Consider the following 273,553-nt stretch of genomic DNA (forward strand, 5'->3'; position numbering starts at 1 on the left):
CATTATCCAGCGTCGTTATTTTTAGCGTAGGATTTTTTTTGTTGTGAAAGCTGCGTCCATCGCTCCGTGGGTTTTAGATGGGAATACCGTAATCCCGGCACGGTTTTCCACAGGCGTGACACCAGAGTGTCTCGGGGAGCTGGGGGCTGGTTGGGGCTGGTCGGGATGGAGGAGGCTGGAAGCGCTGCTGTGGGCACAGACCAGGGCGATGACAAGACGTGGGCTTCATATCTCAAAGGGGTGAAGGTGCCTGGAGCGGTTTGCGGGCAGAAATCGGCTTTTCCAGGGATTGCCAGGGCTTTACTGGGAAGTGAGGTTGGTCAGGATATTGCTGACGAACTTCCTCCGGAGCAGCGATACTGGTGACTCAGCTCCGTGTGTGACGTGGTCATGGCGAAGGAATCTCTGGAATGAGTTCAAGGGCCACGGTTGGTCACGTCTCTTCTGGAACAGCGTTTTTAGGGGAGAGTTTTCAAGTTACTGGTGGTCTGGTTTATGCCTTGAAGGAACGCGCTGCCGAGAGCTCAGGCCGGGAATGGTGCTGTGTACTGTTTGCTTTGTCTTGCAGCACAAACCATCTTTCACCCTGTGCTGGCGTCTTGTCTGGGCGTCTCTACGCCACCACTGTGCGGTGTTTGTTTCTGTAAGAGTATGGTGGGTAGGAAACTGCTGGACCAGATGAGGAAAAATACACTCTGAACTTCCTGCGATGCTCTTTGTTCTCTATTTTAAATAAGCCAAACATAGTGAACATAATAATTACGAGCAACCGTGGTTTTCTAAAGTCGTATTCACCTGTTCTGCTGGCTCTAAAATCTGCCTTAAAAATGAACATTGTGATTTCTCTTTATTCAGTGAGATAGCCTAAAGAAATATAGTTAGTGTGCTACATGAAAGCTGCTCTGTATCTGGCAGGGCATCCAGATGCCATCTGGAATGTAGAAATCCTACTGGGATTTCTTTATTCTATCAGTGCTGAGGTCTGCCGTTGGAGTTTAGTTGACAATTTATCTATGTTAGAGTAGAATTGTTCTTGCTCTGGTAGCTGTGTCTTCTCCGCAGGACTGGAGAACTTGTTTGTCAGCAAAGCACACGGGGAGTAAATAAGCTGCTATTTTTGTAGTCGCTACTGACTGCGTCCACTAAAATGCCATTTGCAAACTAATAGTGCTGCGGAGCTGGTTTGGTCCCACAAAAGCAAGTTTCTTCTGAAACTGGCAGGCAGGAGAAGGCGCTGATGACTCTGAATCACGACGCGATTGCAATTCCAGGGAGAGTCCGCTGCTTTCCAGCCGCGCGGCCTCGACCCGATGAGCTGTGACTCGGTATAACCCGAGGTTTGTTTCAGTGCGCGTGGTGGGGAAATGGAGTCTTGTAAAAGCCGTCCATTAGTCGTGAGGGTAGAAAGTATTAGAGCCCATTAGTAGCAGGCATCCATCTGCCCTCCTGCTAATGCTCCCGATAAGACTGTTAGCAATAAAAACACTGGCTGCTTTGTAGCCGCCCCAGCTGTAGGAGCACGTCGGATATTCATCGCTTTCCTTGCATGTCTCTCGTTTTCAGGATGCTGTGCGGCGTTTTCCTAGACGTATGAACTGTCGTCTCCATTTTTCTTCTTGCAATTGCTAGGTGTGTTGCTTCTCAGGGGGGAAAAAAAAAATAATAATCCAACAAACCCCCCTGCCTGTGGAAATGTGCTGTTTGGGGTATCCTGCTCCGGCAGGCTGGACTCGAAGCTTTGAAGCGGCTGTGGGAAAGGAAGTCTTTCTCAGCACAGTTTACTGATTCAAGGCACAAACCTGGTTTGTGCTAGCCCACCAGCCAGGGCGAGGAAGCTGCTGAAGATAAATTCCTGCTGTCTGTCACAGAGAGAGTCTGGACAGCTCTGCATGGCGCTATCCTAAGCTAAATCTAAATGCCTGTCTTTAGGGAAGATAGCTGCCACGAAGGATGACTGATGCGTGCAGAGCAAAGAGAGATTCTGCTCGGAAAATAGGGCTTTGATGCTTGATGGGTCTGTGGAGGTTCGTGGAAGCAGCACGTCTAACGTTGCTCTGGAGCAGTTGTTCCTACCCCGCTGCTGCGTGACAGCCCGGCGTGAGCGGCTCCTTGCCCCGTGGGAAACTCCGGCTCGCTTCCTTCCCCGTCTCCAAGGGATGAGGCACCGCATCAGAAACAGAAAATAGTTACCAACTGCAGCCCTTTTGCATGCAAAGAGCAGCCTTTGGCTGCGAGCGGTTGGGATACGGTCCCAGGTCTCTCACTTTGTGCTGAGAAGAAACAAAGACGCAGCAGGGACATTCAGACTTGGCACCTTTTCCTCTTCTCATGTACCTTGCTTCTTGTTTTAGGCTTGCTGTTTCAGGTCGCTGAGATAATTTAGGCCAGATCTGAGGTTAAGCGAGGCTTCTGGCGAAGGAGAAGCAGGAGCCAGGTTAAAAAGATTTCATTTCTAGAGCTGGGGGATGTCAGGCTGGCGCCTCTCCGTGCCTCCTCCCAGGCTGGCTGTTGGGAGCTATGGTAACGAGCCATGTACGTGGCTTTGGAGTTCTCGGGGTGGATGTGGGAGCGATGGGTTGCTGTGCCTGGTGGTAAATGCGTTACTCAGATTGGTGATAAAAGGCTGTTAAACATCTGCTTGCAATCTGGGTGTCTGGGTTCCAGCGTACCAGCCCGGTAGGATCCACTGAGCAGCACCCACCAGCGCTGCCGGCAGCGGCGTTCCCTGGCACCATCTATCAAATTATAAGCAGTTTACAACCAGATATAAAGAATATGAAGCAATTAGCCTTTTTGCTTAGCAACTCCCTCTCACTTGAGGGTGATTACTGCTCTCTGTGCTCGAGCTGGGAAAGCCAAGAGGGAGCGGTGCGCTCCTGCCTGCCCCGCTATTACAAAGCACGGTGGTGCCACGGCCATCGTGTCCCCAGCCCGGCTCCCGGGTGGGACCTTTGAGCAGCCGGGTGGGCATCGGGTGGCGTGAAGGGGAGGGAGGACATCACAGCTTGAAGTTACGGGAGAGGCAGACTGCAGACCGTTGTGTATTAACAGTCGGGGAAGGGGCACAATGCGCATCTCGGGGTGCGTCAGGTTGGGCTCGGTGGAAGCGCCTGGCTGACTCGCTCTGCAGCTGCTTTTCTGGGCTTGTTTCTGGGGAAGCTTTTGTCCAGGAGATGGTGCCAGAACCGTACGGCAGCGCGGGACTCGCAGCCAGACACGCTGCCGGGGCCACCGCCACCCCAAGGCGCTTCTGGCCGAGTGGGTCCCTCCCTGCGGAGCCCCCTCCCACCCATCCCTCTGCGGCAGCCCAAAGGTGCTGTGCCGCCCTGCGCTGGCGTGAGCATCAGGGCGGGACGGGCGAATGTGGGGCAGGTGCAATAACCATCCCTTTCTGTGCAGAAACGCCCAGTTTTGTGGCATTCCTAATGTCTGACCCACCAGGGCTCCACGCAGGAAACTTCCTCAGCTTTCATTTGCCTTCCTCGGCGGGGCAGGTCGCCCACGATGGGCTGGGAGCCGGGTGTCGGGCAGCAGCCGGGGCCAGGCATCCTCTCTGACCACAACTAAGCCACAGCGGTGCCTGTGTCACGCCATTGCTCACCCAGCGCAGCCCTTTTCTGCGTGCTTCGCTCCCTTTGCCTTTTGTTCTCTGCACGGTCCCACCGTGGCTCGAAGCGAAGGCTCGGCACTGCGGGGATGGAGGAGGAGGGTGGCTGCCGGTGGCTGCTCCACGGGGACCGGGGTGCCGGGCTGCTCCTGCCACATCAGCAAGCGAAATCCTTCTGCCCAAACCAGCGTCTCATGCACAAGGGTGACCTGGTGCCCCTGGGCTTGCCGTCAGCCACGCGTCTCCAGAAGACGGCTGATGTGCTGGGACTGTTTTTCGCTCTAGCATGTAAATCTTCTGGGCTTTCTTCTCCATCTCCTCCCTGTGCCTGGTCTGGATGCAAATCCCTTTCCCCACTGTTTGGCAGGGCAGCAAAACGTGGGCTTCTGCTCTCAGGATGGTCCCATGGGAGACCCGTGGCTTCCCCCTCTGTCCGTGTCGCTGCTAAAGGAAGGATGCGGAGCACAGGGCAGAGGTGGCAGTGCCCGATGCTGTGGGACCCTCCCTGGGACCGTCACTAGAAACCCTGAATACGGGTGGTTGTTGCAAAGAAAACCTCGGTGTGTGCCTGCTTGCTGTCCCCTTCCTTCCTCAGCTGGGTGGTTGTGAACAAGGAGCTTTTAAAAGGATTTTAAACCAAATGAAAACAAAAAGCCCCGCTGGTATTTCCCCTTTGAATTTCCATTGGATTAACATATAAAGAAATAGGGGGAAAAAATTCTCTTGCGGAAAGCAATAAAAGCTGATTTATTTACCTGGCAGAAGAAGAGCCGGGAGCTGCTCGGGATTCTTGGCTGAAGGTCCCACAAAGTCCTCCAGCAACCTCGGCGTTATTTACCCCGGGGGCTGCACCAGCTCCTTCTCCTTCCCGATGTTTGTGTCCGATTAGTCTGTCCCCTGTGATTGCCATGGACAAGCGAGAGGGACCCCGAGAATACGTATGGTCAGGGAAATGCATCCCTCCCTCGGGGTTACTGGAGCAGGAAGGAAATCTTTTAAGATCAGATGAGCTTATCTGGCATGGACCCTGATCCCGCGTACCCTCGAGGTACGTGCGAGAATAACTCGGAAAGGGTTTGCCCTGGGCTGGAAGGTGAGGGCTGTGCACAGGGAGCTCCTAACCCCGGGAGGCAGGGCAGGCTTGTTTGGTTCTGGTTTTCTTAAGGTTTCTATTTCACGTCTATGTAAATAAATTGGTATCGGTTTTGAAAGCTGTTACGATGGGGAGATCTCCGGAGGAGTCTCGGGAGCAGCGCCTGGAGCTGCTCGCAGACCCGGGTCCCCGAAATGTTTGTGCTGAGGAGTAACGCGGTGCGTGAGCCGTGACTCGGCTCAGAGGCTGCTCCCGGTAAGGAAACCCCGTCTGGGGGGTGCAGGGGCAGGGCGGCCGGGAGGACCCGCAGTTTCCAGGAACGCCGTGGTTATCCCCGCAGTGCCTCCCCCAGGGCTGAAATAGGATTAGGGCAGCTTAGGAACAGACCTCTTGCTGTGTTTGACTTTATAAAACTATTTCTGCCTTGAGCCAGCACGTGCTACGAGCCATCTCTCGGTCAGGGCTGGTTATGGGGGTTCCCCCCAAAAACCCCACGATGGAAACAGTTTCGTGTGGCAGCTTTGTCCACAACCGCTTGTTTTTGAGTTGCCCTGAGATGAACCGCCACCACACCGAGCTGCTCGTGCGCTCCCGAGGTTTAGCCACGAGCATTAAGCTCCGGGATTCCTCCACTGCGGTTTGGCTCCTGCGTGCAGACCCTGCGTGGCTGCGGAGGCAGGGGCAGGGGAAGCGGAGCTGCCTGCCTCGGTTCGTGCCGTGACCTCCCCAATCTCGGGGTGCATCGCAGTATCAAAGCCCTGGGAGTTCCCGTGGTCGTTAATCAGGCGGTGATTGACGTTTCGCTCTGCAGCCAGGTTCACAGATGGGAACGTGATAAGGGTGGCAATTCCCCGGCCGCCCTGGCGTGACCGTAACCTGGCTGGGGCAGGCAGGCTCGGCGTAACGCTATCCCTGTTCAGCCCAAACCCAGGCAAAAAGCCCAGCCTTTCAGAAAGCCAATGCATAATGTAATCCCGGCGAGCTGCGCTCCGAGCTCCCTGGCTCTGAGCACATGCTCGCCTGTGCAGTGCTCAAGCCGCCTCCGCAGGCAGGACAGGAGCTTGGCCCGCGGTTTGGAGCCGAGCGTTTCTCCCACGAGCTTCCCCAGGTGAACTGATGCCCAGGACCATGGCATCGCTCCGTGCTGCACTGGGGTCCCATCGCGTGCTCTTCCGACGAGCTCGCTGGGACTAACCAGACGTGTTTTTCCTACCCAGTGGTTCAAAGAACTATAGGGAGAGCCTTCCTGAGGCTTCGGGTGAACTGGTTTCCCCAAATCCTGGCAGGGAACTGCTCTGACGTGGGGACTGAGCTTCAGCTCGGCAGGACAAGCCCCTTCCTCCCTGCTTTGGGGACCAGCTCCTTCCTTTCCACCTCTCGGGCCTCTCCTGAACCAGCATCTTTCTCCTTGTGCCGTGAGAAGCTTTGCAAAGGCGCCGCTGGGACACGAGGGCAATTGCTTCCTTCACAGTCACCCAGCCCAGGTGCCTCCCAGACCCCACCTTTCCCCTTAAAAGACATTTAATTGACAGCTGAGAACAAGCAGAGAGAAAATACCCACTGGGCAGCTCCGAAAGCGCTGCAGATAATCATCAGGGTGCCCTACATACTGCCTCGGCTTGGCTGCGAGATCAGACGGGGAGAAGAATTTGACATTGTTTAAAATGAACAGGAGAGGGAAGTAACAACTCCATAATTACTCACCCCGAGTTAATTGACAGTAATTACACTGAGTAGGCAGCGGAGGAAGCTGTGACGGGCTAGCCCCGAAGAGTCATTTGGAGAGCCGTGCCGTGGTGCTGGGAGGATGCCCTCTGAACCCCGGCTCGCAGGCGGGGTGGCAGCTCAGCTCCAACAGGGTTAAGTTGATGGGTTTGGTTGGGATTTTTTTTTTTTTTTTTTGCCCTCCCTCTGTGGTTATTTGCAGCAAACAGAGTCCGGGTGGAAGGTCTGAGTTGAGCAAGTGTTTGCTCCTGGGGAGACCGGGAATTGTTTGGCACTTCCCGAGCCAGGTGCCGTCCCTGCTCGCAGCGCGGGGCTGCTCTGCGCCCGAACCCCCCCCCATCGCCGTCCCCATGGGGGATGACATCGACTGGCTGGACCTGCCGGGCAGGTGGACCTACGGCGTCTGCGGGGACGGGCGCATCTTCTTCATCAAGTACGGTCCTGCCTGGCAGCTCGCACGGAGCGGGGGCTGCCGCGGGGATGGGGTTTAAGCTTTGGGGCAGGGGAGCCGGGTGCATGGCTGGAGGGGCTGCAGGGGATCGGGGCTTAGTCTGGGCTCGGAACAAGGGGTACCCCCTGCCACAAGCCTCTGTGGCTGGCTGCTTTCCCATCACACACAGCCAGCTCTCCTTTCCCCCCAATACTCTCTTCTTGGGGCTCTCCCAGCCTGCTGGATGCTGTTCCCTTCTTCCCCTAAAATCCGGTCCCTCCATTCCCTTGGCTGGAAAAGTCACCCCTGTCGCAAAGGCCCTTCCCTGGTGATGGGAAGGGGCTCCCTGGGCCCCCCGTGGGTGCTGACAGCCCCACTCCTTGTCTTTTGCAGCGATGAGACCAAGTCCACAAGCTGGGTGCACCCGGGCACAGGCTACTCCATCCAGAGCGGGCACTTCTCCTGCGCCGGTAAGGGATGGCTCCCAGGTCTCGGCATTTGCTCTCTGCCCTCCCTGGACACTGATAAGAATTTGAAGGTGTGGAGTGAAATCCTTCAGAAATGCAATGGAGACCCTGAAAAGCTGAGGGAGCAGGAGCTGCCTTGCAGCTGGGGAGGGTTGGGGGAGCTTTGAATGATGTGTGAGGTGAGGTTGCATCTCTCGGGCACGGGGCTTCCAGCAGGAGGGATGTTCTGGGGGGGGGCTTTAATAGTCCCCTTCCGCAGAGAGTCTTCCTGCGGTGTCCGAGTCCTGTCTCAGATGGGGAGGGGACCCAAGCTGCTTTAAAAATGCAGTTTGAGCATATGAGAGCCAACCACAGCGGGACACAGCACCCCATGAGTGCCACGATCATCCCACCGCTCGCTGCCCTTCTCTAGTGCTGCCTCCTGCAAGGGGGGGGTCTCCTCTGCCGTTGCCTCCTGGTGAAGTGGGGCCTCAGTGACAGTGAGCATTGCTAACCATCCTGCTAACCATCCAGCAGCAGGTCCTTCGGGCAAGCACTCTGCTCCAGGGCAACACCCCAGCCCGCAGCAGGGCACCGGAGGGGAGGGCAGGGGCTGCGCAGGGCGAGGGAGGGTGACCGCTGCTTCTGCCTTGTCCTTTCAGGGCTGCCCCGAGGCTGGGAGGTGGACACCACACTGCACGGGGGCTTCTACTTCATCAAGTAAGTGAGAAGGGACCGGGGGAAGAAGCTTCTGCCTCCTGCTCGCAAGCGCCATTGCACCCTCGGAGGATGCTGCTCCCTGGGCTTGTCTCTGCCCAGAGGCAGCTGCTACCAAAATGTTTGTGAGTGCAGCGTGGGCTGCTGTAACCCAGCCTCGTGGAGGACCAGGGCAGTAAAGATGTGGTCTGGGAGGCTTTGGGGCATAGCAGTAGCTAGAGGATGGGGCCAGGGTCTCTGCTGCTAGTGCACGGTGGGCTTGGGTGGGTGGGTGGGTGCTCGTGGCCCGGCTGTGGCTCGTCCCACACTCCCGTGGACGTGGTTGTGATGGTTGCGCGGTCCCAGCAGCTGAACAAACCTGGAGCTCCCGCTGGGGAGGGAGAAAGCAGCATGTTGGGCTTGGTAGACGCGTGCGGGGCCATGTCTCAGAGGCGGTTTGGATGCTGCAGTGAGCGAGCCCGGCATACTCGGGCACAGCGAACTCTGGCAGAGGGCTAAAGCTCATCCCAGCATAGCACAGCAAGGCCAGGCTGGAGGTACCTGTCCCTGCTTGGCCGTGGCAGTGCCTGTACGTGGTTAGCAGGGACCGGACCCAGCTCTGGGCTTTGTCCTGCATCTGAATCCTGCAACTGGTGCTGCTGGCACAGGCAAATCTTGCCCCGTCCCTGTGCACGAGGGAGCTCCTGTGCGAAGTTGCCATTTCAGATGCGAATGTCTCTTCCGAGGGCTGCGGGAGCTCCAGGGTGAGGCGGATGAGCCAGCCAGCCGCCCATCCTGCGTCATCCCTCTGGGAAAGGTCCCCGGGAGCCCAGTGGGGACTTTCTCCGGGACCCTGCAGCACCCCGGCCTTGTGGGAGGGAGCGCAGTGGTGCAAAGGGTCCCCGGGGCACGCACTGCCTGGGGCACGCAGCGCAGAGCTGGCTGTGCTTGCTGGGGCGAATGCGTAACTCGGTGAAGATCTGTCCCGAAGCGTTGCTCCGAGAGCCCTGGTTCCTCCCGGTGGGTTGTTTCTTATTGTCTCTCGCCCCCTCCCTGCCTCCAGTCCAGGAACCGGGACCCCGGCGGGGGTGATGTCGGTGTCTAGACAGACTGAGCTGCAGGCTGCCGCCGCCTCGCCTCGCGCAGGGCTCCAGGTCCTGCTGGGTGAGGGTGTTTCAGACAGGATCTTTGAGCCCGTCCCTATCTGGCACGCACGGAGTTTTCTCTGTGTGTTCAGACGGCAGTAAACCTGGCGAGAGCAAAGATCCCAAGTTGGGCTGAGGGCTGGAGCAAAGCACCGGGATTATCCGGTCTAATCTGTCGAGCAGAGCCAAGGTGTCCTTGAATCAGCCCCGTGTTCGAGTCGTGTGGCCACAAACGTTGCCGGGAGTGGGGCTTGCTGGGCAAGGGCTGCGGCGGTGAACTTCCCGGTCAGGTTCGAGCTGCGTGCCTGCAGCACGTCTGCAATGCTTCTCCATGGCAGGGACCGTCTTCCCCCGCAGTCTGCCGTCGCTGTGTGCTCCACATTATCCATACCTGCGGTTCCCTGTGCACCATGCCAGCTGGGAACGCCGCAGCTGAGCAGGGAGAGGGTCGGGGCTGGCGGTGGGGTGCTCCGACTGGGAGCTGCTCCCCCCAGCCCTGGCTGTCGTGGGCTGTGCTGGCTCCTGCCTTTGCAACAGCACCCACAAGGTGGCATTGAGGCTGGCGCAGCGGTGCATGCCCTGCACGTTGCTGCACACGTGTGCAGGGCCTGGCTGCAGGGAAGGGCCCTGCTGGCTCCGTGCGATGCTGGGCACCCTCCCCGCCTGTGCCAACCCCGGGTGCGGGAGGGCAGGACCCGGCCCCATGTCCCAGCCGGGTGCTCCCACAGGGAAGCGCTGCTACAAAGGGCCCTTTTCCACCCCACTCCTGCCTCCAGCTCTCTGCCTGCAGAAGAAAAGACCCCGCTATGTCTGCGCCTTCGGACTGAGACATGGCTGGGGGCTGATGCAGCGCAGTGCGGCTCTTGTCCGTGCAAGGGGGTAGGGAACAACCAGCCCCCAACCTGGCTGGGGTGCACAGGCGGTGTTTATGGCTGCCTGACTAGGCCTGGGGGGGGGGGGCTCCCCCGCGAGCAGTGCAGCTCCCCAGTTGCTCATGGGCTTCCTGGGCTGTTTGTCAGCCCTCCGGGCTCTCCTGGGCAGCAGGAGGGCAGCAGGGGGGAGAGCCACCCTGGCAGGTCCCCGCTGCCTGTGGAGCAGGGGAATGGCTGGGCACAGTGACCCTGGAGAGGGGACAACTCGAAGGCGCAGCATGTAACTTTGGGGACGAGAGGGTCCCTCTGCTGTGGGCTGGCAGGGAGGGAGGGTCTTGCCCATCACTGTGGGGGAAGGAGGGGGGAGATGCAGGAGGCAGAGCATCCAGTGAAAGCCAACCCGCTCCCCAGCCCCAGTGCCCTGTGGCTAATGGGGGGATTATAGGATCAAGGGCAGCCGCCGGTTTTTCCTTCCTGGAGAGCCCACGTCTCTCCCCACGCCAGCTCGGCTGCGGAGGATGAAGTGTCCCTGCACCCTGCGGGGTCTGAGCCCCCGGCTGTGCAGGCTGGGTGCAGGCAGTGTCCTGGCCGTGGTGCCTGGCAGCTCTGACAGGCAGAAGTAGGGCAGTGCCATGGATCAGGGCACGGTGCCATTGCTGTAGGGCTGGAGTTTGCAGCTCCCCAGTGCCTCTGTGAACGTGCGGCTCTGCAGACCAGGGGTCACCCTGCCACCAGGCTGGGGGCTGAGCAGGGCTGGGGAAGGGTCCTGCCGGCCCTGCCTGAGCCATCGCTGGCCCTCAGCATGATGCAGGGGACCGAGCGGCGGCCTTTGTGCTCCAGAGAACAAGCTGTGGTTGTTGAGCTGTTCTGCTGCCCGACCTCTGGGTGCTGCATCCTCTCCCCGGGGTGCAGGGCCTGAGGGTGCTGCCTGACCCGCTGCAGTCGGTCCTATGGACCTGGCTGGGAATTAATGGGAGAGGTCATCATCCCCCAGAGAGATGTGGGATGCAGGGGGGAGCGTGGTCTGGGCTGTCCCCCTGATGCTGGGGTGCAGGGGGGGGGGGAGCACGACTCCTGGCTGCAACCCCCAAGGGATGCAGGCTGCCAGCACGGTGCAGGCTGCTCCCCCCGGGATGCAGGGGGTGTGCAGGGGGGCAGTGCGGTCCAGCCCCCCCTCCAAGTGCTGCGGGGGGGGGGGGGGGGCCGCACGGCCGCGGCTCCCCATAAGTGCTGCCGGGGGAGGGCGGTGCGGTCCCCCCGGGGTGATGCCGGGGGACAGCGCGGGGGGGCGGCGGGGCGGGGGCGGCAGGCGCGGCCCCCCCGCGGTGCTCGGTGCCAGCCCGGCATCACGTGCCGCTCGGCGGCCCCCGAGCATGCCCAGCTCCGGCTCCGGCTCCGGCTCCGGCTCCGGCTCGGGCTGCAGCTCCGGCTCCGGCTGGGGCTGGCCGGGAGGATGCTGTCCCCGTAGGCAGCGGGGGGGTCCCGGCCGCTGCCCGCCCCGCACGGTGAGTGCCCCCAGCGCGGCTTCCTTCCTCCTCCTCCTCCTTTTCCTCCTCTTCCTCCTCCCGGGCGCTGCGGGGGGGCCGCGGGGCGGCAGAGCATCCCCCCACCGGAGACGTGTGCTGTGGGGCAGGCGGGAGGAGCGAGCTGTGCAGGGGGCCCTTTCTTAGGAGAGGGCGGGGGGCATCTGTGCTCCAGCCGAGGGGGGGTCTCAGCCCCCCCGGGGTGCCCTGAGCGCGCCCCATGGCCAGAGCAGGGTGCGCTGCGGGGGGTCAGCACCTCCGGGCTGCCCGAGGGGCCGGGGGCCAGGCTCCCCCTGCACCCCCCCGCCCTTCCTGCCACGCTTTCGGTGAGACGCGGGGACCCCCTGAGCTGCGTGTTTGTGTGCTGTGTGCTGCCTCGCGTCCCCGGACCCCGCAGCTGCGGGCTGAGGTCCCCCGGGCTTGCACCCGACTCAGCGCACAGGTGGGCAGCACCGAGGCTTTGGGAGCGACCCGGCTTCTGGAGCCCTGGCTCAGCATCCCCAAACCCCCGTGATCGTGACCAGGGGCTCGGATGGGCCGGACCCCCCCAACCCTGCATGCTGGGGCTGGTTCGTGTGGCTGGGTGTTTTGCTGAGGTCGCAGCGAGGACGGGCTGTGATGGATGGAGCCCGAGATGTCATCTGGCGCTTCCCAGGGACCTGAGCGCTTCCCTGCGCTTCGCGGCTCCCGCCTCGCTGCCTCCTTGTTAGCGGAGAACCAGCCTCCCCCTCCTCGGCAGAGAGCAAGAGCGAACCGCCTTGGGGATGTGTGTCGCCTGCGAGATGCTGTGCTTGCTTGGCCCCCCCTGCATCGAGGTGTCTGGCAGTGCCGGAGACGGCGCGCGAGCCGCAACCGCTACCCTGAGCAGTCAATCGCAGCTTTGTTGCGCCGCTGTTAGATCTGAAGGAACAGGGTCTCTGATTCATCACATGATGGGGCATGTTAAATACGCCACGAGTCTATTAAACCCCAGCGGAAGGGGCTGGACTGGCTGCCCCGGGCCATCCTCCGCGGGGACTTGGTGGGAACCCCAGGTCCAGCCACGGTGCCCCTCTGCAGAGGGAGGTCCAGCCCCTCCATCACCTCTCTGCAAGGTCTTTGACATCCTCCGAGGGCTGTGCTACGGTGTGGGGGGAGCGAGTCCTGCGTGCACGGTTTGATCCATACCGCCTGGCCCCTCCATCCCGCCCGTGACGTGCGCTGCAGTCCCTTGGGTGCGGGGGGCCGGCTCCCCCCTCCAGATGGCTGCTGGAGCGGCTGTGTAATCCCTCTGCGCGGGGACGCTGCAGTGGGGAGGGGGCGCGTGGCCACCCCGGGGTGTGGAGGAGTGCAGGCAGACCCACCAGGGACTGGACACGGAGTGGACCAGGGTGGTATTTGCTGGGGTAAACATCCTTCCAGGCAGGCGAGGCTGTTTGTGGCGCTGCGTGCTGCTCTGCAGCCGGGAATCAGCAGCACCCGTTGGTTTCTCCCACTTCTCCACGTCAGGAGCGTCTGCATCCTGCTGTGCATCCCGCTGTGCATCCCCGGAGCTGAGCGCAGGGCAGGAGCTGGGACTGTTGCTCCCCGCACCGTTGTTCCCAGTATGGCTCGTCCTGTGGGGCACAGCCATGCAAATGCATGTGCACATGCGTGTGCACACATGTGCACACACACCAGGCTGTGTCTGCGCATGCAGCCATCTGATTCCTTCCCCTGAACCCCACTGGCGTTTCCTCGTAGGAAAACGAGGGGAGGGCTCCTGTCCCGCTCCGATCTGCACTGGTCCTTGTCCCCTTCACTCTGCCGGGAGAGGACGAGGCTTTCCCGCACAGCCCCTCGGGAGCCTCCTTCCCTCCTCTGCCTGGCAGGAGCCGTGGCTGAGGGACACCCGGCCCCGTCACCCACCCCGAGCCAGCCCCTCGGGGAGCCAGAGCTGGGATTAGGAGTCCTGGAAAGGGGTGGCCAAGGCATTAAAATTATTGAGCATCTGCTAAAAATCATGTGGCGAACGCAAAATCTGTCCCCTCTGTCCAGTCTCTGGCTGCCTCGGCTGGAGTCTGCCTGGGAGGAGCAGCCCCCAAAAAATGCTGGGGAGCCCAGCGGGCCATGGCACCCATCGTGCTGCACGGGGCCACCAGCACCATCCTGACTCCGAGCACCCCATCACCCTGCCCATGTCCCTGGCTGTCCCCTTGGGGAGAGGGGCAGTGGCGAGGGGTCCCTGCCCTCCTGGGCAAGGCCAGGCACAGGGGGTTCCCCAGGCAAACCCCGTGATGGGGCAGCTCGCCGCCGGGGCTTGGGCTGCCGGGGGCCAGCGCTGCCCTTGCTAGAAACTGTTTTCCTGCAGAGTTCCCATAGAAACCATCGGGAGCAGCCGCTGGGCTGGTGGGGACGAGGGGGAAGAGGGACAGGCAGGAGCCGGCAGGCGGGTGAGCTCCATGCCTGGCGCTGCTGGGATGAAGCAGCTGCACTGGGTGCCGTGCTCCCTGCCATGGGGAAGATGCACCAGTATCATCCTGTCTGTCAGCAATGGCTAGGTGTGCTATGGGGATTGTGTGTGGGTGTGTGTGCGTGTGCGTGTGCACCGTGCACGCCGCTGGCTGCTGCTCTGCGGCCAGGCCTGGCATCGGGAACAAACACCAGCCCAGATGGGCAGCGCGGGGCTTAATCCCCCCCGAGGCTGCCGGCACCGCCTGAACCCTTAGCGGCCAGGCAGGGTGTTGGGTTGTTTTCTGCTCCATCTGTGGCCCTGGGGATCAGCTGGGCTGGGGATTTCTCCTGCCCGTCTTTGCTCGCTGGAGGGGAAAGCGCAGCTCCTTAGCTGCTCCGCTCTCTCAGGCATTTGTAGTAGCATCCCCCCCTTCTGTTTTCCTTAGCTTGAAACATGATAATCTGCAGCAGGCAGAAATAGTACATTGAGGAATGTGCTGTCTCCTCTTTAGCCTCATTTTTCCCCAGGATCTGGCAGCTCCGCACCCGTCTGGGGGAACCTTGCTCTGCCGGCAGCCGCGCAGCCCCTACCACCACCCATGGGCAGCACCGCGGCGTGGGGAGGGGGTGCCTCGTGCCCTGCCAGGCCTCCTCTCCAGAAACACCCCTGATTTCATGGCTTTGCTGGAGAGGATCCCCCAGCCTGGGACAACAGGCAGATGGGAAGGCAGAGGTGGCCTGCAAGGAGAGGGAGGGAGGGGGCACATGCACACTGCACCACCACCACCCCCCAGCCCTGCCTGCTCCTTCCAGCATCCAAAGCTGGAAAAAATCCTAGAAATGGGTTGTTTCTGTGCAGGCAGGTCGGGGCCCTCCTGCTTTCCAGCACGGTTCTGGTTTGATTTGTTTTCACTGTGCAGCAGCAGTGCAAAGAGCCCGGCGAGGGCTCCCCGGGGAGCAGCAGCTGTGGGGTGAGGTTGCTCGGTCCGTGGCATGCAGGGAATCAGGTTGGATGATCGCAGTGGCCGGTTGTGCCCTTAATCTGTGAATTCCACCAAAGCTCTTTAATAAAGATTCAAAGTCACCAACTTCTCAATTAAGGGATGAGACAGCTCTTGATCCATGTTTCTGGGTCAGCTGGAGAAAAGGCCATTTAAGACCTGGGCGATTGCTTTCGTTTGATGTTTCTAAAGGAGACGACTTATGAATAAACACCTTGCCAGCGTGCGCTGGGCAGGAGGGCGTGTGGCTCGGCCACCTCCGGGGCCTGGAGCGCAGCCCCGGCTGCTCCCGAATCACGGGCTGAGCTCGGGAGAAAGTCTCCCCTGCTCTCCCTGCCAGGCGGTGCTGGGGGATGTCCCGCTCCCCTGGGATGCTCTGGGCAGTGCCACCAGCCCTGCAAGGTCCTGTCGCTGCCGTGCTGTCCCGGAGCAAGCTGAGGGGCTCGGGGAGGTGGGTCGGACCCTCCCGGGCTCCGCACCGGAGCCACCCGTTCCTCGGTGCGAGCCCATGGGTGGTCTGCACCCTGCCAGGACCCCCGCCTCTCGAGGGTGCTTATAGCCCTCTGTTTACCTCAACAACAGCCAGCTTGCATGGGTGTTAATTGCAGGAGCTGGCAAGGCGCTAATTAGGGGATAATGAGACGGCTTTTGTGTGCGCCTGGCATCCTATCGGCAGACGCCCCGTGCCGTGTCCCGCTCGCCCATCTCCGCGGCTCCCCCGCTGCTCCAGCCCGGCAGCTCGGGGTTTTCTTCCATCCCCCCGTGTCCCAAAGCAGCCGCTTGACGCTGCTCGGGTTATTTAAAGCAGAGGAGCTCCCGTCCCTGCTCTGGCGGGGCTCGGGCGGCAGCTCGCCTGCTCCGAGCCCCCGAGTCCCGCCGGTAATTAAGTGGCCGCCGGAGCCTTTTGCAGCGCAGCCCTTTGTTCTCGGAGCAGGGAGGCAGGATCCGGCCGACGCGGGGCTCGGGCTGTCCCCTCCACTGCCCCCGTCTCCCCTCCCGGGTCCTCGCAGTGTCCAGGGGGGCTGGGGCTCGTCCCCCACGGTTCGCTCGGTGACCGGGCAGAGAGCATCCTCCCGCGTCCTCCCACGGCTCCGGCACCCATCTTCCTCCCGTTGCCGGCAGGGCCACGCGTGTCTGCCGAGCAGCGAGGGGCTCTTGTTCCTCTCCGCCTGCCTGCAGTCGCCGGGGACTTGGGGCCGGTGCTCGCCCCCCGGGCTTCCTTACACAACCGCCGGCGGCGGCGGCAGCAGCGCAGGCAGCTCGGTGCTGCCGGGGCCCGGAGCCTCTCACCGGCAGGTAAGGGCCACCCCAGCACCGCGTTGGAAATCGGCGTGTGGCTGCTGACCGGCTCTCCCGCGTGGTGGGGGCACCGGTACCGGCACCGCCGGGCCGGGCCGAGCGGGAGCTGCCTCTCCGGGTACAGCCGGGGCGGGAGTGCCGCCCCTGAGATCCGGGGCATGATGTGCCGTGGGTCGGGCTGGCGCCCGGCAGAACAGCCAAGACCAGTCTGGCAGCACCGGCCGCCTCCCAGCCCTGCTCGGCCGGTTCCGTACCGCGCTTACCGCTTCCCGGGGCACCGGCCGGGCGCCCGAGCGGCAGAGCTGCCGCGCACCCGGCCGATGCAGTGGGTGCCAGGCTCGGCACCCTTTCTGGGGTGCTGCCCCCCCCCCCCGGGGGGGGGCCCGTGCTTTGCTCCGGGTGAGGATGGGGGGGGGGGGTGTACCCGCGGCGGAGCCAGCGCTGGGCACAGCATCCCAAGCTGGGGGGGGGGGGGGGGGGCGGAACTTAAAAACTCCATCCCGCCGGCATTGCCCCCAGCAGCCTCCCCCCACCCCCCCGCTCCGGCCTGGGCACCCGGGAGGGTTTGGAGGGACCCGGCGGGGGTGGGAGGCGGGTGGGTGGTGCGGTGCCTGTGGTCCGGCGGGCGAGGGCTGATTACAGCCCGGGGCTGGCCGGGTTCGAAGGGCTCTGCCGGCGCAGGTGGGGCGGGCGGGGGCGGGGGCGAGCCCGGCTCGGCTCATCTCAGCCCGGCTCGGCTCAGCCCAGCCCGGCCCGGCTCGGCTCATCTCAGCCCAGCCCAGCCCGGCTCAGCCTCCTCCCGGCACCGCGGTCTCTGCCCCCTCTCCGCGGGCACGGGGGGGTGAATCCCCTGGGCTCTGCAGAGATTCGCTTCCAGCCGGTTAAAACCCTGGGGTGATTTGGCGGTGAGGGGGGTTGTGTGTTGCTCGGGGCCCGGCAGAGGGGTGCAGGATGAGTCCGGGGTGCGTGGGGCGGCAAGGCAGCAAGCTCACACAGCTTCGGCATCCCTGACCCGCTGTGGACGCGGCCGGAGGCAGCTCAGCTCCCGCTCCAGGCTCCTGCTCTCCCTTTTGCCACCCATCCTCGGGGTCCCTGGAGTCACTGTCGCTTGTCACTCGTCCCCGTGTCCCCCTGCACAGCCATCCTCGGGGCCAGGCTGGCTGCAGGGGTCCCACAGCTGAGACCTGCAGCCCTGGCGGGGGGCTCAGCCCTGTCCCCCCTTGCAGGGAGATGCTCAGGGGGTGGGAGGGTCCCTAAAGCCCCGGCCCTCAGCCAGCTGCTTGATGCACTGAAACTCATTTTCAAACCTTTATTCTTCCAGAGAATTTGAAAATGCGATTGCACCCTCAGGGCCCGGAAAGCGAAAACAAATCAGGAGATATAAATCTGCTGCTTTCGCCCGTGTCTGATTATTTCCAAGCCAATTGCGTGATGCCAGCCTGCCAAGTCCAGGGTGCTGGGGGGACCCCGGGCTGGAGCAGGGTGAGCTGGGGTTCACTGGTTCCTCTTCCTGCAGCGCATTCGCCGTGTGAGAGTGGGATTTTTTTCTCCCTGCTTTTTTTTTTTTTTTAAAATGCGTGTTTTGTGAATGTGCAAATGCAGTGACCTTTTGCAGGGGCTGCTCGGAGCTCCAGCGCTGGCTGCCGGCTGCTCTCCTGCTTGTCAGGGAGATGAGGGTTTCAAGAGCTACGTGCAAACTCCAGGGCCTCTGGGCTCCAACACTCAGTTGCAATCGCAGTGATGAGTTCCCGGAGGGGAGGAAAGAGCTCGTTTCCCGTCTCTCCCAGCGTGGCCTGAGATGCCAGGCCCTTCACCAGCCATCAGCGCTGCTGCTTCGCATCCTGTCCCTGTCCTCCCTGCATCTCCTCCCTGCTAGCTGCAATGTGTTATTGCCGTGACCTTGTCCCCCACTGCCGTTGCAGGAGGCTCTGGTGAGGAAACGTGTGTCGTTCCCCCCCCCATCCCCGAGGGTCCCTGGCAGCCCAGGATGGGCTCGCGATGCTGTGGGGTGACGGTGCAGGGTGCTGGCGGGGAGGATCCGGCTCCTGCCGGTGAACACTGGTCCTGCACGCTCCCAGCAAGCTGTCCCCTTCCCCGGCGTCCTTGGGCACAGCGATAGGGCTGGTGGCCTCCCCGGGCTGCGGACAGGCCTGCGCTAGCCCTCCGCAGATAAGGCTGTGCCGGCGGGGGGCCAACAGGAATGTTATTTATGCGGTTAAAGTTCACCTGCTGTTAGGAGCTGTCCTGGACACATGCTCACGGGGAGTTTGGGGTGACCGAGAGCAGGGCTGCCCTGTCCCTGGGGTGGCAGGGTGGCCCCGGTCTGGGTGCCACCATAGCCCTGGCCCTGCTGGCAGCGGGTTCTCGGGGCTGCTCCAGCTCCCAGGAGGATGCTCATGGGCAGCGGAGCAGCATGGACCCCAATTCCGAGTCCTGTGGGACCGGGCTCGACGGCAGCATCCTGCTGCCGGGTTGTAGCCAGGGGAAGGTGGCGGGACGGGGCTGGTGGGGTGGGGATGCTCCTCGCCGAGGCAGAGCCGTTGTTGGTGCTTTTAGGGTGTGTGTGGGGGGGGGGGGCTGCAGCGGAGGGCAGGGCTGGGGCAGCCCAGCACAGGGCTGTATCGATGCCTCTGGGGAGAGGCAGGGCAGTGGCTGGGAGCAGGATGTCCAGCCACAAGTGGGGAAACTGAGGCACAGAGCGAGCACAGTGGAGATTTGAGCTGGGAACTTCTGTCAGGCCAGGGACCTCCCTCTGACGTGTCCAGAGATCTTCTGAGGTTTCATGGGGTGTGTGTGCGCGTGTGTGTGCCTGTGCACGTGTGCACTATCTGGCACCCAGTAGTCCCATTTCCTGATCGGGGTTTGGGTGTTACCATCATATAATTAGTCTGTAATTGCTCTGTAATGAGGTAGCAATCCTGCGGCAGGGCTGCACTTAAAAGGGCTTTCCCTGCCCCAGGCCGCTCCGCACAGCCCCCCCAGCATCACACCCCGAGTCCCATCCTCCTCCGCAGGCTGCCGGGGTGGGTGGGTGCCTGCCATGGGATCCACGCTGCCTCCACTCTTCCTGGGAGCGGTATGGAGAGATTTGGGGCAGGATACCCTGAAAGAGGGATCTCCCCTGTGCTCGCTGCCCTCCCGCTCCGCTCCTCCCAGCGAGTGGCACTGGGGGCACTGGGAGGTGGCCTGTCCCGGCAGTGCCGGTGCCAGCCTGGCAGGCTGCCTGGGCTCCTATCAGCGCTGCCTTTCACTCCCCGCTGGCACCCGCCCCGCTGCCTCCGGGGCCCTTTGGGGATTTCCTCTGCCTCACCCCCCCCCCCCCCGCTTGTCCCCGCTGGCACGGCCACCCCGCTGCCGGGGTCCGGCTTGCCCAGCCCATGGCCACCATGCCCTGCTCCCACATTGCCCTGGGGAAAGAGTCACCCCATCCTGGCCCTGCACCCCCCCAGTGCTGCTGGGTGAGAAGGGGGCTCCGTTCCCTTCCTCCCACCCTGTGGGGCCGTTTCCCTCCGGTCCCGCTTAACCCCCCCACCCCGCAGCCGGAACAGAGTGTGCCGGGTATTTATAGCCTGGCACGGATGCTGGAAGGCAAACATGCGTGGAGGGGGGGTTGTTTTGGCCTTTTTTTCCCTCAATCCTCGTATTTTAAAGACCAGGCTGGCTCTGCCGGAGGTGGGGGTGCCCACGCGCTGGCAGATCCCGTTTGTAGATCCTGGGAATGGGACCAAACGTGCTGATCCACCCCATTTTCTTCCCTCGCTGTGCCCGGGCACTGTGTGGCACTGAGTTCAGGTGGGGGAAGAAGGAGCTGGGTCAGACGGGCACCAGGGGAGAGCCCATCTTTTGGGGTGGCCCCAAGAGCCGCTCTCCCTCCTCCTGAGGTGGGTTTGCATCCTCCCGCCCTAGGATGCGGCGTTTCCCTGCGAAGGATGCTCAGCCCCGGCTCTGGGCAGCGCAGGCAGGGGTGATGCAGTGAGGAGGAGGACAAGTCATCCGAGGAAGGCTCGTGTGTGTGCCAGCCCCAGGTGAAGTTCACACGCCCCACGCTCATGTCCTGTGGGTTTCTTTTCCTCACAGCATCTCTTCTTTCAGGTCGGCTGAGCAGCAATGATTAGCAATTCCAGTTTTTATTGCGAGCCTAACGCCACGAGGTTGCGCGCAGCTCTCCCCTCCCTGTCAGCCCCCCCGCCTTTGCTGCCAGGTTTCCCCAGACAAACTGTTTGATACGATGTATGGGGTTTGTTTCTTCCCCCACCTTTCCCCCCCCAAATCAAATGGATTGTCTGATTTAGAAATGACAACAATTGTGTGTGAACGTAATGAATCTTTTAAAGCTCACCAAAGTGAGAGGTGGTGCGTGTGCCATGGAGGAGGGGGTGCTGGGGGGGGTGTTTAGGTGGTACAGCACCCCTCAGCCTTGGGGCGCAGTGCTGGAGGAAGGGCTTGCGATAGTGGCGAGGCTGCGTGGGGCCTTATCTTATCCCTCCTGCGCTGGGCTTATCACCAGACATGCCGTGCCGCAGATAAGCAGGACCTTGGGTTCAGACGCGGGCTGGTGGGAGGGAGCGATGCTCCGTGTCCCAGTGCGGGTGGGCAGCAGGGATGCACCGTGGGGGCACCGCTGTGGGGTCCCTCCATGGCTCGGCTCCCCAACACCTTGGTGTGCAGGGGTGGGAGCATGAAACAGCACCCCCCCCACACTGCTGTGCTCCCACTGGTGGGTGCAGGATGTGCCCTCCCTTGCGTGGCTGGTGCAGAAACTGGGGCTGGGAACTGCGTGGCAGGTTTGAGCCATCCCTTCTTCTCTTTAAACTAAAGAAAACGCAATAAAAACATTTTTTTGGCCAAGATGATGACTGTGGGCTCATCTAGCTGCTTAAGTAGAAGTGGTATATTCAGAATACCTGAGGAGGAACCCCCAGCTTCTCTCCTTAATCCCCAAAATCTCAGTCTGTGCCGGCAGGAGCCCAGGACCTTGCTGGTGGTCTCTGCTCCATTCCCAGGGGATTTATGGTTTGCTGGAAGACAACAATTTCGGGTGCTGCCAGGCCGTGTCGGTGCGCGCTGGAGGAGCTGGACAGGGGAGATGTTGGTGCAGAAGTGCTGGCCGGTACCAGGGCTGCTTGCAGGGCACGGTGGGTGCTGTCCTGGTGGGGCAGGAGGACCCACCGTGGGGCCAAAGTCCCTCGGGGTGGCCCTGGGGAGAAAATCCCTGCCCAAGGCCATCTCATCCCCCTCGTGCCCAGTCAGTCTGGGATCTCCAAAGGCAAATTTGCTCTTCCAAAGTACCCTTGCAAGATGCTGGGGGTCAGGGTGCTGCCCGGGGCAGACCTGCCGTGCTGGTGCCTGTTGTAGCAAGGATCATTGTGTTGCGGTGGCATTTCGGTGGGGGCTCCGGTGGCAGCCCCGGGGAAAATGGACGGCAGAGGGTGCCCGGGCAGCCAGGCTGGGGATCGGCGCAGGAGTCTCCTGCTCTTCCTGCCCGTGATCAGGCGGGGCAATAAGAGCTCCGGAGGCAGGTGGCTGGGGCGATGCCCTGCTTGCAGCCGTGGCCTCGTGCTGCCTGCTCGTCAACAGGCTGTTATTGTTTGTGCGCACCCGGCAGTGCCCCGGGGCCGCTTGTGCAACCGGGGCGGGGAGCTGGCTCAGAGCACTGTGGGGCTCATTGCACCCCAGATGGAGACTGCTCGGCCAGATCCAGCCCCAGGAGTGCAGGGAGACCCCGGGCTGGGCTCACGCAGAGCTGGCAGCCCCCAGGTATGAGCTGCCCCTTCTCAGCACCGAGCTCCGCAGCATGGGGATGCCACGTGCAGCCGTGCGATGGAGAGGTCCTCACGGATGTGCCCACCGAGACCTTCTCTGTGCCACAGAACAGCTTTTCCCCCAGCAGGCAAAGTAGTTTTGGGAGTCCCCTTTCCCACGGGCAATGCCCGGGACTGGCCCCGCATCCCCGAGCAGGGCACACCGCACGGCCCCGCTCACCCCGCGGGCTGGAGCTGGGGTGAAGCAAGCAGCCGTGCGCACAGCCCAGCCTCACCGATGGTATGTGGCCACCCCGGTTCTGGGCTGTAGGTGAGCCTGGAGAACTGGGAAAAACAGGGCAGGGTTTTGTCTTCTTGAGCGTTTCCTCCCGCTGGAGGAAGCACGGCCGTGGTGACACTGGCACAAGAGAGTCCCACAGTGGCACGGCACAGCCACGCTCTGGCTATCGGCTGCCGTGGCCCTGGCGAGTGGAGGGGCTCAGCTGCGAGCTCTGCTCAGCAGGGACGGGGACAGGCAGGTGGCATCACTGCTCACCACTGCTGGGCCAGGGGAACCGAAATTTTCTGTGACCATAGGCACCCTGTCAGATGATCCAGCATGGTGCTGAGTCCCTCTGACCCATTTTATGATGTTAAAAAATGCACTTTTTGCTTTTTCCATATTGCTGTTTTTAGCACCCAGGCAGGTGGTGCCCAGTCGGTGCCCGCCGGTGGGTCCGTGCTGCTTTCCCAAAGCACAGAGCCCGCTCCCGCTGCCTGGAGGCAGAGCTATCCGGGAACAAAAATACATCTGAAGCACGACGTAAACCAGCGTCAGGCTTCGCTTTGAGCTGGTGCCAGCATGTTCGGGGCCAGGACTGGTGGCAAGGTGCTCGGGCAGCGGTGGCTGATGGGTGGGTGGCACGGCTGTCCCCGGCGAAGGGCTGGCGGGTGCCCGGCGTGGCTGGGAGCAGCGGGAGTGGCGTGAGAGCCGGCGTGCACAGGGGGGTGTGTGTGTGCGCGAGCGCCTGTTTATATAGGAAGGAGCCAACCTGCAGTTTCAGATTTCAGACCTCGCTTATCAGCCGGGCCGTCCCTGCTGCGCTCGGACGTGGCGGCTCTCGGAGTCGGCCGACGCTTCTCCCCCTTCCCCACCAGCCTGGGGCTCCCTGCCTTGGCACCGAGCCCGCTGCCCTCCCCACGGCCGGCACCGTGGCCCTGGCAGCGCCCGGCGAGCAGGTAGGCTGCGCCGGCTGTGGGTGCTGTGCCCTCGCAGCCTGGCCCGTGGCGGGGATAAGCTGGGGGGGGACCAGGGAGATGGAGGAAGAACCCCCAGGGCTGGAGCGAAGGGGATGGAGATGCTGGAGGGGCAGCCAGCGAGCGGGGCTTTGCTGGAGGACGGCTGCAGAGCCGCTCACGGGGCAGGGGCTCGTGGGGAGGGCAGCTTGGGAACGCAGCCCTGGGCTTCAGCACGGTGGAGGTACTCGCACCGTGCCCACGGCCGGGCAGCGCGTCCCGCAGGGCAGCAGCGTAGGCATGGCGCGCGGGAAAGCCCGGCTACGCTCTCCCAGGGGTTAAACTCCTTGCAGGGAGCTAAATGGAAGGTGTGGCAGCACGATAAGGTTGGCAGGGCTGGGAGTGGGGCAGAGGCACCCAAGCCGTACACACAGCTCTGCTGCCAGCCAGGATGCGGGTGGGATCCTGCCCGCCTGGTGGGCCATGGCTGGGAGGGGCTGTGCCCGTGCCCCGCACCACGGGCTGGCTCTGAAGTCTGGGGCTGCCGCCATCCCTGCCCTTAGCTGAGCTGGCTGGAGAATAATGCTGTGATTTCCTGGAAGCGCTGCTTAAAATCACCTCTCCTCCTTGGGGGAGAGACCCAGCTGCATTTGTCCTGTTTAAAGGGATGTTTTAAGAGAGGCTTTTTTTGAGGCAACCCTCTGCTGTACCCTGCTATACCCTCTGCTGCACCCTGCTATACGCTCTGCTTTCCCGGACCCTGGAATAGCCTCTTCCTCCTCAGACCCTCCAGCCAAGCCGTTGCCATCTTGCAGAGCAGCAAGAGGGATGGCAGTGCCAGCACCCTGCAAGTGCCGGAGGATGCTCCAGCACCGGGCAGCGGTGGGTGCTGCAGCCGCTGTTCGGCAGCTGGCAGCAGCGTTGGGCTGTTGTAGGTCTCTGGTCTGCAGCATTGGATGGCTGTTGTTCCCATCCGGATGCTCCCAGCTGTGTGCGGGGATGCCTGGGAGATGGGAGCGATCTCCCGCTGCTCTCCAGTGCCGGCAGGGCGATGGGTTCGTAGCTGAGCCTGATCCTGGCACCATCCCTCCCTATTGCTCCAGCAACGGTGGGTGAAGGACCGGGCTCTGGTCTGGAGCGAAGCACTCCCTCCTCCCAGTGGTGCATCCTTCATTCCATCCCGGTGCCGCAGGGCCACTAATTAATTTTGCGACAAGGAGGGACCTTTAGCAGCTTCTGGCAATGCCCAGCGTGGCTGGGACGTCCCCTCGGCGGTCCCTGTGCCGTGCCTGCTCTGTCCTGCCTGGGCAGGGAGAACACATCGGCGCAAGTCGAGTGCGTGGCTGGCTTTTGCCCGCTTACTGGTTTCCTAAGGCAACTCGGCACAAGCCTCCGGCTCTTCCCAGCACCAAGCAAACCAGTTCCTTGTGGAGGGCAGCCACTCTGCTTGGTCCCCTTGAGTAACCCTCATGCAGCTCCCTGGCCCCGGCTGCCTGCGAGCATCCTCGGGGGGACACTGCGGGCCGGTGCGTCGGCGAAGGGCTCATCCGGGCTGCGTCGCCAGCGACGAAGGCATCGCCAAGGGCCCTCGCTGGGCTGGGACTGGCCCCGCTCCAGCGCCAGCCCGGCTCAGCGACTCCCGTCCTGCCGGCTTCCCTCCCCAGGCACGGCAGCGGACGCGGTGCTGGGGCCGGAGGCGGCCAGAGCCCGAAGGCTGCATGTTCCCGCCGGGGCGGAGGGAGGGCTGGGGCGGCGTTTATTAATGTGATGCTGGGGGAGAAGGGGGAACCGGCAACAGGCTCGCTTGCAAGTGGGATTTCTGGGAAGTGGAAAGCTGGCGCACGTTCAGCCTGGATCTCTCCTGATTTCCAATTGGAAACATCCCACGGTGACTAAACTTCATTCAGAGGAAGATCTCGTTCTGCAGAGCTGATGCCGCGCTACTAAACTCGCCTGCGGTGTGTGCGCCGTTGCGGAGGTGGCTGTGGGGAGGGGGACGAGGAACAAGACGAGGGCTGTTTGGTGGCACAGAGGTGTGCCCTGTCCCCGTGCTGGCTTTGCATCGCCCCGGGAGGCTCTGAGGGTTCAGTCTGAAGGGGTGCGGAGGGTTTGCAGCTCCCTCTGCTTTTCCCCCAGCAAATTCCTTGCCGTTCTCCCCCTGGGGTTGCGTGTGCTAATTAGGACGCGGTTGGGAAGCAGAGAATGATCAGTGATTCACTGGGAAGCTCTGCCCGACTGCCCTGGCCCCGGCCCTGCCACACCAGGGTGTGGTGGGCTGGAGAGAGCAATAAAATCGGGGCCATCCCATGCGGGGGCAGCGAGGGAATTGCTGCGTCTGTCCTGGCACTGGTGCTAATGGCCGGGCTGAGCGTTTAATGGCCGGTGGAGGAGGCTAATGGCTTGGGTATGGCAACCACCTGCAGACAGCCGAGCTCTTGGCAGGTATTAGTAGGAACCGGCCGGTGTCCAGCATCGCCTGCCCGCTGGAGGCTGTGCCCCAGGATGGCTGTGCTGGACACAGGAGCTGGCAGATCCCCCGGGGCCACGGGGAGTGCCCGGCTCCCCAGCACCCACGTCCCGGTGCGGAGCCGCTCTGAGCTTGGGAGCGGTGTGTTGGTCAGCTGCGGTGTATGGGACTGCTGGTGCAGAGAGCCCCGGCACGGTGATTTGGCTCTGCCTCTGGAGACGCGTTCTGGCCGTGTCAGCTTGGCGCGGGGCTTGGGGGGGTGGCTGTGGTCCCCCCTAGGATGCACCGGGATGGCACTGTTGCCAGAGGTGGGGGCCAGCTCGGCAAAGGCGGCGGGTCCCGAGCCTGCGCCTGGGGTCTGGGGGGGGGCTGTGCATCTTTGGTTTGGTCTGTTTGCTTAAGAACAAACCTCTGGGTTTGGGGGACCTTTGGTTCCCGCTCTGTTTGTACGCGGAGGCTGGCAGTATGGACACGCACCCGGGCAGCTCTGGGGCTGGGGGCTGTCGGTGCTGGGGCCAGGAGGAATCGGAGGCAGCACCGTGCCGCAGGTGCCAGGCATGGCTCCTGCCCGTGGTGGATCCCCCTGCGGTGGCTCTTCTCGGGAGTGCTTTTGGCTGCTCCGCACGTTGCACGTGCTGGCATCCACACCGTGCTCGCGGGCTGCTCTCCGGGGCCGTGGGACATGCTGCAGATGGCTGTGGGGTCAGAGAGCCTCGGCCAGCCCCAAGCTCCCGGAGCCGGTGCTCGCCCCGTCCTTGGGAGCTAGTTGGTGCAACGCACTTGCACAACAGCGACACGTGCGTTGTTGCGTCACAGCTCGGTTACAAGCTGTTCTGAGGCCTGCGAAGGTACAGGATCAGATCTAAAAATGGAGAGTTTCCCCATGCACCGCCATCGCACCCATGCCGACGTAAGGGAAGCGTGGCATTGCATGAGGAAGGCAACTGGGACGGCAGTCCCGCTGCTGGGGAGGATGACAGGCTGCCCGCAATGACAACCTGCCGGCTGGGCCGGCTTCGCCACGGCACGGGAGGCAGAGCGGAGCTGCTCCTGCTCTGGGGTAAATCCCCACAGGCACACGTGGCCACGCTGGGCCGTCTTGGCCATCAGACCATGACGAAGCCTGAGGATGCATGAACCTCTTTGCAGAGACCCGAGCGTGCCGCTGGCCTCCACCCAGCCTCGCCGTTCCGGCAGGTGTGGGGATCCGCGCCGGCACGGCACAGCCGGCTATGCCAGGAATGTGCCGAATGCGTCGGGACTTGACTGTGGGAGGTCAGGGCGCACGGCAGCCGATGAGTCACTTGGAGGGCTGGCAGCGGCGCGGCGAAGCCTGGGAGCTGGGGCAGAGCCAGAGCTGCCGCGGCCCCCTAACCCAGAGCCTCCCTGAACCCAAACGCCCGTGGGAAGCGTGCCGGCAACGCGCGGCTGGGGTCCCGCGGTGGCAGCAGGGCCACAAAGGCTGGCAGTGCCGGTGTTAGCAGAACCACGCGCCGTGTCGTGCCCCCTGCACCCCGGGGTGCTGCATTTACAACTTTATTTTTCACCCATATGAGCCCACCCGTTTGCTAAAGCATTCAAGGAGAGCATCCCGTGGGAGATCTGACAGCGGAAAATTGGTAATTTAGACAAAAACAATGAAGAGCCTCTGCAGGGATCGGCACAACCTGCCATGGCTGATCGAGCCCAGGCTGGGGCTCACCCCGCTCCCTGTCCTGGGGGGCTCGGAGGCGAGTGGGAATCGCAGCGCCCAGCTCTGCAGAGCCTCACGAGCCGCTGCCAGGAGCAGACGCCCTGCACCAGAGCATTGGTGCACCCTGCTCCAGGCCCTGCGCCCTCCAAGCGCTCCCAACTCGGGATGTTTGCGAGGAGCTGTTGGCTCCGTGTCTCGCGTGGGTGTGGGGAATGAGAAATTCAAAAGCCGTGCCCGTATGCAAAGGGGCCACGCACATCATGGGCACGGAGAGCTGAGCCAAGTTCTGCTGCCGGCAGGTCGTATCAGCTGCTGCGTCTGCGCTTATTTACAGCTCACTCCCGTCTGTGGGGTTTTTAGCCATTTGATGGTCTTATATCATGATTAAAACCATCCCCACAGCAGCCCTCCGCTTTCCAGCCTGCACGGGGTGGTGCCGTGCAGATGTTTGTCCAAAGCTATTTATGAGCGCTCGCAGCCCGGACGCCCCCGGGGCCGCAGCCGGGACGGGAGAAGGCAAAATTTGCTGCGTGTCGGTGTCCGAAAGCCAGAGCTGGGCTGCAGTGCTGGCGGGGCGTCGCAGGCTGTGAGTACCTCCAGACCCCCGGGAGCCCGTGGGAGCCGGGATGGGGATGAGGACGGGGACGGAGCCCCTTCTGCGCCCCTCTGCATTTGCAGGGGGACGTGGCGGCTGCCCTGGGCTGGCCAAGCCGGATGTGTCCCTGCTCCGGGGCCAGGCATGGGATGCTCCTGGGGCAGCGGGGGCCAGTGATGTCAGCTGGGGCTGGGGGCACAGGGGTTCGCTCCCCAGGTGCCCTCGTGCCCCAGGGCTGTGGTGGGCAGAGCAGGGCTCTCCCGGCTCCTGGAGACAGCGTGGCTGGAGGTTAATCATTCAACCCCTTCGCAGGTTGGGTAACACCCCAGCACTGCAGCTAGTGGCGGTGGGGGTGGTGGTGGGGACATCTGTCCATCTGCTTCCCAGACCTGGGACGTAGGAACTGCCACCGTGCTCCTCTTCCAGCCCTGGGTGCCTGTGCCCCCTCTCCATGGGGACGTGGCGATCCGGACGGCCCCGTGGGTACCGTGACGGGCAGGAGACCCTGGCATCAGGGCGCTGGCAGTGCTGCGTGCTGGCTGAGCGGCAGCCTCAGGACCTGCGCCGGCTCCCAGCGCGGCCGAGGGAGCCAAGATCTGCGGCTGGGTTGTAAACACGCTCGGATAAAGTTACAGCCATTGATGTTCCTTGGAAAAGCTGCACGGAGGGAAAGCTCGGGGGACCCCTGAGCTGAGAGATCCCCTCCTGCCCTGGCTCCCACAGCGAGGAGGGGATGGATGTGCCCCCTGCCTCTGGGAGCAGCCGGGGGGAGCAGCCCCCTGCCCTGCTGTGCTGCCCCACTCCTCGGGGGGCACAGGGCCGTGGGGCTGAGCCCCTCGGGGTGACCGCAGCCAGCTGCCCCTGGGGATGGGGGAAAGCAGAGGTGTCCTGCAGCTCCCGCCAGGCTGAGCTGCTCGTGGCTCGGCTGGATGCAGAGGCAGGATACGGCCCTTGGGGCTGCACAGGGACATTCAGGGCTGCTCCCAGGGCCCGTGCTGCCTCGGGAGTGGTTTGGGCAGAGAGACATGAAACTGCGGGAACGGCCACGGGTCCCCAGGGGGTGTGAAGCCTCTTGGAGACCCTCTGCATCCTCGGCGGGTTGGGCTGCAGTAGCCTGCCACGCTGCGGTGCTGTTAAAGGGGTTTTCAAGACGGCACAAGCCAAGGATGCTTTCCCGTGCTTGGCTCGCAGCGGTGCGGTGCTGAGGGGGTTAAGGCTGCTGGCAGCTGCGGTGGCTGTTAATGATTGATACCGATGACCGGCTCCCCTGGGCTTAGAAGGAAATCATCTACCCTGGCTGCCGGAGAGCCACCAGCTTGGCAAGCAGGACAGAGGGGACGTGTTGTGGCACCGGTGAGTGTGCGCGTGTGTGTGTGTGCAGTGTCGGCGTGGAGCCCGGCCATGGTACACGTGGGCCATTGTCTGGGGCCGGTGCCCGGTGGTGGCCAAGAGCAGCCGGGGACCAGAGGGCGGCCGGCGTGGTGACAGGCGCAGCTGGAAATCCGGCAGGCGCGTATCGGGGCAGGGAAGGTACCACGGCACCCGTCGCCATCGGGATCCTGGTGTGATTATGGTGTGCAATGGGTTAAGCAGGTGCTGAGGATTTGTCCCAGCAGGATTTCCCCAGCACCGCTGCCGTAATCCCCGCTCCTGACCTGACCTGGCTGGGGAGGGGTTGGGGCCGGGTTAGTTTTGATGCCTCGTACCGGCGATTGCTTAGGACAGGTATTTCTGCCCGCTGGTTTCTTAAAGAGCTTAGCAAGAAGTTTAAACCCTCCACGTCTGGGTCCACCTTGCAGCTTGGAGGCTGCATTAGTGGGTCATCTTTGGCAGAGGTGTCGCAGCTGCCCAGGCACCTCCGTACCCCCCGGGTGGGTTTCGGCAGCAGCACCAAGCCCAGCCACGAGCCGTGGCCCTGCCATCCCTGCCCGCTGCGCCCCAGCGCCGGGCCAAGGGAGGGGGAAGATCTGCACCCCTGCAGCAGTTCCAGATTTGTGGGAGGCTGTGGAGCTGGGGAAAGAGGCTGAGGGATTGCATCCTGATCCGATAAACTCTCTTGATGTCTCATGTCCACTCACCCGTACTGGTGCCCCGTGCCTCTCGGTGTCTGCCATGGTCCGTCTCGGTGTGCCGCCCTGGCCCCTCACCTCTCCACCCTGCAGTGTGCATTTTCATCCGTCCACGACTGACTTCACCCCCCACTGGTCCCCTGGGGGGTCCAGTCCCGGCTCCCGGGCTACCCCGCAGCTGGGGAAGGATGCTCGGCTGGTGATGCCGCAGGAGAGCTGCCAGCTGCCATGGGGCTGCCCTGTCCCGTGTAGGCACGGTGGCTCAGCGAGCCGGGCGATCCCACGCACGTGGGGTTTGGGCTCCATCCCCAGGAAGGGATGATGGAGCGATGTGGTTAAAGCACTGCCAGGGCATGGGCTGTGACCTGCTCTGCCCCAGATCCTGGGCCACCCCGTCACACCGCTGTGACGCTCCCCAAATATCACCCCATGCGTGTGGGGTGCTGCTGCGCCTGCCCCAAACTCTGCATCTCCGGCAGCAGCACGTTTTGGCCGGGCCATCTGCATGGGCCATGCCTGTGATGGAGCTGGGGTTGCCAAGGAGATAAAACACAAACTCCCGGTGCTTTTTGTGCTTTTTGTGCTTTTCCCCGACCCCAGCTGGAGTGGGAGCGACGGACTCGCCCTCCCCGCCGCCGGCGACGCTGGCTGCCAGCAGCCGCTTTGTTCTCTGGAAATCCCCTGACTTCCCCCTGCTCCCGGCCATCCTGCTCTGCGGTGCTGAGGGCAGCTGGAGCTTCTCCTGTTCTCCATCCCTGCGGACCCTGGCCGGCTGCGATGTCCCCGCTCGGGGCCACCGCCACTCCTGTGGCCAGCCTGGCTGCGTGGCGGCGGTGACGTTACATGGCGGTTGCGGGTGTGGTGACGTTACATGGCGGTTGCGGGTGCGGTGACGTTACACGGCGGTTGCGGCACGTGAGCAACCGTCCGCCCTTGCCCAGGACTTTGCCCCGGCTCGGCAAGCCCGGCACAACAGCCCTGCTGCTTCCCAGCCCGATCCAGCTCAGGGTTTTCCGCCTTCCCTCCCAGCACGGCTCCCGCGGGGACTCGCAGGGTTGATGGCGAGCATGTGCTCGCAGAAGCGGGTGGTAAAGCCCGGCCTGGCCGCGGTGCTCGCTGGCTGCAGCTTCTCACGCTGAAACCCTCCCGAGGTGCATGGGGTAAAGCTCCTGGGGCGGAGGCTGCTTGCTCCGGCGAGGCTCTCACCGGCATCGGCGGTGGGCGGCAAGCCGGGGTGCTCTGTGCCTGGGTGCCGCGGTGGCAGCTGATGTGCAGTTTGTCACAGGGGTGAGGTGGCAGAGGGACGGGTGCTCGGACTGCCTGCTTTGGCACCCTCCCTCTTGGGGCTGCTTCACAGCAGCACCCAGCACGGAGGAGGGCAGGAGGCCAGATTAACCCCCCCCGGGTTCCATCCCAGAAGCAGCTGCACTGGAGGGTGAGCGCGGCGGGCGGGCACCGTGGGGGGGGACACGGGTGCTGCTCGGCTGTGCCGGCACCAAGCGGGGCGCAGGAGGAGGCTGTGCGTGCGCGGGGGCCTGGTTTCGTTAGCACGGAAGGCTGCGCTGCCTCCTGGCCCCCTGCCCCGATGGACGCGGTGCCGGAAACGCTTGCTCAGCTGGACGGCGGGGCTGGGATTAGGACAGGGAGGAGGTTATGGAGGAGAACAGGCTGCCGATCCCCGGCAGCACAGCAGGGATGGGCCAGAGGGAAACCTCGGCGTGTGGCTCCGCACCCAGGTCTGGTTTTCCAGTGCCCACAAGGCACTTTCTTCCCAAAGATGGATCTTGCTGCAAATCCTGCAGGCGTTGGGATTTCCAGGGCTGCCGGTTGGCTCTGATGAGCCCGTGGCGGTGCCCAGGCACGGGGGCATTTCTTGCAGCTCTCCATCCCTCCTTTGCCTCTGTCTCCTCTTCCCCTGTAACCTTTCCTCCTCTTGCTGCCCTCTCCCAGGGCTGGCATGTAACTCTTATAGGTGCAGGGCGATTCGGAAATGCCAAGCAACATTTCCCACTGGGTTGTGGCCCAGGATTTGGGCCGGGGCTGGAACAGCCCGTGGCCGGCTCAGCCCTGCCGAGGGTGTGGGGTGTGCGTGGGGCTAGTTTTTATTTTTTCCTGCTTGAGTCATCCAACGGGGGTTGAAGTAGCTGCAGTGATGGAGCAGCCCGGGGCCTCGCTCGGCAGAAAGCCCGGAGCTGGGGATGGCCCCGCGCAGAGATGCTGGAGCACTCGTCCCCTGGCTGCAGCGACTCCGCCAGACCCACTCGCGCTGCGCCTGCAGAATTTAATTTGATTTTTTTTTTTTTTTTCCTCCTATTGCATCTTGAGCATATGCTGCACTGGCCCCGCAGGGCAAAGCCAAGCCCCATGCATGCCCTATGCCGAGCGGGACGGCCCCGGGGGTGGAGGGTCCAGTTTATTAGTCTGTTGTATTGCCTTTGCTCCTGCCCTGGGAGCCTCTTGCAAGACAGGACTCGACAGTTTGCACTTGCTCATCTGAGGGTGGATTTTCTCTGCCAACCCCCTTGCAGGCTCCGTGGGTGATGGGGTGACCCTGCTTCCCTTCCCATGGGTGCTGAGTGCTGCAGTTAACCCGGAGAAAAGGGTTTTCAAGGGCTCCGGTCGGAGGAGAGGGATGTGGCTCAGGAGGAGAGGGAGAGGTGAAGAAAGGGCTAGAAAAACAGAGGAAGGAGGCCAGCGCGCAGGGCGTGTTTGGCCGGTGGCCACGCAAGCCCCTTGCTTGGGAGCTGCCTGGATGCTCGCCCCGAGAACATGGATAAAACCTCCAGACGAAGGGTTTTCATTAGCACTTCGGGGGGGGGGGTGTTGCCAGCAGCCTTGGCCTCCTGCCTCCTCCTGCTGCTGCTGCTGCTGCCTGCCGCGGTCCCGGGGTGGCAGAACCCAGCAGCCACGACGGTCGGTAACCCCTCCATCCCGGCTGACACCCCCCACCACCCCGAGGGGCCGGGGCGATGGGGGCGGTGAGGCGCTTGTCAGAGCTGAAATTCGGGTTGGGGCGTGGGAGGACAAGGCGGTTGGATCCCCGCGGCACGCAGCCAGCCTGGGAGCTGGGGGGACGACGTTAGCCTGCGGCGAGCGCTCGGAGGGGAGCCCCACGGCTCCAGCATCACGCCCCGGCCGGCGCAGCCTGGGCAGGGCCGGTGAGGAGGGGGTGGTGGGGCTTCCCGTAACCCCCCTGCCTGGCTGCTCTGCTCTGGATTTAGGGCTTGGCAGGCTCCGGCGCCTGGGCGGTGAGCCCGTGCCTCCCCTCCTCCCGCCCGCTCCCCACCCTCGCAGCCGCCAGATAACAGCCAGGAGCCCCGACGTCCTGGGGAGGGCCACAGCACCGCAATGGTTCCCATTAGCTGATGTCTGCCGCATCCCGGGGGGGTTTGGGGGGCTGCTTGGCTGCGTTCAGTCAGCTGGGCTTGCTGTCTGCTCTTGGAGAGGACCCCCCACACACACCCCACACCAGCCCTCAGCAGACTTTTCCCACCCCCCCTGCTTTTCCCGCCTGCCCCACGTCTGACAAGGAGCTCTCCCCACGAGGAGGGATCCCGACGCAGCCGGCCGGGAATCCTGCCCAGCAGGAGCATGGCTGGCATCACCGGCCGGTGCTTTGCCCCATGGCAAGCCGTGCTGGGGACTTACTGCTCCCTGCACCCACTTCCCCAGAGCTGGCTGCCCGCACCCTGGGTGCACCGAGCCCCGGCGTGGGCTGGTGTGGGGAAATGGCTCCCTCCTGTCACCGTTTCACCTGCTCCTCCCCAGCCGGGGTGGCATTAACTCTCTCGCACCTTCAACGGCAGCTGAGAGCGGCAGTAAAGCGGCTCTGGCAGGGCTGGGTTGTAGCCGGTGCTGCTCCTGCGCACACCCCAGGGCGATGTCTCGGGGGGGGGGGGGGGGGTGGCACCCACACACCGTGTCGGTGACTATGGGGGTCCTCGAGCTTTGCTTGGGGATGTGCCCCAGCTGTGGTTCGTGGTTTGGAGGAGCTGGGAAGCTGTGACCTTGGTGGGCTGCGGAAAGGCAGGGGCGAGCCGGGAGGGTTGTCTCCTGCTCTCAACAAACTTCAGCTTTGGGAAAGGGGAAGAAAAGCAGCATTGAGTGAAAGTTTCATTCTTTAGTTATTGTGTTTATTCCCTTCTCTTGCTCCTTACCTTTATGAAAAAGCAAGAGGAGGTTTAGAGGGTTTTTCTTTGATGTTTACCCCGAGGAAAAGCACCAGCTCTTCTCCCCCATGGGTCTCCTGGGAGGTCTGGGGGAGCCCCCCGCCCCTGAGCTGCTGTTTGGAGCCCTGAAGCGTGTCCGCTCAATCGGCTGCAGAGGATGCCGTGTCCCTGCCCACCCCTGGATACTAATGACTGTGAAATAGCCCAGCTGGTGCAGGGAGAACGGCGCCTGCTCCGGGCTGGCTAAGCCAGGACTGAACCCGGGTTAGAGGCTCCCAGAGTGGCCCCCGAGCCCAGCACAGCCCCCTGTGCCACTGAACTGAGGTGACAGGGAGTGAAACCCCCACATTATGGGGGACGGTGCCTCCGGCACAGCCGTGGGCAGACTCCGTGGCTCCTACCTGCAGCGTCCGGCACGCCCAGGAGCCGCCTTTCCTGCTCCTGCCACATCGTTCCCCAGGGCTGCCGTCCCCAAAAGGGGCTACGGCTTCGGCTGGCAGCTCTCCATCCTCTGTGGTGGCCACGCCACCAGGTGAGAGTCGGCTTTGTCGCACGGCAGAGGGCTGGCACGCACCCGTGGGCCGTTGGGGGACCTTGGCCCCTGGCTGCTTCGCTGCGGAGGGCAGCAGTGATTGAGGAGCGGGTGAGTCGCTGCTGCGGGGACGTGGGGACAGCCAGCGCCGGTGGGTTTGCCAGCAGCGTGGACGCAGGCGTGAGGGTGGTGCTGCCCACGGGTGCTGTGGTGGGCAGGTTTCCCTGTGCTAGCGTGTCTTGCCCCATGGCTGGTGGCCGGCAGCGTGCCAGCGAGGAGAGCGGCAGCCGCACCGCTCAGCTCCACCATGCCCAGAGAGCAGCTCCAGCGCAGGGTGCCCTAAAGGGGTGGGTTTAGGTGTTTGGGAGCGGTAACGCTGCTGCATCGGCACATCCTCTGCCCATGCTGGGGATGCAGTTCCCATCCCTGGCTGCTCCCCGCAGCCCTTCTGGCAGGGACCACTTGTACAGCCGAGGAGCAGCAGGAGCATCCCTGAGCCGGGCACTGGTGCTGACCCAGCTCGCCCCAGGTTGACGGACTGGCATAGCTGTAACTTCAGGGCACTGGTTTTTGGGAGGAGCAGGTGAATGATGCAATGGCCGGGAGAGGCCGGGCTGAGCAGCACCGTGGGCTGGTGGGGCCGGAGGTGTCCCGAGGGAGCGGTCCCGGGGTGCTGGCTGAGCGGGGACGTGGCATGATGGAGGCCAGCTGGCTTTCTGTGCTCCGCTTCCTTCTTTGGAGGTTTCTTTGAAATGTCAGCGCTGCCTTCCTGCCCTCCCTCCCAAGGCTTTATCATAACAGTGCCCGTGTATTTGCATTCGCTTTCCAAAGTGCCGTTCCCAGGCGGAGGGTGGGTCACCCCGAATCCTGCACCCGGGGCTCCCCCCTCTTAACCTGCTGGGGTGCAAAAGGCTCCCCGGACTTTTGGGGGTGCTGAAGCCCTGTTGTTGGATGCCGTGCAGAGCCCTCACCCCCCTTGCAGCTGCTGGGGTGGTCGGTGCCCCTCCTGCTCCCCGGGATTTTCTCCTGGCGTGACCTGGGGAAGGGACGGCGGCGCCGGCGGGGGGGAGGGCGGGGGGGGGGGAGCGGGGACGGTTTGGGGACAGAAGCAGGGGGAAGGGATGCAGGCAGTGAATCCAGGGCAGCGACAGCGCTCATCTCATCTCAGCGCAGCTGCCTGCCTCGCCGCGGCACCCCCCCTTCCCGGGCAGCAGCCCCCCGCTCGCTGCTGCTGCCCTGCCGGGGTGTGTGGGGGGGGCCCGGCAGCCCCCCACCCTGCCCCTCTCGCCCTTCGCCAGCTGCTCCCCAACGCTGCACCTGGGCTGGGGGAGGCGGCGTGTGCGGCGCTGCCCTTCGCTTCTCCTCTGCGCGAGGACGGAGCGGGAGCCGTTTGTCCCCGGCTGCTGCCCGCCGGCTGCCGCACACCGGGGCTCGCCAAGCCCGGCTGCACCGGAGCTGCCGGAGCTCCACCACCGCTGCCACCGGGAACGCCAATGCCACCGGCGCAGGGTTCGGGGGACTGGGACACCTGGGAAAGGACAGCGAGACCCTTCGCTCGCCACCGGTATCCCCCTGCCCGCGCGGGGCTGCTGCCCCCATGGCACGTGCCATCGCCTCGTAGCGTGGCGGCAGGTGGCACGGGGCTGGCCGTGCCCACCGCTGCCATGGTGGGAACCGGGAGCCGGCGCTGAGCTGGGAAGGCCCCCGGCATCATGCTGAAGTTTCGGGTGGATCGGCGGGTGAGGTAGGACCCCAGGGTGGGCTGGCAGGGGACGGAGGGGACGGCGGGCAGGCGGTGGCGGGGGACCCTCAGCCTGGGCAGTGGCTGCTGCATTGCAGTGCTTGGGAGGCGATGTGAACTCGGGAGTTTCTGGAGCGGGGTCAGCCGAAGGAGCTGCTGCCAAGGGGTGGTTTAAGGAGGTTTCCCGGCTGTTCCCGGGGTCTTGCCACATCTGGGAGTGGGGGCAGACTTGGGGAGGAGAAGGCACTGGGGTGGGTGCCAGGAGGAGCCGCGGGGGCTGCAAAGCAGGGTGGGTGTCCTGGACCTGGCAGTGGGGTGCGGGGAGAGTCCAGCCTGCGGGAACAGAAACCTGCTGCAGTGTGGGATCGCGGGGACGGCCCTGGCTGGGGGTTCAGGCAGGCTGGCGGTTCCCAGCAGCCCCCACTTTCCAGGGCTGGGGCGGTTGGGGTGCTGCTCGCTTGGCATTTGCACCCTCCCCTTGTGTCAGCATCATGGGGGGGCCTGGGAGCAGCCCTGGTACCACCACGTTACACCCCTCCAAAGTCACCTGCCGGGGGCAAACAGTCCGGGATCGGCTCCAGCTCTGGGTGACAGAACCCCCTTTGCTGCTGTCAGAGCGTGGGCCGGGCAGGCTGTCTCTGCGGATAACTTGTGTCACTCGTGGCACAGAAAAGCCCAGTGCTGGGGGGGGGGGGTTTGGGGAGCGAGTGCTGCCCCTCGTTGCGGGGTGCATACACGTTGCCGAGGTTTTTTAAGGTGACCCCAAGCGAGGGGGAGGGCTGGCAGAGAAGAGCAGATCTGTGGCAGGGTGTAGGATGGGACCTGCAAGGGGGAGCACCTCTCGGCAGGGCTTTTTTGGGTAGAAAGTGGTTAATATCTTCAGAGCCTGGCTGGAACTCAGGTTCAGGGTGAAGTGTGTGTGGATGGGATGGTCTTGGCAGCTGCATTTTCTTGCTCAAACTTCCCCTGTTTTGCTGACATGCAGAAGTTCAGCAGCGTGCCGGGCTGTTGGCGTGTTGGCTTCGCGGGTGGCCAGGGGCACCCGTGTCCTGGTGCCCGGCAGCTTTGGGAAGGAGGGATGTCACAGGGACGGGGTCCAATGCAAACTTCCCGGGATGGAGCCCTGAACCTATGGGTGCACCTCGTCCTTTCCTCCTGATGCAGCTCCAGCGACGAGGGCCCCCGGGAAGCAGCGTGTGAGCGGGTTCCCCAGCCTGAGCAGTGAGGTGCCGGGGTGCCCGGCAATACCGGCTCTGCGGGACAGGGCAGGGACACGGCAAATGCTGCTGGCTAAGCCCGGCAGGGACCCTGCCTTGCTCCTCCCGGCGCTGCCAGGGAGCCCTGCACCGCCAGCGGCAGCTGCCTTTGGCTGCACCCCAGCGTCACCGAAGCAGCACCGGGGCTGGGGCTGAGCTGGGGCTGATCCAGCTGGAACAGCTTGTGCTGGTGGGTCCTGGGCTGATGGTCGGTGTGTGGTGCACAGCCCCGCGTGGCCGGGTGACCCTGCTCTTAGCCTGACTCGAGGTGTTTTGGTAAATGGCTCTAAAAGCAGCAAGCCGAAGGGGAGGATGTGACGTTGGGGCTGTCGCTGCAGGCACAGCCCAGGATGGGCCGTTGCTGCTGCTGCTGCTTCTGCAGCGACTCCTTCTGAGTGGGGGTTATGGTCATGTCTGGGATGCGTCCGGCAGAAGTAGTGAGGACTTGGTCACCGGAGACGTCATTTTGGCTCCCAGCAAAATGGGAAACACCGATGAAATGTGCTGAGCAGATCTGAAGCGTGGGGTTAGCGGGGGCGTAGGGGAGGGCAATGCTCGCGGCAGGGTGCATGGAGCCAGCCCCAGCGCCGGTGCGGATGCTGCAGGTGTGAGACAGCAAAGCGTCCCGGGGTTGGAGCAGCAAATGTGGTGCTAAAGGCAAGGGGTTTCTTGGGGGGGACGGGAGACACTAACCACTGCCCCACCGCTGTCTCTTGCAGCCACAATGAAAGGCGGAACACATTCCTGCACCCAGTGACGGGACAGGTCCCCGAGGACAACTCAAGACTTGACTTGCAAAAGTAGGTTGTCTCCCAGCTTCCCTGGTTTTGGGACCTGCGTTGTGATGGGGGACCAAGGTGGGCTGGGGTGTGGGGGGCCAGTGCCCGGGGTGGGGATGCCCGGGGAGAGCTGCTGCGGGGTGGAGAAGCGCAGCTCTGCTGACTCAGCTCTCCTGTGCCGCAGACCGACCTTGGACATGTCAAGCAAAGCGGGCGGCAAGCGACCGGCGACCATCACCAGCGAGCCCTCCAACCACGCCATGGTGTCGGAGGTGCCCCCGGAGCGCCCCGGAGGCCGGGTGGGTGCCCAGAGCCGTGCGGCACGGCAGGCGGCAGCGGAGACGGGGTGCCGGGGGCCCCCCCGGGGACTGAGCGGCTCCTCTCCCCCCCTGCAGGCTTCGCGCTCCTCCCGCAAGGGCATCGCCTTCGGGAAGCGCTCCAATTCCATGAAGAGGAACCCCAACGCCGCCGTCACCAAAAGCGGCTGGCTCTACAAGCAGGTACCCGAGCCCCCACCGTGCCGGGTGCCCCCCCGGGCTGTGCCATCCCCTTCCCGGCCGCCTGCCCTGCAGACCCGTGGCAGCACCCCCTCCTCGGGTGGGTGCTGCTCTCACTGCCCCTCTCTTGCAGGCCAGCTCGGGGGTGAAGCAGTGGAACAAACGCTGGTTCGTGCTGGTGGATCGCTGCCTCTTCTACTACAAAGGTACGGCAGCCGGTGCCCACCCCGGCTGCTCCCCGTGGCTTGTCCCCCCGCCCCGGCAGGACCTGGTGGCCACCAGCCAGGTGCCTCCGTGCAAACCCGGGCTGTTACCAGGCTCGGAGCAGGTTTTGCCGGCGTAGGCGAGGGGTCTGGAGGTGACAGCCCGCCGGAGAGCGGTGACCGTGCACAGCACTCCTTTGTGCGGGCATTTGTCATGCCGGCAACCCGAGGGGTTAACGCAGGAGCCTTCCCCGGCCACCCTGGCAGCTCATGGGCTCAGCCCTGGCAGCCGAGGGCGGGCATGAATAATTGAGCAGGCTGTTGTGCGAGCCCAGCCGAGCTGCACAGAGCTGCCGGGGAGCAACAGGCAGGCAGCGGTTTCCCACAGGTGGGCTGCCCGCCTGCCCACCCATGGGAAGGAGCGATGGCCCCGTGTCCCCACAGCACCTCGTGGGTCTTTGCTGGGGGGCAGCCGGGGGTCCCAGCCCCTCCGTACCTGTAACCCCTGCATTTGCCCACCAGATGAGAAGGAGGAGAGCATCCTGGGCAGCATCCCCCTCCTCAGCTTCCGCGTGGCGGCCGTGCAGCCCTCCGACAACATCAGCAGGAAGCACACGTTCAAGGTCAGTGCGTGGTTGTGCCGGGGCTTGGAGGGGCTGCTGGGGCAGCGGTGACGCTCGCAGGGTCCCCACTGCTCCCTCTTCTTGCTTTCTCGGTGGTGGGGCGTGGAGCAAGCTGGGGAGAGGGGCGACCGCAGTAACCCCCAGGGATATGCTGCACTATGTGGATGTGCCTTCTGCTGGGGAAACCGAGGCACGCGTGGGGCAAAGCAGCATCTCCAAGGTTATCACCCTCACCAGGCCTGAGCTGCTCCTGGGCTGTGCCCCTTGGGGTGCACCGCTGCCCCCCAACCCGGGGAGGTGCTGGGTGCAGGGTGAGCAGCAGCTCTGCCCTCACGGGTGGTGCTCTCAGCCCTCTCCCTGCCCCTCTTTCCCCTCCGCATCGCTGCTCCCGCCAGCCTGTCTCGGCAGCGTTCCCGGAGCCAGACCTAGAGAGGTGTCCCCAGTCCCCAGCTCCAATGTCTTTTAGCCTGCTTTGACTGGCGCGCGAAGGAAAGGGAAACGTAATTGCAAGCGGGTAGCCCGTAATGAGTCGCTGCTCGTCAGCCTGCGCTGCCGTGGGTGTTGGAGAGGAGAGCAGCGAGAGGCGGAGGGCGGCTGCTGCAGCCGGGGTTCTTCCGTGCCCACCCCCGGCAGCAGACCTCGGCTCTCCCTCGCTCAGATCTGAGCTTCCCTGGCACTGCGCGGCACTTGTCACGTCACCACGCACCTTCAGCATCACCGTGCACCTTCACCAGCACAGCTGCTTGTGCTGCCCACGGTCGCGGGTCGTGTTAACACTCGTTTGTTGACGGACCGATGCACCGGCTGGCTTGCACTCGTGTACACTTGTGCAAAACCCCAGCGTGTACCTTCCTGCCCGTGAGTGTGGCAGGAGCTGGTGCCTGAGGTCCCCGCAGGGCACTGTGGAGGAGTTTTTCTAGTCTAAGGAATGGATTTTTGTAGCTGCCACCCTTAAACCTGCATTTAAGCTGCAGCTGAGCACGGTTTAGTGGTGAGCGTTGGCACGTGGGCTGTCCCATATGCCCGTGCCTACGCTGGCAGCCGGCGAGGTGTCTATGCCGGCGGCTTCAGCAGGTGAGAGCAGAGAAGTGACCTGGAGCTGTCAAAATGTCCCTCTCGACTTGTGACGCTGGTGGGGAAAGAGCCTCGTAAAGGTGCTGCCCACGAGCTGAGCTCTGCAGGCGCCTGCCTGCCTTTCCGCCCGCACACGCGGGTTTTGGGGGGCGGTTTTGTTCAGAGAAGAGTAGAGAGGGTCCTGACGGCCAGGAGAGGTCTGTGCTGCAGCGCCCGTGTTCCCGCCACGCTGCGGCTTGACCCCGTGTCTGTGTTTCCTCCTCTCTCCGCGGGCGAGGATCCCCGGACAGGAGGTCTCTCTTCGTGCCCGTCCACCACACCAGCACCCAGCCACCACCTAGGTAGTACCTTCTTGTGTTTCTGATGCATGCGGAAGGGTGAGGGACCCGCAGGCTTGCCGGCATGCTCCGCTCACCCCACTCGCGCTAATCCAGGGGATGAATCGGTTTGGTTTGGTCTTTTGCTCTGGCTACAGAGCTTTTAGAGGCAGGAGTGCATGGGGGTTGCAGGAGGTGGCCCCGCGACTGGGCACGGTGGCTGCATGCTCTGGGGAAGGGAACGATGGAAACCCAAGGGACGGTTTTAATTGGACCCCAAATATTTTTTTATTATTTTATTTTTTTAAGAGATCAAGCTCTGAAAGTCTTTCAGGGGAAAAAACCTCCTGCTTTATCCCTTTTCTTTGTCCTCACTGCCTCCCGTCCCTTTCCACAGAGGGGGAAGGTGGAAGCTTCGAAAAGGCCCTACATAGCCAGACCTGCCTTCCCACACCTTCCAGGTGGAGAGTGGGTGGGCACCGGCATCTTGGACCAAAACCCAACCTTTTTCCCCCAGAAATGTTGTCTGGGCCAGGAAGCCACCTTCCCCCTAACCCTGCATGAATGATAATGCTCCGTCCGGCACTGCCGCTCTCACTGGGACATGGACCCTCTCCCGGCCCCGTGCACCCCACGGGGACCCACTCGATGCTGGGGTGCAGCAATCTCTGCAGCGGGGTGCTGCTCCTCTGGTGCGGGGCCCTGGGGAGGGCTGGTCCCGACAGCGCTGGGGGTGACCGCAGGGGACTCGTGGCCCCGGGGGATCCCCTGCGAGGGGACGAGGACTGGCGCTGGCTCTGCCTGCAGAGCCTTCCTCCCACTCGGTGCCACCGAGGATGCATGTGGCCGCGTGGCTCGGGCAGGGAGGGAAGGACCTCGCTTGTCGTCTTCTACGGCAGCAGGACCTTGTGCCGGGGTGGAAACGGAGCTCTCACCCTCCTGTCTGTCTCTCTCCCCACTTCTCTGCCTCCCTGCAGGTGACGGTGTGCTGGGTGGAGGAGATGCCGGCGAGTAACAAGCAGTCCCTGTCTCCCCAGGCCGAGCACGCTGGCATCCGGACGTACTTCTTCAGCGCCGAGAACACGGAGGAGCAGGAGTCCTGGATCCAAGCCATGGGCGAAGCCGCCCGGGTGCAGATCCCCCCAACCCAGAGGTCAGCGCCCGCCGTCTCCCTGGGCCACCCCTCTCTCCTGGTCTCTTGGAGATGGGGCAGAGGGGCCGTGCACGGGGCCGGGGACCTCCAGAGAATGGAGCTGGGGGAGCATTGGCCCCCCGAGGCTGAGGGAGGGACGGGATGTTACCAGCCACCCCAGGGGCATTGCAATGGGAGGGTAACGCGCTCTCCTGTCTCGGCACCCTCCAGACACGAGAAGCCAGACTCTGAAAACATCCCCCCCAGCAAGCACCACCATCACCACCGCAATGCCACCCACCGCGAACACCCCAAAGCTGACCCCGATGCCAAGACCCGGGGGGAAGGCGATGGCCGTGGCTCGGAGAAGGTCGAGAGGAAGTCGGAGAGGACGGAGAGCAAGAAGGAGCCCTTGGCCAAAGCCAACGGCATCACCGGGCAGGAGATGCCCTCAGAGCCCGGCAGTCCTTACCCCGAGGCACCGCGGGTACCAGCGAGCATGGAGCGGCCGCCCCAGCCCAACGGCTGGCCGTACTCATCGCCCAGCCACCCCGGCAGCACCGCGTACCCCCCGCCCGATGGGGAGAGCGTGGCCCACCGCCGGGGCTTTGCCCCCCGCACCAACCCTGAGAAGATCGCCCAGCGCAAGAGCTCCATGACGCAGCTGCAGCAGTGGGTGAACTCGCGCCGGGGGACCATGCCCCCCGAGGAGCTGCGAAGGTGAGGGCTGCGGGGGGGCTGGCCAGGGGCAGAGGGGGGTCCTGCTCCTTTTCTCCAGGGCTGCCCCTCAGGTGATGCTCTGGGAATGTTTTTCCCCTTCCCATCTGCTTTCTTTCCTCCTGGGGTCAAAAAAATCTCCTTTCTGGGTTGTCCGCCATGTGCCAGCTCTGAGCTGTGTGTGGGACACCCCAAAAAGCCAAGCAGGGTGGATTTTGGAGGGGAGACCACCACAGGGTCCCTGGGAGGAGGGATGCCAGCCGGCCAGCTTTCTGGACGCTGGTGTCAGAGCTGCTTGCTCTAAGGCTGTTCTCACCCACTGGGACCCCTGGATGCAGAGCGAGGGGCTGGGCACCATCTCGCCACCAGCCTGGCTCTCACGGCTCTCTCCCTTCCTCCAGCCCCACCAGGTTTTACCCCGTGTCTCGCCGGGTGCCCGACTACTATTCCCCCTACTCGCCCCAGTACCCCGAGGACTACCAGTACTACCCTCCCGGGGTGCGCCCCGACAGCATCTGCTCCATGCCCGCCTACGAGCGGGTGAGCCCACCCTGGGCGCTGGAGGACAAGCGGCATTCCTTCCGCAACGGGGGCACCTACCAGCTCCGCGACTGGAAGGAACACCCTGGGTTCGGCCGGCAAGACGTCCCGCTTTGGCTACCCGGTCCCGGGAGGCAGCCGACTTACTTGGACGAGGTGGATGCCGCCTCGGGCTCCCTGCGACGGATGTCACTGCAGCCCCGCTCCCGCTCCGTGCCCCGCTCGCCCAGCCAGGGCTCCTACAGCCGGGCGCGGGTGTACTCCCCGGTCCGCTCGCCCAGCGCCCGCTTTGAGCGGCTGCCGCCCCGGGGAGAAGAGATTTATGCCGACCCCACCACTTTCGTGATGAGGCGATCCATCAGTTCTCCAAAGGTAAATGCCCCTCGGTGCTCGGGGTGCACAGGGATGGAGGGGAACCCTCGCCGGGGGCGTCGGGGCAGGGATGCTGCAGCACAGCCTGTCCCCTCTACACGTACAGCCTGGCCTCAAAATGCCACCAAGTCCATGACTTGCAGCAGCCGGTGGCTTTAGATCCACCCTTGCTGTCCTGCAAAGCTGCCCAGCTCACGGTTGTTCCCTTCTGGCTGCTCCTGCGCTGCTGTGAGCCCAGAGAGATGGGGCAGGAGGGGGTGGGATGGGAGCCTGGGGGTCTTCAGGGCCACCCCGAGTGATGTGCTCTGGAGCAGAGAGTGCTGGTGTCCCTGTCTTGCTGCTGTGGGGCCGTGGTCTGCCCTTGCATGTGCTTTCTGGCCTCTCACACACCTCTCACGTGTCTCTGGTTTTGGGGTGGGGGGGTCTCCTCTCTTCTCAGTACGACTATCTGGGTGACAGACGGCCCGTCCCTGCGGGAATGTATCCGTACCACTACCCGGCATCCCCCACCGTCCACGACAAAATGGTACGTACACTGCTGGTGCTGAGGGGGTGAGCCCCGGCGGACCAGGGTGCTTAGAGCCCCCCAGGGAGGTGGGCCAGCTCGGGGGCTCCTTGCTCGGATAGCCAAGGAGGAACCGCTCCATTCCAGGGACAGCTTTGTGGGTCGGAGCTGGGCTGCTCTGGAGCAGGTCAGGACTTGCAGGTCCTTTTCTTGGTGTCTCCGGTCCCTCCCAGCTGTGCCCAAAGGAAACCCTCATGGAAAGGCCCCCAGTTCCTGCCCTCCAGCCCCCAGGTTGTGGGGGCAGTGGGACACCCTTGGAGCCCCATACGCCCTGTGGTGCTGGGCCAGGCTTGTCACCCCCAGGGTGGTCCCTGGCCGAGGCTGGCGCACACCCTGCACCTCTCCCCCTCTTGCTTCCTCACTTCTGGCTACAGCTGCTGCTTTTTCCTGCGTTGCGTTTCCCCTCGGAGCGCTGAGGGGTTGGAGCCGGCGGGGTGAGACCAGGAGGTCCCCCCGCAGAGCACAGTCCCCAAACCACAGGGCAGGACTGGCCGGTGGAGGAGGGAGAAGCACGAGTTACCGTAAGCTACCCATGCTGCCATCCATCCTCGCTAGCCGGAGACGCAGGGAAAGGGCCGAGCCTCTTCCGAGGCACCGTTAGCCAGGAGGGAGAGCCGGGAGGAGAGCGGGTCTCCTGCAGGGCACATCCACGGCAGCTCTCCCGGCTCCATGCCAGGGACGTGCCTCGCTTCCCCGGCTGAGAGGTCTTCGCATTGCCGTAGCCTTCACCTAACCGCTTTGCTTCTTCTTTTATATGTTTTGTGTGTTCGTTTCTTGCCGCATGCCTGCTGGCTCCTGGTAGGATGAACTTTTAGACCTTCAGTTGCAAAGAAACCTAGAGTATTTGGACCAGCAGGTAGGCAGAGCTGGCTGCAAGCCTCACGCTGCTTACGTCCCCGTGTGCCCCTTCCCTCCCAGCGCAGCATCTCTTCCCCTAACATCCATCCTCACCCTTCTTGGCATTAAAGCAGCACGAGTTGTCTTTGGTTTGCTTCTTCCATCTTTCCCTTCCGTAGGGTTGCTCATTGCTTGGCAGAAAAATCCCCCTGACAGTGCCTTCTGTGTGGTGTGCTGGAGCCGGCGGGGGGTCTTGGGGGGAGCCGGGGCAGCTTCCCACGTGCTCCGGGCCTCAGGGAGCTGCCCCTGGGGTGCAGGGGAGGCAGCCGGCTCTGAAACCCTCCCCAGGTCGGTCTGCACCATGCTGGGACACCGGTGCACAGTGCCAGCGTGGCCGTGCTGGACGGCGTGTCCCCCCACCCAGCAGAGCCTCCGGACTGGTGCCCCCCACGTGGGAGGTGGCCGGGTGAGCCATGGGGAGCCGGATGGGTGCAAGGTGGTTTCGGTGATGTTCTGGCCACGTTCCTCCTCAAAGGCGAGAGGCTTGATGCAGGGTGGGTGTGAGGCACCCGCTGGGACCGATACCAAAGCAGCAGCTCTCAGGTTTTTGCATGCCAGGGGGTGTTCGGAGGAAAGCTGTGCACTGACTTCATCCCCGGAGCGGAGCAGGGGGAAATCTGGCTGGGAGAGACCCCCAGGACTGGTGGGGTGGTGACCACAGGCACCGGCTGAAGTCAAAGCCAGGGACAGGAGCTGTCGGCCAGTGCTGCAGCCCGGAGCTTGCCTGCAAAAGCCAGGCTTGCACTAAGGGAGCTGCTCCAGAGACAATCTCATTAGTCTGCAAATCTCCATCGGTGCAGTAATCGCCAGGATCTGTGTCTGCCTTGGAGCAGAGCCAAGGACAGGCAGGAGCACTCACTGCAATAAAAGCTCTCTGGATTATTTCACAGCCATCGGCAGCAATGCTCACTCTCCCAGGCACTTTAAAACGCTCCCTAAAAAGGCCTTGCATCTCCTCCTCCTCTCCTGCTGACCTCCAGAGAGACTAATTCAGAGCGACGCTGTCAAGTATCTCTTTTCAAACAGCTTGCTGCTTTATATTCTCTCTCCTCGCTTGTCCAGTTATGGGGACGGCTCCCTCGGCTGCACCCCACCTTGCTGACCTGTCCCCAGTCAGGGTTTGGTCCCTGGTTTGTGCTTAAGCTGCCGTCACCCCTTGGACCTCGAGGGTCGCGGCCGCAGGGCACGAGGGGCTTCCCTTGCATCGTCCGCTCCGGGCTGCGGGCTCCTGCAGCGCTTCTGCAGGCAAAGGCACCCGTGGGCCGTGTCCCGTTCCCACCCGGCTCCGCTGCTCGAGGCTGCTGGACTGGAGAGGAGGACGCTGCCGTCCCCAACCCCAGGCTTCGGTCACCTTCCCCTATGCCTGGAGCTCGTCGGCACCTTGAGCGGGGCCATCCCAGCCCCTGCTCCGCCGCGAGGGCAGGGCACCACGCTGTTTGTCACCACGAGGAGCGGGGCACATCTGTCTGTCTGCTGGGACCACGCTGTGCGTTGAAACCGTGGGAGTCTCTGTGCAAGCTTGTGTCTGTGTGTACGGTTTGCTGCCGCCCAGCTCGGAGCTGGCTCGGTTTTATCTGTGTCTTCTCCTCAGCAAAGTTTCCAGGGTGTGCAACCAGCCCAGGATGCTCTTGACTGCACAAAACGGAGCAGCCGCAGCCCGGGGCAGCCGTTCCCTTGTGGGTCGAGCCCCTGGGACATCTCTTGGAGGTGGCATCTTGCAGCCCGATGCCCTGAGGGCTCCTGGACTGAGCCGCCCTGCTGCTCCGACGGCCCCCGAGCACCGCGGCGCGCGAGCACAACTCTGCTGACCTCTGAACTTTCCTTCCCTGTCTGCCGCAGATGAGCGAGAGCGAAACCCTGATCAGTATGGTGAACAGGATGGTGGAGACCTCCTCCCCTAGGGCTCAGCTCTACATGCAAGTAAGCCTCCGGCCGCCGGGCCGTGCATGGCTCGTGCATGGCAGCCACGCCAGCCGCCCCGCACGCCATCCCCGAGGTCACCCCCTGCCATTTCCACTCATGCAGACTGCAGCATCCATGCGGCTCCGGCACATCACGCTCTTGGGGACCTGCTAGTCCATCACAAGCTTTGCTAATCCATCCATGAGCCATTAAAACCCGCTAAATCCTTGCGCTCTCGGCACATTCTCGTGGGAATGCAGCTGTCCTGAGCTCATCTGCGTTTGGGCTGGACTCGGGTGCTTTGCTCACCCTCTGTTTGCCGTCGTGTGTTCACAAGGCAAGGAGAAAGTGTGGGATGCCTTAAAGACAGGAATCCAGCGCAAGGCTCTTAAACCAAAGCAATATCTGCTGTAACAGGGAGGTGAAACAGCCTTTTATCCCCCAAGGCTCTGCACTTTTCAGTTCCCCTGTCCCACAAAAACATCAGGACGCAGCTCCAGGTGCAGGCAGGTCCTGTCGCCTGGGAACGTGTCTCCGGGTCACTGCGACCCGCGGCCCACCGTGCTGCCAGCCCCGAGCAGAGGGGTCCTGGGGTCCCGCCATGCTGCCCAGGGCATCTCCTGGCTGCGTGAGCACGCAGCGACCGGGCGATCGCTGGGTTTTTCCGATGAAGGGAAGGTGCCTGTTCCCATCTGCTGTGTGCGGGGAGCGGGGACATGCTGGAGGGCGAAGCTGGAGCTGCTGAGATGCTCTCGCTGGCCGGGCTCCCTGCCTGGAGGCAGCAGCATCCCCATCCACCACACTCCGCCTCCAGCCGCGCTGGGCATTTCCCAGGTTCAGGTCTATTTGCATTGTCCTGTAGTTTTAAGTGGCTCTAAAGTAGCGTCTTGCTTTCTAGCAATAATGATCCCCTTCTTCATATCTTATGCCTTTCATCTTGAGATCTTGGAGGCATTTAATTGTTGAGGTCCCATTAGTAATTTAGATTTCCAGGAAAGGAAAATGACTCACAGAGAAGCCGGATGGTAAACAGGTCCTGATGCAGCTGCTGATTTATAGGTGTTTCCACTCTGCTAAGTGGGATTACAGCTTAATCTTTCTGCTTTTGTTTCCCTGCCTGTGAAATGGTGGCAGTTATATGCCAAGCAGTTAATGATTCACAAGGCATCTCTTTAACTCAGCTCTCGCTGTCCTGCGGAGAGGTTGTCTCCAGCTAATTCCCGCAGCTCGCCCAGCCGATGGGCACCGGGGCTGGGAGCGGGGAGGCAGGTTGGAGGTTGTGCCTTCATCCGAGCCACCGGGCAGGGCCATGGCGGGATCTCCAGCACCGACATCCCGCGCTGCCCTGCAGCACCCGCTGCCTCCCGACCGGTGCCCAGCCGTGCCGGCTGCGGGGAGCCGCCTCCGGAGATTTGGCTCTCGCCTCTTTCCTCACTCGTGGGGATGGGGAAGAGGGGCTGGGAGCTGCCTCACCTTCCCCAGGGGCTCCTGGAGCTGGGCTCACCCCACGCTCTGTTTGCAGGTGACGCCCTTCCCGGATGCCTACAGGGAGACACTGCACGCCTACAAGATAAGCGAGCAAGACACTGATGTAAGAGCAAACGTCCGTCCTGCGTGTCTCCCCTCTGCCCCGTGCTGCTGTCCCTGTCCCCCGCAGCAGGTCTGCCGTCCCCGTAGAGCTGTGCCAAGTGCTCCTGCACGGCCAGGGTGAGACCTGGTGCTGCCCCAAATGTGGTGTGTGCAGCTCGGGGAATAAATCCTCCACTGAGCTTAGCTGCTTGGTCTTGCCCCATGCCCAGATTTGGCCAGTGTCACCCTGGCCAGGGCTGAAGTCCCTGCAATGAGAGCAGCGGGCTGGAAACTGTCCCCAGGACCACGTGTCCCATCAAACCAACCCCATGGTCCATGTCCCGGCTGCGTCTTCTCTTGCCCGGGGGACTTGGCCCCAGCTGAGCACGGAACCATTTGCACGGGTGCACCCCATGCACCCCATTGCTGGGCTCTCATCCTCTCCTCTCTTTCTCTTTCCCTCCCGGGGCCAGAAGCTGCTGGGGAAGCTCTGTGAGCAGAACAAGGTGCTGCGGGAGCAGGAGAGGCTGGTGCAGCAGCTCCGAGCAGAGAAGGTACGTGGTGGGCAGCTCAGGCAGCTCTCTGGGGACAAACCTTGGCTGCACGGCGATGGCCATGCCCAGGCAGCACCTTGGTGGCGAGGAAGCGACGTGTCCTGCTCTCTTGGGGACAGCTCAGCGGGGATGTTTCTGAGCCGGGGGAGATGCCCTGCCTGTGCCACAGTCCCAGGACTCCCTGTGTGTTAATGGCCTGTTAAGGAGAGGGACTGGAGCTCCTTCACCAGCCGGGCTCTCACGGCTGCATCTCCCTCCTATTCCCCCCCCAGGAGAGCCTGGAGAGTGCCCTGATGGGGACGCACCAGGAGCTGGAGATGTTCGGGAGCCAGCCCGCCTACCCGGAGAAGCTGCTGCACAAGAAGGAATCTCTCCAGAACCAGCTCATCAACATCCGCGTGGAACTGTCGCAGGCCAGCACGGTAACGGGCTCCCCCTCCGCTCCGGTCCCTGTCTCTGTGTCTCTGTGTCCCCCACAGTCCCTGTGGGACTGTCTCCCCCACCCGCAGCCATCCCTTTTCTCCTTTTCTGTAAAATAAAAGAAGGGAAATTCCCTTGGCTGGCTGGGGTCCCAGACCAGTCAAAGTCCCTCGCTGGGGACAAAGCAAATTAACCCTCATGGTGCTGAGCTGGCACACGTGTCCGGAGCCATCTCAGGTCCTGCTTCTGTCTCTGGCTGCCCTGCACTGCTGTGTCCGGCACGCCGTCGGCACCAGGCACCCCCACGGGCACCGGTGCCCCCCCACTGCCGGCCCCTCCATGGCTCGGGGTGGGTTGTGTTGGGTGCAGCATCCTTGTGTTCCCTGGGTGCTCCCACGCAGAACCCTGCCAAAGACCCCCCCGCTTCCCCCCCACCCCAGGCCTTGGCGAATAGCACTGCTGAGTACGAGAGCCTGGAGAGCGAGGTGTCTGCCCTGCACGACGACCTCTGGGAGCAGCTGAACCTGGACCCCCAGGTGAGCAGGACCCTGCCAACCCCAGTGTCCCCCTGCCATCCCTGGGGTCCCCCCACCGACCTCGTGGAGGTGGAAACCCCCCAGTTCCTTCAGTCCTTCGCTCCCCCCAGAGAGCCAGTTTGCAAGTGGCTGCTCCGTGCTCAGCCCTCAGTATCCAGCTTTGGCCATAGGTGAGGGCAGAGGGGCTGAGGAACCGTGGGCACCTGGGTGCCATCAAGGGGCTGCAGCCCAGCGCTCCCCATGTTACTGGGGCTCTGTCAGCTCCCCCCCCCCAGTCTGCGGCGGGCACGTGGGGGAGCAGAGAGATGGCTCCTGGCAGGAAAGAAGTCGTGGGCGTGATGGCTCAGCCCCCCCCAGGCTGTGTCTGCCTCAGCTGAACGCCCACGGGTCCCACGGCTCGGCTCAGGGCTGGGGTGCAGCGGGGCTGGGGTGCAGCGGGGCTGGGGTGCAGCAAGGCTGGCAGGGGTGGGAGACACTCTGATCACTGCCTTTTCTCTCCTCCAGAATGAAATGCTCAACCGGCAGATCCAGAAGGAGATCTGGCGGATCCAGGATGTGATGGAGGGGCTGAGGAAGAACAACCCATCCCGTGGCACGGACACTGCCAAGCACAGAGGTGAGCAGGGTCCATCCCTGCCCCTGCGCAGCACAAACCTCAGCGTGCCGCGACTCAGGACGTCCCTGGCACCTGTGCTGCCGCGAGGCAGACGGCAGCGCCCGCTCGGAGAGGGGGAGGCTCGGGTGCATGCACTTATTTCTGCTTTTCTCCGCAGTGGCCATTGGCCCCTCAGGAACGTACAGCTCCAACAGCCCTGCCAGCCCCCTGAGCTCGGCCAGCCTCACCAGCCCCCTCAGCCCCTTCTCCCTTGTCTCCGGCTCCCAGGGCTCACCCACCAAACCAGGACCCAGCGAGGTGAGTGAATCGGGGTGTCCCCAGGGAGCCCTTTGCCACCACTGGGTCCCCAGCCCGGCTGGCAGGCTGGCCTGAGCCCTGGCTCTCAGGGGGTCACCAGGCACCGGGTGGCTGCATTTCCTCGTGGTTCTGCCTGGGGATGCAGGTTTGGCCACGGGCATGGGCTGTGGTGTCCCCCAGTGACATCTGGGTCCACAGTCCTTGCAGGGGCTGTGGCTGGGCTTTGCAGCCTTTGGGCTCCTGCATCAAGCAGCCCCAAATGCTGAGAATCGTTCAGCTCCAGGCTTTGGCTCCAGGGCCAGCTCTTGCTGCCACCATGGTCCCCACTTGCTGCCCTTGGTCAGGGTCCAGCAGCGCTGGTCTCACGTTCATCCACATGAAGTTTAGGGTGGAATTTGGGGAGTGCCCGAAGCCCACCTGGCTGCGCAGAGGTGATGTGATGTCGCCTGGGGGGTGCCAGCCCCAAGCTGGGGAGCCCCTCGCTCGGGCAGCCCCCCAGCCCTGCGTGGCCCCGCTGCCCTGGGAGGGCAGTGTGGGAGGTGGGACCCGCTGCCCCCTCTGCATGGGGACACGAAGCCCGCGGGGCCCCGGGGAGCAGCGGCTGGCTGCTCTGCCTCCTCCTTTCCTTGGCTCTGCGCTTCCACTGTGTGTTGTTTCGATCTTTTTCTAACTCTCTCTTCCTTCCCGGCTCTCAGTGTCTCGCTCTCATGCCTCACGCTCCTCTCCACCCCAGGAACCAGGCCCGCCTCGACCTCCCCTCCCCAAGTCCTACGTACCCCTGGAGTCTCCTCCGACCGTTCCTCCGCTCCCTGGCGAGAGCCGCCTCTGGCCGTACCCCACGTCCCCTTCCTGGCAGCAAGGCAGCGAGGTGAAGAGGGGACAGGTACCGATACCTCCGCAGAGCAGCCCCGCAGCAGTCGCCCCGTCCTCTTCCTCCCCGAGACATCAGCTGGGACGAGGCAGGCAATGGGGCTGCCCACCCTCTGCCCTGGCAGCGGGGACAGGGACAGCGGAGGTGGCACTTGGCTAGGGGACAGCAGCACGGGGCTGGTACCTGCCCTCTCTAAGGGGAGCAATGGGCAACGTCCCCGCGGCAGCCTCGCCGTAGCCCTCCCGTCCCCACCAGGTCCCCTGCACGCACGCACAGCACCCACTGGGCTCCCTCAGGACAGGGACTGGCTCCTCCTGGGCAGCCCCCGAAGCTGCTGCAGCCCCCGGCATCAGCCCCTCTGCTTTCCTCTGCCCTCGCCTCTCTCGCTGTCCTTCCGCAGTGCCGCTCCCCACTCTGCAGTACTGGCGAGCTCTGCCAACGGGGGTGACCCCCCCCAACTCCTGCCCACCCAGGGCAAACTCGGGTTTGGGAATTCCTGATAATGCCTCGGCTGTGCTCCCGCCGGGGGAAGGGGCCAGATTTGGACACCAGGAGACATGAGCATCCTTGCAGCCGGGGGGGTCAGGATGTGTGCACACAGGGGCTGGCACAGGAAAACAGCGGCGGTGCTGAGTTGGGGAGGGTTATGGACCCCACTGTGAGCGCAAGTGGCACCTCCAGTTGCTGTGCAGCTGCAGGGTGGCACAGTCGTGACTGCATGCTGATCCACGGGGTGTGAGGAGTCGGGATGTCACCTCCATGTAGAGCACAGGGTGGTTGAGGGGGGCATGCTGGGCTCCTCAGCTTGTTGCCGTACCCCTCCGTTGCACCAGCACCATTGCACCGGTACCCGGGCCCTGGGCAGGCTGTGCCCCGGGGATGTAGAAGGGGAAGGACCCTGAAAATGGCCCTTTGCTCGCTCTCCACGGCTGCAGCGTCTGCCCTGACTTCTGCTCCCCGTGGGACCCCGTCCCCTCCTGCAGGCACAGGATCTGGCTGGAGCTCTCTCAGCACAGAGTCGGGGTGTCTCCATCCTGGGGCCCGGGTGCCACCTCTGAGCCGCGGCGGGATCGTTACCCCTGCAGGAAACTTTTCCCACGCAGGAGCCTGTCCTACGGGCACAGCCATCGGTACCCAGCCCCGACGGGCCGGGGCATGGCAGGGCCAAGAGCTGCAGAGCGCTGCCAGCCCCTTTCCGTGCACGTTTAGGGTGCACTGGTACTGGTGTCCGTGTGTCCATCTGCTCCCAGGAGTGTGTCTGCAGGCTGTATGTCACCCCATGGCTGCAGAGAGCAGCAGGTCTATCCCCAGGCAGCGGATGGCCCCCAGGCAGGACGGGGTCTCACCAGGGACCTGCTTTCCCCTGCAGCCCAAGCTGAGCTTCGAGCAGAGCAAGAAAGAGGTGCAGCGACCGGTCCCCCCCGGGCCCCCGGCCGAGGGGCTCCCGCAGAGCCGGCAGGAGCAGGAGGCGGAGAAGCAAGCGGCTCTCAACAAGGGTACGGCACCGGGGCCAGCGGGTCCCACTCCAGCGGGCTCCCCGTGCCTGCCAGGAGCACCCGGCGTCTTGCTGGCACCCTGCCCTTGGTCCCCGGGGGGGGTTCAGCCTGGTGTTTTGGTTTGCTTGGCAGTGGGCATTGTGCCCCCCAGGACCAAGTCTCCGGCAGAGGAGGAGGTGGCGCCCACGGCCAGCGTGCCAAGGAGGAGCGCCGGTGGCATGGCCAACGGGCTTAGCTCCAAGGTAGGGCTTGTGTCGAGGGGCTGCGGGCTGGGGCGGTGGGGCTGGGCTGGCAAACGGGGGCCGTATTGCAGCCCACGGGGCTGGGGCAGCGTGTAGGGGAGCCTGTTGCTGCGTGGCTCCACATCTCAGCATCCGGCTCCACACCCACCTCCTCAGGACCCCCCTCCCGGGCTGTTTCGGCACCTTTCCCCCACCCTGAGAGCAGGCTGAGCGCAGCAGCCCCTGGCAGAGGGCAGGCAGGGCTGGACCCTGCTGCATTCAGGGGTGACCGTGACCGTGGGGCTCCCCCCAGGAGAGACCGAAGAGCGCCGTGTTCGCCAACGAAACGAAGGTGAAGATGAGCGTGGAGGAGCAGATCGACCGCATGAAGCGCCACCAGAGCGGCTCGATGAAGGAGAAGCGGCGCAGCCTGCAGCTCCCCAGCAGCCAGCAGCCCGAGACCCCTGGCACGAAGGCACCCGCCTCCTACAAAGTGGTGAGTCCCTGCACCGGCCGCAACTGGGGCAACCCAGCCTTTGCTTTGCAGAGTGCCCCAGGTCCCTGAGCGAGCAGAGGGGACACTGGGGCAGGGGACAGTGTGCCAGCCCGAGAGGGCTCAGTGGGGCTGGGGACCCTTGCAGGTACGCCGGCACCGCAGCATCCACGAGGTGGACATCTCCGACCTGGAGGCAGCGCTGCGCTCTGACGACCCCGGCAAGGTCTACGAGACACCCCAGGAGGAGATCGCCCGGCTGCGCAAGATGGAGCTGGAGCCGCAGCACTACGACGTGGACATCAACAAGGAGGTGAGGACGGGCTGTCCTGGGGGAGCTGGCAGCCTGGGCATGGGGTGTCCCTCCATCCACACCCTGCACTGGGGGGGTTGATCCATCCTCCTGCATAGATCAGGATCTGGGAGCCACTGGTCGTGCCCAGCTGGGGGCTGCCCGCGCACAGGCGGGTGCTGGGAGCTGGGGGCAAGCGGGGCAGGTGGGTGCTGGCGTGGGGATGGGTCCCCAGCGCTGGTGCTCAGCTCAGCCCTTGCCACTGTGCCCAGCTCTCCACGCCAGACAAAGTCCTCATCCCCGAGCGGTACGTTGAACTGGAGCCCGACACGCCGCTCAGCCCCGAGGAGATGAAGGAGAAGCAGAAGAAGGTGGAAAGGATCAAGACCCTCATTGCCAAATCCAGGTGAGGCTGCCCAAGCCGTCCGTCCCGGGGTGCACCCCACCACCCGCCTGCACCTCTTCCCTGGCCATCCCCACGGGGTCTGTGGGTGCTGATGCCGGGTGCTCTCCGCAGCCTGCAGAATGTCATCCCCCTGAGCGAGGGGGAGGTGGACACCCCCCAGGACCCTGAGACCCAGCTGCAGGAGCAGGAGAAGAGGATCGAGATCTCTTGTGCGCTGGCTGCTGAGGCCTCCCGCCGGGGCCGCATGCTCTCGGGTAAGGCACGGGGTGGCACGGAGGGTCGGAGCCTGCCAGCCCCGCAGGAGAGCAGACCGCAGGTAGTGCTACGTGCTGAGCAGGCAGGAGGGGTGAGGGCAGCGCAGATCGGGCAGGTTGGATGCAGGACCAGCTGATGGGATGGACAGGCAGCAAGAGTGAGGGGCCGATATGGGCAGGAGAGCGGGCTGCATCAGTCCTGGCACAGGGCATCCCTGCGCAGTGGGAAAGCCAGCCCAGTGGTGCCGGCAGCTGCCTGCGCCCTGCCTGCGGTGCCTGGGGCTGCCTGCCCCTGCAGCAGCGCTGAGCGTCGTGGGATGGAGCAGCCACTTCGGCCGGGCGCAGGTTTCGGCATCTCGTCAGAAGCGTTGGCGGGGCCACAGGATGGGACGCGTGGCGGCACGCCGTGCCTTGTCCATGAGGAGCCCTGCGGGGAGCTCACGTGTGCGTGCCGCGGCCGCGCAGTGCTGTGGCTGTTTGTCCTGACCGCGCTTGCTTCCCCCTTCCTTCCTCTCCGTTTCCTCCCCTCCGCTAACCTCTCGCTGGGTCGCCTCCTCCCCCTCGCCGCCGCCGGCAGCTTGTGTTCTTCACGCCCTTCTCCCATTTCTTGTTTCCAGCTCAATGCGCTACCCCAAGCCCTCCCACCTCCCCAGCCTCCCCGACTCCACCGACCAACCCCCTCTCGTCTGAAACATCCCGGGTCGCCGACAACAGCCATTTTATGCGTGTCTGAGTCATGAAGTAAGCACCTCTTCTCTCGTACTTCATCCCATCCTCTCTCCATGCCAGGGGGCCGGGCGGGGGGTCCCTCTCCTGTGCCCGGTGTCCGTCCATCGCTGCTTGCTCCAGCTAACATCTCCCGAGCCACGTCAGCCCCATCTCCTCCCATGGACCAAGTGCAAGTGTCCTCCAAGGCAAAGCCCTTGGGCTGGGTCAGCCAGAGACCCCAGCATGGGCAGGGGGGGTTCAGCAGGCTGCTGTGGGCAGGGGGGGGCCCATGCAGGGAGCAAAACCGGGGTGTCTCGGGGCCAGGCTCTTGCGGGATGCCTGCCCCGGCATGTCCGTGTTGGTGGCTGCAAACTGCGGGGACGCAGCGTCCCCCTGCTCCGTTGGAGGTTCCCCCCAGGGAGCCAGGGGCGTAGAGCCGGATCTGCACTAGGTGTTCCTCCAAGCAGGGCAGGAGGGGTCTGTGGGGTGGGCACAGGGGCTGCCCCCCTATCGGCCACCCCACGTGTAGCTCAGCCCCGCTCTCCTCTCCCTCCAGCTCAAGCCCTGGCTGCTGCTGGTGCCATCAAGTTCCACGGGGCCACGTTTTAGCTCCCCGACATGACATCGAACCTCTCGCCATCGTTTTTGGTTCTCCCGGATCCCCTTCCCTCCCACCGATGGCGAGACCACCCGGCACTGCCGAGCGGGGAGATGTGTCGCCGACAGCACCAGCTGCTCTGCCCCGTCCCGGAGGAGGCGTGCGGGGAGGTTGTCCGCTGGAACGTGGTCCCTGAGGAGCCCCCGGGCTGCCAGCTGGCACAGGGACAGATCGGTGGTGTCCTGGGCGTCAGGTTTGCGTGGACAGCTGGGCAGGGGCATCTGCAGCGGCAGCCCCCCGCACAGCGGCCGTTTCCCTGCCAGGGCAGCCCTGGGGGAGCATAGGACTCCCCGGGCTCCCTGCGCTGATGTGTTGGTCTCCCAAAGGTCTGTGAAGGGGCTCTTCTGGGTGGAGACCAGCCAGTCCCCACCATGGATGGTGCTTCCACCTTACGCTGGAACTGGATGCTCCATCTCTGCTCCTCGGGTGCCTCTTCCCCTCCCTGTGCCCTGAACCTGCTTTCAGCATCCGTCGGGCTGGGGGTAGTAGCCGGCAGAGCCTGGCCTGTCCCATCGCTCCTCGCGCTGGTGGCTCAGCAGGAGGAAGAAGGAGCTGTGTCAGGGACAGGACGGATGGAGATGGGACTGGGGGGGAGGACACGGAGGTGCCCAGGGGAGCGGCGTGCTCAGGATTGGGGTGGTACGAGGGCTGCTCAGGGCACTGGTGCACCGCTGGCACGGAGCAGGAGGTCTGGGCAGGGATGGGGACGTTGCACGGGAGCAGAGGAGCGGTGTGGGGAGCTGGGGTGTCAAGTGAGGAGCGAAGCTGCGGGCTCGGCAGGAATCCCTCTGCGATGGATGGGGATGGTGATGAGAAGGGGAAGGAGCTTGGGGCCAGGCGGCAGCAGCGGGGCTCGTCCTCGATGCAGGGAGCAGCACCCCGGCTGCCCTCCCATCCCACCGTCACCTCTGAAAACCTGGCACCGCATCTCACCCCACAATCTTGCCATTGCACTCCAGACCCTTCGATTTGTTCGGTTTCCCTGTAGCAAGTTTACCCTTTTCTTTAGCTTTCTGGAGGGAGAAAAAAGCTGGTTCTGCCTGGAAGAGCGGAATCCCACGCGAGGCTGTGCAGGCGGCAGGGCTGCCCCGACGGGGCCGGGGCGGGAGGGCGGATGGAGTGAGGAGCTGGATACCGTCCATCCTGCGGCTCTTCTCTACTGGCCTGATCCTGACACCCACCAGGACCCCTGCCCTGCATCCCCATCACCCCCGCGCACCCCATCTTAGCAATACTGGTAGGATCCCAGGAGTTCCGCTCTGCTCCCGAGCCTCCCGCAGCCCTCTTAGCTCATAAAGCTGGCCCTTTATTTTGCTATTACATGCCTTAATATATGTTTTATGGAAATTATACATTTATAATATATATCTATATTTGTTTTTCTCTTCTTTTCTGGGAGGTACTGTTTTGTGCTAAGCTCTCTCTCCGCAGGGTTGTTGGCACCAGCCCTGCCAATGAGTTACAAAAGCAGATTCTTTGCCAATTTATCAAAGGAAAAAAAAAAAGAAAAGAAAAAAAAACCTATTTAAAATATATATATTTTTTCTGCTTTTATTAAAAGCAAATTTATTTAAAATAAAATATAAAGAGACTGTAAATTTTAAGAGATGACGCGTTTATTTCCCTGTCCCCGAGCGCAGCGGCGTGGTGGCCGGGGCGGGCTCCCCAGCTCGTGTAACCGGGGCAGACCCCACTTACACCGGTTGCGGGGACACCGCCGGGGATGTGCTGGGGACCGCGGTGCACGGCTGTGGCCCACGCAGAGGTTGTGCTGCCCGGCGGGGAGCTGTGGGGGCACACAGACCCATAGGCAGCAATTCTTCCCGTCTTGGGGGGCTGGAGGGGACAAGGAGCATCCCGGTGCTCCTGCCACCGGCATGCCCGGAGCCACCGGCGAGCTCCAGCTCAGTCGTACCGTGGTGGCCAGGTCTGAGCCTTCCCCAAGCCGTGAGCACAGCCCGGTGCACCGGGACCCTACGGCTGCCCTATTGTGGAACCCGGTGGTCGTTATTTTGTTGTTTTTTTTTAAAAAAAAAAACTTAATTCTTAATTTTATTTTGGTTATTATTTTTCATAACACTTCATATACCAGTGACTTGTAACCGAGAAAGGATTTGCATCGGGAGGAAATCTATTTATGCACTAGGGAGGGTGGGGAGGCATTTGTTTTCTGGGGGTTTTTGCTAGTGTTAGAGAAATAAAAGTATCTAAGAAACAATGAGGTGTCAGTGTCTTTTGTCTAGAGGTGACCTCAGGTAGCGGACAAATGGCTACAGCATCTCAGCTGCTCAGGAAGGCTCTCACCTTGCCTGTAGCGTGCTCGGGGCTGGTGGCACCTTCTCCCTGTTTTGGGGGTTCATTTTCCCAGTGGAGTTTATTTTAGCTGTAGCCGCTCAATAGCCAGCCCTGTTGGAGGAATAAAAACAATATATTTGTACCTGGCAAGTTTGTATAAAGCCAAGGAATAAAAGCGGCTGGTTTGTAAATGTGTGGAGCTGGTCCTTTCCCAGGGGTCATGGGTGGAGAGGTCCCTGTGGGGTGGCTCGGGGGTGGCACGTGCCATGTGGGGACCACAGGCAGCAGGTCTGGCCGAGCCATCGGCAGCAAACGCCGGGTGCCAGGGCACGGCGGGTGCCAAAGCTCGCCTCTCCCAGCCTGGCTGTGACCTGGGACCATCCCTGCCCTGCGCGATGCACCGGTGACGATGCTGCGGGGAGCTGTGCGTGCAGCACCCAGCGCCGTGCGGGGCTCCCTCCCAGCTGGGGGCTCACGGTGTCCTGGGTACCACCCGGACATCCCAGGGGACACCACAGCCAGGACCATCCCCCTGGTCTGGGGTCTGCTCCGAGCACTGCCCACCCCTTCCCAGGGAGGACGTGCAGGCTGGAGCAGGGAGGGCAGGACCGGGCAGGGACCGGCGGCCATCAGCCCCTGTATGTCACCCTGCAGCCGTGCCTGGCCACCGTGCCCCCCCCGAAGGAGATGCTGCCAGCACGGGGCAGGAGCTGCTGGGCCGTTAATGATTTGCAGGATGACGTGGAGACTAAAGGCCTTTCCAAGGGTCACTACCGGGGAGGCACGTGGAAGGGCGGCCGCCCTCACCCGGCCTCGCCCAGCCCCGCTGCCGGCAAGATGGTGTCTCTGACTGACTTCCAGCGTAAGCGGCCGGGTGGGCTGGGGTGGCCGTGGCCCATCCCCGTGGGACCAGGGCGCACCGTGGGGATGCTTCATGGTGCTGAGCCAGGGCTGGAGGGTGCTGGCTGGGGACGTGGGGGCAGGGAGAGGGTGCAATGCCAAGCCCCATCCTGGTGTGGGGGGATGCGGCCGGAGCCCTGCCGGGGTGTGGGAGCAGGCAGGGCTGTGTGTGTGGGGACGAGCCCCGTGCGTGCTGCAGAGCAGGGTCTGCCCTCACCCTCTGCCCCGGGTCTGCACTGGGAACAGCAATCGAGAGCATCGCCCGCCTGTCCCACCAGCTGCCTGCACCGACACCCTTAGTGCAACCGCTTAGAAAAATGCTGGAGATGACCTTCCCGTTTATTTTTCCTTTGTGGTTTATTCTTTATCTGGAAGCCCAGAGGGGTTTCTAGGGCACCTGACAGCCTCCCCAAGGCTTGGGCAGGTGGAAAGGCTGTTTCTAAGCTTTGGTGACAAATCCAAAGCACATTTCTGGGAGGGAATGCGCCAGGGAGGTACTGAGGAGCGTGACCACAGCCCAAGGTGGGACCCAAGCTGTGTGCCCAAGCCCCTATCTCAGCCTTCCTGCCATCCTCCACAGGGATCGGCGTGGGACTGGTCGGCTTCGGCCTCTTCTTCATCCTTTTTGGGATGCTCTTGTACTTTGACTCGGTGCTCCTGGCCTTCGGGAATGTGAGTACAGCGGGGCCGGGGCTCCTCACAGCAGGTGCTGATGCCCAGGATGGAGCAAAGGGTCCATCGGGGCAGGACTTCTCTGACCCACTCCCCTTCATCCTCCCAGATCCTCTTCCTCTCTGGCTTGGTCTTCATCATTGGCTTCAGGAGGACCTTCACCTTCTTCTTCCAGCGGCCAAAGCTGAAGGGCACAAGCTTCTTCCTTGGGGGGGTCCTCGTTGTCCTTATGCGGTGGCCCCTCCTGGGCATGCTGCTGGAGGCTTACGGCTTCGTCATCCTCTTCAGGTCTGTCCCACAGCGCCCAGCTCCCGGCACAGCATGGGTGCCCCGGCCTGGAGAGTGGGAGCCGGGTGATCCTCGTGCCTTGCAGCCCCAGGCAGAGCCCCCGCTGCTCCCCTCCCAGCAAAATCCCAGCATGGAGATTGACGGAGACTTTTGTTTCAATGCAGGAGTTTTTTCCCAGTGGCTTTTGGGTTTTTGGGCTCGCTGGCAAACATCCCCCTGCTGAGCAAGGTGAGCAGGGCGCTGGGCACGGCTCTGCCCGGCAGATGCGACCCTTGGGGTTTGCAGTCCTTGGGTGATATCAATCTCAACTGCTGTGGTTGGGACCGCACAGGGAAGGTCACCCCAGCTTCTCCGCAGCCCCCTGGGGATGCACCGGAGGATTTTCCTGCTAATCAGGATCTGTCCTTGTTGCAGCTCTTGCAGAAGGTGGGAGACAGCAGCTCCATGGTGTGACCCGTGAGACGGGCCACATCGCTGGAGATGGGACAGCACGAGCAAGCCCTGGGTCTGGCTCTCCCGCAGTGAGCTGCCACCTCTCTCAGCCCTGGGACCCTCGGTGCCGGCTGGAGCCACCCCCACTGCGGGGACGGTGTCTCGCTGCCCCGCGGGGCTCCCGTGAGCAGCTCCTCAACAAGGCTCCAACGCTGTGCCAGGCAGGCTTCTGGAATTATCAGCGTTATTTTATTCTTTTTGTCTTCCTCTGTTGAGAGATTTAATTAAAAAACTGTGTCTGAGACCAAACTCAGGCTGTGCTCCTTTCCTGTGGCTCAGGGCTTGCTCCAGCTCTGGCTCCTCATAGTGTCACCAAGAGGCATCATAGCAATGGCTTGAAGGTGGCACAGGGACCTTCCCATGGCCATGGCTGGAGGTGGCATGGGGACCTTCTGGTGGCCATGGCCCCCGGCTGCCCTGGCCATGAGCCCTGGCCAGCGCGGGCAGCCCTGGCTCGCAGGCAGCGGCTGTGGTGCCGCCTTCCCACGCGTCCCGTGGGGACGTGGGCTGCGGAGAGCAGAGCCTGGGGAGCCGCGGGAGAGGGCAGGGGAGGTTAGGAAAACACCCATTAAACCACATTAACATTTCATGACCTGATCAGAGGAGAGTAAATTACCCCGTTCAAATTCAGTGACCATGAAAAAGCAAACGACATCTGGGGTTATTAATTAATTGAGAGATGCTGGGGGGGGCGGGGGGGGGGGCTGGAGCATATCCACAGAGTTACAGTGCTGACATCTCTGAGCATTATGGGCCAGGACTCCCATTTCCCATGGACCCGTTTCCTCTGGGATGCAGCCAGGAGGCAGCAGGGCCGGACCTGCTGGCTGCTGCCCGGCAGGATGGAGCTGGTGGGAGCTATGGCCGTGGTGGGCACGGGGACAGCTCTGCCGGGCTTTGAGCCAGGGGAACACCCCCAACACCCCATGCCCACCCCAATGCCAGCATGGGTGCTGGGGGGGGTGCTGGCTGCCTACCCACGACCTGGACATCTGCACCGCTTCGGGGAGCCTGCCGAGATCTGCGGCTTTCACCCCAGGAGGGATCCAGCCCCATCCACTGGAATTCAAAGTGCCTTTTCATTTGCCACGGATGCTCGCAGCCCCAGCGTAGCTTCTGGGAGGGCGGTGGGAAGGGACAGAAAGGGACAGGTTTGGCCAGCTGCTGGGGGCCCTGTCAGGTCACATCACCCACCACATCCCCTCCGTGTCCCCCCTGCAGCTGATTTGGCCTCAAGGACCGTTCAGGTTCAGGTACATCAGGTGCTGTTAAACCCTGCTCAAGGCAGGACCTGCGCTGCTGGATGCTCGGGGGGATGAGCATCCCCTGGTGCGAGGGGCCGGCTGCTCACAGGGAGACCTTCATGGCAGGCAGGAGTCTGAGGACAGCGCAGAGCTCTCCTAGCTTAACGTCAGATGATTTTAAAGGAGCTGTTTTGTTCAGGCTGCAGAAACTCCTCTCCCCAGGAGTGCAGCCAGCGCTGCTGGAGAACTGGTTGGATAACTCAGCGGGTCTCTGCGATCAGAGACACAAGCTAAATGGATGCAAGCCAGGTTTCTATGAGCACTTGGGAAGCTGGGTGCAAGCAGGAGTTTAATTAAACCAAGGCAATCACATCAAAGCCAGTCCCTGTGCAGATACCCTTCTTAACTTGCAAGAATTAATTAATGAGTTTGAGTTAAACCTGTTCCCTCTTGATTGAAGCACGGCTTGATTGAGCTGGTGGCTGTGCCTGTTGGCGCTTAGCAGGTACTGCACCGGTGCCCAGCTTTGCAGTGGGTTTGCACAAGGTGAAAGCAGAGCTGGGAGCTGCTCTGACAGCTCAGCTGATGTGGGGTAACTCATCTGGGCACCCAAAACCCAGCCTCAGCAGCCAGGCTGAGCCCTGGGTTACAGAGGATGAGCTCCCCAGCAGGTATAAATCAGGGCAGCTCCCCTAAAGCTGGCTATGGTTGTTTTGTATCCCTGGGAGGTCTGGCACAGGAGGAGCTGCTCCCTTGCTGCTGGTTTTGAGGGGGTGCCTTTACTTTGAGCACAGATTGCAGCAGGAGGCTTTCAAGAGGGAGGAAAAAAAGAGGTAGCAGCTTCCTAGCACGAGCTTGGCTGTGGGCAGGAGGAAGGTAGAGGTTGGTTCAGCCCTGCTGCTATCAGGGGTAGCTTTGCTGATAAAGCAGAGGGGTTTGGAGCAGAGTGAGAGCTGGGCAGCTGTTTGTGGAGACGGGATGGGAGAGGAAGCATGGGCTCGGACATCACGCAGGTAAGTAAGGGCTGCAGCTTCCCTAGTGCCTAGCTGTAATTCCTGTCTTTGCTTCATCCCAGCTGAAAACTTGGGCTGCAGAGCCACTTTTCCTGGTCAAGCTTCATCTTCAGGGCTTCACCAGAAGAAAGAGGAGTGGTCCTGGAGACATCACAGGTAGGATAATGCGATTCCCCCTGTTGAACACCCCCCATCCCCATGGCAGCAAGCATAGATGAGCAGGGTGGGTGCCCTGAGCACTGTAAGGTGCTGTCACTTCATCCTGCTGGGAAAAAACAAGCCAGGATGGAGCATCATCCCTGGGTGGCAGTGAGGGATGCTTCCCATCGGGCTCCAAAGTGACCCAGGCTGTGAGCTGCCTCTGGGATGGAACAGGCAGCGGGAGCTGGAGCCGGTGCTGCTCTCCCCAGCCTGTGTTTCTGAAGCCTATTGCAGGGGAATGTTTTTCCCTCTGGTTCAGTAACTTGTGGTTTCAACGTGCCCTGCAAGAGCAGTTCTGGTTTTAAGCAAACACTTTGGGTGAAGCCCTGGCTCTGCTGACGTCAATGGCCGAATTCCCCCGGTGTCGGTGCCATCCAGAGCCTCCTCTAAGTCCTTCCCAAAAGTTGCTTTTGTGACTGAGCTTTTCGGTCATCTGGAACAAGGATTCTCACAAGCCTCGTGTGTTTTTGCTAGCAACAAACTCATGGACTAGAGAAGTGTGTAAAATGTGTGGGAAGGACAGAAATGTGCCTACCTTTTGTGCTGTTTTAAAAGATCCTTCAAGAAATAAGGCTATTCAGTAAAACTTCCTAATGTTTCCATTTAGAGAGGGAAGTACTTAATATTTCAAATTTTATTTTAAGAAATGCACTTGTTGAGGCCAACACTAGAGAGGAACGCATTTATCTTGCAGGAAAGCATTTGTTTCTCTCTGGAAAGCATTTTCCTTGAATTCACTCTTAGCTCAATCATTTGAGTCCTTGAAAGCAGGCAGGGAAATAACTTAAGAGCATTGCCCTGCTATTTCCAGAAGAGCTGCTCTTTACAGGACAGGTAATTGTATGAACCCCCAGCCCTTTGCAGAAGGTTTCCCACAACAATGCACAAATTGAAACGGGAGGTTGCAGCCTCGCCTGATGGCCCGTTACTTCCCATCATTGCAAACCCAGGTTAAGTGATGCTTCGGTTAGAACTGCGAGGCTGTGTGGGAAGAGTTAAGCATCTTCCCTGCAGGTCTGGGTCTCCTGAAGGGCTGGGGATAAAACCAGTGTGGTTCCAGAGCTGGCTGATGTCCCTGTGGCCGTCCTTCCCGCGTTGCCCTGCAGAGCCTGGCCCTCGGCACGGCTCCTGCTCCAGCCCTTTGAGCCAGCGGTGCGATGCTCCTTCCCCCCCAGCCTGGTTCCTACAGCCCGGGCCACAAACACCCCCTTTGTAGGTTATTTAAAGCCCCGTGTCAGGCCTCTCCATCGCTGCTCCCGTGCACCAGCTGCTCATCCCTGCTGGCGGATGTGACCGGAAAATGCCTTGCGGGGATTTTCCTTGCACAGGGGAAGGTGCCCTGTGTTGAGGGGCATCCTCGAGTCCTGGTGCTGCCAGCGAGGCAGGTCAGCCTCAGGGCTAGCACCGGCCATTGCGAGGCAACAGCCCCCAGTGCTCTGATGGACTTGGGTAGGTTGGTTTTGCCCGTAGATGCCTTGATTTCCCTTCCAAGGGGATGCGGTGCCAGGGACCGGAGCAGGATGGTGCTGCCTTTTCTCTGGTACCCGCAGGCCTCTGCCATTTCCAGCTGCATCCCGCTCTGGCTGCCCCACAGGAGTGGAGTCCATCTGTCCCTCCCAGGGGAGAGCCGTGCCCAGAGCATCTAACGCTGCTCGGGGGCTCCTGCAGACGTGCCTCCCCTTGGCCGTGGGTCAAAGGCGAGCTGGAAACGCCGGAGCCCTGTGGCCCCGCATCCTGGGACCACCTTCCCCCACTGACGTGGTCCCTTTCCTTTGAAGTCACGCTGCAGCCCCTGCCTCCTCTTTGGGGAACGGGGCTCAGCAAAGCAGGCAGAGCCAGCGGGATGCCCGGGAAAGGGATTTACGTCCAGTGGCTCCCTGCCAGGCGCTCTCTTGTGTCGCTGCGGCTCCCGGGCTGGGCTGCTGCCTCCTGACCTCTGCACCTCGCTGCAACCTGCGCCGGGGAATGAGGCTCCCCCGAGTGACGCAGCACCGGGGCTCGGCGTGGGAAAAGACGTCAGGGCTGGGGGGGAACAGGGTTGTGACCCGTGGGGCAGAGCCTCGGTGCCTGCTGAGGTCAGCCTTCCCCTGGCTCCAAACGCTGCAGCCAAAATCCCCAAGGGAAAGGACACTTTAAAGCCCTGATTTGAGGGCGAACCTGTCTGTAGCTTCTGGGGCATCCTTCTCAGCCCCCATAGCACCAGTGTCCCCTGGACAAGGGTGACAGCAGTGCCCTAAACAAACCCCATCTGCAACAGGAACATGCTGGCATGGTTGCGTAGCTGGGGATTTCGAGGCAGGGGCATGCGTATCATCGGGTTTCTTCCAAGAACATTTTTATTGCCTCTGCAGTCATTTCCCACTGAGGTTCCCGGGGCTTGGAGCCGCAGGGTCTGACCCAGCACCCACCACCCTGGGCTGGGCACTGCTTAGGGAAACACAGCCGCCTGTGAGCTGGGGATCGGTGATGTGCCTTGTATGAAGGAGTCCTCTGCAGCCCGCGCTGGGGTTTTTGAGCAACATCTCCCTTCCAAAACGCACGGCAGAGTGGGCACAGCAGTTTGGGCACCCAGAGCCATGCTGGGCTCCTCTGCACCCTGCTTGTACAGGGCAGAGAACAGACTATCCCTCCCAACCGCAGTGTGCCAGGCCAGGCTGTGGATGCTCATACCTTGGTCTTTTATCACATGCAACAACTGCAATGAGTTTAGCTGTTCTCTGCCCTGGGCTCTGTATTAAGACTCTGCTTCTTCATGGGTGTAATGGAGCTGGGCAGGGCAGGGTGCGTGGGTGAGTGTGGGGCTGTGTGTGTGTTTTCCCCCTCGCTGAGCTCAGAGCAGCCCCCAGAAAGGCAGTGGGGCCTGGTGGGTTTGCCGTTGGTGTCTGCATGGCTGAAAGGGCTGAGGCTGAGCACCCATTTGCTGGTCCCCCAGACCTTTGGATAAAACCCCGTTCCTCTGCAGCATGGAGCTCAGGGACATCTCCTTGGCCAGACTGCCCTCTAGACCTGAGCCACCGCCACCTGTGTCAGCATCACCCACCAGCTCTCCTGATTGACACCAGCAGGCATTTGGCCCATGCCCTGCACACGCCGTGTTAGCGATGGCTGGGTGCTGACACGCAGCAATGCTATTAACCGCCAAGGAGCATGGGCTTGCAGCTCCCAGCTATTCACAGCTCCCCTTGCCAGCCACGCTAGCCAGCTGTGCCCACCAGGCACGGGGCTCTCCTGGCGATGCCGCGCTCCGCAGGGACTGCCACGGTCAGCGTCCAGCCACCTGCCCACGGTGCTGCCCGTGGGATCCCCAGCCCTCCCCCGGCCAATGGGGAGGAGAAACCCACACGGATGCAGAAACCCAGGCTATAAAAGCATCCTCCCCTTAGGGACACGACAAAGTTGCTGGCAAAGGAGGCGGCTGCCCTGGGAGAGCACGATGTCGGCAGGACACAGCAGAAGGGTGCAGCAGTATCTGGTGGTCTTGGCCGTGACCTGGGGTGCCAGCTTCTTCCCCCCACCAGCCCTGGCTTTGCAGAGGTAGCAGGCGTGCGTGTCGGAGGTGGCCCGCAATGTTGCGGCTCTTGCTGTCTCCCCTTGGTTTGGAGTGCTTGGGCTGGTGCTGAGGACCAAGGGATTCTCCTGCTGCTGCAGCCGTGCTGGGAAGCCCCCTTCCTCCTCCTTTTCTGTTCTGTGCTAGCACACCTTCTCTTCCTTGCTCCTCTTCCTCCCTCCCCTTGAGCACTGCATGGCTCACAGCACCCTCCTCTCCCCAATAACCGAGGAGGCCAAGACCAAGCGTTTCACTTGCAAACAAGTGAGCCGAGCGTGGGGCTGGACTCGGCCCGTGGGTGGCAGCCCGATGTTGGTAGATGCCTCCTACAGCAGCCAGCCAGCCCCCCGTGGGGTCCCTGCCCCGGGTGGGCCGTGGCGCATCCCGCCTGCGTGGGGCTGGCAGTGCCGTGGGAGCCGGACCCACCGGGACGCGGCTGGCAGCCCCACGGCGCGGGGTGCTGCGGGGAGCTGCTGCCATCTAGAGCCACCCGGCTGGATTTCCCACGGCAGGAGTGCTGGGGGGGGGGGGGGGCAGGGAGCTGGGGGGGGTCTCCTGCGGGTGCCCGGGTGCTCCCCGGCCCCAGCCCTGCCCGTACCCCCCGGCAGGATCGCGCTGCGGAGGATGCCGTCCATCCGCCAGACGCTGCAGGAGATGGGCGTGAAGGTGTCGGACGTCTTCCCCGAGCTGCGGCACGGCAGGCGCAGTGGCACGGCCGGCCCCCGAAACGGGACGGCTCCCACACTCCTCACTAACTACCTGGACGTGAGTCTCTTCCTGCGTGGGGGCTTGTCACCCCCCGAGGCGTTTGCTGCCGGGGGCTCGGGTCTGCGTGAGCCCCCCCAGCGATGCTCCCCGGGCCGTACGTCTTCCAGACCCAGTATTTTGGTGAGATCAGCATTGGTACCCCCGCGCAGACCTTCAAGGTGGTCTTTGACACGGGCTCGGCCAACCTGTGGGTGCCGTCCTACAAGTGCTCCCCCCTCTACAGCGCCTGCGGTGAGTATGGGGGGCACGGCCGGACCCGGGGTCGGGGCTGACCCCCTCCAGCCTCAGCTCCAGCTGCAGCCCAGCAACATCCAGCTCGAGAGCTGATCGGAGTGGGCTGGGGAGGGTTTACCTTTGCACACGGGGTCTGTCTGCTGCTGGGGCAGGGTGAGTTCCTCATCCCACAGAGACTGGGGGAGCAGAGACCCTCAGCCGGTCCTGCTGTTGCCGCCTCCCTCACTTTCTTTGATGCACCTTCTCCCTCTCCCCAGTTTCCCACAGCCGCTACGACTCCTCCAAGTCGCGGACGTACATAGCCAACGGCACGGGCTTCGCTATCCGCTACGGGACGGGGAGCGTCAAAGGCTTCCTCAGCCAGGACATCGTCATGGTGAGTGCGTGCCCTGAATTTGCAGACCCCAAGCTGCTGGCTCAGGAAGGAGATGCCCACGTGTGGCTCAGCATCCCCATCTACCCAAGAATAGGGGGCCTCTTGGGAGGGTTTACCCCCCCAACTTCCTGCAAGACCTCTTGTTCCCTCCCCCAGGTATCAGACATCCCCATCATCCAGGTCTTCGCCGAGGCGACGGCGCTGCCTGCCTTCCCCTTCATCTTTGCCAGGTTTGATGGGGTGCTGGGGATGGGCTATCCCAGCCAGGCCATCGACGGCATCACCCCCGTCTTCGACCGGATCCTCTCCCAGCAGATCCTCAAGGAGGATGTGTTTTCCGTCTACTACAGCCGGTGGGTCTTGTGGGGAGCAGGCGCGGGGGCTGGGGAGGTGCTTGTTTTGCCGGGCGTGGGCATTGCGACCACGGCAGTGCTGGGTTCACATCTCGGGATTGGGAAAGAGCCGTGGCTGGAGCTGTGGGACCTGAGGTGGGGTGGAGGGCATGGGCACATGGAGGATGCCTGCAGGAGCTGGGGTGGAATGAGGCAGCACAAGAGGCAGAGCCGGGTGGATGCTTATCTGGAGCTGCTGGGCCGGGAGTGCCGAGGCTGGGAGTGGCTGCTGCCCGCTCGTTTGTCACTGTCGGATTGCACGGAGTCACCAGCTCTGCTAGTGGGGCTGGAGCAAGCACAGCCGGGAGTGGATTTAGTGTTTCATCTACAGGCAAAATTAAAAAAAAAAAAAAAAAAAAATCTATTGAAGAAAAACCTGCACCAGCAGCCAAACCTCCTTTCATTTCTTGCTCCAAACTGTTGTGCATTCCTCCTCCCAGCAGCACCAAAACCCGCAGGAGCAGGGGGAGGCCCGTCCTGCAGAGCGGGAAAGCTGCCCCCCCTGCCCCAGCACTCCCCACCAGCCCCAGGTACAGCAGCCTGGCAATGTGCAGTGACAGACCCACAAACGCATGCTTAAAGCAGGCACAGTAGCTCTTTACTTCAACTAAAGGTGTATCCATCAATAACGAACAAAGTCTAACGACGCTGGCTGCAACTGCGGCCTTGTCTGGGTGCCCCTTGGTCCCCTTGGCACCCCAGGGATGCAGCTGCCCTCGGACCACGGGCTAATGGAGCACTTCTCTCTTTGCAGAGCTTCAAAGTAAGAAGACAAAAAGCACGAGCGCTCTTGAGACAGCACCCACTAACAGTCACCCGCGCACCCCGGGGGCCGGGCAGCAGATTCTGCTCCCCCTGCCAGCTCTAGGCGAGCCCTGCCCGGTGCTGGCAGCCGGGCACCGGTCCGTAGGAGCTCGCACACTGCAGCAGCCCCACACCGGACCGTGCCCACACCCCTGCCCCGCGCAGCGGCCAGCACTGACCTGCTCAGAGACCTCAGCATGTGGCACCCCCTCTCCTGTGGGCTCTCACACCCCTCTGAACTAACTCGGGGTTTCTTCTGCTCCAACTTGCTCTCTGCCGCTGCTAACCGGGTCAGCAGAGCCTCGTGCCCGGGGCTGGTCCCTTCTCGCCAGTTTTTCAGGGACAGCAGCCGAGGCGGAATCACTCCGCTGTGTTTTGCACCCTAGGAACGCTCCTCTGAAACCCGGGGGTGAAATAATCCTCGGAGGCAGCGACCCAGCCTACTACACCGGAGACTTCCACTACCTGAACGTCAGCAAGAGCAGCTACTGGCAGATCAGCATGAAGGGGTGAGGCCAGGGAGCGCCTCTGCACAGCACCGGCCTCATCCTGCAAACCTCCCTGGGTGTGCGAGGGTGGGCCTGGGAAAAGCTTGCTGGGTGCTGGGGAAGGTGGTCCACGGAGGCATGTGTTGGCTCGGTGTCGCTGGCGGATGCTTTCCCCTCTGGAGGGGAGCGGGGTTGGTTCCTCCAGCACAGAGTTGCATCTCCGTGCTCAGCAAGGAGCCGAGCTGGGGAATGCAGAGGGGGTGGCACCGTGGGCTGATTCAACTTGGAAGCCGCAGTGGAAGAGTTTAACCGCCTTTAGTCCTGCAGAAGGAGTGTGAGGCACTGAAACAATTCTGCTTTGTTTAATTTAAAAAAATAAAAACCACACATGATGAGGCTTAGCTTTCACATTTGAGAAGCTCAAAGGGAGGGTTCCTGGTGCCCCTGCAGAGCCCCTACTCCGGTGGCACCGGGAGCAGCACATGCTCTGCCTGGCCAGCGTTCCCTGGACAAAGATGTGGCACGCTCACCCCTGGGCACACGTGGCCCTGGCAGCTGAGCTGTGGTCACCATGGGAGACTCAGGGTCACCCCCCTCCCGCTCCAGTGTGTACGTAGGGGCTGAAATCCTGTTCTGCAAGGAAGGCTGTTTGGTGGCTGTCGACACGGGAGCATCCTACATCACCGGCCCAGCCGGCCCCATCTCCGTGCTGATGAAAGCCATCGGTGCAGCAGAAATGGCCGAAGGAGAGGTGAGCCAACCCCCCCCCTCTGCCCCGTTCCGTGTCCACACCGCCTGCCCCCTCACTGCCTGTACCCCAGCCCACCCCTCCTCCAGCAAACGGACTCAGAGCTGTCTCCTCCTCCCGCAGTACGTGGTGGACTGTGACCGAGTCCCTCAACTGCCCAACATCTCCTTCCACCTGGGCGGGAAGCCCTATGTGCTCAGTGGCTCAGCCTACATCCTTCGGGTAAGCTGCATCCCCCTGTGCGGGGCGGGAGGGCAGCTCTCCCCAGGCTGGGTGCATCCGCTGGGAAGAGCAGCGCAGGTCTCCTGCAGAATCCTGCACCCTCCTGGCTCTCCTTAAAGCAGTTGAGATGAGCTCCAGAATGATGCTTCTTGTTTATCCACAAACCCTCCTGTTTGGCAGAGGTGTCCCGACAAGCCAGACCAACCTGTCGCTTCTTCCTTGGGTGGTTTTGGGGAGATTTGGGGTGAGCAGCAAAGAGCAGAGACAGACAGGGATCCTCCTTCCTGGAGGAAGAAATGTGGAGGCCAAGCAGAGGGTGTTGAGCTGGGGATCACAGCCCTTCCTTGGGCACGCTGCAGTAGAGATCTCCCTCCTGGCACCTCCATCACCACGTGGGTCTCCTCTTCTTGGCAGCAATCCCAGTACGGGGAAGACATCTGCGTGGTGGCTTTCTCGGGGCTGGATATCCCACCCCCGGCCGGTCCCCTCTGGATCCTGGGTGCCAGCTTCATCGGGCACTACTACACCAAATTTGACCGGCGCAACAACCGCATCGGCTTTGCCACGGCCCGCTGACAGCTGGGGAACCGGGGAGAGGGACGGGGGAATCAGCCTGGAGGCAAGAGTTACCATCGAGGAGAAATGATTTGAAGTGCAAACGAGAACAGCGTTTCCTTACAGCTCAGCCACCTCCTCTCTTTACTGAAGCAACTGCAAAACCTCGCCTTCTCCCACTCCAAAACCCCCGCTCTGCTTCCCGAGAGTCTCTGCTGCTGGGGAGAACTGAGCCTTAAACGCTTCTCCTAGCGAGCGTGTTCAGTCTGGAAATCAAAACGGGATCCTGTGCCTGGAGTTGCACCTCCAGGGATTTTTAGGGTGATGTGCAATAGAGCACCTGGCACGCAGCGGATCGCTGCTGGCTGGCGCGGAGGTGCTCGCAGGTTGCAGACAGACTGAGGAGGGATGATCTGTTGCAGTTCATGTTATTCTTTAAATGGGAGAAAAATAATCTGGCTGTGTTTAATGATAGTTTTAGCTGGTGTGAACCCTACCCTTCTCCGTGACTTTAATATTAAACAATCTCAGAGCAACAGGACACTGAGTGGATGCTTATTCTTGCAGAGGGGAGAGATCAGATACTTCTACTAAGAGAACTGGGCCACAAGTTCCTCTACCAGGATTCACCACAGCAGACATTTACGTCCTTCCCTCTTTCATAAGAATGCAACACCCTCCCAGCTAGCAGTAGGCAAATCAGGGTCTTTTCAAACAGCAAAAAGCCCTTTCTGCAGGAGATGAGCTGCTGTGTGGGCTACCCACGCCTCGACCCGCCTTCCCGTGGGGGGCTCAGGACCCCTGATGGCACCCCTGGGGACAGAGGGGCAGGGCTGTACCTCGGCTTTGCTGCTCTTTGGGGAGTGGAAGGTGCCTGCAGGTCTGATTAAGGGTGGCTGACTTTGTCCCATCAGGAAGGCAGCTCTGGCTGCCCCAGCGCCTGGATCTGTTTCCATTGCCGTGTTCGCTGGAGCTAACAACTAGAGGCTTGTCTCTGTCCTGGCCACGTGCAGAGATGCTCAGCAGGAGCGTGGTGGAGCTGTGAGCCCTGTGCTGGCTGGCCTGGCTGGAGGGGCAGACCAGTGCTCCCAGCTGGAGGCTGACATTTCCAGTTCCGTGGGAGAGCTGCAGTGCTTCAAGTTACAGCCCAGCAGCTGCAAACCCAAGCTCCCCTCAATGCCAAGCAGTTTGCAACACACTCTCATCTCCAGTTCGACCAGCTCAGGTCTGCGAATGCCGTAGTCCACAGCCGAGCCCTGGGAAACGTGCTTGTACAGCAGAGCACAACGCTTGGGCTTCTGGAGCAGAGCCTGGAGCGAGCCACCATCTGAGTGCAATCGTTCACAGAAGCTTCTCATCCTCATTTCTGCCACCAGCGATGACTGCTGATGAATTCCCAGTGCTGCCCAAAGCGCAGGCTGACACGAGCTGCCTCTCAGGCTGCAGGGATGTTCGGGAGAGCGATGCTCCTGCCAGCGCGGAAACGGCTGCTGCTGCGTGACCTTTCCAGCCAGGTAGGCAGCAGCCTCCGCTCCGCTCACCAGCCCTCCCTCCCAGCACAGCACCTCGTCCCCTGCCCTGCCCCGCGGAGCAGCAGCACAGCCTTACAGCAGAGAGGATGTGGCTAAGCGGATGTTTGTCCCCTCCTGGGAAGGTCTCTGCAGCCGTGTAGCATTTAAACCTCTTAACACCAGGATGCACGACCCTGGCTCTCCAGGGACGGGAAATTGAAGGCACCCAGTGATGTTACTGGTTTCTCACCATCGCCGATCCACGACCTCCAAGACGGGGGCGAGGAGAGCAGTGGCGATGGCTCTACAGGGCCTGGGGGTGGAGGGAAGGGGCCCCAGCGCTCCGTATATCTCGGTTTCATCCAGCGTTTCCTGAGCACGCCCGGGCACTCCAGGCAGCTGCTCCGGCAGCACCGGAAACCCCAGGGGCTGGGAAGCAGCGGCAGCACAGGCAGGGGGGGCAAGGCAGGGAGGGCAGAGCTGCCCGGAGACCCTCGGCGTGGGGGTATCTGCACGGGTCAGCTCTTGAGCTACAGCCCGGCTTCTCCACAACCTTCGGGCCATACAGAGATGCTGGCAAAGTTCTCCCCTTCCTACCGCAGGGCAACTCTCCATTTGGAAATAACTGAGCTTCCTCTGTCCTATTCTACACTGCAAAGGCTCTGGTCTGGAGAAGGCTTGAGTGGACGTGAGCTTGAAAAAGCACCAGGTGACTTAAGCCCCCATGATGGCTTCTGCCTATAGCCCTCAGCTGGAAAATAGTCAGGCTGGCCTAAAATAGGATGTTTTTGTGGATCCAGTCCCGCTCCTATTCAGCCCAGTTGTTCCGAGCAGCGGGAGGAAGAGATGTGCGGAGCCGCTCCCGGGCCCTGAAGCCGGGTCATTAACACCTCTAATCACCGCGCCGGGGCAATTTCCTGGCGGCTGCTGCGCGGCCCCGCTGCCCCGTAACTGCCCCGCATTAACACTTCAGATTGTTATGGGCGAGCAATTAGGCCACACTCCGCCCAGCAAAGCGGCGGGAGCAATTATGACCATCCTATTAAAACTGACAGAGCTCGCTCTATATTTAGAAACACGGGGAACTGGCTGGTTTATTTTTTTTCCCCTTCCTTAAACGATTTTCCCCAAGTCTCCATGGTCCATTTAGCTGGTTTCAGCCGCAGCCAGCTGTAAACTTTGGAGGGGGCATTCTCCGCTCCGAGCCATGTGCGGTGGTTATTTCCTCTGCTAATGAAGCCGAGCTGGAGCCGTGTCAGCGGACTGGGGGGGGGCTGTGCCAACGAGCCGGTCGTGCTCTATCTTTAGCTATCAAACCTCTCCCCAGCCCACCTGTAAATCCTCCATGGGGGGCAGCGCTTGGTGGGTGAGAAGGTAGCGGGGCTGGGGAGGTCGGTGCAGAGCTGGAGCGCATCCCGTGTGCGGCATCTCCATCCTTTTCATCCCGGAGCCCCAAGGGATGGGGCGGGGGGGGCTGTGTGGAGGTCCCTCGGGGTAGCTGAGGGGCTCCGGGGATGGGGGGGGGGGGGGAGAGGAGGTACCCGGGCGGAGGGTCAGGGGCAGCAGGTGCGGCGGGCGGGGGGGGTTGTCCCGGTGCGGGTCCCGGTGCGGGTCCCGCTGACCTCACAATGCGGGCGGGCGCTGCCGCGGGAGGCGGGCGGGAGGCGGGCCGGTGACTCATGGCTTCCCAACGGGGAGCGGCTCCTCCCCGCGGCCGCCGGCCCCGCGGCAGCCCCCGGCACATGGGCCGCGGCTCCGGGAGCGCGGAGCTGGGTATGGCCGTACCGCCCGGCCGCTGCCCTGACTGCCCGGGGCCGGAGCGGGGGGGCGGCGGTGGGATCCCCGCCGTGCCCCACCTCGGCATTGCGGTGGACGAGGGCGACGTGCTGCCCGGAGCGCTGCGGCTCATGCGGGAGCTGAGACCCGGCTGGGAGCCGGCGAGGGTGAAGACCAAGGTACGCCCCGCCGGGGTGGAGGGGTGGGGGGAGCCTGCACGGAGCCCCCCCCCGGGACCGGCCGCCGCAGCCCGCGCACCCCCCGTGAGGTTCGTCCGAGGGGGCTGTAGGGTCAGCCCGAGGGGGGCTGTGGGGTGCACCCCGAGGTGCTGCAGGGCCCACCCTGGGGCAGCTATAGAGCTGGGGGGCTATAGGGTCCATGTGAGGGTGAGTGTAGGACCCACCGTGGGGGGCTATAGGACCTGTCAAGGAGGGTACAGCATCCTGTCCCCCCACTCCCAGTTCTCCCCTCTGCTCTCAGAGCGTAGCTGGGGCTGATCAGGTGCGTGAAGGTGTGACACCGCCGCCCCGCAGGCTTTGGGGACCCCTCGAGCAGTCACTGAGCTGTGACTGTGAATGCAAGTGTGTCCCCAGGGTCCCTCGAGGTGAAGGCTGGGGGGGTGCCAGGGTGGCAGCCCGCACTGCTGGTCCCCCTGGAGTCTCCCCTGCAGGTGCTGCACCCCTGCCTGCACCCAGCGATGCACAGCAGTGCTGCCGGGCCCCTGCCTGCAGGAGTAGCTGCTCCCAGGAGCAGGTCTCGCTTGGGTTACTTGTGGGCTTGCGCCTTTGCCAGATCCCGTGGGCTGAGCACAGGTTTGGATGGGAGCTGGGATTCAGCTCGGGGCTCCTTGCACGGGATGGGGCTCAGCTGTCCGGAGCTGGCAGGGCTTTGCTGCAGCGGTTGGGAGAGCGGAGCTGGCAGCTGCCTGACATGGGAGTCCCTTTCCCCCTCCTCGCCTCTGCCTGGGGGTGCAAGGTCTGGGGTGGAAACAGTAGGCTGGTGATGTCTGTGCCCTTACTGGGCTCCTGGCGGTGGGCACGGGAGCACGGAGGTGGCGGAGCTGGGTGCACTGAAATGTGTGTACGTGTGTACCCATGTCCTCTGAAGGCGCACGCTTCCCATGTGTCTGGAGTGACATTAAAAATGTATTAATAGCCAAGTGTAATTAAATATAAGAAGCTGCAGGAAAATACATATGAAAGGGCAGATGGCAATAGGCAGGAAGCTCAGAGTTTGAGTTCCTCAGAGCACAGAGTTGTAAGAGCAGGAAATGTCTTGGGCTCGGTGCAGTGAAATGTCTTGAGCACCTCAGTGGCGATGGTTGTTTGAGAAGGACCCCAGCTCTCTGGTATCCAGGCTCTCTCCAGGCATCGGAGGGGGTCAGTGTTCAACAGCAGCTTGTGTGTGCGTGCGTGTGTTTTTAATTAAATAAAAAAAAAAAAAAAAAGGCAAACCCTTAGGAGTTGGGGGGGGAACCTCCAGTTGTGTTTCCCTTAGCTGCTATTGCAAGAGCTGTTCGGGAGGGGATTGGAGCGGTGCACTGGTCCTCAGCTGGTTCCTATTAGCGTTCCTGTTCGCCTTCCTCCGCGCACTGGAGCGATGCCCGGTTCGCACCACCTCATTGCGCGGTGTCGGTGCACAGCTGCTTGCAGGGGCTGTACCAGGCTGTGCCGGTGACACGGAAAAAGTCTCCCAGTGCTTGGGGCAGGGCGTGGAAGATGGGGAGGAAGGGTCTCTGGGCGCTCAGCCTCCCCTGCCTGCCCTCTTCTTGCTGGGGTCTTCAGCCCCCTGTGCTCCAGGTCGTGCCCGCTTTCCAGGGCTCCTGCTCCTCATCCTTTAAGCTCTGTCCCTGGAATGATCTCCGTACCGAGAACGCACAGGCGGTGTGAGTGAGTCAGCCAGCCGTGCTATCAGGGAAGCACGCATTCCATCCCTCATCCAGACATACGAACAGCAGCAGCAACGTGGAGCCAAACCCCTGCGAGGACTCCGGTGTGGCTGGACTTTTTTTAGCCCGACTTTGGCAACAAGGTGCCCTACTGCAGTCCGTCCCCGGGCTGCCGGCCGCCTCTCGGGCTGGGGAGCGGCGCTGGGGGCTGCCTGCACGGGGAGGCAGCCAACACGGCGGTGCTTTGGGGATGCCAAATGGTCTCACAGCAGGCGCAGCACCGGGGGGGTTGGATGGAGCTGCTTCGCTTCAGCACCTTTGCACAGTGCTTGGGTCTCGCTTTGCATTTAATTGCTGCAAGACTCCTGGTGTGGAGTCACACTCGCTTCCCCCCCCTTCCCTGCTGTCACGCAACCGCAGCAGGGAAGGATTTGGGCTGGTAGCAGCGCTGTGGCCCTACTGATAGCTGACTGCGCTTCGGATACGCAAAGGGTAGCACCGGGCATCTCCCAAGCAGCCACCGCCGGGAGCTGGAGGAGTTGCCGCCCCCAAACCAGGCGAGCCCCTGCGTGCGTGTGTGCAGGTTGCTGACGAACCACGTGTGAGTCTCCAAAGTTAGCGGCCTGGAATTCGGGGGGGGGGGATAAGGCTCAGTAATCCTGTTAAACCTGCTGGAAAGGGCTGATCAGGCTGTTGAGCAGCAAAACAAAGCAGCGCGAGGACTTCGCAGGCGAGGCGGTGCTGAGCATCTCGACGTGGAGCCGTTCACCTGCGGCTGACGTGCGTGTGGCTGATGGAGGACACCGGCCCCGGGGTGCACCATCCTCTGCATGGACGGGCCACGACACCTTTCGCTTGCTGAATTTCTGACCTCTGGGGCCTAACGGGACAAGGAGAGGAGAGAACTGAGCATGGTATCGCGGTGGAAACAGATTATCTGGCCTGGGAAAAGCAGCTCGGTTGCTTGAGAAGGTTCAGCCTGCCCCAGCTGCAGCCGAGGGGCAGCAGCCCGATGGGACGTGGTGGCCAGCTTGTTGCGTGCGGTGCTCACCCCAAATCCAGTACCAGCCAGCTGTGTAATGAGGGGTGTTACCACCGTCTAACTTTGAGTGTCTCATTCAAGTGCTTTGAGTTTCCCTCGGGAGGCTGCATGGGGAGCCCTATATATAGGCACCCTATATAGGAGCGTGCGTTGCTGAGTGGGATGTCTAAAATTAGCTGTCCCACCCCCGAGCACCACCGCTGCCATAGCATGCGCCCTCGCCCCCCTCCTGCTCCGCCAGCATCACACCTGCTCCGGCTCCCCGAACCCGGAGGGGATGAGGAAATCACCCTCGTGGGGAGCAGCAGCACCCCGGCACGTTCGGCCTCGGTGCCGAGCAGGAACCGCGTGGGGCCGAGCCCCCTGCCTGCGTGGGGGACGATGGGGCAAGGGCCCCCCCCGGGGCGACGGAGACCCAAACCCCTCGGTGCGCCGGAGGTGACTGAAATTGCCGCGGGATGGGGAGAGGAGCCCAGCGCGGGCGGCAGCCCCTGCATGTGCACGGGCAGGCGGCCAAGCCAGGGCGACGGGAGAACAAAACTCTCTTTCCATCTGTGAGGAGCCATCAGAGCAATGACACGAGACGTCCCCAGCAGAGACGTCCCTGCCTATCAGTGACCCAGCCCCGCAGGGAGGGTCGAGAGGAGGAGACGGGGTGGTGGTGTTTGCTCCGTGTTGTTTGCTGGGTGGTTTTTTTTGGTTTAGGTTTTTTTTTTTTTTTTTTTTTTAATTTTGTGCCAAAAGATTTACGCTGATTTTTTGGGAATGTTTCCCAGGGCTGCTCGGGTGCCAAGCATGCTGGCGGCACATCTGGCCTGAGCTATTCCCGAGCTCCCAGGTGAAAAATGGCAGGATATCCATCCAAGCCGACAGCTTTGTGCAGCTGAAGCCTCGTGCCTGCAGCCCCGTGCAGAGCCGCAGTACGTGCCTGAGCCTCGAGGCCTTGCAAACTTATGCCATCTGCTGCGGGAGCTCTCCTGGCTGCCCTGGGCACTGCCGCTTCGTGCTCTCTTTTGCCCGTTGCCTGTTATTGCTTCCTCCCTGGGGTCTGCTGGTGGGAAGGGGGGGTTCCCCCATGCCCCCGGCATGGCGGGGATGTACAGGCATCGGCTCTGCCGCCCTTCTCCCCCTCCAGCTCTTCACCGATGGCATCACCAACAAGCTCGTGGCCTGCTACACGGACGAGGGCATGGCGGACGCGGTGCTGGTCCGTGTCTACGGCAGGAAGACGGAGCTGTTTGTGGACCGGGAGACGGAGCTGAGGAACTTCCAGGTGCTGCGTGCCCACGGCTGTGCCCCCGACCTCTACTGCGCCTTCCAGAACGGGCTCTGCTACCAGTTCCTGCCGGGCATCGCGCTGGGACCCGACCACGTGCGGGACCCCCACATCTTCAGGTGTGCAGGTCCGGGGAGGAAATGTGGGATGGGGAAACCGGCAGCGGGTTTTCTCCGTGTCTCCAGCTCTCCCTGTCACTGCCTTTGTTCCAGACCGGTGCTCGAGCATCGCCAAAGTGCATAAACCTGGGTGGTGCTGGGGGATAAATGGGCCAAACTGCAGTTGGGTTTTTCACCACGGTTTTACAGCCTCAGCTTTTGGTGAATAGAGATTGCATGAGAACCAGGGCTTTTATCTGAACTTGCCCAGGAAAGGTGAATGCTGCTTTTGACCCACACCGGGTCTTGAAATGCTTCAGAGGCTCACAGCTGGAGGGGAGTTTCAGCTGTGCTGGCCCTGCATTTTTAACACAGCTTTTGGGGACCCCCCCCTCAAGAGATCTCAAGGCTGGTTTTGAGGAGTGCTCCTCTCGCCCATGCATCCATGTTTCCTTCCAGGCTGGTGGCCCAGGAGATGGCCCGGGTACACGCCATCCATGCCAACGGGAGCCTCCCCAAGCCCATCCTCTGGCAGAAGCTGCACAAATACCTCATCCTCGTGAAGACGGATCTCAGCCCAAAGGTATCCAACCCCAGGTAAAGGCAGAGGGATCCCAAAGAGCCAGGCTCTGGCTTGGGCATCCGCTGCCCACCCATCTCTAAGTCTTCCCCGTACGGGACCGGGGGGAAGAGCCCTGGTTCCCAGGTAAAACCTCTGCAGGAGTCAAGGGGTGGTGAGTGGGGCTGGGGATGGTGCTGGGGCTGGATCCGGCCACTTCTGGATCGTGATCCCTCTGCAAGCGTATTTGTGGCCAAGCCCCCAAGAGCAGGTGGGATGGAGGCATCTCCGTGCACCCTTCAGCGCCCTTCCTCCTGCCAATCTGGGGATGACTTTGGGTGTTAGAGCAGACACAGCTCTGGGTTGTGTCTGTACAGCACCCAGGCAGGATCTGGCCTGAGCCAGAGACTCCCACCTGCTGTAATAATCCGCCTCCTCCTGCCTGCAAATCTAGCCTGCGTTTTAAGCCCTCCCTAGAATAAACCGAAGCTCAAGCTCTTCTTACGGTGGGGATCTGAGCAGCAAAGCTGGGCTGATGTTGGAGGGGATGCTAGAAACCCAGTATAGATTAAAGCAGCCAGTTCCCACTTCAAACCAGCTCATCCCATTTCTGGGAGCCTGGGTTCACACCAGGTGAGTGCGGGGGTGTCTGGGAAGGATGAGGGCAGCCCCAAGAGGTGGTGGAAGGTGAATGAACCCAAAGGCAAGCGAATAATTAACCTGTTCCCTGAGCAGTGGTAGCAGGACACAGCGCCTGTCTCAGCACTTGCCCTGCTGCAGGCAGACTTTACCCAAGCCTCCACCTTCAGTGTAGCCAGTAGGTAATCATTAACTGGCTCTCTTCTTGGAACTGAAACTTCTGAGGTTACTGAGAGGGGACGTGCCCTGGCAGAGTCCAAAAAAAATTCCCATTGCCTGGGGGTTAGTTGGGTGCTTTGGGAGTGAGCGCTGGGGGACTTGGTGGCTGGTTGGGTGAATTTGGGGGATGGATGCGGATGTTAGCAGGGAGAAGGGAAGGGCTGAGGCTGCAGCGTGGCATCTGCCAGGCACCCTGGGTACCACGCAGCAGGCTGGAGGGTGTCCAAGCTGAGCCTGGCCCCCCCACCAAAAACGGCCTCGTTAGCCCACGCTTTGTGTCACTGCTGAGATCGTTTATAATATGCACCGAGGGAAGCAAGGGGCAACGCTGCTCCTCTGCCCCCAAGGGAGGTTCCCCGTGAGCAGAAGTGATTCCACCCCGTCCCCTTCCCCAGCCTCCAGCAGGACGTGCCCAGCCTGGAGATGCTTGAACACGAGCTGGCCTGGATGAAGGAAACGCTCTCCCAGCTGGGGTCCCCCATCGTGCTTTGCCACAACGACCTGCTCTGCAAGAACATCATCTACGACGGGACGCAAGGTTCGTGGCAGCAGCTTCGCACGCCCGCCGGAGGGGTCTGTACCTCACCCACCTCCCTGGGGGCCAGCAGCTCCATCTCCAGCCCCTCTCACAGCCCCTGCCTTTGCCTCCACAGAGCACGTTCGCTTCATCGACTACGAGTACACTGGCTACAACTACCAGGCTTTTGACATTGGAAACCATTTTAATGAGTTTGCGGGTGAGTTGGGCTCCTCTCCATGGCACCAAAGATCCCCCCCCCCCAGTTCCAGCAGTTGCCCCAAAGTCTCCTGGTCCCTGGGGATGGAGGAGGCAGTTGTATCCCCAGTCCTGTGTTGGGAAACAAAGCAGCTCCTCCTCAGGCTGCCCGGGGCTAGAGCGATGTGCAAGGGAGGGTATCTGCTGGCGTTGGGTGCTGTGCTGCTGGCGCTGGGCGGCCTGGCTGCTGCTGGGATGCAATGCCTGCACGAGCCCAGCTCTTAACCACGCGAGGGCTGGGTGCGCACATCGAATCAGCGGGTTGATCCCCGGCTTGTTCACTCCTGGAGCTGCATGGGGAGAGCCCCATCGTCAGGTCGCTTTGCCCCGGAGAAGCTCTCCCTTTCGCCCTTCTGCCCCTTGGGCATCGCTGACCCCGGCTCCCCTCGCAGGTGTGAAGGAGGTGGATTACCGCCTCTACCCCAGCAAGGAGACCCAGCTGCAGTGGCTGCGCTCCTACCTGCAGGCCTACAAGCAGCTCACCCAGGGGAACCAAGGAGGCACGGGGACGGCCGTGTCTGAGGAAGAGCTGGAGGCTCTCTACGTGCAAGTGAACAAGTTTTCTTTGGTGAGTGGTGGAGGTGGGAAGGAGCCGGCCTCTCCCGAGGGCTGCCCGTGGGATGGGTTTTCCTTTGCTCTTGGGTGAGCTGGGGCTTTGTGCTGCAGCTCGGCTGGCGAGGATGGGGGTGCAGGTACCAGCCTGGGGGTTTGGGAGCACCCAGGGCAGGAGGCTGCCCCAAAGAGCCTGGCTGCACCCAGGAGGCACTGAGCCCTCAGGCAAGGTCAAAGATAGCACTGGCTGCCCGCCATCGCACCGCCACGTGGGACTGCGTGTCTCTGAAAGCTGTGGCCTTGGGCATCCTTTCAGAGCCGTCAGGCAGACCCTGGGTACAGCGGAGCATGAGGAAATCCTCTTTGGTAAATGCCACGGACAGACAGAGCTGATCTGCTGAAAACTTAGGGCAAAATCTCAGCTGGTTTCCTGGCTGGAGCTGCCAGGAGGGACACCCCGCCTGCAAACGCGGAGGCTGGTACCCTGGGCACGTTGTGTGGCTGTTCAGCATCCTTCCTGCTGGCATCCCTCGCCTGGGCTGGGACCAGCCTCCAGGACATAGAGCAACACAGGCGTGGGCCAGCCCCAGCTGGCTGCCACCCTGCGTCCTTTCGTCCCAGCCACGGGACTTCTGGGACCCGGCCAGGAGAGGCGCAAGTGACTCATCCCACAGGCAGGGATGCTCCGTGCCCAATTCCTAATCCTTGTTTTGTTTGTTGCAGGCATCCCATTTTCTCTGGGCATGCTGGGGCCTGATCCAAGATAAATACTCTACCATAGACTTTAACTTCTTAAGGTGAGTCGGACGGGGCTGGGGAGCATTTGCCTCCAGCGCAGTGCAGTGTTAAATGACTGGAGCAAGAGGAACCCAATGGACCCTCCGTGCTGCAGGGATCCTTTGTGGGCAGGGGACGTGGGGCATGAATGTCTCATATCTGTCCTTCTCTCCTCTCTCGGTAGATATGCAAAGCTAAGGTTTAAACAGTACTTCAAGATGAAGCCGGTGGTCACAGCCCTGCAGATCTCTAAATAGCGTCTCCAGCCCATGAGACCCTGAGCTATTTTGTCCTTGCTGCGTCCACAGCCCTCGCATCCCCCTCGTCCCTTCCCCACCCCAGTCGGGGGCGAGGGCAGGTCCTGATGGTGGGAAGGGGGAGAGGAGACTTTTCCCGGCCACCGATTAAAGGAGACCTTGGACATACCTGAGGTTGGACCATGAGATGCTCGAGAGGACCATGGCCTCGGAGAGGCCCCTGCCTACACGAGGAAGCCTTACCATCGCCTTAACGCGGAGCCCTGGCTCAGCCCCCGTGCCTGTGCTGGCACTACTGCTGCTTGGCCTGGCACCCGGTGTGCTCCCTCTGTGCTGTCCCCGAGGCGGGAACCGGGTCCCTCCATCTACTCAGGAGCCCCCAGAGCTGCCGAGTTGCTTTAGCTGCCCAACGCATACGCTGTGCTCATCGTCTTCACCGCTCCCTCCATCCCCTCTTGCCTTGCCTGCTCGGGGCCGCTTGGGCTCCCGCCCCCAAACCAGCACCTTTCTTGGGTCAGTATTGATCCTGGGCTTGGGGCTGGCTGAGCATGGGACCCTGTTCCATGAGGAGTGGGTGCTGCTGCGCTCTGGCACAGGTGGTGCGAAGCAGCCAGGGGAGGTGATGGCCGTGAGCCACATGGGCTTGGGACCAGCAGGCTTTTTATGGTGAGTGTGGGTTGTGCGCACCTCCTGCGGTGTGCTCAGCCTACAGCTGGCTCTGCTTTTCCCCAGTCGTGGTCCCTCAGTGTCCCATTAGCTCCTTGCTGCCCTCGCGGCTTCTCTCATAGCATCCCATGCTGCTGGAGGAAGGGGCTCCCAGCTCTGCCTTCCCCATCTCCCCCAGGGCCAGGGGGCTCCATCCTGCCCCTTGCATGGGTGCCATCCCTCTGCTCTGGGCTGTGTCCCTGCGTGGGACCCCCTGGCAGGAGGTGAAATGGAGCTGACGAGCTCCACGAGCCGGGCACAGCTTCATCCCCTGTCAGCACTCAGCTGCTCCCCCACTACAGGCTCTGCGAGGGCGATCCTGGCTGCTGAGCACTGTCCAGCTCATGACAGTGGTTGTGCATCAGCTGGGGAGTGGGATCTGACCCCTCTGCCCCTGCCTTGGCTGCTTGGCGAGCGGTATGGGGACAAGATGGCTGTCCCCTCCACACGGGCGCAGGAACCTGCCCCAGCAAGAACCAGGACTGTTGATACATCTGGTGTTCGTTTTGGTGCAAAATAAAAGCTGCTGGTAGCTGGAAATGGGGGATGGCAGATCTGTGGGGACTGGTGCAGGACTTGTGCCGGAGCAGGGGTGGCATCTCTGGGACCCGGGGCTGCACTCAGCCCTTCTCCTGCAGCTGGAGGTGCTGGGGAAGGCCAGAGCAGGAGCAGAGATGCCGGCGGAGGTATTTCCTGACAGGGTGGGCTGCTGATGACCCCCATGCTCCTGATCTCCCTTCGGGCGTCTGCCACGCAGCACTTGCTGCCCCTTCCCTGCTGGCAGCAACGGCCGGGGATTGTCCTTGTCCCAGAGTGATGCTCTGTGCTTTACAACAGTCGTCTTCAGAGCTGATCCCACATCTTCATCGTGGCCCCACCGAGACCCTGCTGGGCTCCAGCAAGGGCAGGTTGGACGGCTTGGCTGTGGTGGGCACTGGGCAGAGGAGGCTGAACCCTAAACCTGCTGCCATGTGTGAGAGCTCGAGAAAATACAGGTGAGAGACGGGAAGGAGAGGGGAGCAGCTGGGGACCCACCACAGATGGACAGGGCAGGAGAAAGAGCTGAGAAACAGCACAAGTGAAAACATCACAGGGAGCAAGCGCCTTAGCAGGGGGCTGTGCTGGAAGGGGGGAACAAGCACCCCCATCCATGCCCTGACTGCCTGGGGTGAGAGGTCCCCATCCAGCCCTCGGCTCTCCCCGAACCCCGGCTGCTAAAGTCCAGAGCCAGCTCTCTGCTCCAAAAAGTCATCTTTATTGTGCCAAGGGGTGGGGGGGGACAATTGTAAACAAGTATGTGAAATATACAGGTTAAGTTACTCATAGTCTTATTAACAAAATAAAGCTCTATCTATATTTACAGTCTTTTAAAAAAAAAAGAAAAAAAAGAGAGAGAAGAAGAGCTGCGTTTTTGTTGGGCACATCTGCTTGCAGTCCCCTCTGCAGCACAGCCCATCCCACCCTGGGAGCCAGCGCCCCTTCCCCAGGGACCCCGGCCCCAGCCAGAGCAGCACAGGGAGGGGGAATAAATAAAGCACTGACGAAGGGCAAGAGAGGAGAGGGGCGTTTGCTGGGTGGGCGAGGAGGCAGGGTGCTCCCGTGGATAAACAGTGTCCTGACAGCAGCCGTGCGGGGGGCCGGCACCGGGGCCCTGATGCTGCAGAGCCGCTGCTCCAGCCCCTCACCGTGGGGCTGAGGACACGGGACCGCTGCAAAGCCCCCATGGCAGGGCTCGTTCCCCCACTGCAGCCTGGAGCCCCGGCTCCTTCTGCACCCCCAGCAAGGTCCCCCCCCGTGCCAGGCTGGAGGCCAAGCTGTGGCTGCGGCCGGAGCCGCGGTGCCTGTTTCTGAGTGTTGCCACAGGGCGGTGCACGGGCTCTGTGCACAGCCGGACACCGTGCGTGCACAGCCGGCCACACAACACCCCAAAACCCCCCCGGGCCGGGCTCTGACCAGAGCAAGGTATATTTTTTACTTTTTTTTTTTTTTTTTTAATTGCTGTTATTTCTCTCTCCCTCTGAGGTTTTCACAGTGCAGATCACAGGTGGAGCCCGCAGCTTGCAGAGCCAGGGCACAAGAGGGACAGGCGCCCAGGGATGGCCAGGACATGTACCCACGACAGCCGGGGCTTGTGCCCAGGGCAGGGGCCGGGGCAACGGTGCAGCCAAGGAACAGGCACCCGCTTTATTTACAAAGTGGGCCAGAGCTCTCAGGAGCATAAAGGGCTCCTTGGAGCCTTTGGCTGGTACTTGGGCCAGGCGAGAGCTAAAAATGGCTCCATGGGAATTTGCTGGCAGGCTCTAAAGACTGAGTGGGAAACACAGCGGGGAGGTCAGACCGGGCTGAGCGCGGGACAAGCGTGTCCCCATCCCGTGTCCCCGGCAGTGGGGGCTGGCAGCTGCTGCAGGTGAGGCTCTCTGCAAGAGACCCACGGGTGCCTGAGCGCTGGGAGATGCTCTGGAGGTCTTCCCACACCCCGATACCCTCAGGTTCCTCCCGGGGGGCTGCGACTGGGTGACAGCTCAGCAGCTGTGGCACCCATATCCCCGGGCCAGGTGGCCTCAGTTCCCCATGCCCCTGCCACCGGAGCAAGACCGAGCCAGCCCTCACCAGCTTGCCCAGCGGGGTCGGCACGTCCCGGCCGTGGCCCCATGCAGCGCACATCGCTGCTTGTCACCCCCCTGGGAAGCACCCCACCCGAAATGCTGGGTGCCCACCTTCGTAGGACCCGTTTGCAGGCAGGCAGCAGCAACTCCTGCCTGCCAGGGTAGCAGCTCCCCTCTGCTCCCAGTGCAGCCCTTCGGCTGAGTCCTGTCCCGTCGGGGGATGCTGTGACCTCCTTGTTGGTGGCAGCCAGCCCTGCTGCCCCCACCTGCAGCCCCCCCGGCCCCCCCTCAGTCTGTCAGCACCACCAGCTCGCCATCGCTCTTGTCCTCGCCCTCCGAGTCCTCCTCCTCGCTGTAGCGGTACATCTCACCATCAGCCACCGAGTGCCCGTCGTCACCGCCGTCGCCCTCCTTGAGGCTGCAGGTGTTGACGATGATGGGCATGCTGGGGTCCATGCCGCGGGGCAGGTAGTGCTCCATCAGGGGGGGCGTCAGCTTCATGCCCACCGGCCGCTGGTACAGCACATCCGAGGAGGTGGGGGGCATCTGGCTGCCCTGGGGCCTGGGGGACAGGGGAATGCAATCATCAGCCGGGACGTCGAGGTGCTCCCCCTGCCTCCCAGGGCACCCACCCTGCGGGCACCTCGGCGAGCCCCCTCGGACGGGAGGAAGGGGCGTGTTACCCTATCAAGTAGCCCTGCCTGGTGTCCTGCCGTCGGTTCCTCATCAGCGCCTTGTACTCGCCCACACGCAGCCGCTTCCCCTCCACGATGCAAGTGCGTTTGGGTCGGGGCTTGTACTTATAGTCGGGGTATTTCTCCAGGTGCTGCCGGCTCAGCCGGGCTTGCTCCTCGTAGTAGGGCTGCTTCTCCTGGTTTGTCATGGACTTCCACCGCGAGCCTGCGCAGAGAGGAGCCACGGGGCACGCTTACACCACGCCTGCCGTGATGAAACCCATGCCGGCTCCTGGCTGGGATAGCCCTCGCAAGAGTTAATTAGTGCTCATACCATCCCCTGTGCAAACGGCACCTGAATTTGCACACAGACGGCGAGAGCAGCTGCACCGGTGGGAGCCCCGTGCCGCAGAGGGCGGCCAGCCCTCCCGGCACACCGGGAACAGGTCCCCAGCCCTGACCTTCCCCGGGCACCTCTTGGGCCATGGCTTCTGATGCTCTCCAAGGTATGGCGAGCAGGTGCTGCGGCTAAAATAGGCTGTGCTGGCGTGTGACTCTCATTCCCCCACTGGCTGACCTTTATTGTCATCGCCGCCAGCGCCCCGGGCAGGAGGGCAAAGCAGGGGACAGCACAAAGGTTCCTGGGCTGGGAGAGGGGCTCAGGGCCAGGTCGGCAGACAGAAGAGATTAATCCCCTCAGCTCAGCACCTGGGAGGCTGCAGCTGGACCAGCGTCCAGTTTGGGAGAGAGATGGACGAGCTGGAGGTGCTTGGAGATCCTCAACATCCTTGGAGATGCTCAACAGTCAACAGGGCACAGCCCTGAGCATCCTGATGGGATATGGGGTTAGCTGGGCTTTGAGCAGGGCTTTGGGCTGGGGACCTCCAGAGATGCCCACACACCCCTAAATCCTCCTGCGAGTCTCCACATGCCCCTCCCTGGGTGTGCTCCAGTGGGGTTAGCATCATCCTGGTGGGCATCACGCGTACGCGGGTGGCTGGACAGAGCTCGTGTCACCCCATGGGGACGCAGAGCGGGGTCCTGCCCCAGCGCCCCCCACCAGCCCCGGCACTCACCCAGGATCTTGCTGATGCTGGAGTTGTGCATGTCCGGGAAGGCCTGCAAAATCTTCCTCCTCTCATCCTTTGCCCACACCATGAAGGCATTCATGGGCCGCTTGATGTGGTTGTTGTTCCTGGACTCGGGGAAGTGCCGTGAGCCTGCGAGGGAAACCCCGGCCGAGGTCAGGAGCCAGAGGAAGGACCAAGCGGGGGTCACACCGCTGTGCTCTCGGACGTCCTTACCGTCCATCTCACAGGTCAACAGAGCCTCATCTGGCCGGTGGGCAGGGGTGTCCTCCATCCGCTCCTTCACTGGGGAAGAATCAATCCCGATGTGGTCCTGCAGGAGAGCGGAGAGTGAGGAACCAGCTCCAAGGCAGGGAGACCCGGCTCTGGGCACCAGCGGCGGGGTCAGAGGAGGACAGTGACCACCCGGCAGCCATCCCTCACCTTGCGGTAGGCATTGCTCAGCGATCCCTCCATGGCCCCGCTGTGGCCGTGCAGCAGCTGCCGCGCGTCCTGGATGGCTTTGGTGATGGCATCGCCTTCGCCCAAGAACCCTGGCAGGACACCGGCATGGGCACCCATCAGCACCAGCGCCCGCCCCTCTGACACCCTGCAGCACCCCATCCCACCCCAGCAATCACAACTGCGTGCCCCGAGGGGGTGGCACAGAGCAGGTGCCCACCCAGGCCACCCCAGGGAGCAGAAATGTCCCCCGTCTCCAGGAGGTGGCCAGGGGAGGACATGGGACCGTCCATCAGTGATGGTACTTGGGAACCCACCCAGAGGCAGGTTGGACGGGCTGGTCTGCAGGTCCCTGGCGGTCCCGTGACTCGGCGTGAGGGACTGGCAGCCGCTCATTTTCAAACTGGGCGAGCTGGAGGCACTGGGGAGGTCGGAGCCTTTGGGTTTGGCCGTCAGGTTCAGCGGCTGCGAGGTCTCCTGCGGCGGAGGGGAGGGAGGGTGACGCACAGACCCTGCAGCACCCCAGCCCAGGGGATGGACGGTGCTTCGGGGCTGTACCTGCATCTGGAGGTGGCCCGAGCCGGCGGGTCTCTTCAGCGTGGAAGGAGGGGGGCTGTGCAGCAGCTGCACCGGGTAATCCACTGCGGGGAGCAGAGGGAGAGAGGGGTTGGGGGGGGACAAGGACACCCCACAGGGCTGGGGCAATCCTGGGGGACCCCGCTCACCTGGTTTGCAGGGGATGGGCTGGATGGGCAGCGCCAACTGGGAGTCGGGAGCGACGGGGAGAGGCTGGTGGCTGGGGGTGAAGGCGGGAATCATGACATAGGGCATGTTGACCTGCTGGAGGGAAGAGGGGGACAGAAGCAGAGACCAGATAACCGCTGTGGGATGCTGCAGGCAGGTGCCACCCCTTTGTCTGGCCCCAGGAGGGGACACGAGCCATCACCCAGCGCGGGAAGGGGGACGCGGGGAGGTGTCCCTCGCCTTTACCTGGATCTGCTGCTGCAGCAGGTTGATTTTGTGCTGCTGCTGGATGAGCTGCTGCTGCTGTTTGGCGATCTGGCAGAGGGGAGACAGCAGGGCTCAGCGGCATCAACGGCAGTGCCGCGCTGGCCCTGGTGAGGCTACGACCTGGCATGAGCTGCCCAACACCGGCACAATGGACAAGGGGTCTGCAGAGAGTCCCAAGGTTGGGCAGGGGGTGGCCGAGCTGTCCCTGAGCCAAATCCCGGGGCACGGGGAGCAAAACGGGCTGGGAGGGACGGTGTCACCCCCACTTGTGTGTGCCAGGGGGGTCATCCCTGCCCTTAGCACCTTATGGGCCATCAGAGAGGGAAAATAGGTGTTCAAAGAGCAAAGAGAGCACAGTCAGGAAGGACGCAGTGTGGTTTAATTATTTTAAGGAGTGCAATTCCCATCTCCTGTGCTCCTGGCACAAGGAGCAAGATGGGGAGTCTTTGGGAAGAGCACAGAAAAACAGGAGGGTTTTTGGGCAGACAGCGAAGTCCTGCTGCTCTCAATGCCATGGCCACCTCCCCACCATTCCCAGGGGAACCCTGTCCTGGTCCCGCGCCCGTGGTCAGCAGATCCCAAAGGGATCCCCGAAGGGCTGGGTGGTCCCTGGCAAACGCTTCCCTCGAGCAGATTGCCCACAGGGACCTGACCCCACCTGCTCTTGCTGCTGCCGTGCCAGCTCCATCTGCTGCTGCTGTTTCTCGAAGAGCATCGCAGCCATGTTCTTCTGCTCCGAGTGGGCCGTCAGGAGCTGGTCCCGCAGCGTGGACAGCTGGTTGATCATGACAAGTAACTGGAGCTCCTTCTCTGCCAGGCTCTCCTGGGTTCCTGGAAGAAGCCAAGCGGCTGCGGGTCAGAGGCTTGGGGAGGGTGAACAGCATCATCACCACCATTGGGTGCTGGTGGGCGATGCAAAGACCCCCCGTGTGCTGAACCATCCCCTCTGTGTAGTCAGAGGCAAGCTTTCATCAGGGATGCTCCCCCCCCCCCCCAAATATCAACTTAATGTTTTGGTTAAAAAAGCACAAATCCCTATTAAATCCCGATTTAATCCCTGTCACACACACTTGCAGGCACATCTCCCTTCCTACTTGGGTGGGAAATGCCGTGTTTGGAGCCCAGCCTGCCTGGGCACAGGGCAGAGGAGGGAGGACAGCGGAGGTGGGTGGCCAAGGGGAGACCTCACCCTTCACTTCCTTGGACTCGGCGGCATTTCGGCCCAGCAGCTGCTCCTTCCAGTCGCTGGACAGTAACTTCTCGATGGTTGGCATCACTGTCCATGCCGGCAGGCACCGGGGTCAGCAGAGCAATGGGAGGGAAAGGACAGCCAGGTGAGCACAGCCCTAAGTTCTTCCCTTCCACAGCTCTGCAGAAACAACGAGGGGCCTGAAGGGAGCCGGGGGGGGGGGTCCCAGAGGCCACTCAGAAACCTTTCTTACCCTCCTTCAAGTTCCTGTTGAAGTCCAGCTTCTCCTGGCCACTGACAGCTGGCTCGAAGGCAGAGCGCCTGGGCTCCAGCGCATCGCCGGCGGGCGAGCAGGACTCCTGCAACACACACAGCGTTACTCAGCATCCGCTCCCGCAGACAGGGACAGCCCCCGGTGTCGGGGCAGGAGATGCTGGGCTGGTGGGATGCTCAGAGCTGGCCCCACTGGTGGGAGATGTCCAGAGCTGGCCCCGCCTGGCTGGCTGCTGGACCACACGCTCTGCCAGGCACATTTCCCCCAGCCCAGCCTGAGAGCATCTCTGCTCTTCATGCTGGAGCAACTTGTTTGCTGGAGGTTTCTATGATTTATTTAGACTGCCCACCAGGTCCAGTGTCTGTCACAGCCGTGGGACCCACCTGTGGCAGGGCCTGGGGGTCGGTGCCCTCCCTCGGCGGTGGCCCCGGTGTGTCGTTGGGACGGGGCTCGGTGCTGGGGGCAGTCCCCGGCGGGGACTCGTAGCCGCCCTCCTTCTTCTCCTCCGTCTTGATGGTGCAGTTCACCATGCTGCCCGCTCCATCGAGCTCCAGGTGGGGAGAAACGGGGCTCCTCATGGACATCCTGCAGGGTGGCAGGACCATCAGCAGAGCCATGGGGCACCCCCCCGCCACGGGCACCCCCTTTCCCAGACTGGCCCCATACTGGGGTGCCCTGTGCTGCTGGTTTTTCAGGAGCAACGGTCTTGCTTTTTGCCATGGCTTGGCGAAGCTGAGCTCTTGTTCCTGGCTTCCTAAGCTCAGGGGTTTTTGCAGATTTCGGTCTCAACGGCCAGAAGCCCCCAGGGAAACAGGCCCTTCACACTTTGGGCTGTTAGCAAAGCCCTAAAGAAAGCGACCCAGAGGCATGGGATTTCGGGCCAATATGAGCATGTGCTTCATCCAGCAGCCTGGCAGACAGCAGCCCGAGGCTCACCGCGACAGAGACCCCTGCCAGACCTGGCCCAGCACCCCAGCGGTCCCCGGCTCTCAGCTCACGAGCTGCCCCCCCCGCCACCCCAAGAGCCGTGCCTAGAAAGCCGGCAGGGTGGCAGGCAGGTTTCCCGCTCCGATGGGAAATGGAAATCCTGCCCCGCCGAACAATGGCTGGGACGGCCACCAGAATCGCTCCTCCGGGAGTCCCCGGCACGGTGCGGAGCTGGGACCGGCCGAGCCCCAGCCAGGACAAGGGGCCGGCCCCGGGGAACAGCTCTCCCCAACTTCACCAGCACGGCCGCTGGTGCCGGTCCCACTCCCTGACTGCGAGCTGTTACGGGGGACGAGCAGTATAACCCATGGGGACCCCAAGCACAGCCAGAGCCGGTATTTTCAACGGGATCTGCCCCAAACAACGTATTGCAGCCGCGTCCCTTGCAAAGCCCCAGCTCTGCTGCAGCCTCCGGTGATGCCAGGGCTGCAGGGGCCGTATCCCCGAGCGAGAGCCGGGCACGCCGGGAGCTCGCCGTGCGTTCAGCGCAAAGGGATCAGCCGTGCGCAAGGGGCAGTGCCCGCCTGCAGCCGTGCTCGCAGGGATCTGCCTCCTCGGGGCCATCAACCCTCACGCTGCACAGCAAGAATGGGAACAAATATTACCCTCCTGAAGGTCGCCTTTCAGGGAGGAATAATGGGAAAAGGAGGCCGCTAAGGAAGGGATTTGCACCGGCTGCTGTCAGGAGCCAGGATCGGGGCTCCGGGACCACAGGGGCTGCCGAGGTGGGAAGGGGCCGTGGTGGGATGGGGAGAGCATCCTGCCCGGGCTCTGGCACCCCACAACCAGGATCCCCGTGCTCTGCTGCCTCTCGCCTCCCCACACCCCGATGGCTCATCGGGACCCCTCTAAATCGGGGCTGGGGGTGGGGGGGCTGAGCCGGGGCTGCCCCACTCGGGGCAGCAATTACATAACAAACAAAGCCCAGCTCAAGCTGCGAATTAATCAAACCGCTGAAAATAAAACCTTCCTCTCAGGAACTTCAAACAAAAGAAACGAAAACAACAAGGCCGGCTGGGTAATGAAAAGCCAGGGCTGTGAATAGGGGACAAAAGGAAGTGGAACAATAGGGTGTTGGACAAAAGCAATAAAGTAAAGGGAAGTGTGACAGCTCCACAATAGGGCACTGTGCGCGCCAGCCTTTCTGATCTTAGCAGGGCTTTTTTTAATCTCGGTTCCCTTGCTCTTCGCTGAACAAACCACCGCACTCGCCGGGCCGGCGGGCTTCCTCCCGGCGTCGGCATCGCCCGGTATCTGCCGCATCCTGCGGCACCGCCCGCGTCGCCCCTTCCTGCCCCCGGCTCACCTTGGCCAGCTCGGCGGCAGGGAGGGCGACCCGGGCACGGCCAGCGCCCGCCCAAAAACCCATCGCCTGCCTTCGACACGCCTCGGCCAGGGAGGAACCGGACACGCTTGGCAGCGGCGTGGTGGTGGCAGGCAGCCAGCGGGAAGCCGTGCCCGTGGCTCTGCCGGCTCCAGTGACCCGCAGAGGCAGGATTTGCCGTGCAAGGCTTCCCCCAGAGCTTGTGCTCTTGGCATGCTACAGGTGGGGAAACTGAGGCACGAACACACGGCGGCTGCAGCACCTCGCTCTGGGCGCTTTCCTAACGCGGGACCTGCAGGTGAGGGTGCACAGCTGCTCCCTCCTTCCAGTCTTTTTGGGTTTTTTTAAAGGCAAAACCCCTGCTCGGTGCATCCCTGCCGCAGGTCTGCTCTCCCTCCCTGCAGCTGGGATGCTGCCCGGCCCCGGGCTGCCCAGGTGCCCAGGGAATGGGACGGCAGCAGCACCACTGCAGCACCGAGCGATGCCTTCGACGCCTTCGGTTTGAGGCACGCACAAAAGCGATGTCCCGCTCCCCCGGCAGGTCACATTTCTATTGTACGTAACCTCCCAGTGCCACCAGAAGTTTACTCTTAAAATGGGGCCGGTACTTAAATAGGGGTCTGTTTGAAAAGGGCCTCATTGTGGATTTATTATACGGTTTGCCGAACAAAAAAAAAAAAAAAAAGAGAGAGAAGAAAAAGGAGAAAACGGTGCCGTTATCTTGTTACAGGGCTGGCTCCCGCGGCAGCCCTGTGCTGCGGGCTCAGGTGCTGGGCTCCGGGGCTGGCTGTGGCAGACAATAGGGACGGGAACAATTGCCTTGGCACAGGGAGTGTAACAGATCTTCGCCTTTAATGTTTCCCACTTAATGCAAGGCGAGGGGAAGGCAGGGAATGGGGTTGGGATGTGACGTGCCAGGCTGGAGGACCAAACCAGACCCACCCGGGAGCCACGAGTCCTCGGTGAGGGACCAAGGACCCCACGGGGCTGCTTCCTCCCGGCATGGCGTTTTGGGGAGCGCGACGGGGGTCTCATCTCACAGGCACTGAAGCCCTAAACTGCCCGTACTGTGCAGACATCAACATGCTCACCTTGCCTCCAAACTCCAGCCCAGCAAGTCCAAGGGCTGAGATTTTCAGGATGGCGACAGCTTTTTTTTTTCTCCATTCGTACCCCCGAACGGCACGTCCTGCAATTCTCCCGGTGGCCGTGCCACCCTTCCTGCCTGCCAGCCGATCCTATCTGCCCGTTTGTGTTGCAGCAGAACAGCTCGAAAAGCTGGGGGGGGGGGCAGGGGGGGGCCTGAGGCACCAGCAAGCCCCCACCCTGCCCGGCACTGCAGCAGCTCGGGGAGCACCGGTGAGATGCCGAGACGCCCCCCAGCACCCAGAACCTCTTCCCGGTTGCTTGTGCAGGCTCTGGCTTTGCAGAGTAGGGAGCTGCTGGCATCTCCCCACCAGCATGACGAAAAGCTGCTCGGCTTGGGACAACGGCACTGCGGCACGACTGCCTTCGCCAGTCCTGGGAGAGGATGCGAGTGCAGGAATGGTCCTGGTCCTGCAACCCTGCCCCGTGCCACAGAACCCCCACCCCGTGCCACAGAACCCCCACCCTATGCCACAGCACCCATACCCCGTGCCACAGCACCCTCACCCTGTGCCGCAGCCCCTGCCTTGGGGCTAATCCTGCCCCTCGACTCAGGCCGATCCCACCCCAGGGGGCTGCGCTGCAAAGGGCTCCCGCAGATGGGGGACTCGGGGAGAGCGGCCGGGGGTTGGCTGGGGGAGCTGGGCTGCCCAGATTTTCGGGCTGACCTTATCCCCGCCTGCCCATTAGGTTGGCTGGGGCAGCAGGGAAAGCCCTTGGGGCTTTTGTTTTCCTTTCTCTCCCCAATTACAGCAGAAAGCTATCGGTTCACGGCTTCCAGCAGGCTCTTCCCTTCAGGAGCCCAGCGTGGTACCCAGCGTGGTACCCAGCGTGGTACCCAGTCATCCCAAACCGAATCCACCCAGCCGAGCAGCACGCAGCCACTCGCCTCCCTGCCGCGTCCTGCCTCCACATCCCAGGTGACCAACCCAGCCAGGGAAAAAACACGCAGGGCAAAAATCCGAAGATGAAACACCAAACAAGCAAACACAACAACACTGATGGGAGCTGGGGCAGCGTGACACCACCGCCACGCACCAGCCACGTGCAGCGTTCGCAGCCCCCAACACCCGAGAGAGAGAGAGAGCAGAGGAAAAAATAAGACACACACGGACGTTTTCTTCTTCCAAGCAAGGCCTGAGGAATCCCGGCCGGCCACCGGGACAGACAATAGCCCATCTCCTGCCAGACGAGCGGGCCGCTTTCCTGCCAGACTTGGAATGTCCTTTTGGGGCCGTTTCCAACCATTTCCGCCCGGCGTGCCTTCGCACATAAAAGAATGGATGGCTTCCTCCGCCACGGCCGGGCAGGGATGGCCAGGGACGGCCAAGGCGAATGGCCCTGGCTGGGGGAAGTTCACAGGGCTGCCATCCCTCCCTGGGGATGCAGAGCATCCCATGACGGTGGGTTATTCCCTGGGAAGGCAAAAGCAGGTGGCCGTGGGGGATGCCACCCCCAGCCATGGATGGACAAGGACCGCCAGCACGTTGGCTACATGCCGTAGGTGAAACGGGGCAGAAAGTGTAAGATCGTGGGGTTTACTGCTTCTGAAAAAGTAGGTTTTAAACCCAAAAGGCATCTGGATGCTGAAGATATTCAGCCTCAGAAATGCTGTCACCATGTGAGTGCCACAGCTCCACATGTCCCTGATGGACAGGAGCTGCTCGGAGCAGGACACGTGTTCCCCATGGGGCTGCGTCACAGGCAGGCACCCACTCGTGCTGCCCCACAAACCAGGATGCTGCAGCAGCGGAAACACTCTGCGTTGGGGGGGGGGGTGCGAGCCAACGCTTTATGCATCCTCAAATGCCGCATTTTTAACATCTTACCTGTCAGTGGCGCTCCCACGGAAAGCCACAACCTCCATCTGCCCAGAAGGCTGCCGAGAGCTCAGGTTGCCGGAAAAGCTGCAAAATCAACGCCGAGAAGGGAGATCTTTGGCAGGGGGCGGGGGGGGGGATTTCGGGAGGCTGATGCCCCGGGGGCAGAGGGGCAGCAGCACGTGCCCAGCAAGCACCTGTGTGCCAAGACCTGCCACGGGCAGGGTGATGCCCACGTGAGCTGCCAGCCACGTCCTGCCCAGCAGTAGCCAATGGCTGTTTCACCATCCCAGACCCCAACCGCCCCTCTCCATCTTGCAAGACTTGAGGTCTCATGGGAAAAGCTCTGGCATCAGCCAGAGCTGGGTTTCCCACTGTCCACACAAAACAGGCCGGGTCTTCGTCCAACCTCCATCCACTATCAGTTCCCTGAAGGCAACTCCTCTCCCCTGACCTTCCCCCCAAGTCCCCTCTGTCCCCTCTCCAACCAGGCGTGGGCCCCCCGTCCTGGTGCCCCCAATGGGAGGATATCTCCCCCTTCGCCCTTGGAAGAGTTCCTATTGCCGCAGCCTCAGCACTGCCACGTTAGGGCTCTTTGCAGGGGGGGAGCATCAATTCTCCATCTACTAAGATGAAAAGCAGCAACGCAGGTCTCCTATTACCACACGGCCCTTGGAAGATCTAACCCTAAAGCAATTACAACCAGCTAGCATAGCATTTACTAATTCTATCCAAAAAAACCCAACCTGACTTCTACAAAGGCCTCCGGGCCACATCCAGGACTGCTAATGAAATGCATATCTCTCTGATGCATGCCGGCAGAGAAGCCCTTCAGAGGTTCAGGGGGGAAATCGAATCAATCCTGCTATTCAAAACTTGAGGAGAGAGAGAAAATAACCCGTATTAATCACTAAATTCATTTAAGTGAACACTTGCAAGACAAGGAGAAAACGATGAATTCTCAGGCTGTGGCAGGGGGAAGAAGAGGAGCTGGGTGGCTTAACAGGATGGCTATACGTCCTCCATCACCAGGAGACCCCAGCTCTGCGCAGATTGTCTCAGAGCACCGGCCGACGGTGACGGAGCCCGCACAGGGTGACGGAGCCTGGACCTGGTGACGGAGCCTGGGCACGGTGACGGAGCCTGGGCACGGTGATGGAGCCTGGACACACGGGATGCTCCAGGTGGGAATGGAAAACAAAGCCTATCATGATAACGATGAGACAAGCACAAGGTATTTTCTGTGGGTACACGGGTCCATTTGCTCCAGCCCTGCGCACGTTTTAACTGGGCCACGTCCCAGCCTCCTACTCCCCCCTCTTACTAAGAATTTCCAGCTTACTGATAATTCTGGTTTCACAGTGCTTCTGGGGCAGGGGGGTTATCACCTTGCTCAGGTTTCTTATGAGATGGCAGAGGGACACATCACTGCACAACGCTTTCCTGTCTTGGCATAAAGGATTACTCAGCTGCTCCCTGCCCGCGCTGTGCCTCCACTCCCCTCCACTGCCTGGCTGTGCCTCTGCAACCCAAAAATCCAGGGATGCCTCCTCTCATGAGCCCGGCCGCGTTAGGATGCAGACGAAAACCAGCCAGTAGCCTTATAACCACAGAAATAATGAAATCAAATACAAAGAGGCGGTCGGATCCTTCCGTGGGCGTAAACTGGCACAGGTCCACCGCCTTCACAGCCACGACCCAAACACATTTTTCCTTTACTGGGATGAGCGATAGGATGGTTTTAAGTAGGGGAAAAATTAAACTGAACCTCAGGTGGAACTTCCTGGCCGCGAGATTTATTAGACGGGGAATGATCTCATCAGGGAAGTGGAGGAAACTCCGTCGCGCTGGAATTATTTAAAACCGTGCAAAGCCCGGAGGAAGAAGACGCGGGAACAATCCCAGCAACAGCCCACGTGATGGCTGGGGACCGCGCTGGTCATTCCCGTTTCCTGGCATCAAGACTAGACAGTCTGCAGGATGGTTTGGGTTTTTTTTCTTCCACTCAGTAAGACATATCAATAAGGAAAAAAAACCTCCTTGCACGGTCTCCGGCTTTGCGGGCAGATGGGTTTCTGGTCCAGGGAAGGTTACGCCGTTGAAAGCATCTTTAAGAAAAGGCCTGGCAGCCCTGGGGGGGGGTGCAGTGGGAGAAGGGGGTGCTCAGCAGAGGGGAGCACTTTGCTCGGCTCTGAGCAGCGGCGCGGGCAGGGACGGACAGGGAAGAATGCTGAAAGAAGAAACTCCCCTTCCCTGCAGGTCTAAACACTCCACAGAAAATCGCCAACCCCACAATCTTAGTATTTTCAGAGATGCCCTTCTTATAGCATCCCTCTCCTCTGCCCTTCCGTTCTTCCCCTGCGTTACAAGCCAACCAAACACAGAAATATCACCCCGTATTAAGAGGGAACGATGCAGGGGAAGCGCGAGGAGGGAGGAACTCTGAAGAACTGGTATTTACTCTTTCTTCACTTTTTTCTGCATCAGAAATAATTTTTAAAACAACTTTCCTCCCTTGTGCAAGGCTTTACAAAAAAAAAAAAAAACAGCAGCAAAACCTGCCTGGCTCGCGGGTGCTGAGCCTCTACACCCAGCACCCAGGGTGGCTGGATCAGGCCCACGGTCCCACCGATGCCAGCAGTGGCCGATCCTCCCCAGGGCGGCGGGTGGTCCCCGGGATCGGGTCCTTGGGGCTGCTCCCAAACCCCCTCCCACCACCCCAGCACAGGCATCGGCTCATCCCATCTCCCCACTCCCCAATTTAACCGATTTGCATCAAACAATCAATTATGGGAAAGAAATTAAAAAAAAAAAAAAAAAATTCAGCAAACCCAGAGTAATTAAAGAAAGATCCAGCCCCGCGAGCAGGAGGCCAGCAGAGCCAGGAGGCGAAAGACGGGGACAACTCACCCAGCCCCGGCGGGATGGCACGGTGATGCCGGCACGGCACGGCACGGCACGGCGAAGGAGCGCGGTTAGCGCATCTCCCTCCTTTTCTTCGCAGTTTCTGTCCTCCCCTCACCCAAAAGCGGCCCTCGGGCTTATCGGGGAGGCCAATCTCGGTGTCGTTTTTGTGTAATTTCACTCACTCAGCGTTTCCAGGCAGAGCGGAGCGCACGTTTGACTCGGCTGCTTCGTAAACAATACTTTCCTATTGCATGATGGAGGGGCGAAGACATCTGACCCTTTTCCTCTCCTGCTTAGGAAAAAAAAAAAAAGACATGGGGCTCACCCGCCTCGCCAGCGTTCTGCCCTGCACCTCCCGGGGCTGCAGGGAGGGCAGCACTTCCCGAACCCTTTTTCCACACACTACGCCACGGGGGGCCCACGGGTGAGGTTTGTGGCACGCAGGATCGGGTGCTATTCTGGCACAGCCCCGTGGTCCATCCCAGTGACATCCCATGCCATCGGCTGCTGTCTACGGCATTTAACACCTTCCACTAATGTCTTTTTTTTTTTTTCCCAGCCACCCCCAGGCTTTGGGGGGAGCTCCTCTTTGTGGGGGACCCCATCCCATCTTATTTGCACTCATGTTCTCCTGGGTGAGCCAAGCACACACATGAGCACCGAAAGGATGCTCGGAGCCAGCCCCGGTGCCCCTCACACATGGCACCCGAGCCCGCGGTGGCAGCCAAAAGTCATGGGGCCGCGCTTCCGCCCGCAGTGCCCCACACCCCGCAGCCGGCAGCGCCCCAGAAACCTTTGGGGTCCCTTTGCATGGGATCCTGAGCTGCAGCAAACAGGTCCTTACGCCCGAGCTGTTGCACGCTTGGACACGGAGGCACAAAGGCTCCGCGGGGCCACTTTGCCCTCTCCAGCTGCTGCCCAAATTTGGGGCGGGGGGAGCTCCAGCTGCTGGGGCCGTTTGACATTTCAGCAACAGATTATTTTTTTTTTTGCTGGTGTGACAGGAGCTATGCCTCAAGCCAACGGGGCCATCGTCAACCTCCCTTTGAAAGAAAAAGCAGCCTGAAGGACGGGCGCTCGGTGCCAGAGGCTGTCCATCATCTGCCCCAAACCATCACACCCGCGCTGACGGCAGCCCTGACTCCGCTCCTGCTGTGCTTCGGCTCAGCAGAGTCATGGCTGGCTGGGTCTGGATGAAGACCCCCAAGGAAAACGCCTTTGGCCTGACTTCTCCCTCTCGTTAGTGCAAGCCACAGTCACTTTCACGGTGTTACCCCTGATTTAGGGTGCGGATTCAGGCTCCCGTGTTGGCGGCTCGGGAGGCGGCTCACCCCCCCCATTGCTCTGCACCCCGTGGGAGAGGCAGAACATCCCCCAGCAGCAGCGATGGGGCTCACAACCCGCATCGCCTCCCGGAGCCGGCGGTCACGTTAACGGGGCAGGACTCACATTTGTGAGAGAAACCGCTGGAGGGAGCAGAGTGGGACTCCGGTTCCTGCCATTTTTATTGCTACCGTTGCTTCGGCTCAGGGAGAGACCCTGGGCTCTTGGAGGGGGGTAGGGGACCCCCTGCCACCCCATCCCGCTGCAGCACCCAAGGGATCCAGCGGCAGCGACCCCCAAACCATGACCATCCCGCAGGGCTGGGTTTGCACCTCACCCCTCCTCTCCCCTCTTTCTTCGGAGGAACTAAAGCCCATGAAATCCTGGTCGTGCGAGCAGCTCCCGGCCAGGCTCCTCTCCTCAGGGAGAGCAGAGGGATTGGGGAACAAGCTTTTACTGGCCCGCTGGGATAGTTTTCATTGCACAACAAAAACACAGCACAGACAAGGGCAGAGGCGCTCCAGCAAGAAGCTGACAGCCCTCCCCGTTTGCAAGGGGGTGTCCAACTGCCCCCAGCCAGCCCGGAGCTCCCCGCGTCCCGCAGCACACGCCAGCGCACAAGGGGCTCTTTGTGCTCCGTGGCACCTGTCCCCCCCCGCCTCGCATCCCGATTCCCCAGGGGTCCCCCGAGCCTGCTCCCTCCAGCCAGGGGCTTTGGCAGCTCCTGCCTCCACGTGCCGCGTCCCGGCGCGCTCGCCTGCACGGCTTAGCGGAGCTGTGGGCAGGCACAGTTGCTCTGCCTGCACAGGCGCGCAGGCAGGCACACGCAGGCAGGCGCGCGCAGGCAGGCACACGCAGGCAGGCACACGTGCCCCGCTGTGCTGCACACCCGTTGTGTGCCGTGGGCTGGATCTCGAGCGGCACGGGGAGGACGAGAGGGACCGGAGGCGTTTCATGCCGCCCTGACAAAGTCACACGTGGCTGCCGGAGCCGCGCAGCTGCTGGGCTGCCGGCGCTGGGAGCCCCGCGGGGAAGGGTCAGCCTTGCTTTGCCCCCCTAAATGAAGGAAGGAGGAGGGCTGTACGGCACCGTGGGGCTGTGGTTTGCAGCCCGAGGTGCTCACGGGCAGAACTGGCTTCAAGCACTCTCAGGGCTCCTGCTGCGTGTTCCCCTGGGCTGCGCTACAAACACCAACAGCCACGGCCAGTACGCAGCCCCCAGTACCAGCTTCACTTGAAAACACACACACACACACGCACATGCACAACCCCCCCATTGCAAAAATCTGTGTTCCCCAACCCAGGTCCCAGGATGGACCCAGTGACCCGAGGCAACACAGCGGGAAGGACTGGGCACGCGAAGCCCAAAGGCCAGTGTTGCACCTGGAGACCCAAATCAGAGCCGAGAGCCTCCAAGAAAGGTAAATAACTGCTCTGCCTCTGCCCACGCTGCTGCCTCCACAGGTACGGATAGGTCCTCCAGCCTGCCCAGGCATAGCCCTGGGGACCTTCCCCAAATTAACCCTCCAGCTCCTGAAATCCCCGCGTCACGGCAAGAAAAACGAGCAGGAAAGGTCCCGCGCAGCTGCTTCTCCCGCTCGGGAATTCACCTGCAGAGCTCCCCACGAGCGGCAGCACCCGCACAGGGCCACGCAGCACAGATGGGCGAGGATGGCCCTGCCAGCCCTGCCCGTCCCTGCCCATCCCTGCCCATAAATCCCCTCTTGCAGACAGGCACACTCGTGTGCAAGCCTCTGCCCCGGGGGGACTTGCTTTCCGGCTAGGCGTGCAAGGTAGAACAATAGGGCCAAGCCCTCTATTGTTCCAGACAAAAGATAAGCCGGGATCTGGCATTCCCCTACGCCCTCGTGGGCGGGCGGGCAGGCAGGCAGCAGGCAGGCAGGCAGGCAGCAGGCAGGCAGCAGGCAGGGCTGCCTCCCTGGGCCAGGGCAGAGGGTTTTCTAAACCCTTCCCACATCAGCTCACCTTTAGCAGGTGAACCAGCGGGGCTGCTGGGGGGTGTGTGTGTGGGGGGGTGTGTGACCCTCCTGCCCAGCTCAGAGCTTGCACACCCATGCACACACACCTCAGCCCCACAGCCACGCTCACTCTGCCCTGCAGGCTTTGTCCCAGCTCTACGTTGTCCCCAACTTCTCCTCTCTGCATCCCACGGGGACACGGTTGGGGACACGGTGGGGACAGAGCACCCTGCCAGCCGTGTGGCGGTGGCCGGAGGGATGTGGGTTGCCCAGCACTGGGGACTGGCTCCCCAGTGGCCTCGCCAGCCAGTGCGGGGAGCAGAGCAGACGTGCAAGCCCAGGACTGACGGCTCTGCGCACCCCGGCACGTCCGCTGCAGTCCAACCCGCCCCATCACCTAGCTCAGCTTTTGCAAACAAGTGGTTTTCCAGGCTCTGAACAAAGCTGCAAACCGGCGCCGTGCTGTGCTATCAACGCCCAGCCAGAACAAGGGAGGAAGACTACGGGGGATGAGGGCTGCTCGCTGCAAACCCACACCCATCCAGGCACCGAGGCAAGAGCCGCACAAGGTGACAACACCGGAGGTGACTATTGCTGCAATGGGTGTAAGTACAGCAGCGCGAAAAGCCCCGTCTGTGCTGGGAAATGCCCCCGCTCCCTCCCCACCGCGCTGCCGGACGGGGTCTGCCTGGCCCTGGCACCCCAGCGCCGCGTCGCCCGGCCGTGCTCGGCCCTGCCAGCCCTGCTGAATCGCACAGGATGACTTTTATGGCCAAAAAGTTTTGATTTCTGGCTCTCGCCTGGCAGCGGCGTGGGCCCCAGCGCTGCGGCGGCGGCAGAAGCGGCTGTGGTGCTGGCGATGCCATCGGGTATTTCCATCTACCTGCTCCTACAGCTTCTCGTCCTTCTCCTGTTAGACTCTGGCTCAGCCCAGCTCGTGATAACCCCATTTTGCACGGGCAAAGAGGATCAAATACCCCCACCGGGCTCGCTACTGCTCCACGTTCTTTTAATTCTCTTTGCTATATTTAATTTATAATCTTATCCTCTTTCCTCCCAACAGACAATGAACTGCCACGAGCTGCCTTCACCAGAGAGAATTAAAAAATAGTAACTCAGGCCAGCAGATTTTGGCCCGGGCTAGTGGGTGCTCGCAGGGGTCTTCCAGGCGGCTTTAACGATGAGCCACATTATCTTGTTCCTCTCTGATAAGACAGCCGGGGGTACGTGGGGGGAGGCTTCCCGGGCTCTGCAGCCACCAGACTGCATCTTTTATACCGGTCACACGCCTCGAGCAGGCCTGGGTGGTAATGGAGCATTAAATTATGGAGAGGCAGAATTTCAAATATTTCAGATCCATCTCCCAATTTGCATTCTTCAGCTGAAGGGCTGCAAGCAGGAGCGGGACAAGAAGGCAGGGAAGGGAGCTTCCCTCCAGTACAGTGTTTGTAGAAGTGGCTTTCTCCTTGAAAAACAACATATTTGAGCTAAAAGCAGCTGCAGAGCCGCTCGGGGTCCAAGGTGCTGGCAGGGTGCTCGGAGGCGAGGGGACGAGGCTGTTTCAGTGGTGCCCCTATTGCTATCCTCCACTTCAACCATGTGCTCCAGCGCACTTGTATAAATGCTTTGTTGAGGCAGATTCAGCTGCTGCATCCCCTACTCATATTTTTTACTGACCCACCCAAGCGGCGGGGCCGTTTCGGGGTCCCCCACGGCCAGCCGTGTCCCCCGCACCTCCCCAGCCTCTCTCCCCGCCAGCGCCGAGCTGGTGGGACTGGGCAGACCAAGGGCTCTTGTTCGGGGCTGGAGCGGTTCCAGCTTGGGACATGTGGTCCTGGAGCAGGTGGACACGGAGTGGGAGGCAGGGAGAGAGGGAGGGCTTCCAAGCAGCAGAAAACTTTCCAAAAGTTGATGCCTCGGACCCTGCCAACTTTCCCCGCGCTGGAGGAGCCCACGCACTTCTCAGCCGCGCGCGAGCAGCACCCAGCCACGAGGAGCTCCCCGGGAGCACGGCTGGGCCGGCGGCAGCTCTGCCCAAGGGAGCAGATTTCACTCCTGAAGTTACTCCTCAAATGGCGTGGGATGGGGTAAAGGCACCGAGATATTTCCCAGCTGAACTGCCATATGCCGCACTAATTTATTTCCCTTTTGCATGATCGTTACTGGGTTAAAATGGAGTGGAAATTAGTGATGCATCGTGCAAAACTTTTGCCTGCCCCCAAACCTTCCTCCCCGCAGTGCAATGAAACCAAAACCTCCCCAAAGTTTGCGAAAAAATAAAGCAGCAGAGCCCAGGATAGCCCAGCCCTGGCTGGTCAGGGGTGGCCACAACGCTGCAAGGGACCCTCAGCCGGGGAACACCCGACCCCGGGGCTGCCCGTCTTTCTGGGCTCTCCCTCCCGCCGAGCACAACTTCTCCATCAGCCCTGCTGCCAGACCAGGCTGCTGTCAGACGCACAAAAAGAGGCAGTTTTGACCCATCGGTATTTTCTAGCTGAGGGAAAATTAAATGAAAATATTTCATCACTAGTCCCCAGTTAGTTGCGATGCTACGTTCAGCAGCACAGCCGCAGGAGAGAACAAAAGAGGCCAGCCGGCTTTCTCCACGCATCCCAGGCTGTAGGTAGCAACTATCCTGTCTGTGAATGGATTTATTTTTTTTCAATAAATGTATTTTTTTTTTTTTTAGGAAAATAAGCAGCACGCATTTTATTAGCATGGCTGGGAACGTCCAGGGGATAAAACCAGAGCAGAGCTGTACTGAGAGCGCGTCCCTACGATCGGTCGCAGCCGTCTGTTAAAGGTTGTCGCTTCGGTAATAAAAGCTTTTCTGATTTCTGCAATTACACGTGCACACACAAAGCCGACCCGACACAAAACCGCGGTAAGTGTTTACAATGGGATAAAGCTGGAGCAAGCAGGAACGCGGCTTCGTGGCGGGCAGACAAAGCGGGGCTCGCCGCGTCCACGCCGGCTCGGGCAGGACGGCAAGCAGCCACAGGCCGCGGGCTCTGCCAGCCCTGAGCGTCCCCGATCCCCCCCCCCGAGTCCGCTGAGCGTGCAGTGAGGGACCCCCAAAACCAGAGCCACCAGCACTGCTGCAACACCAGCCCGCCAGCACCCCACCAAAATCCTTCAAAGTTTGTTCGGTTCTGATGCACGCCGGAGAACGGGCGGGATCCCCGAGCGGCCCCGGCTGCGCCGAGCACAGGGAGGGCTGGGGACAGCAGAGGTGACCCAGCTCCCCCCGGCAGCGAGCGAAGCGTCCCACGCTGCGTCCCGCACAGCCCACCGTACCCCACAGGGATTCACTCCGCCATCCCCCCCCCCCCGCTCACCAGCGAACTTCAATACCTGCAGCGCCAGCACCCTGCGGCCCCCAGGACGCTCCGGCCAGGGGACCCAGCGCGGACCCGCGCCCCAGCCTGCCTGCGGTACTCTGCAACGGGCACGCAGCCCCCCGCCGTCTGCCCCCCCGGCCAGCCCTGACCACTCACCTGGGGAGTGCAGAGCACGCTGCTCCCAGGTCCCGGAGCCAACCTTTGCCCCCGACCCCCTCGCAAGGTTCGTGAGGGCTGCTCGGCCCCAGCGAGTCTCGGTTCCAGGAAGGCAACGGGCAGCAAGAGCGACAGGCTGGGGCGAGCGCCCCGGGGAGCCCACCAGCAAGTAACGAATGTAAAAATAAACCCACTGAAAGACTAGATTTACTGTGCTTCTGTGTTCCCTGCACGGAGAGAAAAACCCTTCCTCTGCATCCCATGAACGAAATCAAAACCCCTCCAGCACATAACAAGTTTATGATCTGCTCCATCTCCCCTACGGCCCCGCGTGCCAGGGCACGGCTCCGCCGGCACCCCCATGGAAAATGGACATTTCGGCAGGGAGACAAAAAGCCCAGCTATTCCCCCCCCCAGGACATCTTGCACCCTGGCTGGAACAAACTTTGCTCGTCAGAAGGACTTTCCGGGTACTCCGATTTGGCAGGGGTAAAAAAAGCAACGCGGGCACGCCGGAGGAGGGGAGCTGCCTGACGGCACGGAGAGCTTCACATCGGAGAGGAAAACGGATCTTTAAAAATTTGGGATCTCTGTTCTTACCTATTACTCTGTTCCAAAGGGATTTCGCCTCCTGATGCCAGATCAGATGCCAAGGGCGAGCCCCCAGCCCCACGGGAGGGCAGCCCCAGCAGCCGCTCTGCCAGTCGCGAGTGAATCAAATAAACAGCACGAAGGGAGATGCTGGTAAAAATGTGTCACTCGCAAATGATTTAGAAAACTGTCTTTAGCCTGCCCACGTTTGTCAAAGGACAGCAGCTATTTTTAACACAAAGCTTCTGAAATCGCAGGCTTTCAAAAAAAAAAAAAAAAAAAAAAAAAAGTACTGTATCAGTGTCAACAGAATGGATTCTGTACAAAATTAAATTGAACTAAAAGGAAATTGCATGAATTACAAACACGAGTTATTGGCTCAATAGGAGAGTAACTGAGTGATATTATCTGGTCTGTGCTATGGAGAAAATCACATTAGCTGAGCTAATGGTCCTTTTTCACTCCTAAAATCTATTACTCCAGCTTTGCTTTGGAAGTCAAGTGTTTTCCATGCTGAAGGTACTTCACAAGATGTAACTGAGACTCAAACAATATGCGGCCACGGTCTGCAATTTTTCCTGGGCAGCATCCCTCACTGGCACCAAAACCCCTGCATAAAACACTGGAAATCATTAGGCGGAGGTGGAAAGCAGCAAAGCTTTGTATTTATCTGCGCATTTCACACGAAAACCTCTCCTTCACGGCTCCCTGGGCGATGCATCTCCGGGTTTTTCTCTTCCGCCGCTAACTTTGTCGGTGTTTAACTGCGGAGGTCCCCGGGGGCGAGCGCCCAGCACTGCGCAGGGGCTGCGCTCCATCACCCGCCTTGCGGCTCCCTGAGCCAAGGTTTACCAGCACCCAGGGGGTGAGATCCCCCCCCCAAATCCCCGCACGGCTGCACCCACAGCCCCGCCAGCACCGCGGGGCTGCCAAGACGGCTGCGGGACCCCACGGGCACAAGCCCTGCTGCCGGGAAGGCTCCGCTGTGCAGCAGCTTCAGCCCCCAGAGACCCAAATCTGCCCAGGATGGGTCGGACACGCGACTCGGAGGGACGGACAGGACCCGCCATGGCTGCCGGGGAAGACGTAACCTCAGTGACAAGGTTCATCCGCTCTTAGGTGCCAGCAAGTGACAAGAGTTTAGTGCTGACCCCGGTCCCAAACCCGCTCTCTGGCCGCGCGGTATCGCGATGCTGCCTCTGCGGGTTGTTAGAACAACCCCAGCCCCTCTTGGACAGACAAACGTCTGTGCGTGGCACCCACGGCAAGTTTTCCTGCCCGGACCTCACGCCTGCTTCCCAACGGAGATGGTGATGTGGGGACACAGCTCTCCGGGGCAGGCTGGAGCGATGAAATCTCCTCTCCCCGTCGAGCGCACCTCGAAGAGGCAGTGGGAGATGCATGACGGGGCAGGAGCGTCCCATCCATCCCATGGTGCAGCGGGAGACGAGGGATTGGGACCCCAACCCCTGAGCGCCGCAGAGTCACGACCGCCTGCGAACAGCCCCAAACCCTGCGGACACACGCGTGTGCCAGGGGCCGGGCACGGCAGCCGGGCTCTGTGCCCACTGTGCTGGCCCGCGGTGTCTGTGCTGTGACGGCGTGTCTGTCCGTCTGTCCGTGCAGTGTCTGTGCTGTGACCCCCAGGGCCGTGGCCGGGGGGGGCTGCTCTACCCTGCACCCCCCCCCCCCGTATCTCCGACCCAGAGCACACAGTGGGGGCCAGGGCTTAGTGCCCGGGACAGGGGGACAAGTCCCACCGGGAGCCACGGTCACCAGTGGGAAAGGGCGAGAAACCTTCGCGGGGTGGGTGGGACGGGGGTCCCGGGGAGGGGGCTTCGGTGGGGCAGCCCTCGGCAGTCAGGTCAAGGTTCGGGGAAGATGTCGTCCGTGGGTTAACCCCTTGCCTGCCGGCCCTGTCCCCCCGGGGAGGGGGGGGTGCCCGTGGGTTAACCCCTTGCCTGCCGGGCTCTCCCTCGCCCCGGCACGGCTGCCGGCGCGGGGGGGGGGGCTCTCGGAGGAGAGTTTGCAGCCCCCGAACTTTGCAGCGGGGACGGGGCTGTGCGGGGCACGGGCTGTGCACCCTTCTCCCCCTTTTTCCTTCTCCTGTTTAATCAAAGGGTCTTTGGGGGGGTCCTGCCAGGCGGCCTCCCCAGCCCAGCTCCGCCCGGCCGGGGTCGGAGACCGCGACCCGGGAGGATGCTCGTCGCCCCGGGGTCGTGTCGGTGCCCCCCTGAGCAATACCCGTACACACCCCCACACACCCCCCGGGCCGTGTCCCCGCCCGTGCCCCCGGCCGCACTCACGGCTCCGCCGCGCTGCAGCGCCCGGGTCCCCGCCGCCGCTGCCGGTGCTGCCGCCGGTGCTGCCGCCGGTGCCGGTGCGGGCTCCGCCGCCGCCGCCGCGCCCGGCTCAGGTCCGCTCCATGTCCCCAGCGCCTCCGGTGGGAGCTGCCCCGGCGCCGGGCGGAGAGAGGGAGCGAGGAGGAGGAGGAGGAGGAGGAGGAGGGAGGAGGGAGGAGGGAGGAGGAGGGGAGGAGGAGGAGGGACACCGGTCCAGCCAGCCAGCAGCCGGCTCTGGGGCGGCCCTTCTGCCCCGTCCCCTCCCCTCGGGACCCCTGCCCCGCCGGGGGACCCACGCGTGACACCGCCGGGAGCTCCCGGATTGCTCTCACCCTCTTCCCTGGAATCCTGTGGCGGGGCCGAGACGCCCCCAGAGACTGAGGCACGGCTCGGAGGAGTCCGGGAGGCACCCCGGCACCCCCCGGCACCCCCGTGGCCCCCCGTCCGTCCCACCCGGTCCCACCCGGGCCTGGAACGATGCCTGGCTCGCAGGGAGCACAGCCCACAGCTCCGGGGGGGCATCCCGAAACCATGGCACACGGAGTGACAAACCCCAAAGCCCGGCTTCCAGCCTCTCCCCACATCACCCCCCCCCAGTTTTTGCTCCTTTGCCCAGACCACCACAACCATCCCAGAGCCACAAGACCACCATGGGTCTGGGAGACAGACTGGGGGGCACGGGGCAGCCAGCTGCCCTCCAGCCGGCCAGCCAGCGTTCCCACACCCAGGCTGGGGGGACCACACGCTTGTGCTGTTGGAGCAGATACCCCGGCTGGGAGTTCGGGTGTATCAACAGGGAAACGGGGCCCTGGCAGCGCCTTTGCTGCCCTCGGCCGATGAGAAGATCATCCCTGTGCCACACATCCCGCACCCCACGCCCGCATCCCACCAACGGCTCTGCTGGGAATGCCATCACCCACCTTCCCAAAGGGAAAAAAAACCAAAACGTTTCATGTGCAGAAAAACGGTGCTCCAGCTGGAGAGCGAGGGGGTTGGTTGGGACAAACAAATGTTGACAAACAGTCTTTTTTGTATAATGAAATCTTTAAAATGTTATGTCAACATCGAAGGAGAACTGTTTACGTTTCACCAACAGGGAAAATTCCCATTGACTCAAAGCTGTTTCCTCCCCCACACTGTCATTTGCTTCCATGGGAATTGCTTTTTCTCCAAACATTGTTTTCACCCAGTCCCAGGAGCAGAAGACAAGAGCTCGTCTTCCTGGGACTCCCAGCTCCCCCAGCCACCACGAAATAACCGGGAACACGGGGTTTCTGGAGGGGTTTGGGCACCCACACCCCGTATCCATCCCGACACACAGCCTCCCCTCGCCCTGTGCCCAGCAGGAACGAGTGGAGCTGGGCGGAGAAGTTATCTGAGAGAGTTTCCCATCTGGCTTCTTCACCCAGAGGATTAAACACGAAGCGTGACAGCGTTTGGAAACCAAAGGCGGCGAGTGGGCTGCACCCACAGACCCCAAAACTTAAGGAGCTTGGTGATACGCATTCCCATTTCACAGATGGAAAAACTGAGGCCTGGAGAGGACACGGCTTTCCTGGGGCCGTGCAGCAAGCACCAACGCTGCAGCAGGGCAGGATGCAAAGGCAGCTCCCCCTGCCCCAGCCAGCCCCCTGCCCCCCCAGCCCCTCTGAAGCCCACTCCCCAGCTGGGGGGACTCCAGCCGCCCCCAGTGCCATCCCGTGCACGGGCAGTGCAGGCAGCCTCGCGCACCCGCCAAAGCCACCGGCCCCTCGCTGCCGGTGCTGCCGGCTGCCAACCGCTCCCGCCTCCCGGCCTGGGAGACCCCCAGAGGTCACATGAGGGAGATGGTTATCGGTGGCCAAGCGAGCGCCGAGCGTGCAGGCAAGCCCACGGCAACCTCCGTACGCTCCTGGGGCTACGGCTGCCCCGGCGAGGCCCCCCGAGGCACTCTGGGGGCAGGAGGAGGCGGGAGGCGCATCCCCCAAACTGGATGGGGAAACAATTAACAAAGAGGCCGAGGACCCGCACAACTGAGCCAAAAAAAGAGGGAGCGGGAGCTTTGTTCGGGTCGTCATAGCAACAGCCAGGCCAGAGCAGCAGCCATGGACTTTCACTTTCCTTTCCTTCCTCCCCGTCCCCAGTGGCCGTGGTGGCCTTCCCTGCCCAGTGCCTGGCAGGTCCCCCCAGGTGCTGGCCACACTGCGGTCCCCTGCGTCCAGCATCACCTCCCAGATGGGTGCCAAGAGGTGGTGGTCCAACTGCCCATCCCCAGGTGTCGCCACCCACGCATCCGCAGGTCCTGTCCCTACCCTGGCTCTGCTCCTCCCCACGTCCTCCTTTGAGCCACACCAGCTCCACCAGCATCTTCTTCTCTCCACCTCGCTGCACGGCGTCCCCAGCACCCATGGGGCATCCCCAGGATGTGCAGGACATCCCCAGGACCTGCTGGACATCCCCAGGACCACGGACACAAGGTGTCAGGATGGACATGATGGTACAAAGACAGTCCCCATCCTTTCAGTCCTCTTGCACGGGGCCCGCTCAGCTCCTGCTCCGTCTCTCCCTACCTGGCTGCACCCGGGCGAGCAACCAGCGCTGCTCCCACCCTGCAATCCCTCCCCCGGCTTTCTGCTTCCCTCAGCAGAAGGAAACCAGGACAATGGGTGGAGGGACCAGGAAAGCTGGTGGGGGCAAAGATCCCGCTGCCCCCAGCGCACGGGGCACGGAGGGGAAAGGCATGGCCAGCGCTCGCCTTCCTTTTCCCAAGCCCCCCACCCTGCTACGGAGCCTGCGGTGCCGCTGGCCGCAGGAGCTGTGCCTCCCGCTTTGTGCTGGCTGCGAGTCCTGGCCTCGGGATCGCAGGATACTGGTGAGTGAGTCATGGAAATGGTTCAGACAATGGCTTGGCCCCTTTATAACTGGCCGGAGGGGGCAAAGCAGGGAGAACAAATCCGACCTTGCTTCCTGCACGGAAGCGGACCCATTGTTTGGAAATGGGCATGTGCTTTGCTCCTCACCAGCCTGGGAAAGCTACAAAGTGATTGCTAACGGGGAGCAAGCTGCGTGGGTCCTGCCAGCTGCCCCGTAGCTCCCCACCTCATGCGCTGCCTGTGAAAATCTGGGGAAGATGCGGATGAAGGTGCTGCCATTCCCTGCGAGGTCGCTGCCACGCACCCCCCGGGGGGCTGTTTGGCCAGTGAGTTGCTCGGCCTCGAGGCTTTGTGGCCAGAGGAAAGAGAGGAGCCGGGGAGCAGCTCGGGAGCCTTGGCCATCCGTGGACTGGGGAGATGATGGGGTCCAAACCTTCCCCAGCTCCTGCCCCCAGACCTGCCTTGTGCATCCCACAATAACCCACGCATGTGGGACGAGGGCGTCCCTGCAGCGTCCCCATCTGCAAGCCAAGTCCTTGCGCTGCCGTGGGACGGCGGGTGGCCACGCTGCTCTTCTCAGAAAGGGGGAGCCGTGCCCAGAAGGGTCCCTTGCAACCCAGCAGACCCAGCGACAAGCCCCTGGCCAAGTGGCTCCAAGGCTGGATGCGCCCCAGCGAGGCCAGCACCACGTCCCCAGCCACACCACACGGTGAGAACCGTCTCGCAGGGAGCCGTACCAGGCACACGCGCTGTGGTCTCGCGCTGTGCGCGTGCACACACACACACACACACACGGGCAGACAGACAGACAGACATCTGCAGCCCGTTAAACCCAAGCTGATACGACACTGCTAACGGGGAAGCTCAAACCATCTGGAATCACGGCGGCTCCGGGGCTGTCCTCAGTTCACCGCGCTGTATCTGGTTCTCGTAGGGCTGAGGGATGCAGCACGCCGAGGGCCAGCGGCAGGGCTCTGCCAGCGACCTGCCTTACCCTCTGCACCCCCAGGCGATGGGCAGCTTGTCCTGATGGTCTCGTACCCCCTTTGTGTCTCCCAGGTGCTGCCTTTCCCTGGGTCTGCCCCCCCGGCAGAGCTCCTACAGTCCCTGCCTGCCCGCCCCCCTGGTTTTGGGGCTCGGGGAGGGAACGGAGCTGGGCCACGGGCACTGGGGGACCATCGCTGTGAAAGCAGCACATCCCAAACCCTGCCCGACCCGGCAGCTTCTCCCCCTGCTCCCCACCCGGCGCCTGCCCTCATGGGCTCCATGAGGGTGGTGGGTGAGCTCCAGGTATTAACCTAACAATTATTTCCACCCAAACACCACAATTTATCCTGGTCACTTCAGAGGCGTTACCAGCGGCTGGGAGCTCCGTGCTGCCTTCCTCCCCAGCGCTGGCAGTGCCCGGCTACTGCAGGGAGTCGGGGCTGTGTGAGCGAATCCACCCACAGCATAACAGGCTCTAATCTGGACATAATAAAACCAAGATGTTCCAGGATTGCTCTATGGGGAGTGCACTCAGAGCAGCTCAGTTCTTAGCCAACGCTCAGAGAGAGCTCGACCGAAAAGCAAAGTAAAATTGAGCAAATAATGATTGTGCAGGAAAGCAGAGCCGGGGTGGTGTGGGCTGAAATCACAGGTGAACTCCGGCTGGTGCCTGAGCAGAAATACCTGGGCAGAACACTCAGAAACAACCGAAACGCCCCCCGAGCCAGGCACGGCACACGATGCTGCGGCTCCAAGTGTTCGGACACCAGCCAGAACCCCACGTCCCACTGCCCCAGCCCCCTCCCGCCCAGCCACCGGCCTCTGCCGAGGGTGCTGTGCTGGTGGAGGGTGGCGTCGGCCAGCGCTGCCTGCAGGCAGGACATGGAGGAGATGCCACCGCCCGGCTCGTGGGGAAGGTGTGCGGCCGGGGCAGGTGATGGAGAACAGACCCGGGAGCGGGACAACGTCTGGGGTCTGGAAGGGGGATTTTCAGAAAGCCCCTGGCTCTTGCTGCACGGTCCTCCAGCTGCCTGAGAGCCTGCCAGATTGGCACCTCCAAAAGACATTTAAAATCACCCGCCACTTCCAAAACCATCGCAGCTACAAGCAGCCAAAGCACCCCGGGCAGAGCGGAGCGCCTGCTGCAGCTGCGGCTGCCAGCACCCCGGCTCCGGCGGGGCTCCCGTCCACCGTCACCGTCCTCACCCGGCGTCGGCTGCCTGACCCCGGGGGTACTCGCCGCATCCCCCCGCAAGGCGGCACGCGTAACACAGCCGGACCCGTGCATGCCAACAACCCTGCCAGGGACTTTCAGCTCCAAACAGGGATTCGACGGGGAGAGGAAACAAAGCGGCATCGCATCACTGTAACTCTCTATTCCCAACCTGAATGCTGCCGTTGTTTTTAATCCAGGCAATGCGAACCGTCCCCCCCCCAGAGCGCAGCCCAGCACGCTGGCCCCGCGGACCCGGCTAGCCACACACGCAGCACCGACCGATGGCTCCTCTCCTAAGGGAAAGCCACGGGGTGGGGAGGACATGGCCGGCCTGGCAGCCTCCCCAGAGCATCCCCGGCCATCCCCACGCCGCGGGGCTGGGGCAGCAGACGGGGCAGGGGGCTGCGCCGGGGAGTCTGCGGCGGGGGAACGCGGGGAGGAGAGCGCAGAGGGGTGATGCTGAGCAGGCTGTGTCGGAGACACGTGTGGGGAGGGAGGGGATGGCCAGACCACACAGCGGGACGGGAGGGGGCCGCGGCTGGAGGGCAGCGCGGGAGCGAAGCCGCATCGTCCCCAGGCTGCTGCCGGCCTCCACGCAGCGCCCGAGACGGCATGACACTGGGGGGGCCGAGCCCATCGCCTCCGGTTCAAAGGCGAAACTGGGCTCCCAGGGCCCCGGCTCCCAGGCTCCGGTGCCCTCCGCCAGCCCGGCTCCAGCGCGGACCCGCAGCACCGCCCGTGCCACCCACCTCCCGCCGGCCGGGACCCTCCAGCTCAGCCCCGACAGAGGGGCTTTTCTTGTCCCCTGCCTTTGTTTTCTATTTAGTGCTTTTGTTCTCCCCTCTTTGGTCCTTTGTTCCAGCTTGTCCTTTGTTCCGACGCCTTTGGTTTCTCTTCCCTTTGATGCTTTGTCACTCCCTTCATCTTGGTGCTTTTCTTTCCCCGGGTTTTTAAGCTGGCGGTTGTTTTCTCTCGCCGCTCTGTGCTTGGCATTTTTATCCTTTCTCCTGCCTGGTCCACTCCTCGGGTCACATGGGCCCGGCCCGGATTGTCTTCAAATCCCCATTTGTCTTGTTTTGGTGCCTGGATTTCCCTGCCTTTATGTCCTTTCTTAAGAGACTCTTAGCTATTTCTTCTCCTCAGCGAGGAAAGTAGGGGGGGGGTCGAGGCTTAATTAATTAGCGAGTGTAATCTTTAGATGCGTGGCACTGCAGGACGTGTGGAGCATCATTATTATTGTCATTAGGATGTTAAGGGTTAGCGAGGGTTTAAATACCAGCTAATTGCAGCAAAGAGCTCCAACTTTGCAAAATTATATCAGAAAGAGCCAGACTTGTTTTTGCCCACCAGGCTTGGGAGAAGAGAGAAATTCCTAATGCAGGCAGGCAGGCAGAGGGTGAGCAGAGGCGACACGTCCTGGCTCCAGCCCCGAGGGCTGGGTGATGGTCGGAAAGGGCTACCCAGGAGCGAGGAGGAGTGGGCTGCTACGCTCTTCCAAGATGACCAAAAAGCATCATCCTGCCTCCGGGGATTTTAGATGTAGAGATGGGTGACTCGCCCGGGGAAGCAGGAGGGGTGTGAGGGCAGAGCTGCTGCCCCAGCAGAGCCAGTTAAAGCCCCCGGGACTGGTGAATTTTTGCTGGTGCCCATGGCACAGCGCGGCCAACGCGCCCTTTGGAAACGGGGACTTGCAAAGGGTTTGGCCTTGCCGAGCTCCTGCTGTGGGCAGGGCAGGACGCGGACCACGGGGCTGCTTCTCCAGCAAGCCACAGAGGGTACAAGGGCTTTAACCTGGGGACAATGACTGTTCCTGCACTCGCTTTGCACCTCGAAGCACAGCTCAGAGAACATGTACGAACACAACCGCAAAATCAGATACCGGGCGGTCAGGATTAGGGAACCGTTTTCCTGAGAACAACTTCAATGCAAGACACAGTTGCTTTTGCTTTGATTTAGTGCCCCATAGCTTCCCCCCAGTGCCGCGTCCTCAGCATCTGGTCGTGCCGTGATCCGCTGGCCGGGCAGGAAAGGGCAGGATGCAACCCTGCTCACCGTGGCACCTCCGAGATGTTGCATCGCTCTTGCTCACCACGGTCAAACGAAACCTGGGATCCATTTTTTACAAGTACCAAAGCACACCCCCCCCCCCCCCCCGCCACACGTCAGCCCCGCCGCACAGGTTTAAAGCAGCTGTAGCTGCACAACAGCTGTTGAACGGAGGAAGCAGCCAAACTTAGCAACAGGATGTACCCTCAGATAACGTGATCAATATCAGAAATGCAGCTTTTTCAAGTGAGAGCTGAACCCATCTGCTAAAACTGGGTGTCTCAGGAGATCGGCACCGATACGGGGCGTCTTTGCCTCTGTCTTCACAATACCCTGATTTCACCTCTCCCAAGTCACTTACGGTAACTGGGTGATGTCCCCACGCTTTGTGGTGGCTCACGGTGGGGCAGTGTAGGAGGGATAGCTTTCCGAGTGCGAGACCGGAGGGGAAAAGGGCACGAGCACGCCGGGAGCTCCAGGAAGGGACAGATGCCTTGTGGGAACATCACTCCCTGCCCAAACGGACGGGTCCAGCTGGATCAGAAAGCATCTGGGTGCTGCAGATGGGGTGCTTTGATAACATGCCCTGCAAATAACACCCCCACGCTGTTGGTAAACGTGCTGGTCTGTAACCGCGTTAGCGTGACCCTGGGTTTGCCACGGAGCCAACCCATTACCAGGCAGGACTAGACACCAGGAGACAACCAGGAAGGCCCCGAAGGAGGGTTTTCCAGGCAAGAGCTGGACGAAACCTGCACCAACTCCACTAAAGCCCACGAACCATCACAGGCGAGCGAGCTCTCCATGGCAGGCTGGGAAAGCCCGTCTGATGGGAGCAGCCACGCACCCACGGCATATCCCAAGGGGCTGCCGCCGATTTGGGCCAGCTGAGGACGCGGGATGCTGGGGACAGCAATGGAACGGAGCCCTGCACAAGCAGGAGGCAGGACAAAGAGGGCACAGAGGGCACCCGAGTCCTGCCCCCAGCCCCGTTATCCGTGGCAGCGCCTGCACAGCTCCTGCCAGTCCCAGTATTACAAGAGAAAAGGGGAGCTGCCTGCCCACCCTTTCCTGTGGCTCCAGGGTGTGCAAAAAACTGAGCTCGGCGGGTGGCAGGAAGAGGCTGGATCAGTCGGGAACATCCTCACCCAGGGCGGACAGACTGTGCTCCGGCAGCGTCCTAGCGTGGCAGAGCCATGACCTGCAGATTAACCCCCCCAAGCAGTGACCTGTCAGCTCCTCTCACCAGAGCGGGGTGACGTGAGCAGGGGATGGGCACGGAGGGATGCCGGGAGCTGTGTCTGGCACCAGCCGGGCAGCTCTGCCAGCACCCAGGAGGCTTCTCAGCCTCTATCCCTGCCTGCACACTTGAGAGGTTAAAAATGTAAGTGCTTGAAACAAAAGCGGCTGGGAAAAGCGATCTTTCAGGTCTGCCCGGTTCTGGTTTCAGGCCTGCAAGTGCAGCTGGCCAAATGCAAAGCTTGGGGCTGATAAGCCCTGGACATGAGTCATAAAACACACCGCCCCAGAGCCGTAGGGTCCCGCTCCCACCTGGGTGCTGGCTCTGCCACGGCCGCCCAGCGGTGCTGGGGTCCCAGCCGGGCCCTTGCAGGAGGTGGCATCGGCCGATGCTCATCCACCAGCAAAGCTGCACCATCCCTGGCATCGGTGGGTCAGCTCGGCCGGCTCTGCCCACCCACCCCCTCGCTCTGTCCCGCTCTCCGAAGGGCTGAACCTGTTTTTATTACAGAGCTGGCACCGGGAAGGCCAAAAAAAAAAAAAAAAAAAAAAAAAAAGAGACCCAAACCCCCCTCATCTCTCTATCTGCAGCCATGCAAGGAATATTGTTCAGCACAGCACAAAAGCATCCCTGAAAATAGAAGCGCCAGGGCCAGGCCTGCCAGTGGCTGTGTGAGATAACGTCTACTTGCAAACAGTGTGCCTTTGTGCCGCTGTCACTGTCCCCATTGTTCAGGAGCCTATTGCCTCGGGGATATTGTTCCCTTCTTTTGTCTCAGCCCGGCTCCTTTTTGTTTGACTTTACTTACCATTTCATTCCTCTCCTTTGTGCTGGCATTCTTTCTTTTGTCTCTCTCTCTCTCCCTTTTCTCTGTGTGATTTGTATTTAGCAATTGTTCCCGGCCCGTTGGAAACACAATGTACTCCGGGCTCTTTTCTCTCCTCCAGCCATTACCTATTCAGGTGGGTTCCTCTGCCCAAAGGTAAAGGGAGGAGGGGGGGGGCGCCGAGGGCCTCCGTGGGGGCTGCAGGAGGAGGCTGGCGGTGGCCTTTGGGGACAGGAGGGTGTCCCCGAGCCCACCACTGGGTTCCCCTCTCTCTGCGTGACAAACGAGCACTGGGAAAAGGACAAATCGGACCCCAACTCGCTGCTGCCCCGCTCTCAGCGGATGAGCTGAGGATGTTGGAACAGGCGCGACGGTGACTGCGTGGTACGGCCACGTGCACAGCCGGGGCCGCAGAGGCACAGAGAGGTGCCCGGGTCCAGCGTGCTGCCTGCACTGAATCCCAGAGCCAGGGTGGGGATCTGACCCCGATCCACACCAGATCCAAGCCCGGCCAAGCAGTCCCGGCCCTGGCATTGGTGGTCCCTGGCTAACACAACCTTGGCTCTCCCCCAGCCCTGCTTTTTGGGAGCCAGAGAAGGAACAGGAGAGCGTTCAATGGCAGGAAACACCAAGGCTGCTTTGCAGCAGCATTCCCTCTGCCCAGTGCCCCCCCAGCATCTCCCCCATGCTGCACAGCAACTGGGTGCCCTCTGAGAGGGACCCTTGGGAATGCAGGGTGGGCACCCCTCTACCCCCCCCCCCCGCCAGCCACCCGTGCCCAGAGCTGCTGCAGCCCATCTGGCAAAGCGGGGGGGATTCACCCGAGACAGCGCAGCAGCTTCTGGGGACCCCAGGGATGCAAAGAGCAGACGAGGGCTTGATCCTTCTCCCCAGCCCCACGCTCCTGCGGAGCATCTGGGGGTGTCTGCAGCGACCAGGGTGGGCATAGCCACTGGGGTTGTTTCTAACCCCAGGAGGAGGAGGACACACCAGGAAACCTTCAGGGAGTGCCCTGACGGCAAGAGCCGACAAGTGGCCATCCCCGGAGACAACAAAGCCCCGCTGTTCTCCGGGGCACAGACCGTGTGACCTAACGGGACTTTTCCATCCCTCCCGTTGATGAAACCCCGAGGATCAAAGCCCGCTAGAAGCCACCTCCTCCTCCTCTCCGGCACAACCCGTGCCGACAGGGAGGCCGTGAGGACCCCCGAGACTCACCCCACAAATGAGGGACGGGACCGTGTGGGATGGGATGGGGGGGCAGCGGGCAGCGGCCACGGGTCCTCGGCGATGGGGTGAGCCCCCCAAACACAGACGGCCCCGGGGCCACGGGATGGGGCTGCAGGGGGGGCGTGCCTGGGAATAAAGGGAGCAGACTGTGGGCCATTGTTTCATTGTTATGGCTTCAAAGGACAATGGGGCATTGTTGTCTCTGGGGATCCCATTGTTTGCTTTCGCTGCAGATCCCAGCCACGCAGTGGATGGAGGTTTCCCGAGGGCCAGGCAGGCTCCGTGTGTGGGACACTAAATAACGAAACCGGCATGTTTCCTTCCCCACTCCCTCCCCACCACCCTTCCTAAAAAGGCACGGCACACTACAGCCCGCCTGTGCCCGCGCAGGCCAGAGCACGGCCCGGCACAGCATGGGCAGAGGCGGCAGGACCACCCACCCGAGCAGGGAGCAGGCAGAGACACCCCCAGGCCCCGGGGAGATGGGGCGAGAGCAGGGAGGGTTCTCCCGGAGGGGCTGAGGTCGCTGTCTGCATCCCCACAGGCTCCAGCAAACCTGTGCTGGGGCGAGGGGGGAAAAGACCCCCCGCTTCAGCATCAACGGTGGGAGCCGAAGCCCCATCCTGCTGCCAGGAGCCATCCCTGCAGCAGAGCAGGATGGAGCTGCCGCGCTGCTGCTGGCCGGCAGCCGGGGAGGTGCCCAGGCTCCAGCCGCGCTGGATGGGGCTGTGGCCCCGCTGCCCTCCCAGCAGCGTTTGCTGGTGCTCCGCTCTCCGTACCCACAGGAGGTGAACCGTGGCCGCCTTGCAACATCCCTGTATTTTTGCTGCCTCCTCTCGTCACGCAGCATCCCCTAAAGACCAACATCCCCCAGGCACGCAGAGCAACGGGCGTTTACTGTCGTCCGCTGCAAAGCCCGACTTCTCCATCGGTACCAAGGAAAAGGTACTTGGTACCATCAACGGTACTTGGGAAAGGACGAGGCAGCCCTGGGTCCTCCCGTCACTGTTTGTGCAGCACCCCAGGCCCTATTTGCATAGCTGCTTCCTATGTAAAAATAAATCTGGGTGCTATGCAAAAGCCAGGGGAGGGGGAAGGAGCGGGGACCCGTCTCCATCCAGCCCCAGCTGATCCCTCCGGAGCCTGCCGCTGCCCCGGCACATCAGGCAGGGCTGGAGGTGGGCTGGGAGACTGATGGAGCAGGAAAGAGATACGCTCTCCCCAGAGACACCCTTTCAGCATGAAGCTGCTCACAACAGCTGGGGAAGGGAGTAACTCACCCCAGGAGCCCAGGCTGAGCCCCGGGAGGGGGCCGGGGCCGGGCAAAGCAGCGCCGGCAAGTTCTGCTGGGGGAAGGGGACGCCTGCCCTGCAGAAACTCAATCAGCCTGGGACAGCTTTGCTGCCGTGCCCTGCCACCATGCAGGGAGCTGGGCTCAGACCCAGCGGAACCCCCCGCTCCAGGGGTCCGACCACCCTCCCAGATAACTCGCAGAGAGGGCCGGGACAAGCTGGAAGAGCTGGCTTGCACAGCCTGGGTTCCCCCCCTGCTCCCCCCGCTCCCTGGAGCGCAGCCCTCTCGCCGGAGGGCTGAGAGGCTGCACAAGGTCCGGGCTCAGATCAGCTGCCGCCGAGCATCTTTCCCCACTGCCCAAATGCACCTCGGTGCCGCCTGGGTGCCAGCCGACCCCCCTGGTCCTGTCACCCTCGGAGGGGAAAAAGCGCAGCCCAGGCGGTCGGTAGCTCCAGACCAAGCTTGGCTTCGCAAGAACAAATAACAGGGTTTGGGTTTTTCAAAGAGAGGGAAGAAATTGGAGTTAATAAAGGTATAAATTCAACCTGGTTTTGCGTGTTTATGTCTTAATCCTGGGAATCCCCACTGCTTCTAATCAGATGATGAGGGTGGACCTTGCCTCTCAAATGCCTCTAAGATTAATTTCTGGAAAAAGCACCAAGGGATTGATTTGGGGATCAGTAGCAACTTTTTGGGAAAACCAGGTAAGGTGTGATAAGAGACGCTGGATCTTGGCACTGCTGCACCGCCTGCCTCGCTCCCCGCAGCCTCGTGTCTCCGCCACAGAGCAAGGGGACGTTTCCTCCCTTGGGGAGCCCGGCTGCAGTTTGCAGAGGTCAAGCACGCCGGGTACCAAAGGTACCCCTCCCCTGGGCACTGCACCCCGCGGCTGGGGGAGCTCTGACGCTGCCTCTGCCCCAGTCCCCTGTGTCTCCTGGGGACTCGCTCTCGTCCTCTCAAGCTGCCAGCCCAGGGAGGCGGCAGCGACCGGCTCCCCGTCCCTAGACTGACCCCAGCCCGGGTGCACACGGATCAGCCCGTGTTTGCACCGTGCTGACCTGACCCCCGGTGCTGGCAGGAGCCTGTCCTGCTCCAGGGGCTCTCTCATGCTCCTGGCAAGTGTTATTTACACAACCGTGTGCGCGCACACACGTAGACACGCGTGCACCCGCTCTCTCCCCCTCGAATAGACCAATTTCCTCCCAGATAAAGAGCTCCTACCGCAGCCCCCCTTTCCCTCTCCCCCCAAACTTGTGCACGTCTCACGCACCCACTTCGGAGCCCACCTTGGGCTCTGATATTATCTCACTTCCTCAATATGAATATTAGCTCTGTTGTTGATTTACGATAAAGGGATGGGCTCCAAAACACTGTACTTTGGGGAGGAGGCAGTGGTGCAATACGGTCTGCCGTGCCCCAGCTGAGAAAAAAAAAAGCCTTTTCAAGAGCGGATGCTGGTACCTGCCGTACTGCTAACTCGACAGCCCATCTCCACCAAAGCGCGGCTCCCGTTGGCGCTGCTCTCCTGTCCCCCCGACACCTGCACGTGGCGAGGCGGAGGGGGGCCTCGACAGCAGCTCGGCAAGCGCTGGAGGGGCAGAGAGCGGCTCTGCAGGTGCCACTGACACAAACTGGCACGCTGGATGTCCCCGTGCAGTGGGGGACCCTGGGGTCTGGGTCAAATGCTCGGGGTACGGCGGCCGGTCAAACTTCCCCTCTATTTTGTAGCATCTCAACGTACAAAATGCAACTGAGGTCTGGCAACCCTTTAAGATCCCTCACCAGCTGGACCTGTCTACTTCTAGCTCAGTTTACAAGGTGAAAAACAACCACCTGAATAGTCTCCTTAACTCCTAACCCACGCAGCAGGGAGCACAGGGAAGGAGAAGAAGTGTCCCCAGAAGAGTCAGATTTATTTACGAACCAGATTGCCTGGCAGCAGGAGAGCCACAGAGACAGCAGGTCGGTGCACAGCGCTGTTCCACTCAGCTGAGGACATCACACCACTCCATCAGCCATCACCCCCCCAGGGGACTATTAGATATTGCTCTTATTTTGCAGACAAGAGACTGAAGAATAGCAGATAAAGGAAAATTCTGAAAATCAGGGCCGGACCCGAAGCAAAGCACAGTCTGCTTTTGAAGCTCTGGCCCTTGCAACAAGGTGAGTCCTTCTGCAAACCTGATCCCATTTGACTTTTCTAGTGAGACGGGCAAAACCTGGAATGGGACCCGAGCGTTCGGGGTCTTAATACTCGCATGTGAGTAAAATAAACTGCCCAAACCTGAAGCTGTTTCATGGCTTTGTTTTACCACGTCCGTACCCCAAATCCTACAGTTCGACGACAGCCTGCCCCACGGAGCAGAGCTGTAAATAACGATCTCCATCTCTGCCGCAGACAAACTGGGATCGTAGTGAGAGAAGCCCAGAAAACATTATCCACCGCGACGCTGCGTTGGGTAGGAACACGGCCCAAAAGACAAGTGCAGGAAAATTGGGCTTAAATCTTGCAGCTCAAGGCACAGGAGGGAAGCGACCTGCGGGAACAGGGTCGCGGTCTGGGTGACGGAGTTTGCTCAGACACCTTGGGCTGAACTCCATCCAGGCTTTTGTGCGCGGGGAATCAGGGAGCACCAACCCTTCCCAAAGCCCAGGTTACCGCTGGCAAGAAAAGCGCTAACATCGACCAACTTGAGCGAAGCAAGTCCAGCTCCTTGCACGAAGGGCCCTGCTGGTATGCGTGGCAGCGGCGCGGGGGGGGGCGGGCGTTGCTGCTGCTAATGTGGCAGAGTTTCCCTGCTGAGGGCAGGCAAAATGCCCATGACTCATTTTTCCAAGAGATGTTACAAACAATAGTAATGATGCCCCTGGTGGGTATGAATGTGAAAAGGCACGACGGGGGGGCAGCCATGCTGGGCACCTTGTGTGTGGGCTGCCAACGGAGGGTACTGCCACGAACAAAACCTGCTGGAGCCAGTTCTTGGCATTGTGTGCGACCAGAGCCCTTCTGCGAGGGCTTCGGGGGAAGAAGGGCAAAATGGCTGCCCAGCAAACTCCCCTCCCCACGGCATCCTATCTGCTTGTCACGGGTACCAACCCCGTCCTCAGCCGAAGAGGGGACTGGTTTTATTGCCCACGGCAAAAAATGGCAAAAACAATCCCAAACGGTTCCATCCCCGTGCAGGACTGGAACGAGAACAGGGAAGGAATTTAGGACAGCGTTACAGCACGCTTTAAGGCTGCTCCCCCCCAGCTCCTGCCTCTACCCTCCACACAAGTTTTCCATATTCAGATGCTGCCCTAAGGGGACAGCTTCTAAGCTGTTTGAGTCCTTGACCTTCCGCTGTTGTTGGTTTGATACTATTATTTTTAGGCACACGATCCTTAAAACATACCAGCGCTTGAAATAAGTTCCCAGATAATGTGCGCTAAAGCACGAGGTGGCGAGGCTGCGGGAGAAGGGAGCTCTGCGGGATGAAGGGTGGTGGCAGAGCGCGACGGAGGGAAAGGCGATTTTCCCCTTGTACAGCCCACACAGCTACGCACCCCATCTCCCCGTTTACTTATTTTAGGACACTCCGAAGGTTACAGTCCTGAACTGGCAGTAAATGCTGAAGGTAGCCCAAGCTCAGCAAGCAGCCACGGGCTACGCAAGGTGTCTGCTCCTGTTTGCAGTGCTCCTGCCAACACAGACCCATGCCCTGCCTGAGGATGGAGCCCGCCGCGTCCCACGACGCCTGAGCAAAAGTGCCCAGGAAGGGCACCGAGAAACACCTGCAGGCAGCTGGTTGGCTCAGAGGTTTAAGTTCAAGCATATATAAAATCGTTCTTACAAATCATCGCATCCTACCGAGGAACCACAGAGAAACTGTTCCCCTCTGGGAAGGCAGGACCACTCTGCCTCCCTCCTCGGGGGGCTCTTTCACAAGCACGGAGAGTCTGATCCCGCAAAAGGACTGGGCTGGGTCAGGGCAAGCAATTCCCAAGTGCGAAAGGGAAGAACTGCAGCCTTTTTCCCACAACCCCAAAGCCACAGGCAGAGACAAAGGACAAATATTTACTCAAAGCACCTTCCAGTGCTGTTCAAGGTGTTAACACTTTTAAGAAAGAAAAAAAAAAATAAAAATCACACACTGCAGAGCCCCACCCGGACCTGAGTGGGCTCTCATCTGCCTGCCACAATCAGCGCATCGGTCTCAAACTGAAACGCCGCACGGTAGAGAGCTCTGTCTTCTGTAAGCTGTGCCATCACTAGTGCAGAAGCAGGTCTCAATCACTCGCTTTTTAAGAGCTCGCTCGCTCTATTTCTACAAAACAGACATTCGGGTACGGTCAGATGGTATCTAAAACTACTGCCAGCTCGATTTTTGGTTGTGACAGATATCTGAGTGCCAGTAGCGGTAAGAAAACTTTCTCTGGTAAATCCCACCGTGGGCACTTTGTTTCCTAGAGATGTGCAAACACTGCAGCGTGGTATTTGCACCACAACGTGACATCCCACTGCAATAATCCAGCGTGCTGGGGCACTCCTAATAACGCCACCTCAAGGCATCTTCTTCAAAAGGAGCCTTTACACGCCCTCCACCCCGCTCCCCCCCACCCCTGCACTGGAGGGAAAGGAATGTGCACATCCTGGAAAAGTACAATTTGCAAAAGCAAACGCAAGAGGCTTCAAGGCAGCAGAAAGCCAAGCGACAGGAGTTTTCTAAACAGAGAGCCCAGTTGTAAGCGTTCACTCTACCTTGCTCCTCCTCACTGCCTCCTGCTCAGCCAAAACCTTCAACTCCTCATCCCCTTCTGCAGCAGGACACCCCAGGGTGCAGGTGAGCCGGGGAAGGTGCCGGCACCCGGGAGATCCAGGCACCCCGTCCGGCCGCCGCACCGTTTTTGAGAGCAGCCCAGCACCAGCCAGCCCAGTTTGCTTTCTTCCAGGTTGTTTGGGAGCCAATAAAGCTGCTCGAATGCTGGGGAACTCTCTGTTCCTGCCGAGGCTTATGACACTTTGCTGGAGGGGCAGGGGGAGCTGGCCGAGGCCGCAGCACCCTCTTCTGTCTACCGCACTCTTTTGCAGCCAGTTTCGGGTCTCATTCTGGCACTGCGCGGTTCAAGCGGCTCATGAGATGTTACCTTCTCGCTGCCTGCAGCTTGGAAACGCTCAGGAAGCTGAAAGGATTCGGGGTTAAAAAATCAGCAAGCGTTTAGATGAGTCAGTCCTGTGGTTTGCATGAGGACAGACAAGTGCTTCTTGGGAAGCCAATTTCGGCAAAGCCAGAATTGTTTTTGTGCCCCATCTATGTGCTGGTAATGCCTAGCAGCTCTGTTCTCGGACCACAACACTCCACTGCCAGGCGCTCCTCAAACAATGGGGCTGTGTTTCCTCCTGGACATCCCCACACGCCTGGACGCTCCTGCAGGCTTTCTGCAGTTTTCACGGCTTCCTGCTGGGGAGCTGCTCCTTTTCTTCTGCAACTCCCCCACGCACGTAATTACTGCCTATTTTGGTACCTTGTCATGAGATGCCTCAGAGCTGATTACCCTGGACTTCCTTCCTCCCATCATCAACCTACTCCAATATTGACGTTCATTCGCGCTAACTCGATAATATCAAAGACCAGAGGAGCTTTCGGAGGCATTAAGGTGTCTCGAAGTGCACAATTTGGAGCTGGCAGCAGCACTGCTGATAAGAACGAGCTATTTCTTCTAATGTCCAACTCTTCTCAAAAAGCAGCTGCTCGCCAGCCATGTGCAAAGCGGAGGAAGGACAGACCCCCGCAGGCTCCAGCCAGTTTTGTTTCAGTGGCCCTGGATAAACTGGAGCCAAGCAACGTGATGCAAGGGATCCCATAAAATAACCTCTTTCTAGCACACGCTACTAGTAAAAAGTTAGGCACACTTGGAAAGAGAAATGATTACTTCAAAGTTACTTCAGAGCCTGCATTTTTAGTTTCAAGGCCATCATCTGCCTGTAACAATGCAGAGAGGTAGGTAAATTTTACATCACCGCACCATAAATACCCCTCAGTGCAACACCCGAACCACGGACCCAGACAACTCCCTTCCCTGAAAGCCTCACTTGGTACGCCAAGGATGAAATGGAAAGCAGATGCAGGCGATCTCTTAAAATACTATTTTATTCCGTACGTGTTGGCTTCTGGTGACGACTTCTACTACTACTGACACCAGCAGGTTACTTCTGCTCATGCTGAAAGGACTTTGCAGCTCGTGAACAGAAATACAAAACACCGACTCCGCTGGAGCCGTTTCAGCCACTGAAGTATGTCGCTCTGCCTCTCAAAAGTTTCTTACCACGTCTGCCTGCTGCGGTACTCCTACATACGACTTCCTGGAATGGGAGAAGCATGCGGGATGATCTCTGCCAGAAGGCTCAGATATTTCTATCCTTTGAAGCAAGAAATCTTCCACCTCAAATTTATTAATTTTCGTGCGTAAGATGATACACAAATTTAAGTTTTGAAATACTGAAAGCTTGTTAGTGCAGCCGGTGTATCTCGAATCGTTTCTCTGCATCCAGGTAACCTTAAGTCTTGGAGGTACAATTACAGCCAAAACCTTTCCTTTTTTTGTCTTTCTTTACATCAGAAAAGCAGCAGAGGGGACCGATAGTCCCAAGTAAGCTGGGAACTTATCTTTGGTGGATGTGATAAGCAATGCAGCTCTCTTGTGGAAACTTAAGCAGAACAGCCAGATCCTCAAACAGATAAAATAAACCAACATGATAAAACCCCAACTGATACATCTGATACCTCAACTTATTTAACAGTGCTACGGTTTAATCTAAAGACTGCCCAAAAAAGCAAGAAATTATAGAGATTTAATCCAAAGTAACTGCCTTCACTGCTTCTCTGACCTGAAGATAAAAGTTATTTTACCTACCCGTGAAGTTTGTAAGAGTTGGATTACTACACCACAGCCCCAGGTCCCTCACCAGAACCCAGGCAAGCTCAAGGACCACACGTCGCTCCAGTACCCCGAATGAGCCCACCTCATCCACCCAACACAGCCGTAATGTTCCAGAACACACAGATATTTACCAGAGACTGCACAGATCCATGGTGAAAATCACTTTGAATACATTTCTCCCCCTTCTCTACTCACAGAAGGGCACGAGACTGAAAGCAAGCAGATTTACGTTTACAGTTCATGTGAAAAATGTTTATTTGTGACACACATCGCGCATCGTTTCAAACTACAAAAAACAAACGTTACTTGCACAAAGGAAATTAAGTACAGTTTTTACGTCTGCACGCGGCCCCAGTTAGGCATAACTCCCTTGCTACTACCTGGTCCTGCTCCCACTAGCATTGTATTTGCTCTGACACACCGTAGCGACTGCTCTAAGTGAAGAGCAACAAATCCTAGTTAGAAACACTTTGTAGAAGAGTGATATTGTCCCCTTTTAACATGATCCGACCTGCAACACAGAGAAAGGAAAGGGGGGATTAGAGAGATCCCAGGCTGCGATGGTAACCTCGTGTTTTCAAAAAACATTTCACAACGGCAAAGGTGCTCGCAAGAAGACGCCGCTAGCACTTTATTCACCTGCGCGGTAACTGAGCAGGTTTTTATCAGTAACGGAGGGTCCCTTCCCATCACACCACACCCACGTTCCCAATTCCACCACAACATATCAGACACAATCTCTGCTCCTGCGCTCCATGTTTGAACAGCGCTCTGTCCCCCCTAAGAGCCCGAATGTGTCGCTTGTCACAGACTGCTGTTTATCCTCGTCAGCAGGTGGTAAATATGAAATATTGTCGCTTTGGTGGTTCCCTGCTCCGACTCGGAGATGACACAGCAATGATAATGATACACAAATGATCAAATGAGCAAACAGGATTGCTCATGGCCACCTGCGTTATGCAGCTGAGAGGAATCTGACTAGACTCCTCCAGCCACCCCGGCTGCAGAAAAACTGCAGTACAGTCCATACGTTACACACGTTTGACAGGCAAAACCCGCTGTCGGGCAGAGGCAGATTCTCCTGCACATTGAACAAAACCACCAGCTCAAGAAACAGCAGGAACCGAGTCCTAGCTGGTATCTGCTCACTGTACTGCAAAATCAACTCTCTTCACACATTTTGTACTGTAAGCGTTGGTGTTTGGAAGGTTTCCGCTCATGTTACACGGACATACTGACGTACCCAGCTGTTTCCTTGATTTTGTTTTGGAGTGAATCTCCTCTGCGTCGTCCAGCACCAAGTTCATGTATTCATCAAAGCCCTAAAAATCAGCAACAAAAGCAGTCAGCAAGCTAACTCCCCTGGTCTAAACTTCAGCAACAACAACACAAACTATCATTAGCTGTACTGATGTGGGCTGGACAATTAAAACTATTCATTACAGAGGCATGAAGTATTTCCACCCCCTCATGCTAGTTTTTCTTGACAGGAAGAAATACTTTTAGGAATCTGAAAAAAAACACCCCACCAAACCCACAACACAACAATCAGAAGAATGAGAAGGGAACGTCCCGACACTCACGATGATGCAGCCTTCTATCCGCATGTTCACTTGCTCATAGAGCCACACCTGGATCCTGGACCTCTGCAAAGCGACGGAGGAGGAGAGCAAAACAGGAACGTGAACACTCCAAGCAACATCGTGCTCTCCCATACATTAAGCGATCCTCACTACCCATAGGCACTGCAGCTCGGTGGCACTCGGAGGAGTAACTCTCGCACGTGGTTTCAGTTACAGCCTCAGATGTATTTAAGGTATTACGCTATTTTGTAAATACTTTACACGTTCGCTGATGAACGCGTAACGGCATAGATTTTAAAACTGTCACGGAAAACAACCCTGCACACCTGACCGCAGGATCAAACGCCTGTTCCAAGGGAAACTCCTTAACGGGAGAAGGAAGCGCTGAACTCAGAACTAGCTGTTCCTCTCACGTAGCTGAACGACAGCACATTTTTCAGTTCAACAGAAAACAGCTTCAAAAACCGAATTACGACCTCGGAAATACCCCTCCGGTGCGGCGCCCCGGTCCCCGCAGGGGTCGAAGGGCCCAGCGCACCCGGACATCCCCCTCACACGGGGCGAGCTGCCGCAGCCCCGGCCCTCCCGCCCCGCCGGGCCGCGGTACTCACGTTCTGCAGGTAGCGGAAGATGAGGTTCTGGAGCAGGAGCGTTAAGGAAGCAGAACGGCAACAAATCCTCAGCGACACGGCCCCGGGGCTGCACCCGCGGCCTCTTCGGCGCCTCACGGGCCACCACAGCGGCTCCCGCCCCCCCCGGCCTCCCCGCGGCTCCGAGACGAGGCCGCCCCGGTTCCCCCCCCCCCCCCCCCCGCCCCCGCCCCCGCCGCCCTAGGAAGGATACGATGGGCTGCACCATCACCTTCTGCACCTTCTGGCCCTGCCCGCGGTACGCCATGGCTGCTGCTGTCCGGCACACGCTCCCGCCGCCGCCGCCGGAAGCCGCCAAGCACGGCGGGAGCGCGCAAGGAGCTGTGGGATGCTGGCGGACTCGGCCGCTCTAGGAGGCTGGGAGGACCGCCATCTCTACTGCTCCCCCGCGCCTCCCCCGCCCGCCCCACAGACCGAGCCCGTTCCTAGGCCGGGTTTATTTAAAAACAGATAACTGCTGTCCCGTGGAACAGCGCAACTACCGCTGAGGGCGGTGGAGGCCAGACTACGTTTAATACAATACCTTAAATAGAATACAAATATAAAATGGAAGAATAAAATATTTACAGAAACCATGGCGTACACCAAATCCCGTCTCCGCGGACGGAGCCTGGGCCAGCGATGGCTGACCACAGAGCAGGAGGAGGGATGCGGCGAGGGGGAAGCCTTCCTCTCTCCCAAAGCCGCTTGGAGCGGCCGACGCCGGCAGAAGTCTTGCGGTGAGAAAGTCCTTCAGCAGGACGAAGGGTCGGACCCTTCTGGAGCCCGAACAGCAGTTTTCTAATTTTGGTTTCAAACCTTTCCTCTAGGAACTAAGACATACATCACAGTGGATTATCAAAGCACACAAGTGTTTTCTTCCAAAGAGAAAGTATTTACAATCAACTCAAACAACCAATTTTTTTTTTCCTCTGCCAGCAGCAAATGCCTGAGGGCCCCTACAGCTTCACAAACGATAGGAGGAAGAGACTAAAGGTCTTCAAAAATTTAAGAAAATAATTCAAAATATATCTGCTAGGGAAAAACGATCACTGGTGGCAGGGTACACAATACACCCCAGTCTCAGGTCTTTTCCGCACGGTCACAAATTCAGACCGCATGCGAGGCAGACCGGTAACCTCCAGTCCTGCTACATGGAGCAAAGTCCTCAGCAGCGGGACAGGAGATCAAGGGAGGATCCCCAGGGCACGGGGCGGGCTTGCAGCAGTACCGGGTTCCAAAAGTGCCAGCCTGGGTCAGTGTGAGATCAGACAACACCGACAGTGTTCGAACACGAGTCCGAGAGGCCGCCGCTGCCCGGCAGAAAACGAGCCGGCAGCTCGGGGAAGCGATTCTTGGAACCGAGAGGCACTTAAACCAATTCTCAGTTTGCCAATTTACTGCAGACTACAAGAGGAATCCTGACTGCCCGCCCCAGAATCCTATTCACCTCAGCAAAAAGCACCGAACCCCCCAAGCTTTGGTACAGTACAACGCAAGGGGAGGGGGGTATGTATCCTAGCTGTACTGTAGAGCTGCTGCTTTCCACACTGATATTTTATCATCCCTGATAATTCAAAAGTAAGGCTGGATGGACTGACCCCAACCACCACCCTTGGCAGCACGTTTGGTCCAAAATGCAAGAGTAAATATTCTGCTCCCTCCCGCCCCGACACTTTCATTAAGCTACTCTAAAAGATTAAAGTCAAAATGAGAGCGCACATACATAAAACTCAACAGTTGACATAGTAACTCCAGGCTTTAGATATCAACTGTCCAAGAAATCAGAATACCAAAGCTATGAAACATGCCGAACGTTGAGTTTTGCCAAGGCGGGGGGGAAGGATGAAGCTTTAAGTTTAAGCCTTCAGAGCATCACTGAATCCGTGCATCAGTTCACAACCCCCACAGTCTGTAGATGAGCATGCCTCTGTCCTGGAACAAACAAGTGCTTTGTCCTCTTAACGTCGCAGGTAGCCACCGATAGTTGCAGAATGGGTGCAGAGGACCTTGACTCTGACCAGCAGGGAAATTTAGGACAAATGAGTGCAGATACTGCCAATTTCTACCAGTTCAACTGTGCTTTAAGACTCATTGCAAAGCCTCAGCTAGAAAAAGGATGACCTCCGGGTATCCAACAAAATAGAGAGTTTTAAATTTTTTTTTTTTTTTTTTTTTTTTTAAACCTTAAGACTCTGGAGTTCAGCTGTCAATCATTTCTGAAAGTTCCAGGAGGAGATCGTCCTCATCCTTCCCTGGGTCCAGGTCAATTTCTGCTTCCAGTTTGCCTCCTGAGATTTCCCAAATAAGCTTCTCAAAGTCATCTTCTACAGATAAGGGTGCTTTCCCAGCCCCTGTGGAGCTCAGCCGGCGTGTCTTTACCGCTACTTGTGAAGAAGTTGCAGTTGAACTTGAGACCTCTGACTGTGCCACAGAGTCTGCCTGGCTTCCAATATGCACGTCAGGACTTGGAAGAACAAGACAGACAGCAAATCAGTCTATGACATTCCTTAACCAGAGAGATGTTTTCTGCCAACCAGCTCTTAAAACTGTAGTTACTCCCTCCCACACCTCAACCTTACACCGGAATTGTTATTCAATTAACCTGGGGCTGCTTTTAGAGCCAATGTATCAACAGGTATACTTTTCAGTTCGGGGATCTCTCTGTGAAGACTGAACATCTAGGGTCTGGCAAAGAAGGTTCCATTTTTGCAGCCAGAGACACTTGGCCATCTTTACTAATTTGACTGTAAAAAGGTTAAGAAGTCAACCTCCACAGGCATTCAGAAAACCCAAGAGGTCACTGAAAAGCTGTACCAACTTGCAGCACTTTAAGAAAAGAATCTAAATAAGCATTCCTGCTAGCTGCTAGAGAATTATTTCAGATTAATTGCTCCTTTGTTGGATTTTGGCATTAATTATCTCAAAATTCCCAATCTTTCCACATGTGAAAAAAAAAAAAATTATGTTTCACATGAAAGACAAGCTGACTGAGAAAAAGTACAAGTTGTGGTTGTTACCTGGTTTTGGGTTTTTCTCTCCCTGGTATGGAGACCAGGCTATCCTCTGGCAAAGCAGGAACAACGGCCTAGGAAGAAGGAAGGCAGTTTTTATGATACACAGGTAAAAGACTTTAGTAGATTCTTCCTCCACTGCTTCTCCTCTGGCTGAGCCTTAACCAAAATACAGAACCAGAGCACTCCTGAGGAAAAGTCAGTATTCACTTCAAGTTTACTAATGACCGTGCGTGTTTTTTAAGAACGCAGCATTAATGGACAAAATCCTTCACGCCACATAGAAACCATAGCAGAGTATCACGTTAACGCTGCCATCCATCTAATAAAAAGCAGAAAGCTACTACAGCCAGTAGTAGACCATTTCTGGATTTAAAAGGGAACAGAGACCTGTAGAAGATTTCAGTTTTCCATCTTTTCTCCAAGAGGAAGGTAGAACTTGGTCATCAATTTTACTAGAAACCCGCCACTGCCTCAGCCACTGCCCTTACCACAGCTGCTTTTTTAGCCAAAGGCTCCTTCGTATCACCACCAGTGGTACTCAACGGTTTCACAGCCGCCACAGCAGAAGGATGACTCTCAGCTGCCTTACGTTTCAGCGTCTGCTTTGTGGCTTCCCCATCCAAAGGCTTCAGGCACACCTTTGATTTGGCTAGAGTAAAGAGAAGAGAGAACCGATACAGTCTTGCTCTGCCTCAGGAAAAAAACCCAGGTCCTCCTACCAGTCCCATAATCCTTCTAAACATACTTGACCAGCATTATTTCACTGCCATTTCCCAGATTCTCAGCAGTATTTTCCACATAGTAAAAACTCTGTTTACCAACAAGCCACAAAAAAGGAGCCAAAAAGTTACAAAAAGGAGTCAGAGTTGCAATGTGAAAACTGTCATCTCCTGGCCTTTCTTTCAAAACATTAACTCTGTAACATACAGCCAACACTTACTTTTAGCTTTCCGTTCCACAAGCTGAGCTGCCTGTTTCCCTGGTGATACAGCAGCATCCTTTCCTGCGCTTTCAACCCCATCTTCCGGAGATTTCACCAATATCCTCTTTGCAAGTTGATAAGCTGACCCTGAAACCACGGTGGATTCAGGACTCCCTGATGTTGGAGTTTTATCCTTGATTGCTTTTTCAACAGGAGATGGCACAGCAGCTCCTTCTTTCTGAAGCTTCTCTTCTTGGCGTTGTCTCAGTTGCCGCTTCTCCCTCATTATCTCTTCAAGGCTCTTCACTTGAACTTTAGAATTAGTTGCACTCTGATCAGAGGGCTAGAAAGAACAAAAGAATAGCGCTAGTAGGACAAAAATCTATGGAGATTTTATTAAGAAAATCTGAGCGGTAATCTCTCCAAAATGGCTCAGTGTGGAACACAGCATCTTAATACCACTCAGATTTGACATTTCTTCCATAAAATGTTGCCCATAACAAGATCCATGCTTTGCTATGGAAATACTACTTCAAAAGCCTGCAATTCCCAACACAGCAAGCTTCTTAAATAGAGCAGAAGATTCTAGCTGTAATCTATTACATTCTTTTTAAGCAACAGAAAGTCATTCAAGCTCCCCGATTCAGCATTCACTGACAGGCTGATTTCATCTAATGCAAAGCTCTAGCCTCTTCTGCTAAAATACTTACCTCAGGATTTTAAGATATCCTTCAAGTCTGACAGATAAAGTCACTGAGAACAAAAGCATTCCCTCCACATTAACCTCGCAGATTTTATCGGGTGCTAATAGGGTTTCTTATTGATTGTCAGGTACAATCAGGTTAATTCAAAGCTTGAGGATTACAATGTTGTCTGGAAATGCTATCGAAAGTGACAGGACTTACGATTTCACTGCAGTGCTTACCAAGTGTGGGAAGGTAGGAACACACTCAAACTGGGAGCATGCAGCCAGCCGCAAACAAAAACACAACAAAATTTATCAAAAATTGTATGAATGTATCTATGTCCTCAGAAAGGACTCACCTCTGCAGGTGCAGACACAGCTTTGGGAGAAGGCTTGCTCAATTCCACTACCTTCTTTTCTTCTCTTCCAGGTGCTTTAAAACAAGAAAAAAATAAATTAAGAAAATCAGTTTGTCAACAGAAGAAATAAAGAAACCTGGTTACCTCTGTGTCCTTGGTGTGTTTATCTCCTCATGTCTAATAACGGGACAGAGGGAGAGGCTACCGTAAACGATCCACAGAGCATTTGAGCTCTTTCCCTCAATCACACTATCTACTTTTACATGGCCTATATAATCTTAATGATGAGATCTTTAATGCTCTGTCATTTTAGACAAAAACTGGCCCTTACATTAAGAAGCCGATATATGCTTCACAAACACATATACATCAATAACTAAGTTAAACAACAGATATGCCAAAGGGGAAAGTAAACTTGGATTCAGCACAGAGAAGATCCCATAACACAAACAGATGGCAGAGAAAACAGCAGAGAGAAATTAGACTACAAAGCTGCGCAATGAATGAATTTTCCGGTGGGAAATACAGGAAACTGTCATGTAATTCATGGAAAATAACATGGTTGCATATTCTGGCACTTTCTCACCCGATGACTTTGTAGCCTGAAACTCTTTTATCCACTAGTACACATAGAAGGAAAAAGCAAAGTGAATCCTGAGCAAACTGAATTTGCTTGACAGGGGAAGCACTTCACCAGGACAGGTACCAAATCATCTTCTTACCTATCAGCTTTGTGATCCGTAACAATCTCCTCCCCGTTGGGGCAGGTTCAGGCTGCGCTGGTGGAGCTGGCACATTTTCTCCACTCTGTTGCATCCGCAGAGCTTTCTCCTGCTTGATTTCTTCCAAGGTTTTAATACGCACTTCGCCTGCTGGCTTGGCTTTACCTGCTGGCTCTGCCAGCTGCACTTTGCTGGGTGCAGATGGAGCAAGTATGCTCTGCTTCTTGGGCTCACTTTCAACTTTTGTCTTGGTAGGAAACTCGTCTGTTTTTTGCTTCTCTTCTTCCAATCGCTTGTGTTTTTTTTCAGCCAGGGCTCCTGAGAAAGTTTTGATGCGAACTGCAGAGGAAGGTCTTGCCCCCAAGCTAGGATCTTCTGTTTTACAACGTCCTTCAGCCTGGGGTTTTGCTTGAGGTTCTCCTCGTCTCTGATTAGCTCTCTCAAGACGAATTTCCTCCAGTGTTTTCACATGGATCTCTCCTGCTGGCTTAGCAGCCTTCTCTGTCATCAGCAAAAGAAGAGCATCATCAACATTTAAAGAGAGTCCAACAATATTTAGTCTCCAAAATCTGTCGCAGTACTAAGGAAAACTAGGTTTGAGTATTCCCAAGAACACATCTTAGGACAGTATCATTCTGCCTAATATTCTCCTCCTCCTTTAAGCCACTTGCATTTTGCAAACCAGTGCTATGCAGAGAGAGCTGCGACAAAAACCACAAGTCTATTTTATTTCGTTACTTTCTTGGACTGTGTCTCTCTGTTAGCATCTCAAATTCCTGCTCCTGGCAGTGGTTCTGTTCTACTCATGCGTAAGCATACTGCAGCTTCTGACGGTTCACGACGGGAGCATGAAACTGTGACAATGGCCATCAGGACAGCTTCAGCACTCCAGCAAGAGGAATCAGGCGTTTTTTCAAATTAACTTTTAGAGGTGTACGGAAGTTGATGGAAAACAAAAAAGGGAAGGCATATTTAATATCCCATTATTACCTGTCTCTGTACTGGTCTGTTCAGAGGGCAATCCTAACCTCTCCTTCAGAGACTTGGGGACTTGAACTACAATACAGAACAGAAAAAAGTTAGGGAGGCTGCATAAATCTCATTTTTGTGTTCACATTTCGAAAGGAGACAGGAGATCACTTCACTGGGATTCAAAGTTACCTTGAGCCCTCAACCAACATGCAGAAAGAATCCTTAGAAGAAAGGACAAACAGAAAACCTAAATAGAAAATCTGTGCATCAAATCCAGATATCTGTTTAGTAGCTGTACCTCTCTTTGGTGCTTTGTCAGCATTCTCCAGAATCTCTATTTTCTTCCCCAGTCTTTCAGCAAGGTCGCGCTTTAGTGGAATGACACTTTTACCAGCTTCAGAAAGAGAGAAAACATGAAATACTTCAAGCACATTTCTCTGGAGGAGGATTTTAGAACAGTCAAACACAAACTTCAATTCTTCCAGGTTTATTTTCTTCTATTTGCCTTTCAGTTGCTAACAAAATGTGCCATTTCTGCAGTCAATACAGATCTATGCCAAAATGTATTTTCCTCCCACATACAGCAAAAATACCCTTGAACAGTCATGTTTAGATGAGGGCACGCGAACAGCAGCTCACAAAAAGCTCTTACCTGTGGAGGTTTTCCGTTTTCCCAGTCTCTCGGCAAGATTCAGTTGAATCACAGGCTCCTCCCCTAAACCAAAGAATAATCTCTTCAGTAGCCAGTAAAAGCATTGTCCTTCCATGCCCCAAAACCAGACACTCTTTTGGTAGCCAAACCATGTAAACCAACGACTACAAGTAGAAGTAGTTCTACGCTTCTTTTGCCTTTAAAAGGAATTTGTGCCAATCTAAACATCACCATTTATACGCAAACTCCTAGCACACTACTGTCTGCAACTGCCACTGTTAGCCTCTTCAACACTTCAAAAATTGGCTACTTGTATAATATCACCTTGTATAGGTCTTCCCCTTAATTTCCCCTTTTTTCAGTTATCCCCTTATCTCCATACTGACACTTGTTTTGACATTAGCCACTCTCTCTGCTGCTACTGCACATAACCCGAGCACTAGTTCTGTCACATGCTGTCAACACATTAGCTCATTCACAAATCTCACTCAACTTGAGGAACACAGAAGTCAAATGAAGAACATTTGAGAGTCTGTAGGATGGTGATAATATATGATTAGCTATGGCTTAATGTCTGGCTGATAAAAAACCCCTTGTTGTATTGCAATAAAAGATCAAGAAACTGAGCACCTACAGATGCCAAATCTTTCCAATACAATCAGGGACTTGCAGCAAAAAACATGCCTCTTCTAATTAAAACCAGTACCAGCAGATTAACAAATCTGAGTTATCTTAACTATTACTTAACCTTTTGGCTTAGGAGCCATGAAATGGAAACAACAGTATTCACTATTACCTTGCTTTGTAGACAGAGTCACAGTTCTCACTACTGTCCGTACATTTTCCTTTTCTGGTACAGGAATAGTCCGAGATTGGAGTGGATGAACAGAAACTCCTGAAGGACCTTCTGATCAGAGCAAGCAAAACATAAGGATGTTTAGAGAAAAAACCTAACTAAACAAACCAGGAAAACTATAACAAAGACCAAAAACATTAGTTACTCATTATTGTCAAACACACAATGACCAGTGCATGTAAATAAGAGAGAAGAGCAATTTCCCTCTGATTTGCCATTAGAATTCGAATCTAGAACGCGGCTGTTTAAGAAAACAGATTGCATGCCAAACTTGCTCAAGGCCCCCAGCTAAACATGGAAGTCTGTCCCTCAAGCAGTTCTCAGCTGCAATCATCTCCCAGTCTGAACCCAATAGTGGGGGGAAAAAAAAAAAAGTCTGTTCTTTTGCAAATAATTGTATTCACCAATGCACAGCAAGCTATCCAGGTATTATCAGAAGAAGAAGAAGAAAAAAAAAAAGAGATGAAGGTGAACAGAAGGCAGAAGGATAGGAAAGTAGGGGACATTAACTCACCACCTTGTTTTTTTGTTTTTTCCTTTAGTTTCTTCAATTTGATTTCTTCAAGTGTTTTTATTCCAAAATTTAAATTGTCATCTGAAAACACGAAAAGGTTAATGAAACTGAGGGTTAGAGGCACATGTTGAAGATCCTCAAGCTTCTTACAGCTCAGAACCTTTCAAAAGTATTTTGAATAAACCCTGTCAACACTCCCCGCAATAAAAAAAAAAGCCATTGAACAGATGGTATTTTGGTAAGCAATTGGCACCTTTCTTCACCCCTCCTCCTACCCTTCAGGGTAAAACCTATAGATTTAAGCATTTTAATCCATCTACATGGTATCATTAGACATGGCTTTGCACAATGCCTGCACATTTGCAGGCATTTAAACTCCACTCTGTGGCTCTATTTTGCTCTACAAAAGTAACCAAGGTGGAGTTTACCTGTCTGACTCAAGGGACACATGACATTATTAGACAGGAATGAGCTCATGGAAATAACTGACTCCATCCATCTACCCTATGCTCTATCGTAGTTTTAGAACATATTGCTTTTAAGTTAATTGTCAAATTCTCCTTCCAATCCATCCTACTACAGCTGTTAGAATACCTTGTTTTGTATTAGCATTGGATTTCCTAGTGGAAATCATCCGCAATCCATTATGGGCTTCTGTAGTTGGTTGCTGGACAGGTGCTTTAGTTTCATCTCCTTCTTCAGAAAGTTGGTCTGAAAGGCAAAAATAAACCTATTCATTTATGCAGTAGGGAGCAGACAAGATTTTTCATCTTTATGTAGCTCATACAACGACATTCCAGTCTACGTTTCATATTCTGTTTGTATTCTTAACTACAATGCTTATAGAAGGAGTTTTTAAAACCACTACATTGACTTGATGAACTCTTAAGTATTCTGTGATTTATGCTGTCACTTACAGTAGAAATGCCTTCAACAAGTAAAAAATGCTCACCATCGTCGTCTTCATCATCATCTGCAGCATTGATTACAACCGGAGGATGTGTAGGACTTGGGACGTTTTCAGAATTTTCCACTTTCATCACCCCCCTCAGCTGTGGAGAGGGATTTGACTGGACAGAAAGTTTGTTTTGCTGCAGTGACATCTGAGCCATTTTCACATCGTCTTCTGCAGACTCAGGTGGACTTGGAAGCGTAGCTAGAGGAAGAGGAGGATCATCTGTAATTTGGCCATTTAAAATGAGGACGCCAATGTTGCCCTCAATGCGTAGATATAGTAGATAAGGAGGTAACCCACCCGGGCTACTGAATTTAGAGTCTCCTATTCCCCACCCCTGGTTACACTACGAACAACGGCTTTCCCTTCACACACAAATCTCACCGTCCTACCACCCCAAAAGGATTAAATGAGGGGAAAGCAACCTGAAAAGCAACAATCACACAAAGCACAGAGAAGCTAAGCATGAAAGAAAAAATTAAATACCAGAATTACATTCCGTTTAGCTGAGAGCCTATGACTGCAGACTTCTTCCTGCCCTCATAAATGAGCAGTTACTTGATGTCTTCTATGGTATTGTACCCACTCATAAGTAATATTCAAAATAATTCTTTAATACTAAAGAAAAAGGACTTAAACTCACTTTTGCTTGGCGGTAAGAAAAGCCCATCAACATAACGTCCTTTTGTGTGATGAAAAGCACAGTTGGATTTTTGACAACCTACTGGCTGATTCTCCCAGTAGCAAGGAATCTCACTGCGTTTTTTCTGAAGACAGAAAAAAATAAAAGCTCATGGTAACACTCTCTTTAGATTTGCAAAGAGACATAGTTTCACATCGTGCCAGAGACATGACTATTGCAGTGCAGTGCTGAAACATCATTCCAAAGGTCAATTTATCACTAAAAGTATTTCAGGGCATATACACAAAGTTTGCACAAGCTGTAACAACCACATATAATCTAGCTTTCCTATCATTTGATTTGATAAAACAGGCACTCACACACATCAGTTCAGGGTGGGTTAAACTAATACAAGGTGCAAAATACTGGGATTAATTCAGAGGGAAAACCGTCTTCAGTTGGCTAGGTTAAATCCATCTGAATCTATCTTTCAGAGCCTTAGTTCCTTCCCACCTTTTCTCTCCCCACCCTGTACTACCCCAATAGGTAAGAACAATGTTATCTGAAGAAATCCAGGACAGAAAAGACCCGACAGGCCATTACCAAGCCTAGCTCTCTGGAGGGTAGAGCAGGCTGTTTACTGCCACCCTGCTCCAGTACATTTATGTAGTCTGATCAATGTGGTTGCTTTTGCCTCTATTAAAAAAAATAATGTCAGCACCTAATACAAAAATTTCTTGCTGAGATATACTTAAGGAATTGATTTTTCTTCCCACAAATTCCTCCCATCCTCCACCTAGTAATAGAAACCTGTATTATTTTAAAGCAAGTAAATCTATCATATAAAAGCACGTTCAGCCCACCTATAGGAATGAAAAATGCTTTCAGTGATTTAGGTTGAGAACACATCTTTAGGCAAACACTCACATCGATTTCCATGTGTCTGAATCTGCAGATATTCCTGAAACAGCGACCCTCCTGCCAGAGCGTGCAGACTGTTTCATTCCCCAGAGCAGCTTCACAGTGGCGGAAGGAACAGCTGTCTCCCTGTAACCAAAAGGAAATCAACAAAAAGGAAAATAAATTGTACAGCCTAAAAAAATACGTCCATGCTATTGGAACTGGAAGCAGAATCTAATTGCTTATTAAGTTAACAGAAATCTGTATGGCTCCTCCCACTTTCCCCCTCCTCTTAAAAACAAAAAAGGAAAAAGAACAAACCCCAAAGCAAAGAACCCCAAACATACCTTGTTACAAGTGGAATAGAAATAGAAGTAGCAGTCATCTCCTTGGTTAGACATAATGGACAAATTCCTCGAACAGGTGCTAAGGGTTCACTCAACAGGGACTTCCTCCAGTCTTGGCAAGAGCTGGCTTCACTCTTTCTTGAACTGAAAGTCTTCTACTGGCTTGATCAGTGAAATCTTCTTTTTAAAAGTAACCCTATCAATAAGTGAAAAATAATTAAGTAATAAGCATTTTTACAGCTGCTTTCTGTTAATCAAATTAGTCTCAAGGGGGGCAATGTCTTGAAATCAGCTGGTTCACAAAAACTATCCAAACACTAAGTCAAACTTCTGTAAAACTGCATGGGTTTTGTTAGCAAGTGTTCTCTTCTGTGTCCTTAGCAATAGTTATATGCCTTGGAGCACAGAAAAAACTACTGCGTGTGGCTGTAAGCCCAATGAGAAAGCCACTTCTTAAAAAAAACTGGTCATCCATTTGAGTTATCAATCAGTGATTAACTGTGGGTACTAACAATTTCTATAACATACAATTGACATGTTAAACATTATTTTCCAATCACCATGGATCTTCAAGTTCACATACCTGGACAACTTCAGCAAACATATTGATCTTCAAAGACTTCCAGTTAACTTCTCCTGTAGGCCGAACCAACACTGAATCCGTGAATTAATAATAAAGGGGTAGAAAGAATTTTCCTCCTCACATTGCCAAGGGAACCTCTCATCCACAATTCAAACACATGATGTGCTTTTAAACATCTTACAACTAATGGAGGAAGCAAGTCCATTTGAATACTGTCAGACTGGAGACAGCCAGGGTTAGTTAGCTCTTCAAAAAAAAAAAAAACCAAAAAAAACCAACAAAAAAACCCAGTGCATTTAAAGATGAACTTGGGATTCAAAGTGGCTGCAAAAATGAGGATCCATCTTCCACAGCCGGATAATTTTTATTTTTATTTTTTTTTAATTTAAAATTCAGTAAGTTGCTGGTCTTCAAGATTTCTTCACCTATTAAGAAAACACAAAAACCTTCCCCCATCTTTATTACCTGTACAGCAAAAACATACTTGCGTGTATAAATACACAAATATGTATATACATACACATATGTGTTTATACACACACCAAGAGTGCGTGATAATAAAGTCAGCAAGAGTGATAGCAAAAATTAGAATTTTTGGCTATTTGCCACATAAGACTGCATAAAAAGTCTCTATTTTTGAGGGAACTGGCAAAAAAAAAAAAAATCAAAGATCTACATAATATTTTGATGAATATGCCTTCAAGGCTGATGCTTCATAACATGAGTGATTTTGGGGCCAGCACACAAATATGCATACATATGTACATGCATACAGTATAACATATCTATACACACAAGCGTGCACAGTATATGTTGTATGAGATCTGTACCAAGAACAACTTTTAGCCCTGATCAGACACGGAGAGTTGCAATCAATTAACAGCAGGAAGACAGCAGATCAAGGATACAGCAAGCTTTGAGGCAGGGAAATGCTCACTTTGCAAGTGGCATGGCTGCATGATACCAAGAATTTTGAATTATTTTGATTTTTGGAAATAATTTGGTTTCTTTTTACGTCAGAGCAAATACTACAAGTTTGCCATCACATGCTGTTCCCTAATCCATATATCCATCATTATCCATTGCTGCAAGATCACAGAAGGTTTGAGAAGATGGCTTAAGTCCAATTCAACAGCAGATGATTTTTTGGTGCCACTGGAGCTGAAACATTCTATTTATCTACAAGCAGTTTGGTTTTTTGGGTTTTTTTAAAATGTGAAGTCACATACTTTGATTCTTATTTTTTTTTCCAAATGCCATAAAACCTGCAACCAGACCAGATAAAGTTCAAATTAAAGTGATTCTGACCCCTTTCATTAAAGTGCTGCACATTTCTGTGCAAAGTTTTTCTGACTCTTTTGGACAAAACCAAATGAAATAGTTCTTACAAATCAATAATAAAAGGTTGGAACCTTTTACTCACACAAACACTAGTGAATTTTCCAGGGTATTTTTTTTTGGCAGGGAATTTTCCCAAATCTAAAATAAAGAGAGGAAAAGTTGGGTTCTCATATTAGTTATTGGGTTTTGATTGCTTGACAACGGGAATAAAAACAGTAGTTAAGTGCAAGGTTTTCTTCCCTTCTTCTGTATCGATGTGACCATTCACTTTTGAGCTTTAGCACCTTCAAAACCAGAATTTTTGTCATACAGATTCCTACGCATCTACTTCTAAAAATTAGTGGTGCTCCTTCACGTAGAAGTTTGACAATAAACATTTTTCCAAATGTGTTACCAATACCATTGATAGTTAAAATGAATTTCAAGCACGGATTTCTTCAGTTTGCACAATCCAATACTTAAATAGATGGCAATTAAGGACCACTGCTTTGCTGAGCAGAGGCATTCAAATACAAATCAGAAGGAATTAATGGTCTAGAAGGTGGCATTTCTTTTTCCTAGGGAGTGAGAGACATCTGTGTAATGCAACACTACTATATCCACCACCATGGGGGGAAAAAAGTCCCCTCAGATTTAGCTCTTTTGAACGCACAAGCAGCTCAGTAGTTTGCTTGCTGCCTTCCATATTCCTGAGCAGACTTCAAGAGCTGTTCAGAATTTGAATGGATCTTGTTTAAGGAATAGGAAAAAAAGTAAAACTTTAAAGCAAAACAAACGAAAACCCAAAACCCCTCATAGTTCTAAACTCCATGAAAGTCCTTTTGTTTTAAAAAAAGGTTAACTCAAGAACTTTTTTTTTTAAACTGGTATCAGTTAACATGGCAATCTGAGTGCTAAACAGAAATCAGCTGAACTAACCCCTGAAAGTCTGAATAAAAATGAGTAACTCTGGTGCACTCAGCAGGTCTCTAATAGACGTTGATAAGAATTTTAAACACTTCTTTTTTTCTCCAGAACTTTAGTCAAGTTTTTGTATTAAGAGATTTTGAATTGATTTTGTGGGGAAAAAAACAAACCAAGACGATTACAAATGCAGTAGCAAGGGGTCAGGAAAAACATGCCAACAAGTGCCATAAACTTTACCTTTGCTTAGGGAAGATAAATAGTACAATGACAGTCTGTCTAGTTTGTTTTACAAGCTTGTTTTTCTGAAGCTTCTTGCACTGAAGAAACAGCCCTATTCCCTGCTCTAACGTTCCAGCTTCCTGACCCGCCTTTGTCCTGTACTGAAGAGCAAGAACGGAAGAAAATTGTGTTTGCATCTCAACAAATGCATGAGAGAAATATTATTGCACCTACCTATGGGTCCTTTTTGGTTATAAGGCATAAAGTATTTCACTTAGTCTCTTTTGCTGGTCTACTTTGTGCCTTTAATTTCTTAATATTAAAGATGCTTAACACCCCTGCTTATTAGGACAGTAAGATGACAAGGAAGGAAGAGCACCAGGCACTCCACGTTCTAACACCCCCTTTCAATCGGTCAGCGTTACCCTAACTGCAAAGCTGAAGGCTGAAAGCACAGCGTGCACTAGGTGTCAGAAATTACATATAGAACAGTGCATTATGCGAACCACACATCCTCGTGTCGTCTGAAGCACAGAAGTACCTCTTGCTAACATATCTCATTCTCTGTATGAAAATCTAAAGCTAAGCTGTCCAAAGTTGAAGCAGAATAGTTGTATTTTCTACTCTTTACGTTTCTTTTAGTCAATTTGAGCTGTTAAATACTGTCTAAACATAGACCGGGAGCATGTCCTAAGACTGGGGGTTACAGCACTCAAGACCTTCTCAAAGACTGCAAGGTTGCCAGCCAAGAAGGCAAAAGTTAAAGCAGATGATCGTCTCAGCTTCCTCCACCAGTGAGTTGGGGTCACCTTTCATTGTGATCTAAGAGAGTCAGAGCCATGAGTTACCACAACCACCACAGCTGTCCCTTGCTGGCTGGAGCAACTTTTTGAAGACGTGCCACTTCAAGGACCTGAATTAGGACATTCTTCTTTAAAATGAGAGGCAGATCAATCTGTTCCTGAAAGGGCTGATTGGCCTGGTATTTCTGTAACTGTCAAAGAATAACCTCGTACTGAAGCACTCATCAAATCAGACACTGCTTCAGTACAGATTTCTCTTTAGCTTGACACATCAAGACTCAGGAGAAGGAATTCTTCAAAGCAACCTTTACAGCAGGGATCTAGTAAAGCGGCCAAGACAAAAGAGTTCAGATCCGAGTGCATCACCCTGTAGAAAATCAGTTTCAAGCCTAAGATATTTCACACATCTCACAGTTCAACAGTGACAGCGACACCTTTGATTTGAAAGTCTCCACGTGCTCTGCAAAGCCAGAAGGACATGACCGATGGCAGCACTTGACTTCAAGAACTGCAGTCACCTCCACCTCCAGGCCAAGAATCTTGCACCCACTGGACATCTGGGACCACTGGAATGAGCCGAGAATAGCCCCATTGTCCCTCCTCTGCTCCACCTTCTGCTGTTTCAAAGTCACTTTAACATATGAAAGGTAGTGAGAGGTTCACTGAGCAGCTATTTCCTGCTACAAGTGATCCTGTGGAAGATGGTTTGAATGCTGGAGCTCCTGAAGAATTTGACAGACCTTAGCAGAATGAGTAAGTATATCTCTTAAGCACCTGCTAACCTGTTCTCAGTGCTCCTATGGTCACAGAGTAAGTCCTGAATTATTAATTTTAAAATATAAGTAAAACATGGCAGCTGGCACCTAGCACTGCACACACAGCACTGGCAGTGTTGTCGGAAGCTGGAAAGCCAGGGTGCGGGGATTAAGGGAAAGCCACACATCAATTTGGTAACTCGGTTCTTGTAGGACACCTCCTGCTGCAGAAGTCTTACCAAAGCCAGTGGGAGGGAGCTGCCCGTTTTCTAAGAGGACTTCTGCTGGTGCAGTCTATCGAAAGATATCCAGTGGACCATCTCTGTCAGGTAGTCCGTGGTTGGTTCAGGGTCCACACATCAATAGTTAGATCCATATTTTTTGCGTTGTGCTTTCTCCAAAAGCCACGAAGAATGCTTCTTCTACAATGCTGTACAGTCACATGTTGTAAGTGGAAACTGTCTGGCGTCACAATCTGTATGAACTTCTAATAAGTTGGCATTGAAAAAAAAAGTGTCTTCAGTAATCAATTTTATAATAGCTCTGTTTATCAGTTATTTAAGTGCATTCTCATACTTGAGTTTCTTCACAACATGAAGTAGTCAAGAGTCTCTGAGTCCCATGGTTAAAATTTATGTCCTTTCTCCTAACACGTACGTGCTCAGTAGGCAAAGCCAAACCAGAAACACCTAAGCCTGGAGCTGTTAAACCACAACTGGCTCTAAGCCTATCCGCTGAAAAGAAATAGCTCAATACATCACCTTCATGGTGCAAAAATTCATGTGGAACAGTAGAAAAATCCAGAAGCGCTTCCTGAGCTTCAGGTTACCATCACGTTTAGGCCCTGGCCCAGCCTGCAGGGTGTGTGGTCTGCAAGCATTGTCGCAACACGGAAGTGCCGAGGCGAGTCCCTGCCCTGCCCCACAATTTTTAAACATCGCGGGGAGTGTACCAGGTATACTGAGGGTCAACCAAGAAGTTCTGGACAACAGATGTGTTTGTCCTAATTTCTGGCATCACAAGGCGTTTGACAGTATTGCTTCCATGAAGAAAACTCCATCTTCTCCGGATGCTTCAGAATCCGCTATTGCTGCAGCAGTAATGGCTGCACCAGCACAACGCGCATCTATAGCGAATCTCTGACAGCTCTCGTTTACCCAGGCACATTTGCAGTGCAGTCCTCCTCTTCCAGCTGAAAAAACGGCTCACTGGCTCTGCCACACCATCACTGCCAACGTGAGAGCTGGGAAAATATGTCAAACTCGCACTGCTAGAACCACTGTCTGAGGAGATGGCTGGCACAGACACGTCACAGGCACATTCACCCTCCCTTGCATCTCTTACAGCCGTGACCCCTGGCTGTTAGCCACGGCCCAACGTACATAACGCTCTGCTTGGAGATGTCACCAAAGAGTCAGTGTCCCCAGATGAGCACCTGGCTTGCCATGGTTGATTTTTTTTTTTTTTAACCATATGCTGGATATGGCACACCAGTGAACCATAGATCTGAAATCCACACAGTGGGAAGTCTTTGCTCTTCTTCCAGGCAACAGGCACAACTGCAGCACACACAGGTCTAGCAGTACCTGCAGGTCCCAAATCCTTAACAAATTTTTAGATAGCGCCAATTTTTAATGTAGTGGCTTTCCCTTAATGCATAACCCCTTCTTTCCTGTATTTTTTGTGGGTGTCTCTCCTCTATTCTTCTCTCTGTCCACCAGCTTTCCTTCCTCAGTGTCCAAATGGGCATCGGGAATCAATTCCAAACTAAGGGGACTGCTAAAGCTGCTACATCTACTCTTGGGTGAGACATACTTAAAAGACACTCATTCTTCTTCTATTTCTGAAATCAATGCTGCAGCCATTTACTATGACAATTCATCCTCCTCACTGAATGTTTTATTAAATCTCAAAAAGAGTAAATTTCCCCTGGAAGCAGTCATTTGGAAGGGTGCCATTTTAGATGAGAAGCGACAGTAAGAGGAAGTTTTCTCTAGACTAGCTTTTCTCTTGAAACGCCTGGTCATCCAGCAACAAATTCAGCCTATCTGTTCAGCCTTAATGCTGAACATTCAGTTTAATGCATGTCCAATTCAACCATGTGCCACAGCGGTGGTTCTGATATCATTTCAAACTCCCTTATCCCTAGGAGATTTTTTTTTTTTTTTTTTTTTTTTACAATCGAATAACACAGCGTTGTGTTTTGAAAGTATGGCCCAGAGCTCAATCTCTGAACGTGCACCCCAAAGCACCAGTTCTGGGAACAATCGGTAGGCTCCACATACTGATCCCTGCAACAGTAAAAATCACCTTTGCATTTTCATTATCAACATCAACGCAAGAAAACAGAAACCTCTGAAATCCAATTGTTGAGAAACAAAACCAAACTTCACCCAATTGGGTTGTTTTAAACAACCTAAAGCAGAAATTAAGATGATAACCGGGTGCATCCAGAGTTAGTCAGATCCTGAAGGCAGTCCCTTTGGGGAATGGAGGAGCAATTTGTCAGATGACTACATTACAGCACGCCCCTTATACGCATTGCTACAAAAGGAAGGCACAAGGTTTTAACTGAAAATAACTTACACTCATAAAGCACCTGCACTGGGATCTTCAATTTGCCCACCCAAATCTCTCCAGAGCCTGCTCAAGGGACGCGGTGTCCCCGGGAAACCACCAGGACGCTGGGGGGTAGGGGGGAGCCCGCGGCCAAGCGCCATAGAACGGCTAACGGCCGGGGGAAGGGCAGGGGTGAGGAACGGGAGAGCTGCGCTCCGGGCTGCGGCCCTGCCACCGGGGGCAGAGGGGACCTTGGGCCTACCTCGGGCAGCTCCCCCTCTCTAAAGTCCCGGGGCGCCGAGGCCGAGGAGAACACCTCACCCTCACCCCCACCACCGCCCCCGGAGGGCCCGCACGGCCCCAGCGGCCTCCCCCACTCCCGCCCCGGTAGCTACGGACAGGCCGGCGGGGAGAGCTCGGGGACGCGGCCTGGGCCACCCGCCCCGCCGGGCGCGGGGGACGCGGCCTGCTTCCCCCGAGGGATGCGGAGGGACCCGGGCCTGGCGAGAAGCCATTCCCCCGCCCCTGCGGCCTACGAACGGCTCTAGTTACCGGCGAGCAGGGAACTTTACCGAACCCCAGGGACCGCCGCTGCCGCCACCGCGTCGCCTCGATCCGCCGGGGCCACCGCTCAGGCCGTCACCTTCCCCGCTGCCAGCCTCAAAGATGGCGCCTAACATACGGGCAACCTCAGCTCGCCCGTTGCCAAGATGGCGGGCGGAACGGCTTCACCAAGGCCCACTTCCGTCCGTTGAACAGGCGGGGGGCGGGGCTCCGCGGGCAGGCGGCATCGCCCACCGGAGCGACAAAAGCGGGGCGGGCGGAGCCTGTAAACAAAGCGGGCGGGCGGGTTTTCTGCCCTTTCGCCCTCCGAGGCGTTCCGCCAGCGCCTCTAACCCCAGACAAAGCCCTTCCCTGGGGGAAGAACAGGAGGGTGCCCCCTTCCCGTCCACCTCCGCCCGGCAGCAGTGCCCCACGGCCACCTTCCCATCGAGGTGTGTGTCCCTGCTCACCGTGGCACCAGGCCTCGGCCCCTTGTGGTGCGCATCGCCTCCCTCACGCTACCAGGCGCTGCCTCAGGGTTACATTTTCCAAGCTGGAAGCTATTTTATGTTTTCAACCTGGTTTCCCGGGATGGCAGGCACTTGCCCTGGGGTTTGGGACACCTCCGGGCATGCTGCGCCCGGGGAGCAAGGCCTGGGCCCAGGAGCAGCCATTTCTCTGTCAGGGTGGCGTGAGCCCAGTAGGACTTCATGGCAGACCATAGACCTAAACCTAAATGCGGCCCTTTTCCCCATTAAATGGCTAAAATTCCTGTGATTTGTTTCTTTCTTTCCATCCAGCCTAGATTGTTTAAAAAAAAATAAAGCAGCATTTGCAGCTGTTCTGTTTAATTAAGAGCCGGAGGATGCTGTCAGCGCAGACACCTCCACGAGAATGCAGCAAAGAGGGTGATGCTCCACCATAAAGCTTTTACACCCCATTCGTATCACTTGGCGTCAGCTCCAAAGGTCAGACACTGGGCTGAGAAGTTTTAGATTGAACTTTCTCACTGACGGCCTCGCCCAGCTCAATCTTCTCATCATGGCTTGGCCCCCAAGTTATTGAACACCCAGAGAAGCAACCACCTCTCCACCGAAGCCAGAGTGTTAAACAGCTCCGGCGCAATCATCCTGCTTGGGAATGAGAGTTATTGCAGAGGCCAGTTGCTTTTCTCTCCCGTTGTCTTTCTTGTCTGGGCAAAGTGCCTCTGTGGAGGCAAACCAGTCTCAGCACAGAAGCAGGACACAGCTCAAAGGCAGTCTCCAGGAGATGGAGGTCACAACCTCCACCATGCATCACCTCGGAGGCACCGCAGACACACGGCATCAGGGAAGGGGACAAGGGAGGATCTTTGCTCCAGGGCAGCTTGACACAGCCCAGGAGCACTGGTTCTGATAGCATTTGACAGCCAGTTCTGGATTTTGCTTGGAGATGGAAGAAGCCATGCTTGAGACAAAGCGCTGGGTTCAAGCAGCCAGCCCCTGCCCCTCAATAGCGAGGCTTACACAGAGAAAAAACCCATGCCAAGAGGTGCTTTTGTAGTGCCAGGGTCACTTTTAATCCCCATCCCTCTTTCCACCCCGCAGGCCCCACTTTCACGCTCCGGCTTGCTCCAATGGGAAGCCCAGCCATTCATCCAGCACGAGGAGAGGATGCGGGATTGATTTCACAAGCTGGTGGACACACTGAGGACGTCATAGTTACATGTGGGCACATTTTATTCTCTGGATGCACTTGCGCATTTTTTCTGCTCAACAGCCAAAGCTTTATTGATTCAAAACCATTACCCTTTCCCTCCACCCCCAGCACACTTTATTTTTTTGCTATGTATCCCCTTCCCCCCCCCCCCCCCCCAACCGCTCTTCTGCTTCCACTTTGAGTATTAGCTCTGCTTGGAGTCTGTTTTCTCAGAAGAAGCCAACTAACAATTAATTCAAAATTTTTTCTCCCAAGAACCATATAAATTACATGCAAAACATTGTACACAGAGATTAATATCAAAATGCAATACAGATCAGGTGCACTTTAAGCTGGACTCTAGGATATGGCAAACACACCAGGGTACATATTGCTTTGAAACCACCATTTTTTTTTTTAATGTCATGCATACCACATAATATTCAGTCTTTTGTTTTGTATTTTTTCTGTTTTTATACAAAAATACCAGTGCTTATTATACTTAGTTACTGGAAAAGAAAAACTCAGATCTGCGTGCCCTCTTCAAAAGAAAGTTTTGTTGTGAGAGCATTGGATAAATATATATACACACACAAATGTTGGTTTAATACTGTATATATATATATTTATTTAAGGGGAGGAAATAAACTAAAGGCAGTTTTAGCCATGGGCTTTGCTGAATGAAAATTGTATTTTTTGTTGAGCAGGAGGATATCAGAGGCGGGACAGCCAGAGATCAGCTAGTCTCAGTGGCAGGGGACAGCCTTGGCAGAGATGCTGGAGAGGACCAAGCCAGGTGCCCAGAAACACGCTGGTGTTGCCCCACAGCCTCGCTGTTTAGGGCAGGAGCAGGAGAGCAGCACCCTAACATCACCGTGCCCCGGCAGGGCGAGCTGGGTTTGCAGGAGGGACGTTTTACGGGTTGTGCTCTCCACGGATTGATGAACTTGTAGGAGCTGGACCCCGCGGTGAGGAGCGATGGCAGGCAGGTACACACGTCCTTCCCCTGAGAGGTACAAAAGCCTGCAGGGACTCTTCTCGGAGGTGCTTGGTGCCTGCAGTCAGGGAGGGCAACAGGAGTTGGCAATGGCAGCTTGGAGATGCCCTCCCTGGATCTGGGATGGGACTTTTCCATTCACCCCAACGTCACATCACCCCGAGAAGCATTTCTAAAGGGGCTGACTACTACAGGACATTTACTCCTTGGCTGGGGAAAGCCAAAGGCTGCCCATGCTAAAATTTGGTTTAGTTTTTTTCCTTCTTGAGATTGTTTCAAAATTTTCCTCAAAGCTTATTGCACAAAACTTTTAAAATTAAGTATAACCCCTGTGCAAATCAAAGGAAACCTTATCACATAATGCAAATGCCTAAAAATGCCTGTTCAGCAATGCACACAGGACATGGTGTAATGTCTTTGGTACCGATCCGCCAATTTATTTCACAGAAAACCACCACCACCACCACCACAGACCCTACTGTTATTAAGAACTGGATGCAAAATTATGTTCAGAGTGTTTTAATAACAAAGCATTCCAAGGCAAGTTAACACGTATCACAGGGTATGACTTCGGTTCCTGTCTGGCATGGCACTCTCCCCCGTGCACACTCGTGGCAGTTCAAACAAAGCAAAAAAATAAAATATATATCTCCCCCTCTTTCAAGGCATGTTGCAGAGAGTCCCCAGAAGTTCGTGCCGCCGATCATGCCTTTCAGCGTAGAGCACCAATCTCCCCCAACTCTTTTGTAATGTCCTCAATAACTTAACCCAATAGTCATCTGCTGCAAGTATATCACTGAAACTAAATAGAAAAAAAAAAATACTTTACAGAAAAGATGTATGCACAATAAACGTTTATACTTTAAGCAACCAGCCATACCAACATAATTTATATAAAAAAAACCCCATTTGTGTCATCCAACTAACATCTAAGTATAAAGATGGCTGCTCAGAGAAAAGGAAGCTGACTGGCATCCGATCGCTGATACACTGAATTAATTACCTGTCACTTTGAACTGCCGTCACACAGTCACGCGCCGTCGCAGACGCGGGACTCAAGATTTATTTTTTTTTCTTTAAACAAAATACATATGGCTGACGTAAAAATATCAGTTTCTGATCTAAAGAAAACTATATTTTTTTGCATAATATTTATATATAATTATTTCTCCCCCTCCTAATATGGAAACTAGAACAACAAAAAATATATCAACTAAAGAACAACCAGACCCTTGTGGCAACCTGCCAGTCACAGATTTCTGGGAGTGACTTTGAGAGCCTCCAAAGTTGGCTTTTTGTTGGTTTTCGTTGGTTTAAGTCTTTTCTTTTTTTTAAACAGGTCTGAGGTAATAAAAAAATATCAAAAGAAAAAAGAAAAATCGGTGTATCCCCCCCAAAGTATTTAATAAATATTTATGTAAGCTTGTAAGAACACCATAGTTTCTTTTTTTTTTTTTTTTTTGCAAGTATTTAAAATAGAAAAAGTGATCTTTTAAGCAATGTCACCTTTAGGACAGAACCAAACCCCACAACCACCCCTTTTTGTCCTTCCTGTCACCATTTGCGTATAACCCAAGACAACACCCCCCAACCCCCCGGTCCTGCCCGAGGTATTTTTTCAGCTCGTGCGAAGAAGGGACGGGGAGGGCAGCGATGGGTTTATCCGCGTGGGGGGCTTTGACACTGAATTTGCAATTGAGATGGGCAGTGGTGGCAATTTCTTCTCGCTGTTGGCAGTGTACGGAGCCCAGCCTTCACCCCCAGCACCGAGGCAGGAGACCCGGGAGAAGGACCCTTCCTCGGCTACCTGGGGCAGGAATGGGGCGAGCTCGTCCTTCCTTCCTTCCTTCCTCCCACCCCAAGGAAGGGACGAGTCGGTGCTGGGCTGGAAACAAAACAAAGACACTTGGTTTGTGTTGTCGTTTAAGGAACACTTATTTCTTGGCAAAGTACTGGGCCCTCGCGTGGCAGGCGGTGCTGCAGGCAGTGCTCGGAGAAGGCACGGGAGATTCTGCTGTGCGTTCTTAAAGGAAAGAAAAGAAGAAACCAGCCAGCCCACGCTCTTGCTAAAACCTCTCTGCTTCCAGGGATGGAGGCTGGGCAAAAAGACGATGACGTTGTACAGCCAGTTACAACCAGGTTCTCTCTGCTTCCAACCAAGCCAAACGGGATGAAGGAGAGAAGGCAGCAGAGCTTCCCCCAGCCCTGCCCGGGGCCAGTAACCAGGGGTGCACCAGCAAGAGCCCATGGGGAAGAAACTAAGCCCAAGCAAAGCAAATTCCTGCCTCCAGCTCTGTCCCATGGCTTCACAAGAGGGTCAGTTCAGAGCCAACTTGCCCAGGACACCTGGGGCCTCTGCTCCAAAAACCCAGGACTCTCACCAAATGGTTACAAGAGACCGAGGCGAGGCAGGACTCGAGGTGAAGAGATGACCTTCAAAAAAATCAGTAAGTGAGGCAAAGCCTCCGTGCAGCACCTTCTCTAGAAGTCCTGCAGCCAACCAACCTGCCACCTCTGCGGGAATCGCCTCCGCTGGCAAATCAGCTCCAGAAGTGCTGTGGAAATCAAGGGTCCTCCCATCGGCCACGGAGCCTCCCTCCCTTCCACCAGCTAAAGAGACAACCTGACTCATCCCTTCCATGATTTGGGTCTTCACCCACTGTCAATAACCCGACGCTTGTTCTCCGTTCAGCCTGCTAACGCTTTGGCAGCGATGCACAGAGCTGGTGGGCATGGCTGGAGCATCCTCTGGGGTTCCTCAGCAGTTAACTGCAGTTTGTACACCAAGGCTGAAGGATTATTTAACCCAACAGTACAGACAAGCCAGAATGGGCAGAAGTTCCTCTGCTCCTGATGGCAAGAGCCGTTAAACCTTTGCAAGGCTCTCACCAAAAGTTTCACAGCTGTTCAAGAGCAGAAGAGATGCATCTCTTAAGACTCCCCGGGAAAGAGCCCTGTTTCTCACAACCATGGGGTTTTTCTTCACCACCCTTCCACTGCCAGTTCACCTCCACCTCGCTTTGTAGAAAAATTAGAATCTTTCACATCCAGCAAGGTTACAGCCAAGTCACTTGTTCCTTGTCTACTAATTACTGCTTTGGAAACAGAGAGAAAAGTGTGCGTGCACACACAGAGGAGGGACTGTAAAGGCTAGGTACCATTTTTCAAGGTGGAAGACTGGTGTACATCCCTGTATCTATCAAGCTGTGAGTAAACACCTTCCCCCTGGCTGGGTTGGGTTTTTTTTGTTTTTGTTTTTTGTTTATTTTTAAATTTTTGCACTAGAGTGCTAACTCCCCCACTTTCCACTGTGAAGTTACTGGGGGCAAATCCCACAAGCTAAGAACAAACCCCAACATTAGAAGAAAACCCTAAAAACCACAAGTGGAAAAAAATAAAAGTCACAAGTGCACCCCAGCCCTCAGGCTGAGAGCGTGCATGTAAGACTACAACAATTTGAACTGTTCTTTGAACATGCATTTTTCAAAGTGAAAACCCCCAACAGACGCATGGAGCCCAACTCTTGGAGAGGAAATAACCTGGCTGCTTCACTTGGGCGAGTACCACTGAAAATTAGGGATGGAGATGCACAATTTTGGCTTAGCCTCTCTCCCAACACCAAGCATCGTGGTACTCTGGTTCCCACTGCTAAATAATGGTAAAAAAACCCCAAAAAACCAAAACCCCAAACAAAACAAAAAAAACCAACCCAAAAAGAAAACACCAAAATTATATACGTATGAGCAGTTTGACACGAAGTGACCGCAGTGTGTGATCAGTTACTGGTGCCAATATCACACAGGGCGAGGGGCGAAGGTGGAGGAGGAGGGGGGGTTCCAAGTTCTAAGGTCAAACCGATGTCTCCAAGCTGTGTAAGGGGCTTTCGGGCTCCGGGACGGTGACCTCGGCTTGATCGCTGTCCACTGCATTGTTATTTCTGTTGAGGGATGTAGATCCACCCAGGCTACCCCCACCTCGCTTTTTGAGTCCGTCAGTCTCGGGGTCGTCTTCAGCGCCATCAAGGAATGGTGTTCGAGGCTCGTCTTCCTCCAGGATGAACTCTGGGTGAGTCATGAAGTTATGGATGGAGCTTCTGGATTCGGGTTTCTCGAGGCCTTCGTACAAGGAGCTACGGAACGCATTCACCACTTTGATCTGGCGGGAGGCGAGGAGCGTGGGGGATAAACAAAAGAGAGGTTAGTAGCGGCTATGAGAGGCCCGAGCTCCCAGGAGAAAGTAAAAATAAATAAAACCACAACAAAAAGCACAACAGCAACAACAACAACAACAAGAAGTCACCACCACTGAACAGACAGCTAAGTCAAAATGAGAGATCTATGGTGAACTAGGAGGGCCAACATGGATCAGACTCAGGCACTAGGTGTGTGATGGGGAATCAACCGACTATGGGGCGACTTCAGAAGCTGCAAGAAAAGACACAAAAAAACTCAAAAAAACCAGATCACTTTGAATGAATGGAAGCCAAAATGCATTAGTTGTCATTATGTGTGCGCACGCGTATCTGTGTATACAAACGAGGACAAAAAGTGGAACTACAACTCAAAAAAGAGGTGGGTTAGACAAACAGTGGGTTCACTTCAAGGCAAAAAACTCTACTGTGGGAGCGATGTGTGGGTTTGTTCTATTTTTAGACCTATAGCAAGGAATGGGCTTTAAAAAGGTGGCACAAACTTTTCAAGCCCATGTGAAGCAGTAGGCCCAAGTGGATGCCATGACCAGTAAAACCGGACCCAGCTAAACATGCAAGAAGGAAGCCAGATCTGTGCGAGCTTCCCCACACAGCCGCCACCTGGATCCCAGGCTGGAGCTCTGGATCCTTCCCTACACCGACATGCTGAAGACGACCCAGCGGTTTCCAAAGGCAGCTATTCTTTTGGATGCTCTGCACAAAAAAACCAAATCTCAAAAGCCTGGGCACGCACCGCTCCTGTGAAACCCACAGGCTGTCAGCACCGCCAAAAGCCAGGCTCAACGTGTTACAAGCAGGAGATCCAGAGCCCGGTTTGGACAGCTGGGGTATGGCTCTGCTACCTCCGTTGCATGGGAAGGGAGAGGTCTGGAAACAAGCCCAGAGGGTGGCTAGCAGTGAATTCACTGCTCCCTCCAGTTCCTCTGGAAATCCAGCCTCGAGCCCTTCCAGCTCTCGCCCTCCCTCTCAGCCAAGTCACAGATGTTCGGTCAGATGGGTGACAAGCGTCAGATCCAGCGAACGAAGGGGCAGGAGGCGGCAGCGCCGTGGGGCTGCAGCAGACCTCTCCACCCAGTGCGGACGCTGGCGTGCGTGAAACAACCAACATGCGCACCTTGGGCGCAGCAGAGCGCTCCGGCTCTCGTGGAGGACTCGGGGCTATAACTACTCGGAAGATGTCAAACTGAAGGAGAGCGATGCAATACGTGAGCTTTTCAAGCAGAGCCAACAAACCGAGCAGCTGGAGGTCTCGCCAGTCTTAGAGGACCAGGTGAAATCACGCACACGGCTTTGCCTTTTACTGCAAAGCCAAGAGCTACCCACCATATGGTGCCCTCCAAAGCATCCCTCAGGTTGCTCCGCTGTGTCTTACGCTGATGTTCTCCCCACGGACACTTTCAGGCCAGAGCCAGCAAATTGCCTCTCCAGAAGTCCCCCATCCTGCTGCAGCAGGTCACACCAGCACCCTCCCGGCTTGTGGCACCCTCCCAGTCACCTGGGAACTGGGCCGTCTCCTCTCTTTAGAGAGGAGGAACCTACTGACAAAAGTTGTCAGCAGAGACCAGGCATCTTGCACAAGCTCTCGCGTGTTTTATGGAAGCAACAGAAGTCTTTTCTCTGTTAAGCAGAGCTCATCTGGGACAAGGAGATCTGCACAAGTCCTCCTCTCCAAAGGAAATACCTCCAGACCACTGAGAGACTTTGTTTGGCAACGTTGGGCGCAGCAGGGAAGTCGGTAACACCTCCCCGTAGCTGTGCCAGGCGTCCTGCTCTGTCTCCTGCCCCGTGGAAGCAGCATTGCTACTCAGGAGCTACCTTCACCTGCTCCCAGCACCCGAGGAACCCAGTCCCCACCCACGTCCCCTGCCTGCCCTCGTGGTGTCCCTGTGGACTGAAGCTGGGGCACTAAAGGGAGGAGATCCATAGATCCCACAAAAGGGGTGCTCCTCCGTGGCGTCCCCGAGACCCTCCCTGTCACTCAGCCGCCGGCCGAGGCAGTGGAGAGTGTGCAGAGCTGCTGGAGGGAGAGCGGTTCAGATACCCCCTTGCAAGCTGAGGAGGCAAATAAAGATACGTGTGTGTTCTGCTACTTCTTTGCGAATGGGCTGCAGATCTGGTGGGTGAACAGAGATGACCCCCCCTCTTCCTGCTGAGAGGAGCCGGGTTAAACTGTCCACCTCGGTCTGGTGCACGGGCAGGCCAGGAGGGAAGTCACCAACCAGCACAGCCGGCGAGAGCCTCCTAGGGATCTTTGGTCTCAGCACAAACAGCACTCACAAAACCAGAGCAGAGAAGTTACTCAAAGAAGAGTCTCGTGCCTGGAACCCTGGAGATTTTACCTGCGAGATGTTCCAGGGTTCCCCTCTCGCAAGGGATGCCCTTCTGAGTCCGCTCTCCATCTGGCTCAGAAAGATGGTTCTGCACCACATGGGGCAGCAACGTGGCATCCCCGGCACAGGCTCAGAACATCCCGGCTAGAAACGAACAAGGCAGCTCTTGCACACACACACAGACCGGCACACACACACGAGCTGGATGACAGACACTCGTGAGATGAGTGTGGGCCAGGTACCCCCCATGATGCTGGAGCACCAGCTGGCCTGCAAAAATGGAAAGTTTATGTAGCTGGGAACAGAAATTCAGAGCTGTGTTTGCTGCACTAACAACCACAGTAAGATCCTAGATAAATTCTGTGTTTAGTGTGAATGCACAGGGCAAGGGAGACCACCAAGCAGGCCACCTTCTACCAAGACTGACAATCTGTCACATCATCAACATCTTGAGAACAGCAACTGCAAGCACCAACAGAAGCACTGACCCCTAAAACGCAGCGTGCAAAACCAACTACACCAAGTATAACCAACCTGAATGAGCTAACGAGAGCCCAGGTGACTGCCAAAGTAACTAGCTGGTGGGTCTAGTACAAGCTCAGAGGTAGGAGTAGCTTCACAGAAGCCCCCCCTGCTCCACCACCTCAAGCACTGGTGAGTTCAGACCCTATCTACCACATCGCTGCCTTCAGCTCCACCAATAAACTTCTGTTGCTGCTTTCCTCAGATTATCTTATTTTGATTTAACCATCTTCGTCAGGAACTGCTGAGAAATTAATTCAGCTGTTGCCTTGTAAAAGGAACTTAACAACAAGGAAACGTGTTTTGAACGAATCAGGCAGAGCAAACAAAAATGAAATCCTCCGACCAAGCTGAAAGGCCACCTCCCTCCTGCCCACGGTCAGGCTCACGCCTCCTCTCCACCCAAAACCTCCACAACCTGCATAACCTCCAAGCCTGGAATTTATTCTCATTTCACACCATCACTGGAGCACTGCAACGTGCTGGGCAAACCCCACTGCCCACATGGAGGTGGAAATTACATCTGCATGAAGCCAGCATCAGCTCCACCACCGACCCCTGACTTGCTCTCCCCCAAATCAGGGCAAAACCCCCGAGGCAGACCAGCCCAGCTCTGCAAACCACGTCCTGAGGGTCATTCCCGAGACCTCCCTCTCCTCCAGCACCCCAAGAGGGGCACAGCAGGCAGGGCTGCCGAGGTCCAGCCCTGGAGAACTCATCCCGCAGAAGTGCAGTGGAAGAGCGAGGGACACCGTTAATCTGTACGGAGGGAAATGGAGCTTTGAGAGAGAGGGAAGGGAAGCGGCAGAGGGAAAGAGAGAAGTCTAGGCAGAAAACAGAGGGAAGACTTAGCGACCTGGGTTAGCTTCTAGTAAAGTTGTTTGCTGCCTGGAAGGGCACAAGCTAGTCAAGTTATCTGTTCCCTTGCTGCAAAATCGGGGAGAACGTTAACCCACAGACTGCAAAAAACCTGCATTTTGGTCTTGGCCACCCAAGCCCACTACCCTGAGACCCCTCTAAGCAGGTTTTCTTCTGATTAGAAAGTCTTGGTGGTGCACAGATGCAGTCGGGAACAGAAGGCAGCTGTGCTGCTTCGGAAACACTGGGGTTAAACAAAATAAAATTCAAGCATCAGTGTCAGCTAAATAAGAGAGAAAACAAAATTATCAGAAATTCTCTCTTCTCTCCCACAGTGCACAAACAGTGGAGACTGAAAGCTATTCAAAAAGTCACCAAGGGTATTTCTTTAATAAGAAGAGAACACGGAAAATGACTGTGCAATAAAAAAAGCCAATTATCTGGGAAAGATACACTACCTACTCATAGCCTGGCACAGCCCTGCAGAGAGGATTCACGCTCATGTGCTCACAAGCCCGTATACGCAGCTCACAATGAACACGGAGAGGGGCGCTGCACCAGAGAGGGGTTTTCTTTGGACTGGAAACCCCCAGCTAGATCCAGGATCCAGCTTTGCCACTGATTTTCAGCAGGGCCACGTTTTCCATCTCCGTTCGCATGCAGAGAGTCGCGTTTCTCTGCAGACACTGAGAACCAGCGTGTGCAGAACAAGCTGGGCACCGATCAGCCGCTGCAACGGGGCAGCGATGCTCCGGTACGACGGGGGACCAGCGGAGCCCTGTGCTGTCCCCGCAGAGCTCCAGGGCAGCAAAGGGCACGCTTACGTGCGTGGGCTCGCTCAGCTCTGTCTCGCATGGCATGCAAGTTCACAGGCGGGACAGGGAAGGCTGCTTGCCTTACAAGCCAGCTCTGAAACAGCGGGCTGAGCTGCAGGTGAGCGGCTCCGAGCAGCTCCGATGTGTCACCGCCGGCCAGCTGAGCCACGATAAACGGCTGCTCTCACGCATCATCCAGCTTCCCAACCGAGGCAGGAGCAAACGCCCCTTCTCACACACGTGCGAGGGGCAGAGAGCATACAGGCAGCCCGTTACCGCGGCTCAGCCGACCCCGGTAGCAAACTAACTGCTGTGGGAAGGTCCGAGCGGCCACTTTGCCTCCAAACGGATTTATAGCTTTGGTAAAGCAACGCCTCTGCCCATCCCTGCCCTGCTGGGGCATCCCGGGGATGGGCAGAGCCGCATTGGAAAGAAACGGCAGCTTTGGGGCGCAGCGTACCCTTTTCACAGCAAGGCTTTTAGTTGCTCATGAACACGTGGTTCTTTTAACAAGAACCGCCCGTTTTTGCACCCCTCAGGAGGGTGGACTCATACGTCAGTCCTGCAAAGGAGGAGAAGAGGTAAAAATGGGAGAAGCAACAAGGAATGGGGGGGAAGGACCAGAAAGTATTGTAAACTTGTTAAAGCTGCAACAGCATAAAAACTAATTTTTTTTTTTTTTTTTTTTAAAAAAAAACGCTCTCCCGCCCCATCCTTCATTTTGGAAATCAGTGTGCGAGTCAAGGTTTAGAGGGAGAGAGAACAGGCTGGGTTAGGTTGGTGCAGGTGCTCTCTGTGGTTATTAGAAGTCATGCATTGTAATAGACTATCACTCACTGCCCGCAGGAGGAGATGCAGCAGCAGCAGCAACAGCAGAAGTGGTGGGAGTGGAATTGACGGAGGAAAGAGCTACATGGGTTGGGCTAGAAACATTTTTTACATCGTGGTGCTGGCTCACGATGGAAGGCTGTCTCCTGAGGGCTCCCTGCAAAGAGGAGGCGCCGGTCTGGAATGTGTAAACTACGTCCATCTGCAAAGAACCAGAGAGTGAGATAGCGTCGCCCCGGCCAGAGACAGGGAGAGGGGTCGGGGATGGAGGGGAGCAGGGAGGTTGGGCAGACACACACGGACAGGAAGGAAGAAGGAGGACGGAGAGGTGGGGAGGAGGGAGGAGAGAGCCCCCCCCCACCCCGCGCTCCAGTAAACCCGCGCCGGGTTCGGCTGGCGTTTCTGGGAGCAGAGGAGAGGTCAGCTTCCAGCCTCTGCCCCGTATCGGAGGCGCGAGAGGGGCCGGGTTTATCCCACCACCAAGAAAGAGACCGTGGTGGGAGGGAGCGACAGAGGAAACACCTGGGGTTATCCTGACAATCTGCAGGAGGAGCAGAGGAAGAGAGAGGGTGGGCAGAGGTGCGAGCTGGCAGGCGGTGGTCCAGAAAACTGCACTGGGAAAGGGTTTCTGGCCCCTCAGCCCCACGGGACGTAGACTTGAGGGGCTGAATCCCGGGACACACCACGCACCCACAGCTCCCATGGCAGCCGGCCATGCTGGAAGACGTTCCAGCTTCTCCCCCAGGATCACGGCTCGGCAGAGGGCTCAGAAGCGGAGCTGGTAGGGGCTGGCAGGGATGCAGAAGGAAGCACCACCCATGGTGGTGGGCCCCAGCTGCTCTGTGGATGTGCACCGAGGCCGGAGGAACCAAGCAGCAGCCAGGGGCCACCGTGGCTTCCCAGACACTTTGCAGCTGGACTGTCCCCGGCCCCGTGCTGGCCAGACCATGCACAGCCCTGCACCACCCCGGCTGCACGGCTCCTCGGGAAGGGAAGGGCCACGTGCTCCAGACCCAGTGCAGCGCTAGAGGTATTTGACACGCTGCAGGTTGGTCTCCCTCCACGGAGGGACCCTCTTTTCCCCAGTGCACGGGGAAGAGCTCTGTGCTCTCACTTAAACCACACTGAGTCGGGAGCCCTCAAGACGCCCGGGTTGGACCTGCTGGCTGCTCTGCTCGACGTGCAGGGCACCGCAGCCAGGAAAGGGCTCACCACAGAGGCTCCAGGACGTGCCAACATCCAGGAGCATTTTTCACGTTGCAAGAGCTCGTTTCAGCCCAGGTCTGAACCATGGCTGCAGGCAGGGATATCTCGGAGGCTCTGGGCTCAGCCCCAGCGGCACGCCTGGCCGCCGGTGCTGCGGCCGTTCGTACCTGCCAGGCCTCCGACACATCCGGACCATTTCTGAAACAGCCCGGTGCTCCCAGCACATCTGTCACATGAACGAGCCAGCCCGAGCTGGCAGCTCAGCCCCGCGCAGCGCCAGGGACCAGACGAGCCTGGGGGCCCTCACCGCTCACAGCGGGCAGGGGGTCAAGGCTGAACCTCACCTTGAAACCATCAAGGCAACGTCTCACAGAGGAGAAGCAAAGTTAACATGGCACAACACGGCTGCTGTGCTTGCTCCGCTCCCTGTGTCTGGGCCATTTTGGTTATTTCCATTTTTCCGAGGGCCAGAGGAACGAAAGGTAACGCAGCAGCCCTGAGTGCCAGGGGCCGCTGGGGACCTGTGACACTTTCTTCCATGGGGCAGCTCTGCCCAGGCCTCGAGGAAAGGCGAGGGGCAGCGACCTCGCTGCAGGGAGCTCTCCCTGCCCTGCCCAGCCCAGCCCAGCCAGCAGTCCGGGGGGAAAACCACCTTTCAGGAAAGCCTGAGTCAGGGAGAAACAGCTGATGTAAAAACCATATTAACAGATAGATTCTCCTCCCCTTCTGTGCTCCGGGGCCAAGAGCTCCAGGCGAGGAGCCCAGAGAGCTGGCAGGGAGGGGTGGCAAGAGCCCTTGGCCAAAGGGCCGGTGGGAAGGACGGAGAGCAGCAGAGGAGTGAGACCGGAGAGGGTCTCGTGCGGGCAGATCCCTCCTGGGCACGATCCCTACTGGGAACAGCGTCCCAGCAGCAACCAAGAGCAGCTTCAACACTGACCCGCTCACTGCACAACTCGGTAGGAGCCCGGGCGGCTCCGTGGCCGCCCCGCAGCTTCCGAGCGGCCTCCTCTGCCGCGCAAGGCGCCCAGCAGCAGCACGTCCAGCCTCCTGCAGGCCAGCCTGGCCGCAGGACACCGCGCTCTGCATCAGAACAGACCGGTGCCTCCCCCTGCCCTGAGCTGGGCTGTCCTGGTTCCGCAACCAGGGCAGACCCAGAAAGGCACAGGTGGTGGGAGAAGTCTAGCCCAGGAGGTGAAGGCATCCTCCGAGCAGCAGCCGAAGACTCTTTCCAGACAGAGCCCCTGGAGAGAAAGAAAGAAAGAAAGAGAAAGAAAGAGAGAAGGGAGAGCCCCACAGTATCCGCTGCCCCACAGTACCTGTGTCTGTATCCTGTTGAGACCCCTGAACCACAGGATCTGCCCGCGCCGCAGCTCCATTTCAGCATGGTCGATCTCATCCACGTCTTCAGGCAGCTCCTCCTCTGGGATCTCCTCCTTGGTGATGCCATGCCCAGCTTCCTTCAGGAACTTCAGGTGGCTGGTTGGGACAGTGCAGATCAGCTGGGGAGAGGCAGGAGAGAGCAGCTCCTTAGCCCGCGGGCTACGGCGGCACAGAGCCCACCGCCAGCCTCCACCAAGGGGAAGCATCCCTGCAGCGAGCTGCCAGGGACTCAGCCGAGATGCCAGGATACAGCAGAGAGAAGCCAGCACTGGATCTGCCCCACTGCAAGCAGGGTGGGAATGAGGAGGAGATTAGCAACCTCCTCTCCTTGCTGCTGGCGTGATACTGGGATGGAGCATCATCTCCTTCCAAAGCTGCCTTGAATAAATACTGGGGAGAACAAGGGCAGTGAGGTAGCGGGAAGGAGAGGCAGGCTGGGCTGCGAGCACGCTGCGGCACGGAGGCACGTGGCATGTTTTTCAGACTGGCTCTTACCTGGCCCCAGAGGAGCTCTCCCACTCCGATAAAAATACACCAGAACCACTGGCTCAGGGTGAGCCCGGAGCAGCTGAATGGCTTCCCACCAAACTCCACAATGATGATCTGCAGCACAGGAGAGAACTGGTCACGCGCTGGGGAGCTCCAAGGGCTGCATGGCACAGCCACGGGATGACAAGGTCCCCTAGAGCCACACATCTTTCCCCTCCCTCCCCGGGATCAGGAGAGGAGCAAGGACCTCACATCTAGGCTAGTAACTTTACAGGACACCAGAGGCACGCTGCCTGGCCCGCCCTGGCATCTCCCAACACACTCTAGACCCCAATACTCAGGTTTTGGGTCACCAAGAAGCTGCTGGAGAAGAAAAAGGGCAGTGCTGTGGGCAGTGACTGCAGCAGACACAGGTCCTGCCTGCGTCATGGTCCCTTCCCAGCCCCACCGTCTTATTCCCACACTGTTCCCGCAGCTTCACCTGAGCTGCAAATGTCCCCAGCACCACTGTGCAGAAGATGGGGTTGCGGTAGATGGACTCGAAGACGTTCCTTTCCCCGTGGATCTTGCGTGCATTGATCTCGTTGAACAACTGCATCATGACAAAGGTGTTGAAGACGATGGTGTAGTGCTCGGTGGGTGGGGAGTGGAGCGGGGCGTTTCGGCCACTGTCGATGTCAAAAAACTTCTCCCCTAAGCAGAGAAGAGGGTTTGGGGAGGGGATGAGGAAGGGCAGGGAAGAGAGGAGAAGATGAGATCCTGCTTCTTTCTTCTGCTCTGCACTGGTGGAGGTGGAATTAGGATCCCAGGCTCTTGCTGAAGATCCCTTGACCCAGCTGGAGTCCCCCATGTTAACCCCACTGAACCCTTATTTCTTTGAAAACGTTGAAAACCTGCTGCCCTGGCTAAAACTGTCTCTGCACCCACCGAGGTCTTGAGCAGACCCACACCCTCAATGTAAATCCTCTCCCTTAACACCCCTCCGCTTCCCATCCATTATTATATAAGCTCTGTCCTGGCCAACGTGGGGTCACCAAGAACAAGGGTCCCCACCACTGGTGAGGAAAGGCGGCTCACAAGGCCGTGCTGGGACTCTGCCCCTTTCCTTTTCCCCCCACCGTTTCTTGGGGCCTCACAGCTCACCCGCAAAAAGCAGCGTGAAAATGATGGTTAGCTGGTACACCGCATGCCCCAGGATGTTCTTCATCATGGTGCGGGAGATGAGCGGTTTGTTGCGGCCGTACGGCTTGCGCAGCAGCAGGGATTCGGACGGGGGCTCCGTGGCCAGGGCTAAGGAGGCAAAGGTGTCCATGATCAGGTTCACCCACAGCATCTGGACAGCCTTCAGGGGAGAGTCCTGCAGAGAGGGGGAGAGAACACGTCACACCACCAAAACCACCCTCTTCTCGCTCTGTTTTGCAGGAGCCTTCGCTCTCATCCTGCAGAGCCCAGCAGCCCTGTACCTGCGTGATGCAGGCGCCCGTGAAGGCCACGATGACAGCCACGACGTTAACGGTCAGCTGGAACTGCAGGAACTTGGAGATGCTGTCGTAGACGTTGCGTCCCCACATCACGGCCTTGACGATGCTGGTGAAATTATCATCCGTCAGGATGATGTCCGAAGCCTCCTTTGCCACGTCCGTGCCTGCGATGCCCTTGAGGGCCAGGGAGAGAGCGATGGGGTGAGTCACGAAGCAAGCTCTGTGCTCGCCGTCCAGCCGGCTCCGCTTCTTCCCAGAAACAGCCCCAAGAGAGAAATCCACTGGAGCCAGAGGAAACAGTTTCAGTCCTGCATTTGACAGCAAGCCCTGCTGCGGCTGCGCCAACGCACCCAGGGGAGCAGAGGCTCCAAAGCAGCAAAGCCTTCAAGGGACAGACCTGGCTCCTGAACAGGGCTCTGTGTCAGCGCAGCTTTACAGCCGGACGCTCCGAGTGCCCCAGACAGGGGCCACAGCACAGCAAAGGTGGAAAATAACTCCTAAGTGCAGCTTCCTCCTTATGCCAGGGGACACAGGGATCCCTGGCTGGGCATCTCTGCTGCGGGTGAGGGTTGGGACCCCCAAATGAGAGAGGGCTCTGCAGCCCAAAGCCCCGGCACCTTCCTGGTGCCTTCTGCCCCATCCAGGCAAGCAGGGCTGCCCACAGCCTCCCGGGAGTCACCTGCAGCATCCCAGAAGGACACAGCTTGCTCTGCAGGAGCTGGGCTCGCTGCGTTTCTCACCGCCGGCACACAGAGGCGCTCGCTTTGCAGTAATTAAATGCACCAAAGCGATGCCCGTAATGAGCCAGTTCCCTGGTTCTTTCCTGGAGAAGCTCTCCTGAGATTTGCAAGACCCGTCTCAGACGGGAACCTCCCGGCTGTTGCAGGGCATGAGCTTCAGAGGCAACTGGACAGATGTCTCCCAAGTGCCGTTTGATCTCCGCGCTCTGGAGCCCCGAGGGCAGCCCAGCCCCGGCGCCTCGCCCCCAGCAAAGCCCATGCCGGGCCAGGGTCTGATCCTGCCCATGGGGGCAGAGAGCCCCCTGCATGGACCCCGAGAGAAGATGGATTACCTTCTGCTGTTCATCCCAAAGGCTCCAGAATTGACCTGGACGTTTAACGCCCTCCTAAAAACACCTACTCCCAAGAAATTTCTCATTTGCTCAAAGCTCCCTACATGGGCTCGCAGCTGACTCCTGCTCACCTATCTAAACTTGAAGAATTTACAGGAAACCTGTTAAAACTGATGGGTTTATTTTCTTGCTTATTTTGGACACGGCAAAGGAGCAAGCCAGGAGATAAGAGTTCTTCACCACAAATAAACTCCCGAAGTCAGCATCAGCACCACGCTCGGAGCCTGGGCTGCCCGTTACAAGCCTGGGTGAAGAACTGCAGGGATAAACCCCGTCACGTTGAGCTGCTGGGCTCCCGCGGCTCTCCCGGACCCCCCAGCTCAGAAACCAGGGTCCCTGCTCTGGGTGCTCTGCAAGTGCTGCGTCACCTTCAGCTTGACACGGTCCCTCCAGGTGGGACAGAGGAGCCCACCCCTAAGCCAGGCTCTCAGAAGATTGCTTCCCATCAATCTTTTGCTAACAGCCCTATAAAGCTCACGAGAATTAAATCAAACCTCCCAAGAAAGTTTCTTTTTTATTTTTAAACCACCCTGTAGATTTGGAAAAGAGTTTCACTAGTCCATAAATAATTTCAGTGTTGAGTATAACCAAGCATGCCATTAGCTTCTCACCCCAGAGAGCAAGGGCCACCCCTGGGATAAACCCACCGCCCGTCCGTACCATGGCGAACCCAACGTCAGCTTTCTTCAAAGCCGGACCGTCGTTGGTCCCGTCCCCGGTCACGGCCACCACCTGCCTCTGCTCACCAACGGTGCTGTCGATAATTCCTGAAAGGGAGACAAGCAGTTCAGAGAAAATAACCCCCAAGGGCTGGTTCCCAGCATGGATTATGCTGCAAAAGCATCTGGGCAGAGCAGGATGAGACACCCTGGTGAGGCAGCAGCTGGGGGAGCTGGCAGGCACTCACCTTTCACAAGCGTGTGCTTATCTGTCGGGGAGGAGCGGGCCAGCACACGCAGCTTGGGCCAGATCTTATCCAGCTGCTCCTGTTCTACCTGCAGGACAAGGCACGTGTGAGAAAGTGAAGGGACCCCCCCCCAGAAATCTTCTGCCCCACTGGAGAGCAAACCCCAACCGGGACAGGGCAGCACCTTTGCCTCCAAGCACCCAGGCACTGCACTGGCTGAGGATCCCGGCTGGCAGAGGGACCAGCCGTGTTTATCCAAGAGAGAAGGAAAATCCCTGGGATTCAGCAGCTCATGCTGCCGGGGCTGTCGGAGAGGCCACCCACACCCACTGCAGGCCAGGACCCAGGGCTGCAATCCCACCTCTCCCTTCTCGTTGCGGATGAGCCGGTTGAACTCCTTCCCCTCCAGGCACAAGAAGTCCTCCCCTGGCAGCAGGATGCCACACTTGGTGGCGATGGCACGGGCGGTGTTGATGTTGTCCCCCGTCACCATCCGGACGGTGATCCCCGCACGCTGGCACTTCAGGATGGCGTCTGGCACCTGGGGGACAGTGACAGAGTTGAGGGGGGACAGGCAGGGCAGGGTAGAGTGCTCGGATTTGGAACTGGGTGTCGCGGAAGAGCCAGGCAGCTCCTCTCCCATCCTCCCTAGAAGGATCTGGAAAGGGCCCCGGCGGGGTCACAGACCAGCAGCCACCTGCATCCACCTGCGGCTCAGCTCGGTGCTCACATTGGGGAGGAGATGCTGAACCGAAAACTCGCCTGCACGTCCGGAGCAGCCCCCCCCCCCCCGGCACAGCCAGCACGAGATCTCCCAGCCCCTGCCCCAAGGGGAGGGCAGCCTCACTGCCTCCTCCCCGGCACACCGTGGTGCCGGGCGCCAGGGCCCGGCCCGGCAATCCATCATGACGGGGGCATTTTGTCTGCCCCACCGCTCTGGCAGCACGTTGCTGCTTTAATGGGTTTATCTATTATGGAGCGATGGGGGAAGAGGATATTAGTGAGAAATTAGCAAATTGAATCAACGGCCTCCAGAGCCGGTGCAGACAGGGCATCTGTAATGCAATTCCCAGACCCAGATACTTGAACATCTAATCAGGAAAGATGCAAGCAAGGCAGGAGCGCAGGGGCAAGCTCCGAAATGTAATCAAGAGGCAGGTATCGGAGGGCTGATTGCATTAGCCCAGCTGCCTGCCCGTCATCCCCGCAAGCTGCGAGGGAGGAACCAGCTGGATCAACCCTGTCCCTCTCCAACACCCCTCTGTCACCCCTACGCCGTGTCTCCATACACCTTTCAACTGCAGTGGAACCAGTCTGGCTTGTGCGCAGACCCCTGGCAGCAGCCGGGGGGAAGGTTTGGGTGGAAGCAGCCTGCCACCAGGTCATTCTGTCCAGGTATGGGGGAGGAGTGCCGGCAGCAGGGAGCTGGTAGCGTGGGGCACTTCAGGGATGGATGCAGAGGAGCTGCTTGTGCTTTCGTGAGGGGCTCGTGGTCCTGAGCAGCAGGGAAGGGGCTCCCGGCCCAGGAACAGGGCTGGGGTGGAGGACAGCCTGGGCAGAGCTGGGGTTCAGTACCTCTGGCCGCACAGGGTCCTCTATCCCAACCACAGCGATGCAGGTCAGGTCAGACAGGATCTCGTTCTCACTGTCCCAGTCCGGCTCGGCGTCGGCGGAGAAGTCACGGAAGGCCAGGCAGATGGTGCGCAGCCCATGGCAGGCCATGGGCTCTATCACCTTCTTCACCATCTCATCCCGGTCCTTCACTTTGAACACCCGGGGGTCACCGTTCTTGTCCAGGATCCTGGTGCACCTAATGCAGGACGGGGATGGAGAGTGAGGGAGACCGGTGGTGGCATGTGCTGCTGGCTCAGCGATCTGCTCCCCCTGTCACCCAGGTTCCCCATCTGCAGAACGGGGGCATCCCCCTTACCCACAGCTCCCCACAGCTTTACCGAAGCCACCCTAAGTTAAACGCTTTGCATGGCAGCCCCTCCTGACAGTCACCTCCCTGCTCCACAGCGGCTGAGCACCCTTCACCCGCAGCCCCCCAGAACAGCTCTGCGGTGCATTGAGACCCTAAAGCCCACAGGACGGGAGAGGACCAGCGAGCGAGGGAGGACGGTTACTTGCGGAGGATGATCTCTGAGGCTCCCTTGCTGTACATGCGGAAGCCGCCGTTGCCGTTCTTCAGCACCGTGCTCATGGACTTGCGCACCGAGTTGAACGTGTAGACCTTATAGAGCTTCTCCTCCGGCACCTCGTTCCGCACAGCCTGGTAATCCTGCTTCAGGTCCAGCACGAAACCCAGGAGGGCGCATTCGGTCTTGTTCCCCACTTGCCGGGGTAGCCCCCCTTCCTTCTCGGGTGGCTGGAGAGGAAAAAGGAAAGGAAAAGCAATGCCAAACCTGGCTATAGCAGGATGGGAGCTGCAGGGATGGCCAATGGTGGCAAGACCAGAGGACACAAGGCTGTGGTTCTCCAACTCACCAGGATCTTGGATGTGTAGGCAGAGTTGATGGCGACACCGTTGACTATGAGGTCCAGGATCTTGGGCAGGATGGCTTCAGGGTCGGGGATCTGGCGGTAGTGGGTGTCCCCCACGTAGGCCTGCACCACAGTCATGCGGTTCATGGTGAGCGTGCCCGTCTTGTCTGAGCAGATGGCGGTGGCATTGCCCATGGTCTCACACGCGTCCAGGTGTCTCACGAGGTTGTTGTCCTTCATCATTTTCTGCAACAGGCACCATGACCAAGAAGGTCAGAACCAAAAGTGTGAATTTCCCCATCATACCCCCAGCAATCCCGCTCCATCATGGTCTCACCTTCACGGAGTAGGCCAGGGAGATGGTGACCGCCAGCGGGAGCCCTTCAGGCACAGCCACCACCAAGACGGTGACACCGATGATGAAGAACTTAACAAAGTACTGGATGTAAATGGGGGTGCACTCCGCCAGCCAAGGCCGCCCCTGCACCCCAAACGTGTCGATCACAAAGTACAGCACCAAGATGATGACTGTGATGGCCGACATGATCAGCCCTGGGGAAAGAAGCGGCAGAGCGGCAGGTGAGGGGACGCAGGGGAAGGGGACAGCCCCTTCTCCCCGTGCCACTTCCAGCGAGAGCTCGGGGGTGACGGCTCATGCTGGGTCCCCACCACTCACCCGCCTTCCCGATCTGGACTGCCAGGCGCGTGAGCTTCCCTTGCAGCACAGACTTCTCCTTCTTGGGCACCTTCACCTTCTTCTTCTCCTTCTCCTCATTTTCCACCCCTTCCTGGCTCTTCAGGGGCTGGATCTCTAAGGCCACACCATCCTGAGTTTTAGCTACAGCCCAGGGCAAAATAAGACACCACGTGTGAATAGGAGAGAGACCAGGAAAACCTGTAGGACACCACTGAGAAAGATGGTGGTGGGAGAGAGAGAAAACCCAGAACAAGAACCATTCCCAACGACACACGCATCCGAGCACATGGCAACCTCGTGTCCCAGGCCCTGCCACCTCTCTACGGGGCAGTTTTTTGCCATCTACCTCAGCCCCACGGACAAAGGGTCCTCGGAGCTGACACTGGCGATCTGACCCCTGCACTGGTCACACCTCTACAGCAACACTGCAAGAAACCCTCTGGCCAGGCTTTGGGGTGGAGGCAGGTCTCCTTTAGCCTCCTCTGCGGGCTGCTTTACACCCTGCAGCAGATGGGGAGCGCTTTGGGCTGACCCCAGAGAGGCTCCATCCCCCCCCGGTCCCCCCCCCCCGAGCATCCCCACTCCCTCCCGGTGCCACCTCTGCAGTGCCCTGGGGGCAGCTCAGCAGGAACCACTTGCCAGGGCAGCGACTGAGGGGGTGAGATGGAGGGGGACGGTTAGAAATTCGGATGGAGATTGAAGAGGAGTGGTGAGCCAAGCTCCTTGAATCCCAGCCCTGAGCCATCCATCACATTTTTAGGACCTGAGACAGCCAGGCTGTCAGTTGCTGTAATTGGTCTGTTCCAGCTGAAGGTCTGCACCAGGGAGACCCAGGTCAGCTGGAAGTTTTGGAGAGGGACAGGAAGAGGGTGGGATCCCCCCGGTCCCGTTGGGGCTGGAGGAGCAGCAGTGGCCCCATAGCTGCCCGCAGACACCACAGGACCTGTCCCCTCCCGGCTGCTGCTGCTCGATGGCTCAAGACACCCCGGAGCTCATGGCAGCTCCACATCGGACACCTCCACGGTTACAACAGACCCAACACGGACAAAACAAGCACCCGGACACAGTCTGACGGGAAGGAGGGAAACTCAAACTGCTGAGAGGAGAGAGAAAGAGAGAGAAAGAGGTGGAGAGAGAGGTGCAGAAATGGGCTTCCTCCACAGCCTGCAAAGAACAGTGTGAGAAACACTGGCGAGGAGACGCTCACGGAGTCGAGGCCATGGAAGGAGAGGGTGCAACTGTCGCGTTGGCCAGGCCCCGTGGGACATTTCATATCAAGAACAGCAGGAGGGGACCCACATCTCTCCCCCAGCCGTGCCCAAACACAAACCCTGCAAAGGGACGGCTTCTGATGGGCACAAGGGCTTCAGAGCCACCAGGTCACAGCTGCGGCTCATGTCAATGTGGATGAAGTTTGCCCTGAGAAAGGGATGCTCTGCCAATGGTCCAGGCTGTTGGAAGAGCCCTGTCCTCCCTGCACAAAGTCTTTGCCCCACGCAGGGACAACGTGGCCACAGTGGAAGCCAGTCAGCCGCATCCCAGCTACGCACAGCCCCGTGGTGGGGTGCCCGAGGGCACCGCAATGCCGTGCCGGGGCCACTGGCCACGGGATCGTTGCACCCTCTCCCAGGACAACGAGGCGAGAGTCCCGCCGGAGCAGCAAAGAGCACAGACTGATGAGAAGAAGGAAGGAAGGAAGGAGGAATGCTCAGTAGTTAGTGTGGTGCTGGTTCAAAGGATGGAGAGGCTGGTTACCTTTGTTGCGATTTTCGGGGGCTCCGGTTTTTTTACCTGTTCAAAGAGAGAAAGGGTGGAGGGCTGAGCACATGGACTCACGTTCACCATCTGGCTGGTGGGACAGCCCTGCTCCGAGGGGCCACGCACCGCTCCAGCGGCATCCGTGCGCAGAACTCAGCACCCTGTGGTCACCCTCCAGACACCACGCGTGCCTTGGTCCACAGCTCATGGCTCCAGGACAGCTCCGGAGCTTCCTGGCTCCCCCAGGCACCCTGTCCCCAAGGCTTCAGACTTCCCCACCTGCAAAGCACCCGCTACAACCCCTGTCAGTGCTTCAAAGGGTGCCAGCGGTGTCTCAGACCTCCAGAGAGCAGAAACCACATGGCAGAGCTTGACCTCCGTGCAGCATGTGCCCAGCACCGCTGCTCCCAACCTCCCGCTCCCGTCGGGTGCGAGCAGATGTGCCTATGAGGCACAGACTTGTCCCCCGCTGTGGGCAGCACTACACCCATAGTGGGGGGCTCTGCCCCCCATATCTGTGGTGGGCAAGGTCTGCATGAGGGGGTCCCCAACGTACCTCCACAACGCGGGCTGCTGCAGTCTAAGTAAGCCTTGAGTGATAAGGGGTTTACGCACCCTCCCCCCGTCATCCCCCAGCACCGTGGTGGGGGTGAACTGCTGAAGCCCCCTGCCCCACCTTGCTCCCAAATCAAGGGCAGCAAGGCACAGAGCTGGGTTTGCTGTGGGGGCTGAGTGACAGAGCTTGAAGGCTGGTAAAAACCGAGCACCGTACCTGGGTGCCTGGCGAGATGCTGCTCAGCTCCAACAGCCGCCCTGTTCCTACGCCTCACCCCATACTCCCACCTCCACGCTGGCAGCTAAACCCCAAGAGCCCCACAGCCACCCAGCCCCAGCGACACGAGCCAGCCGCCCACCCCGGCTGAGCAGAGCTGGAGAAACCCAGCGCAGATGCGGCCCAGAGCCGAAACGGCTGCCAGAAGAGCCCCGGCCAGCCTCTCCCCGCCTGGCATCACCTCCCGGGAAGGGCTCCCCGGCACAGGGACGCCAGCCGGCGGCTCCCCCCTGCCAGCTCCCTGCACCTCACAGCTGCTCCCAGTGAGCCCAGACCTGCTGAACAGGGCTGCGGGGACACGGGGCAGAGCAGGAGCTTCCCAAGCCTGGCTTGTACTGATGCTGGTTTTAAAGCTGGTATTGGAGCTGGCACAGCGCAGGGGAATAAGCAGCAAGATGCGAGAGCTGAGGCAGGAAAGCATTCGAGTCCCAGCATGAGCAGGGACACCTCAGCCTGCCTGGCTGCTCCCCTACCCTCCACCCCTCAGCACACGACCCCTCCTCTGCGCCTCGTCTCCATTCCCAGGGAGCTCAGGGGACGCCAGCAGAAACCTTCAGCAAAGTCCTCAACGTTCTGGATGGGCTACTAACATCCTGCAGACAACCAGGACTCACCTTCCCACCGCGGAGCGGGCAATGAGCACAATGAACACTGCAGGGCATCGCTCTCAGCCACTTTTCCCTCTGAGCCTTGACTGCCCCCCCCCCCCCGTAACTCCAGGCTGCAGCCGGCTGGAGAAGAGATTTTGAAGTGTGTCCGAAAGAGCTGAGGGGTGGGTGCACAGGGGCTTTCCTCAGGCAGCACGATCCCCACCCCGCGGGCGAAGGGGCAGCAGGGAGGGTTCCCCCCCACCGCCTTGACAGCTCACCGTACCTGCCTTGGTCATGGGCACTAACACACAGCCGCGTCCCACAGATGTGGGTGCAGCTTGTTGCACACCGGTGGATGCTTCCCAGGAAAGGGAGAAAGGCAAAAGGAGGCAAAAAATAGGTTCAGTGGATCTCCTCACCTTTCTTCACCTTCTTTTCCTCGTCTCCTTCTCCCGCACCCAAGAGAGTGAAGATGATTCCTGTCTGGGAGTTGATACCCACAGCAGTCACCACCATCCTGCCAGAGCCCTCCATCACGTGGGTACCTGGCACAGCAGGAAGGGCACGGTGAGATAGGACACTGGCACGCAGTTCCCATTTCCTCCCCAACACCAGGACACAGGACCTGGAAGCAACCATCTCTCCATCATGGCACAAATCCATCCCAGCCCTGCACCCACCACGGGATCCTCACCCGACAGCAGCATGGGGTCTTTATCCAGCGATTTCTTGACTTGGTCTGACTCCCCAGTCAGCGAGCTCTCATCTATCTTCAGGTCATTGCCCTGGATCAGGATCCCGTCTGCTGGCAAGAGATCCCCTAGGAGAGGAGCAGAGAGGGGGGTCAGCCCCAGCCCGGGCAGCTGCAGCTCACCCCTGCCTGCCCCAGCCCAGGAGGAGGCTTCGTGTGTCAGCAAAAGGACTCCAAACTCAGTCTCAGACCAAATCTAGAGGGAGAAGCAGCAGCAGGTGGGTATTATAAGACAGGTGGGTATTATAAGATGATATCCAATAGCTCCAAAATCTTCACTCATGTACGAAAGTGTTCGTTGTGAGGACTTTTGCTTAATCAGACAGCGCCTCCCCCACCTGGTTTTACAGAATCAATACCACATCCTTCCCAAAGCCTCCTGATACATCCAAACCATTACACAATCCCGTCATCTACCTGCCGAGGAAGGAAAAAACATGAACACCATGTTGGAGCAATCTCCTTCCTAACAGAAGCTGCATGGGATGAGCATACCCCCCAGTAAACAAGGAGCAGGACCTAGTTTAGCTCAAGGGCAACATCTCCTTGCTAAGGAGATGTTCACCAACAAGGACACAGTTGTGAAAATGAATCATTTTTGAGACCAGCAGATCGCTAAAGCAACCCAAAGTTGTGTGCAGAGCCTGGCTTAGCTCTGCCAGCTCAGCTGCGGGCTGGCAAGCAGCAAGGCGAGCAGAGCTCCATCACCTGCACGGGAGCATTTCCCACCACTCCCGGCCACGGGATGCAGCAAAACAGAGTAACTGGAGGAGCCACGCTTCCCCTCAAGGCAAAAGGGGAGAGGAGGCACCACCGGGCTCCCATGCAGAGGGACAGATGCCAGCCACCGCCACCTCCACTCACCGTACTTGATCTGTGCGATGTCTCCCACCACGATCTCGGCCACTGGGATCTGAATCACCTGCCCTTTGCGGATGACCGTGAACTTCTGCTCCTGCTCGATGCGGCTCTGGAGGCCCCGGAATTGCTTCTCCTTGCTCCAGTCATTGAAAGCGGTCACTAGTACCACGATGATCACCGAAAACAAGATAGCTGCCCCCTCAATCCAGCCAGCCTGCGACTCGCCCTCGTCCTCCACGCCACCCGTCGACTGGCCACACACTGCGGTCGGACAGAGAAAACTCGTTTGTACAATGAGACACTCAAGTAACATGTGCAGAGCAGAGCCTGGAAGACAGCTACTCCTCCCTGAGCTGGTCCAAGGGCTTCCCCTGCTCTCAGAAGAGGGTTTTTACATCCCTGGAGGCATTTGTTGGGTTGGGTTTTTTTCCCCCCCTCTTTTTTTTTTCACTTTTCATTTTTGGCAGAGGTTGGGCTGAGAGAGCCTGGGTGGGAGCTGGGACAACTGGCTTCTATTTCCAGCTGCAGCACCCAGCCCTCCTTCCACTGCATGACCCTCGAGTGAGTCACCGTCTCCCTGCATCTCCAGATCCCTGCTCCACTCCAACAATACCAGAGCCAGGGACAGGGAGCAGACACTCGCCCAACGCCAGTGCTGAGCCGCACGTGAGGCATCATGGCTGGAGAGAGCACGCCCTGGCTGGGGGAGGTACCAGGGACATGCTCAAACCAAAAGAGAAGCCCCACAGGACATGGGAAGCCACCAGACCAGACAGACCACTTGGTCTTTGAGCATCTTTTGGGGCAGTAGCAAGGAGCAGCTCTGAGCCATGCCGTGGTGCCAGCTGCACCCAGACACGTCCATCAGCGCAGGTCCCTGGACGTGGATGGGACTGTGTGCCAAGGACCCCAAGAACAGGGAGAAGCCACCACCTAAAGGGTGAGCAGAAATAACTCCATCTGCACCGGGGTGGAGGGACCCACAGGGTGACCCTCCAGAGACAGCACCCATCCCAAAGCCCGGCTCCTCCGGGCACAGCAGCTCACATGGGTCCCCCATCCAGCACCCCATCGTGCCGTGGGGACCCCAGGGACTCACGTTCATTGTCACCGCCTGGAGGGTGGTAGAAGGACAGGCCCAGGGAGATTATGGCTGCGATTTCCAAGATGATCAGCGTGACGTCCTGGAGCGCCTCCCACACTAACTGCAGGAACGTCTTGGCCTTTTTGGGAGGAATAAAGTTCTGGCCGAAGACCTGCCGCCTCTTCTCCAGGTCGGTCGGGTTCCCGGACAGGCCTGGAGAAGGGAGAGGAGATGAGGGCAAACCCCACCACCACCCCCACCTGGGACCCCCTCAAGGAGCAGCTCCCTGCCTGCACGTGGGGGGCACGGGGTGCAGGTGGGGGGGAGCCAAGGCAGGGCTCTGCTCCTGTCACCCACGGAGCAGGTGACATCGAGCCAGTGGGGCAGGACGCTGCCGGAGCCATGGGGCAGGAGAGCACGGGGGGGGGGCCGGGGCGAGCAGGCCGAGCCGCCTCTCCCCGGTGCCGCAGCCTCCCGAAGCGCCCGAGTGCCAGTTAATGCCAGTTGGCACTGGCCAGCTTGTTTACACGCTGCATCAAATTAGCCGTAAATCTGGCACCGCGAGCGGCGCTCGGAGCTGTCGGAGCCACCTGATCCCTCTTCTCCTGCCAGCTTGGAGGAGCAGCCGCCGCGGAGAGCGACTCGGCGCAGCAGGACCGTCTCCGAGCTCGGCCGAGCCCCACAGACGCCTCATGGCCGCAGAGGCTGGAGCAGCACGGCTGGGCCAGCTCCCGCGAGGAGGTGGTGGAGGAGACACGGGGTGGCTTCTGCTGAACGAGGGGTGGTGGGAGCGAGGAAAGGGGCAGGACCCCGAGCCGGGCTGCTGCTCCCCTCCGGCTGCACGCAGCACCCCCGCAGAAAGGGGAGCAGAAGGGGAGCCCGGAGGCCCGCGGCACAGCAGCCGGCACAGCCCTCCCGCCTCAGGCAGGGGCCAGGAATGGCAGATGGCAATTTGCCCCACTGCCTCCCCAGTCATCCCCTGCGTTAGGGCCACTAAAAAGCTGACGGGGTCCAAGGCAAGGACAGCCTCCCCTGCCCAGCACCACCTTAACCGAGCCCTGCGCTGAGCCCCCCCGCTCTCCACCTTAAGATGGCCTGTGGGGCTGCTGCCAGCTCCCGAGATGCACCGGGCAGGCGGCTGTAACGGGCAGGCGGCTGTAACGCCCGGCCCCGGACACCCCCGGGTGCCTGGAGCAGCCTGGCAGCGATGCCCTCCTGGGGGGCACCCAGCCCTCCCACTCACGGGACACCTCCCCACCAGCTCCACTGCATCCCAGCCGGGAGGAAGCAGCAGGATGAATCCCATTCCCCCTCCCACACCCCCCCCTTTCTGCTGTGACTACACCCCACGGCTGCAGGGAGGGGACACGCTGGCAGAGCGGCCTGGGCGTCCCACCCAGCCGTGACGGGGCAGCAGGATCCTGGGATCTCCCGGCCCCCCGACAACCTCCCCAAGCCCAACCCATGCAGGAACGCTTCCCGCCCAACGTCTCCGGCAGGACGCATGGAAAATATGGCTAACCGCCGCGGTTTGACTCATGCCGGTGCCAGGGCCGGAGAGGCATGGTGTGTGCCGCAGGCAGGCGTGCCGGACACACACGCGCTGCTGCACAAGGATGAAGGATGCTGCCACGGGGCACGGGAGACTGCACACGTGGCTCCTCCAAAGCCCATGTCTCACCCACGGGCAAGTCCCTAGAGCTGCCCCCCACCCTCCTGGGGCAACTGGGGAAGGAGGGAGCTTTCAATTCATCTGTGCTGACACAGGGAGGAGGGTTGCAGAGAGCAGAAGCCGTGGGCAGGGACCCCAGGCACGCACCACGGGTCCGGGCTGCCCGCAAACCTCTCCTGGCCGGGACCGGTGCGGGGCTTGCGGGGGGGAAGTGATTAGTGGTGGAGTGGATTAGAAATTTTGGATGGAGGCCACAAGCAACAGCAGGAGAACAAAACCCTGTGCAGTCACCGGTCCCTGATTAGAGGGGAGGGACTGTAGCCCGGGAAAGCTGCTTTTGGGTAGCAAAGCCTTCGTGCAAGGAGCCCCCAAGGCAGATTCCCAGCCCCGGCTCAGGAAGGAGGCGGCAGCCCTGGGAGCCGCGGCTGCCAGCGGGTGAGTCAGGGTGGTGTTTGCTGACACTCGTCACCCAGGGGAGACCAGGAAGGGAGACGCTCTAATCCGTGACTCACCGCAGCCGCCTGTGCTTCGCCACCACCGCTCCGCTCCCCTTCCCACCCGACCCGGGGACGGGGCTGAGGGAGGAGAAGGAAAGCCAGCGCCTGGCAGCGAGCCACCCCATCACCAAGCCCCTTTAGGAGGAGCCCTCCGACACCGTTTAGGGCCAGAGCAGCAGGTCCCAGCAGACTCCCACCCCGATGCTGGAGAGACCCTCGCTGTAGAGAGATCCCACCCTACGAGAACAAACCACCCAAGGGCCCCTCGGGGTGAAGCCAAGCCCTTGGGGGATTCCCCGGGCGGGCTCTGCTGTGCCTGTGACACCCAGGAAAAGCACAGAGCCACGTGCTCCCTGCCTGCGCGCGCGGGAGCTGCGCGCCATCCCAGCGGGATAACGAGCAGAGGGATAATGAGCACAGGGCTGGGCACAGCCATCTGCATGGGGTTGCCTGTTGCAACACAGAGCTGGGACGTGCACCCCGTGCCCCATCTCGTGCCCGTGGGTCCAGAGAAATTCCCGGGCTTTGGCTGGGCAGCACCAGCTCGGGAGGGGTGTGCAGGCAAAGGGGGGCTCAGGGTCAAGTCTGAGTCAGCCCCAGCTCCCTGCAAAGGGCTTCCCAGAGGGAAATAGCCCCACACCACACATGCCAACACACAGCCGGCATTCCCCAGATTGTATATCTGTCACTAAACCTCGGCCAGGCTGCCTTGGGCTTTTGCTCCTCCTAAAAATCCCAACTTGTAGAAAATAACCTTTCTTTGCTCTCTGTGCTCAACAGGACGGGGTTTGGGACAGGCAAAGCTCACCTCCAGAGCAGGGGGGTGAGGCAGGGATACGCTGGGGGCACGAGATACAGCAGCACTCGGGATCGAAGCTCAGCCCTTCGCCTCACCCTCAGCAAGAGCCGACGGGCCAAGGCAGAGCCTTTCGGGTTCACTTCCCCCCCTCCCCTCCCACCCCCAAAGGAGCGTGCTCCCAGTTTGGCAGGGCCAAACACATTGTTTTGTGACCTGGACTTGGTATTTCCACCGGGACTCCCCCCCTTCTCTAATGACATCCCGATATTGTCTCCCCTTCCCGGTCCCACTCACAGCTGGGAAACACGCTAATCCCCAGCTTACGGCACTAATAATAACCCGCAGGTTTTCAGAGCCGAGGCACAGCCACGTCCCCCATCCCACACAGCCACGTCCCCCATCCCACACAGCCACGTCCCCCATCCCACACAGCCACGTCCCCCATCCCACACAGCCACGTCCCCCATCCCACACAGCCACGTCCCCCATCCCACACAGCCACCGCTGGGCTGCATCCTGCCCGTGCTGTTCCCAGCTCCAGGTAAACCCTCGGGGCTGTAAGCAAGGGGTCTCTCCCCCGTCCCCCTTTTAATGCCAAGGAAGGGGTGCATCGCCGTGCAAAGGCACCCACTGCCACCCCATGCCGAGAGCACCTGGTGCCTACCCCTTGATATGGGGGGCCCCGAAAGGCCAGCCCGGACTGTGGGGAGGAGAGGTGACGTCCTTCCACCAAAGCCTCCCAGAAGTGACCCGTCACCTGCAGGAAAGCATCACTGCCACCACTCAAACCTGTGATGCTCAGAAGCACCCAACCAGGTTTTATGCTCCCACAGCCGCTCAAGAAGCCGTACAGATCAGGGGCAGACCCGGGTGCACCTCCCCATCCCCAGCAGCGATCCCCTTTGGGGATGAGTTGCCTGTCCCTTAGCTGAGCCACTGACACCCTGCGATGCTACAACCCTGCAACCGAGCTCCGCACAGCCCGGCCACCTCCCCGGGCACACTCCAACCTTTACACTCTCCTTCACCCGCACCCCACGCAGCCCTGCCATTAGCACTGTAAATTATTAAACAGGGGAAAGGCTGGCGCTGACCTACGAGGCAGCAGCTGGGCTGCTGAGAGGAGCCCCCCACGCCCCTCTTACGCCCCACCAGTTCCTCACCCCTGCCCGCATCCCGCCTCCGCTCCATCCTCCCAGGGGATGTGGGGCTCCGGGCTACGCCTCGGGGAACCCCCAGGGAAGATGCTTTTCCTTCTTTTTCCTCCTTCTCCACCTTAAATGATGATTTTATTGAGACGCAGGGAGCCATCTCCCGCAAGGCTGGCGATGGACGACGCCTGGTGCAGTAGGACCACGCTTTGAGCTCAGCCACAAGAGTTATTGGAGCCACGAGCTCGAACCTCACATGGCTCCAGCCCAGAGGCACCGGCCAGACCCGAGCACTCAGCCCCATCTTGCAGACCACAGGATGGCCACTTACCTTCAACTGGCGACGTCTTCAACCTCTTGCAGATGTTCTGCACGCCACCATAGGAGTCATTGAGCCGGGTGACTGCCTCAGCACTCCTTAGCTCCATGAGGTTCCTGAGCTCCACCATGGAGCAACCAAAGTCCCCCTCATGGTTGCCTTCAGCAACCGAGTTCCCGGGGTGGTGGTCGGCCACGTTGTTTGTCATCTTGCCAGCGCAGTGGCGGCAACGCCGGCTTGCGGCTCCTGCAACGCCCTCCCTCGAGGGTCTGGCGGGGGGATGCTCAGCACGGCCCCTTCCCTGGGGGCTGCCCGGTGAAGCGGGTGCCTCTAACCGAGCCCAACTTCTCCAGATAAAGGTGTAAACAGGATGTGCATGTTACCGCGGAGGCGACCTTAGCAACGACCAGCGTGCATCTCCCGCAGAAGGAGGAGGGCTCCCTGGATACCACAGCAACTGGAGCTGCAAAAACAAGGATGGGAAACAAAAATATCGGCATTAGGAGACCTACTAATAAATGCACACGCCCCACGGGACGGGCAAGAGGGAGCAATGGTACGCGAGGGTGGGCACCCCCCAGAAATAACACAGTTTGCTCCCCCGGCCCCGGGAATTAGCACGATTTGACCAAAAAACCTGGAGGAGCAGAAGTTGATCTCAGAGGGAGCTCAGACGGGCTCGGCACCGACCGGGGCGTTTCACGGGCTCTCGGCCACGCCACAGGGAAAACCGGCGGCAGCACGCGGGGCCGGGCAGGAAGGGCGCCCAGGTGGTTCTTTGCTCAACCCCCAGCTGCCCGGCCCAGAAAAACGCTCCCATTCAGTTCAGTTTAAAAATACATCTCGGCAGTGGAAAACAGCTGCTTCCTCCGCAGGCTGCCGTCCCGGGGCGGGAGCGCCGGCTTACCGCACTGCCAGCAGGTAAGCAGAAGTGTTTCGCCAAGCTAGCCAGCACCGATGGAAAGGGGCTCGCAGCACTCAGCGGGCTTTTAATCAGCTGAGAGACTCGGCAGGAACCTGAGAAGCTACTAAAACCCACATGCTTCTCTAAAATTAAGAGGCTTTTGCATTAATGATCCTTGCAGGACGTGTCTTGGGACATTCTCCTTGCAAGCTCTCGCGCCGTCCCCACGAAGGCGGCGAGCGGGCTCTCAGCCTCGGCTCTCGAAGCCCAAACTGCTGTCAGCCAGGTTACACCCCAGCCCTGCCAGCGACGGCAGGCAAGCCCCAAAACCGCTTCAGCCAGCGAGACCCAAGCCCTGCGGCCAGGCAGGGACCGCCAGCATCCCACAGCTCCCCCCTTCCCCCAGGGTTTGGGGTCTGGGGTGCCCCGCCAGCATCCCGGGCGGAGAGGATGAGTGCTAGGCACAGCTAGGGATACAGAGAGACTTTCTCTCACCCAGGGCACTGTCCGGCTCTGCTCCCGAGCTCAGCCGCCGGCAGCGATGCCCCCAGACACCCCTCCAGCACCACAGAGGCAAAAAGCCTGCAAAAGAGGCTTTTTATGGAGAGAAAAATAAAGCCTGTCCTGGAGCAATATAAATGAGTAACAGCAGGAGAATGGCCACTAAGGCAGCACCAGCACCGAGACAGATGCCCAGGGGTGGCAGAGCAAGCGGCCAGAGAAGCCAAACGGCTGGATGAGAACGGGAGGAAGGAGGGAAAACGCCCATTGCTGCTTCCCAGGACACATCAGCCCCTGCAAACCCAACAGACGGGCTCCACATCATCACAGGGCTGTCCCAGCATCACTCCACAGCAAGTGACCCCAATTCCAGCCCTGGTCACGCCAGCTTTGCAACTCCTGGGGTAGCAAGACCCCCAAAAAGCAAACCAGCCCTCCCTGCACACCCGACCCAGGGCCTGGCCCTGCCAGCAGCTCCCCTCGCACCAGCAATGCCCATGGAGGCTGCCCGTGTTATCAGGAGGCAGCAGGCACCAACCGAACCTCAGGGATGCCACCGCCATGGGAAGGTCCCGTCCACCAGCCGCAGCCAGCGAAGGGCTGGGGAGCACAGGGACGCGTTCCCCCCGCAGCACTGCTGTGGCTCCAGGGGCACCCAAACTTGCACCCCGGGGACAGAACTTTGCCGCTGCCCCATAAAGCGCCAGCTGGGGCACCAGCATCCCTGCCCCAGCATCCCTGCCCGTGTCCAGCCCGGTCACCCCGCAGCTCCTCGGGGAGCTGAGCTCATCTATCATTTAAAGGTGTGAAAGGTGCCGGCAGTGGGAGGTAGGAGCTGGCAGGTCCAATTAAGCAGAATCCTGCTGATCAAGAGGAAAGAAAAAAAGATAATTCTCCCCACCTCAACACACCAATTTTTTCCTCTTTCATAGCAACTAACATCTTCTGAGGAGAGCTCGGAGGTTAAGAGAAAGATAGTTAATTAATACTGTAACGGCTTAGTCCATAATTACCCCTGAAGGAGCCCACGGGGCACAGATCATCACCAGCCCGTGCCCAGCCACCAGCAGCACCGGCCCCAGGGACTCGCTCCATCGGTCAAGAGGAAAGGAGGGACCGTGGCAGGGGAAGGCTCCTGCCATCTGCTTTGAGCATCCTCCTCCAGCCCCAGTTTGGGGTGGGAGCCCCATTCCTGGCTCATCTCTGCCCCATCCCGCCGGCACAGGACAGCCTCCCTGGCCAGGCTGGGAAGGATCCGTCCCAGGCGAGTGGAGAGCTGCGCTCAGGCTTCCCTAACAGTTAACGCTCTAACGAGCTCCTAATGACTCCAGCAGCATTCAGCAGGCTGTCCCCAACTCTAATAATTCGTTCCCAGAGCCCGCAGGCACTGGCAAGGAAGAAGTGCTCCCCGAGGATCCCCCCGGCACGCAGGGCAAGGAAACAGCCCAGGTGGGAAAGCCGGAGCCCGACTGCCCAGCCCTGCGCGGGAACCAGCTGCACAGGACCCCCGAGCTGTGACACCTCCTAAATAGTGTCCCCGAGCAGGAAGAGCCGCAGAGGAGTTTGGGGGTGACAGCGGCGAAGGACACGGACCCTCTCAACACGTGGGGCAGGGTGTGAGCAACGGCAAGGAGTGTGCACGCTCCGGGAAGGAGGGAGCGGCTGGCGAGGAGCGGTGAAGCCGATGCGGTGCTGCAGACAAACCTGCCCAGAATAATAAACGGCTGCATCACACCTCCGTCCTGTCTGGGGCGGGCGGCCGCAGGCACAAGGATTGCCCTCTGCATCTGCCCGCCCTGGGCAGCGGAGCGGCCGCTGGCACAAGGAGAGGAACCCGCTGGCTTTTAAGCATGGGAGAGAGGAAAGTGGGCTGCTCAGAGGGACAAGAAAAAAAAAATAAATCAGCTGGACATGTCACACGTGACACCTTCAGCCAAGCCACGAGCGGTCTCGCTGCGATGCCGGTGGCATTGGGCAAGAGGACCAATCCTCCCTGCTCAGCTCAGCACACTCAGACCGGACCCTGGCAGGCAGACGTGAGCACCACCCCGGCAGATGACCAGAGATGGAACAAGCCCTGACCAAGCTCAGGTGGTGGGTTTGGTTTGTTTTTTTTTTTTTTAACCCAAGAAGGAATGGGAAATCCACATCCCAGTTCAGCTCCCCCTGCATCTCACTCCAGCCTGGACATCTCCCACCATCCGGGGCAGAAAGCACCATGCCGAGGAAGAGCAACGCTGGCAGCTGCCTGCCCTGCCCAGAGCCACAAACCCCGCCGGGCTGGCAGGGCAGCTCAGCCGGGCAGGATCAGGCCCATCGAGCAAACCTCAGGCCATTTGGATCGAAGTTTATCACGTTCCCCGAGCGCCTGCCCAGCTGCACTGGCACAGGGGCCGCCCGCACCCCAGCCCCGCACGCTGCCCCTCGCCCGGGGGCCGTCCTGCCTCTTGGGCAGCACCCGCCGGGGTTCGTCTCCTCTCCCACCTTGGGGATGGGGTGCTGGAAACACTTGGCTGCTGTAGGTTGCCATGGCAAACTCAATGTAAAGCTGTCAGGGATGCTGTTTGTGTTGCCAAGTGGGGAGGAAAAAGAAAAAAAAACCATACACCACCAAACCAAAACCAAACCCACAAACCCCTGAAATTACCCTTCTTGGCCTGTGTTTAAGAATTTTCTCTTTGGAAATTAAAAGCCAAGCTCCATCCCCAGCAGAGAGGCTGCGCTGAGCCCCGGAGCACAGCCGCACATGGACAGACCGACTCTCCAGACAAACACACGGGCTCCAAAAGCCAAAGCAGCCAATTAAAGCAGAAAAACGGGCCTTTCACTGCCGGCTCACTGGGAAGGGTCCTGGGAGAGACCGTGCAGCTCCCCCAGCTCAGCACCCACCGTCCGCTGCTGGGAGCTGTGGTCCCACATGGGAGCAACGCTCTAATTGGAGAGGGAGCCGAAAAGCAGCTGGAACGGCTGCATCTGCCAAGAAAAGTCACCAGGAGAGACACGTTAAGCGCTGCTGCTGTCAGAGGATGTTTCGGAGGGGAAGGGACCCCCCCCCCCCCCGCCCCGAAGCTGTTGCAGCTCCTCGCGGCAGGGAAGGAGCACACGCGTGGGGAAACACCGGGCAGGGCTCCCCGCACCGGGGTGTCCGTACCGGGACCTTTGCACAACGCACCCTGCCTGCTGTCACAGACGAGAGTCCCGGGCAGACGCTGCCCTTGGCGGACGTGGGGAGCACGGGGAGGGCGCAGGTCCCCACCCCGGTGCCGAGCTGGGTGCACCTCCTGTGACGGGGGCACGACCGAGATGAAGTGACACGTCCAGGGCAATGTGGAACAAGAAGCGGTCCCCAGGCCACGGCAACACCGATGCTTGGTGGATTTTGAGCAGCAGCAGAGCCCCCTCCCTCCCCCCCAAGTCCTCCAGCTCCCACCCTGCAGCGGAGCCCCCACGGAGCAAGGGGCCACGGGCGCCGGGGATCAGGGGCCCCTCCCCTGCACACTCACCAAATCGCAATGTGCAGATGGCAGCACCCGCGCTCGCTTGTTCCCAGCAACACCCATGGCGAGCCTTCCCCGCTCACCCGCCGTGCGCTTAACCCCTCCCGTGCCGGGTGGCCGGGGCACCCCGAGGAGCACACCCAGAGAGGACACCCGGCGAGCTACGGGGCGTTGTCACCTCCTCCCGAGAGAGATGGGTGGAAGGAGGAGAGACGGTGACTCAAGGTGGCAAACCGCACGCTCCGGAGGGGCAGGGGCGCAGCACGATGGCGCATCCCGGGGAAGACTTTCACCCTCAGGGCCAAGTGCTTCCCCCAGCGCTCGCTCGCAGCGAGAAGGGAGGAGGCGCAGGATCGCAGCCGTTAGAGCGGGCGGCGAAGGTCACGGTGTGGGAACCTGCACCCGACGCCACAGAAAGGGGCCGTGCCCCGAGCAGGGGAGGGTGGAAGAGGCAAGGGAGGGGACAAGGCCACCCCGAAACACCCCGGACAGACCTCTCCAGGCACGAGCTCCACTCATGACACCCTGCGTCAGCACCCATGCGGCAAGGGAGCAGGATCTGTCCCTGTTCCCCCCAGTATCGCCAGCATCCACCTCTCTTTGCTCCTTCCCCTGGGACCTGGGTGCCGAGACCAAACGTCATCCCCGGCCGGGGGCTCCCCTGGGCGGGCACCTGCGTCGCCCACAGACCTTACCTCCTCACCAGCGCCTCCTCCCACCGCGGCATCCGCTTCCTTCGCCAGAGTGTGCTGCCTCGGGGCGGGCTGCGCAGCACCCCAGGGGAGGGAACGGTGGCATTTCCCTCCCCGGTGGGGCCACCCCAGTGCCCGCCAGTGGAAAACCCCCAGCGACATCCACCCCACAGCTGCTGCACCCCAGGGTGCTGCACGTGGGGACGGGGTGTAAACGCAAGAGCCACAATCCTGGGATGGGGGAGACCCCAACGACTGCAAGACCCTCTCATTTCCCTTGCAATGCAGCGGGGGAAGAAGGTCCCAGCCTTCATCTTGCAAGAGCGGGGGCACTAAACGTGCTCCCCCAGGGCACTGCAGCTGGAAAAGGAGCCAGCAAAACATCCAGGAAGTGCTGGGGCCTCGCACAGCCCCGGCAGAGCCCGGAGGCAGCAACACCACATCGGGGGAAACCGAGTCACGGTGCAGAAGTAATTTGGTCCACAGTGCAGGGCTGATGCTGCAGCCCAGGAACACCAACTCCGGTGGAAACTCGCCGCAGGGTCAGGAGCAGCTCGGGGTTTCTCCTACGCTAACCTGCCAGCAGCCCCTGTGGCAGCACCCCGGGAGAGGCAGCATCTCCTCCCGCATCCCCACGGGGGGAACCGCCGGCCCCGCAGGCGCAGCTCCGCAACGCGGCAAGTTAAAATTCCCCGAACTCCCCCGCGGTGCCGACTCCTACACACCTCACCGGCTGCGAGCTGGGACGCCAGAGGCGACGCGAGGGTGGTGGTGGGGACACACAAAAAGCACCCGGTTACTGTAGGCAACGCGTAACGCTGTCACGCGCGGTCGCTAGTTCGGAGTGACACGCGTCGTCAGAGGCGCGGGAAGGAGCTGCTGGCCCCGAGATGTCACCGTCACCAGCCCCAGCTCCCCACCCTCCCCTGCCGCCGGAGCATGAATTGCACCAGCCCACGGACAGCAGAGCCCGTAGTATTTCTCCCACACACCTCTGCCGAGACACACGCTTCCCTTTCCCGCTGACGGGAGCGGGGTGAGCGCTCGCACGGGTGCCAAGAGCGCAGCTAGCGTGCACGGCGTGCTCCGCGTGCACTTTGACCGCCAGCACATGCGCCAAGGGCTGCCGCTTGCCAGGGCACAAGTCAGGGCTCACATCCCCAAACAACCTGTCACACCCCGGCCGGGTTTGCACACTCGTCCCCACGCAAGGTGCACAGTGCGCGAACACCAGCACCGAAGTGACCATGGATGGGGAAGAAACCAGAGCATCATCCCACCCTGAGCACCATCCTCCTCCTCCTCCTCTCCTGCCTCCCGCCAGGCTGCGGGGACCAAAAGGAAGGACAGCAGCTCTGCGCCACGCACCGGGGCCGAGGTTACGGGGAAAGCACAAGAGAAAGGCAGGCAGAGGCAACCTGCTCCGAAAGTGCATCTCTCTTTGCGGGCCACTCCGCAGGGAACACGAGCGGCTGCCGTCAGCCCACTAATCGCAGCTGCTGCGGCTCTGATTTTTTTTGCTCGTATTTCGCCTCCTGTTAACGAAGGTAGGAAAACTGTTGGGGTTTTTTTGCGTGCCCAAGGCAGCAATTAGCTCTTGTGAAAGGCAGGGAAGCGGCTGGAGGCAGGAGAGCACCGGGCGCGCTGCGGAGGCATGGAACAGGCGCGGATGCAGCGATCCATGACGTGGCTCCCCAAAACCTGCTGCCCTGTGCCCGCTGCCAGCCCAGGGCCAGGGCAGCCCCCGGCTCCTGCTGCCCGAGCCCCGGCACGACGCATCCTTGACACGTCCACATGCAAAAGCCACCGGCGCAGCTGCCGGAGCCTCGGGTGCCGGGGGCTCAGGAATCTCCCTGCACCCCTGGGTTTCCCCATGCAGAAGGGCGCAGCGGCCCAGGAATTTCAGGGGGGGTGGAAAAAAAAAAAAAGAAAAAGAAAAAGGAGGGAGTCTCCAGGCAAGCTGTCAAGGGGAATGTTTCCATCTAAGGCCTTGGTATTTCTCTCCCGGCGCCTGCACTAAATCACCCCAGCTCCTCTCATTATTCTTTTGTGCTTTACAAGGTAGCGCAGACGGTGGAGGAATGCAGAAGTACGCAGAAAGCAAACCCCAGCCTCTTCTGCACCAGCAAATACCTGCAGCTCTTGAGCCTTCAGCCTTTGGAGGGGCACAGCATCCCCTCCCGCCACCCCTCCGCCAGCGCCGGGCACCTCGCCGAGGCAGAGGCAGCTGGTGCCCGGGGAGCTGGCGCGTTGCGGAGCCCAGGGTGCCCGGCGCTGCCGGACCGGGGGGGCTGCGCTGGACCCCAGCACGAGGCTTTGTCCGCCCCTTCTCCCTCCCGCTCAGCACCAGGGAGCGGGTTCCTCCTGCCTCAGCCCGGGAGCACGGGGGGCACCCGCCACCCGCCGCCGGTGATAAGGCGTCAGCTGGCACATATGGGGCAACTCCTTACTCCAGCTCGTTTCTTCTTCCCTCCAGTTGAATCTGTTTTGCAATATCCCGGTGGGGAGGGGTCCAGGGCAGATGGCTCCCACCAGGGTGCCCCCCCCAGCCTCTCCGCTTCCAGGGGTTGACCTCTCCTCCCGCGCTTCACCCCCGCCACAGCTCCAGTCCTGAGCTCGTCTTAGTGCTGTTTCACAGCCCCAGTCCAAAGCAACGCAGGGAAAGGGTTTGGGATTCAGCCGACTTTGAAACCGAGGAGCGGGACACGATGATAGAAATAACACCTCAGACCAGGTCTGGGGCTCTGCAATGGCTTCGTGTCTCACACTCCTCCAGCAGCACCACAGCCCCGGCTGGGCCGCTCCTGGGATGGACAGGGAGCAACAGTCACATCCCAGCCCTGCACTGAGATGGACCCGGATCCCCCCGGCTCACGGCACGCCTGGACACCCGCCGGTCTTGGCACCCCGCTGCAGAAGGGAGATGACGCCTGCCGATCCAATTGGGGCGGGTGGGCAGCCAGGGGTCCCATCCCCGGGCACGTGCCACGTCCCCACGCAGCTTCACCCAGCTCCCGCGTGGCACAGGGATGCTGGGGCTCTCCCGGCCGGCCCCTGCGGAGCACAAGCGCTGATGCACAGAGTACGGCTGGGAGCAGCCAGCTGGAGGAGGGGGCACGGGCCACGAGGACAGGATTAAACCCAAGGACTCGTGCAGAAAGCACGACGGGGGGAGCCGAGAGCCCTGCCTCAAGGGATGGGCGCTCTCTGCTCCAGAGACCCCAGGAGCGGTTCCCGAGGCAGAGGCACAACCGGAGGACACGGGCACTTTGGCAGGAGCTCGGGCAGGGCCGAGCCCAACCCAGCAGCCCCGCAGCCCTCGCTGCCAGCCCAGCACCGTGCCACCCAAGGCAGCAAGGGGAGAGGCAGGGATGCTCCGGGCGGCTCAGCCCGGCCCCGGAGCATTCAGCCGTGCCCATCGGATGGGGCAGATGCTCTCTGGCAGGCGCAAGACTTGGCTCCCCACACATCCCTCCACCTTATACCGATGGGGAAACTGAGGCAGCAACACACCTGAGCACAGCATCAACCTCGTCCGAGCCCCTGAGCAGGGAGGAGATCCCAGCTGTCCTGGCTCCCACCTTTCTACATCCCATTCAGGAAGCAAAGGAACAGCTTAGCTTAAAATAAAGCAAAAACCAGCAGGCAAGCACCGACCTACAGAGCATGAGGGAGTTTCACAAGCAAAACAACACCCAAAGAACAAGAGAGCTATCGGCCAGGACACATGGGTACAGCCATGATATTTTTAGCAGTATTACACAGGGACAGGGGATTCCTACCCTGAAGATCCCCGGGGGCTTAAAATAGGTCCCGTCACTTCCTCCCAGCAGCGGCTGGGAGAAGCATCTGCTGCTTCTGGAAGCCACGAGGAGAGGTTGAGCCCTTGGGTCTCGGGGCACTGTGGGGCACCCTGAGACCCATGGAGGCATCGCGGTGAGCGCAGCACTAACCTTCTCCGCCGGAGCACCGTGATGAGCTGCCTCCTCCTGCCCCGCTCGGTGGAGAGAGAAAGCCCGTGCAAAAAATCAAATACTCCTCTGATTCACAGCAAGGGAAACTGAGGCAGGGGAAGCAGAGCTTGTTTGACACCACAGGGAAAGTCGGTGGCTTTCTGGGTTGCACAGCCTGCCTGGTGAGCAGGGGGTCCCCCAAAGCAGGAATGCACTGGAGGGGAACCCCAACAAGTCCAGCTGTCCCACAGCAGCCCCCCAGAATGGGCTGGGACAGCAGGAGGGACAACCCAACGCTCGGATCCTGACCCCGAGGCTGGCAGCAGCCCTGAGGACACAGCGAAGGGCTAGGGACAGAAACTCCCCTCCTGCCGCTCTCGTCACGCGGGCAAGGCGACGGGATGGGTGCCCCTGGATTGGGGGTCCGGCACCCACAGCTCCCGACCGTCTCAGCTCTGAGTGCTCCCACGCAGTCCCACTCCAGCTCACATCCCATCCAGACAGCGTGCCGGGTACAGGGTAACTCCTCCGATCCCACCTAGCAGGTATCCCTCATGCCGGACCACGCCAGTGGCAAATCCATCTTTTTCCATTTCAAAGTCCAAGTGGAGAGGGAATTTTCCAGGCAAAGGGGAAGAGTAAGCAACCAGGGGGGCTGCGAGCCCCCTCCTCGCTCCAAAGGGTTAAAAAATAAAGCCGGCAAAAGTGTGTCTGCGATAGGAAAAACACACGCGCTCCCAGGGAGAGCGCGCCGGCTGCTCGCCGTTTCCCTTCCCGACATGCCCCGCTCCTGGGAAAGTGTAGGCTGTTTTCCATATATAACTGCAAACTGTTCCATGCAGTAAGAAGTCTAATTAAAGGGAGGGAGGGAGAGCGGGAGAGACGCAGAAGACCGAAAGGCAATATTTATACGAGGGAAGAAAGCCTGCATCCCGGGCACCAAATTAGACCCTTGCAGAGCAAAGCCCGTGATATCATCGGGAGATCAAATCTGGGCAGAGCGGCAGCTTTGCAGAAGAGGCAAATCAGAGCCTGGAAAATATGTACCAATAAATAAGAGGAGAGAGCCAGATGGGCCAGGAGAGCACGGGGAGGGGCAGGGGAAGGAAAAGCTAATCCAAGCCAGTTGCTGGGATAAGACAGAGTGCCACGGGAGGGTGCGCATATCCCCCGGCCCCCCGCGATGCTCCCGGGGTCCCTGCTCCCCGTACCCCATTGCCCCGCGTGTCCTGCAGCTGGAGAACCAGTTATTTAAGTAAATAGCAGGAATCTGCTTGAAAAATTTTAATATTAAAGTGAAGCTGCACACGCAGGAACAGGGCTGGGGGACGTGAAATGCCAGAGAGGAGAGCAGCACGCTGGCACGGCGCAGGAGCCAGCTGCCGCCGCGGGTGGGGAGAGGTTGCAGGCGAGGGGACACCCATCCCAGGCACCCACCCCGTGCAAGGGACGACCCACGCAGCACCCAGTCCTCACCCCACTTAAGACACGCCAGCCCCGGCTCTCCCACCCACAGACGGCTGCATCCCACCGCCCCGACGCTCTGGGGGCACCCCCTTCCCCAGCACCCCCATCCCAGCCAGGGCAGGAGGGTGCAGGGGGGGGCACGCCAGGCTGGACTGGGAAAACGCACCCGATCTGCTCTTCAAAGCCTCTTTGTTAGAGCTGCACTTCCCACAAGCGCCAGCCGCAGCCCCAAGGTAATCCACAGCCAGCTAACACATTCCCGGCGTTATTAGGTCCTCTGCTACACTAGGTGTCAATGCATTTTAAAACCGTTAACGTGCTTTAATTAAGTGCCCATATATTTAAAAGTCGCCCTACCTAGGCTGAGCCCTTGCGGAGAGGCTGGCTTACCCCCCGGGCACAGGGTGAGCTGCACCGCTCGGTGCCAGCGCCATCACTGGCATCCTTACAGGCACCTCACGCTTTGCTCCCCACAGCAGCTAGGGACCATCCTCCCTGCACCCCAAAACTGGACCCGACCCACCACTATGCTGCTGCCACCCCGATCTGGCGGCAGAGCCCCGGTGCGCTGGCAGCACTGGTCCCGGCGCTGCCCCGTCCCCACCTCCGCGCACACACACACCTTTGCGCCCGGGGCTCCCGGCACCGTCCTGACCTGCCATCCTGTTTATGCAGCGTCTGGAACCCCAAGTGCTCCCTCCCCCTGCGCTTCGGGCAACGCCCCAGAGGCTCCCAGCTGCACCAGTAACCCAGAGAAACTGGGACATCCCTTTCCTCAAGTGCCAGCGTGAAGCCGCTGGCAAGGCTCCCACCTCCTGCACCCTTCCAGGTGGGACGGTGCCTTCCAGCCCCTCCGGCGCTGACCCACACCCCAAGCTTTGCCACCTCACGCATCCTTCGCGCCCATAAATTGCACCCCATGGCGCTGGGGGAGGACAGCTTGCAGCCCCCGCACACCCGAAAAAAAAACCCTGCTGTTGAACCTGCAACGATGCAAATCCCAAGCTTGGGTTGAGCTCTACTTCAGGCAGAGACACTGCAGAGCCAGGACAAGATGCAACGGGGACAAGGACACCCCGCTGCCTGGGGCAGAGCGCTCCCACTGCCCAGCACCCCCACCCCAGTGAGCAATGCCCCCCACTAGCGCAGACCAGCCCCAAAGCCCTGCAGCCTCTGCCCAGCCTCCAAGCGGGAGGAACAAACCAGTCCCGCATGGCACAGCCGGGCCCGGCACGGCACCGAGGTCACCCGAGGTGACTCCCGGCCACCGGCCACTTGTACTGGCTGGACCTGGAGGCGCAGTAGCTGTGGGAGGCTTTATAACAGTCCCTGCCTATCACCGGCATTTATACAGGTGGGTATCTAAGCACCAGCACTAATCTGGGGATAATAGCAGCTTTAGCAGCGATAGGGCAGAGATTACTGCCGCAATCCGGGCGGTAGGGGCGTTTCGTTGGCAGTAAGCAGCGCAGCAGGCAGGCAGACGGAGCAAGACAATCCACGGGGAATAAAGCGAGCGGCCAGTGTTGCAACCCAGCTCCCAGCAGCTCCCCAGCGACACCCAAGCCCAGCGCTGGGCCGGTACCGGGGTACAGGAGGCAGACGTGCTGGCCCGTGGCTGGGAGATGCGCCGCCTGCGGTGAGCCTGCTGGCCACCCAGCCGGAAAAATGCAACACCCACTTAGTGCCGGGGGTTTTGCGCGGTCCGGATTCCCCATCCTCCTCCTGCCCCGGGCATCCTACCCAGGATCGCCTGGTGTGCTGTAATCCCCTCTGCTCCCGCATTTCCCGGCTGCCCGCAGGAGCCGGGTCCTTCATCATCTTCTCCTTTTGCACCATCCTCTGACCCTGCGCAGGGTCAGGGCAGGTGGGTTTGGTCTCTGCGTAACAAGAACAGTGGGAATGCAAAAAGCAAGCCTCACCGCCAGGGAAGCCTCTTGTTTCGGGGTCCCCCAGCACCACCTGGGCTTGTTCTGCCTGGGCATCACCCTGCTCCCACACGGCCCCCCCGAGGGGAGGCAGCCAGACGAGTCCGGGGCGAGAAGGCTGAGATGAGGGGACACCCCTCCCCTCTCCACCCACTTTTCTGGGTCCCCTCTTGGCGATGCTGCGCCCAAACCGATCACCTCGAGCGGGGATGGAGCACAGCGAGGTCTCAGGGGCTGAGAAACAGCGAGGCCGGTCTGCACAGGCAGCTGCGTCCGGGGGAGCGGGAGGAGGAAGGGAGGATCCTTCATTGTCCTTTCCAAAGGGAAAAGGGACAGTCCCCTGAACCGAGTGCCAGGCAGGGCAGGAAACACCTCCAGCTGCCTCGCTCCAGGCTACATCTGCCCGTGGAGAGCAGAGGACACCTGCACGCAGCACAAGTCCTCCCCGTGCTGCAGAACCGTGATCTGCAACATCTTGCAAGGATTTGATGCATTTCACGTTCAACTGCAGGAGCGAGAGGATCCCCTGGCTGCTGCCCGGCAGAGAAACACCCAGATGCTGCGGGGAAGGGAGAGGAGGAAGAAGGGACAGGAGGAGGAAGGACCATTCCTGCACCAAGCGCTGGGTAAAGGCGGTGCGGGATGCCCGAGCTGGTGCCCAGAGAGGCGAGACCAGGCACGCAGAAGATGAGCGTGTCTGCAGATGGCGGGCACGGATGGGGAGAGATGGAAAGAGTGGGAAAACAACGCCAAGAAGGGAATCAACGAATGGAAAGAAATGAAAGGCAGCGGGTCAGGAGTCAGCACAACAGAATTTAGCGGCGGACAGGGAGCTGGAGCACGCTGCAGAAGGATTTTGGCTCACCAGAGCCTGGCCTGTGGCTTCACCCAGCCCTCGAGCATCTGCTGGGTACCAGAGCAGCCACCTCTCCATCGCCCGCCGGCAAGCCTCCCCCAAAACAGGCACCTACAGAGCAACATCTCAGCACCCTGACCCACGGCTCCAGCCTCTTCCCCCAGCAGGCAAAGCAGCCGTCTCCTCCGGGAGCCGCGATCGGCTGCCTTTGGCACCCAGCACGCACCGAGCAATCCAAGCTGCCCCTGGGAAGATCAGCCCGCGGATTTAATACTCCACCGAGCAGACGAGCGTTTGCAAGGCCGGCTCCCAGGGGCACGGCATATCCCTGGGGATGCCGAAAGCAGGTAGCGGGATGAGGTTACGCTGCTGGATTTTTCTCCACAGGGAGGTGAGCAGGTCTTGGCTGCTTGCTTTCTCCTCCCCCCCAGGAGATCTCCTGCTCGCTCGGGAAACACCCCCGGGTGCCCTGCAGCTCTCGGGGGGAGGAAACGCTGCCCAAACAGAGGCAGCTGTTCCGGTCCTTCCCTTCGTTTTTGGGCAGTCCATTCGGGGTCAGATTTAAGAGCAATTCGTCACTTGGGAAATAACACCACTTCAGGCCTCCTCCCTCAAATAAACCTCAAAAGACATCATTTAGGCGAGCTTAATTTGGACAACTAAAAATAGCCGGCACTAGTCACACTGGAAAATGCAGGCTGAGGAGCTTCACACTTTCGCAGCTCAAGCCGGGACACGGGGGTTTCTGGCTACGGGAAGGGTCCCCCGGCTCCACAGACGTGTCCCTGGGCGATGAGCACAGCCCTGCTCCCACGGGACAACGGGTGGGCACAGCAGGACCCTTCAGCCACCCATCCCGGGGGCCACCAGCACCCTGCACCGCTGCTCCGATGAAAGTTTTGTGTCCCCACACTTTCCCAAGCAGGATGCGGTGACTCACAGCCACGTCTGCACCAGGACACCCAGGAAAGATCAGCTGCGCTTTCAGCTTTTCCGCAGCCAAGCCAAGTTTCTGGTCCTGGCTCCTTGCGGCTGATTCACCCTCGCTTCCCCCAGCGTCCCCAGGCAAACGCAGGCAGGTCTCTCTGCCAGCTCTGCCTGCACAGGGGATAAATCCCCTGCACTGAGTAATGCGTAGAGGCGGGTTGTTATTAGAGCTTTCCTCCTGTTCCGTAGCAGCGGGGCTGTCACAAGCGACGGGACCCTCGTGAGACACGATTCAAGCCTTGCTACAGCCTGGCAGCCCATCCCACCGGCAGCTCAAGCTCCTCCATCACCAGCCTGGCTTTTCCGACCGCCGGCATCACCGAGCCACGAATCCAGCCTGCCCTCGTTTCCCTGCCGTCCCCCTCCTTGCACCAGCCTCCCTGCTCCAGAGGCAGGAATAATATTTAACTCGGGTTCACGCTGGAGCACGAGCTCCCTCCCAGCCTGGGTCACCCCCAGGCTGTCTCCATCGCAGAGGCCACGCCAGATCCGTGCTCCCGGCACGGCCACGTGCCCACGGGAGAGCCCGGCGCCGGCAGAAAGCCCCTCTGGAGCGGGCAGCGCTGGGCTGGGAACCCCGGGGACGCTCGGCACCACGCGCTGCCGCTTACCAGCTGCGGCGATATGTCAGAGCGCGGTTTTGTATGCAGCTGGGGCGGCTCTCCCGGCACGCGAGACCGGCAGGCAGGCTGTACAGGTGCCACGCTGATCTGGGAGCCTCACACAGCAAATAAATAAATAAATAAATAAAAAGAGCCTGTCCTGAATTTCACAGCCAGCTCACACCTGGAGCTGCCCTCCTCCTCCTCCCTGGGGTACAGCTCGGCTCAGCCTGCAGAGCCAGCGATAGAGCGGGGGCTGCAGCCCCTGCAGAAAGGGGATGAGACGGGAAGATGCTCGAGGACCGAGCCATCTTCTCACTCGTCCTCGAGTCCCTTGGCTGCCTGCAGCAGCGACAGCCTGCGAGATGGCACGGGTAAGAAAGCAGCTTTCCCACCACCAGTTAAAAAGCATCCACGCAGCCCGAGATCTGCCAAGTGCTCGAGCAACCCGGGGTTACTTTCAAGTAGCTGGTGAGAAGGTGAGAAGAGAGATGAAGAGCCGGAACGCGGTGATGCCGTGCCACTAAGCCTCTGGGAGGGCTGAAGCAGAGAGAGACGACACATTAGCATTTCGGAGCAGGAACAAAGGGCGAGAAAAGCGGAGGGCATGCCACGGGGCCGGCCAGGCCGATCGGCACCTCCCGGGCAAGCGAGGGGTGGAGAAGGGACAGTGAAGCTCTGGCTGCCACAGCAGGGTCCTTAATTAGCATCTTAGGAAACCAAGTTGAAAACCAGACACCTTCTGTCCGAAATCTGAGCCCGGACCTGAAAATCTGATCACTGGATCCGATGCTCAAAGAGCAAAGGGCACACCGAGTCCCGGGCAGGCCCTGCAACCCCCGTGCAGGGCTGAGCTGCCCGCGGTCCCCTCCGGCTTCACCCCCACCCCCTGGCAGGAGCAGAGGCAGCACCGCAAGGGCCGGCTGCTTATTTTTAGCCTGGGGAAGGCAGGAGCCCGCGCCCAGCCCTCCTGGCTCTTGCCCTTGGCACGGGGCACGCGGCTTTCACTGCTGAAGCGAGTGCCTTGGGCCTCAGCCCGCCCCGCCGCCCCCCAGGCTCTGTGGCACTGGATTCGGCCCCCGGCTGGCATCGCTGGCCAGCCCAATCCCTCCTCTGGCACGAATCCTTTCTCTGCCCAGGGAGGAGGAGGATGCTGAGATCAGCCCAGGAGCCAGCGGCTGCCGCAGCCCCGCGGCAGAAGGATCCGACTTATTTACAGCTCCTTAACGGACCGCGGCGAGTTAGGCAGGGCTGACCTTTCCGTGCCTGAGACAAAGAGGAGATGTCAGCAGCTGCGGCGGTGGAAAAGTTGCAGGATCGGCGGCGCGGAGCCCTCCCCTGCCAGCCAGGACAGGGCAGGAGGCCAGACCCACGCAGGGGGCTCAGGAGCGGGGAACCGGCCGGGGCCACGGGAAGCAAAACGCGCTGGGATCCCAGCCTGGGAAAAGGAGGGATCGGATTCCTCCCGTCCCCGCCGGACAAACTCTTCCGGGTAGGGACTCCTACGCACTGCGCTCTGCCCAGGCACACCAGCAGCTCGCTGCTCCCCGCAGACCCTAGCTGCTTTATAGGGGGAAAATACAGGGATACTGCAGAAAATAAAAAAAAAGGGGGAGATGGAGACTTGCCCCCGGCACCCGCAGCAGCCGCTCGGCTCCTTTGGCTGTTGGTGCCTCGGCTCAGCCCAGCTGCCGACTCATCCCTGCCATGGAAGCGTAGCAGCAAAAGTTTCCCCGTCAGCATAAAACACGGACAACTGGCCAAACCTTCAACTTGGCTTCTGCCGCGCCGGGCAGGAGTGCCCACATCGGGGACCCGCCGTGTCCCAGCTCGGGTGCCTGTGATGGGTGGGGGGGCAGGGGACTGCCCCACTACCCACATTAGGGGACCGGCGTGCCCCCATGGGCTCGCCACTGACCCTCATGCTGTGGGGAAGGGTGGGCTTGCTGGGATGAGGAGCTCTGCTGAGCCAGCCCTTGGCACTGCCCAACGGGACGATCCTTCCCATGCCCCTTCCCTCGCTCCAGACTTCGCTACCCACAGGATTTTAGGCAGAGGACCGTATGCACGGCCGGCGTCACAGCTGCACGGTGCCCCCTCCCCAGCCTGGCCCCCCCCGGTCCGTATGGCGCTTAGGACGGAGTGCCACGATGCAGAAGGACAGACATCCCAGGGAGCCTGCCCAGGAGCACTCAGCATCTCACCGCACGCCCACACCAGGGTCCCCACATCCTTCTCCATCTACCAAGGTCTGCTTGCGCTTGCGAGAGCGGGGCCAGCCTCTTGCTTTGCTGCCGAGGTGGTGCGGGCAGGGGGATGCTCCTGGCCCGGAGCGCTCCCACGGGCCCCGATTCCTGACCCCCTGGAGGCACATCACTGTGCATCAGCCTCCCACGTTTAATCCGAGACCCCTCCCAGGAGCTCACAAAGGCAGGAAGACACCAAACTCATCTGTTACTCACAGAGAGCATTCCAAGGATCTAAGCTGCTTCATTAGTGCTTTTAAGAGAGTCACCATCCAGGTGGGTGACACACCAGCAGGGTGTCATGTGCTCCACACATCTCAAGCGTTTGCTTTCTTCCTTTCTCTATCCAGGGTTAGCTTGCCTTCCCCCCCGTCCTTTTTCTAATGAACAGAGGGGCAGGTTTTATAAGTCCATGGAAACTCTATTATCCCTCTGCATTAAAGCCAAAAGCAACTAATTAAAACATCAAAGTCAGATGTTTCATTAGTTCGGCCTCAGAAAGTGCTGGCAGGAGGTGGCAGGGAACGCGGCTCCCATGGCCGGCTGCAGTGAGTGACCCCGAGGCTGGGCCCACACCCCAAAACACAGCACCCATCCCAGTGTTACTGGGAAACCCAGCGGGGAGCTCTGGGCTGGCCAGCCCTGGCAGAGAGGAGCAGGGTGCTGTCACCTGCCTGTCCCTCCCCTCCAGCCCGTCACAGCCTTTGCACACACCGATTTTGAGCAGGGAGGCTGGGGAGAGAAGTACCACCCTCCCTCCATCAAAGCCACTTCCCCCAACAGCATCTTCATCACCAGCACCACAGGACGGGTCTTTATTCCCTCCTGGGCACAGCACAAGAAGGATGGGTTCAAATTCCCAGCTCACCCAGACCCATTTATTTCTTCTTCCATATACTGTTTCTCCACCCGTACGACAGAAAGGACATCGCTGCCTCCATCCATCCCACCCAGGAGGGCTCCAGGCAGCCAACAAGCACTGGCCGGCATCCCTCACCCTGCCTGGATCTGCTCCCAGAAGGCCCCAGCAAGACACAGGAATTGGGAAACACCAAGGAGGTGGCACCTCTTTGCGCTGCAGCGGCCACCTCCTCATCTAGGGATCCGCATCCCATCGCCATGGTCACACCGAGCATCACTGCATCCCTCCCCGGGCTCCCGCTCACCAAGCCTGGGCCCTGCCGCAGCAAGCGCATCTCTGGCACCGCTGCACCCGGAGCAAAGCGGGGTCCCCACCCCACGGCTCGCTGGGGGGTTTAACCCAAGTTTTCCTCTGGCTCCCAGAGAGCAGCAGTGATTTGCCGAGCGCGGCGCAGCCTTCCCAGCGGGGAGGGGCCCCAGGCGAGGAGGAAGCCGGAGCAGCAGCCAGCCCTTCGCAGAGCCCTGCCGTGGGGAGCAGCAGCGGCAGCGAGTCCCTGCTGCAGAGCTGCTGCTCAGCACCGGGCTCCTCGCATCCCCCCAAACTCCCACGAGCTCCTTCCAGCACGGCTGCAACAGGCGTGTGGGACCACTGCGGGCAAACTCTGCTCGTGGCCTAGCAGGGGGGGGGGAAAAAAAAAAAGAGAGAAGAAAAAGGGGAAAACAAACAAACAAACAAAAAAACACCAAGAGAGGAGCAGGGAGCACGCAGGGAACCCACAGGCTCCTCTCCCAGCACAGGCAGCCAGGGAAGGCCTTGGGGAAGAGGGGGAACTCCAGGCACAGCTCCACCCCGGCGCTTTCTACTGCAAAACAATAGCGGAGAGGAGCAGCAGTCCCTCCCTGCTCTTACTCACCCTGCCCAAGGACCTGTGCCACCCTACGGCTCACCCGCCCCATCCTCTGCACCGGCTGCCCCGGGGGGCTCCAGGCAGGTCCCGGCTCCTCGGGCGCAAGGCTCGGTGACGCTCCAGCCGGCAGCGGCACACGCTAATGGCAAGAGATCCTCCACAGGCAGAGCGCCATGAGAGCCAGACCCACGGCACGCGAGTGGCAAGCCAGCGCAGGGAATTCCCTCCGTCACCATCTCAACCAGGAAAAAAAAAAAAAAAAAAAACACAACAACAAAGAACCACCCCAACTCACAACCCAACAACACCCTTCGCCCTCTCAAGCCTCTACCTGCAGCGCTTGCACCACCTCCCCAGCCGGCTCCTCTCCTGCGGGGAAGGAGCCAAGGCTTTGCAGAGGTCCCTGCCTGTCCCTTTGCAAGAGGCAGCACCCATGGCCCCACCGCCAGCGAGGGTGGGACGGGGACAGAGCCTGCACCCCGAGGGGCTGGGCTCCGGGGGTGTGGGGAAGCGGGAGGTACGGGGAAGCTCTGCCTCGCTGCCCTGGGCGCTTCCTGCTCCGCTCGCACTGTACAACTGTCCCGACATGGGCACCTCCACCGCGCCGGTAAAGCGCCCACCTTGGCACGGGAGAAACCCCCTCGTATCCGAGTCAACCGCTCCGAACAGGCTTTGGGGGATCAAAGGGCACATAGCTTTGGGGAGGCCCCCGAGAGCACCCAGCTCCCTCCATTCAGCCCGGGAGAGCCCTCCGCAACCGGGGGCTGGGGGCACCTGCAGCCACCCCTGACCCCAGCACGCTGCCCACGCCATCCCGAGGGGACGGGTGGGATTTCCTGGGGAGGGTGACCCGGGGCGGGGGACGACAGCCCGCAGGACACCGAGCCGGGAAGGGAACCCCACGCCGCTGTGGGGTGGGGCTGGCGGAGCGCGGGGGCGTCAGCTTCTCTCGCTCATGATTAAATAATTGAGGTGCGTTTCAGTGCTCAAGGAAGCGAAAGATTGAGGGCACCGTCTGGAGCCAGGCAGAGTGCAGGCAGCCAGGCAAACCCTGCCTGCCGGAGCAGCCAGCAGCAGAAGCACGGTGCCCATTTGGGCTGGGGGTGCAGCACGGTGCCCCCCAGCCCCGGGACAGCTCTGGACGCCCCACGGGGAGCTCTGAGCACTCACCTCCACCCCAGCTCGCTGCCCCCGGGTCCCGGCCGGCCCGCCCGGCCACGGGCAGAAACAGGCTGCACTGGTTTGAGATTCGCAATCCAAACCCCCACCCAGGCTCAGGTCTCCAGAGATAAGAGCACAATAACCTATTGTCCCTCCTCCGCTCCCTCCCCTCTCAAGATCTCGACTTGCCTCCGGCGAAGCGGGGAGGGACCACCCAGCTCCACACCCCCCCACGGCCGGGGTTCGCCTGGACCCCACGAGGGGCACGGCCCGGCCCGGCCCTGCCAGGCGGCCGGAGCGGATGCTCGGCCGGGGCTGGGATGCAGGAGAGCGCTGGAGGCAGAGGCAGGAGGCGGAAGAGGCTCCTGCCTGCCGGCCATGTGGGCCAGAGCCTGGCTGGTTTTCTCTTTTTTTTTTTTTCCTCCTCTCCCCCCCCCCCCCCCCCCCCCCCCCCTGTTTTCTGCTGTGGATTTGATCAGCTGGATTGGTGCAGGCAGGAGGGGGACGTGCCTGGCCGTGGCGTGGGCAAACACCAGGCAGCCTCCCCCCCCCACCCCGCGGTGCCAGCGCTCGGCGATCCCACCCTCCATCCCGCCCCTGTGTCCGGATCCGGCCCCACGCACACCCTGCCCGGGTTACCCCACTCCAGACGCACCTCGCCCGGCCCCAGGCGGGGAGCAGCACCCCTCCTACCCCACGGATGGGGAAAGTCACCCACGCAGCACCTTCCCCGATCTGTCCTTGGGCTGCCGCAAGGCGCTTCCCCCCCCACTCCCCCCGCCTGCCTGCGCTGCCTCTGCCCTTCCCTCCGGCACCAGTGCCAAGCTGCAGCGTGGCCTGGGATGGATGGAGGCATCGGCCAGACAGAGCCCGACCCACGGCGGTCGCATCCTGCCCCCCCCTCACTCCCCTGCAGTGCCACAAGACGCTACCCCCCGATAACACGCGCGACGGGGAGCCCCACGCCCCCCCTCCTCCAAGGGCAGGCAACAAGTTGCCGTATACGACCGGAGCGGGTTCACACCCGCCCCAGATGCCGGAGGGGGGGTGGGTGGGTTACACGCTTCGCAAACCCCCACGCACAAAAGCGGAGGGACCGTGGGCATCCCACCATCCCGCCCACCTCCAGGGACCCACCCGGCTCCGCGCTGCAACGGGACCGGACAACCCCGGGGTGGAGGGGGAACCACGCCAACACCCCCCCCCCCCCAATCCCACCTGCTGCACCCGTGTGCAGCACCCCAGTGCACACAGAGCTGCATACTGGGAGGGACTGGGGTGGGCGAAAGCACCGCACCCACCGCCCCACCCGCGGCGGGGGTTTAGCCCCCGCCGCGGGTGGGGCGGTGGGTGCGGTGCTTTCGCCCACCCGGACGCCCAGCACCAAAAAAACAAGCACCGAGAAAGCACCCACGGGACCTCCACTCCACCCCCCTCACGTCCCGTTCCCCCCCGTACTCACCGGCTCAGCCCCCACGGCGCCCGGCTGGCGACGGAGCCCCCGCGGCTGGCCATGGGATGGGGGGGGGGGGGGTAGGAGCAGAGCGGTCCCGGAGCTAGCGGGAGAAAATGCTTGTCATGGCAACCCGTGCCGTGCCGAGCCGTGCACAGCCGAGCCGAGGAGGGCTCGCCCCAGCCCGCCGGGGGAGGGGCTCTCTTAAGGTGGCGGCCCGCCCCGTCGGCTGCTTAAGGGGGACGGGAGGGAGCGGGAGGGGGCCGTACCCCCACCAGGCACAACCGCGCGTGCACCCCCGGGCAGCACGAGGACCCACCGGGCAGGGTGGTGCGTGCACCCCCAAGCAGCGTGGGGGGACACCCACACCCCCCCCCCCCCCCCCGGGGTGCACCGTGCCCGCACCTCCGGGCAGCACGAGGACGCCCTGGGCAGGGTGGTGCGTGCACCCCCAGGCAATGTGGGGACCCCTCTGGGCAGCGTGAGGACCCCCAGGGCAGTGTGGTGTGTGCACCCCCAGGCAGCGTGGGGGACCCCCTGGGCATGGACCCCTCAGCCAGCGTGGGACCCTCCCCACGGCACTGCAGTGTGTACCCCCCTGGGCAGCGTGGGCCCCCCCCCCCCCCACGGCAGTGAGGTGCATGCACCCCCAAGCAGCAGGGACCCCCGCCCAGGGCAGTGCAGGCACCCCGAGTAGTGGGGGGGTGTCCTCATGCACAAAGCCCCCCTGACTCCGGGCGTGGGGAAGGCAGATCTCCAGAGCACCGTGAACAGTGGCAAAATTGGGGTTCCTCATGGGCGCTGTGGTTTTGGGGTTCACCAGGAGCTGGCGTGTGCCCATCGGGGTGTGCCCAGACCTGCAAACCGTGGGGCACGCTCCTCTGACATCCCCTGAGAGCGACCGTCCCCTTGGGTGACAGCGTCCCTTGGGAGGGGTGCGCACACCCTGGGAGCTGCGGAGGGTTAAGCACAAACAACCGCCCCTTCACCGGGGCAGATCCGACCCTCACCCCTTTTTTTTTTTGAAGCAAGCTGGAGAAAAAAAATCTTCATTGGAACGTGCCTGAAGCGTGTGAAACGCTGCGGTTGTACAGAAAGCGCAGCGTGGCATCGGTGCAGCAACGCTGGGTGTAGGCAACCTTAAATCAGCGTTAATCCTGTCTGTATCCCCACGTTTGGGCACGCAACTTGGTTCAAGTTAAACCAGTGGAACATCTGTGCGCGCACAAGCCCTAATTAGAGCTTGTAACGTTTTTCTTCCCCCCTTGAGGGCCTGCACCTCAATAATTTCGCATTCCTGAGCGGTCCTAGGGCAGCGTGGTGCTGCAGGAGGTGGGTTACGCCGGGAGAACCGAGCCCTGCCGCGGACCCCCCCCAGCAAACGCTTTGGGCCCTTTGCCAGGGCAATTCCTCCCCAGGCTTGCAGAAGCCGCTATCCAAAACGTGTGCTGGTAAAATCGCTTCCGTCTGGCTCCCGGAGGGTGGACCTGCCTGCTCGGGCGAGCTGGTTGCGGTACAGTTTTGGTGCACGGGCAGTTGTTTGAAGCCAGCTGAATGCCTTCAGAGCTGCCCGTGCTGGACGTGACAAAGTCTCTGCCCCCTTTCTGCAGTTTGCAGCACAGAAGGCATCGACCCGCTCCTGTGCCTTGCAGCGGAGAGGAGGAACAGGGCCTGGGCTCCAAACTCCTTGCTCCTCTTCAGTGGGGGGGTCCTCTGGCATTTTCCTGGGGAGTTAGACAGGGTTATTCCTTCTTAGCATAAAAGTCTGCAGTGCTGGAGACTCTCATGGCGAGAGCAAACCTTGTATCTCAAAGCAAGCTCAGGCATCTCCCACTTCTTGGCTCCACGGCTTGTCCACTACAGAAAGTGGGAATAAACACGCAGCTCTTAGCTGGTGCCCGGCTCCCCCTCCAGCGAAATAAAAAGCAGACGACACCGATCACATCGGGTCTAGGTGACTGCCCAACAGCTTGAAAAATAGATGGCGGTGCAGACGGCAGACAGCGCTTCCAGTGGGCTGGGATGCAAAACTGCTATTGAGACATAATAGCCTTTTAAAACAGGTTTTTCTGAGCTTGGAAGGAATCTCTGACCATCTGGATTTGGACTCCTGAAAGGAAATCAGCCTTCCTGCCTCGGGGAACCTGTTGTTAACAGGGCAATTCACGCTCTCAGAAATGCTGAGAATTTGCAGCCTCCTTGGGCTTCAGCTGAAATGGGGAAAGGCAGGTTTTACAGCCCGGGCACTTGCCGTTGAAGGAACTAGCCAAAATCCGTTTGAAAAACGTGCTTCCCATCCAGTGGCAGCCTGCAATTACAGAGCTGGTACTTAGCAGCTCCTGCCTGGTGTGTTTCCATTACAGCGAGAGCAACCATAAACACTGAGGCTGCGAGCCTCTTCCATTTTACATTTAAGGAAAAGCACATGGAGGAAAAGTCAAAAGCCTGGCCGGAGCGGGAGCAGGACCATCGCCTCTGAGCGAGCAGCCAGACCCTGCTCGCACCGACGTGTCCCCACACACCGCAGAAACATGGGGCAGGGCAAGCGAAAAGTTCCTTCGTGGAGTATTTTGGGGCTGCCCAGGCCCATGGCTGATGCTGATTTAAACCCGCTCTGAAGACGCTTCGTGTGCCCCTGCTTCCCAGGACTGTCCCTCTGGTGCTTGCTGGTGCCACCCCTCCTGCTCCATCCCGTTCAGTCACAGTGTCACCCGCTCTCCTGCTGTTGGGAGACATGAGGCTTTGCCATCCCCGCAGAGGTGACAGGGGTGTCCCCACGCTGTTCTGCCAGGGGCACAGACGATGCTCCTGCACCCAGAAGAGGAGGGAGAAGGAATCGAGCCTTGAGCCAGCACAGCTCCCCACTTGTCTCCCACACGGCCAGCCCCGAGCTGCAGGAAGGGACCTCCCAGGATTAGCCAGGGCTCCGGCTGCTGCAGCCACGGGGGTGGCAGCGGGGACAGGCTGCTTCTCGTTTGGCTCTTGGCAGGCGCTCACAGGCGAGCTCCGAGGGAGATGCTGGATCCTGCTGGCCAGCCTCCGCAGGGCTGCTCCGCTGCTTTGTGCTTGTGCCTTTGACCTCCTCGTTCGCCTTGGATGATGGCTGGATATTCGCTTGTTCCCTGTTGTTCATCCAGAACCAGCTCCGGCCACATGTGCGGGACCAGCTCCGCGCCGGGCACGCGGCTGCGGGGAACGCATCAGCCTTCATGGCTGGGATGCGGGACCAGGAGAGGTCACGCTCCGCGCTCCGGGAGGGATGCACGCACCGGTGCTCCTCGCTGCTCCCCCCTCTTTGCTGACACTCTGCACTCCACGCGTGTTCCACACAGGCAGGGCTGTGCCCGGAGCGGAGCCGGAGCCCTGTCCTAGCCCAGGAGGCATCTTCCTCCCGCACCTCTCTGCGGGTGATTTCTGCTGCTTCAGAAAAGGAGCAAAGACTCCCAGAGTGACCAGCAGCATCGGAGCCCACCGTCAGACACCTAAACCTGTCGGGGAGCCCCGCTGTGATGGGAACCTCAGCTGTTATCCAGATTTTAGTACCTCTCTTCTTTTCCAAATGCTTTTCTGCTGGGTGCTCTGCAAGCGAAGCAGACAGCAGTCCCTGGCCTGAGCAGCGCCTGGCCTAAGAGAGACCAGCAGCAACATAAAATAAATAACCCCAAGATAGAAAAGATCAGTCCACCAGGTTCTTCTGTAAAAATCACGCTTAACTGATGATTTCCCTTTAAAACCAGTATGAAACTTCATAATAATTTGCCTTTAATGTCTCCCAGGCTGGGAACTTGTAGGTGGAGTTTTAGCCCAAAATGAATTGAATCAGCCAAGTTGTATCAGCCAAGTTACAAACCCATCAAAACCCGAGGCCAGATCCTGATCTCATCCCCGTGGGTATAAATCCAGCATCGCTCCGCTGGAATCAACGGGGAAGATTTTTGTCACGGTGCCGGATAGCAGAGAGCAGGATTGGACCCCCAGGGTTTCTAATGGAAACACTGACTGACTCTTAAGCACAAGGCAGAGTCGGGCGTCTGTAAAATCTCTCTCCATTCAAGGGCTAAATATAGGGAGAGAGCGTGCCAGCGATTCGACTTTCAGTGCTCAGGGATAAATAAACCCCCGATCGCTGCTGCGGGAGAGGCTTTGTTGGAAATGCCAGGGGCTGACGGGGGGTCCCGCTGCTCCCAGGTCCCCTCCCGCGGGGCAGGGCAGGGGGGCTGCAGGGTCCCGACGGGGAGGCAGGGCGGCCAAGATGCTCCCAGGTGATGCCCGCAGCTGGTGCAAAGGGGGTTTGGGGGTTTTTTTCCTGCCTCTTCTCCCCCTTTTCTCTCTCTGCTCAGCCCTGAGTGCTGCTGAGCTTCAGCGCCCACAGATGCCTGTCTGCAAGGCTCAGACTCGTGCTCAAAGCAAGGAGAGCAGCCGGGGTGCTGCCGGTGGGAAGGGTCCCATCGTGGCCACACCAGTTCCCCTCTCTGCCTTTTCCCTGCTTTGCCTTCCCTGGGTCTGGGTTTCCCCTTGCTCCGGGGCAGCTCCCCATGGCTTTGCAGCCCCAGAAAAATCCCACAGCCACGGGATTGTTAATAAACCCACTGCCATGCTATTGCTAATAAATCTCTCCTAGACCGTTTCTGCTCTCAATTACTCTAGCAGCCCTGTTAATTTCTAATTAAGCAGCTACTTCATTGAGGGAGGGGGGCTGGAAATAAAAAGCAAAATAGAAGAGGAGGGATTTGGGCCCAGTTTTGCTTTATGAATGTAATTAGGAGACAAAATTGTTCACTCACCTAAGGAATTCGTCACCGAACTGCCTGTGAGCTGACAGACACGCTGTGTTTTCCCCGGGAGCCCTCTGACTGACGGCACTTTTCCTTTCCCCACCCCTACACGTTCCCATTTGGAGCTGGAGCCACGACAGGCTTTAAATCTATTAGTGCCTGTTATTAACCCCCTAATATTTGTAACAGCTGAGGAAGAGCCTCTGAGCTGCTCCTTCCCAAGCCCCCGTGGGCAGGGTGAGGGGGAACACCGTGTCACAGGGGTGTGACGAAGCCTCGCCGGGGCTGCTGGCATGGTGGAGCACCCCACCAAGGCACCCTGTGGTTAGGGCAATGCAAACGTCCCCACCTTGAGATGGGAAATAGCTAGATCTTCAGCTCCATCTCAAAATGAACATTTTTCCCTCCAGTTCTGACCTCGTTTCATTCCTCACATCAAGGAGGAACCTTGTACTCGGTGTTTGCATCACGGTAACACCTCCAGGACCTTAGTGGGACTGAGGAAAGTCCCTGCTGCCGGGAGTGACAACGCGGTGGGTAGTGCTGAAAGAGAGGAGAGAGAAGTGACAGCACGGGAGAGCCGCTCTCCCATCACTCGCAAGCTGTCAGTCCCAGAGCTGGGGAGGCGGCGGCGGAGCGTCCGGGCTCCCGAGTCCTACTTTGGTGCCTTCCTTCCAGAGATGGGGGGAAAAAGCCAGGCTGGTGCCGGAGCCGCTTCCCTGGGGCCGGAGGTGCTGCTGGTCCCAGCCTGAGCGCTGCGGTACCCAGCATAGTGATGCTGCAGCGCCCGCGCAGGGCCGTGGTACCAGGACGCAGCGGGGATGCGGACCCCGCCGCAAAGGCAGAGTTAACCCCAGCAGGTCCCTTTCTGGGGGGCATTCGTGGCCTCCCGCCGTCCCTCCATAGCACTGCGGGGTCCCCTCTGAGAGGAAGGTGCTTCCATCCAGCCCGGCTCACCCCGCTGCTCCCCAAAACCTGCTTTTGGAGCCCAAAGCAGTGGTGAAAGCCCGGGGAGAGCAGCCACAGGTCACCGTGCAGACCGAGCCGGCGTGCAGAGCCCGCGCGGGGCTGGTGGTGCCCCAGCAAAGCCGCCCTGAGCCTGCGGACGTTCACCTCCTCCGCTCCCGTGTGCTTCGCTGCACAAAGTCAGGCTTCCGCGCACCAGTACCAGACAGGCTCAGCCTCCCCCAGCCCTACATTAAGGCTGCATGTTGGGCCCCTGGGCAATATAATTAAGGGGCATCGCTGGTATTTTGCTGGCGTCGATGCCGCAGGGCGAAGCTGGGGTGAGCTCAGCCCTTGCAAACACCCACCGGGATGGGGAGAGAGGTGGCAAAGGCGGGTTGAAGAAGTAGAAGATGAAAAGGTGACCTCTTCCCGAAATGGAGAAAGAGGGAGAAGAGAAAACCATAAACACCAGCAACTGCGTCCACAGGAAAACAAAGAGAAACGACTATTTTATTTGAATAATAACCATCAATAATACATTGCTAAGAAGCTGCAGATGACTGCAATTAAAAAAAGCATTGCATTCCCTGAGCAAAATCTAAATTATTCCTCACAGCTTCTCCGCTCGCTGAGTTATATTAAAATGAAGCGGTTCCTGGTGCGGCATGGCTCAGCAGAGCTGGGGAGCCCGCGTGGAAGGCATAAAAGAAGAAAAAAGGCGAGGAGAAAGAAGGGCCCTAATGTAGGGGGTTATAAATATTTTACAGCCGAGGAGGAGTGGGGAGCCACGGATATAGATGCAATTGCGGGCGTCTGTGGTGGGAGGGAGGAATTAATCACATAAACGGACGAGAAACTTTTCTTGAGGAGCACATGCCCACACCCACGGCCAAAACGGCTCAGGAGGGTCCCCGGGTGCTGGGGACGGGCAGTTTCAGGTTTGCTCCAGAGGGTGCAAATGTGCCTTGGTGACGATGACGTACCTCTGCCAGGTCCCGTGGGCAGCGTGCCGAGTCTGGGACAGGCACCATCCATTTCTCGGGAAACACAGAGTGCAAATATTTACTGGGAAAACCCCAGGAAACCCCCCAGGAGGGGTTGGAAATGCCCCCAGCTTGAGAGCGTGCCGGCTCCTTGCTGGGGCAGAGCTTTACAGCCCGAGTGTCGCGCAGGGTCCTGCCTCCCATGGCCCCGGGACAGCGTGAACAGCCCCGTGCACGGGCTCCCTGCTGCGGGTGCTGGTCCGGGGGCTGAGGCAGAACCTGCCTCCACGCCGGGGCTGCGGGAGGAGGCTGACCGCCCGCAGCAGCCTGGGACCGGCTGAGTCACGCTGCACCCCACAAACTCTCCTCCCAGCTGCCGGCGGGCAGGATCCTGTTGCAGGGGGGGCCGTGGCGGCCACGGCTGCCCGGGGAGCAGGATAACACCGCCACGCCTCGCACCCTGACAATCACAGAGCCAACACGCAGAGCAAACACCAGCTGGCAACCTCTCCTATCGCTATCCAAACACCGACTCCGCTATCCAAAGAGGAGCAGACAGACCCAGGTGCTGGGCTTGCTGCACCTCACCCCCTCCCTCACCTCCTGCCCCCCTGCCCCTCTTCGCCCTGTTGGGGAGGGTGCGGGGAACCAGCCCTCCAGCAAACGTCACCCTCCATGGCTCTGCCAAGGCTGGGACAGCAAACCCGCTATCTCCCTCGCAGAGAGCAAACATTTGCCCGGAGGCGGCTTCGTCACCTCCCCAGGAAAGAGAGCATCAGCGGAGCTGGAACCAAGGGAGGTCAAGGCGGTTTGTGCAGCTGGAGCCATTCCCCACCCTCCACAAACTGCTCCGTCCCTGGAGCCGACCGAATCCAGCGTGGGAGTCTCTGGCTTATCAGAAACCGCAGCGTGTGGCAGGACCGGGGGAATCCTCCCGAGGCCAAAATGTTTTCTCTCAGCCAGCGCTTCCCAGCCATTCCAGGCACTTCACAGCGACAGGGACATCCCCATCCCCTCTGCCTCCTTCTTCCCAGCTCCAAGCCTGGTCCCCATCTGCCACATATCTGTCCCAGCATGGTCCTGGGTGCGACTGGAGTGCTGCTCAGGACCACTGGCCTCAGCCATCTCTCCTCCCGTATCCCCATCCAGACGGATTGGAGACGCTCAGTGGCACCTGCTGGGAGCCTCTGCAGGTATTAAAACCTCCGCGCCTAAGAGTGCCTCTTTAAAAATTAAAGCCTCAGTGAGAAAGAAATGAGTCATGACAGGGAGAGATGAAGCTCACGGCATCTGCAAATCACTGAAGAAAGGAGAGCCAGCAGCAGGGCCGGGGCTGGCTGGAGCCGTGACCGTCGGATGCACCGGGCGAAAGGGTGGAGATTAAATGGAAAGCAGCCAAGGCATGGGATACCCAACAGGGCGTGCTGGGGGAGCTGGGTATTTGGGTGACAGCCACTGTACGGGTGAGGGCACCTTCCCCGGCCTTGTCTTGTGTGTCCCCAACAAGCTGAGAGCAGATCTTGTCTCTACAGCCTGCAGACACCAAGCCCCTGCTCAATGTCCAGGCACACCGGACTTGGAAAGATCCCTGCCTCATTTAGAAAGGCGACGGGGGCCTCCCACGCGCCCGTTGTGCGAGGCACTGCCCTGACGCAGGCACCGGCGATGGTCAGGCTCTAAATGCCTCGCCTGGATTTCAACCGGCCATCCTCGCCTGCCGCTGAGCTCCGTCCCCAGGCGCCCATGCGAGTGAGCAGCACGGTCGGGCTGGCACCGCAGCCGTAACGCTGGGGTCCCCAAAGCCATGAGGATGCTGAAGGCTCTGCTCCCCCCAAACCAGACCCAACCTCCTGGCCACCAACGCTTTCTGCCCCGCAACACAGCCGCCTGCGGGACAGAGGGCAAGGGTGCTCTGGAATTACCTCAAATCCCGAATGCCAACAAACCTGACGCTGCAATGCCTAATTCTAAGACACGAGCTGGAATAGCTTGTGCTGCAAATATGGCACAGATGTATCTCTTCTGCAAGACGTGCATGTGTCTCGCATCAGCGGTGACGCCAGCAACTTATTTCCCCGCTGACTGCTGAGACGGCTGATCCGCTCCTCAGCCGTGACGTGTGAACCTGCCCTTAATTTCCAGTGGCACCAATATGTTTTCTTCCTTCCCTCTTTTCTCTGCCAGCCCCAGTTTGCTCCATGTGGGTCACGACGGGCACTGATCAAGCACCCTGAGTGACGCTGGGAGGCCCAAAGGCTGGCACATCCCAGCCTCCTGGGGAGCAATTAGCTAACGGAGGCCAAGGGCTGGGCTGGCCTCACCAGCCAGCAGTGTCCCTGGCAGCTCATCGTGAACCCGGGTCGTGCATGACACATCGCATACATAAAGGATGTGTATGTATGAGTCTAGAGCAGAGGCCCCAGAGGAAAAAAAAAAAAAAAAAAGCACTTGCTTTGGGGAGGGAAGCCAACAGGGTTCGTAGGCAGGAGGGTGAGTGTGCATCCTTCCCTAAGCCCAAGCATGCAGCTGCACCCCAGCCGAGGGGATTCTGCAGCAGACAGGACAAGGGATGAAGCTGCACGCAGCTCTGGGATGCGATGTATATATGGTTAAGGGTACATATATCCAGGCCAGGTGTTCAGAGGCAGGGACACCAGCCCACAGCCAGGACGCTTGTGTGCTCGGCTGACTGGGGCAGCAGTTGCCAGGGCTGTGTGCTGTGTGGTCTGGCAGCTGCGGAGCTTTGTACACATATTTGTAAATATATTAAAGCCCATGGTTTGCAGGGGAAGATGTGAGCCAAGCGCCTGCAATTGTCTGCGCAGGAGCGTAACCTTTGGGGAGCGGAGCCTTCGCTCTCTTCACTGAGCTCAACAGAAACTGTTCTGCTCTGCCGAGCTGGAAATTGGCTGCAGATACCATCACCCAGGCATCGGGTCTGAAGAATAGACTCTCTTTTCAGTCATTAGCTATGGGCAACACCGCAAGCAGACGGGGAAGAGGAAAAGGACTGGTGCGGTCCCCCGGGTCCACCACGGCAGCAGGTGTGGGCTCAAACCCAGCTGCAGGAGGAGACAAGGCAAGGAGATGCCTGCGCCAGGGAGAGGAGGCAACCACGGAGGGGGGCCTGGGAAGGCTTGAGCCCTCCAGCCCTGCCAGACTCACAGCCCCATCACTTATCCTTTGTCCTGGTCCTCCTCTGACTAATTTCCTTCTTCCCGTTTGTCCTGCCCTCCTGCTTCCATCCCTGCCCGCAGCCCCAGCAATCAGCCTTTTCCTCCCCCGGCTGACCTGCGTGGGGATGGGGAACTCGGCTTTCAACCCAAATCCTCGAGGGAACCAAAAAGAGACATAAGCAGCCGCAGGACTGAGATGACTCCCTCCAGCAGCCCAGGAGATCGGTGTCCAGTCTTTGGGCAGATCAGATACTTTTTGTCATTCATCATCAGCTGACAAACGGCACTGCAACATTGGGCAATGGAGCCAGACGAATTGCAGCCTCGCCGGTAGCGTAATCCAGGCAATGCCTTTAAAGGGAAAGGGCTCCGCGGCAGCTGGAGAGGCCGTGGTGCAGGCAGCACTATCTGCCCGCGATGACTAACTCGCTCCCCAACACACCCTCTGCTCCGGGGCCGTGGCAGGAACCACTATCAGAAAGCAGAAGCTGGTTCCTTCCCTCTTGCTCCCCACTAAGATTTTCCAGTGACCGATCGTTCTGCAGCGCTAACGGAAACTTGCCCAGTCCCCAGCCGTTTCTTCTCCGGGGTGTGTGTTTGGGGTGTGGGTTGGCTGTTTTTTGGGGTTTTTTTTTCAGCTGTCTCAGCATCATCTGCCCTGATCTGACCGTCCTCGGAGGACGAGCATCATCTCTGGCATTGCAATATTGCCTCCAAGCAGGAGACTAATTTTGTTTTGCTCCAAGCATGCACCAGCACAGGGGACCCTCAAGGACAAGCACCCCATTCCCCTGCACCCGGCTCGGACATGGGTCATCGGGGGTCCCCAGCAAAGGGGAGCCGGCCCTGGGCACACACAAACCACAGCCCACCATGGCGGCAGGGGCTGGCTCCAGCATTGTGGGCACAGCTCTGCTGAGGACGGGCTCCAGAGACGCAGCCTAAGAGCAGCCAGGGAGCAGGGAGGAGGATGGATGCAGTAAGCCCCCCTCACCTGGGATTTGGTGGGGTGAGCCAGGAACGGCAGCGCAAGCTGCAGAGGAGGAGAAGCTCTCACCCAAGGGGACAGGCAGGCCCCCAGCACCCCAGCCTGAAGCACTCAAACATCCAGTCCGAAAAGCAGCTGGCAAAAGCCTCGCACCCGGGGTGCTGGGGAGCCTTGTTCCAGAGCCCTGAGGGCACCGGACCTGCCCAACCGGGCACCCCGCGGCCCCCAGCCACCTCCACACCTTCCTTTCTGGCAGCAAAAAGACTCTCAGCCAGGCTGGATCCAGCCCAGGTTCTCGGCCGTACCGCCAACACAAACCACAGCAGCATCTCCAGCTCCACAACTCACCCTTACACCAAGGCCGCTTCCTCCAGTGCGCTCAGTCTTAATCAACTCCTCAATTATTAATTAAAAAGCCCCACAGACTGTAATCCCCAGTCCATGCTCAACTAGAGGCAACCAACAGCCAAAGAGCTCTCCTAGTGCTCGTTCCCCAAATCTGTTCCTAATTAGGAGTGGACTTACCCCTGCAATTAATTGCTGGAGTCATTCATTAGATATCACAGATGATCTGTTTGGAAAAGGAGGCAGCAGAGTGGCTAATCAGTTCATAATGAACGGAGAGAGTGTCAAAGCAGTGGTAAAGCCGCTGTACCTAGCCAGGGGACAGCGGAGGCTGGTGGCTTCCAGCAGAAAGCTCCTGGCTTTGGAACAAGTAGATTTGGTCTGGGGTTTTTTTTCTTTTTTTTTGTTTGGGGTTTTGTTGGTTTTTTGGGGGTTTTTTTGCATGGCTCTGGGAGAGCTGCAGTGACGATGCTCGTGGGTGCTGCCAGCCCCAGGCGCTGTCACTGCAGACCAAGGAGCTGCACCCAGCGTGACGCAGAGTCAGTGTCCCGGCTCGCCCCAGCCCCGCGTCCCCGGCTGCCCGCTCCTCGTCACCACATCCAAGCCCGGAGGGGAGCTGGGACTGAAGCAACCCTTCCAAAGCAATTACTCTGAACTAGCTGTTTTGACTCATCTCCAGGTATCAGCAAGCTTTTGGGAGAGTGCTCTGCCAGCGCTGGGGTGCAGGAACCCCATTTTCTCCCCAGCTTCCCACGGGACACAGGGTTTTCCCACGGGCGCTCCGCAGACCCGGGAAGTCAGCTGGGTCAGCTCGTGTAACCCGGCATCGGGCAAGGACAGGGAATGTCCCCTGTCGTGTGGCATCACCAGCCTCGCAGGAGGGAGACAGCAGAGTGGCACAGACGGAGAGCACAAGCCCTTTCCTAACCCCTCCCTTAAAACAGGTTAAGGTCTTCCGTGCCTCAGTTTCCCCAGCTCCCCACCACCCTCTTCTCTTGCACCACAGGGTGCATAAGGCACGGGAAGCCTCTTGGCTGCAGTCACTGCTGAAAGCATTGGGTACTATTATTAGCTTGAAGGGAAGTGAAAGTAATTCTGTGCCTCAGCATTTACTTTTCCCTCCTAATACGATCTGCATGGAAACGAATTACCCCCTACACAGAGATCCACCCAGGAAATCACCGGCCTGCAGGTGAAAAGGCAGCAGGGCCATTCCCCAGGGCCAGGGAACAGCCGCTTAAGGCTCCCAGCAGGTCAAGGCTGCAGTTACGGCTGGGTTTCAGCAGTTTTACCATAATCAGGCTGTTTTGGTGATGCACAAGCTCCGTACTCCCTCCACCACCACCAGGTCACGGTGAGGGTCCGGAGCCCTTGGTGCCTTTGCTACTGAAGCAGGTCCATGGTTTCCCAGATGATGATGCTTAGCAAAAAAAAAAAAAAAAATGTGTTAAGTGATAAAGGAGTTGAGCTGCATTCTAGGCTAATGGCTGGTGAAATTACATTAAAAAATGGAGCAAAGCAAACCCTTGAAGGTAGATGACTGTAAACAGCAAGAGAAACTGGGACGCAACTTCTAAGCAGGAGTAGCTGTTTATTGCTGGTTGACAGGGGAAGCTCGGGTGACTCACGCTGGAGATGACCGAACGGTTGGTTCCTGCTCTCCTGGGGACCGGTTCAACCGAAGGCTGGGTGACTGGTGACCAGTGCCCCAGTGATGGGCTCTGTGACAAGGACCTGGTGGCTCTTGGCCCCCGCTCTTAGCGGGGACAGATTTCCACATAAGGCAGCGGCTCCAAGCCTGGCCAGCCTCACTAAACTGCATTTCCCCCAGCAGCTCATCAACATCCAAAAGCTTTCCAGCCACCACGAGCCAGGTCGGGGCTGAGCCGATCGCCTGGGGGCAGATGGGCTCTGCAGTCCATCACGGAGTCCTTAGGGGAGCGGATGAGGCAGCTGGGGACAGTGAGGATACCCTGGAGAAAGCTTGGGAGAGCGCTCGGACAGGGAAGCGGTGTCCCCCAAACACCCCGCTCAGCCCTACGCCAGCACCTGGGCAGGCAGATGGGGCTGAGATGGATAAATAGATGCTGCGAGGAAAGAGATGAATAATGAAGACAGTTGGGCTTAAGACAGACAAAAGTGGGCAGACTGATGGATGCGGAGGGACAGAGACAGGTTCATGGCCAGACAGATGGCTGCACGGCCAGAAAGGCGGTGGGTGCAGGTCCGTGGATGCCCTGCGGACGGAGGGGAGAAGGATGGGCAGAGGCAGCCTGCGAGGTGCATGCTTACCCGTGCTACCGCCGCAGGAGAGAGCCACCTGATGAATAATAATAATAATGAATTATGATAATGAATAGGCACTGGGGCTCAGCTCTGCTTTCATGCCAGGCTTGTAGGGGCTGAGGGAACAAGGTCTGCTGCAGCCCTGCCTGCCCGCTGCCCTCCCTGGCCCCATGCCCCAGCCAGCCCTGAGGCCACCAGGACATTAACCCGCTTTTCCACCAGCAGCTGCCGGCCACGTCAGCCAGCTTTTAATTAGACAGAGCACTTCCGAGCATCCCCCACAGCCCGTTTGGGAAGATCCGGGGGCTGGCAGAGCCCAGCCTTATGGCCAGAGCCTGCACCCGAGCAAAGGCAGCGCTCGGGACTCATCGCACTCGGTGCCAGCTCTCCAGCTGAGCTCCGTGCTCTGCCTGCCCCTCGTGCACCCCCAAACCTGCCCTGACCCCCTTCAGAGGATATCCTCTCAACAACTGCTGCCTTCCCAGCGCTTCTGAGCGTCTGCTGCTCCCCCCCCACCCCGAGCTGGGACGGTGCCACGGCCGGCTGTCGGAGGAGCCAAACTGTGAGGAAATCTGGTGCATCTCCCAAAGCCTCCGCTCCCAGAGCCCTGTGATTATGGGGATTTCTCTTTCCTTTTCTTCACTTTAATTAGCAGCCTCTGTGGTTGCAGAGCTCTGCTCCTCCCAAGGGCAGCAGGTCCCTGGGAGGGAGGGGAAGGCACCCATCCTGCCAAGGCACAGACCCTGGTGCAGGGCTCAGCCGACACAGAGCATCCATTCTTCGACCCCCTCTGCAAACAGGACCCCCTGCACCCCCAACCATCTATTTTCTGTGGCATGGGGCCACCCGTGCCCAGCTCCATGTGCCTCTCAGGGGAACTTGGCAGCAGGTGCCCGCTCCTCACCGACTAATCCTGCTCGCTGCCACCGGCCAAGGGCTGACGGGAATAAACACATCCACGAGCGCACTCACAACATGCCTTTCCATAAGGGGAGCGAACCTGCCGGCACCGCACGCTGCTGGCGGAGGTGCCGCTCTCCCCAGGCTCTAGTCCAACCCAGCGGGACACCAGGGGCCAGGCAGGGAAGGGGCAGTGGGGGGTCCCACGGAGCCTGAACCCCAGTGTCTGCTGGGCACCCCTTGCAGGGTGCTCAGGGTGAGAGCCCACCCACAGGCCCCATCCTCCCAAACCACCCCCCCCAGCAGCACATCACCTGCAGTCGCCACCCCAAACCCAGCAACAGACTGACCTGCTGGTCACAGCACCGCATGAGCCAAATGCAAAGAGGCCGTTAAATAAACTAATGAACGAGAGTGTTAATTAGAGATGAGAAGGCTCTGGGAGAGCAGGTGGGAGGGAAGGGAGTTGGCTGATCTGTGTGCCCCCAGCAGAAGGGCAGCCCTGTCTGGGGGACCCCCTCCTGGGCAGCTCTTGCTGCGGTGGGGACGCAGCGGGGCCATGGTGGGGACACAGCGGGGGGTGGTTGGAACCCCCACGCGATGTAATGGGTTCCGGGTGCCACCTCACCCATCAACAGGGATGCCCCTGCAAAGGCAGTGTTCAAAGCATCACTTCCAATATCCGTCTGTTTTCCCATCCTGCCACGGAGACGCCTCCTTATATAAACCCTGTTAAGTAGGACGGCCTTTTATATCTCTTTCTGCCATCGCTGCCGGTGGCTGTGGAGGCTCCAGGCCTCCGAGCCATCCCCACTGCCTGCTTGGCAGCCGAGGAGAAAAGTGATCGGAGCGTGTGCAGCTGGGCTGCCCTCGCACCCGGCCCCGTGCCATGGCCACGCCAGCGCTGGAAGGAGCTGCACCCAGTCCAGGCACCGGCCGCCAGTGCCATCTGGGTGCATTCAACACCGTGTCAGGTCCCAGAGAGCCCTGGGATGGTTTTGTGCCAGGAACAAGGGACAGGGAATTAATTGAAGTGGCTGAGTTCATGCAATGTCCTCTCTGGGGCAGGGGATGCTGTAGCAGAGCAGATGAAGGGGGTGATGGCATCACCTTTTGATCCCCTCATGCTCAGCAAGGAGGGCTCCATCACCGGGGCAGCCCCCTGCCCAGCCCAGCTGCCCGTGGGACCATGGCATCCCCTAATTCAGGATCCTTTATGGCTCCCACTGGCCAGAGCATCCCCTCCCCGCTGTGCCCTCCGTGCCTCCCCGCTGCCTTTTCTCCAGCCCTGTCAGACATCTAAAATGACAGCTTTAACAAGGGTAAATTTTTGATGAACAAGATATTAAATATTTGTGGCCGTTGCATGAGCTTTCAATTATTCAGCATGAAAGTGCAGGCAAGGTATAGGCAGCCCCAGCAGCAGTGTCCTCGGCTGCTGGGCTCTCCCTGCAGCAGCGAAAGAGGCGGTGGCTACGTGGGACATGGATGCGCTGGACACGGCAGGGGAGCCAGCTAGAAACCTTCCACCCCACGCTGCGGGGAGAAACCTCTGGGGACAGAGCTGCTTCACCGGCGAAATCAGTTTAATTCCCAGGAAAACTTTCCCAGGGAGAGAGAGGCCACTCAAGCTGGGCAAAGCCTCGCTGGGATGGAGGCAATGCTGCGATATCTTGCTGCAAACTTAAATTTCCTGCCTGGTTTCCACGCTCACGGGTTTTTCACTGCTCCTTAGATTTGCTGCTTTGGCTGTGGAGTCGCTCCCGGCAGCACAGCTCTGGGCTCGCCGTGCGTCCTCATCCCCAAGGCTTGCTTTGAGTGGGACCTGTGGGGACACCGGGAGCGGGGACACCGATCCCCTCGCTCCCGAGGCTGGACAAGGTGAAGATTTCCATTGCTCCTGACTCTGGGGCCCGTCCGGCAGAGCTGGCCGGCTGGGCAGGGGTCTGAGCTGTCTGCAAGGAGAGCGCAGACATCCCTGCTCGTCTGCTGCCTGCGGGAGGGTTGGGAAAGGCAGGAAAAGCGGCAATAGCCGGACACTCAGAGGATGCTCATCGTGTGCTCTGGATGCCCAAGGCCACGGTTACACGGGCTGCAGCTCATCAGGGCACTGGCCAAAGTCATCTCTGCCCCCCTGGCTCCTTCCTGCCTGGCAGGACCGCGTCTGGCACGACACGTGTGCGGCAGCCAGTGTCACCCACCGGGACGGCACCGGGCAGGTCCCTAAGGGGAGTATGTCCGGCCATCCTCAGGATGCCAGCGGCGCTGCTGGGTTCCCAGCTGACGATCAAACCCTGAGCATTGTTTGAAGCAAAATCACATTTTGAAACGCCATCGTTTCCCACAAAAGAGCGACGCGGAGCTGTGACGAGCTCGAGCCCCGGAACACCCCGGTGCCGCGTTGTTTGCAGAGGCAGGGGCATCCCACCCTGCCTTGGGCACGCTCCAGCCTGGGTGTTCCTTATTCCCCTACTGAAGCCGCCGCTTGCATTTCATTCCTGCGGTGTGCAGAAACACCACTGAAGGATATCTAACAGCTCCAGGGTCTCACCCCTCCTCTGCCTGCTTCCAGCCTTCGGCAGAAGGATGTCAGCATCCATGGGGAGCACCGGGGAGGTGCAGAGCACCCCCAATCCCCCCCCATCCCTTGCTGCAGCCCGTGGTCCCAGGGAGAGCTGCCGCTAACTGCAAGTTTGGCCTCATTACTGAGGGAGTTCGTTATCACATTGGGTCTCCACTGGGGCACTGCTTGTGAGCCAATGTTGGGGGCACAGACACCACCCAAACCTGCACCCCACCGAACTGGGGCACCCGCTGTCGTGGGGCTGCTCCCGCTCGGTGCGTCACAGTCGGCCAGCCCTGGAACATACCTGGGGGAAGCAGCCAAGAGGCATAAAATCCCTGCTGAGCCTCTGCCAGCCAGAGGAGCAGCAATTAAAACAAAATGATTAATCACAAACAGTGAGTGGCTATAAAACTTTCCAGTAATAGAAGAGTGGGATAAGCAGCTGAAGAGGCTCCTGGCTGTAGCAGGGGAGCGGTGCTGAGTTTTCAGCAGGGTTCAGGAGACGAGTGCTGCTCCTGCCGAGGGGAGGGACAGTCCCCGGGTGCTCACAAAGTGCTGAGTTCCCTTTTGGCTTCAGAGGGACGAGCTGCTTGGCTGGAGATATCCCCTTGGCCAAGAGACGGCGATGCTCGCTGGGCTGGATGCTCTTTGCCATGGTGCCCATGACATTGCCGTCTGCTCGTGCTGGGGCCGCTCTCGTTCAGCTGGGGTGAGGGGGAAGGCCAAGGGCAGGATTTGCCCAGGGTTTTGTTTCCACTGATAGCAGATACTTGGGGAGGGCGTATTTTGGATTACCTTTCTCCGAGCATCACGTTGGCTGCATCCACCCACAAGCTGCATCCCTGCTTGCGCTCTGCTCAGAGCTCGGGGAGCATCCAGAGCTTAACCCCAGAGCTGCACTCGGTCGTCCCCACCCGTGACGGGGAAGGCAGGGATGCGGGCAGGGGGATGGTGCAAATAAATAACCAGTGATCACAAAGGAGAGGACCGGCCTTGGAATCCCATGCAGACAGATTGCCCAGTGTTAAGTGCCAACGGAGACCAGAAGCGAGGTGCCCTCCCCCTCCTCGGGACGGATTCGGTTTGCATTTACTCCAGCGTGTGCGTGTGCATGCGTGGGAGGGCTGGCAGCACAGAGACTGAGCATCCCGCCGGGCTGCTCACGCCTGCGGTCAGGTATGCAAACTTTATTCCCTTTGAAGAAAGGAAACCTAAGGATTAGCCTGGCTCTTTCATTGCCATGACAACCCTAAAACATTTATCAGAGATAATTGCTGAGAGGCCGGATCCTGATCTACTCTGGGTGCAATGCTGCGGCAGGTTGCCTTCTGCCCGACTGCTCCTCTTGTCTTTGAAACCTGCATCTTCTGAGCATCGCCATCCTGGTGCAGCTGGGCTGGAAGCTGCAGGCAGAGGCTGAGGACGCCGTCCCCGACACCCTCCTATCCCTGGGGGGTGCTGGGAGGGCCGGGGCAGGGCTCCCGCGGGGGGCTGAGGGAGAGGGATGCTCTTTCCATTTGATACACTGGCTTAATACGAGGAGCATCCATTCTCCCGGAGAGCCTGCCCATGGCAATCGAGCTGCATCGCCGTGGCGGGAAGCAGGATCCACTTCCAACACTTTATTATTCTTATTAATAATAATTTTAAAAAAATGCCTTAAAATGATGGTGCTGACCTTGGCACGAAGTGTGTGCTGGGACTCAGCACCACTTGGGGTAAATGGGATTTTTGGATTCATCTCAAGTCATTAACTCCTCCCAGCCAGTCATTAATCCCCAGGAAATGCCCTGTGACTTGGATCTTTGCTGCTTAATTAATACAAACTCCCATCCCCGGGAGCCCGGGGCCAAATCCTGAAGTCATTCTGTGCAAAGCTTCCCCTTGGCTGCGGGAGCTGCTCCCCAAGCCCGCGGTGGCTGTGGTGCCAGCAAGAAGCGAGCTGATGCTGAGGGATGTGGGTGCTGCGGGATGTGGGTGCTGCAGGATGTGGGTGCTGCGGGTGCTGGTGGGGCCAGCATGAAATTACCCACAGACTGGAGCCAGGGACAGCGTTTTGTCGTGGGTTTGTACAACACCAAGCACCGTGCCACGGCCAGGACAACCTCTCTGAAGGCACGAGCGTGACCCTGAGCGATGCAATTTATTATCCTAAAAACGCGGAGTCGTACGGGAAGCCTTCACACACGCTCGTGTTCCCATCCCCAGCAAGGGATACGCAGCAAACACTTGTTTCTTCCCCTCTCTCTTCAAACAGCTCTCACACAATTAGCTTTATACCCCTTAACTTGTCAAAAATAGAAAATGCAACACCTCCTCTTCCCCGCTCTCGCCTGCCCTGGTCTTTTGCGATCCCTCTTCTTAAAAGAGAAATAAAACCTCATTCATCACAATAATGATTTTTATTTCCAAGCGTTGCTGGTGATTTATGGACCTGTTTCCCGAAGCCGCTCTCTCCCACAGCAGAAATAGATGAATGTGTTTAGGGGTGGGCTGGGGGTGCCAGTGGGGGAACGGGGATGGGAAGGAGGGAGATGCGGGGACACTGAAGGCAGGAATGTGCCAGCAAGTCCCGCGGCAGCACGAGCTGGAAGAAAGGCTTAAAACAAAAGAGGTGGTCTGGCACGAAAGGGAGGTGTCACCCATCCAACAGCCTGAAACGAGCCCCTGGTGCCATGCGGATGCAGGAGCATCGCGGGATGCAGGAGCATCGCAGGGCAGCCTGCGCCGTCCTGACCGTGCCCCGCGGCACACGGTGTGGGCTGGGCAGCATCGCCCGACCCCGCTGGCGTTTCAAGCTGTGGTGACAAACGAGCCTGTAAAACCCTGAGTGATGCAGGGCCATAAATCCCCCACACGAATCCGGGTAGGAGCCGCGCAGAGCGCGCCGAGAAAGGTCACGCTGCCTGGCATTTCCCACCACGGTGATTACCGGTGGGCAGAGGCGATGTGGGGCTTAAATATCAGCAGGATTTTGGTCGGGACCAGTCGTCGTGCTGGGCAGCCAGGCAAAATCCCACCAATACCATCCCAGAGGTAGTGCCACCGCCGGCCTTCAGCTCCCCCCGGCCACTGGAAGCCTTTTGGGAAGATGCTTTACCAGCCCCACTGCAGACACTTCCAAACCCAGGCCCTTCCCAGAATCACTTGGCGCTTTGCAAATTTAGGCTGCCTGTATATTTATTTTTGCCTGCATTTATTTGCCTGCATCTCTTTTTTTTTTTTTTTTTTTTCCTTGTTTGTCTGAAGTTATGGCTCAATTTCAGGAGTTAAAGAAAACTCAGTTTATAAATAGTTTGTTCAAAGCACCGCTTTCCAGAAACGACAGAAGTCAGCTCCCAGCAAGCGCTGCTTCCCCAGGGGAGGGTCGCTGCAAGGGGAGGGGGGGGGATTTTCATCTTTCCCACATCATCTCCGCAAACAACATCTAACCTTCCTGAGAAAGCTGGCGGGAGTATTTTGGGTGGCTGCTCCCTGGTGCTGGTATTGCAGCCAGCACATTTCCCTGCTCTGAGCGTGACGGCAGAGCCGTGGTGCTCGGGGACAACCCGACCGGAGCAGCACCGGCCCCGCTCCGCACAGGTCACATCACCCTGCTTTGAGCAGGGCAGATGCCCCCGAGCTGGCGTGTGATGCTCATGCTGGGAAAGAGGTGGCAAAAGGAGAAAGTTCTTGGGGAATCATCCCTGTCGGAGCATCCCTGCCTCTCCTCCCAGCGTGGGGCTCCTCCTGAGCCCGAGCTGGTCACACGAGAGCCGGGCTGCTGCTCTTGTCACCCCTTTCAAGGCTGCGGCTGTTGTCCCCGGAGCTGCCCGTGCTGCAGGGCTGGGACCTGCTCCAGGAGGCTGGAGGAGGGCGGCTGCGTGCCCACCGCTCCGGCTGAGCCAGGGAGCGAGCCGGCCTTAACGTGCAAGGCAGTCCCCAGCCAGACTCCCCCCGTACCCTTGGGCAAAGCCTCCCCTTGACCCAGCGAGGCCAAACCCCCCCACAGACGCTGCAGGAGACCAGGCTGGGGCGGAGGAGCCCGGCTCGCTGCCGCTCGCACGCCAAGCCGGTGTCTCGTGAGGAGCGATGCAGCCAGATACGAATCTTCAAAGGAGACGGTTTCTTCCAGGACAAGGGTTTTGGGTAACCTTTGGAAACGAGCATCTCGAGCCAGACTATCTCATCACACCATGTGCTTCTTCCTGAAGCCATCCCGAAGGATTTGGCACCGGGAGGCTGGGATCCAGCCCCGCTGCCTCTGCTGAACATACAGGCAGGGTCACCCAGGCCCTGGAGCCCTTGGGGACAAGCCAGGAGAGGCACAGCTGCTCTTACCCTGTTTTATTTCTTTTCCCCCTCCATGGGCTAAAAAGCAAAAGCAGGTGCAGGATTTTTACATTGCTGGGAGCGGGGGGGGGGGGGTGGTGGTGTGGAAAAGTCACATCATTTGGATCAGGCTTTCAGGACACAAGTCATCGGGGCCGTGTGGAGTTGATGAGAAACATATAGCGTTTTGTCAAAGAAGAATTTATGTCAGCGTGACTAATGGGAGCAATAATGAGCGTGTTCGGGATGAATCATTTAGCAGAAGCAGGACGGAGGGCATTGCTGATGGGAGGAACCTATAGCTGAGGTTTTGGGAAGAACAGGTTCATCGCAAAGGCCGATTGACACTGGAGAAAGCCAGGCAGATCCAGACAGGCCGGTGCTCTGCCAACGTCTCCACCGCCATCCCGGCGTGCCAGGACACCGGCACTGCTTGTACGGCCCAATTTTCCTTCTGACCCCTTTTCTCTTGCTCAGACTTATTGAATTTCTATGGGCCAGACTGGGATTTCTCCGGGCTGAGGATGCCAGAAGTGCCTTGAGAGCAGTAGCAGCAATGGGCAGATGCTGGCGTTGAGCTGTTGGAGCTGGGTTTATGTTAACCAGCAAGGTGGCCTCAATTTGATGACTTTGCTTTTTGGATGTTGTTAACGGGCACATCAGCACCAGAAAACCACACAGCAAATTCAAGGATCAAGGATACATCCTAAAAAATTGAGGGTTGAGACACCGAGAGCTCTTCGTAGCTCTGCAGGGTGCCTGGGAGAAGCCCTTCCCTGGACGACTGTCTCATCACTGATGGTGGGTGGAGAGCCAGCGCTGTGGGACGGGGACCGTCATCCCCATGTGCATCCAGAGCCTTACCCCATGCAGACCTTGACCCGTCGAGACCTCTGGTTCCTACAGCAACGCAAGGAATTGTGCTGCCGATAACCAGGACCACTGTTTTCCAGGCAGCAGAGATCACGGCTCAGGATCCTACAGAGACCCGAGCCCTCCCGAGCCCCTCCTGGGCACCCCTTGGCGCACGCTTGCCTCCGGTCAAGCAAAGGATGCTGCAGGGCGAGCAGGACCCAAAAGACCCTTGATTCCAACATCTCTCCCTCCCCCTGCAAAGCTGCAGACCCTGTACAGCTCTGCTGGCAGCTCTCAGCCGATCTCCCAGCCCCAAAGGCAGCACCTGTACCCATCCCTCCCGGCCGGTGTTTCACCACAGCCCCGGCTCCCAGCATCCTGAGGCTTCACAGGGACCTTCGGCTTTTAAACCACCTTTCTGGCTCTCTGGCCTCTGAAGCAAGCCAGCCAGGAATCGCTCACACACCAACGGGGCAATAAAACCCCTCAAACGCCGTATTTCGAGGCACTGAACACACAAGAGCCGACTCTCTGCGTCCCTCGCACCGCCGTCCCGTGCAGCAATTAAATACACAAATATTTGCTGCAATCTGTTTTCTATCTCCGCGTCCCTCCTGGGCTTGGCTCGCCCCTCCCGGCCCGAGGAACGCCGGCATCTGCTCCTGCTTAAAACACACTTCTGCAAACTCGCTGGCTTGTTCCAAAAAAGAAGGAGATGGGGGAAAGACAGCACTTGGGTTTGCTGGCTTTTGTGTTTTGTTGGGGTTTTTTGGTCAGGTTTTTGTGGTTTGTTTTTTGGTTTTGTTTGGTTTTTTTTAAAGGAAGGTTTGTTACTTCTCCCTCTCTCTTTCTGTTCCTGCTCAGTATGGAAAGTTTTGCTTCAGCTCGCCCTTGTGACTGGAAAAAGAGCCAGTTCATCGCAGCAGAACAAGGGGGCTGTTTCTTCTTTCTTTTTTTATTCCAGAGTTCTTCGGAGAGCGTTTTTGCAGGGAGGCTGCGGGGGAAAGGCAGGAGCAAGGTCTCTGGGGAAACCCCTGGCAGCAACCTGGGCTCAAGAAACAATGAGGACTAAGATGTGATGGGGATTCATCTCAGTGGGTTTGGGAGATACATGAGAGAGAGGAGAGCCCGAGAGAGGAGGAAAGAACCCCTGAGGCGGGGAGCAGCATCCCACCGGCTGTGGCAGAACCATTGCCCTGCCCAGCAAAAACCTGTGCCGGTGTTTGGGGCTGGCAGGAGGGATGCTCTGCCAGGCGGGGCCTGGGTCCGTCCCCGGAGAGTCCGTCCCACGCAAAAATGCCAGGAAGCAGTTGTGGGCGTCCCCGGGTGCTTGCTCATGCATGGACACGCTCGTGTGCAAGGGTGACGGGAGGACTTAGGGCAGGGGAGATGACGGGATTTGTCTCGAGTCGCAGCGTGGGCTGTGTCAGAGCTGGAGCAGATCCTCCATCTGCTGAGGTCTGGTCCAGGGTTTCAATCCTGGCTCCATGTTTCTTCCCCTGGATTTCCCAGGATGGTTTGGGAAAGGTGACACGGTCTGGTCTTTCCACTCCCCCAGATTCCTCCCTTGCCTCCACCCCGGGGCTGCAGGCAGGGCAGGCTGCAGGCAGGGCAGGCTGCAGGCAACCCCAGGGAGAGGCGAGCTTTGCATCGGAGCTGAACTGCTCTCCTTTCAGCATCTCACTTCACACTGGCAGAGGGGCGTCTAAGGGGGAAGGTAGAGGCAGCACGTCCTCCCCTGAGCCCTTTGGGGCCAGGCAGGTATTCCCATCCCCAGGACAGGACCGCAGCCCTTCCCAGGGCAGCTGGGGTTCGTGGCCAGCTTCCCACCGCAGGCACAGACGCTCCTACCCCAGGTGCCTGCGCTTGCAGAGACAGAGACTGTTGCGACGGCAGGAGCTGGCACAAGCTGTTATATGGAGACCCAGGGGATGGGAACACGTCTGCGTCACAGATGACAACACTGAACGGCCTCAGCATCACCACTCAGACCCTCCCTGTTGCCGGAAAATACCCCAGCAACTACCAGAGGCCCCTTGAGCCCTGTCAGGCTGCCAGTGCTTCCTCTTGCTCTGCAAAGACAGGAGGAAGGGGAAAACAGGGAGCACAACAGGATGCTTGTAAAACCCTGGGGTTTGTTCATAATAGACTCTGCCCCTTCTTCCAGCTGCATCCCAAGTGCTGAGCATCTTTGCCCCACTCCGGAGTTCATCCGCCAACAACAGAGTCCCCTCCGTGCCCCCGAGGGTAGGGATGCATCAACCAGCCTCCCCCAGCGGCAGGAGACCCATCTCGCTGTGGGCGCATGGAGGCACGGAGCAAGACAGCGCTTTTCCAGCGAGGAGGCAGAAAGCCAGCCTGCTGCAATTATCAAATCCGACAGCTAACGCTGAAAAGCAGCAGAAGGACGTGGCGGAGCCTGCCAGGGCTCTGCTCAATGAACCAGCCCGTCACTCCGAGCAGGATGCGTTTGTGCCCACTCCTCTTCCTTCCCCCTGCAGCCACTTTAGCATCAGAGGGATTTCCCTGCGCAGGGCAGGGCGACGATCTGCTCTCGTGCTGCGTGCTCCGAGCATCGCTGGCACAGCTCCCCGTAAAGCATTTGTTAGCACTCGAGTTGGAGCAGCAGGAGGAAGGGGGTGGCACAGGGAGCTGAAATAGCTCCTGGCTCTTCCCTGCATCCTTCCACCCTCCTCAAACCTTCCCGGCTGGGAACTGGATATCCCACTGCCAACCCATCACACGTTCCCTGACAGATGCATTTATGGGCTGCTTATAATTTCAGGTTTCCATTTGATTGCAAGGGAGGCGTCAGACCCAAAGCTGCTGACCTCCGCATGGACACCAAAACCCGATGCTAGGTCAGTACAAAGGGCCCGGCTGTGTCCGCACACCCTTGCAGGCTCCGAGTGCCACCAGGCTCAGCAGCGAGGCGATGCCCCCTTCCCCGTGCCGCCGGGCTTTGCTGTGAATCCCTGCACTGCTCAAACACCCCTGAGCCTGGCCGCTGGCTTCGATTCCCTTTTTTCTTGAAAAGAAGGAAAGCTTGGAGCACACCTTGGAGCCTGAAGAAGTTTGCAAACAACCCAGCCGCATTGACCGACTCCTTTCCAGGTCTACAGAGGCACTGAAACATTTGATTAAAGACTTGCATGAGATCTGCAGGAAGATATAATAAAGAGAAAAGCAGGTCAGATTTTGGCCATTCGCCAACACGACCACTATTTCACCAAGTCGAGTTGAGCCATTAATGCAACAGCCAGCAGGAACCCATCGCTGTTTGGGGGTTCCCAGGCCCACCTCTGCCCCGTCTTCCCAAACCCAAACCCCTCTTGTGCCTGGAAAAGCTTGTGCAGGGGAGGAGGGGAAGATGCTTTTGAAGAATTCTTTGGGTCCAGACCCACACCAGAGATTTCTCCAGCTCCTCCTGTATCCTTGTGGCTCTGGCTGCATCCCACTGCGAATTTGGGGAGCCCTTGCCCTGCCCCAGCATCTCTCTCAGCTGGATGCAGCCTGAGGGTTGGGGCCCCACCTCCTTTACAGCAAAACTAAAACCTGGAATTAAGTTACTAATTTGATTAGGACAGCGCAAACTCTACGGAGATGCCAGTTTATTAAATAGAATAAATCTCGCCTTCGCATATTTTATTCTATTGTGCATACTGATGAGGCATCCCAACTTCCCCAGCAAGCAGAGAGCGTTGCTCTTGGCTCCAGCAAGGCTCCCAAGGAAAGTCACCGCGGTGCCGGTGGTCTCGGCGTGCCCCGGGCTCCCTGCACCGGAGGCTGGATTTCCAACCTGCAATTGCAACGGCTCGGATAAGACGCAGACTCGTATGGATGGAGGTGGTCCCTGTCGGAGTTCTCATCCCGTGCTTTGCTGGAGGGAATTACTGCTGGATCAGTGCGACAACACGATCTTCCAGCAGCCTGGCCACAAAGCATCGCCCATCTGTATGGGAGCAATGCCTGCAGTGGACCAGACCATCTACCAGCATCCTCTCCCTGACTGAGGCCAGAAAAATGCTGCAGAAGTAGGGTAAATCAGAGAAAACCAGCACAAAAAAGAGCTATTCTACCCCCACATAGGGTCCCCTGCCAGCCTGTAATATTTGGTGCCTGTAGATGAAGCAATTTCTACACCAGGAAGGAATTGCTGGTATTAACCATCCTGCAGCAGGATGAAAAAACATCATTGAAAAGAAAGGAAAAAGGGCATTGCTTGAAAATCCAGACCCCAGGCTGGAACGAGTTAATCCCAGTCTGTCGCCGAGATCCTCCCCAACCATTTCAGTAGGATTTCAGCCCCCTTTCAAAAGGGGATTTTGCAATACATTCACTTACATTGCAAAATGAAAAGTAATTTGGAGCTGAGGAATGGATTATGCTCTGCCGAGAAAGTGTTCAACTGGGGTCTTTTGACAATTTGGAAAGCTTTCCTTTTTCTTCTAAAAAACATGTTGAAACAGAAATCTGTTGAAACCAATGTTTTTCTATAAACACGCCGAGTTTCAACAAACCTCCATTTTTCAAGCAAAACCAAATTTGTCTAAAAATTACCAACCGGTTCTGCCTGGGACTGGTCTCATTCCCACGGCACGCGGTTAGATATTGCCCCCAAAGCGTGCACAGCCCCCCGAGCCCCACCGGGCCGCGTCCCGTCGCTGGAGGCATTTCCGTGGCCACGGACTCACAGCAGGGCTTGGCCGGCAGCGTTTTGGGTGCGAGGCCGTGGCAGGGAGCATCTCCCAGCAGGGAGGCAATAGCATCCCTCCTGCAAAGAGCACGCCCAGCCCCGGGGGCTGCTCCGGTTTGCCCACCCCCACAGCTGCTACTCTATTTTGGGTTTATTTAAGGAAAAATTCTGTAGTTTTCACCTGAAAAGTGTTTGGCATCATTTAATACCCCAAGCTGCCGGGACACTCTCATTTGCAACCGTGAAAGCTGATCAAAGCGGAGCGGAAAGCCACAGCGGCAGAGCCGCAGATCAATGGGGCCACAATTACCTATTGATTTTTATTTTTTTTTCCTGGGCAGCTACTTCAACACCACTGGCGTTCCCTTCCCTCCCAGCCCTCACCACACTCGATCTCTGCAAGACAAATCTGCAGGATCAGTCAGAACAGGAATTTCCCCTGCTCGATAATCTCAGTCTTTAAATTGTCTTGAAGCTCTGGGGCGGGATAAGCAATTCCCCCGGCCGCACGGAGCCCTGGCCCCTCTCCCACGCTGGGGACGCCAGTCCCACGCATTTCCAAAGACCCACTAATTAACGGTGCAAAGCCAAGTTTCCAAGCTGGGGCACACAAGGCGTTACGGCAGCCAGAAGCGGGGGGCTCTGCCAATGCCGGGGATGGCAAACGACGAGCGCGCCGTGGTCCCTGCCCCTCGCGGGGAGGATGCAGCGGCTCCGGCTGATCGAAGCAGGTTCATGGCGTTACCATATTAGCAGCCCTGCACTCTCTCTCCCCCGTTTGTTACCCTCATGGGGATTATTATACTTATTATGGTCTCAGCTGCCAATGCTTATTGATTCTGACACTGCGGCGGTTTTAATCAGGGATCCGAAACATGCTATTATTGGCGCCAAAGGGTCATCAACGCGCAAACAGAGCCATGATGACAACAACAAAAATAAACCCTCGGCAGAAGGCGATGCCGGGTGGACGGGGAGCTCAATGGCAGGGGGACAGCCGAGCGTCCCCAAACCGGGGTGCTGGCAGTGACGGCAGCGGAGCGGCGGGTGGCTGGGAGCAAGGTTTGCTCGGGAGCGAGTTGCAAACCATGAAGCACCTGAGCAGCTGATTTTCACACCTCACACGCGCACAGGCGCAGCCGGCCGCCTCCGAGCCGCCGTTCGCCTGTCTCTCCCCAAACCCAGTGAGTCACTGAGAGGTTCTTATGCAATTGTGGGAAAAAGCTCTAATTGCAGAGATAATGCCACGGGAGTGACACATGCCAGCACCGAGAGCTGTGGTGTTCGATTAGAAATTACCCACATACATATTTATAGAGCCTGCCTCCGATTCAACCCCTTCCAGCACGGAGCCGAGAGCCATCGGTCCTTTCCGATACCCCCCTCCCCTTCTTCGAAAAGCAGCAGCCCCCTCCTCACAGCATGCACGTGCCAGGTCCCTCTCACAGAAATCACCTGCTCTCTGCTGAACGTAGCTCTGGGAGCAAATGCAAAATAAATATATTTAAAACATGAATAAACAGAGATGCAGAAGGCGCTGCAGCAGTAAGTCGCTGGCCCTTCCCGCGCTCCCACTGCTGGTGTTCATTAGGAATACAGCATGCACGGGGCAGGCTGCATCGATCTGCTCATCGATCATTAATTCATAAGCACAGCCATCGATTTTTGCGCACGTCCTCATGCAAGTTTTATCAGCGGAGCCACGTGAGCGCCCGCCAGGTCTGGGCATTGCCCGCTTGGTCCCGGCAGCGGCGTGCGGAGCAGCCGGCCAGGGAAGAGCAAACCCGGCTTCACCACGCCGGGAATCCTCCCAGCCTAATTAGCCTCTTGGCAAAGCCACCTAATGACCTGCCAGAGACCAGCTCTCTCTGTATCTCCTTCCCCACCTGCTTACCTAAGAGATGCCCCGCTGCAGCCCTGTCCGTCCATCCGGGGCGTCCCTCTGTCCCCAGCCACCAGCACGTGTCCTCCATCGCTTCAGTAAGCACAAGGCAGTCTGGACACAGGCAGGAGGTTCTCGGGCAAATGGTGTAATTTGCATTTGAGCAGACAAAAGAAGCATTTAAGATGCCAAGAAGGGCCCTGACCTCAGTTACCCCATCCCTGCTCCGCAGCCCCCACCGTTCCCCTCCCACAGAGGACCCGGCATCCCCAACCCCCTGTGCTGAACCACGGTTCACTGTGGGTGATTCTGGGCAGGGGGAAACTGAGGCCACAGAGGCGTGCAAGGGACTGGTGTCCTCTCCCATGGCTCACCAAGTCCTTGGGAGATGCCCCTTTGACTCTGTGCCTCAGTTTCCCCTCACCTACGGAGACCTCCCCCCCCCTGCCACGAGCGCAGAGCTGGGCTGAGAGGGGCCAGGGCCAGCAGCCGCAGGTCGGGGTGCGCGACCAGCACATTTCAGAGCCCTTTTAGGATCTGATTCTTCTCTTACCAATGAGGAGGTAAATCAGAATAATCTGTTGACTAAACTCCTACAAGAGAAAAGCCCACCCCCAGGCTGCGGGCAGAGCAAGCGCTTTTCCAAATGCTTCTACCTTCTGCAATTGAACTTGCTGTGCCATCACCGCCAGTATTTGCCCCTCCACAGAGTCTCTGGTCCTCACAGGAGGGACCGTCTGGCACCTCCCTGGGAGCCACTTGAGATGCAGAGCCCATCCCTGCTCTCGCTGGGGTCATTTTTCCCTCTCCGCTTGGCTGGCCCGTGCAGACGCTTGTCACCCGCTCCAACCGCAGCGCCTGTCTGCTGCGAGTCCCCGGGGAGAAGGTGAGGGGCTGCAGCCCGGCTGCTTCGCCTGGAGCTGATGGTCCATCCTGGTGGGACCGGGGTGGGGATGGAGCTGCCTCTGCAGCTCTGCACCAGGGGGAACCATCCCTGGTGCCACACACCCCCCCCCCCCCCATCACCTGGGTGACACCAGGAGGGCAGAGCTGGCACGGTGCAGCCCCGGCTGTGCTGGGGAGGGGGCAAACACGGAGACAGCGAAGAGAGAGCGCAGGCAATCCATTTGTGATGTGCATTGATTCCTAATGCGCCAGGTAGGCTGCCTGCCTCTTTGGGGAAGCGTTAGGAGACGATGCTTAGAAAAGCTATCCACGGCCCACTGCAGTAAAACCCTCCATTACCTCACTGCCACGGCGTGGAGCCTGGGGGGACGGGGAGAGCGGGTGCAGGGTGGACGCCCCCGGCAGCCAGCATCCCCCCAACCCCCAGCCACGGGTCACCCACCCCAGGGAAAAAAAGACGATGTCCTGGCCCTGTGCAGAGGGGCTCTCCCATGGGTCCCCACAACCCAAGAGGGTGCTGTCCTCTCTGCAAGGGCAAAGACATCCTGGGAAGTGGCTGTCCAAATCCCCCCCACCCTGATCCGCTGCCTCCTCCCTGCCTGGGTGCAAATGTGCTGTGGCAGAAAGCCCCCACCCAGCCGCCACGGAAAAAGGCAGCTCCTGGGCTGGGGTGGGACGGCAGCGAGCCCCAAACCTTGCAGGCAAGTGCATCCCCGCAGGCAGGGCTGGCCCAGCTCTTCAGAGAGCCCAGCGGTGCTGCACAATGGCTTTGGCTCTTAAGCAGAGAGGCGAGGAAAAGCAAAACCTCTCCATCCAGCTGAAAGCACCAGGGGAGTGACAGGTAGGTAGAAATAATTACTCAAATTGGAATTTGGGGTAATTATGTTCTGCGTTGCTGCAATTTGCCCTGTGGGGAAGCCTTTTGACAACCCCCCGATAAAACAGATTTATCATCAGCTGAACACCAGGTCCTTTCCCTGTAATCTTCCAACTCAAACATATATTTCTCTGATCATAAATTAGCAATACTTGCACTTGCTCTCTCAAAGCTGTTTCTCTCTTCCCCCTCTCCAGGTTTTCCACATCCTACAGAAACGGAAGATCCAGGCTGGTTATTTTAAAAGACGGCGATCAATCAGGCATGCCAAGCTCGGCTCTCCTCCTCATGCTCAGGGTCCATGGCGCACCAACACGCCGGCTTCTGCCATGCCAAGCTCTTCCTTAGGGGCGCATCACCCCTAAACCAACACGTGGCCACCCAATTCATGCTTGAAATAGTTTGGCTTCAGGTCAATTAAAAAAAAATATCTAAAGCCAAGAATGGGGAATGAATCCCCCATGGGGGAGACCCACATGCTCAGCAGGACGCTGGTCCTTGTCGCAGCAGCTCTGGAAAAGCCTGGCTCGCAGCATGGGAGAGCCATACTTAGCGGCATTTTTCTCCATTTCATCATTCCTCCCCCGTCAGACGGCTTGGCGTGCGCAGCCAGCGGATGGGAGACAGTGCAGGAACAGAGAGTCACCTTGGAAAGGATGCTGGAGAAACCGTTCCCTCCGCACCAACAGGCCAGGGCTGCTCGGGAGGAAGAGCCAGGTGCCCTGAGGCTGGCAGCAGCATCAGGGCGGAAATGCCCCCCGTTTTGGAGAGACACCAAGCAGCTTTCACCATCCCCCCCGGGAAGAACAAGGACATTGTCACTCCTGGCTGCAACAGGGACATCAGCACACATGCCATGGGCTTGAGCATCCTCCAGACCAACCACATCTCCCTGGGCGAGGTGCTTCTAGCAGAGACTCCCCGCTCCTCAGCTCCATCACCCCCAGCCCCTCCCCATATCAAACCAGCCCCCTCTGAGCTCTTCCCTCCGCAGGAATTGGGTTAAGCCGGGGCAGGGGGGGCCCTCCCGGAGGACACGTGCCTCCTGTCGCAGAGCCTTTCCCAGGCATCAGGGCTCCTGTTGACAAGACCTAACGCAACGTTGCTAATAATAGCTGTATCTCGGTCACATCTCCCATCCTGGAGCAGCTCATGGCAAGGAGTCCCGGAGTCGCTTGCTCCAGAGCAGGGTGGAGGAGGAGAGCCGGGAAAGCCCCGGGGTGCTGCGGGCACCCCCAGCCCTTAGGAGACCCACAAAGGGCTGCAGGGAGGGGGCTGATTTTCTACAAATTATTTTTATGCTAAACATTCACAATCTGGGGGGAGGGAGATGTGTAGAGGGAAATAAGGTGTTTTCTTCTTTCTCTTCCTTCTGCTATGTTTTTCTTTCTCCTTTTTCCAGTGGTGAAGTGCAAAATTGGGAGACGAAAAGCCCAGGCAGGTTTTCCCACCCTTTCCCCGCCTCTATTTCCATTGTTGAGGTTCCCTGAAGGGGCCTGGGCAGCTGTCTGCACCCCGATGATAATTCATAAACAGCACTTTCATCTCCAGAGCCCTTACAGCTCCCATCTAATGAATCCCAGCACGGGGATCCCTAAAAAAAAAAAAAAAGGAGGACAGATCTGGAAACTGAGCAGCAATACAGCTCTCCCTGGGTGGCCACTATTAATTACTCCATCAGTGTTAGGGATGTACGACCTCTCAGACCCTAAGCCACCGATCGGGATTTCTCCAGATGCGATGCTGTATAAACACAGGCAGGAAAATGAGTTTCTGGTCAGTCTGGGGGAGCCTGGTCCTGGACCAGCTGCCTGGGCTGGAGACAGGAGTGGGATACATCAGACCTGGGCGAGGTCCTGCCCCGATGCCGGGCGGTGGGACCTTGCCGAGGGTTTCAGCCGGACTCTGTGAGCAACTCCAGCTATAAGCTGCACAAACAGCCGCCCTAAACGATCGCACACTAAGCACAAATCGGTGCCTTGAGCCAACAGCCAGTTAAGTGCTATAAATAAAGCTGTTATCATCCGTGCCTCACTCGCTGAGCAAGCTGGGCCACAGCACTTCCTCCCCAGCAGTGTTTAAGGGTGATTTCTAGCCCGGAGGAGGCCAGGAGCTTGTCAGCATCCACAGTTCGGTGGCCTTTTTCCATCCTGCCATTGATTTTGCACTTGGCCAATAAATCCACTGGTTGACTGTCCTGGGCACGAGTTGGGGACATGGCTAGCACAGACACTGGGCAGGAGGACCTGTGTTACCCCTGTGGCCTCTTCCCAGCTTGCCAAAGAGCCTCCACCCTCCTCCTGCTGCTCCAATTCCCATTTCAGGTCCCTGACCTTGCCCCCCCCAACCAGCAGAGGAGCTGCAAAAGGGTAGAAAAGGATGGCTCTGTCCCCAGGTGGTGGCCAAGGGACATGGCCCAGCATGGCAGAGGGAGCTCCTGGTCATGCTGGTGGGAGGAAAGCAGAGAACAAATCTGGGTGAGGAAGGGGGAGCAGGAAGAGGGATGGGATAGTGATGGGAGAGGAGCTCATTTCCCACAGGGGGATGAGGACCTGCAGGAGGAAGCCTGAACAGAAGAGGATGGAGATGGCTCATGGACAGGCGTAGCAGCGCGATGAGTCCCTGCAAAGGTGCCACGTGCTCTCCCAGCTCCTCCTAAATCAACCCAAGGGAAGGAGAGTGCTCATGCCACGATCCCCAGGAGGCAGAGCCAGAGGAGGGAGAAGGCTGCTGCTCTCCAGGGCTCGAAGACTTTCCCGTCTCTGTTTTGGTGCCGGTTAATGATGCACGGCCAGGGCTGGAGGAGAGCGTGGAGGGGGAGGGCAGGATGGAGGAGGAGGAGGAAGGGGGCCCATATGGAGATGCTTCTCCCAGAGAGCAGCAAGATGCTGAGCTGGCGTGAGATTGGGAGCTCACTGAGATGTTGGCTGTTAGAGCCAAGCAATCAATATGTGAAAATCCAGCCCAGGCGAGGAAGGTGACCTTGAGCAGCAGAGAGACGGAGGGAGGAGAGCTGCATGAATTACACACAGAGATGCTCTCTGGGTGAGGGAGGAGGGATGGAGGGGAATGAGAGGGCCAGGCGGGACACGAGCCCTCTGCCTGGCTGCTGCAGAGCCTGCCGTGTGCCTGGGGAGAGGGCAGCCACGGATCCAGCCAGAGAAGATGATGGGAGGGAGGTTAGTGCCCAGAGTTAGTCTGCTCCCCCAAGTCCATCCCTGCATACCCTGTACCAAGGGAGACACAGCTCCTTGCACGTACAAAACAGTCTGAGAGCATCCGCTTGTCTCATCCATCCCCTCCGACCAGGGCTGCTCCCAGTGCTCCTGCATCCCACATCATTTAACTGTCTCCACCAACTGGGCTGCCACCGTTCCCCATCAGAGATTACTTTGAAGCCCCACAGCTCCTGCTGTTACTCAGCAAACGCTCCCAAGATCAGAGCGATGCTTTGCCTTCGCACGGCTCCAGCTCACGGCTTCTAACACGGGCCCTGCACTAATTCTTCTCTCCCTGCTGCCGCCTGGCCCCGTGTGCCTGCGGCAGGTCTGCTCCTCTGCTGTCTGCCGGCCCCGTTAGCTGGGCTCAGGCGCTGCCCGCGGCAGGCTGGCAGAAGCAGCACGTGTATCTCAGCAGAGATGCACAGTCCCTTCCATGCATATATGCATGGGACAGGCTGTGCAATCCTATAAAGCTTTCACCACAGAAATGGCTTTAAAAATGCAGACAGGTCCCTGAGGGCAGGCGGTGACCCTGCACCTCCGGAGAATCGTAAGCCGAGGCATCAGCTGGGTAGAGCTGCAGACATCAGGGATGGAGAGCAGCCAGGACTCCCAGCTGCCCAGCCACAGCCTAAGGGACACGGGGCAGCGAGGGTGATGGAGGGGGATCTCGGACACGCTACTAAGCCAGGCTGAGCTGGAGCAGGACTGTCCTTAGGGGTGTTCAGCAGAGCCCCTCTAACACCCGCTGCCACCTCCAGCCCCAGGGAAGACTCCAGCTGGCTCCAGGGCAGGATTCATCCAGCCCTGCTGGGGTGCTTGGGGAGAGCCTGGGGGCAGCCCATGCCCATGGGGGGGGACGGGACGAGGCACTTCTGCAGGGTGGGAAAGGGTGGCAGGGCCAGCAGCAGAATGGGGTTGCTGTTCCCTACACGATGCTGCACAGACAGGCACTGGTTTCTGTTTCCCCACCTTGGCAGCAGCAAGGACACGAGCCCACAGTTAATAACTGCACCAGCAGAACAGCAGGGCTGAGCCCCCAGCAGCCCCCTCCCAAAGACAGCCCCAGCCTGGCCCCCTCCAGGGCTTTGGGGAGGACAAGGACCTGCTGCCCCAGCCCACTCCCTCCTCTCCAGGGGTGCGAGGGGACCCAAGAGCCACACAAGCCAAGACAGCATCACTGAATCTCAGCTCTCCCCCAGCAAAGCCCCCCCCAGACCTTTTCTCTTAGAAAAGTTTGGTTTCTGCAAAGCCAGCAGCCCCTTCACCCCCAGAATCATCCCTCCACCTACCTTGCTCTCCTCCTACACGAAGCAAACCCTCCTCCCCTCTGCAGCTCCTTTTAATCCCTCCTCTGCCGACACCGAGCACCTGGGCTATTCCCCAGCTGCGTGGGCATGCCTGTGAGATGGTAAAACCACCCCAGAAGGGAGGTGGACAGCAGGGAGTGAGTTTGCAGTCCGAAGTTAAGGTCAGGCATTTCCAAACACTCTGCCTTGCCATCTAGTGGGATGAACGCGAAGGACCGGGGCTCGCAGCTGGGGAAAGTTGGCCAACTCCATCCCGCTGGAGCCCAGCCTGGCTTGTAGCAGTGCTTCATCCCATGGGAGCAGATGAGATCACCGGGAGTGAAGGAGTAAAGGATGGTGTGAGGGTGTCAGAAGGGTGGCTGGGGAAGGAGGAGAGATATGGGGGTAGACAGACAGGGGATAGACAGATAGATAGATAGATACAGCTGTTTCGAGGATGAAATGATAATACTGGTAATAAATCCTGATGGTTTAGATCTAACCTGAAAGGAAAGGCTGGAACAGCTCCAAATTCCCATTTACCAACGGCCCTGGCTTTTGGATATTCAACATAATCCATGTCTGAGTTGGGTTCTGCATGGAAAAGAAAGGCGAGGGGGGGAGAGGTGGTGCACACACACATGCCCCGTGCCACTGTCACGCCGTGCCCGTGCTGTGCCAACGAGGCGGGCTGGCAGGCACGAGCGCCCGGCGGCATTTGCAGCATGCCCGTAGATGAAAAGCTGGATCTTCTTGCAAGGTTTTCTCCAGCCGCCTTAGTTTGCCTCCCCGGGCCTGGAGGATGTGGGCTGAGCTCAGTGGTTTCAGTTCAGGATTTTGGATTCTCCAGGGATGTGTCATCCCTCTCACGGTATGTGTGTTTGTTACATGTGTATAAAAATATAGAAGATGAATACATTATATTTAAAATATCTCACCACTGGGCAGCTCTTTTTGGGTGTTGAAAGCTGGGATGATACAAGATATTTTAACTCCCTCTGAGTGACTCTTTCCTGCTGGACCCGGGGCCGTTCGGCTCGCAGGCTCCAGCGCTGCTCCAGCCTTTCTCTGCTGCCGAAGCAGCCCCCGAGCCCAGGGACACCCTCCCTCTGGGCAGAGCTCATGCTGGAGACCCCGCTTGGCGCCAGGACAGGTCCCAGTGTGCACCCCTGGCTGCAGCAGGTCTGGGGTGAGGTGATGGAGGACTCCAGCTGCCCTATGCTGAGCTTTCCTATTGCATCCCCTCTGGGAGCACGCAGGGATAGCCCAGCTGTGGCCACAGCTCACATCTGGGGGTGCAACACACCTCCAGAGCCACAGAGACCCACCTGATGGACCTGGGGACGGCCGAGGGCACAGCCTGACCACTCAGGTCAAACCTGATGTGGCCAAAGCATCACCTCTCTGGAGCAATGCAGCGCTCGGTCCCTGGCCAGGAAACCCTGAAAGCTGATGCAGAAGTGTCTTCCCAGGGCCCCAAAAGGGAATCAAGGAAGAAGTGGGACATGGGGAAGCGTCCATCTCTGTAAACCAGCATGGTTCATAAAGCAGCTGCTGGGCTGGGGCTGGGCGAGGGCTTTCCGCTGCTCTCGCTGTTGAGAATAAGACACTGAATGCATTTTTAAAGTCTTCATTTTATTAAAGCTGCCCACTCCTTGCCCCATTTGCCCCAGAACTGAGTTCACCCCTACACGGAGGCTCCGCTCACACCAGGATTAAATGCATCTGCCTTAACCCCACATTTTTCAGGGTCCGAGGGGGTCTGGGGTGGGGGCACAGTGGGTCTGGGAACGCTCACCATTGTTTCCCAGTGTTGGGACCATGGGGCTCAGAAGAAGTGGCCTGTGGGCAGGCGGGGCAGGCAGAAATAGGCATTGGGGAAGAGGCTGAGGTTGATGGGGTTGCCATCAAGGCGGATGTCCTCCAGCGCCCTGCGGATCTGGCTGTGGTCTTGGCTGTCACAAAACGTGTCCTCATGCATGGTCTGGATGTTGTTGTTCTGACCAGGGAGGCAAAGGGCAAAATCAGATACAAAGGGATGGGGAGGAAGAGGAGGAGGAGGAGGAGGTGGTGGTGGTGGGCTCTGCCGGACTCAGGTACAGACAAGCCTGTGTCCAGGCTCATCTCACCTGGAGGTGCAGGGAGCGCAGGCTCTCGGGCAGGGGTGCTGGGATATACTCCAGCTGGTTATCGGACAGATGGAGAAACTGCAGCTGCTTCAAGTCCTGCGGGAAGAGGGGAGAGATGGATCTTCCTGCTCCCAGCCCTGCTCCAGCCTCTGCATCAGCCCCATCACCCCTTGGTGTGGCAGGTTTGGGCTAAAACCAGCCTGGATCCATCCACCGGGCCGGCAGCCGCAGCACCCACCTGGAAAGCTTCGGGCCGGAGGCCGGTGCTGGGGATCCTGTTGAGACGGGCATCCAGCCGGATGATGCTGCGGGGCAGCTCGGGCAGCGCCGTCAGCCTGTTCTCGGGCAGGATGAGCTCCTGCAGGCTGGGGAGCAGGCGGAAGGCGTCCGCGTCCGCCCAGGAGATGAAATTGCTGGTCAGGTCTATTCGCTTCAGCTTCTCTGGAGGGAGAGGAGGGAGGAGATGAACCGGGACCTATGCAGAACCGCTTATTCCCCCCGTGCCCCATTGCAGAGCCTGGCGCTTCCCGTGCCTCAACGTACTCAGCCCCGTGAAATCGCTGGCCCGGATGGCGCCGATGCGGTTGAAGCGGGCGTAGAGGTAGGTGGTCTCCGGCGGCAGCAGTGGGATGTGCTCCAGGTTGGCATCGTCGCAGTAGACGGAGGTGCCGATGCACAGGCAGAGCTGGCAGCTGGGCAGGACTGGGGGTGCAGAGGCAGCCCTTGGCATGGCATGGCTCCCCCGTCCCCCACGAAGCACCCCAGCATGCTGGGCACCTCATCAAGGGAAGGGCCGGAAACTCCCAGCCAAAAGAGCTGCTAATAAATGAAGCTGCTCAGGGCCAAATACCTCCCGTGGGAGAGGGGGAGATGTAAGTTTGCCAAACACAGCAGCGTTACACCCAGGGCTCGCTTGGCCCCCTTAATTTTTTTCCACAGAAGAAAAGGGAACAAAAGAAAACAGTTTTGCATCCAGCAAAACATCCGTCTTGGCTGCGGGAGGGTCCCAGCAAGCCGGGCAGGGGTGGCAGGAGGGGGTAAAGCCGTGTCCCCCCCACGCACACGCTCCCTCTCCTCTCCCCCAGCACCCACAAGACTCAGCAGCCATTAGTGGGGAAGTTCAAAGCAGCAAGGCAACAATTTCCCTCTGCCTCCTACTTAATTTGTCCCAGTCCAGAGTGACAGAAAATGAATAAAGATATTTATCCCTCGCTACAGGATTTTAATTGTCACTAATCTAATTGCTACTCTGTCCGACTGTCGCAATGCCTCTGCTCATTAAAGTGTTGCTGCTTTGCTGGAGCTCTTGTTTCCCAGAAATGTCTCGCTGGAGCCCTCCTGCCTGTGTGATAAGACGCACCCCCAACACCCCAGGCAGAGCAAATAGCTGCTGCTGTCTGCTGGTGGCAAGAGGATTTGCTCCCTTTTCTCCAGAGCACCAGCCCTGCCACCCCTGGGACACGTAGCTGCATCCCATGGGAAGCAAATCCGGCTGGCTGCACCTTTGTGCTGCACCCAGGGGTCCGCACTCACCCTGCACGGGGATGGGTGCCGGGAGGACGGGACTGGCAGTGGTCAGAGGCTGCAGCTTTGGGGTTTCAGCCGTGGTGCCCACGTTTGGGAGAGCCGCGGGGTCCTTGGGGCGAGGAGCCAGGGTGCCAACCTCGATCTGCAAACACAGCCGAGCGAGTCCTCCTGCTGCTCGCCAGGGCAGGAGGCACTGGTCAAGGGGATCGAGGGCACTGGGTAGGTCTTACTGGAAAGTCAGCTCCTCCCTGAAGAACCCTCCTAGCTCAGAGTTTCAGAACCCCCCCTCCCTATTTGCCCAGAGGGATGCAGGAAGCCTCATGTCCTGGTTTCCTGCAGCGATGCTCTGGCCAGGTGCTGGCAGGGGACAAGGAAGCCGGTGGAGGTTGGGCTCAGGTAAAGCCTTTCCTGCCAGCAGCAAGTCTGGTGGAAGAGCCACCAGGGCTCATAGGCTTGTGAAAGAAGCTGGTTCTCCAGCTGTGCCCCATCTGTCGAAGCCCCTTTCTTGGGATGCTCCCAGGGAAGACCTGCCCCGTGCGCCGGGTGCTCTCCTGCATCCCACTCACCTTCGGAGCAAGGTCACCGTAGTTGTAGAGCTCCTCGTAGTTGCTCAGGTCAAGGATCTCACCGTAGTTGTCCAATGCCAGGTCGTAGTTGTCCAAGTCCAGCTTTTCGTAGAGCGCGAGATCAGCTTTTGGCTTCTCCACCTTCCTCCTCTCCTCCTTGGCTGGGACAGCCCAAGCTGCCCCCAGACACAGGCTGGCGATGCCCAGCCAGGCCAAGGTCCGCATCCTGCACCCGGCCGGGGTCACTGCTCCGAGGGCAGCGGTGGGGACCGCGGTCCCCAGGGGCACAGGGCTCTGGTAGGGCCAGCAGTGCTGGTCAGGATGGGGCCGGGTGCCCTGAAATGGTTGCAAAGCAGTGAAAGCAAAGAGGGGCGGGAAGGCAGGACCAGCACACTGGCCGCAGCCAGCCCTGCTCTGCCGCCGTGGTGGGGACTGTGGCCACCGTGGGGGACAAACGGCCTCTGCCCCTGGCAACATGACGCCATCCCTTTTCTTTTCAGCCCATTTCACGCTCAGCTGGAGGGCTGTGCAGGAGAGGCCCCGCAGCCATGCTGGGCTGCCATCGCTTCCCGGTTTTCCCAGCCCCGAGGAGGCGGTGAGGAGGTCAGGAAGTGATGAGGGGGTTGGGGTCCTGCTCTGGCCCCTCAAGAAGATGGATGAAGCTGGTCACTGGCCACACAAACCCAGGTGACAAGCAGAAATGACCCCAGGAGTCCTGGCACTCTGCTCCTCTCCCCTTCGGTCCACCCAGGTCCAGAGCCCTGAGATGCTGTTTCTCCGTCTCCAGCAGCCTGGGCAAGCCCGTGCTGGGGGCTCAACCCTGAGCACAGGGGCTGCCTGCACGGGGACACCCCCAGCTCCGCACCCCGGGCAGGGTGCACCCGACAGCCCCCACCCAAACCCACCAGGGTCTGTTCTCAAAGAGAGCTCGTTCCCACCTGAAGCTGGCCCCCGTGCACGGTTCCCCAGCACCCACCGTGCACCCTGAGCTGCAGCATCGCCCACCCACCGGGCTGCGTGCCCATGTCTGCACCCACGGCAGAGCAGGCGGAGGGGCCCAGCACCCAGCAGCCTCCCACATGTCTCTCCCAAACCAAATGCAAAAGCAACGACCCAGCGCAGAGTTTTTGCACCCCTGACTTAGGATGCTGCTCCCGAATTTCTGCTGGTTCCCCACAGATCAAACCTTTATGCGTGCAGTGAGTCACCCGCATGCATCGCCGGCCCCAACCCTCCCAGCCCCATAGCTCACCCCAGCCCCATAGCTCACCCCGGCCCAGCAAGGCTTTGCTCGACGCTGGAGGAGCAGAAGGAAAATGGCATGGACGTACCCTCTTTCTCCTCCTCCTTGGTGTGGGAGAGACCTGCTCCGCTCCCGCAGGCTGGTGCACCGGCCAGGGGCTGCTGGGCTTTTAATGCGTGGAGAGGAGGGGGGGGCTGCACAGAGGGGCCTGGCATGGCCACTGCGGGGGGAGAGGCAGGATGCGGCCAATCAAGCCAGCAGCCCCCCACTGGGACTTAATATTGTCCCCGGGGGCGAGTCCAGGTTTGTGTCTGGGGCTGTGGGGGACGGGATGGGACAGGACGAGGAGTGTGCTGTGCTCCCTGCCCCGGTGTCCCCACGGGCGATGGGGACACACCGCCCTGGGCAGAGGGGACAGAGCCAGCTCCGTCCCTGCCCCACCAGCCCAGGTTCTGCCAAGGATGCAGGAATGACAAAGCACCAGGCACAGCCCCCCCCTTGCTGATCTGGGTTTCAACTGGGTGGGACCTTGGGGCGCAGTGAGCATCCCAGCCCTGGGGAGGGTGTGGGGGGACCCGCCGCTCCCCAGGGTTTGGGGATCCGCACAGGCCCACCCCAGCAGCCAGACGGCTGCCGATATTCGGCTCGTCCACCCCAACTCACCTGCCACAGGGCTCAGCGCCTCGGAAACATGGGGGTGGTTTGGGAAGGGGGAGCTCGTATGGATGGGGGGGGCAGCGCTGCTCCCGTCCCCCCAGGGTAGGATGGGAGACATCCCCCATCTCCCCCTGTGTGCACCCACGTGCCCGGGGGCAGGGGGGCTGCCTGATACCCCCACGCAGGGCTCAGCTCAGGGAGGGGGGGCATGGCCCTGCTTCATCCTCAGTGGGGGGGATATGTCATTGCCAGGGACATGTCCTGTGGGGCTGGGACACCCCAGGACGGGCAGGGTGTGCACGGCAGCCCCGTGGGCTCACCGCAGCGCCGGGCAGCCTTGTGCACACACAGCCACCCACTGCCGTAAAAATGTTCTTCTCTCTCTCGCAGGCAGATCGCAGCCCACGCGCTCACCCACCCGAGACATCGCACCCATCTGCCGGTGCTTGCTGGGACACCCTGGCAACCCCCCCATCAGTGGGCACAGGCCGTGTCCACGCACCCGCAGCCCCCTCGTTCCCGGCATCCCCCCCTGCCAGGGCAGCCCCAGCCCCGCTCTGCACGGAGCAGAGCAAAGGGCCGCCGCTAATCTTCGTTAAGCCCCTCATTAGGCGGCTCGGCAGCCACCGTGATAGAGGCGATGTGGCAGTTGGGGGGGTGGCATTACAGCTGACCCGGTGCCTCTGCTCCTCGGAGGGGCTGCAGGTGCTCGTCCAGGGTCAGCGGCCGAGTCTTTACCCCCCCCTGGGAGCTGGGGCTTCGGTCCAGCGTGGCTGGAGGGGACCCGGCCTTTGGATGGCACCTTCTGCCCCAGCTCTGGGGGACATGGCGGGGCAGCTCCTGCCCTGCAGCCCAGCATGGTGCAAACTGCTCAGAGGAAAAGCCTGGGCTGGGGCTGGTGGGGGTCCCCAGGGCAGCCCCTGGAGAAGCAGCCGGTGTCCGTCCTCCTGCCCACGTCTTCCCTCCTCCCCAGCGGTGGCTGTACCTCGGCGGCCGCAGCAAACGCCTGCATGGATGGCATTGCCCGAAGGGTCGGTGCAAACCCTCACAGCAGGGAACGTCCCTGCTCAGGCACCCACAAGTGGGGTGGGGGGGTCACCAGCTGCAAGGGGGCTTGATTTGAGCAGGAACTCACCCTGTTCCAAACCGCCTCTCCCCAGTGGACCCATCACCTTCTTCCCACTGCCAGGACAACCAGCACCCACCACACTGGGGAGCCTCCTTTGATGCCCACCCCGGCAGCCCCACTCAGCCCCCAATAACGAGGGTGTTCCAGCTTCCCCACGACACGCACGGCAGAGGGGAGGGCTTCCCATGCCACCAGCCCAGCTCGGCAGCTGTGTGCAGAGAGAAGAAATGAGCCCCCACACACACTTTTGCGGTGCTCAACTCCCCCGGGAGACAGGGCTGACTTGGTTGGGGAGGCAGCGAGTGAATGCACACCCATGAGCGCATGATTCACGCCCTGATCACAAAATACGGAGATTTTATTCTCCAGCACAAAAACATAAGGGGAGCTCGCTGCCTGTGCCTGCTCTGCACACACACACGCATCCCCCTCCTGCCAGCGTGCACGCTCCCGTGAGCGGCCCCACGCCGCAGCCCATGCGTTCGCACCCACTCCCACAGCCGTCCTCCCTCTCCGCTCATGATTCACATGGGGAGAGCAGCAGCAAGAGGAGATTTTTTGAAGCTGCGGCGATGGGCAGAAGGATAAGTCGCTGCCTACGCCCATTCTGCTCGTGTGAAAACACGCGCGCACCCCACGCGACCGCAGCCCTGGGGATGGATCCGGGCTCGTTGCTGTGGGTGGGAGAGATGCCTCCCCCCTGGCTGCCCCCACACACCCTGGAGCCCCTCCGTGCTGTTCCCCTGGGGCAAACTCACCCCGGGGACGTTCGTCCGGCTTCTCTGGGAAGCACAAAAGCGACATGGGGACAGCTCAGCCCGAGTTCATGCGACCTGCCGCGACACGCAGTGCACGCGGCCATCGGCTTCTCCCAGCCAGCTCGCAGGGACGATAACACCCATCAGCTGCAGCCACGGCTCTAGGAGCTGCAGTGGAAGTTGGGCTCTCTCAATTAGCAGAGGTGCTCGTTAGGACAGGCACATGCTCCATAAGCCTGCCCACCGCTGCTCTGCAGGTCTGCTGCTGCGAGTCCAACCCAGCATCGGTTCAAGCGAGGGCACACCACAAACAGCCCCAAACCCCCCAGCCTCCCGCCGCAGGGACCCCCGGGGTCTCCCCCTCACGGGGCTCCCAACCGAGCTCCGACTGTTGGGAAGGTTGGCCCCAACGGAGGAAATCTGGTCCTGAATGAAGCAGCAGCTCCCGCGCAGCGAGGAAGATGGGGATGGAGCAGAGAGAGGCAGGTCCGACCACGGCGCTGGGTCCCTTGGTGAATCATTTTATTTTCACTGCTGCGGAGAGTAGGAGTGAAAAATATCTTTAAGTTGAAATCAGTCGAGAACTACATATGTCTCTAGATATATCTGTACAGTCTACCAGTATATATACACATTATATATAAATATATACATAGGGTCTCCGGGTTTAAGGTTGAAACCTGTCGAACCCAACAAAGCCCACTGGAGGAAGACTTTTCTCATGAGCAAACAAGCCTGCATTAGCACGGGGGGGGTTAATGAACCTTCCAGTGCTAGGAAGGGGGGAGCACCCAGCTGCCAGGGCCACCGGGGTGTCCCCAGGCTGCGGGGAGCATCCCTGTCCCATTCCCGGGGAGCAGGACACGGTGCCCTTCTGTGCCCATCTCGGACAAGGGTGGCTGAACACAAAGGAGGTAACGGCTGGTTTCTTTGGTTTATTGCTTTAATACTTATTTCAATTGGTTGGTTTTGGGTTTTTTTTCCTCTTATGCTTGGCCTTAATTATAAATCCTGAGAATCAGGAAGGAAAAAAAGAGAATAACCTGCCCTAAACCCGAACACCCTATATATGCAGGTACAGCTATCAAAGAGGGAAGCGATACATGTGAAAACAGGGAGAAGGGGGAATAAAAAATAGCTTTTCCAAAAGAGTAATTTTTCCCTTTTCTTTCCTCTTCTCTGGGGGAAGTGGAGGGGGGGAAGCAAAACCAGTCATGAGTGTTTGGTTCAAGAAAGCAACGGAGTAAAACTTCCAGGAGATGGGAGTCAAGGCAGGAGGGCAGAGGGACTGTGAGAGCAGAGCAGAGATCTCACAGGTCAACCCAGCCCCAGCAGAACCCGGGTTTACACCCGGGTCAGCGTCTGGCCCCAGGTACCCAAATACAAAAGCAAATGTCCTGCTGGCACCGCTGCAGAGCGGCTGGCTCTGCTCTGCCCCCGGGGGGGGGTCCTGTGCCCAGGGCAGGTCACCAGCATCAGGGTCGCACGGCTTCGGGTCCTGCCTGCGTCGGGGAGGGCAGGGTTTGGCTGGAAGCGGCAGAGTGCGGCCGATGCGCTGAGCCCTGCGTCTCCGCAGCGTGAGCGGGGGAAAGATGCAGGATGCTGGGAGGGGGTCGCGGCACCGTGGACTGATGCTGCCGGGGGCAGCCTGGGAGGGATGAAAGCCGGGGACGGGGTTCGTCTTGCAAAGGAGGGTGTGGGGAAGGTGCAACCCGCCCAGGGTGCAGGAGAGCCCAGCTCCTGCTGCAGGGGCCGGACACCTCCCCGCTCCCTCCTGCCAAGTTCACACCAGCCACGAGGGAACAAGCCCCTCAGCCTCCCGAGCAATGCGGAGCCAAGGCCAAAGCCCCCCAAGGAGGGCCCAGGCTGGAGGAGCGTGTCCCCCACCCCGGGGCCCTGGGACGTGGCTCTGGCCACGAGGTGTCGTTGCCGGTCCTGCCGTCCGGCGCCAGACCCGGCCACCCTCCGCCTGCACGGATCCTGCTCCCCCAGCCACCCGCTAGGCCTGGCTGGCATCGCCCTGCGCCCCACGCCTGCAGCGTGGCACACCGGCACAGGGCATCGCTGCTCCACCTCCGTCACAGCGGGGGGTTTCCCCAGGGACACCCCGGAGCAAGGATACAACCCGAGTCCTGCAGCGAGGTGGCCCCTGGGCTCCCTCGTCAGCTCCATCCGGAGATGCTTTTGGCTTGGACCAAATCCAACCTCCTGAAACTCTGCCGGGTGGAAGGGGAGAGACAGAGCCAGCTCCAGGGCTGGCCTGGGGGAGGGCAGAGAAGGCAGGGAGCTGGGGTGAGCGTGGCAGCCACCCCGGGGGGCTGATGCTGCACCCTGGGGTGGCTGCTGCAGTGCGGTGCTGCCCGGCAGACAGCGGTCCCCAGGGATGCACACGCCACGCGTGTCCACGGCCACTGCAGGGGTGGAAAGGGGGAAAAGGCACGAGGGATGGAGGTGGGGTGTGAGCGGGGGGAGAGGGAGGTAAAGAGGGTCCCACGTGTCAAACACCGACGGGGGTCAAGTCCCTGTGCAAAGCCAAGTCCTGGGAGAGGTACGCTGCCGGGCAGGGCTAGAAAACCACGGACTGCAGGAGGCGGAAACACATCATCAGGTCCAAGGGGATGGGGGGTTTCAGGAGGTTCCCATCCAGCCGCAGGTACCGGAGCCGGGGCACGCTGTCCAGGTCGGAGGGGGAGAAGTCCTGGATGGACATCAGCGAGGTGGGGCAGATCTGCGTCCCGTTGATTTCTGCAGGGAGGAGAGGAGAGGCGGGCTGCAGGTTAGAGGAAAGGGAAGACAGAGAGGGATGCCAGAGACCCCCCTCCATGCCCGCCTGTTGAACCCCCAAATGGGGTTGCTTCGCTACAGAGGGGGAGAATCTCCAGCCTCTCCCAGAAGACAGCAGAGCCCCAGCAAGAGGGAAATCTCGCTTTTGTTCAGAATTTAAGTAGGTCATGTTCAGCCAAAGCACGGTGAGGGATGCAGCGTCATTTAAGAGAGAAAAGGGATTATTTCAAACATGAAACCTGCCGAGCCAGCCTTCAAAAAAAAAAAAAAAACCACCCCACAAGAAACATCAAGGAAACATGTTCCAGCACCATTACGCTGAAGATAACGTCAACAACCAGCTCGTTGCTCGCTTCTGGATTTCCACATGTTTCTCCCCACCCCAGGGCCTGCGTTACGGAAAATAAACCCGGGGATTCTTATGTTGCTACCCAACTCCAGGAACTGAAACCTTACAAAAGCTGGGTAAAAAAGGCAAAAAAAGAGCTGGGATACGATGTGCATGGCCACGCAGGCGTCTCTCCACAGAAAGCCCTAGCAGGACCTGGGTCCCGGTGTGTGTGAAGCCAGCAGCAGTCACCTCAAGGTCCCCCTTGGCTCCGGTTTGGGGATGTTTAAATAAAATGCAGGTTAAGCAGTATTTGAACCAGACGTTCGTCACTGCGTCATTATTCCCCAAGAACAGACTCTGCTGACCCCCTGAGAGAAGGGATGTGGCTTTGTGAGGGTTTTGTCCCTCTCCCTCATCACATCCCATAATTGCTGTTAGCGCTCGCCTGCAAAGAGCAGCTTTCTTGCTCACGTTCGGTGCCCCGTTTGGGCAGGAGCCGGCCTGCTAATGCTGCTCTGTGATTTTACAGCCCCTCTTCGGTAGCAGATGGCTTTTACACATAAAGTCACGCACCATCACTGCGCACTAAGCGCCGCAGCGTGGAAGTGCTTGTGTCACACCACTTGTGGGGACCAGCACCTGCCCGGTGGCTGCGTCACAGGCGAGCGATGCCCTGGGTGGGTCCTGCAGTCCCCATACAGCCCACCGCAGGCAGAAATACAAGAGCCCAGCACGCTTTTCCCGGCACGCACGGAGGGTTTCTGGCAGGAGCACCACATTCTTGCTCTCCCGCAGATACAAGGACAGCAGGTTGGTGGACCTCTAATAGCAGAAACATCTGGGGGGACCAGGAATGGGTCTCTGCCGTCTTCTCAAATGTGCTAGCTATGTTTACACACTTCACAGGCCAGCACCTCTCCCATGAAATTGCAGTGCTTTGCCTGGAACGGTGCAAAACTGCCCCGGTTGGTTTGCCAAGGCAACCTCCATCACAGCCTTGTTCTCCCTGTTCCTTCCTCTGTGAGGCTCAGCTCAAGAGCTAAGCTGGGTTATTTCTAACCATCTTGACTGCGTATTTGGCATCTGTTCTTAAAATATGTGCACAGACTCTCCTTTTTAAATATCCCTATTTCTGAGCCCTGCTGGGGAAGTAACTATTTAGATGGCAGGTGGCCCCAGAGAAGAGCTGCCCATGACAACGAACAAGAAAAGCCCTGCAGCACCAGGGGGAATTTAGCTCTGCTCCTCAGCTACCATCCTAATCCTCAGGCCATCCTTCCCCACATGCAAATCCACCCCCCCTTAGAGCCTTGTTCACCTACAAAGAGCCCCCAGTTCATCTCATCACCACATCCCCCTTTGAAGAGTTCACATCCCACTGGGTAAAAAAATGACCTTTTTCAACAAACACTTGCCATCCTCAAGCCCATCTGCTCCCCCACAGACCTCCCCACAGCCTCCCGACCAGCCAGTGCAACTCACTTTCAATGGAGTTGTTATTTAGGTAGAGGTGCTCCAGCTTGGGGCTGATGAAAGGGACGTTAGTGAGCTTGTTGTGGGCCAGATGCAACACCAGTAAGTTGGTGAGGTTGAAGGAGTTCTTGGGGAGCCCCTTGTCAGAGATCTGGTTGTAGTTGAGCCGGATGAATGCCAGGTTGGGGAACTCCTTGAAGTAGTCACTGGGGATGTCCTCAATATTGTTCCTGTCCAGGAAGAGCTGGTGGATGGCACTGGGCACCCCAGGGGGCATTTTCCTCAGGATGTTGTGGGCAAGGTTGAGTTGCATGAGGTTCTTGAGTCCCTTGAAGGTGTTTTTGTTGAAGACCCCATCGCTTAGCTTGTTGTGGTGCAGATCCAAGAGCACCAGGTTCTCCAGCTTGTTGAAGACCCCAGCAGGGATCTTGGAGATCTGGTTCCTGCTCAGACGCAGCTGCTCCAGGTTGGGTGGCAGGAAGGCAGGAACCTCCTTGAGCTGGTTCTTCTCCATGTAGAGGAAGATGAGGTTTTCCAACTTCTCCAGGACCCGCCTGTCCACCTTCCGGATGCGATTGTTGTCTAGGTTGACCCATTTCAGCCCCGTGGCGTTCCTGAAGGACTCCTCCGGGAGGTCGTCGATGAAGTTGTTCTGGAGGTAGAGGTAGTGGATGCGGGACGGGATGATGGGGACCTTCCGCAGGTTGCGGCTGTCACAGTAGAGGGCAGAAGGGAAGTCTGGGGGGCAGTAGCATTCTCGAGGGCAGTCAGGGAAGATAGAGGGGGGACCCGGCGGCAGGGGTGGAGGCAGCTCTGTGGGCTCGACGGGCTCAATGAACTCAGGAGGCGGGCGGGTGGGTTTTCGGGGAGGCTTCCTCCGCTGCCCGCTCACCTCCGAGATCAGCACAAGAACAAGTGGGAGAAGCAAGCTGAAGGCCACCTTCATGGTCCAGATGTTTCCCTGAGGGAGGCAACAAGAAGAGGTGGGTTAGGAAGAGCCCGATTTAGGTACCGCATCATCTCCCATCTCCTCCGTCACTGACAGGCAGGAATTCACCCCACATCCCTGCCAGTAACCTGCTATTTTCTCTCCTTCCCCTTGGAAGCGATCTTTAAATCCAGCCCCTGTCTAGAGCATGAGTCACTGAGATCCCCTTTCTCTGGCTCAGCTTTACGCCATGGCAGGGGGAATTTGGGTTGGTTTTTTTTTTTCCATTTGGTCTGGGGTTTTTTCACATGCCACCTGCCCCACAGAGCTCCGACACCACTGTGCCCTCTCCTGAAGGGTAGATTGCCCCTTCAGAGACCCTGATGGATTAGGCTTAATTTTGCACTTGAGCCAAAAAAAACCCCAAAACCAAAATCAATGTTGCAGTAGCAAATTGGCTGAGCAACAGTATCGGGAGGCCAGCAGCAGTTAGCGGGGCAGCAGAGATGGATGGCCCTGTGCTTCAGGGACAAGGCTTTAATGCAGCACAGTCCATTTTCAAGGCCACGCGATAAAAAGGCATTTGCAAGATTATGCATGGGCAATACCGAAGGTGTTTGGTTATACAGCTCCCTGTGCTGCCCAAATAACTGATCCATCACCTTCAGCCCCACTGCAGGGTGCTGGGCTGCTTATTTGGAGAGAGTCCCAGGAGAAGTGGGAGATCTGGAAGGATCAGGCAAGGTCTCTGCTTGCCCCTACCCAGAGAGTTTCTCCTGGACACCAATACCCTACAAATACCACCTTTTTCCTTTCCTCTGGGTTGTCGTGAAGCCCACGAAGGCTGCCTGTCCCACCTCTGCCCTCCCTGCTGCTGCCTGGAACAGCAGCAATCATCCTTGCAAGACCGTTGCTGGTAGCTCTCCAGCTGATGCCTTGGAGGATGGAGGGATTCAACTTGTTGCAGATGAGCTCCCCAGAAAGCCCCGTGCAGAAGGTGTTTTGGATGCTCTGACACTCCCCGGGGCCAGCTGGAGCAGACCAGGCTGCGGGCTTCCTGGGCAGACACCTCGGGGCGTTCGCCAGGCTTTTCCCGGCGGCATTTGTCACCCCAGCAGGAACAGAGCCGAGCTGGATGCACAGTGAGGCAGATGGAGGAGCTCAGAAGAGGCAGGGTGGGAAAGAGAATCGAGTGAGATGAGACAGGGAGGAAGATGAGGAGACTCAGAGGAAGATGGATCTGCTGGGGAAACGGAGCATCTGCTGTGGGAGGCAGCGCTGCTGGGACTGGAGCGTGGGGTAGAAGCCTTCGGTGATGCTGGAGCCGGAGATGCTAATGCTGGAGAGAAACGAGGCTCTCGGCTCATCGCTCTCTCCCATGCAACCCGATGGAGCAGAGCTCGCAGCTCGCTGGTGCACGGTGCTGCTGTCGTGGCGGCAGGCGCAGCCAGCCCCGCTCAGCTCAGCTCGCCCGGTGGGAGCAGCGCACAGGCAGGGCTGAGCCGGGCACAGCGCGTTGGCCTTTGGGCAGCGGCAGGGAAACGTCCCCAGCCTTCATCGGACCAGCAAGCGGCACAGACCAACACCACTGGGATAGCCCCTTGCCAAACCAACCCCCTTTTTTGCTCACAGCTTCCCACCGGGTCTGTGTCCCCCCCAGGGACGTCCTTACAGCCCCTCGACGGGCCACTGCTCCCAGGGCTTCACCAGCCCGGCTCCCTTTGAAGCAATCCCACGCATTCCTGGGGCTCCGAGTAATTGACTTTCTCCAAGAAAAGATGCTATTCTCACCCCCCCCTGCAGGTCCAGCCTATTACTTTCCTTTTTGTCTCGCTCTGCTCCCATCTGGCTCCGTTTAACCCTACAAGCCTCACACGCCTGCTGTTTTCAATCAGAGCTCTGGCATCTCGCTGGGGGAAGGGAGGAACAGGGGAAGAGCAACGGGGCCCGAATGCTGCCAGATATTCAGCTCAGCAGTGCTGCACTAAGTCCCCTTTGGGGACGTACGTGCGTGCTTCTGTGTTGTAAGAGTTCAGATTCGACGGCGGGTGGCAGAGAACAGACAAATTCGTGACAGGGAGCTGCTCTACGTGCGGTCCCCTCCCTGGCCCTGCAGCACCGCGCTCCTTTCCCAGCCACGTCCCTCCTTGCACTTGGCTCTCCCCCCACCTTCTCCCAGACCTTTCCACAAGATTTTGCCTCAGCTTCAAAACTCAGGCCTGGATTTTAACACCCACCATGCTCCGGGGAGCGGCAGGGGCTGAGGTCTGCGTTTGGCCCGTTGCAGAGGGGAGAAGGCAGCTGGGACACGATATTCCAGCCAGTACACGCTGTGATCCGGGTGTTCGGCTCCCTCCGCTCACAGAGCGATGCTCAGCTCGGGCCACCCAGCAGCCACCCCGGGCAACGTCACAGGGAGCGTGGGGGACAGGGCAGAGCTGCCACCCTGTTGGTCTCGGGAGCTGGCTGAGTTCCTGGCCCTTCCAGGAGCAATCTGGCCCTGCACAGCCTGCGCCATCCCCTCCGCATGAGGCTTTAACACTGCAGATGTTTAGGGACTCGGCATATAGCCGAAATAGTCAGCGAGCCAGAAATTCAGGCTGGAGAGCGGCAGCATCGTGTGGCATTTGTCAGCACAGAAGGAAAGTGTCAGGAGGCAGACGCAGCCCCTCTTATCCGCTGTGCCGCCTGCATCCTGCTGCCACATCCCCATGGGGACCGGGGACTGCCACAGCCCCTCTGCCATCGCAGCTGGGCACAGCCAGCAGTGCCACCACCCTTCTCGGTGCCCACCAGCCTCTCCCTGCAGAGCTGCAGCTCCCCGCTGAGGCTCTGCCCACCGCTCCCCAGCCTGCTCGGGGAAAGCAGGACCCATTTCCAAGCAGTCTGCAGGAAACCAGCTCACAGCCAGCAGTCCCCACAACAGCCCTGCATCCAGAATAACGTCCTCAACGGGGCTGCAGCCGGGCTTTTTGCAACAAGCCTGAGGCCACCACAGGCTTTACAATTGCCTCCAACACGCTGGAAGGTTCAAAGCCAGCTCTCCCTGGACCCGACACAGTCGGCAGTCTGTTCTCCATCCAGTTTAATGCAGTCGAATTTACTGGCGTGAATGCAAGAAGCCAGATTTCAAAATCCCACACCCTTATTCTGCACGAGCACCAGCTGCCGAATCCGCGGCCAGAGCCACGGCACAGCGCCTGCTCTGCAAATGCCTCCGCTCGACATTTCTCACCACTCCCCGACGGACAAGGCAGCTCGGATCCCAGGTACCCACAAGGAATCCGTGCAACAGGAATAAAGTTAAAATCACGAAGCAATAAATGCATTCAGGGACCCGACCGCCTGGTGTGGAGAAAAGGCTCGATTCATGGACAAAACCATTCTGACACCTCCTGAGCTGTGGGCTGGGCTGAGCAGCATGGCCTGGGTGCAAGACCATGGCACCCAACAGATGCCAACCCAGGGTTTTTCCCAGAAAAAGGCAGCTGCTCCCTCAGTCATCCTATTACAATTGACAAAAATTTGGCACAACAGCTGGAAATTCCAGCCCCAAATGCCACTGCCGTTTGCTTTCCAAATAGTTTATCTTCGCTGCATCTCCCTAACCCACAGCTCCCAAGCAGTGCTCCCTGCCAGCCCAGTGACTGGTGCCAAGTGCGGGCAAAAATCACGACCTCCGGGGCAAGAGAGCTATGTAAAGGTCACGGGAGGATTTGTCACGGGCAGGAGTCCCAACGCTCTCCCCTGGGTGCCTCCTGCCCTCCCTGCCTCTTGTGGCAGTTAGACGTGCAGAGAGCAGCAGCCGGCTCTGGACGGCTATCACCGATGTATCCGGGACCCCTGTGCAGGGGCTGGGAGGGATAAAGGGAACCTTTAACTTTGGGAGGAGAGGGGAAAGCCTAGATGGCTGGACCAGGGATCCTTTCCAGCCCCGTGCCCATAACCCTGCTAGCTGCCTTCACAGCTTTCCCACCGGGACCCCCAATTCCCATCACCCCTGCAGCCCCCAGGCTGGAAAATGTCCCCATTGTGGCCTGGGAACCTGCACGTTGGAGCAGAACAAGGAGAGCAAGCTAAAAATAACCGAAAGGAGCCAGCAAAGCTCCCTCGTTGGCTTCCCTTGTGTCCAACCACCGCAACATCCCGTTGGTGTCTCTGCAGGAATCTGGGTCTGATCAGCTGTAACTGAAACAGGGAGCTCTTTATCCAGCGGCGCTGGCGAGCTGGGAACGCTGGAAAAGGGCTACATACAGTGCAAGCCCGTCCTCGGAGGGGAGGGCAGACACGCTGTCACCCAGGCGTCCCCAGGGTCCCCTGGGGAGCAGAGCCCTGATGCAACAACCCGCTCTTCTCGCCCTTTCCCAGCCCTTTCCCAGCGAGGAGCGGAGCCGCCGGCAGCCTGCTCGGCTGGGGCTGGAGCCAGCACATCGCCGAGGCAGCCACAGGGGCTGGGCCCCCGCTGCGCTTCTCCTTGCGGGGATAGTGCGGTGTCCGTGCAGGGCGTGGGTGTCTCAGGAGACCCTGCAGCTCGGACACGCTCCTGGGCTCTCAAGCAACGCTTCTGGGCTCAGCCTGAGGAGTGCAAGACGTGGGGACAACAACGCACAGCTCCTGCATCCCCCTGCATGCCAGGAGCATTTCCTCACCGTACCACGGTCACCAGACTCATTGCGAAAGGCTCGTCGCGTTCACTGCTCCCTCCAGCAACTTCCTCCCGCAGCAGGGTCCGTGGGAAGGCAGTCCTGGCAGAAAACACCTTTCTGCCGCCTTCTCCATGTCAGCAATTCCTTCCTCCCTCCCTCCTCCCCTGCTGCATGTCCCAACTCTTCCCAAGGTTGCTCCGGGCTCAGCCCGCCCGCAGACCTCTCTGCCACACACAGTGGAACTGGCTGGACACAGACAAAAGCAAATCACTGGAGAAAACACTGCCAAAGCAACCACAGCCCGGCCCCCACGCCTGCCCCCCACACGCACCCTGCTCCCCTCCAAGAAAATACCTCGCCCTGGTCCCCATGGCTCTGCCTTCTCTAAGGGTGGGAAACTGCTCTGATGCCTTATCAGCAGCTGCTGCCTCATCCCTCCCCTCCAGCCTCTTCCCGAGGGCAGAGCAAACCTCCCACAGCTGCACTTTTATCTCTTCCCAGGTGAAAACACTCAGCCCCTTGCCCCCAGACCTCCCCAGGGGAGCAGGGACCCCCAGCACCCTGCGCTTCTGCTCCGTGCTGCCTGTCCCAGGCTGGCCGAGGAAAGGGTGTTTCCCGGGAGGCAGCTCCGGCAGCTCGCGGGATGCCATCGGCCGAGCACCACATAAGGAAGGCCCACGATCGCAGGCTCCCAGGAAAGTTTCCAAGCCCTCATGTGCGACATGCTTTGCGTTCAGCTGCCAAGAGGATGAATTTCCACTTTCTGCCCTGGAGATGCTTTTCCTAAAAGTCTCACGCAGGCGGGGAAGGTTTGGGATGAGTCTCTTCTACGCAACAAAGCCCTTTCCCCAGGACTTCGGCGAACATCGCTGCCCTGTTGCTCCCTCCCATCATCTCCTGCCTCTGCCGGAGCAGAGACAAAGAGCCGGCTCCGAACGGGACCCACACAGCAGCCCTCCCCATGGCGGGGTGCGGGGAGGGAGCTGCACCTCTCTGCCTGCCTGGAGCGGATTTGGCTCAAATCTCAGGGACTGAGGTAGCAAAAGTGGTGTTGCACACCCTGGGAACGGTCTGTGTGCTCCAGGCACGGCTCTGCCTGCCAGGCAGGAGAGAAGGGCTTTACCACCTACATTTTGGGCAGAAAACCAGCTTGCTGCAAAGTGCCCCTGAAGCACTGAGGTGCTGTTTGGCTGCTCTCTCCCACCTCCTTCTGAAAGCAGTGTGATGCTGGTCCCCTCCGCAGGGCAGGGAACCTCCCTGCTCCCCATTCCGGCACGGGGACGAGGGCTGCACGCAGCCCCCCTCTGCAGGAGCGGGACCCCGCAGCCCCCCCAGCCCGTCTGTTGGACCCTGTGCTCAGCACAAGGAAGGCGCAGAGGCTCGATGCTACCGGAGGCTCCGTGGTAGCAGTCCCCCCGCTCCTCGCAGGCTTCCCCCGCTGCTTTCCAAGGCAGGGGACTGTCCTGGGCACGGCTTGGGCTGTGCCTTCCCCCCGGCACCCCCAGCTCTGCCTCCCTGGCTGCAGAGCCAGAGCCGAGCGTGCGTGGGGTTGTGAGCATGTGGGAGCGCAGGTCGTTGCGGACACACGCACGCACACACACACGCAAGGGGGTCCTCGCTCACCCCCACAGAGAGCCGCTGGCAGTAGCTGCGACGCTGTCACGCACGGACTTCCCTCTGACTTTGCAGCCCCAAGTTCCCCCCCCCTCCACCCCAGCCTGCCCCATGCTGAGAAAACCTCTTGCAACAAGAGAAAAGGGAAGGAACAAAGACTCCAGCCGCTGAAGAACAGAAAAAAAAAGAAGAGGAGAGAACAAAAAAGGAAGAGCAGATGCTGGTTTGCACCTCAGGGAGGCTGGAGAGGGCAGGAGCATCGTGGACCAGTGCAGCGTCCTGGGTTGGAGGGTCAGGCAAGGCAAGAAGAGCCTGGGGGAAAGCACCTGCCCACAGCTTACCTGTGTGCACCTCTCCTCCTCCTGCCTCTTATTAATCCCCAAGACAAGTTTCTCTCTGGCTGTCTCCCTCCTCCTCCTCCTCCTCCTCCTCCTCCTCCTCCTCCTCCTCCTCCTCTCGGCTCCACCACGAGTGAGCCTCGGCCGAGCGCGGGGGTTTTGTTCCTGGGAGCCGCTGGCCGAGGGTGGGTGGGAGCGCGGGAGGCGGAGGGCTGGGACGGAGGCACGATGACAACAATAACGTCTTTATCTGGCAGCCAAGCGCTGTGGGCTCCGCTGCGCACACATGGCCTGCCTGCCGGAGGGCTGGCGTTTAATAACAATTCCTTCTGCTGCGGAGGCTGCTCGGAGCCCGTGTTTAAAAACAAAGCTAATTAATAATTTAAATAAGCCCTTCCCTTGCCACGGCCCCTGTTCCAGGAGCGCGTGTTCGGGACGGCGCTTTGCAGCGACACGGCTGAATTGCAGCGGGGGTGCGGAGCACGGGGGTTTGACGTGTGTCACCAGCCAGCCTGGCCCCGGGGCTGGCCCACCCGGGTCCCCCACCTGCACAGAGTGACTTCCAGCTGCCCCCCATCCCTGCGGAAGGGAGCCAGCCCCGTGCCGGGGTCCCTGCTCCTGCCTGGCAGATGGCAGAGTAAAACATGACGCAGGGTTCATTCCCTCCCAGCTAGTGATAAGCTTTAATTTAAATCCTGATGGCACTTAATAAAGAGAAAGGAGGGGAGCTGTGGTGGTGCCATGCAGACGAGCGGGCCACGGGCACAGGGCCACTGGGTTTTGCATGGAGTCTCAGCCAGGTCATGGACTGGAAAGCCACTGTGCACCGAGGGGACGCGGCCGAGGGACCCCCCGAGGCTCCCGGGTGCTCAGCGCGTTCATGGATGCTCAGGGGGCACGTTTCTGCTCCAAGGAGCTCGGAAGCAGCCTGGGACCTGTTGCGTATTCACAGCTCTGAGACGCAGTGTGGGTACGAGCGAGGAGTCCTGGGGGGCACGGGGACCTCCCTCCCATAGGCGTCCCTGTCCCAGGCATCCCCGGGATGCGGGATTCAGGGGGCAGGGCGTCCTCTCCCTCCCCACCAGCCGTCCTCTCTCCAGCCAAGCGGATCTGCAGCGGGGGCCAGGAAACCTGAGCTGCTCGGCTCATTGAAATCCCAGTCCAAACCCCACCGGAGGCTGGCAGCCATCCAGGAGGGTCCGATCCTGCACTCCCACACTCGGCTGACGGTGGCTACCAACAGTGGGTTCAAACAGCTGAAATCAGAGCCTCCCCCAAAGTTCCCACCCACTGGACTCCCCAATTTTGCCTGGGCTCCCTGCGACCCTTAAATATATTTGTTCCCAACACAGTGCCCTTCCCCTCACCCCTAAACCAGAGTAGTGCTGGTGAGTGCTGAGTGCCGGGAGCGGGATGGCCGGAGGGCACAGCCCTCGCCCTGCAGCAACCTGGGGCGCTCGGATGCCTAAAAACCAGCAGGTAGCTCGAGTGCCAGCCAGGAAAAGGAATGGAGAGAAACCACATCGGTATTTCACGTCGTTTAAACGAAGGGTCGGGATGGAGACACGTGTTTGCCAGCTGGAGAAGGATCAGAATCAATAGGGAAGGAGTATGCTATTTGGAGATTCATGCCAATTGCTTTAAAAACTAGTCAAAAGTCCCCAGATCCATGCAGACATGTTTTTTGTTTTTTTTTTTCTCCCTGCTACCTAACAATACTCAGCTGGGCACTGGAAGAGGGAAACTGAGGCACCGAATGGGGTAATTGCTTGCACAAAAGCCACCCTGCGATGCCAGGCACAGAAAGGTCTCACATCTTAGACCTTAACCACCGTGCTGTCCGACCTGTGAAGCTGCTAACACAGCTCCCATTGCTCAGAAGCACGAAAACCTTCAGCAAATCTGGTGAGTATAAATTTTGCTCTCAGCCAAGGGACTTTGTTTGTTGAATTTTCTTCCTGCAGGAATTCCTTTCAGTGTCCAAGTTTTGAATCCACCTTCAAAGACGTCCTTTTTAATTTTTAAGACGCAACAGGCTGCAGCCTTGAACGTGGCTCTGGGCACTGCGTGCTTGGTTTATTCTATGTCTGGAGCAAAATGTGGCCCCACTCTTGCAGGCGAAGGGGATGATGGAGCAAACCTGCTCCTACAGCTCTTGTTGGCTTGGGGGGAACCCCGTTTCAGTGCCCCTGCTGTGGGTGAGCAGCATCCTGGCCATCCCTGATCCCCCGGTGCCACGTCCCTTCGGTTTATCCCCTTTCCCGGCCACGGCCCGTTTGTTCTGCAGAGGTTTGTAACAGAAATACCGCTCTGGTCTGGCGGAGGTAGGAGAGGAAATGTCTGAGCATGAAAGCACTGGGAGATGGAGCCAGCGCGGCGAGAACGGCCTGTCTCAACCAAGGGCAACATGAGGGACGGCCGTCGAGTGGGTAAACACGGAGGAATGTGGTCCCCAGCGAGCCCGGAGGCTGCATCCCACCAGCCATCAGCACGGGGAGGTTTCGGCACCCGGCCGTGCCCCGGTCACTCTGCCCATCCCGGCAGGGAGTCGATGGCAGCCACGCAGATGCCCCAAGGGAGGAAACACGGACAAGGGGCAGCAGAGGGTTTAAGGGGGAGGACATGAGCAAAAAAGCCCCCATTATAACCAGTGGCTCCATCATCTCTAACCAGTGGCTCCATCATCTCTAGCTGGGAAACGTTAGACACAGCGAGCCCCCGCATCCCTCGTCCTCCCCATCCATCCCAGCCAGACCCCTCACACACCATCACGGTGCTCGTGCACGGCTCGTATCGGGTACGGTTAAAATAAGCATCCCCTTCCCCTGGCAGAGGGTCCCTCCCTGAACCTCAGCGCGTTGATGTCCAACAGCGCAGCCTCCCCGGCTCTTCGCAGCTCAGGCTACCGCAGTGTCTCCATGTCCCCCAGCCAAGGGGCAACATCGAGGGGACAGCCCCGGGGGACGTCACGGAGGGGACAGCCCCGGGGGACGTTGCAGCACACCAAGAGCTGGCGGTCGCAGCCCCAGGAGTTTCAAGAAAAGGAATTTTGCAGCAGCGCAGGAGGCTTCTCAAACAGAGCCGAGCAAAGGCCTGTTCTCAAACCAGGCTCGCCTTCCCCACACCACAGCCGGGGCTCCTCAGGAATAGCAGTTTAAAATGTTTATTTGGCCAGAGGGAGATGCTTATTCTTTATGTGATCCCAGCATCAGCCACCCCGTCCCAAGCCGAGCCTCCGCTGCGCTCGGTGCTGGACAAACACAGATGATTTACAGCACAGCGGTTCTTTCTGACAGCCAGATCTTAAAACTCCCTTTGGAGAGATAAAAAATTTAATTTCAGAAGGGGGGGGAAAAAAAAGCAGCGGGAAACCTGAGCTGCCCCTGCGGCCGCTTGGTCAGAGCAGCGTGTGTTCTATGCAAAACATCAAATCTCAGGCGTTTGGCAGCAAAGCCTCGCAAGCCAGTCGTGCTCTCCATCATCAGCCGTCAGTGTTGTGGGAAGGGGCCACTGAAGAGGGACAAGGGGAGCCCAGAGGTCCCCCCAAAATGATGGCTGGTGGTTTGGGGTGGACCCATTCCCTTGGGACCATAGTGGGAGGGTGCTGCGCTGCCCTTCGGGGTGCCACGGCTCTCCCGGGGCTCTGCATGCCTCCCCCACTGCAGGGTGTTGCCACTGGCTTTGGTGGCCACTAGCCTGGAAAATTACACTCAGCTTCCCCCGAACCTCACGGCGAGCCGGGGACAGGCTCCTGTCCATCCCAGCCCGGGGAACACACGGCAGCCTCTGCGAGAGCCAGCGAGCTGGGAGAGCGTCACCATCCATAGGCCTGGGAGAAACACTTGGCTCTCAGCAAAGCTCTGGAGGGGGAAGTGAGCGAAGGGGAAAAGTATGTCGCTTTGTAATGCACGGATCCCGCTCTCCTGGTGCTGAGATGCTGCGTGATGCGCTTCCTCCCCGCCCCCGGCTGCACGTGGGGCAGGGGCAGAGCGTGCCTGCTCCGTGCTCACGTTTCCACCTCCAGCAAACATCTGGAAACATCTGGGAACGTGCTCCATGAGTGTGGCCGCAGAAGGGATGTGCGGAAGGTGCTTGAAACTCCCCTTGAACAAAGCAGCCCCCAGCCCCGAACACTCCGGAGGCAGGAGGACGTGCGGGTTCAGCTCTGTGCTTGGCTGGGGAAGGGATTTGTGTCCCTTTGGTCACCCCAGCACAGGCATCCCAGCACAGGGAGGGAGGCCGGAGGAGGAGGAGGAGGAGGAAGAGGTGGCCTGCATCCCTTCCGTGCAGATACACTCATCCCAAATGCCTGTCCTTTCTTCCCAGATATGGCCTGGCCTCTCCATCCATCCCTGAGCATCTCACACTGCTCCAACAAGGGACAAAAACCCCCATGGACCAGGACTTACAGCTTCACCAGCGCAGACAGACGGGGCCGGGCTGGAAAGGGGAAGCTGCACTCGCTCCTGCGTGAGAAACACAGCCAAAAAGGCCAGCTGACCTCTGCCCCGGCCAGGTGTTTAAAATAAAAGAGAGGAAAAGCAAGAAATAACCCCTGTTTTGAGCACCGCCGCTGCTTTGGTCATTAAACCCATGGCAAATCTCCCCTGGAGAAGAGCCTCCTGCGTCAGGTGCCCGAGCCCAGGCGCTGTGGCAGCCAGGGACGGGTTAGGGAATGGAAAACGCCCGCGAGTGTCGCTCGCCCTCGGCGCTGGCTCCTGGTGCAGACGCAGCAGAGCAACGTGAACCCCGCCGCAGCTTCCCGCCTGCAGCCGTAAACCCCTTTCCGCTCGGGTTTTGCCAGAGACGTGACGCTGCGTGAGGAGCCAGCGAACGCCACGAGCCAGCCTGAATCAGGACGGTCCCGGCGGCTCCTGCTCCAGAGCCAGGCACGGCTGGCAGCCGGTCCTGCCCCCCATCACGGTCTGAGCCGAGGATGCAGGGAGGGGAGAAAGGGAAAACCACATCGCCCACCATCCACAGGAGAAACTGAGGCAGAAGGGAGCTCTGCGCTCGTAGGGTGATGGAGCCAGCTGCCTTTTCTGTTTAGACAACCCATAGTATTTCCAGAGTCATGCAAAGCTTTTATTTTTATTCCTTTCCTGCCTTGGCACGGAGAGGCTGACGCACACACACACCCCCCAGTCCGAGCACGGGGCTGCGAGCGCTCACATCCCAGCCCTGCGGCTCGTCTGCATCCCCGGCGCAGAGCACACGGCCGTCACCCAAACCACCTGCTGCCCATCGCGACGGGACCCACTCCGTCACCCCCATCCTCCCAGTCCGCCCAGGAACGAGGCCAAACTGGAAGCAATGGTCTCCCCATAGGGAAGGAGCAGTCCTTCCGAGAGGGGCTGAGACCCAGCAAACTCATTGCCAGACAGCCTGGAGGAGCCTTGGTTCCTGCCAAGCAAAAGGCAAAGTGGAGGGAGGGGGTTGAAGCTCTTTGCAACAGGGACCAGCCCAGCGGTAGGGAATTGGCATCGCGGCACACGGGGACCCCATCCCTGCTGCCTGTCACAGTCGGGGTGACAGCAGGGCAGTCCCTGTCCCCAGCAATGGCCGCAGCGTTGCTGCCGGCTCCACTCGCTCTGTGCCACGGCTGCTGAGCCCCCCAACCCTCCCTGCATCCCCCAGCCCCTTCCTACCCCACCTCCCGTCTTTTCTGCTATTCTCGTGGCTGCTTTAAGTGCAGGGAGGAGATACAGAATTCATCAAACCTCACATTTCTCAGGGATTAAATCATCCAGCTCATTTCTCCGAGGGAGAGAAGTCCAAAAACCCTTTTTTTTTTTTCCCCTGCAAGGCTGAGCAGCCACTTATTAGCTCTTGGCAGCAGGGCCGAGGGCTGCTCAGCACATCAGCTCACAGCCACAGCGCCGGGGGCCGAGCATCGCCCCGGGAACTGCGCCTGCGCAGGGAAGCAGTGCGGGAACCAGGGGGCCCCCCACCTTCCCCTGGGGTCCCCCCCAGCACTGCCCCTGCACTCCCCACCAGGCTGTAGCCCCCAAGCTCAGAAGCAGCAGAACCCAGTAACCCCCAGACCGGTCTCTTGTCACTGCAACACCACTTGCCCCTGCACCCCCAGAGAAAACAGCCCCCTGTTATTCCCCAGCTGGGCAGCTCCGGGCACGGTACAGAGATGCTATGAAAAATCCTGTCTCCCTGCTCATGCAGTATAAGGGCTGCCATTTTAAATAAGCAAAGGCAAAGTGATTCCAAGCCCGAGCTCCCCGGGGGGTGTATTTTACCACGGGGCTGTTCTCTAGGAAGCAGTTACTTGCACCCTCCCCCAGTAATGCTGCTCCATCTCGGAGGTCACAGCCCATCTGCTGAGCCCAAAGCTGCCTCCTCTGCTCTGCTGCCTCTTTTGCAGAAGGGGAAACTGAGGCACACACCCAGGGAACAGATTTGGGAGCGGGCAGCAGATCTCCTGCACCCACCCTCCTCCAGGGTCTGCGAGAAATCCTGCAAGGCTCCAGCGTGTCGAGCTCTCCCAGCACCGGCCGCTTTGCTCCAGCCCTTGGAAAGTGAGGACATCCTCTCCCCACTCTTTATTAGCTCCAGCAGTTTGACCCGTCACTGAACCGGCTCCTATCAGCGCTGGGTTTAGCAGCACATCACACTGGGAACAAAACTTTTTGGGGCTGAGTGAAGGAGCTTTCCTGGCTGGTGGTTTCCCTCGCCCCACCATGAAGCAGCAGCAGAGCCGATGCCCCATCCCAGGACGTTCAGGAGCAGGGGGAGCCCCCGGCAACCCCCCCCAAGCAGCTGGGGAGGGGAGACCAGCCAGGGCCAGCACATCCCTCCCCTCCCAGCCAGGGGCCGCAGCTAGAGCAGGGCTGGGATTGCCCTGTCACACCCACCCCCCCCATTTGTTCCAGCCACAGACCCCTTAAACCCCCAGGGGAGCAATTTACCCCCGGGGGTACACGGTGCCTATCTGGGCACCCGCCTTGTGCCCACTCCACCCTTCCCACAGCACAAGGGCAGGACACCAAGGGTGGCCCCTGGCCCCCCCATCCCACCCAGGGATGGGGCTGACTTCAGCCAGCACCTCCCTGGTGCCCCCCAACATGGGGAGGGGACCGCTCGCACCCCGAGCCCCACACACAGCCCTGCCTGCCCCACAGGGCTGACGGAGCAGTGAAGACCACACGCCGTACCACGGCCCCGGTACGTGCGCTCACTTCTTGGGATGCTTCGCTCGCTCTCTCGCAGCGCTTTGCAGATGGCCCCGTGTCGGCACCCCGAGCTCTGCAGCTGACTGGCCACCACCAGCCACACTTTATTTAGCTTTTAGCAAAAGAGAGGACAGCTTCCCCCTCTGCTCCTTGCTATTCGGGCAGGACAAGAGGTAGCTGCAACCCCCCCGGCACGTCTCCCACAGGCTCAGCACGCTTCAGACCACGCTGGCAGCAGGGATGGGGGGGACCGTGCTGGAAAGGCTTCCTCCAGCCACGACAGCACTTTCAATGGTGGAAGGGTTCTTGGTGTCAGCTCAGCAGTGGGAAGAGCTGCCAGTGTTGGTTAAAACAAGAACAAGGGGGTGATTCAATGAAACTCCAAGTGAAGCGCACTGAAAACCATGAAAGCAAATATTTCAAGCCGAACACACAATTAGCTGGTGGGACCCATCACCACAAGATGCCGCTCAGGCCAAGGGTTTAGTAGGGTTTTAAATAAATACATAATAAAATATGTGAAAGACTGCCCAGATGTACGGAGACTGGGGACATTGGGGTGGCAGGAGTCAATGAGAACAAAGACTCGGACAATCCAGAAGGCATGGAGGATGCAGAAGAAACGGAGTCACCAGGCTGCTGTGGACATCTGCCCTGCCTTCATGGGTGACACGTGCCTGTCACTGCTGGCTGGCACTTGCTGTGCCCCTGGGCAGCCCCTGCAGGGGTGGGAGCAGGGGGTGCCCATCATGCAGGTGCCCCCAGGCAATGGCCTCCATCACCTCCCTCGTGCTGTCTGGGCTCCACCGCCCAGCTGCTGTTTGCAATGGAAACACCTGGGTTGTGTCTGGGTTTGGCCTTCAACCTTGCCTCCTCCTTCTGGTCCAGTATTTTTCCTCTCTGAAGGCAGGAGCCAGCCAGACACTTTCCTCGCATGACATCAACTGCCTCGGGAGCCCAACTCCTTCCCTGGTGCTCCCCGGGCAAGGGGCACCCACCACCATGGTCCCCACCAGGAACAAGGCACAGTCCTGGGGGCTGCTCCATCCCCCGGGGGCTGCTTCCCCTGGAGAAATTAATAGGGGTGCTATTTAGGGCTAATGGATCTCTACAGTAAAACCAGCTTCACCCTAGCTGGCAGCCTCCACTGGAGAAGGCATGATTGGGGAGACCCTTGTAATTGCTTTTTTCTGTTAATAAATATTCTCCTCCTGTGCAAGAGTGAAACATTATGGAGAAAATTCTACAGTGAGGTGATGTAACTGCCATATCCTAGTGGAAACAACAATGTGCCTTTAACCACAGGAGCTCTTACAGCAAGCTTCTTACCCGCTCAGCTGTCCCCGGGAAAACCCAGCCCAAGGGACAGTCACCTCCAAAAGCATTTCAGCCACAGCTGCCAACAGACCTTGAGATGTCCGGAGCTGCAGATGGAGCTGTGTGCCTGGGATGGGGAGATCTCCTACGTGGAGACCGCACTGAGCACACCGCACCGTGGTGGTCCCTGGGGTCCACGTGCTGGTGGTGTCCTCCGTGCGTGCGTGATGGGGAGGTGAAACCAGAGAGCAGAGATGGGCCAGAGGGAGCAGGGTGATGGATGCACAGGCCTGATCTGGGGATTAATCTCCGTGGCCCCATTATATTATTGCACATTACACCCGGTGCAGACTTGCCTACACGGCTTGGCAGCGTGTGAGTAGAAAACAGGCCTCTGTCAAAACCCCAGAGATATTCAGAAACTGCTCCAAATGTTACAGCTATAAATTCAGCTCATTTTTCTAACTGCTAAAAGCTGCCAGGGGCTTTGACTTAATCCATCTCTGCCTAACCTTTGCGCCAGACCCCTGCAGGCACCCCTCCCTCTGCATCACAGACCCCCGGCTGCCCACATCCCGCCCAGCTGGCAGAGCTGCCTGCCCCTGTCCCTGCCAGCATCCCACCCCACCGGGCTTCTGCCCCTGCTTTCCCACACCCTCAGCCCCCAGGGTCTGTGCTCACCCATCAGCCCTCCTGCTGAGTTAACCCCCTCCCTCCAGACCCACGGCCACACTTGCAGCGGTGTTGGGGCTACTCAGACACACTCAGGCTGCAGCAGCTGGTCCCCGACCCTTTCTGCTTCCCTTGCTCTCACCACAAAACCAAAAACCATCTGCTTTACCCAGCATCCTTTCTCCTGCTTTCCCCTTCACAAGCAAATGCTCCATTTTCTTCCTCTCAGCCTCTTTCAAGGAATAAAGATCCCATGAGAAAGTGCCCTGCAGCAGGATGCACGATGTTTGCAGGGAAGAGTTAACTCTTCCTCGGGGCATTGCACATGGGTCAGCTGTTGAGCAGGGAAGCATCAGAGACAGCATCAGATTTCCAAAACCATTCCAGGCTCCGTCCTCCAAGGGCTGTATCCTCACACCCCGCTCCTCATAAACGCTTTTCTTCCACCCTGGGGAAGAGCAGGGCTGTAATTAAGCCGGGATCATCCCCAGGCTTGGTAGAACTGGGAATCATCCAGAACATGGACTCATCACCCAGCCCTTCCCCTGGCTTTGTCTGGCCACTCATCACCTAAATATTTTGAGGCTCGGTTGTGCAAAAAACTCATTGTGCAAAAGGATGGAGCAGAAAACTGCTTGGCTGTTTGCAAGGGGAGGTGGGCACCTAATTTCACTCCAGATGGGGGGTTCAGCATCTCCCGTGTAGAAGGAACCACACCTCTGGGTCTGGGACACTTGGGGCTCACCGCTCCCATTCTGGGGGCACGAGCTGGCAGCGCTCCGGCAGCAAAGGGGGAAGTGGGGAGAGGCGCTGGGTAACATCCTGGGTTCCCTTCCTCCACCCCCAGCCTCAAAACGGGGCAGCAGCTTCAGGAGGACAGCGGTTTGCCAAGCACCCCGAAACCCCGCAGCTCCCGACATGCATCGCCCCAGGGAGCCAAACACTGCGAAAAATCTTTCAAGTGCATGTGAAATCATGTCCCTAAAAAACAGTCTCTATTTCCCACTTCGGGCTTTACTGAAGATAAAAATAGGTGTGAAATATTTTGATTGTATTGGAAAAAAGATTCTTTCAACTCCAAGGAAGATTTTTCCAACAGTTCTGTTTTACGGGAAACGTCTTATTTTTGTGTTATTTTGGAGTGGAAAAAAAACACAGAATATGGGGCCTTTCCAGTGAAACTGAAACCCTTGGTCCTATCCAGCTCCAGTCATTGCTCTCACTCTCTTCTTTGAAAGAGAGATCAAGGAAGGCCCAGAAATGGAAAAGGCAACGCACCAGGAGAGGCTGCTGTGACGAGGTTTCTGTATCTCCTCGCAGCACAGGCAATCTCGTAACGAAAGTTGTCTTAGTGAAAATCCCAGCTTGGTTTAAACAAACTCCAGAGGCCCCGATAGTCAAGGTTATCAGTCACAGCCCAGGTCGGGCTCCAGGTTGGTTTTGCTGGCGATGGTTTTGCTCCGAGTCTGGTTCTGCATGGAGCCGGTCCAGTCATTGCACAAGCTTCCTGATAAACTCTTCGCAAGCCATGATGAAAATTGGAAGCAAAGGAGATTAAAGGAAACAGCAAATAAATCAGGCTCCTCCGGTATTTTCCACCTAGCCGAGCTCCATCCCTTATCGCCCCGTCTCTCCCCTCTTGCTCCCAGCCCTTTCCAGCCGTTCCCTGGCACAGCTCCACGGGCACAGCCTTTACCTCGCCTCCTGCAGCTGTTTTCCCTCCTTTGCTGGATTATCTTTCTCCTCTTTCCTTTCCTGTTTTTCCAGGTGATCTGGGGTGAGAGGGAGCAGAGAGTTTCCTACGCTGGTGTTCCCTGCCCTTCCCACTCTTGGAACAGGGGTGACAGGCTCCGATGCCCATCAGCATCTCAGGTTCTTCCCCATCTTTTGGGGCCAGGTTCAGTGAGGGGTGAAGCAGTTCAGACACTCTCCAACCAACAAGCTCCGCTCAGCAGCAACCTGGTTCCAATTATTCCCCCAGACGGGTGTAAGGGAACAACAACCCCCAGCCTGGGAGGGTTTAACCCCTTCGAGGAGGGAGAGCAGAGGAGGATGGGGGCTGGCTGGAGCCTGCACATGAGCCATCCATCCTCAGCGCGGCTGGGGACGTGGAAGGTGAAGCTGGGGCTGGACTAAAACAGTGGATTTATGGAGCTTTGTATGGAGAATCTGGGAAGGCAGCTCCCCCCATGGCTGCTTGGGCACTGCCTGGATCCAGCCAGCTCCAGGTAGCTCCCAAGGCTCTGGGGAAGGAGGAGAGGGGGCAAACCAGGAGCATTTGCAGGATTTGGGAGCCAGCACTACAGGCAGCTGGAAGGGATGGACCTCATCCCTCCACCTCCTCAGTCCTGGGGTCCCCACACAAACCCACCATGCTCCCCAAAGCCCCAGGGGCACACGGAGCCTTCCTCACCTCGAAGAGGAAGGGGGAGACCTGGCAGCCCCCTGCCACTCCCCCACGCTGATGAGGAGCTGGAGCAGCCGCCTCTGCACTGCCAGCGGTCTGCCAGTGCAGCCCGAGATCCAGAGGTTAAATCCCCAGGCTGGTGAGTCAGAAAATCTTTGATGCAGCCAGAAGGAGCTGAGTAATTTGTGTATCTGCAGAGGTCACATTGCCTCCTCTCTTTTTATGTCTGTTACTCATACTGCTCCTTCCCACTCTCCCTCCACAGCCTGGACTGTCCTTTTCTCCCTCTTAAACCCACCAGCTCCTTCCACCACCGTTGCTATTAATTAATGGCATTAGAGGAGCCCCTGGCAGCAGCTGCCCATCCCACTTGGTGCTGGTTCCCATCAAGGGCAGAGCAGCGGTCGGTGCCAGAGCCTTCGCAGTCGGTGCTCGCCCCGCTCCTTTCATCTCCCTCACTCCTCCTGGGACATCCATCGCTCTCTGCTCTGAGGTTGCAGCTCAGGCCCGAGTGGCAGCATTTCTATAGGAGAAACCCTGCCGTCGGCTCTGGATCTTACTTTCCACAAAGTTGTTTAACCCCTGAGCGACAAACCTCACAAGGCAGAGAGGCACAGCCTTTTGCATCTATTTTAAAGCCCGTTGCTTTGGCTGGGCATTGGGGCACACACCTGGGGCTCTCCTGCGCTCCCACAAGCCAAGTGACAAACAATGACCACAGCAATTAACCACTGCAAAAATCAAACGAGCTATACTTAACAAGGTGCATCTTAAAGCACAGTATCTCCCAAGTAACGGTTTCAATAATCCCAGGTTGCTACAGAGCACCAGGGCCGTCAGAAAGACTTCCCTGCATTTAATCAAATCACTTCATTAGGTTGTTTAATAAGCAAGGGAGCTCTGGGAACACCGGGGTTTCACTGCTCTCAAACAGCATTTGGAGAAGGAATTTATGGCAGAGCTATTAAGTTCCAATCAATCTGCCTCTAATCCTCCCGCAGCCTCCACGCCGCATAAAGCTTCCCCACTCCCACTGCCCCTGGTGACGCCTGAGCCACCCCACGCGATGGGATGCTTCCCATGGGGCTGCCGAAAGGGATGGCGATGGTCCAGGCACAAGGTTAACCCATCCTGACCGCTGGCACCACCCCAGCTCTTGCAGACCAGCAGCAGGGTCCGGGGTTTCTGCACGTGAACCGGGGACTCTGCAGCACGCAGGGAGCTGGGGACAAGTGCTGAGCCCCGCTGGGTTCACAGGGCAGTGGAAAGAACCCGCGGGAGCGGAGCCACGCAGCACCTCACCTCACACATCCAAAGTGAATCGGGCTTCTGCCCAGGGGCGCCAGCATGAGAGCAGCTCTCCCCTGCTAGTCCCCACCACCAAGAGCTGAAATTATTTCCCTGTAGCATTTGGCTGTATTATTCATACTCCCTGCCCCTAGTATCGCCTTTGCGCTTCAGGACAGTTACAGCAATTTAGCAGAGGGACAGGGACCCACGGGCAGCAATCACGACACCCCTGAGGCCCCCCGCAAGGTGCCTGCACGGCCCAGAGGGCTGGGATGGGAGCCCGGGGATGGCACCCTGCAGCCGAAGGAAGCGTTTTCAGCCCCAGGGATTGCAATCCCAGCTGGCACCCGTGGGACAAAGCGGCTGCAAGAGCACGAGGCTGCAGCCAGAGACCCAGGTCAGCTCGATGGGCTCCTGCCAGCCATCGCTCACCGGCTGTACAGAGAGCTCGGTGCTTGCTAAGCCCCAGGCATTGTCCAAAACCTGGCTGCTTGCTGAACCGCGAGTTGTTTGGACAGTCTGGTTAGCAGGGATTAAAGCTGACAGAGCCCCTCTGAGCCCCTCCAGCCCCCTCCTAAAAGACAGGGACACTTGAGCAGGCACCTTCTGAATGCCTGTCCCAGACTCGCCGCCCCGAGGAGCTCACGGCATCCGTGACATGCTGCTGCCATTCCCTGGTCCCCTCCAGATGGATTTGCTTTGCATTTTCCAAATTGGGCCTTTGTGTTTCCTGCAGATTTTTCTAACCCCTCTGTCCTCTCTGGTATTTGCAAATCTTCCCAGTTCTGCATCCTCAGAGGATTTTGTGCATGTGTTATTTCCTCCCTCATCCAGAGAGCTCCTGAAGCCCAGTAAACACAGCCGGTCCCCATGGATCACCACCGGACCTGCACTTTCAATCTTCTCTGACTTTGAGAGCCCTGAAAATCCTCGGATGAGGACACAAACATTTCCACAGCAAATTCAAGTCCATGAACCCCAAACATCTGCCGGACATGGCTAAAAACCTCCGTGCAAGACACCAAACCCCACCTGATGCAGATCGCCACGGCCCTGCAGCATCCTCAGCTCCCAGCAGGGCCTGGAAACGTGACCTCCGCTGGCTCATCCCCCGATGCCTCCACAGTTCCCCCACGTCCTGAAAACCGACCAGAATTACTGGCTGAAGGTGCAAACTTTCATCCCTCTATCCAGGAGGCATTTAATAACTCCCCGGCTAACGCAATCACTTGCACTCAGTAATTACAGCTGCTTCTCACCCCACACCCGGGAGGACCTGAGACATTGCTCGGAGCTCAGGTGTTTGCTCTGGGTATCACCGCACCTTTCCTTTGAGGTGTCAGAGCTCAGCCTGGCGCGCTGGCAGCTCACATGGCTTTTCTCAGCCCCCTGGTACCCTCCCTGGCCCCCTGCCCCTCTCCCAGCATCGCTCCTGGTGACAGGAAGCCCCATCCCCAGGGACAGTTTGTTCCCGTGGCCCTCAGCCTCCAAAGGAAACCTTGGGAAGGTGTCAAAGCAACTCTTCCCAGCCTCATCTCATTTCTTCCCTGTCTTTTTTCCCTTCTTGAGGGGCAGTCCGCGGTGGCCATCTCAGCCCTCCTCCTCTCCCCGAGGAGCTGGGCACAGGCAGGATCTGGCCGGAGGCGCTCGCCCTGTCCCGGTGTGCACCGTGGCTGGCAAGTTGTGGCTGCAGAGCCCTGCCAGGCCTTCCACCCCGACAAGCACCAACATTTCATAATAAATACATAGCTCAGGGCTGGAAAATAAACGTCTTTCTGTTTCCCTCTGCCTGGGGAGTTCAGCTCTGATACTTTAATATTGCACATTCATTTTGATTGAAGCAGAAGTGGACGGAAGGCTGAGCAGAGCTGCCAACACTGTAAAATCAGC

At 58.9% G+C, this 273,553-nt stretch overlaps 10 protein-coding genes across 52 annotated transcripts; 4 read left to right on the forward strand and 6 right to left on the reverse strand.

Moving 5' to 3' along the window:
* Window positions 1–6,615: 6,615 nt before the first annotated feature.
* On the forward strand, window positions 6,616–58,896 carry PLEKHA6 (pleckstrin homology domain containing A6). Of its 14 annotated transcripts, none has more exons than XM_075775821.1 (28): window positions 6,616–6,858; window positions 7,249–7,325; window positions 7,964–8,021; window positions 38,468–38,548; window positions 38,712–38,826; window positions 38,923–39,027; window positions 39,158–39,230; window positions 39,750–39,850; window positions 42,219–42,394; window positions 42,605–43,093; window positions 43,492–44,002; window positions 44,442–44,528; window positions 45,370–45,423; window positions 47,304–47,384; window positions 48,889–48,957; window positions 49,409–49,489; window positions 49,762–49,911; window positions 50,350–50,445; window positions 50,950–51,061; window positions 51,219–51,358; window positions 52,092–52,241; window positions 53,599–53,725; window positions 53,858–53,967; window positions 54,260–54,442; window positions 54,588–54,752; window positions 55,004–55,137; window positions 55,249–55,391; window positions 56,656–58,896. In XM_075775821.1, the coding sequence occupies exons 1-28, from the start codon at window positions 6,776–6,778 to the stop codon at window positions 56,706–56,708; spliced, it is 3,804 nt and encodes a 1,267-aa protein (XP_075631936.1). In that variant the 5' UTR covers window positions 6,616–6,775; the 3' UTR covers window positions 56,709–58,896. The 14 variants fall into 14 exon arrangements, with proteins under 14 accessions (XP_075631936.1, XP_075631934.1, XP_075631937.1 ...); XM_075775819.1 differs by lacking the exon at window positions 56,656–58,896 and adding an exon at window positions 56,009–56,132 and having other exon boundaries at window positions 6,621–6,858; XM_075775820.1 differs by lacking the exons at window positions 45,370–45,423; window positions 56,656–58,896 and adding an exon at window positions 56,009–56,132 and having other exon boundaries at window positions 6,623–6,858.
* Window positions 58,897–59,793: 897 nt separating this feature from the next.
* On the forward strand, window positions 59,794–61,629 carry GOLT1A (golgi transport 1A). 2 transcript variants are annotated; one of them, XM_010310233.2, is made up of 5 exons: window positions 59,794–59,914; window positions 60,533–60,624; window positions 60,734–60,912; window positions 61,077–61,140; window positions 61,327–61,629. In XM_010310233.2, the coding sequence occupies exons 1-5, from the start codon at window positions 59,890–59,892 to the stop codon at window positions 61,363–61,365; spliced, it is 399 nt and encodes a 132-aa protein (XP_010308535.2). In that variant the 5' UTR covers window positions 59,794–59,889; the 3' UTR covers window positions 61,366–61,629. The 2 variants fall into 2 exon arrangements, with proteins under 2 accessions (XP_010308535.2, XP_075631933.1); XM_075775818.1 differs by lacking the exon at window positions 60,734–60,912.
* A 5,632-nt stretch (window positions 61,630–67,261) lies between these two features.
* Window positions 67,262–72,532, forward strand: REN (renin). Of its 2 annotated transcripts, none has more exons than XM_075775763.1 (9): window positions 67,262–67,396; window positions 68,018–68,174; window positions 68,285–68,408; window positions 68,669–68,787; window positions 68,944–69,140; window positions 70,370–70,492; window positions 71,078–71,222; window positions 71,343–71,441; window positions 71,856–72,532. In XM_075775763.1, the coding sequence occupies exons 1-9, from the start codon at window positions 67,296–67,298 to the stop codon at window positions 72,015–72,017; spliced, it is 1,227 nt and encodes a 408-aa protein (XP_075631878.1). In that variant the 5' UTR covers window positions 67,262–67,295; the 3' UTR covers window positions 72,018–72,532. The 2 variants fall into 2 exon arrangements, with proteins under 2 accessions (XP_075631878.1, XP_075631876.1); XM_075775761.1 differs by having other exon boundaries at window positions 67,274–67,396; window positions 68,944–69,149; window positions 71,856–72,147.
* A 2,634-nt stretch (window positions 72,533–75,166) lies between these two features.
* On the forward strand, window positions 75,167–84,610 carry ETNK2 (ethanolamine kinase 2). Its single transcript, XM_075775907.1, has 8 exons — window positions 75,167–75,462; window positions 79,349–79,608; window positions 80,047–80,184; window positions 81,400–81,542; window positions 81,658–81,741; window positions 82,172–82,347; window positions 83,055–83,128; window positions 83,293–84,610. The coding sequence occupies exons 1-8, from the start codon at window positions 75,187–75,189 to the stop codon at window positions 83,363–83,365; spliced, it is 1,224 nt and encodes a 407-aa protein (XP_075632022.1). The 5' UTR covers window positions 75,167–75,186; the 3' UTR covers window positions 83,366–84,610.
* A 1,254-nt stretch (window positions 84,611–85,864) lies between these two features.
* Window positions 85,865–125,924, reverse strand: SOX13 (SRY-box transcription factor 13). 11 transcript variants are annotated; one of them, XM_075775626.1, is made up of 16 exons: window positions 125,700–125,714; window positions 99,541–99,826; window positions 96,640–96,717; window positions 91,737–91,938; window positions 91,333–91,438; window positions 91,080–91,166; window positions 90,549–90,721; window positions 89,870–89,938; window positions 89,605–89,719; window positions 89,438–89,520; window positions 89,197–89,356; window positions 88,862–88,971; window positions 88,655–88,751; window positions 88,427–88,570; window positions 87,360–87,576; window positions 85,865–87,238 (listed from the first exon to the last, which is right to left on the reverse strand). In XM_075775626.1, the coding sequence occupies exons 3-16, from the start codon at window positions 96,675–96,677 to the stop codon at window positions 86,965–86,967; spliced, it is 1,875 nt and encodes a 624-aa protein (XP_075631741.1). In that variant the 5' UTR covers window positions 96,678–96,717; window positions 99,541–99,826; window positions 125,700–125,714; the 3' UTR covers window positions 85,865–86,964. The 11 variants fall into 11 exon arrangements, with proteins under 11 accessions (XP_075631741.1, XP_075631740.1, XP_075631743.1 ...); XM_075775625.1 differs by lacking the exon at window positions 125,700–125,714 and adding an exon at window positions 109,233–109,355; XM_075775628.1 differs by lacking the exon at window positions 99,541–99,826 and having other exon boundaries at window positions 125,700–125,717.
* Window positions 125,925–128,116: 2,192 nt separating this feature from the next.
* SNRPE (small nuclear ribonucleoprotein polypeptide E) lies at window positions 128,117–172,308 on the reverse strand. Its single transcript, XM_075775638.1, has 6 exons — window positions 172,291–172,308; window positions 130,306–130,361; window positions 130,074–130,100; window positions 129,463–129,525; window positions 129,123–129,201; window positions 128,117–128,390 (listed from the first exon to the last, which is right to left on the reverse strand). The coding sequence occupies exons 2-6, from the start codon at window positions 130,357–130,359 to the stop codon at window positions 128,335–128,337; spliced, it is 279 nt and encodes a 92-aa protein (XP_075631753.1). The 5' UTR covers window positions 130,360–130,361; window positions 172,291–172,308; the 3' UTR covers window positions 128,117–128,334.
* On the reverse strand, window positions 130,533–149,490 carry ZC3H11A (zinc finger CCCH-type containing 11A). 11 transcript variants are annotated; one of them, XM_075775617.1, is made up of 19 exons: window positions 149,353–149,475; window positions 143,621–143,676; window positions 142,198–142,250; window positions 141,615–141,810; window positions 141,295–141,414; window positions 140,389–140,512; window positions 139,743–139,946; window positions 139,385–139,501; window positions 138,791–138,871; window positions 138,217–138,327; window positions 137,421–137,483; window positions 137,067–137,162; window positions 136,787–136,852; window positions 135,797–136,297; window positions 135,075–135,148; window positions 134,049–134,373; window positions 133,597–133,757; window positions 133,112–133,179; window positions 130,533–132,558 (listed from the first exon to the last, which is right to left on the reverse strand). In XM_075775617.1, the coding sequence occupies exons 4-19, from the start codon at window positions 141,666–141,668 to the stop codon at window positions 132,294–132,296; spliced, it is 2,430 nt and encodes an 809-aa protein (XP_075631732.1). In that variant the 5' UTR covers window positions 141,669–141,810; window positions 142,198–142,250; window positions 143,621–143,676; window positions 149,353–149,475; the 3' UTR covers window positions 130,533–132,293. The 11 variants fall into 11 exon arrangements, with proteins under 11 accessions (XP_075631732.1, XP_075631730.1, XP_075631733.1 ...); XM_075775615.1 differs by having other exon boundaries at window positions 142,198–142,622; XM_075775618.1 differs by having other exon boundaries at window positions 149,333–149,457.
* On the reverse strand, window positions 152,501–203,866 carry ATP2B4 (ATPase plasma membrane Ca2+ transporting 4). 6 transcript variants are annotated; one of them, XM_075775610.1, is made up of 22 exons: window positions 203,676–203,866; window positions 181,663–182,113; window positions 177,228–177,425; window positions 176,132–176,389; window positions 175,211–175,336; window positions 174,936–175,061; window positions 173,092–173,127; window positions 171,316–171,477; window positions 170,977–171,191; window positions 170,643–170,885; window positions 170,282–170,523; window positions 169,731–169,965; window positions 168,517–168,696; window positions 168,156–168,243; window positions 167,909–168,015; window positions 166,099–166,290; window positions 165,779–165,992; window positions 165,117–165,328; window positions 164,642–164,749; window positions 164,083–164,265; window positions 161,570–161,762; window positions 152,501–156,152 (listed from the first exon to the last, which is right to left on the reverse strand). In XM_075775610.1, the coding sequence occupies exons 2-22, from the start codon at window positions 181,856–181,858 to the stop codon at window positions 156,127–156,129; spliced, it is 3,540 nt and encodes a 1,179-aa protein (XP_075631725.1). In that variant the 5' UTR covers window positions 181,859–182,113; window positions 203,676–203,866; the 3' UTR covers window positions 152,501–156,126. The 6 variants fall into 6 exon arrangements, with proteins under 6 accessions (XP_075631725.1, XP_075631727.1, XP_075631722.1 ...); XM_075775612.1 differs by having other exon boundaries at window positions 161,673–161,762; window positions 203,676–203,836; XM_075775607.1 differs by lacking the exon at window positions 161,570–161,762 and having other exon boundaries at window positions 203,676–203,836.
* A 36,437-nt stretch (window positions 203,867–240,303) lies between these two features.
* Window positions 240,304–244,589, reverse strand: OPTC (opticin). Of its 2 annotated transcripts, XM_075776242.1 has the most exons (7): window positions 244,224–244,589; window positions 242,893–243,561; window positions 242,333–242,468; window positions 241,343–241,501; window positions 241,038–241,240; window positions 240,800–240,895; window positions 240,304–240,669 (listed from the first exon to the last, which is right to left on the reverse strand). In XM_075776242.1, the coding sequence occupies exons 2-7, from the start codon at window positions 243,367–243,369 to the stop codon at window positions 240,499–240,501; spliced, it is 1,242 nt and encodes a 413-aa protein (XP_075632357.1). In that variant the 5' UTR covers window positions 243,370–243,561; window positions 244,224–244,589; the 3' UTR covers window positions 240,304–240,498. The 2 variants fall into 2 exon arrangements, with proteins under 2 accessions (XP_075632357.1, XP_075632356.1); XM_075776241.1 differs by lacking the exon at window positions 244,224–244,589 and having other exon boundaries at window positions 242,893–244,116.
* Window positions 244,590–246,249: 1,660 nt separating this feature from the next.
* On the reverse strand, window positions 246,250–259,105 carry PRELP (proline and arginine rich end leucine rich repeat protein). Of its 2 annotated transcripts, none has more exons than XM_010312778.2 (3): window positions 258,797–259,105; window positions 251,277–252,228; window positions 246,250–249,424 (listed from the first exon to the last, which is right to left on the reverse strand). In XM_010312778.2, exons 2-3 carry the CDS (start codon window positions 252,211–252,213, stop codon window positions 249,246–249,248), a joined length of 1,116 nt encoding a protein of 371 aa, XP_010311080.1. In that variant the 5' UTR covers window positions 252,214–252,228; window positions 258,797–259,105; the 3' UTR covers window positions 246,250–249,245. The 2 variants fall into 2 exon arrangements, with proteins under 2 accessions (XP_010311080.1, XP_075632359.1); XM_075776244.1 differs by lacking the exon at window positions 258,797–259,105 and adding an exon at window positions 256,850–256,882.
* Window positions 259,106–273,553: the final 14,448 nt, after the last annotated feature.

This window comes from Balearica regulorum, chromosome 25, assembly GCF_011004875.1.
Source record: "Balearica regulorum gibbericeps isolate bBalReg1 chromosome 25, bBalReg1.pri, whole genome shotgun sequence".
Classification (NCBI taxonomy): Eukaryota; Metazoa; Chordata; class Aves; order Gruiformes; family Gruidae; genus Balearica; species Balearica regulorum.

Bases quoted from the DNA above. Each gene is read 5' to 3' on its own strand.
- ATP2B4 (XM_075775612.1), bottom strand. From the start codon at position 181,858: ATGACAAACAACGTGGCCGACCACCACCCCGGGAACTCGGTTGCTGAA. The intron at 173,128-174,935 runs GTGAGGAGATCC...CTCTTTGAACAG, and splicing joins GGAAAAGAAGGTGAAGAAAG to GTAAAAAAACCGGAGCCCCC. The intron at 164,266-164,641 runs GTAAGAGCCAGT...GCCTCTCCCCAG, and splicing joins GAGAGCTCCTCTGGGGCCAG to CTGATCTGCACTGTCCCAAC.
- SOX13 (XM_075775628.1), bottom strand. From the start codon at position 96,677: ATGGAGGTTGTGGCTTTCCGTGGGAGCGCCACTGACAG. The intron at 91,167-91,332 runs GTAAGAAAGGTT...CGGCATGGACAG, and splicing joins CAACAGGAACTTGAAGGAGG to TGATGCCAACCATCGAGAAG. The intron at 89,357-89,437 runs GTACAGCCCCGA...CCTCCGCCGCAG, and splicing joins CGGGCCACCTCCAGATGCAG to GAGACCTCGCAGCCGCTGAA.
- ETNK2 (XM_075775907.1), top strand. From the start codon at position 75,187: ATGGCTTCCCAACGGGGAGCGGCTCCTCCCCGCGGCCGCCGGCCCCGC. The intron at 81,742-82,171 runs GTGAGTTGGGCT...CTCCCCTCGCAG, and splicing joins CCATTTTAATGAGTTTGCGG to GTGTGAAGGAGGTGGATTAC. The intron at 83,129-83,292 runs GTGAGTCGGACG...CTCTCTCGGTAG, and splicing joins ATAGACTTTAACTTCTTAAG to ATATGCAAAGCTAAGGTTTA.
- PLEKHA6 (XM_075775819.1), top strand. From the start codon at position 6,776: ATGGGGGATGACATCGACTGGCTGGACCTGCCGGGCAGGTGGACCTAC. The intron at 52,242-53,598 runs GTACCGATACCT...TTTCCCCTGCAG, and splicing joins GCGAGGTGAAGAGGGGACAG to CCCAAGCTGAGCTTCGAGCA. The intron at 53,726-53,857 runs GTACGGCACCGG...TTTGCTTGGCAG, and splicing joins GCAAGCGGCTCTCAACAAGG to TGGGCATTGTGCCCCCCAGG.
- GOLT1A (XM_075775818.1), top strand. From the start codon at position 59,890: ATGGTGTCTCTGACTGACTTCCAGC. The intron at 59,915-60,532 runs GTAAGCGGCCGG...CATCCTCCACAG, and splicing joins GTCTCTGACTGACTTCCAGC to GGATCGGCGTGGGACTGGTC. The intron at 60,625-61,076 runs GTGAGTACAGCG...GTTTCAATGCAG, and splicing joins TGCTCCTGGCCTTCGGGAAT to GAGTTTTTTCCCAGTGGCTT.
- OPTC (XM_075776242.1), bottom strand. From the start codon at position 243,369: ATGTTGCCAGGGGCAGAGGCCGTTTGTCCCCCACGGTGGCCACAGTCC. The intron at 241,502-242,332 runs GTGAGTGCGGAC...CTGCACCCCCAG, and splicing joins GGCACCCATCCCCGTGCAGG to TCCTGCCCAGCTGCCAGCTC. The intron at 240,896-241,037 runs GTGGGTGCTGCG...CTCTTCCCGCAG, and splicing joins TCCGGCCCGAAGCTTTCCAG to GACTTGAAGCAGCTGCAGTT.
- PRELP (XM_075776244.1), bottom strand. The intron at 249,425-251,276 runs GTGAGTTGCACT...TCCTCCCTGCAG, and splicing joins AAATAACAACTCCATTGAAA to AAATCAACGGGACGCAGATC.
- ZC3H11A (XM_075775616.1), bottom strand. From the start codon at position 141,668: ATGTCTAACCAAGGAGATGACTGCTACTTCTATTTCTATTCCACTTGT. The intron at 139,502-139,742 runs GTGAGCATTTTT...TTTGCCTTTCAG, and splicing joins TGATGATGAAGACGACGATG to ACCAACTTTCTGAAGAAGGA. The intron at 137,484-138,216 runs GTAATAGTGAAT...TCTTTGGTTTAG, and splicing joins GACTCTGTCTACAAAGCAAG to GGGAGGAGCCTGTGATTCAA.
- SNRPE (XM_075775638.1), bottom strand. From the start codon at position 130,359: ATGGCGTACCGCGGGCAGGGCCAGAAGGTGCAGAAGGTGATGGTGCAG. The intron at 130,101-130,305 runs GTATCCTTCCTA...CTCCTGCTCCAG, and splicing joins AGGTGATGGTGCAGCCCATC to AACCTCATCTTCCGCTACCT. The intron at 129,202-129,462 runs GTGAGTGTCGGG...GCTGATTTTTAG, and splicing joins GGATAGAAGGCTGCATCATC to GGCTTTGATGAATACATGAA.
- REN (XM_075775761.1), top strand. From the start codon at position 67,296: ATGTCGGCAGGACACAGCAGAAGGGTGCAGCAGTATCTGGTGGTCTTG. The intron at 68,175-68,284 runs GTGAGTCTCTTC...TACGTCTTCCAG, and splicing joins TCCTCACTAACTACCTGGAC to ACCCAGTATTTTGGTGAGAT. The intron at 68,409-68,668 runs GTGAGTATGGGG...CCCTCTCCCCAG, and splicing joins CCCCCTCTACAGCGCCTGCG to TTTCCCACAGCCGCTACGAC.